This window comes from Acinonyx jubatus, chromosome D1 (genome assembly GCF_027475565.1).
Source record: "Acinonyx jubatus isolate Ajub_Pintada_27869175 chromosome D1, VMU_Ajub_asm_v1.0, whole genome shotgun sequence".
Lineage (NCBI taxonomy): Eukaryota > Metazoa > Chordata > Mammalia > Carnivora > Felidae > Acinonyx > Acinonyx jubatus.
This window is the reverse complement of record NC_069390.1, coordinates 39,757,246-40,001,038: the sequence shown is the minus strand read 5'-3', so window position 1 is coordinate 40,001,038 and position 243,793 is coordinate 39,757,246. Positions and strand designations below refer to the sequence as shown.

Here is a 243,793-nt window from a genome sequence, read left to right as displayed (position 1 = left end):
GAAACCGAAGAACAAATTGAGCAAACAGATTGAGCAACTCGCCCAAAACGCCCCAAAGCAGCCAGCTACTCTGTGCTCCAGGGGCTGAGAGCCGCTCCAGGGCCTGCTCCTACCCTCCTGCTGTTCTACCGTGGTTTGTCTACATACCAAAGTAGTTTTTAAACATGCGAGGTAATGGTGGCACTTCGGGCCTCACTGGGTTTGCTTTTATATAGCCATCCGTTGTGGCCATACTTACCCCGATCTGAAGCGGTTCAAAGGAGGCATAAAACAAATGAGCGGAGGGGAACTGGAGTCTTGCTAAAGAGTAGAGTGTTAGGATTTGTTCGTTCCAGAATCTTCCCATGTGTTAGGATATCAATCAGAAGCACTGAAGGAACGGATTTCAAGCATCCTGCAAGTTCGAAAACATCTTCTAATTCAGTTCTTGAAAGTGAAACAACCAAACGACTCCAGTCAAAGTTGCTTTGCAGTAAGAGACCTGGGTTTAAGTCCTCTCTTGACCACTAACCAGCTGTGTGACTTGGGTTTATATGCTTAGTTGGAGCTTCAGTTTTCTCTTTTGGGAGATGGGGGAACTAACACTCCTTTCGTGGATTAGACATAATATATACAAAAACACTGCCACGGGTGCCAGTACATAGTAAGTGATCAATAAACACTGCTCTTATTAGCTAAGCAAAATGACCACACCCAAAGACTTTCTCCTCCATGAAGCCTTTCCCGATGTCTCATCCTAGCCTGTCCAAATTAATTGCTCACAGCTCTGGCTCTCCCAGGAAGTTGCTTACACTTCTATTGCCCTTCATTGTATCATAGAAGTTGATGACACGCCAATCATTCTGTCCATCCACTCAGTAAAATTATACTAATCATTTTCCGCATCCCAGTGCTGTGCTGGGCACTGGGAGTTCAGGGATGGGTGCCTGGACACTCGCTTTTGCCCCTATCCAGCCCTGTTTTAGCTCTTGTTACCACATCCTTGCAGACTCCTTCAAAAAACTGAGGCTGTTAGTTTAGGCTGGGGAAAGGTGGATGGAAAGAGAGATATGTGCTAGCTATCTGCAAAATCCCAAAGGACATCCCTCTGTGGAGGAGATATTACCAGAAGACAGATGTAGTTCCAGAGAACAGAATGGGCTAGTGGGGGACATTTCAGGAGATAACAGGAGGGCATTCCAAGAGAAAAAGATTTTTGTCAATTTTGCTTATAGCTCAAAGAGTTTGGGCTTTGGGGCAACTCTGGGCTATTGAGACCCTGTACTCAATAGGCAGGGTCGTAATAATAATAATGACAACAACAAAGATTAAAGGGTTTTTTTTTATACAATTACATTGTATTATAGTATTTATTATAGGAACCCCCATCACTTTGTTGGGTTTCTAGACACTTCTTTTATCATTAAAACTATTTTTACAGAATAACGTTTTCAGTTCCTTTCCAGTTTAATTTATAAAGGTCTCAATCTGGTTCAGTTTGGCAACAGATATATTAAAGAATAATTACAAAGGCTGTGTTAAGTGCTGGGCTAGAAGACTCCAGTGTTTTCTGGGGTCTGAGGTAAGAGAACCCCAATGCCCCGGTGGAGCTACCAAAGGGTGGGAACCAAGCCTTATCCTAGCTTCATAACTGTCCTTCAAGCTGAACAGAGTTTAGATGCCAGCTTCTTCAATGCAGTCCACAAAAGGGCATGGAGAACGCGGGGTGGGGGGTGGAGGGCTCTTGCCCCATCTTCCCCCAGTCTGGGCAGTGAAACTCACATATTTTCTGTTTTGTATAAAAAAAAAAAACAAAACAACAGAGGCCCAGATGGTGGAAGTGACTTACTCAAGATCAAAAAGTGGAGAGTGGCAAATGTTTTAATAGTTAACACTTACTGATTCTTTATTATATGTCAAACATTGGCTAAGGGGCTTTGTAGTTTTCTCTCATTTAATCCTCTGACAAGCTGTCAAGTAGTTACCCTTATTTTTCCCCATTTCACAGATGAGGAAATGAGGTAAAATAAGACATTTTCACAAGGTTATCTAGCTATTAAGTAGCCAAGTCTGCATTTGCTCTCAATAGGTGGTGGGTTGACTTTGGAATAACAGCCTGATCCTGGACGTGTGTTGGGGGGGGCAGGATGAGGCGCGAGGGACAGGTGGACGCCTACCTGGGCGTGCACTGCACAATCTTGGCCTGGGGCTGGAAGCACAAGGAGGGGGCGGGTTAGGGGTGGGGCCTCCGAATCGCGGTTCTCCACTAGCTTCCCCGGCAGAGGAAAAGTCCCGCCCCCCCACTTAAGAAAGGGCAGGGATTGGCTCTTCCGAGGGAGATTGGCAGCACAAAGCACGAAGGGGGCCGCGGCGGAGGCGGGGCCGCAAGCAGGAAGTGGGAGTGAAGGTGGCTCGAGGGGGTGGCCCGCGAGCTGCTACCACCGCTTCGCCTGGTCGCGGCCGCCAGGGGCGAGATGGAGGGCCCGGGGCTGGGCTCGCAGGTGAGTGCGACCGGACGCTGGCGGTCTTGGGGCCGGGAGAGCGGCGGCGGCCATGGGGAGAGGGAAGGGCGTAGGTGTGAGGCGGCTCCTAACAGGGGCCTCCGGGGGCGGAGGGGCCTGGGCCGGGGAGGAGGAAGCCTGGAGACGCCGAGAATGATGCCGGGAATTCTCTCGGAGGCGACCGGAAAGAAAAGGCGAGGACACACGGGTGAGTGTCCTCCCGGCCCTCCAGCCCGCACGGTGGGCCAGGATGCCCCCCGGGACCGGTACCCCCGTGCCCGGCAGGGACCTCAGGGGCCTGGGAGTGGAGTGTGGCCGTTCCTGGGAGAGGTGTCGGGTGGCACACCTGAGTTGGACCAGCCTGTCTTGACCTTGGCCTGGAATCCGTGCGGTTCTCTTGATCTCTTTTTTCCGTGGAGTTGCCTGGGCACCTGCCTTCGCCCCACCCAGCCCTGTTCTAGCTTTTGTTCCCACATCCTTGCTGACTCTTTCAAAGAACTGAGGCTGTTGGCTTCTGCTGGGGGAAAGGTGGGTGGAAAGAGAGGTAGGTACCTGATAGCGATTTGCAGACCCCTCCCGTTCCCCCCCCCCCCCCCAAAAAAGAGGATGCTATTCTGTGGAGGAGAACCTACCAGAAGCCAGATGTAATTCCAGAGAACAGAACGGGCCAGTGGGGGACGTTACAGGAGATAACAGGAGGGCGTTCCGAGAGAACAAGATTTTTGTCCTTTTTGCTTATGGCCCTTTCCCAGTGCCTAAAGTGCCGACTGACATGTTGTAGCTGTTCACTTAATGTTGGATAAATGAAGAATATCCAGGTTCTGCCAACATTTAGTGAGTGCTTAGCATATACCAGAAGCTTTTATATGCATTATTTTATTCTGGAATTGAAGCATCGTGAAGAACATGATATTGTCTCCTTTTTTACTGAGGAGAAAACTGAAGCTGCCTCCAGTTGGAGTGAGCTACATAGCAGATTTTCGGCCCTTAATGGGACCCAAGCAGTTTGAGATGACTGGATTAGTCGGCCTCTGAAAAAAGAAGTGTTTACAGTCCTTTCAGTGTTTCTCATGCTTCCTCATTCCTGTCCTTCTTTAAGCAGCCTGATGTGGGTTTAAGAGAAAGAATAAAACATGTTTAAGAGAAAGGATAAAACAAGAGAATTTGTTAAGTTGTTCTTATCGTATTAGGTGTTCTTGCATTTTGACAGTGGGGAAAAAAAGGTTAGCAAGCCTGCTGGATTTTACAAAAGGGGGCAAGAGGGGGTATAGTTTCACCTGGAAGCTATGTCTTATTTTATTTCTCAGAGAATCTCAAGGAAAAGTTGAGAGAATTACCTGTCTTATCTTAATTACTGCCACTCATTGACAAAAGCCTTCAAGTGCTTAAAGTCCACTCCCTCGTGCTGAAGGGAAAGATAGCCCTGCCCCAGTTTCATGACAGGTGGAGAGAGAGAATGATTCAGAGGTTGAAATTAATGGGGCATGGTAGAGTGGTCATTGTTAATAATAATTGTTGTTGTTAATAATACCATAATAATAATAATAATAATAATAATAATAATAATTTTTCAGTAATAAAGATTTCACCTGTATATGGTGCTCTACAGTTTGCAAAATATTTCCCCATGCTTGATCACTCTGACCCTATGAGGTGGGGAGGGATTGTTATTCTAGTTTTAAAGATTAGAACTGATGCTCAAAATATCAGAGGCATTTGTGAAAAGTCAAATAGCTGCCAAGTGACAGAGTGAAGACTTCATTCTTTCTACTACGTGCCAGGCACTGGTATAGGTGCTGGAGATAAATCAGTGAACAAAACAGGCAGAAACATTCCTGTTCTTGTTGGGTTTGGTTCTGCTGATTCCAATTTCAGTGTTGTTAGGTTTTTTGTTTTTGTTTTTGCCAGAATTTGCTTATGCCATTTGGCCCCCAGTTTCCTCTCTGACCTCTTTTTCTTTTTTACTACTTTCTTGCTTGCTTAATCAACCCTAGCCACACTGGCCTCAAGACCTTTGTACTTTCTCTTCACTCTGGCTGGTGTACTCTTTCCTCCTATGCCCACATGGCTTATTCCCCCACCACTTTAAGGTTTTTGTCTTTTTTTTTTTTAATAAAGAGTGTGGCATTTTTTGAAAGTTTATTTATTTATTCTGAGAGAGAGAGCACAGCGGAGCCCGATGCATACTTTGTCTTGTTTGTTGTCTCTTTCCTTCCATTGAATGTAAGTTCTATGAGGGCAGTGATTTTTATCTGTTATGTTCGCTGCTGTGTGCCTAGCATCTAGAACAGTGCCTAGTATTGATGGGTACTCTGTAAACAAATGTCCAATGAATGAACTTAGAAGCAACTCTGTACTTCTGTTAATGTCATGAGAAGTTTTAATGGTTATCTATTAGGTTTCTCTTTGTTTTATTTGATAATCTGGCAGGAATAGTGATCCTCATCAGAGTTTGAATATGATTTTTTAGATCTTGGGTTTCTTTTCAATTAATGCCCAGTGTAACTTTAATAGTACTTATTTACTATTTAGAAAAAAAAAATATTATTCATGATATCTCCATGTGAAAAATATATGATCCCTTATATCTTATATCTTATATTGTTGTATCTTAAAATTGTTCTAGTTTTCTATTGCTATGTAACAAACCACCCTAAAACATAGTGGTGTAAAACAGCCCTTGTCATGCTCATGGACTGTGTGTCAGGAATTTGGACAGGGCATAGCAGAGATGGTTTGTTTCTGCTCTACTGCTAGAAAGCTTTTGCTAGAAAGACTCATAATCTGGAATACTTAGTAGCTGGGGTTAGTATCATCTGGTGGTGTCTTTACTCACATATCTGGCAGTTTATGTTGACTTTCAGCAGGAACACCTACATGTGGCCTGGGCTTCTGCACAGCATGGTGGCTGGGTTCTAAGAGTGAGCATCTCAAGAGACAGAGAGAGGAAGCTGACAGTTTCTAAGACCTGGGCCTGCAAACTGGTGAAGCATCAACTTTTGTGGTATTTGATTAGTGAGGCAGTCACAGAGCTGAGATTTGAGAGGAAGGGACACAGACCCTCTCCTCTTGATGGAGAGGTATCAAAGAATTTAGGGACTTTGTTGTAAAAATCACCACAGATGTATCCATATCTCTGTTACATAATTTTCATAATGTCTTGTTCTTCCCTGTGAGGGAGATTATTGAGCCAGCTACCTGTTTCTTGGTATCCTTTGTACTTTTTTAAAAAATTAAGTGTATTTATTTAATTTTAGAGAAACAGAGATAGCCCAAGTGGGAGAAGGGGGGGGGGGGAGAGAGAGAGAGAGAGAGAGAGAGAGAGAGAGAGAGAATCCCAGGTAGGCTCTTTGCTGCCAGTATATAGCCCTATGTGGGGCTTGAACGCGTGAAACCATGTTGATCATGACCTGAGCCAAAATCAAGAGTGGGATGCTTAACTGACTGAGCCACCCAGGTGCCCCATCCTTTTTACTTTTTTTGAATCTTGCCTGTTGTGTTCACTGCCATATCCGTGTGTCTAGAACAATGCCTGGCACATATAGGGCGTTCAGCAAACATCTGATGAGTAAATGAATGGATTGCAGCTGGAATTGTCTTATTCCCTAATTACCCAATACAGATCTTCCTCCAGTTACAAAGGGTTTACATCCAATAAACCCATCATAAGTTGAAAGTGCATTTATTACATCTAACCTACTGAACATCATAACTTCGCTTGACCCACCTAAATGTGTTCAGAACACTTCCATTAGCCTGCAGTCAGGCAAAATCATCTAACACAAAGCCTATTTTATAATAAAGTGTTGAATATGTCATGTAATTTATTGAATGCAGTATTGAAAGTTAAAAACAGAATGGTTATATTGGGTACACTACGGTTGAAAGCGTATCGGTTATTCACACTTGTGATCGCATGGCTGAGTGGGAGCCATGCCCAGCATCACAAGCATCCTACCATGTATCACTAGCCCTGGGAAAGATCAAAATTCAAAGTACAGTTCCTGCTGAATGCATATTATTTTCATATCATCATGAAGCTGAAAAATCCTAAGTTGAACAGTTGTAGGTTGGGGACCATCTGTATTGGGATTGGTACCTAGCAGGTGTTCTTTACATTTCTCTGAATGAATGGTTAATGAGAACTCTTATGAGTTTGCTGCCATCATGAGAATTTGCCTAGTCTCTTCTGTTACCTTAACATTGTAGGTAGCCAGATAGCAGTGGAGCTTTCACTGCTGTAAAGGGTGTTTGTTTATGTGAAAAGTCTTTGTCAGTGCACATTTCAGTAATGACTGTTGTAACAGCTCCTCTTAGATCCGTACGGCATGGATGTGGAAGAAACTTTATAGCTACGCTGATCAGTTCTTTGCCTTTTACAAATGTTAACACTGAAGCCAAAAATAACCAGCATTCACCAACATTCACCAACATGAAATCTGAGACTTTGGCCTTGTTCTCAAGGGGTTTACATTTCAACAAGGTAAAAATGAAATCAGAGAATATTTACACATTTTTTTTTTTTTTGATAACTAGAGGGTAATTTCTAAGAAGGATTTATTATCTTGCTTTAGTCTTGGTGATAGGAATGTATGGTTGCTTTCCGTAAACAGTTTTATGTGACTGCCCCCAAAGTTGACCTCCCCCAAAGCAGATCATTCCCTTTCTCAATGGAAGCTCTTGTAAAATTTTGGGGGTGTGTGATGTCCAAAGCAAAGGAGATCTTTAAGCTGCTTTGATCATGCATTCCTATCAGTAAAACAGTTTTGAGCTTGTACCCCCAGAGTAAAACCCTACCATAATGTGAAAAGCGGAATCCCACATTTTCATTTTTGTAAAACATCATGTGCTGTGAAATTAATGGAATGATAAATGAAGCCTGCACTGCACGCTGCACGGTCCACATCATCCAGGTACTAACTGCAGTTTGTTAGTCACTTGTTGGGAATTGATCACTCTAACTTACACATTGATGGCACAGTTCTGTGTTATGTGGTCGGTCAGCTGGGACTTAAAAAGTTCAGCTTCCCTCTGTTTGATGTACATGGGGGCTGGGGACAGGAACCCATTGCTGAATTCGTATCGTCACAGGGCATGCTATTATAAGATCTGACAGTATGTTTCTAAATTATATTCGTTGACTGACAGCTCTGTTATATACCTATGGTAAGGTTTTGAGCTAAAAATAATAAATATAAACCTGTTTCAAAGTAGTCCTTTTGATTAATTTTGATTTTTTTTTTTTTTTTGGTAGGGAGACTGGCTTTTTGTTAGATCAGATTAGATTGTCTTTGCTTTTACTTTAGGTTATACTGAAGGTACTATGAATAAAAGTATCAGCTCTGCTATTTTCTTGTTTGCTTGTACTTATGCTTATTATTACCCTACTTCACGGCTTCTTTGTAGGAATCAATTTAAGCCACTTGCTTATTTCCGGAGGAGTAAGTTAAAATGAGATAATGTAACTTGAAAATGAACTTAACCTGATAGATACTGCAGTATGCTGAAGGTCCCACTGTCAGCCCCTCCGGGTGGTGGAACTTCTACTCTGCCCCGCCCTGCCCCCCCCCCCCACCCCCCGTACTTTGTAAATAGGCTGTAAAAGAGTGACTGGCTTGACATTTGAATCAAAAGAGGCTGGCAGTGCTAAAATTAGTAAAGCTTAAAGAACCGGATTTGTAAATTTTTGTGGTTTTCCCTTTTTAAAAAAAAAAAAAGATAAAAATCATTATAATAGAAGCTTTAACATGTTCTCCCATTACCCAGTGGGTCACTGCATATGTGGCCTTGATTGGCCTTGCCTGACTTTGGAGATCACTGACTTTGAAAACAGGCTTTGAATTTGAATTTATATGATCATTTTTTAGGTTTACTCTGACCTCGATTTTGGCAAAAAATGATGATGTGAACAGAAGGTAGCTTCTGTGCTTTAGGCTTTACCACCCATTTTTGCCACTTAATCACAATTTGCCTTGCATTATCACTTTACTCTGTTTGTCTCTATTAGACTCTATTAGACTAAACTCCTGGAGGATAGATACCCATGTCTTCTGTGCCCCTAGCATAATGCTTTGTATGCCATAAATACACAGTAATTAATTGTTGAAAAAAATAAATGCTCTTAATTGTGGATATTCTTTACATTGAAATGTGTAATCCTCCTCAACTTTCTACATGAAAAATGAAGCTGATGTTAAGGCATTAAGAGAAGCAAAAAAATTTGTATCTGTGGAATGAGTAAATTTCTGCATTGAAAAATCTGTGTCTAAACAAAAGGTTAATCTTCCTAACATACAAATGGGGAAAGATACACAATCCACTAGAAAAACAGTAGACTATGAAAAGGGAGTCCACAAAAGAAAAAATATGAAAGCCAATAAACATAACACAGATTCATTAGCAACTAGGGGCATACAAATGAAAAACAAGATGCTGTTTTTAGCTATTGGATTGGAAAGATAGTAAAATGATTGATAATGTTCAGTTATGGGGAGGTTTGTAGGGAAAAAAGAATACTCACATACTTGCTGCAGAGTGCAAAATGGGGAGAGTAGTTGCTCAGTATCTATTTATGTTTCAGCATATATTTTCTGGCCCAGCAGTCCTACTTTGGGAAATCAATGCTGTAAAATGTATAGGGTGTTTTTTGTAGGGTTCTTTATAGAAGTGAAGGCTGAAGTTAGTCTGCATCTGTGAATAGCACCGAGTTTAGGGGCGCCAACCCCCACACAGTAAAAAAAAATCCACGTGTAACTTTTGACTCCCTAAAAACTCAAGTACTAATAGCTTGCTTTTGAAGCCTTACTGATAAGATGAATAGTTGATTAACACATATTTTGTATGTTATATGTATTATATACTGTATTCTTACAATAAAGTAAGATAGAGAAAAAATGTTAATAAGTCATAAGGAAGAGAGAATACATTTCAGTAGTATACTGTGTTTATAAAAAAAAAAAAATCTGTGTGTAATTGGGCCTGTGTAGTTCAAACCCGAATTATTCAAGGGTCAGCTATATACATAATGAGGAAGGATACACCAAACTGCTAATAATATTTTTTAGGGGGCTGCAAGATTAGAGGGAAAATAGTCCAGATTGTTTACCCTTTGTTCACTTTTATATTGCTAGATTTTTTAGATGAATATGAATCATTTTGTAATTTAAAAAATTAATGTTGATGTAAAAAGTAGACTGACTACTCTGTCAGCTTTAACTACATCTGCTATTTACTGACACACTAATAATTCTGAGCATAGTTCAACTCTTTCCTCAACAGCTTGTCTTCCAATTGGATATCATTACAATTGCTGTGATATGATGAAAAGAATCCTAAAGTGATGTTCTTATTTATGTTTTGATCTCACTACCTATATGTTTATTTTTAGCTGTGTATGAGTATGCTTGTGTGTAGAGTGTCAGGTAGTGAGGCTGAATCCACCCGCTAAAGCAGAAGTTACCTATTGAAAGAGCATTTGTGGCTGTGGTTCTGGGTAAGGTGGAATACGTGCGCTCCGCCCTGCCAATCCCACTGAACCCACCAGGCACAATGTAAGTAGCAGCCGTTTAAGGATTCGGAAAAGTAAATTGTAACAGGTAGATTGCAGGGAAGGGTCAGAATTCAAAAAAATCACTGAACCAGGAGCGAATTTACATTTTTTTTTCCCATTGGGGGTTCCCTCCCCTGTTCCCCCCTCATGCTTGAACTTGAACCATGGAGATGAGCATCAGTGCAGACAGAATGCTCTGTGAGAAGCCTTCTAGTTCAGGTTCAAGGAGCAAGAAGAAGGTCTCTTGGCAGCACAAGCACCTGAAACTCTGTGGGAGGAAAACTTCCTCTTTGAACAGAGGAGTTGTGGTCCCAAGATAGCTCTTCTTAGAAGTGACACCAAAAGCATGGTACATGAAAGAAAAAAATTGATAAATGGGACTTCATCAAAATTAAAAGTTTTTGCTATATAAAAGATTTTTAACAAGTGGGAAAATAAACTACAGACTGGGAGAAAATATTTGCAAATCTCGTATCTAGCAAAGAACTTGTGTCTAGAATGTATAATGTGAAGAACTCTCAAAACTTAACAGTAAGAAGACAAACAGCCCAGTTAATAAATGGGTAAAAGACAATTCACCAAAGTAAGTAAACAGATGACAATAACCACATGAAAAGATACTCAACTTCAGCCATTAAGGGATATGCAAATTAAGACCATGACTATGTATTGCTACAGATCTATTACACTGACCATACCTGGCGCCCGTGGGCATGTAGAGCAGTGGGCACTCTCATACATTGTTAGTGGCAATGCAAAGTGGTATAGCCACTCTGAAAAATAATTTGATGATTTCTTATAAATTTAATGTATACTTACCAGATGGCCAAGCAGTCTCACTCTTAGAAGCAAAAACATATGTTCATACAAAAGCTTTGTTGGATGAATGGTTATAGCTGCTCTATTTATAACTGCCAAAAGCTGGAAACAGCTCACATGGGTTGTCTGAAAGGATAAACTGATATATTCATATAATGGAATACTATACAGCAAGGAAAGAACTGTTAATAACATAAAACCACTTGGATGAATGTTAAAACTATTATGTTAACTGAAAGAAGCCAGTCTCAGAAGATTATGTACTATATAATTCCATATGACATTCTGGGAAATATGAAACTAGTGATGAAGAACATATCAGTAATTGCCAGGAGTTGAGATGGAGGGGAGGGTATGACAACAAAGGAATATCCCAGTGGAGTTTCTTGAGGTGTTGGAACTGTGTTGTATCTTGATTTTGGTGGTGGGTTACACAACTCTATATACATAATGTGTTAAAATTCATAGAACTACATACCAAAAAGTCAATTTTATTGTAAGTTAACTTAAAAAAAGACAAGGCTGTTTCCTCTTTTAGTAAACCCATTGAGGGGTTATAGACTTAGTAAAACTATCATTTCTTAAACCTTTTTTGGAACTGTTGGAGAATTGACTTAGGCATATTATTTTAAATATCTTCAGTTTTTCTATTCCTAATGTGTATTTATCCCTTGAGAATAGTGGGGGGTTTTTTTGTTTTGTTTTTGTTTTTGGTGGGGGGCTGTTTGTAAACAGTGAAAAGTTCAGAGAGCTAGGTCTGATGAATAAGGTGGGTGAAGGCTGGATAACCTTATGGTAAAGCACAAGAAGGAATGATGAAATAATTAGCCAGTTTCAATTTCTAGGAATGGTTTGCTAGATACTTGATGTGAACCTCCCCCTTGAATGTAATTAAAAATGCTGGATATGATAGAAAATGATCTTAAGTATTTTATATTTCTGATGCTATTTAAATTTTATAAAGATTGCTTAGATCTCCTACGTATATGATCCTGTTGTCTGCAGATAAAGATAGACTTGTTTCTTTTCTAATCTGTATGCATTTTATTTCTTTTCCTTACTCTATTATTCTGTCTAGGACTTCAGTACAATGTTGATTAAAATTGGGGTGCCTGGCTGGCTCCGTTGGTGGAGCAAGCGACTCTTGATCTTGGGGTTGTGAGTTCAAGCCCCATGTTGGGCGTAGAGCCTAGTTAAAAAAAAAAAAAAAGAAGAAGAAGTGGTGATAGCAGACATCCTTGCTCTTTCAGTCTTCAGAGTTAAAGTATGCAGTCTTTTGCCACAAAGTGTGTGTTAGCTGTTGATTTCTCATCCTGTACCTCTTTATCGGGTTAAGGAAGTTCCGTTCTTCCCCTGCTGTGCCAGGAATTTTTATTCAAGAGTTTTTATCATGCATGGGTGTTGAATTTTGTCAACTGCTTTTTTTCTACTGAAATGAATGTATTTTTTTCCTTTATTCTGTTAATATGGTGAGTCACATTGATTTGTTTTAAAATGTTTAAGCTTGGCTATAATCTATATTATTCTTTTTACATATTACTGGGTACGCTTTGCTTAATGTCTTGTTTAAAGATCTTTGTATCTGTGCTTTTAAAGGATATTGGATCTGTAGTTATTTTTTGCTTTGTTTTTTATTTTATTTTGTTTTTTACTTATAACATCTCTTGATTTTAGTATCAGGGTAATGTTGCTTCCTAAAATGAGCTGGGAAGCATTCCCTATCATTTCTGAAGGAGTTGATATCATTTCTTCCGTAAGTATTTTGATAGAGTTCATCAGTTAAAAGTTATATAGATCTGGGGTTGGTAATTTTTTTTTTTTTTAAATGGGAAGATTGATTGATTTTTTAGGGAGCGAGAGAGAGCATGTGTGTCTGTGCACACAAGTGAGGAAGAGAGGCAGAAGGAGAGAGAGAGAGAGGGAGAGAGAGAGAATCTTAAGCAGGGTCTATGCTCAGGGTCGAGTCCGATAGGGGACTCGATCCCGTGACTCCAGGTCATGACCTGAGTCGAAATCAAGAGTTGGATGCTCAACCAACTGAGCTACCCAGGCACCCCTAATGGGAAGTTTTAAAATAATGAATTCAATTTTTTTAATAGCTAGAGTGCTACTCATTTCTTTTTAAGCCCATTTTGATAACTTGTGTCTTTTGAGGTATTTGCATTCCATCTAAGTTGTTGAATTTATTGACGTAAAGATGTTCTCATTATTGCCTTACTCCCTTTTTAATTTTTTTTAATGTGTACTTATTTTTGAGAGAGAGAGAGAGAGACAGAATGTGAATGGGGGAAGGGGCAGAGAGAGGCACAGAATTTGAAGCAGGCTCCAAGCTCCACGTTGTCAGCACAGAGCTGGACACGGGGCTCGAACTCACAAACTGAGATCGTGACCTGAGCCAAAGTTGAGCGCTTAACCAACTGAGCCCTGCCTTATTACCTTTTTAACGTTCATAGAATCTTGTATTGATGTCTCCTTTTTAAGCCTGTTTGTCATTGACATCTTCTTTTTTCTTGATCCATTTGACTAGAGGTTTATTAATTTTTATTAATTTATTCCTTTCAAAGAATGAGTTTTTTTCAGTGATTTTCTGCATTGTTTTCCATATTGTATGGGTTTCTTCTGCCTTTACTGTTTTCTTCATTCTGTCTACTTTGAGTTTAGTTTTCTGTCTCTAGATTCTTAAGGTGAAAACTTAGATGATTTATTTTAGACTCTTTTTGCCTGTTTGGCCTTTAAAGCTAAAAATTCACTCTGAACGCTGCTTAGGCTGCATGCCACGTATTTTGCTATGGTTTCTTTTCCATTCAGTTCAAAATATTTTCCACTTATTCTTTGTTTTCTTCTGTGACCTATAGGTTATTTAGAAATGTGTTGTTCAGTTTCCAAATATTTGAGAATTTTCCACATACCCTTTGGTTATTGATTTCTACTTTAATTCTGTTGTAGTGAGAGAACATACTCTGTATGCGTTCAGTCCTTTTGACTTTGTTGAGACATGTTTTATATTGTCTGTCTTGGTATTCTGTGTGCACTTGAAAAAAAAATCTGTTCTACTGTTGTTGGGTTGAGCTTTATGAAAATGTATTGGATCAAGTCGGTGGATAGTGTTAAGTCTTCTCTATCCTTTTCTCTATGCAACAGGATTTTCTGTTTACTCCTTCATAGTTATCGAAAGAAGTGTTGAAATATCCAAATGTAATTGTGAAAATTTCTATTTTTTCCAGTTCCATCAGTTTTTGCTTCATGAACTTTAAAGTTTTTTATAGGTGCGCACACATTTAGGATTGTTATGTCTTCTTGATGAATTGACTTCCTTCTTTAATATTATGAAATGTCCTCCTTATCTCTGGTAATATTTCTTGTGCTAATGTCTACTTTGTCTTATATAAATGTAGCAGCTACCTTCCTTACGCTTAATGTTTCTGCATAGCATGTCTTTTTCTGTTGTTTTGCTTTTAACCTGTGTATATTTTTATACTGAAAGTGGATTTCTTGTAGACAGCTTATAGTTGTAGTATTTAGTATTTTTGTTTGTCTTAAAATCCAATCTAACAATCTCTGTCATTTATTTATTTATTTATTTATTTATTTATTTATTTATTTATGACCATTTGCACTTAACATGATTATCAATATGGTGGTTAGGTATGAAAATATCATCTTGTATGTTTTTCCTCTCTGGTTCTGTATTCATTTTTTCTACTTTTCTTGCCTTTTTATTAAAAATATTAATTTGGTGTCTTTTATATATTTTATTTTATTTCTGCTCTTGGCTTATTACTTAGACCTCTTCATTTAAAGGTTGCTCTTGGGTTAGCATTATATGCTTTAAGTTATCACTACCTACCTGCAAATACTACTATAGTATCTCTTATAACTATTATAACATCTTTTAGAAGTATACTTATAAGGATACTTCCGTTTCTCTACTATCATCAAGAAATTAAAAAATGAGAAAAAATCTGTTATGTTTACCCACATAATTATCCATATTTACCCATGTGGTCTGGCATTCTGTTCTTTTGTATTGATTCAGATTGCCATCTGGTATTATTTTCATTTAAGCCTGAAGAACTTCTTTTATCATTTCTTGGAATATAAGTTTGCTGGCAATTTTCTCATTTTTGTTTGTCTGAAAAAGTATGTATTTCACCCCCATTTTTGAAGAATATTTTTGCTGTTGCTTCAGGTTTGTAATTCTTTCATTCGGCTCTTGAAAACTGTTGTGTTTGTGTTCTGGCTTGCATTTACTGATAAGAGGTCTGAATTTATTCGTATCTTTGATTTTGTTAACACAATGTATCTTTTATCCTTAGGCTGCCCTTGAGATTATCTCTTTAACATTGGTTTTTGGTGATTTGATTATGATATACCTTTGTGTATGGTTTTTTTTTTTTTTAGTGGTTATTCATTTTTTGAGACATAGAGCATGAGTGGGGGAGGGACAGAGATAGAGGGAGACACAGAATCCCATGCAGGCTCCAGGCTCTGCACTGACAGCACAGAGCCCGATGCGGGGCCCGAACTCACGGGCCATGAGATCTTGACCTGAGCCGAAGTCGGCCACTTAACCGACTGAGCCACCCAGGATCCCTGCTTTGTGTACAGTTTTGAGGTTTATCCTTCTTGGGTTTGTTGAGCTTTTAGAGTTGTGAGTTTATAATTTCACCAAATTTGGAAGGCTTTGGGGTATTTAGTCAAATATTTAAAAATATTTTCTCCTCCTCTCCTGAGACTCCAGTTATACCTATTCAAGAACTTGTTCTATTGGGAGGTTCGGGTGTATCCTTAGGGTGTTTGCTACAACTCCCCAAAGCAGAGAGCTGGTGACCTTCCTACTATGTCAGTAGCCGTAACCCTCCAGCTACTACAGGTCAGAAGGTCCATTGGTGCCTTTGTAGATGACTTTTGTTTAATGACAAAATCTATAATGGGGAATTTTCTGATGATCATCTCACTCAGTGAATAGGATTAAGATGAAAATCTTCCCTAGGATATACCTGGAAGACTCAAAGTAATTCTAATTTGATAATATAGATACACTGTTGATAGTAGCAGCTGGTTCATTATGTAATTGAATGTGACATTAATTCTCCTCCTATGCTTTGTCACATTTCTCTTATGCTTCAGTGCAGGAATCACAGCCATGGCCCCCACCCTCCAGGATTTGGTCGACATGGAGTCTGTGCATATGAAAGCAAAGAACTTGCCAAGGCGAGAGAAGCTCTTCCTCTTATAGAGGACTCTAGTAACTGTGACATTGTAAAAGCTACTCAGTAAGTCTCCCCAGTACTTCATCTGATCATTTCTGCATTCTGTGGAATCGTATTAATGTTTGTGCAGTTTGTGGCACCTTCCTCACCTCATACTCTAGCGGCTAGTATTTGTCCTATGGGCATCAGAGCACTTAATACAGTGCACCTTAGCAGTTTACTACCGGTCTCTGCCATTAGATCATGAGCAGCTTAGGAGCGAAAGCACGTCATTTTCATCCTTGTCACCCCAGTGCTTTTGCATACTTCTTGTGTTTGCTGCCAAATAAATGTTCGTTGAGTGAATTAATGATTATAAATGACAGTAAAACTAGACTCTGAGTTTGAAACAAATTAGAGTTTTTAAAAATGTGCTACAACCTAAATAAGTCAACGGGATAGAAAAATATCAGCTCGGACACTTAATGGATATTTTAAACGATTATTTATCAAGTACTTTCTTTCTTTTTTTAAAAATGTTTATTTATGTTGAGAGAGAGAGCGAGCGCAGCAGGAGGAGCGGGGGAAAGAGAGTCCCAAGCAGTCTCCGCACTGTCAGCGCAGACCCTGATGTGGGACTTGATCTCACGAAGCTGGAGATCATGACCTGAGCCGAAACCGAGAGTTGGATGCTTAATCAACTGAACCGCCCAGGCGCCCCTCAAATACTTTCTATGTACCCATTGTACTGGGTGCCCTGGAAAAATGTCAGTAAAATAGAAATAGGTATTCTGGCCACTTGAAACATATAGTGGGTTATTTGCTTGCACTGTAAATGAAAGTGTGTTTTGAAAGTTTCCCCTTGAGATCTCCATATGTGGGTATTTGTATTAAATCATTTCTAACATTTTCCCCCTCATGGATCTCACTAGTTATTAACATCCACCCCACCTCTTACCGTTGAACATGTTTCAAAATATTTTGTCTTTTAGATTACATTAATTAGGAATCATTTTCTTAGTGATCAAATGTAAATCTGCCCATCAGAGCTTCTAATCAGCATGTAAGGAACTAATGTTACCACACTAACTTGATATAATTTCTCTCAAAAGCAAAGATGTTTGGTGACTGATTAGTCTGTTAGGCCTTAACAAAAACTAATCTATTATTTATGTTAAAAAATAATCAACTTGTGGTGCCTGGGTAGCTCAGCTGGTTAAGCGTCTGACTTCAGCTCAGGTCATGATCTTGCAGTTCGTAAGTTTGAGCCCCACGTCGGGTTCTGCGCTGACAGCTCAGAGCCTGGAACCTGCTTTGGATTCTGTGTCTTCTCCCTCTCTCTGCCCCTCCCCTGCTTGTGCTCTGTCTCTCAACAATAAATAAATGTTAAAAAAAGAAATCAATAATTATTTGAGTATTCTAATTACTAATTCATATGAACTTGAAAAGCCCTTGGAACTGCTACTTTAGGTGAGTCTTTTTTGATATTACTTGTATTATTATGTTTATGTGAAGGTAAGAGTGTTCTTAAGGTAATTATTTGCTTTAATTAGCATAGAAGCATTTAAATGTTTCTCTGCTGCCAGTAGAGCTCTGTTATGATAAATAAAAGAAATTAGGCTATGTTCACAGAGAATTCCAGTAAAAACTCACGTTTTATATCTTTCCTAAAATTTACTTTAGGTCTTAGACCTCCTTAAGTGGTTGTGGGAATATCATTAGGTGGTGTTTGGAAAAGGCAAAGAGAGCTAGGATATGTATGTTCTCTAAATCACCAAAATCCTAATTAATGTGTACTCTTACTGTATTTCTCACATAAAGGGAGTATTTCTTTTTCAGTAAAATGTTAAAGTTGACCTTTAAAACATGGAGAATATAAATATACGTATCTTTATTCACAGTTCACTCTCTTATTACTATTTTCACTTAACATTGTCAATAAGTATCTCTACCTTTTAAAAAGTACCGTAAAGACAGCCTGATCAGCACACACATTTTGGTGAGGTATACGTTATTTAATTTAACATTGTGATTTTCACCCTTAAGGGCCTATTGAAACATTTGGCTCCCTCTAAATAGAAATAAGTATCGGGGCGCCTGGGTGGCTCAGTCAGTTAAGCATCCGCCTTGATTTCGGCTCAAGTCGTGATCTCACAGTTCGTAGGTTCGAGCCCCACGTTGGGCTCTGTGCTGACAGTATGGAGCCTGCTTGGGAGTCTCTCCTTCTCCTTCTCTTTCTGCTCCTTCCCAACTCGCACGCACGCATGTGTGCTCTTTCTCTCAAATAAACTTAAAAAAAAAAAAAAACACATAAAAAATAAGTCTCAAAGTGCTAAATGGTCTGTTGGGGACTTAATAGTTTCTATTAGAAAGAAATAAAGCTAATGAATGATTTAAAAAATTTTTGTAGTATTCAAAAGATATTTTTTATTCTGATAGTCACTTAAATAACCATCTTAAATATCCCTCAAGTCCATTCCTCCTTTTCCATTCTTACTGCCTCTCTTAGTTCAGGTTCTCATTACCTCCCACCTATTTTTATGTACAAGAGTCACGCTCTTCTGATTAGCCTCCATATCACCACAAATGGGATCTTTCTTAGAACTCAGAGTGGGTATGCTTTCCTTTTTAAAATCTTCAGCAGCTTCCCTTCGAACTGTCAAGTCTTAAGCTGCATAGCATGGCATAGAGGCCCATGCAGCCTTTGCTTGCCTCTTTTAGCCTGATCTCTTGCCACTCCCTTTTTTTATGCTTTTATGTTTCTGCTGTGCTAAATTGCTTATATTTCTCTGAACATCCATGCAGTTTCACGTCTCTGGTTTTTATACATGCTCTTTTCTCTGCCTGAAATGCCCTTCCTTCAGCCTGTAAAACAGCTTATATATCATGCTTTATCTCCTTCAGGAAGGGCTAATCATTCCTTTCTTTGCTATAATTACACCACGCCCACATCGTATTGTTGAATTTATCCCATTCCAAGTTTGCTGTTAGTCTGTCTCTCTTATTCAGGGATAGGATTGTAGTTAGGGACGAGCATCATACATTCCTGGCATATAGGAAGTGATAAAATGAAATTTATTGAGGGGAGGGCAAATGTGAATGTTGAAGTTTAGTTAAGAAAATCATGTTCAACTCCACGTGTATCTGTCTGATGAGTTAGTAAATAAAGTTTACTTTTTTATTGTTTGGCTTAAGAATACATCCTCTTTATTTTTATCCTTGTTAATTATTGTATCTGTGTTGGCTGAGAGATTAGATAAAGACATGGTAAACGGAATAAATTTTGGTATTTGAAATTATTTTAATGGTATCATTCTGCCTTTTTTTTCCCCCTCTTATTTCAGGTACGGGATTTTTGAACGTTGTAAAGAGTTGGTAGAAGCAGGATATGATGTCAGGCAACCAGACAAAGAAAATGTGTCGCTTCTTCATTGGGCTGCTATTAACAACAGGCTGGATCTTGTAAAGTAAGATGGGCTGTGTGTGTGTTATTAAGTATGTATTTTTTATTCTAGACCTCTTTTCAGTTGTCTTTTTCTTTCAGTACAAGTATGAATGCTGTACCATCTATAATCTTTTATTGTGAATGAATACCTGAAATTTTGTGCTGCATGCATCGGTTATTATCGTGTTGAAAAGGGCTTTATTGACCCATCTAGTTCAGGACTCTCACTGGCCCAAAAAGGAAAATTAAAGATAAAGCCATGGGACCCATTGTAAAGATAAAGTTCAGGCAATGAAATGGAATACTGTTGTTTTTGTTTTTTTCTTTTCTAAGTAGCCTCTAGGCCCCACGTGGGGCTTGAACTCACAACCCCAAGATCAAGAGTTGCATGCTTTACTGACTGAGCCAGCCAGGTGCCCTGAACATTTTTTGAAAAGGAAAAACGTAACATAAACTGTCTCAGGATAGAACAGAAAGTTTCGTCTAGTTTAGAAAAAACATGGAAATATTTTACTTTGTTAAAATCCCAGGAGGTATGGATGGGTAGGAGAATGATTTAACCATTTTTTAGATTAAATATAGAATACATTTTTAGGTAGACATGTTTGGATTGTATGAAATATTTCCCCTTCATAGAGCACTACTTCCCCATTGTGTGGTTTTTGTTTGTTTCTTTATTTTATACCTTAGCATGTAAATTAAATGTGTGTATGTGAATGTGTATGTATTTTGTATTATATATATTTAAAATCCTTGGGATTTAAGAAAATAAAAATGTACTAAAGTTTAAAATACACTTAAAAAACCACACTTTATAGTCACAGGCAAACACCTTTTCTGTGGAAATAAACTAGTATATTATTTAGATAATATGATGTATGAAGTACAACTTGAGCATAATGAGACCACTTCCTGTAAACCACAGAAGAATATAAGTCTCTTCATCTTATAGGTTCACTTGATACAGTGTATCACCTCTGCGACCCCAAAATAGGAAGCCAAATACTCAGAATATCTAACTTTTCTGAAAGGATTTTGAATTAAGTTTTTACTACTTACTTTTAGAATTCAATTCCACATAGTAATTCTACAAGTGACATTATTCCACCTTTCTTCTTGTGGGTTAAGTAGAATATCTGTGTGATCCTAAGTGTTTTGAATATAAACCATTTTAAGAGTGCTGGGTAATTAGAATATATGGTGAGAGTAGTTATCATGCGTTTGGTATGTAAGTTATGATGGAAAGCTTATGACAGCAGGAGTAATTACTGATATGCTAAGACTATTTCACCAGGGATCTGTTTGATGCCTTTGTGTGAATCTCAGACTTCTGTAGGTCTGAGTGTTTCGGGGGAGGGTCATTATTATAATTTCTGTTGTCCTATATTTATCACTAAGAAAAATTGATGTTTTCTTTCTCAGTATGTATTTTAAGTTTTAAATCTTATTTTCATTTATGTCTGCTTTTAATAGGTTTTATATTTCAAAAGGTGCTGTAGTAGATCAGTTGGGTGGAGATTTAAATTCGACACCTCTTCACTGGGCCATCAGGTAAAGATTTCTTGGAACACTGAAATTGCTGTTCAGAGTCACGGTGACTTAAGTTCATTTTCTGAATCTTGTAGACTAGCACTTTCTGGCAGAACTTTCTGTGACGATGGAAATGTTCTATTTTGTGCCATCAAGTATTGTGGCTACTAGCCACATAGGAAATGTGAAATGTGGCTAATGCAACTAAGGAAATGAATTTTTAATTTTATTTAATTTTAACTAATTTGAATTTAAATAGCCAATGTGCCTAGTAACTATCATATCGGGAAACTGCTGTTGTGGGCCATAAGAAAGGCTTTCTTTCCCTTTTTTCCCTTTCATTAAAAAAAGAAAATTATAGTTTTGGGACAGTATATTTTTTTTGTTTAATTTAGGGTCCCACTGTGATGCTAAAACTGAAATATGTGTATTATACTTTCTTATAATCAAAATAAGTATCTTTTATAGCTGATCATATGGATAAAGTGGTAAGTCAGTGAACTGTAAACTTACTTAGTGTTTTTCTCTGGAATATATTGGCCATTTGAAGCTGAAATTAATATGTGCCGGTCTTGATACTTAACAGTTTCTTCATCTGTCATTTCTTTTTAAAGTTTTATTTATTTTGTGAGAGAGAGATTGGGGGAGGGGCAGAGGGAGAGATGGAATTGGCGCTTACAGTTCCAAGCCCCATGCCGGGCCCGAAGTCAAAAAACACAAGATCATTACCTGAACTGAAGTCGCGAGTCTAGTGCTTAACCAGCCGAGCCAACCAGATGCTCTTCTTCATCTGTCATTTTAATTCCAGTCTCTGGTTGGTGGGGTTGACGTGAACCTAGAACTAAAATGAGTACTTGTTTATTTAAGACAGGAGTGGAATCTTTTTCCCACTGCCCAGAATTTTGAAGAATCTAAGGTTAACCAACTCATCCCTTTTGAGCAAGTGGGGTGCAATGCTTTACAAGGAAAATGAGCCATATTCAAATGTAGAAGTCTGTCGTTCCTAAGAATGATATTATCATAGTATATACCTGCAATCTGAATGTTATACCTCAATTCTCATGATTATTTCTTGGTTTTAAAATAACAACAGTGAAGTGTACGTGGTTTTGAAGTTTTCATTTTCAGGGGCACCTGGGTGGTTCAGTCAGTTAAGCGTCTGACTTTGGCTCAGGTCCTGATCTCATGGTTTGTGAGTTGGAGCCCTGAGTTGGGCTCTGTGCTGACAGCTCGGAGCCTGCAGCCTGCTTCGGATTCTGTGTTTCCCTCTCTCTCTGTCCCTCCCCTGCTCGCACTCTGTCTCTCTCAAAAATAAATAAACGTTAAAAAAATTTTTTTTAAGTTTTTATTTTTAGCATTAGTCATGTATAATAATTATTATTATACATGTATTATTTATACATTATAGCAACACAAGGTTTGATAATAGATTGGAAGGTTATTAAGTGTATTACCTGCATTCAAGAAGGACTGTCCAGATAGCCCTAAGTTTGGAGTGTCAAAGTGAAATACATTTGGACAGTCTCCAGTGTTTTGAAAGTCTGTTCGGAAATACTCTTTGTATCGAACCAAAATCTCTCATGTTGTAAAGTTTTTTTTTTTTTTTTTAATATTTATTTATTTTTGAAAGAGAGAGAGCGAGAGAGAGAATATGAATAAGCAGGGGAGGGGCAGACAGACAGGGAGACACAGAATCTGAAGCAGGCTCCAGGCTCCGAGCTGTCAGCACAGAGCCCGATGTGGGGCTCGAACCCACGAACCACGAGCTCGTGACCTGAACTGAGGTCGGGCACTTAACCGACTGAGCCACCCAGGTGCCCCCCAAATCTCTCATGTCTTAGGGATACCAGTTTCTTCCTGAAATTTTTTTCTTTTACTGCATGCTGTAGAAAACGGTGTAATTTTTACTCTCTATTTGCAGACAAGGACATTTGCCTATGGTCATATTATTACTCCAGTATGGAGCCGACCCCACTCTCATCGATGGGGAGGGATTCAGCAGCATCCACCTAGCAGTATTATTTCAACACATGCCTATTATAGCATATCTCATCTCAAAAGGACAGGTATGTTTAGAAACATATCTTATACTCCAGCTGCTGTGAATCTGAAGAGATTGGGAGGATGATTAGTAGTAGGTCTGCCCTCAGTTTTAGAGTATATGTTATGGGTATCAAATATTCAAATATTAGCCCCAGTAAGTCTAGGTATTGAATGCTGCTTTTCCAGTTTCATTGGAGCAAAAAGGACAGGTCATTTAGCTCAGTAACATGTAATAGATGTTTTTGAAACTTGTAAGCCTATAATAGATTTTCTTATGATCCCAGTAATTTGCAGAGTTTTTCAAAAACATGACTTCAAAAGCCTGTATTTTTCTTCTGGTTGAATGTAGAAATGGTAGTCAGATCACTAAATGAACCCATCATTTGCTTTCATTATTTGAGTGCAAATAGGAGACCAATTTGAATGTGTGCTTCTTATTGTTCTCTAAAGTAATTCCATGAAAAATGACTTGCCTTAAGAGGCATCCATTTATGGCACAGGTTAAATTATAGGGTATTGGCAGTGGGAGTCTCCCTGTCAGCCATACTTGCCTGGGATATGCTTTCTGGTAGCAGAGTGGTTTCTGTATCAGCAGACTCGCCTATAACAGGCGTGGAAACATGTTTGCACAAATGCTGTTGGAATGATTGTGTTCCTTTTAAATAAGCACTTTCTCTCAGACTTAGCCCACTGAAGTAGAATAATTATAACTTCCTGGGTCTCATTTTGGGAAGACGTATGAGGAGGAGCCCTGTTTGCTTCTCCTTGGGCTCTTTCCCAAGTCGTATTCCTCCAAGGCCCAAGAGACACTTCGGTAACTGAAACTCTTTCCTTGACTTGGTTAGAACCATTATTGTGCACCTCAAACACGGGCCCATTTTATTAAAAGGAGCATATCCTTATGGAGATATCGTTTCCTTCCCCACCCCCACCCCCATATTATAAAAAATAGAAAAGAACTTTTCATGTTTTAGTCTTGAAACATAAGTCCAAAATTACAATGAGTTGCCTCAGAAAAGATAGAGGTTTCATTGTCACTGGAAGTGTTTACATGGAGACTGGGTGGCTTTGTGTAAGACATGATAATTTGAATTACTGTGTCAGGTAAGGTCTAAACTAGATGACTCCTAAGGTCTCTTATATCTGATGGTGATTGTCAGCATTTTCCTCTTTCCCTTCGCTTTCTTCCATTCACATCATGCAACACTTTGAAGCGTATATTCAGATTTTTCCTTTATGAGTATTTTGTAGAAATCAATGGATTTTCACCCTTTGGGTGAGGAGCAGAACACTGTTTTGTTCAAATGATATCAGAACGCTTCTTGTAAAAGCAATGGTGAAGTTGAATGTATTAAAGAGATACTTCTATTAAAGAGATAATTCTATTAAAGAGAGAATTTTGACTGTGTTTACAGTTAAGCTGATTGACTCTTCTTTTCGAACAGAGTGTGAATATGACAGATTTAAATGGGCAGACACCTCTCATGTTATCAGCTCACAAAGTACTTGGGTAAGTAAGTCTAACTGACTTGCCTTTTTCTGATTCTTGGTTCTAACAATTTCTTTTCTGTGTGTATAATTTTAAGTAGCCTAGTCTATGTTGAGATGATACTACATTCTGAAGATTTTCTACCCTGTGACTGTGGTATGAACGTTTAATGTAGTTACGGCTAGAAAAGCACCACTGAAATAAAATTTCTCTTCTGATAGCTTTGGGGAACAATTTGAAAACTGCTAATAAGAAAAAATTTTCCTTATAGAGCAGGTAGAGATTTTATAGTATATGCTGTGAACATGGCTTATATTTCTCAGTTTGCATTTTTTAAAAAAATGACTACAGGTTTAAATGTTCTCCACATTTGAAATCGAGATGATAACATCTTCTTTCCAGACAACAGTATGTTTTAAGGTTCTCTGACATTGTTGACTGCTCTGAAAATAGCAGATTTTGAATATCTATGAATATGAGTATGGTCTGTTTATATGTTTCTATCAGGTACTTACATGTTTAAGTTTTTATGTTTGTTTATAAACACATGTGATTAATGGCCACCATGTAGTCTAACTTCTGGTATTCTGTTCAAATACTTGCTACAGTTTTGCCTTTATGAATTTGTGTTGTGCTTAATTTCTGATTCTACTTTTACTTAGGATTTCTCTCCTAGGATCCAAGGTAGTTGTGATGCCATTTACTTTTGATCATGGAGTGCTGGGGCTGAGGGTTGAATTTTGTTAAAAAGCATTTTGTCTTTTTCGCTGACAACTCTGAGGTCAGATAATAGTGTTTAAAGATGTTGATAGAATAAGTAAAATAGAATACTGCTTTATTAAAAGAATCTCTTGAGTAGTCATGAAGGAAGAGAAGGTATTTATGGTAAAGTAAGTAAAAATATTTTATTGAACTCTGCCTTTTAGTCCATAGGTTTCTAAGATAAATGAATGTTTTAGGACATTATTTATGCCTGCTTTATTTAATAATTGGTTAAAGGAAGCATGGAAGTCAGCTTTTGGTTTATCTCCTCAAATATAGTGTGTGTACATTTAGTTTTTAATTAGATAAATAACATAGCATTGGCCCAAGTTAAATTCACAATAAAAAAAAAAAAGGTAAGCAATACAATAACTACATGAAAGTAAAAGTTTGAAAAACGAAAGCAGTTATTCAGCATATTGATGTTGAAATTATCGTATTTGTATTGCCGACTATCACATAATAGATGTCTTTTTTTGGAGGTGCATCTCTCCTATTAGCCCCTGGAATAGAACTCTGCACAAAGAAGTTTCTCGATCTTCAGAATACTTAACTGAGTGGTTAATTTATATGTTACCTTAAAAGATTCATTATTTGCATTTACCTTTCAAATCATTCATCTCTCTAATACTCCTTGGTATTTTATTGTTTTGAGACAGGCCAGAACCAACTGGATTTCTTTTAAAGTTTAATCCTTCTCTCAGTGTGGTTGATAAAATACACCAAAACACTCCACTCCACTGGGCAGTTGCAGCGGGAAATGTTAATGCTGTAGATAAACTTTTGGAAGCCGGTTCTAGCCTGGACATCCGAAATGTTAAGGTATGACCAGGTATTTATCTCCTTTAGTTTATTATGTATTCAGTTAGAAAATTAGTACATCAACATAAACATAAGCTATACATATATTTTTCAATTACCACAAGATAAATAACCAATGACAGTAACTGACTACTTCTAGAATGAATACACTGAGTCTATGATTCTGCTGATTTCTTGTACAATGTTTAACACCCATACTCTATCAAAAATATAATTGAACTTTCTCTCTCTCTCTCTCTCTTTTTTTTTTTTTTTAAGGGCGAAACACCTCTTGATATGGCTGTACAAAACAAAAATAGGCTCATTATTCACATGCTAAAAACAGAAGCCAAAATGAGAGCTAACAAAAAGTTCAGACTCTGGAGGTGGCTGCAGAAATGCGAGGTATTTTCATATGGGTCCTGTTCTGTGGGCCATAAGGACCGTTTTATTCATTTGTGTTTCTGTTTTTAAGGCAAATCAGGGAGGAAACCAGGATGAAACCAGGGAGTTGGCTTAGGGCTGCATTATATCCACTGGTCACATCTGCCCCATGTGTCCCATAGCCCAGAGTTGGAAGTGTGGCACTTTCATTGGCAATTTACTATTGGTCCTCAGCTAGATGGCTCTAAAGCTACATGTTATCTTGTGAATATCATAGCAGACTTCCACATTTACTTAATGAATGAATTGAAACAGATGGTTTAAATTCTTAGAGTAGCAAGAGGAAAATTTGTTTTTACTGAAAATCTTTTTCAAGGGGCAAACAGTAGCATTCAATGTTTTGTTAGAATCATGAGGAGTTGGCAGACTTCACAAAATGAAAACATCTAGAATTTCAAGAGATGACCCCCAGTTTTGTGCTTTGTTCAACTTGGCAGTTCTTCTGAGTGATGTCCTCCTGAACTTAACAGTTAAACTGATGGGGAAAGTTAAGAAGTTCAGCTTATTCTCATAAAAATCTAGCCCTAGTAGTGTCGTATTAGTCATAATTCAAATTGTTAAAATGGGGTGTTGAACTGATTCTGTTTTTAATGTTTTCAGATATGAAAGACGGCATCATCTTTTCTAATGATGATTAGTAATTATACTCTCAGAATGATTCTAAATTCACAGAGCCCAGATTTCTCTGCAGCGGTTCATTATGAATACTGCATCTATTTTACATTCAGGCGTGTAGAGGGAGAGAGGAAGAAGTAACTGCTACTCCTCAGTATCCTTTGCCAGCTCCTCTGCTTCTCCCCTACCCTTATTGGTAGGGTGACCCAAGATTTTGTTCTTGGACCTCTTTTGGTGATTTCATGCACCTCCATGGCGTTAAATGCCGTGTGTGTATTGACAGCTCCCAAAGTTATCTTCAGTCCATATCTTTCCAGACTCCTATATCGAATTACCTACTTGATTTATCCAGTTCAATGTCTTATAGATATCTCCAATATACATATCCAAAACTGAACTCCTGATCTTTTTCCCACCCCACCCCAACTACTCCATCTACAGCCTGTCCCTTCTCAGTAGGTGGCAACTCCAGTCTTCAGTCATTTTTGTCTTTTCTCTGTCATGCCACGTATCCAGTCCATTAGGAAAACACATTGGCTAATTCTGCCCTCAGTATATATCCAGAATCTGACCTCTTCTCACTGTTCCACCAATGGCATTTTGGTCCAGCCTCCAGTGTCTTTCCTGCAGCTTACTGCAGTTGTCTGTCATCCCCCTGCTCCCACTCGCCTCTAGTCCATTCCCAGCTGAGCAGCCAGGTGAATCTTTTTTTTTTTTTAACTTATTTTTGAGGCAGGGAAGGGGCAGAGAGAGAGGGAGAGAGAGGATCTGAAGTGGGCTCTGTGCTGACAGCAGAGGCCCCGATGCAGTGTAAACTGTGAGATCATGGCCTGAACTGAAGTTGGATGCTCAACTGACTGAGCCACCCAGGCGTCCACTGATGAATCTTTTAAAATGTAGGTCAGATCCTGTCATTCATCTGCTCAGAATCCTGTGATGTCTCCCCCTTTCTCCTAGAATAAAAGCCCAAGTCCTTTCAGTGACTTATGAGGCCCTGTGTGATCCAGCTGTTTATATGCTATTAAACCACCTAATACATTTGGCTGTCATCTTCTGCTAGAATTTAAGCTCCATGAGAGAAAAACCTTAAATTCATGATGTGTCCCAAGTGCTTAGAACAGTGCTGCAGCATATAGTGTACAATGGAATATTTATTGAGTGAGTAAATAGTGTGGCTCATTTATGAGTGTTATATCTGGGATTGAACTTTGAGATCCAGGGGCTCCTGGGTGGCTCAGTTGGTTGAGCGTCTGACTCTTCATTTCAGCTCAGGTCATGATCCCAGGGTCATGGGATCAAGCCCTGTGTTGGGCTCTGCAGTGGCCATGGATCCTGCTTGGGATTCTCTCTCTCCCTTTGCCCTTCTTCCCCACTTGTGTGCTCTCTCTCTTTCTCTCTTTCTCAAATTAAAAAGAAAGAAAAAATTTGAAATCCATATTTAATTCTTATTTCTGTTCTGAGATTATGTTGCTCATAGATTCTAAGTTTACTACCTTTAAAAAAAATCTAAACTTGATTACCTTGCAAATTAGATTTAGGATTTTATTTTTTTTAATTTTTATATATCTTTTTAAAGTTTATTTATTTTGAGGGAGACAGAGACAGCATGAGCCGGGGTGAGAGGGGTCATAGAGAGAGGGGTAGAGAGAATCCCAAACAGGCTCTGCACCGTCTGCCCAGAGCCCGACACGGGGCTCAAACTCACGAACTGTGAGATCATGACTTGAGCTGAAACCAAGAGTCAGACATTTAACTGATATAGGACTTTAAAAGATTTGATAGCATTTGAAAGTATTCATCCTCAGAACACTTAGAGAAATAAAAGTGGAAGAAAATAGGGCAGAATATATTTTTTCCCTTTGCCGTTGCAAAAGCCTTACTGGCTTCCAAGGTCATGTATATCGCAGTTAAGGGACTGCATTGCAGAAATGTGGTGCCTGGCTTCAGTACAGACAGTCACACTGTTGGTTCATAGACATTTCATTCTTTTCACTTTGCCGGCATAAACCTAAATGATTAGCATCCCAAGGACATGTTTCAGTCTTTGGCCTCCGTGTGACATTTGACAACTGAGAATTACTCCTTTCTTGAAACTTGAATCTTCCTTGGCTTTGCTGGGACCTTTCTCCTGTGTTCACGTCCTGCCTTTCTGGTCACACCAGTCACTCTTCGTTACCTTTGACAACTTAGCTTTTTTCCCCTTCAGCGTTTGTGTTGGCGAAGATTCTGCCCCTTTCTACCTTGCACACAGTCCTTGGGATGTTATTGGTTCATGGCTTTCCAGATTATATACTGATGAGTACAAAGTTTTCTCCTGGGTGGTCGACCGCTTTCCTGACTGCCTCCTGGCTATCTCCCCATAGGCATCTGAAATTCCACTTGCCTCCAACTGTCGTCTTTTCTGCAGACTTGTTCCCTCTGACCTTTATTAAGGGATGGCACCATCTAGTGTCCAGGCTGGAACTGCTGCACTCTCCACCTTGAGCCTTGGGTGTCCTGATTTTTGTGTGGTCCCTTTGTTTTGCTTTGTGCTTTCTGACCTACAATACTGTTTGAAAGAAATTGTTTTTAAAAATGTCAGCTCTCATTAGCACTCCTCTGAAAGACCCCTGTTTCTTGGAGGGGAAGAAAGCACAAGAAAACATGTTTAGGCAATATATTATAAAATCTAAGGTTTTTAAAGGATTGTTTCCAAGATTGGTAATTTTCTCCGACTTCACATTTACTAATCAGCAATTTTGAAGAACAGCTGTGTTCTGCTGTTGTATTAATAGTTATATATTTCAGAAGAAGTTCTTCTGTGGTACTAATCATTATTAGATACTTAGGAGGTGAAATCCATAAGGTTCTAAAATTCTGAATCTCTTAATAGCTCTTCCTGCTGCTGATGCTTTCTGTGATTACCATGTGGGCTGTTGGATACATACTGGACTTCAATTCAGATTCTTGGCTTTTAAAAGGATGTCTTCTAATAACATTGTTTTTTCTGACATCTTTGCTTCCAAGGTGTGTATATTAGTCTTTGCAAGGCTGGTTATTGCATTTCCGTGTGATTGTTTATTTCTGTTAATTAGCTGAAATCGCAGTTTTTACTGAGCTCTGAATGTTATTTACCACATAGAAACGTCTTCAGGGGTGGTGGGAGGGAAGGGCTTTGGTAGCATATGATTTGGCTAAAAGCAGATTGGTCAACCCAGTAGTTTGATTGAATTGGCAACTGGTAGGAAATAAAGACCCTAGCTCACGTTTTGAATGGTTGATTTTGGTAAATGAGATTTTTGTAAGTGTTTTGCATCTTGAAGCACTTTTGCCCACTTTTCAGAAATTGTGTTTTTTCCTTGATCTGAATTCATTTTAAGCTCGTTATTTTTGCTTTTAAGGTTTTTGAGTTGAAACGACCTAACTGAAATGTAGGAAATTATAAGATGGTAACTGTGGGATGGCTCTATTTTTAGGAAAATATACATGATTGTATTTAGTCATGGTTAAGGGTCAAGTTGCCTGGATTCAAGTCAGGCTTTACCACACAGCAGTCTGACCTTTAGCAAGTTGCTTTACCTCTCTGTGCCTCACTTTTTTCATCTATAAAAATGAGGATAACAGTTGTGACAATGCCTGCTTTATCGTTAAGACATGTACAATGGCTGGAACCATGGCTGACACACAGTACCCAGCAGTCATACCACACCCCAGTCTCTTCCTGCTTTCAGTAAAATGGCATCCAGTTCCCCGTGTGAATAACGACTGTCATCCTTGGATTACTGTTGTGTTCATTCTTCCCTTCCCACATCCAGCTCATCACCACGTCCTTCCTGTTCTTTCTCCAGTTGGTCAGCTCTTATCCCTGATTTATAGTTCATCCCCACTTAGCAATCAGGGTGGTCTTTTTAAAAGGCAAACAGTTTCCTTTTTTTCTCTCTGCTTAATGGCTTCCACTGACTTTTCTGCGTCTTCAAAATAAAATCCAAACTCCTTGCCTGTGAGGTGTCATGTGATTCGATCTCTCCCTTTGGACTTCATCTCTTTCCTCTCTTCCCTTCTCTGCTCTTCTGCCCTCTTTCTGTTTCTAAAGCACATTGAGCTCATGCCGCTCCTGGGCCTTGACTCTTGCTTAGGTCTTTGTCTGAAGTGTTCTGATACCGTATCGTTTTAGAGCAGGAGACACAGCCATTCAGGCCTCAGGACCAGTGTCACCTCCTTAGGCCATCCCTGAATAACTCTGCATCACCCTGTTTGATTTTCTTCATGGCACTTACTCACTGTTACCTGGAGTGTTAAGGCCCATGCAAGCAGGAAATGTTTCTCTTTTCAATTTTCAGTAAATGTAAACTTTCATTTACTGAATGAAAGAAAAATGTAAAGTATGATGATGATCCGTAGAAAAGGATCTAAAAGGATCTCTCTTCAGGGTGTGATGTTGAGTATTCCTATGCCTTTTTTTGCTTGCCAGCATTTTCTGGAATAAGCATGAGCTGCTTGAGTAATAAGGAAAAACAAAATATTAGAGGAATCTTACCTCTTGGTCACTCAAGAGCAAGACGGTTGGAAATGAATTAGAATATAAGTGTAAAGTAAAAACTTATATTTCTGAAAAATAACAAAATGCCTAAAATTGTCTGCTGTACAGAAAACTTATAACTTAGAGATATTTATACATTTTCCACTAAGTAGATGGTGAGTTGGTTGCCAAAGAAATTTTAAGCCAAGTCACCAGAAATCGCAATGATCACTTTGGGGTTTTTGTGTTTTCTCTTTCAGAGAGAAAGCAAGAGCTGACAGTATCTACTCACCTAGGATAGGAGCATTTGAGATTTTGTTTCACTAGAAACCAACATTGTACAAAAGTTTATAGGAAACTTTTATTTTTGCTGACAGTGAGTGGAGGGCTTTGTATGCTAGACTTGGCATATGGACACGATTCAAATGGGACACAAATGCATATGGCAGCTTTATCCATACTGCTTTTATTTCATACCCTTCTGTAGAGACCGCGTCTCATGGAGGTAGGCAGCTGCAAACTTCTACTCTTCTTTAAGCTCCAGGCGCAGTTGCCTATTGATCCAGGCTGCTACGTGATGCCTGTTCGAAGCACACAGGTCATGGTAGCAGACGCTTACAAATTAGGTAGTTCACTGCACTGCTTAATTCATTCAGACACATCTGCGCTGCCTAATCTCAGGCAGGTCATGCTGTGGACGTTATGTGGGCTCTATTTGGCCTGTTCTGGTCACGTATTATGTGCCCGAGGCTTGGAACCTTCAGTTTTTCTCAAATATTTTATCATAATTACACTTCTGATCTTGATAGCTTTTAAAGAATCCCTTTCTTACCCATCATCAACCATTATTTTTTCCTGGTATAAATTTTAAAATAGATCCAGGTAAACCATATTCCTGCATGGATTTACTCTATTGAGTATTTAACATGAAAGACAGATTTTTTTTTCTTTTGAAGCTACAGTACTAACATTTGAGTAAGTTCTGTGCGGACTTTCACGTTGCTCGTTACCCAAGCGAGAGGGTTAGTGTTTGATGACTAAGGCCACTTTCAGCCTTTATTTCTTCTTTTTATGTTCAGTGTCCGCTTCTCAAGCTGGTTGTGGGATAAAGCTGCTTAAGGTCGTGTGCATCTGTTATGGTTTAAAAATATACTGCTAGCCTCCAGAAGAAAGCTTGTTAAATGTGAAGGTGAATCTCTGAAGTATTTAAAATTTTTGCATTTTGGAATATTTGAAAATATGATATGCCAAAAAGAGAACTACAAATGTGATATTTTTCAATAGAAATAAAGATTCATTGCAAATAGAAAGTTATTGGGAATGAAATAATGTAGAAGTTAGTTTTAAGGACTGGAACATGCATTTCTTGAGTGCTTTACTTTTCTCATGGGTACAATGGGGTTGAGATGGTGGCGAACTCTTGTTTTTTTAGTACTTTTTTTAATGTTTATTTATTTTGAGAGAGAAAGAGCTTGAGTGGGGGAGGGCAAGCGAGAGAGAGAGAGACTGAGAGAGAGAGAGAGAGAGAGAGAGAGAGAGAGAGAGAATCCCAAGCAGGCTCTGTGCTGCCAGTGCAAAGCCCAATGTGGGGCTCGATCTCACGAACCTTGACATCATGGCCTGAGCTGAAATCAAGAGTCGGTAGCAGGTCGTGGTAGCATTAACCATGCTTATCCATTTGAGCTTCACCATTTGAGCCACTCAGGCGCCCCACAAACTCTTAATTACTATGTGGAAAGTGGCACATTGGAAGCACTCGGTACTGAAAGCTGTTATTGTTGTTACTTAAGGGAATCGTTATTATTACTGTTATTATTTAAGGGGATTTAGAGCTAAAATTAATATGAACCATACCTGTTTTTACTAATACCGTATGTTTATCCTTTTTTCTTTTAGGTTCTTGGTCGGGTATAAGAGTCTCATCTACTTACCAACAGTCTTCCTGCTAAGTTCCATTTTTTGGATATTTGTAACGTGGTTCATCTTATTCTTTCCTCATATCCTTCCAGCTGAAATTTAAATACACATCCCATTTTTCCTTTAAACAATAGTAATGCCATAGTTAGAAATGTAGATATTAGAAGAGATCCAGGGACTATAACTCATATTTGTATGCATTTTAATTATTTTGGTTGAAGACGTTGCATGTTGAAAATCTGCTCAATTCTGGAAATAATCTCCAAACACACCATGGAAGCAGTAGTGTCTAGTATTTATTACTCAGAGGATAGAAACAATAGAGTGAATTATTGTTTTACTTGGACCCGTGAAAATTTGTCGTGTTGCCTTGAGATACTCTCCTCAAGGTCAGCAGGTTCTTTTAACTTGGTCGGCAGTTACAGTTGATTAATAAATCTTCTGGGTGCCAAGATGGTCTATAGGGGAGGGATGTTCGGAGAAATGTGTCCTCCTCAGCAGTGGCCAGTGCAGTGTTCCTGTCCAGAGCAATGGATTCTCGTCTACAGTAAAAATACATTTACATTGCCACCCAGACCGAATGTGAAACAGAAAACGATACTCCTAACGTGTGCTTTACTGTGAAATTCTGTAATTTTATCCTATGCTATTTCTTTTTTTAAAGATGCTGGTCACACACAGTCCACTTAATTCTTCCATGAACTGCTAATGGATGGCAGCACATGGTTTCAAATAAAAAAAACTCATCCAAGAGATAGGTTTATCACTCGAAGAGCTGGGCTCAGGCCACGGCCAGCTTAAGCGTGTGTTGTGCTCTTCGAGGAGAGTTCTTGGTTTATAGCTAAAGCTGCCATTAGGAGGGAGGCATTTTCTCTAATTTTTTATCTTCCCACCTCTTTCCAAGTTCCCTTTTCCCCTTCCAGAGACTCTAGGAAGCCATTATAACCTTGTTTTCTTTACAGGGTAGGAGAAGAAAGAATGTACTGGATAGAAATGTACCTGTAAACATATTCCTTTAACTTCTGTGTTATGTGTCCTTCTGGTAATGGCATTTTTAAAAAGAAAGATGGTGTTTGTGGGAGAAATGCATACAATCAATTCAGGAATATTCTTTTCGTAGAAATCAATGTGAAGTGAAGAAGCATATGAGTTCTCAGAGGGCATATATCTCCTTTCATTATAGCATGTTTATACTTTAATGATATTTGTTTCTGAGCATTTTCTCTAATATTTTTCAAATTCCTTTAATGTAAATGAATGGGGTAGCATACCATGGAGTTCATTTGACTTTTATCAAAAGATGTTATTACACAAAGCCTTTGTCTCATGATTAGTGATTTGGGGCAGCTTTTTAAGCACTAGTCTTACTGCCACTAGTTATTGAAGGCTTGCGTGATATTATGTGTTATAAAAATACTTTATAAGTAACCACAAGTGTATAAAACAACAGGACAATATACACCCCAAATTATTTGCGGAAATCTCAAGCCTGATAAATTCTAGGATAAGTGACATGATTCTGAGAAGGGATGGCTAATATTTTTGTTGACCAACCCATGTGGCAGGGGAGTAAACACAGTTTTAGATTTGTGTTCCCTGATGATTTTTTTGCAGAATCTATATCAACAAAAAAGTAACTCCACTGTAGTTTTGCAAGCCTCGATCACAGAACCTCATATTCAGTTGAGTTTAATTGCAAGCGGCTCACCATCTGCGAAGATGCCATTACCTCAGAAGAACTGATTTCCAAAGCTAGACAGACTCTTATGTCGGAGTTGATGAGATGGGATCTTTTACTTGCGTGTACACCAGAAAGCCCTTTGATCTAGGCAGCCATATGCACCTGCTACGGGTGAGTGCATGTCAGTCAGTAGGTGGCACACTTTGCCATCAGATCAGTGTCTTCCAAGCTGAACGGTAAATGTCGTGTGGACTGCCCTGGGTGTGACCGGAGGTGCTGCGCTCAGTTCTGAGTAGACGAATCTTGTCCCAGGTTTTGCCAAGTCTGGGCTTCCCCTCTCACAGTCCTTTATGGGATAAGTGTCTGGGGCACTGTGGAAAGAGTACTATCTTTGCCATCAGAGTGAGTTTGACTTTGGCTCTCTTTCTTAGGTACCACTGGGCACATTATTGAATTTCACCGAGTCTCAGTTTTTCTGTTAAAAACAACAACAGGAAAAAAAAACCCGAGGGATAACAGTACCAAATTTGTGGGATGGCTGCAAGGAATGCTATGATGTCTGTAAAATGCTGACCACGGTCCTCATTGCATAATGGGCATTTTGTAAATAATACCTATTCTGTTATTATTCACTCTCCTGAATAAACTCTGTGTAGAAGGCTGCATGTTGAAATTAATTTTAAGGGAGACTCTGGACTGGTTCCTCAGATGATCCCTTCCTTTTGGTGCTTTTTTATATGTTCAGCAAGTAATGTATTTGGCTTTTATGAGGCAGGATCAGGTGGAAGAGATAGGACCTTACTGATGAGTTTGGAGATGAGATGAAGACTCAGGAAAGAAATGGTGAAGCACGGAACGCTACGTCTGTGATTCTGGCATGTTCCAGATCAGGTGCAAAAGAGCAAGAGCTTTGACTGAAAGCCTGGTGTGGGGAGTGACACAGGTGTCAAGGGAGCCACTGTATTCCCCAGTAGTACAAGGATTTGAGTCCACACAAAGGACAACAGCCATCTCACTGTCCCCGGCACTGGTCAGTACAACCCCGCAGTGTGCTTGTTCTGTTTTGAATTCTGTTGTTTTAAGAGAAACATTGACAGACGGGAGCACAAGTGGAGGAGCATGACCAGGAAACTGTGCTGTACAAGGAACAATGTTGCTGCTTATCCTGGAGGTGTGAGCACTGCCTTCCAATGTCCAGTGTTTGGAAGTCCATCATTTGTAAGCCAACGTATTGTATGGAATGGACGTTGGATAAAAATTTAGCGAACAAAGGAGGAATAAGCTTCTATAGGGTAGATCTAAGGACAGCTATAGTGTAGATCTTTAGCATAGAGCTAAAGGATCTAAAGAAGGAAAACCGGTTAGTCCAAGTTCCAGGAAGGCAGATTTCACTTGAAGAGCTGGGCTCCATATTGAGAGACTTGAACTGCAAAGAGTCACAAGCTAACTGGAGAGGCTGAGCAGTCTATAAATAACTATAAGGTCTAAGTGCCACAGAACAGGCATTTTAGACTCAGGGAAGGGAAAGAATCCTTTCGCTGTAGGGAATCGGGAAAGACCTGCAAGGGGAGGGAGAATAAAGTTAGACTTGGATGTCCTAAAAGTGTGTTTCTGGAAGTATATGGGGGCAGTGGGGAGCATTTGAGGTTAATGAACCACACAAAGCAAGGGCATGGAAGCAAGGAACATTTGGCTTTCCTATGAGGGGTTCGATGCATTCGTTTTACTTAGAGAGGATCCAGTGATTCTCCTGGGATTTGTTTTGAAAGTTATTCAGAACAGGAGGCCAAAGTTCAGTCACTTCAATATGCAGAATCATGTGATTCAACTGAATGTATTTTTGAGAATGTGTTGTGTTTTGATCAAGATTTTGTGGAAAGAAAACAGGATGTGATTCTTTAAAGGCCTTGACCTATGTGCTCTTTATCAGTGTTGTTAATCCAATCTAAGTAAGCTTCATTTGTTAGAATTTCATTTCACACAACACTTCTAGATCCTAGATGTATTTCTTAAAGCCAGGCCCTTCTGCAGACAAAGTGATAACCTAACTTTTTTTTTTTTTCCTCTAAATGTTTATTTATTTATTTTGAGAGACAGAGAAAGAACAAGCAGGGGAGGGGCAGAGAGAGAGGGGAGAGAGAATTTCAATCAGGCTCCTTGTTGTCAGTGCCAAGCCTGATGTGGGGCTTGAACTCATGAACCGTGAAGTCATGGCCTGAGCCAAAATCAAGAGTTGGGCACTCAACTCCCTGAGCCACCCAGGTGCTCCCAAACTGATAAACTAATAAACCAACAAGATTTGTTCCTGCCTACCTGAACCAGATGTGGTTGTGCTAGCTTTTGTGGGTCACAGCAGTGCTTCTTAAACTCTGTTGTGCATGTGGATCCCCTGAGGATCTTGTTAAAATCCAGAGTCTGGTTCTGCAGGTCTGGGGTGAAGTCTGAAGTGACGCCTTTCTTGCAAACTCCCAGGTAAAGCCATTGCTGTGAGTCTATGGACCACACTTTGAATAGCAAGGGTTTAGAGTCTATTTTATGGCTGCCTTTTCCACTCCAAAGGTGGCACAAGACAGCCTGATAATACCTTGGAAGGCAGATGTGGTTACTGCGTTGGTCATGACTTAAACTGGGCAAGGAGAATTGGTTTACTACTGGTATACTGGCTTATTACTTACTGCACCTTCATTTGTCTTTCCCTGGAGCAAAGTTTTACTTTTTATACAAAGAATTTGTACTGCTTCAAAAACATTTCCAAGTGGGCAATATTTATCCTTGAAATACTTTTTATCTTAATGTGTCTATAGTACCTTCCTTTCCCAAAATAGTACTCGATTTGTAATTAATTTGCGAAGAGCAGTTTTTTTAATTTCTAAATCGCTACAGCCTAATACAGTGACAGGCATTAATTAACTTGCCATTAGTAAATTTTTGCAAGCATTTATCTAATGTATAAGGAAATGTTTTTAATTGGAATCTCTGAATCAAATGGTTTGTTTCTTTGAATGATTTTGTTAAAATGACTGATAAGTATTCTTTTAGATGCTTACAGGAGAGCCATGGTAACACCATTAGAGACGAACTTATTTGGATCTTGTATGTTTTTCAGTTCTCAGGATGTTCCTTATATATTGCAACCATTCCTGTCAATAATTTTTGTATGAGTTTCAGCTAATTAGAAGGGATTAATTATTAGCCAATTATGAGCAAATCCCTGTGGGATTAGAACATAGGATGGGGTCAGGTTTGGGGGCAGGAATGTGTATACATAATGGAAAGGGAGGTTAGAATGCAGAGAGATTCTTAGGCACCTGATGATGAGATTTGCTTATGTCATAATTATGTTATTCTTAGTGGAAGTTGATACATTCCTTAACGTGGTCTTCACATCTAGCAGGCACCCCTTTCTATTTTGCTTTCATTCTCAGCCTAATAGGCTTCCTCTACTTTTTCTACAAGACTTGGGCAACTGATCCAGGCTTCACTAAAGCTTCTGAAGAAGAAAGGAAAACGGTGAGCTTTCTTTGTAATGTTACTTTTTTTTTTTTTTAATAGGAAGGTTGTAGCAATGTTCATGTTTCTCATGGCTGCATCTCCGGGGCCTTGGCACGTAATAGATGCAGCATAAATCAACAAAGTTGAGATTTCTCCACTGTCATTCCTTTTCATTTATTTATGGGAAAGTTTTAAAAAGTATTTTGTATTTCCTCTTAAAGTTAGACCCAAGACTTTTCAAATGTAATTTCTGTTAGCGAACATGATCTGGATTTCTTTATAGGAACACTTAGATAATGATCATTTAGCTTAAATTCCCCCATTTGATACATGGCGAGTAACCAGGCAGGGGCCAGGGGGAGCCCTCCTTATTGCCAAGAGATGCTCCTTCTCTTCCTAAGATGTGAAGGTGTCAGAGGACATGCGTGTCTTCTTTCACTTTGAATATTTAGAATTGTCGTTGTCGGTGTTACCTATAGGCAATTCCTGGAAGACTGAGCCTGTGGTGCTTATCACCATCAGTTACAACGTATACTGATGGGTTTTGTTTGCTTTTTATGAATGTATCCGTGTATGTTTAGTTTTCCCTAGCAGATTATAACTAGATGATTGCCATTCATGGAGAGAATGGGGAGGTGTAATATGTGTGCCTTCTAATTTATTGGCTGTGGTTGAAAATGCAGCCTTGAAAAGTCACATTATTTTCAGGCACAGAATGATGTGGTGGCAGGTATTCCAGATTGCTTTCCTGGCCACCTCAGTTTGGAGAGAGAGCTGTGACAATGGTGTATAACCGTGCATTTGTCCGTTCCCCAATAAAACATAATTGTAAGGTCAAATTTCGTGCCTTTCAGAATATCATCACCCTTGCAGAGACTGGCTGTCTGGACTTCAGAACATTTTGTACCTCATGCCTTGTGAGTCTTTTTTTTTTTTTTTTTTTTTTTTTTTCAAATAATTTTATCCCATACTGAGAAAGCATATTCTTGGTAACATTTCTCACGTAAGCATTTGTTAAATCTCCCTGGTATATTTGCACACCTTCGTTTTTACCAGTTTCTGATTTTGTATTACTATCAGAATAGTTTTCTGCCTTGAGCATATGAAGGAATGATGTTTACAGTTTCTCCAAGATGTCTGTGGTTAGATCTCTCTGTGAATGATCCATAGTGTGTTTTGATTGCTTTTTCCTGCCATGAAGGATATATTAGAACTAACTTCAAGTCAGAGGCTCATGATGACCCTAGAAACCACTTAGTGAAACCTCTCATTGTAATTGAGGAATCAAAGCCTAGAGGGAAGAAGTAACTTCCCCCAAATTATTGGCAGAGCCAGAAATGTAACTCGGGTTTCCTTTTCCCTTTTTCTTAATGGTGCTGCCTTATTTCCCTTTCATCAGTGTGAATAGGTTCTGGAATTCAAAACCCCTTTAGTGTTGGCCTACTCAAAATATATATGTGCAAGTAAATATTAGTAAGGCATTCCAGAGCCTCTCTGTCAATTGATGATCTATTTAGGATTATTTGTACCCATGCCTTTATGATTTAGGAGTAAGAGTTTGCTTGTGGTTTGTTACCACTTTAAGACACTGAGTTTTGCTTAGACATGTCTTCATTGCCCACTTAGATAAGGAAGCCGTTAAGGTCACTTCATTGCCACGTGTGTAACTCCTGTGTCGCTCGATACGATCAGCATTGTCTGTGGACTGGACGGTGCATAGGTGAGAGATTGAATTTCTTAGTTAACACTATGAAGTTAAGTATATATTTGGCTATATGTGTGATTAATAGAAAAAATAGAAGGGCATCTCAGGGGTCCGTTTTGTAGTTCTTTGTCAGAGAATCCTCTCTACGGTGTTCACACGTTTGGAAAACTTGATGTTGATAATAATTAATGTCATTTGTATAGTATTTTAGAGTTTATAAAGCAGTTTTGAATATAGTTTCCTGTCTGATCATCAGGGCACACCTATGAGGTTGGCATTACTGTCTCCATTTTAGAGGTGAAAAAATATGAAAGGCAAATTATTTGCTTGAGGTTACTTTAGTAGTATTGGTCTTCTACACCAAATAACCAGGTTCTTACCACATTTTGTGGCTTCTCTCTCTCATGTACTTCTCCACTTGGCTCCTTCAAAGCTCAGGTAGGAGTTTGAACCAGAGATGGTGTGGAGTATTCCTTGTCCTGGTCGGTAGCCCTGAGTTTCCTCTGAGTGGTCACTGTAAAAGCCAGGGGATTATTATGAGGAACTTCAGAGGAACTATGGTTATTTGTCTCCAGGAGAGGATATGCTTTTATAATCTTGAACAAAAGGCTGCCTCAGTGAGTCAGGTTTCTTTAGTGCATTTTGATGTTCTCTACTGTTCCTAGAGAACAGCGAAGAGACAATTCCTAGGGTCCCAAGCTTCATGGACCCCATCCCACCGTAAAGATGGGATGATTAGCATTAAGGCAGGCAGCTGTGAATGGAAGTGGGAAAGCAACAGTAGTGAGCCCCTATATTTTTATTATGCTGCATTTAACGTAGTGGATCATCTTGTTTGGCTGCCAGGCCTATGAAGCAGACAGAAGAGAGATTATCCCCATATTAAAAGCAAGAACACCGGATCAGAGAGGTTAAATGACTTCCCTGTAGTCACACAACTAGTCACCTGTGGACCTAGGTCTCCTCATTGCACTGGGCATTGCTCCTGCTGCTGGGCTTTGCTGTCTTCGGAGAAAGTGGGGACATGGTGGTACTTTGGTGCCATTAGCATCAGAGTGCTCACAACTCCAGTGTCAAGAGAGCAGCAGAAACAAGCAGCATAGGTGAGAGAGGCTGCAGGCTGCCCCTCTTTTTCTGTGTGTGGGCGCCTGCAGCACATCTATTTAGTGCTGCTCTTCAGATTCATTTTCTCTGTTCCCCTGATCAAGTGAATCCCTGATGTTCAGAAATTGTACTTCGTAAACTTGTTACGTGCAAGGAGTATAGGGTATGATTTGCCTAAAGTCCTACCTGTTCCCCTTCCTCCAGTGCAGTATAGGCCACCCTAGAGCTGCATATGCTTAGTAAATCTTGCTCTGTTCAAAAAAGGTATCTTCTCTTAGGTAAGCAGCAGATAAATATTAGTTCATTTAACATGGACAGTTGACCATGACATATCAGAGCCGTTTGGTTTTGGTTTACTGGTATTTAAATGCAAAGTACTAGCTTATTTACTTTTTTACTTTGGTGGAAGCTTTTGACAGGAAAGTGGTTAGTAAGGTCTTGATCTGGAAAATCATTGTAAGCAAAAGTATTACATGTGTTTTTTCTTTTTGCTGTAGGTTTTGGCAACCATCATTATTACATATTCTTCTTATTTTTCCTTTCCATTGTTTGTGATTGGATTATATATGAATCTTTCATCTGTAAGTATAAATTTTTCTTACAGCAAGCTCATGCACCCATACTCACACATACTTTTCTTGGTAAATTCTTGAATGGCACATTCTGGCTGGGTGACTATGAACCACACCCCTACTAAAAACGAAACGGCTGCCTCTAAGACTCTCAGCATTGGGAAAGCTGCAAGGAAGACTTGAAGAGGTTAGTTGCCAGCACCTAGGAAGAGATTGTATTCTAAAGCGACCTTGATAAATTTGAGAAGTGGTCAGAATATAAAGTCATGTAAGGCAGGTGCAGATTTATCACCCAGTGAAGTGAGGAAAAATCAGCGGCTCAGGCACAAAGCAGGGGAAGTGATAAGTAAATAAAATAGGAGAAAGAAAAGGTTGGTGCTGGACAGGTTGAAGGAAGGCGGAGGTGGTCACCATAGTGAAGGAACACAACTCTTGATAAATGTCAAGTCACAGCTTAGAGCTAACAGGAGAGCGAATAGTCATTGAAAGTTTGGGAATAATGACCTGGAAGGGAACATTAGGCCACTTATTCTGCATGCCTGAGACAGAAAAATAACTTCTCAGTAGCTGTGTGAACAGGCGTGTGGGGGACTCGAGGAGGGAGTGACATCCAGCTGTTCCAAGCTGATGGACTAAGAAGAACGGGGTTTACATTGAAGCAGGAAGGATTTGGGTTAGCTCTTAACAGTTGCACGGCTGTGCTTCTCAAACCTGGGAGTGGTTTACCTAACTGGGAAAGCGTATAGTGCTTGTAGTTTATTTATTTTGGCTTTCCTTGTTTCGCTGTTTATTGTTTATTTTGAAGACCTTGGGAGAATGTGGCTTCACTATAAATCCATTTCCTCCCACCTTCCTGTTACGTTCATGCTCAGGTCTTAGATTCCAACAGTGGAATACTAGTTTGTTGCTTGTGCTAAAATGCAGAATGATCCAGGAAGATGTTAGCAACATTTTTTTCCATTTTAGTTTCTTTTTCCCTTGGCATCCTAAGCACTGCCTCTCCCTGCCTTCCCCCGGCCTCTGCTCCAGCTTTTTTTAGTTTAAATTTTGCTTAGTCTTTGAAAAAGAATTCCTTCTACTCTGCCCCCTAGCCTCCCAGTTACCCTCCCCAGAAACATCAAGTTTTGGGTTGTTTGGCATTTCATTTTTAGAGATTATTAATTAATGTCTGTGTGACATGTTGTGTTTTGGGGTTTTTTGCCCTGCCCTAGGCATGGAGAGGGCTTCAGTTAGTTACCTTGTCAGCCCCTTTCTCGTCTGACACCTTGGGTGTCTGTGATCAGTAGGGAAAGCTTCTGTAGTTCAGTGTAAGTGCCACCCTCTCAAATGGACCTAATAGTCGGAAGGTTGTGATCCCTGGTACCATTTCTTATCAAAGGCCATAAGTAATCCTGAGCATTGAAATTTAAAAAACCTCTTAGGTTATGTCCTGTGGTGTAAGAAGTAAAAGATTTCGGGGCACCTGGGTGGCACAGTTGGTTAAGCGTCCGACTTCAGCCAGGTCACGATCTCGCGGTCCGTGAATTCGAGCCCCGTGTCGGGCTCTGGGCTGATGGCTCAGAGCCTGGAGCCTGTTTCCGATTCTGTGTCTCCCTCTCTCTCTGCCCCTCCCCCGTTCATGCTCTGTCTCTCTCTGTCCCCAAAATAAATAAACGTTGGAAAAAAAAAAAAAAGAAGTAAAAGATTTCTTGGCAGTGCATCTTTCTACTGAAAGAACTCCCCTTTTAATGCCTAACAATAAAGCATGTTCCTGGAAGACCTTTTTAGGCTGGCCTGTGGACCAACTTGTCCCTTGGACGTGATCCTATTGGGAGAGAAGCCAGGTTTTACACCACTCTGTCTCTCCTGCTTCTCTCTTCACTAAAAATAGTCCCCTTTGTTTGGTGTCTGTGTCCAGCATAAGACTGTATTGATAAGGACAGAAGTAATTTTCCATCACTTTCCTTCTCTCCACTTTGCTTTCGTATTCTGTGCATTGGCTCTTCCCTCTTTGTTTCTATTCTCTGGCTCTGAACCAATTTTTGTATTATATTTTGTCTGTTAGAAATGGTCCCACTTTATATTCACCTGCGACCATGTAGACTAGTCAACGTATTTTGTTAGTTTTATCCCATTTATATTCTGGCACCGAATGAGGACATCATGTCATTTATCATTACTTCACAGACAGGAAAAATGAACTTGTGCCTCATTTTTCTAACAAGGCCTCCCCGCCATCCCGCCTTCTTTGTTTGGCATTAACACTCCTGATGCGACGGCCCTGATGCACACGAGCCTCGCATGAGCCAGTTACAGCTACTTCTGGCTCTGTGTAGCCTCCATCCGTTCTGTCCTTTGTGAGGTCTGTTTTCAGGATGGACACTCAGAAAGGGTCAGCATCCTGCAAGTTACAGGGAGAAAGATTTTAGATCATGGTTAGAAAGAACACTGTAGCTGGCAGAGCTATCTAAAAATGAAAATGATCAGCTTGGTACAGTATGAGTCCCCTATCATTAGCCAGTGACCACCTGATAAGAATGTATTATTAGCGCATATTAAAGTTGTATATCACAGAAGATAATGTACGTGGCCATTTGTGGCCATTATCTTTGACATTAAATCTGCAATCAGTCCTATGAAAATTCTAGTTGGGGTCATGCCGTGTGATCAAAAAATTTCCCAGAAGAGAGCAGTAGAAATCTGTAAGCTGGAAGAAAGTAGGTATTCTTTCCCACTCAGCAGCTGTTTCCTGTACCTGCCGTTGGGAATTACAGTCTTTTTTGTCATATCAGGTGCACAAGAGACATCTTTGTCTGCCGTCCTAATGAGAAGCTCTCAAGAGAGTGTAATTTGCCTTAACTTGTTGCCTTGATGGTTACTCTGTGGTGATTACTCTTAGATTGCTTCTGACGTATAGTCATGAAAGATGGTTGGGAATCAAATAAGGCTCAAAATGGGGGAAAAAAAGACTTTTTTCTTTTAAGACTAAAATGGACAGACAGGTGATAGTAAAGTCAGGGACTCATTTTCTTTCTGTCCCAGGAGCTCTTCAGTGCTGCTTTGGGAAACTGTCTGAAACTACTTATCAAATTGTCAGAGGCATTTATGAAACCTCAAGGTGAAAATTTACAGAATTCTTATTTCAAAAATAATTTGCCCTTTATAAACTGTCGTGAGGCCTACAGAAGCCATTGGCTTCGCAAGACCTTAAGGATTTGTTCCCTTGTTTCTGCTGCTTCCTACCTTCATTCTCCTTAGTGCTGCTCTTAGCTGCATAGCTTAGGGAGGTCACAAAGGCCATAATGAAGTCCTGTCTTTTAATTGGCATATAAATAGGTGTTCCTGGAGAGAAATTGAGCCGTGCCTATGTGAATCTTTTTCCCTCCTATATGAATCTTTTTCCCTTTACTCTTTTCCTAGGGGTGTCTGTCTCATGAATTCCCTTACCTGGACTTTCTCCCTCTCTACAGGATAAATTATGGTGCCGGTGAAGAAGTACACCCAATAACTGCATGCTGTTAGATTGTGTTCCCATGGTTATCTGGGTGCTTACAGGATTTCTTGCGCCTACAACAACAGCCAAGTGATCTGAACCCTTAATAAGAGTTTATTCAGTGCTATAATAGACTCCTGTGTATCATGGACAAAATAAAGAATTTTCTAAGACAGACATTTATTAAATCCAGTCATTCTCTGTCATCAAGTCCTTAAACAATTAACTTTGGGCCGGTTCATTTTATGCCGAAAATGGTGGTTTTAGTGGTGGTCTTATGGACCTTTTTTGCTTTTATTGCTTTACTGCCAGCTACCAATGCAGTGTTATCATATAGCTTTAGTGAGTAATGAGGTGCCAGTTTTTCACCTTGGCTAGTTAAGTTGGCACTTGGAAGAAAAATTCTTTTTTTTCACCATGTTTTAGATTTTTAAATTATTTTTAAATTTTTTTTAAAGTTTATTTGTTTATTTTCAGAGAGAGCATGAGCAGGGGTGGGGCAGAGAGAGAGGGAGAGAGAATCCCAAGCAGGCTCTGCAGTGTCAGCGTGGAGCTCGACGCAGGGCCCAACCCACGAACCATGAGATTATGGACTGAGCCAAAATCAAGAGTCGGACGCTTAACTGACGGAGCCATCCAAGTACCCCCGGAAGATAAATCCTTAAAGCTGGGTTCTATTCTGTGCTCTCATGTCTTACCGTCTCTTCTCCCTGAAAAGAAGTGCAGTGATTTTATCTTCTTGTACAATAATCACTGGTTTGTTACCTTTTTAAATAATGAGTTTCTTTTTTGTGAATCCACAGATTGGTCAAATCATTGTGCCACGACATTCAGAGAAGATGGACTGTGGACCTACCTCAATCAGATTGTGGCCTGTTCCCCTTGGGTTTTATATATCTTCATGCTAGCAACTTTCCACTTCTCGTGGTCAACATTTTTATTATTAAATCAGCTCTTTCAGGTATTAATTTCTCTTCTGTAAAGCCTTTGAGTAAAATTTCCAGTACACTGTAATAAGGTAGAAAGACTTGAATTTTAACTCAGAAGGCTTTTGGGTCCTAGTTCCACCTCCGTCGCTTACTTTCTGGGTCTAGGCATGTCATTTGACTCTTGGATTTCCAGTTCCTTGTCTGTAAAATGGGGTTGATAATGCTACTCTCACAGGATCGTTTAAAGGTTAGAATAATGAGTTGTTAACTTGTCCGTAGGGATGATCTAATCTGATCTTTTTACTTTACGGATAGAGTTACAGAGAGCTGACTTGCTCAAGGTCACCCAGTAAGTGGCAAAATCAGAACCGGAAACTTAGGTCCACTGACCGTCCTGTTCAAAGGCTTTTTTCATCATACAGTTAAATCATACAGTATGTGAAAACATGATATAAAATATAAAAGCATTGTGCAGGTGTGAGATGATTGTCTTCTCTCACCTTTTCCAACCCTGTTTGTTGTCCTGATTATTATATAGCACTTAAATGGGTAGAAGTGGGGAGGAAATGCAAGATCCCACACTAACCAGTGTAACCATGGTAATTACACTTCTAGGGAAGGTCATGGCCATTAGAAAGTTCACTCTCCGGGGCAGTAGTAGCCACATTGAGCTTCCGAAGAAGCTACTGTCCCTTCCCTGCTGCTTTCCTTCCCCTATGAGCATAACCTAATTCTCATTGTTGCTGTGGCCCGTGCTTGTGGAATGGACGGCCGTGGTCAGTCTGAGCCAATTACTGTGAGACCTCACATGATTAGAGCATTACTCCTCAAAAGTGCATTCCACGGGGCGCCTGGTGGCTCAGTCGGTTGAGCGTCTGACTTCAGCTCAGGTCACGATCTCGCGGTCCGTGAGTTCGAGCCCCGCGTCGGGCTCTGGGCTGATGGCTCAGAGCCTGGAGCCTGCTTCGGATTCTGTGTCTCCCTCTGTCTCTGCCCCTGCCCCGTTCGTGCTCTGTCTCTCTCTGTCTCCAAAATAAATAAATGTTAAAAAAAAATTTTTTTTAAAAAAGTGCATTCCACTTTAACAGGGAAGTAACAAGTTCTACAATAATAGTAACAAAGTGATAAAGACAGACAAAGGAAAAAAGTGCCAAGGAAAGGAATTAAGCTGGTAACACCGACTGAACAGAGGCTTCTGAACATTCATCTTAATCTTATGCCCCTCTGGCATCGATAGACTCAGGCAGTAAGAATGAGTATTAGCATCAGTGATTATTAATATTAACTACTATCTCGTATGATACCTAGTATTTATCTGTATCTTACATATTCCAGAGCACTTTCCTATCTATTCCCCAAGGTATAGATTGTGCCAAAGTAGTGTCTCCATTCTAAAGGTGAGAAAACTAAGCCTATGAGATGTCGAGTGCCCAGTTTTGTCCATAAGGGTGGTGAGAGGTGGAAGCAGATGTAGAACCTAAGGTTTGAGACATGGATTCTAATTCTCTTTCTTCTTTTCTGGAGGCTTAGGACAAGGACAGTATATGTAAGACTATAATATCAATTTTTTAAAGAAACCTTAATTTTGTTAATACTTTCTAAGGCAAGGAAAATGAACTCAAAGTTTTGGGTAGTTTTCAAATACAGCAATTTAATGTTTTCTTAAAAAAAAAATTTTTTTTAATGTTTATTTATTTTTGAAGGAGAGAGAGACAGAGTGTGAGCAGGGGAGGGACAGAGGGAGAGGGAGACATAGAATCCGAAGCAGGCTCCAGGCTCCGAGCTGCCAGTCCAGAGCCCGACATGGGACTCAAACTCACAAACCACGAGATCATGACCTGAGCTGAAGTCGGACTTAACCAACTGAGTCACCCAGGCGCCCCCTAGTAATGTTGTTTTCTTAATAAACAAACCAATTCTCTTGTTCGAAGCCTTTCATTTGATGACTGCTCTGGTGAGTCATGGGTTTGACTATAGCAAGTCAAACTGAGCATGTAGTTTGTGGTAAGGACCATGAACTTTATTCTCACACTGACTGAGGTATCTGTCTCGTTCTGCCACTCTTTAAGCTGTGTGACGTTGGACCAGTTACTTTACCTCCAGGAGCCTCTGCACTGGGTATTTTAAATATATGATGTCAAGTCCTTAAGCATCTGATGAGGGACGATGGTGTGATAATCTCTGTTTTACAGATAAGGAGCTTGATGTTTGAGTTATTTTCAGGATTAAATGGGGGTAACTCAGTAATAGTTGTTTTAATGATTTGGGAGGGTCTTTTTTTTTTTAATGTTTATTTTGAGAGAGAGTGTGTGAGTGGGGGAGGGGTAGAATCTGCTCTCAAGCAGAACCCAATGTGGGGCTCGATCCCACAAACCATGAGATCATGACCTGAGCTGAAGGCCGCTTAACCAGCTGAGCCACCCAGGCACCCGGATGATTTGGGAGGTTTTTTTTTTTTTCTTTTTTTAGTTTGTTCATTTATTTTGAGGCAGAGAGTATGAGTAGAGTAGGGGCAGAAGACAGAGAGAGGGAGAATCTCAAGCAGACTTCACGCTGTCACTGCAGAGCTCACGTGGGGCTCAAATTCACGAAACCATGAGACTGACCTGAGCTGAAATCAGGAATCAGACACAACCGACTGAGCCACCCAGGTGCTCCATATTTGGGAGTATTTAAGTTACCTGAATTCTTACCTTTCCCCAAATTGTGGATTTAAATGTTCTTCACTTCAGTACATTTAAATGTTCTTTAACTTTTTCATTTGGCCCTTTCTTTTTTTTTTTTAATTTTTTTTAACGTTTATTTATTTTTGACACAGAGAGAGACAGAGCATGAACGGGGGAGGGTCAGAGAGAGGGAGACACAGAATTGAAACAGGCTCCAGGCTCTGAGCTGTCAGCACAGAGCCCGACGCGGGACTTGAACTCACAGACCACGAGATCATGACCTGAGCCGAAGTCGGCCGCTTAACCGACTGAGCCACCCAGGCGCCCCTCATTTGGCCCTTTCTAAAGAACTACTAAGAAGCATATACAAAGTGAGAATTGCAGTAATGCTGGTCACATATTGTTTTATTCATCTAAAAGTTGCATGCTGAACGTGTTGAGAACCTAAACAAGGTGGTAAGCCCTGGCTTAAATCACTAAAGCAATTATTTCATGACTCTGCTTTTTTGAAGGTTAATAAAAATCAGTCAAAAGGATAAATGCTCAGGGGTGCCTGGCTGACTCAGTCAGCAGAGTGTGTGACTCATAATTTCGGGGTCATGAGTTTGAGCCCCGCATTGGGTGTAGAGATTACTTAAAAATAAATAAATAAACAACTGCTCAGCTCCTAGATTTACATAGGAGAGTCTCATTTAGAGCTGTTGAGCTGTTGTTATCCTCACCATGATCCTTGCTTAGAGGGTGAGGTGACACTGTATTTGGGAGAGTACTGAATGTTTACCTCTGTCCTGTGATGCACGGAGAGAAACGGAACCTTGACGTAGCAGTATTTTTCATGTACCTTCCAAACTTCTTTTGCAGATTGCTTTCCTGGGCCTGACTTCCCACGAGAAAACCAGCCTGTTGAAGCAGAGCAGGCATATGAAACAGACATTGTCCCTCAGGAGGACCCCATACAAGTAAGTCCCATCTGTTTTGACCACTGAGTCCTGTGGAGGATGCTAGCCTAACCATTGGTTTCCCAGTCTGCTGCCACCACTCAGGCCATGCTGCACTCTAACTTGCTATCTGATGGAGTTGAACCTCTTATTTCTTGGAAGCCTTAGTGACTGACAGGAGGTGAGTGGTGAGGTCATGAGCCCCAAGGTGGTAAGAATTTGGGACTTAGTCTGCTGGACTTGGCACAAATAGCTAAGTGACTTTGAAGTTTTGCTAATGTGGGGAATCTCTTTAGTCAAGCCACATGGTCACAGGATTGCATGTTGCTGGCGTGAAGTCAGTGTGAGATAACCGAGCACGTGGCTGAGAATTCCAGCCATCAGGCTGTCTGCAGAAAGCATTAGATTGTGAACTTTGCCAAGATTTTCAACCTACCTTTCTATCACCAGTGATTCTTTTAGCCCTGTGTTTAATGTGCCCATCCGCGTCAGGGAGAAACTAGTGTTTCGGGTTTGGGGTATGTTTTCCCAAGAGCATCGGTTGTATAAAACCTGTCCTCAGTAGAAAATGAGAGTGTTTGTAGGAAGCCTGTCATCTTACGATATGAACAGTCAGGCTTTGAAGCTTATCTCCCTGTCATATATATCGGGGTCTTGGAAGCTGGGAGTGCTGCAGAGGTGACCCTGAGCCCTCTGGGGATTTAACGCCCACTGCATATCTCATGAGCAGTCTATTTTAAAGCACACTTGTGGTACGAGATGAAACTGTTAGGCTGTTAGACAAGGAAATCAGAGCCTGGGATATGACTATGATCTGTGTTTAGAGAGGAGAGCAGTTGACTAAATTGAGAAGAGACGGCTTCGGTGGTGGAAGGTGGACAGTAGTGTTAGGCTTGTGACAATTGTCTCAGACTGGCAATGATCGTAAAGTCCTTTCTCAGGAGTTTAACCAGAGAGATAAATATTTACTCCACTGAAGAATGGAAGCCTTTGTGACAGAGGTGGAATTTTCAGCTGAGCCTTGAAAGATGTGTGGTGGGGCATGATGGAGAAGGACAGAAGGGCATTTCAAGCCCCAGAGAAGAGTCTGGAAGAAGGGCCTGAGATGAGAGAGCTGGGGCGTGTTTGGAACTGCTGAGTGATGGCAATGTGGGCCGGAGGACCTAACGGCAAAGCCTTAGAGCCACTGTGAATCTAGCTTCCAAAAACTTGCCCAGATTGAAGATTTGTCTTGTCTGTCTTACCCTGAGTTGCTTTCCCTCACCAACTAGCTCTGGAGCTGGTCTTCTAGGAGTGGAGATGGTCCTGTCCTGATCACTGTCATAGCAGCGGCAGATGCACAGCCATCCTCAGGCACAGATGTATTTTAGTGTATAGGGTTTGGGTTTTGGCAAGGTTTTTGGAAGACCACACCGTGTCCGATAGGTAAGATTAATTGGAAGGAGCTCCCTCCCTTTGGTTGGAACTGCCATCTTCGAGTAATTCGCCAAAATGACCAGCAACAAGGGAAGGAGGGGAGGCCCCCGCTGCATTCTCTCTAGGCCTTTTAGACAACACGGAGTTGCTGTTCTGGCCACATGCTTGTGAATCTGTCAGAAAGGTGATATTGTGGACATCAAGGGAACGGGCTGCAAAGGTTCCCATGGCACAACCGCAGGAGTCTACGGTGTCACCCGGCGTGCTGTTGGCAGTGTCATAAACCCAGAAGTTGAGGGAAGATTCTTGCGAAGAGAACTAAAGTATGTAGTGAGCATATCAAGCACTCTAAGAGCCGAGGCAGCTCGTGTGAAGCATGTGCAGGAAAATGATCAGAAGAAGGAAGCCAAGGAGAAAGGTTCTTGAATTCAGTGGAAACGCCAGCCTGCCCCACCCAGAGAAGCACACTTAGTGAGAACCAGTGGAAAGGAGCCCGAGCTCCTCAGAGTTCATGGGATGATAGGTATAAAAAAGGACAAAAGACTTCTGGACTATTAAAAAAAAAAAAAAAAGATTAATTGGAAAGAACTGAGACAGGGCCAGGGCCATATTTAACTTAGAAAGTTTAAGGAAAAAAAAAACACAAACATCTGTTGACTGTACTGTTGCTGGCCTGCCTGGCCTCTGAAATAATCAAAATCTGAATCAGGGCAGTGAGAATGGAAAGAAGGAAACTTCTTGATGGCAGCCATCATTCCAGTGAGTGGGGCGCTCAGAAGGAAATTAAGTTGCTGGGCAGGAGTCAGAGAATCTCACAATAGGGATTCAGGTCCAGAGATGGAACTGGGCATCAATTTTAATGTCCCGTAAGCCAGGGAACGGTCTGATTCACCTCTGGATTCCTGCAGGATCTTCAAAGGATGTCGTATATTGTAAATTCTCAGTGAATATTTATGGTCTGGATGAATGTTTGTCAAAGGTAAACAGGAAAAGTAGTAAGATGTGTTCTCTTCCTTCCTTGGCAGCCTTGGGTTCACGCAGAACCTTGCAGATTTCTTTCAGTGTGGCTGCTTTGGCTTGGTGAAGCCCTGTGCCGTAGATTGGACATCCCAATACAGCATGGTCTTCCACCCAGCTAAGGAGAAAGTCCTTCGCTCAGTATGAAGAAAAGCGACCCCAGACTCTCACTCTGATCTGTGTTCATGTTGATGCCCTGTGGTCTGCAAGTGAAGTGAAGATTAGGAGTTCACCGAAGCCCAAAGGAAAACACAGGTGGTCTGTAAAGCTATTTAGTAAAAACACAAGTTCTCCAGAAAGGCACTACGCTTTTAGATTTAGCAAGATGGACTGTTCCTGAACAATCTTGGCAGACATCTAAAAACGCTTTTATATGTTTCACAAGAAAATACAACTTACTTTTTTTTTTGAGATAATATTCACCAATTATGGATAAAATGTAGTATTTTCAAATACTTTATTGGTTGTTTCAAAATAGTACTATTCTTTAAGCTTGTAATTTTTGATAAATTATTTGTTTGTTTTATCTATAAATATGTAAAAAATATCTAAATAGAAGTACCTGTTTTGCTTTCACACTTAATAAATTTTTTTTTTTTTTTTTTTTGTAGTTGAGACTTCATTTCTGACACTTAACTTTCAGAATCTTAAATTGAGAAAAGGTGTATGTAGGGCATAAAGAAACTGATTCACAATTCCAGGACCGAGTTGAGCTCCCTGTTAACACCAGTAAGCAAGATTTAATTTTCCATCTTACTTAGAAAATGGAACAGATGAGGTTTTCAAGATTAATTACTGTTTTTACTTAGTACCCTCAAAATATTGGACTGATGTGATTGTAAGTGCTAATTTCCCTTGTTCTGGAGGAAAAACTAATTCCACTTTAACTCTTGGTATTGTATATAAATGCCCTGGACATGGCACCTTCCTGCTGAAAACCCTTCCTTAAGGCTCCCCTCGCTCTTGGGGTAAAGGCTAAACTTCTCATCATGACCTACAAGGCCTTGAATAATATAACCTTATTTTGTTTCCCAGTCTCACTCTGGACCACGCTTTGTACTCTAGCCACATTGACCTTTCAATTTTTCAAGGATCCTTTCTCCTTTCTTCTACAGAGCACCGAGCCTTTGCAGATAAGGAAACTAAAGCCTAAAGAAGTTTGTATCTTCTCCAAGGTCACTTAGATACCAAGTGGGGTAGCCACTCTAGAGCCTAGAGTCACCTTGAATATTCTCAGACACGTTGTGTGTGTTCAATAAATGTTTCAATTTATTGAATGAAGGGTTTTTAAGCAGGGTATGATGTGATCATAATTGTTTGATCTGACTCTCAGTTGGGGGACAGAAGGACTTTCTCAAGCTATAGCCTTTCCCTTTCTCTTCTAACCCTACCAAGTATATATTCTCAAATTGTGGCCCACACACCATTTAACCAGAATTCTAGGGATGGAGCAGGGGCTTACTTGTTTAAAATTCAAATTCCTCGCCTCACACCTTCCAAACCACTATATGCCAGTGCTTCTAAGTGATACATGGCATGGAAAGCACATTTCATTAATTTTTAAATTATTCCACAGGTATTGATTGAGCACCATGATAGGTCTTTCAGGCCATAAAACATTTAATTGGGCATACTAATCACAGAGCTTGCAATCTAGAGGGAAAGCTAAGATGAACGAAACTATAAGATAACGTAGAAGATATTAAAAGCCATAAGAAAGGTACAAATAAAATATTGTTAGAGTTTAGAGGTTGGAGAGAGCCTCAGTAGATGTGATAAGGGAAGTGTCTATGGACGATAAGGCATTGCAAAGGGCCTTTCAATGGTACTTAGTTTGGAAATCCGGAGTTGGAAGTGAAAGGCATTCTCATGTAGAGAACCCTCCGAATGCAGATAATGGGAGAGTCTGAAGTATAGTTAGAACCATGGCAGCTGGGTCTATAGGGTGTTTCAAATGGGGCACTCGGTTAGTAAATCGAAGTGGTTGATTGGGACGAGGTCGAATGTTAAGCCAAGGAGCTGTAAGGTTTAAGTGAGCAACAGGAGCTGTTTCCTTACCTCGTCAATAAAAAGTCCTTGAAAATGTTGTGGCTGGCCGGTATCTTCAATTCCTGTCTCCCCTTCCTCCTCTTAACCCACTTAAGCAGTCAGGCTTTCACCCCTGCCCTCCATGGGAACTGCTTAGCAGCATTTGACGGTGGCCAGTCCATCTTCCCAAATACACTTTCCTCACGCGGCCTCCACGAGACAGCGCCCCTGAGTTTCCTTTTAACCCCACTGGTTGCTCTCGAGATCCCCCAGTCTCCTTTGCTGTTTTCCTTCCCCTACCATTGAATGTTGGAATGTCTCAGTGGCTAGTTCTTGAACTTCTTGTCCTTCATCTAAACTTACTTCTCCTTCCTTGACAATCTCATCCAGTTGTGTGATTGTGTATACGGTCTGTGTACCAAAATGCCCCAGACTTTTAACTCTGGTTCAGACTTCTTCTCCAACTCTATCCACTTAAATAAATGTTTAATAGACATCCTAACATGTCCAAAATTGAAATTGAACTTCTAATCTCCACTCTATCCTCACCCTCACAAATAAAAAGTAAAGAATTAAATAAAACATAGTAAATTTAAAGATAAAATAGGGAAGCCCAGATGGCTCATTCGCTTAGGCGTCCAACTTTGGCTCAGGTCATGATCTCACAGTTCATGGGTTCAAGCCCCATGTCAGGCTCTGTGCTGACAGCTCAGAGCCTGGAGCCTGCTTTAGATCCTGTGTCTCCCTCTCTCTCTCTGCCCCTCCCCAGCTCATTCTCTCTCTCTCTCTCTCTCAGAAACAAACATTAAAAACATTTTTTTGAAGATAAAATAAATAAAAAGTAAACAACCCTGTTCCCTACCCCTTAGTCTTCCCTATATCAGCTGTTTGGAAACTCCATCCTTTCAATTACTCAACATCAAAACTTTAGAATCTTTTCTTGATGATTCTTTTTCTCTCATGATATGCCAGATTGAGATTTCTTTGAGAAATCCTGCGGACTCCATCTTGAAAATACATCCAGAATTGAGTGCTTCTGACAACCATTGCTGCTGTCGTTCTGAGTTACCATCACCTCTTGCCTGGGTTACTGCAGCCTTCTTATTTGGTCTCCCTGCTTCCACCCTTACCCTGCCACAAGCAGCCAGAGTGATCCCTTATAAAAGACCAACTGAATCCTATTGCTTCTCTGCCTAGAACCTTCTAGTGACTCTTGAGCTCACCAGAGGAAGAGCCAAAGCCCTGACAGTGGCCTGCAAGGCCTGACAGGATCTGACCACTTGTGCTTTCCCTCTTGCTGATGCCTATACACCTGCTAGGCATGCTTCTGCCTCAAGCCTTTCCTTGCTGTGCCCTGCCTGGAATGCTCTTTCCCCAGATATCCACGGGGTGAAATGCCTTTCCTCTGAGCTTTTTTCCAGATGTCAACTTCTCGATGAGGCCCATGCTCACCAACATCTAGAAAGTTGGAATAGCCTTTCCTTGAACTATTCGTCCTCTTTACCCTACTCTGCATTTTTGACCTAGCACTTACTGCCTTTTAACATACTATGTAATTTAATATGTCTGTTGCATTACGGTCTCCTTCCCCAACCCAATAGGATAGCAGGTCCCTGAGGGATTTTTGTTTCGTTCACTGATGTATCCCAGGTACCTAGAATATTGCCTACTACATAGTATGTATTCAGTAACTACTTGAATTAATCTGTTACATGAGCTTGTTGAATGAATTGAAGGGATTTTAAGCAGGACATGATGTGATCGGAGTTGTGTTTGAGGACTGAATCTCAACTGGGGGACAGAAGGATATTTTTAAGTTCTGTCTTCCTGTCTGTTCTCACCAACCCCTGCCAAGTAAGTATTCTTAAATTGTGGTCCACAGACCATTTGCATCAGAATAACGGGCCTGTGGTGATGGGAGTGGTGTCCAGGGAGCACTTGTTTAAAATTCAAATTCCTCTTCTCAGACCCTCCAGAGTCTGACCCCCTACCTCCAGAGTCAGACCCCTACCCTCAGTTCTCTGAGGAGTGAGTCTTAGAACCTGAATTTGTAACACGTTCCCCAAATGATTCTTACATGCACATGCTACAGTTTGAGAATCATTTGCTTAAGGCCTCTTACCCCTACCGTCTGATTGTGACTTTTTCCTCAGCTACGTATTGGTGTGAAAGTTTAAAAAAATAAAAAGTTTGAGAGTCAGTGTTTTATAGCTAGGCACCCCGGGTTTGAATCCTGGATATGCCAACTGTAAGTGACTTTTGCCTCTGAACAAATGACTTCCCTATATAATGCTTCTGTTTCCTCGTTTGTATCATGTGGATAACAATAGTATATACTCCCAAATGTTGTTAAGAGGATTAAATGTATTACTAACATATAAAGCGCTCAGAATTATACTTAGCTCAATAAATGCTAATAATTTAGAAATATTTGAGAAATTGATTAGAGGTAAGGAAATGTGCCAAATTCACCTTTCTATACTGTGTTGTGTGTTCTGGGACTAGCATTCTAAAAACTACAATTTCCTTGTCAGCTGATTTTCCATTAAGTTCTGCAGATAGGGGAGGAGGAAGGGAGAAGAGACTTAACTCCACTTTTCTTGCCAGCTGTTCCTCTCAGTGTTGTCCCTACAATGGCCTTGAACCCTGATGAAGACAGTTGGAATCCGTGTCTAGCTTTTCTCCCGCAGTTCCCAACCACCTCCATCGTCTTCCCATAGAAGCCCCAGCAGGAACCAGGCAGGGCTCTCTGCTCAGAGGTCTGACTCCTAACCCTGGGAAACCTGTCCTCGAGGGATCTAAATTAGGGCGCCCCCATCTCTTCTCTTTGTTTTCCCCAGCCCCACACTTCATGGCTGCTTCCTGCAGTTATCACCTCTGTGCTAAGTCAGGGTGCTCCTCTTTACTTTCTGAAAAAGATTAGCACGTGCTTAATCAATTCCCTCTATTATTTTCTCCCTGTTGAAGCAAAACAGAACACACTATTTTTCTGTGTTTCTGACTGGACTCTGACGGATATAGAATGTTAGAGATAAGCTTTTGATAATGGTCCAGGCAAGATGCAATGAAGGCCCAGATTACTGATTGAATGTGAGGGGAAGAGAAGGGAGAGTCAAAGATGACTTTGAACCCAGTGAATTGAGAGGGTGACAGTGTTCTTCTGAGAAGTAAGGAAAACTGTGTGGGGAGTCTAGGTGATGAGTTCGGTGGGTGGGGCCTATTGAGTTTAAGGTATTGCAGGCTATGCAGCAGAAGAGTCTAGAAGGCAGCTGTAAAGAGGCCAGGGCATGAATGAGGGTCATGAGCACGGATGGATGAGGTTGACACAGGAGAGAGGTAGAAAATTGAGATGAAAATGGAAAAGGGAGTTGCCCTCCTGAAGTGGGAAGATCGGTTCTAAAAAGAGACCAAAGATGACAACCAGTGCGAACAAACAAAATGTGAGGGAGAGAGAGACAGAGAGAGACAGAGAAACCTGTCCTCGAGGCATCCAAATTAGGGGATCCATCTCTTTGTCTCCCCAGCCCCACACATGGCTGCTTCCTGCATTTATCACCTCTGTGCTGAGGGCAGGAACACAGTCTTCCAGACCATGGATTTAGGGAGCTGGAGAAGAGGAGGAGGGCATGGGGAGGCGGCTGGATATAGGAGGATAATCACGATAGCACAGTGGCGTAGAATTCAAGAAGAATTCATTTCAGAGAGGGAGGAGTCACTTGTCGGGAGCTGAGGAGAGGTTGAGAAGAACAACTGAGGGAAGACGGGTTTGTGGTCTGGAGGTTATCGGTGGGCTCGGGGGAGTAGTGGCAGCCGGCAGTGGGGTGGGCAGCAAGGAGGGCACCTGGGAGCCAGCTGCTCAGGCCGTAAGACTAAATGGAACGGAGTCTTACAGTTTGGCTTTGAAAGGAGAAGGGAGAAGGCAGGTTTGGGCTTGTTTTATTTGTCGGGGCCATGGGGACATGACAATTATGCTGTGATGCCCTAACTTCATTTCTCTTTCCAAATATCTGTATAGTCACATCGGAGACAGTGCATTTGAATCATTTCCACAACTGCTACGCAAAATCCTGATGATGCTCCCTGTGACTTAACAGTCTGGCTGGACACTGAACAGTGAGAAGTGGAATATCTTGGCTATAGCACATCCAGTATCATAGCTGGGAGTATCATAGACGCGGGAGTTAATGGGATAATAACCACCCCCGCCCCCGCCAATATCTCACTGGCTTAACACCACATAAGGTTTATTTCCCCCTCTTATTACAGTCCATTTAGCTGTTCGAAGATACTCTTCCATGCAGGGACCCGAGCTCCCTCCCAGCTAGTGTTTCCACTGTTTCCTAGGGCCTCGGCGTCCACTGGACCTTCTGCATCCACAGGTGTGGAAAGAGACTGGAGACTCTCCTGGATGTCGTGGGGGCCAGGCCTCCATTGGCCAAACTCAGTCCCGTGTCCCAGTCAATGGTAGGTGAGCCTGGAAAATGTAGTAGAACAGTGCCCAGGAAGCAGAGGGGAAACACAAAGACTGCTAAGCCACAATAAGGCCCTTTCTTTGTTTTGCTTGGGTTTTTCATTTCTAAACTTCACTCCACATATAATAATCTCTTCTTTTATAGTCTAGCAGAATGTTGCATTTAGTCCAGCCTACACTCTCTCCCACTTCACTCACTCAACAAATGTTTAGTGCGTGCCTACTGTTTGTCGAGCACTGTGAATACAAGCGTGTCACATTCTAACAAGGAAGCAGATGGGAATTCAAAATTTCAAGGGAATGACAGCAGTGCTATGTCAAGTATTGGCTGTGGGAACACAGAGGTGGATTAGTTCTGCTCAGGAAGTTCAGGCAAGATTTTGCAGAGGAGACGGCATTTGACCTGTGACTCGATTATAGGAGTTTGCCAGGCTAAGAAGTTGGTTAGGTTGTGAAGATGGAGGGCGTTCCATCTTCTAGATGTTCTAGGCAAAATGAGCAGCATTAGCAAAACATGATGAGGTGGGGTACTTGGCATATTTGGCAAGCTTCAAGTCTTGGAGTGTAGCTGGAGCTCCTCTGGAAGAGATGGCTGAAGCTAAGTTGAAGGGTAAGTCCAAGGCCAACTTGTGAAAGCCCTTGTATTGACCTCCTGTTATGGGCCGAACCGTGGCTCTCCTCCTTGCCCCCACATTTATATGTTGAAGTCGTAACCCCCACAACCTCAATACGTTAATTGTATTTGGAGATGGGGTCTTAACAAAGGTAATTCAGTTAAAATGAGGCTTTTCGGGGTCTCTAACCCAACGTGACCGGTGTCCTTATAAGAGGAAGAAATTAGGACACAGACATGCACAGAGAGAGGGCCATGTGATGACGGAGAAGGCGGCCACTTACAAGCCAGGAGAGAGGCCTCCGAAACTAACTCTGCTGACCCCTTAATCTCAGACTACCAGCCACCGGAAGTGTGAAAATGTAATTTCCATTGTTTGAGCCACTGGTCCATGGTTCTTTGTTACGGAAGCCCTAGCCGACTAATACATATACCAAAGGGTAGGAATGGAGGGGGTTACTCTAGAGACGTAGAGAAGTCAGAATCCAGGAGGCCTGGGGAGTGAGGCAAGGGAGGGGGAGGGGGAGGGCAAAGCCAAGGAAGACAAGATTCTAGCTCCGTCTCCAGGGCGGCTGGCTGGGTGGTGGGGGTAGTAACCGTGAGTTGTGGTAGAGGAAGAGATCATCCTGTCTGGTGCTCATTTTCACATGTTGTGTGTCTTACCCCTCTGTAAGCCTGGAGGTCTCTAGCATAGGGGACTTCCTAGCCAAGGCCAAGGTGCTATATTGCTCTTAAAGCCTGTGCAGGTTAAAGGGGACTTGATGTAGTTAATTCAGTTTATCCCTGGTGTTATTAATCGTTGGACTGACGTCGATGGGATCTCACACACCTCTGGCCAGAAGCTGACAGATGAAAAATAAATCGCCCTGTGCTCCCTTCCCCCGAGAATGTAAAATGTGGAATAGTTCCACCCTCGGGTCATTTTGGTGGAACTCGGTGGCCGAATCACCCCCCGCAAGAGTCTCTGGACAAATAAAACATCTACATTTTCTCTTTGAAAGTGGGATGGGGCACAACCTCTGCCAGCCCTTGTTTTTCTCTCTGAGCCCTTCTGTTAATGCCAAGCAAATAGAGAAAATGATGAGAGGTAATTGCATCCGAAGCATCAAAAAACCAGTAAATAAATAATGAAGTCAGTGCGGCGCTTTGTCCATGACGGTGCGTAAGCAACCCTGAACACGTGCTCTTTTTAACGGAAGCCTTCTTGGGACTTGGTGTGTAGAAAAACCATGGTTTAGTCTAGCTTTTCCTTTGCTTTCATTTCCTCCAAATAATTCAGAATTGCACGGTGGTGGGAGAAACGTGGTGGTTGTTAGAAGCGGAGGCCCGAGAAAATACGCACACTCAGGCCGCTGAGAACATGCTGAGGAAGCACAGGGATATTTTTAATTGGCTGCATTTCATTGGTGAGGCTGGCGATTTGACGTAGGAGAGATTTTAAGAAAATTGCTAAGCCCTAGGGAATTGTCCCAGAATCAAAGAAAATCATCCTGCTGTTGTTTGTAACACGGAAGCAAACTCCACATTTTGTTGCCATTTCTGGGTTTTTCACAAAATGGGCAAAATTGCAAAGCCCATGATAGGACAAAAGGACCGACTCTTCAGCAGTTTTATTAGTTTTGATTTTCCTTCCAGAATTTGCTCTCATGTTGTCTTGCTTCCTCTGGAACCCCGTTTCCTTCTCTGTCAGTAACGAGAAAGAAGCTCAGTGGACAGATTCTGGAAGCCTGCTTTCCTTTGCCTCTTGTTCCTCCTCCTCACGCCTTCCCCAGTTGGGATCAAGATTCATTACATCGTTTGCAGCGCGTTTTTAGACACACCTCTCTATTTTTTGAAAATCTCCCTCCATTCGAAAGAAAAGATCCAGAGACACGCCAGGTGCCGCTAAAACATTTATTTATTGCCTCCCCCGCCCTGGGTGTCAGAAATAACAACGCATTTGTTACAGGCTAAACTTGTAATACTTTTCTTCCGAAGGTGTCTTCTAACTTTGGGTAAAGACTACGATCGCTTCTGAAGAGAAATACTGCCCGATCCCCAGCGAGAGGATGTTCGGGGGAGGGTTGCCGCCTGGCAGGATCACGTGGCAAATGCTGGAGGCCCACGGAAGTATGTCACACTCTTCACTCTTTCTTCTCCACTTGATGTGTTAGGCCTCCAAACCCAATACCCGTAGGGCCAAAATTTTTGGCATAGCAAACTGAACGAGAGGGAGGAAAGGGGAGAGAGAATGGGTTGGTTAGACCGTGTTTGCACTTCCTTGCTCCTAGACACAGTCCTTTCATCTGTGGGAGATGTCCTTGTGATCACTGTATTCATAAGTTCACTTTTAAGCATATCGAGCTGCATTTACTTTAGATCTGATCGAAATTGTTCATACTTTGGGGCACTTGGGTCTAAGTGTTCACAGACGTTTTCTCACTTGAGACAACACGATCGGGGCCATGATTGCCTGCCCAGGCTCATCCCCTCCTGCCTTTGCCTCCCTCCCGATACTGCAGGCACACGGAACCACTCGTGGACCCTGGAATGCCCCCACCAAAACCCACATTCATCCTTCAAGACCCACAGGGGGCTTGTCTTCTAAGAAGCCTTCCCTAACACCCCAAGCTGGTCACTTGCCTCTTTATGTGCTACTACCGGAGTTTTTTTTCACTTGGTGATGCAATTATGCTATTATTTGTCTACGTGTTCATCTCTCTGCTGGCCGCGGCAACATTTTAGCGTTTTGGGGCCTGTGAATGCGGAGGACCCTCTGTGTCCTCCACTGGCAGGAGGAGGCACCCCCTCTTGGATAGGGCGTTCGTTTGCATTCTGTCTCACCGAGGGGGCAAAGTTTGGGCACCCTGCAGTCTTGATTGGTAATGTCCTCCCTCTTGCCTTCTCCCGTGGCTCCCCTCCATTCCAACACAGACACCTGGAGACCTTGAGACACCATCATCACGTGAAAGGGTGGGAGGACCCCACTGAGAAACGATAGGCCTAGGGGAGGCTCCGAGGTGGAGAACACATTGCCTTGGCCCTGATTCATCCCTTCCTTTTCATAGCATCAGAGAAGAGCTAACCCCTACTGCCTTTCCACAAGACAAAGGGATCATGGAGGCATCTGGGAGCAGAACTGTGAGGACCAGAAGGAAAATTAGTTGTCAGTTCTGTCCCTGCGATCACTAGGTGATAATGCAGTGTTAGAAACAAATGTTGGGAAGGAAGGAGGGAGAGAGGCAAGACGTGAGGGAGGAAGGAGGGAAGGAGAGAGAAGGGAGGAAAGAGAGGAGGGAAGGAAGGAAGGAAATAGATATGTGTCGATAAACTAAGGAAAGGTCAAACTCTCTGAACTAATAAACTATTCATTTAATCTCATAAACTAAACAGAGTTCATCCTTCCCCAGTCGCCCCTAACCACCATTCAGGTAGACAGAGGGTATTTGGATTTTCAGAAGGGAATGCGATACTGTTTATCCAGGCCCGTGGCCTCTTCTGAGTCAGGACACTGTTTTCTCCTCGTCCTCTCTGCCCCCAGGCGCCCAGCTGCCCTGAACCACTGAGTATCTTCAAGCATCTGGTACCCCCACATGCTCCAACGGAGAGGACCAGAGCTGGGTCGGGGGGGGCGGGGAAGATTTCTTCCCCTTAGGTGGCTTTGCTCCCCATCCTGAGAGCCCAGACTCTGCTCAGGCTGAGCAGCCATGCCTCCTGGCAGACATGAGCCTCTTGGCTGGACACAGCTTACCCTCCAAGGACCCTCCTTGGGAAAACATCTCCAGAGAGTCCCCAGAACCGCTCACCTTTGCAGTAAAGTTCCCCATCTTTGTCAGTGACGTTCGTGGACTCTAGACTCTTTCCACAGATGGCGCAGCGAAAACAGGTCTTGTGCCAAGGCTGAGGGGTGCAGGAGAGTTACATTAGCGGGGTGGGCTGGGCAGCATATTCTGTGTCCGTGTTAAATCCCCTGACCAGCAGCGTATAAGGGAGTGCCACTGTCTAAACCGTTCGCGTATGTAGTAGGCCCCAGACCAGTTTTCCCGGGGATTTGGAGAAAATGAGATGCTATGGAATTGGCCAGCAAGTCTCAGAACCCCTAAAAATAAATTTACCGGAACTATTACCATATGTATTCCTTCAGAACAGACTAGAAAAGGGCTTCCCCCTTCTAAAAGATCGAGGAATAAAGTGGGGGCCGTGGGTAACATTTACATTGAATATAAAGTTAAAGAAGATGAGAAGAAATGAGGCGATTAGCCAGGTAATTCAATTTCGCTTGAACTCTGTGTCTTTCTGCCAGAAGAGAGTTGCATGGCTTGGATCATTGGAAGATGACCTTCTTCTGCACACCTGTACGTCCACCAGGCATGGTCTAGGCGTTCTCCATCTTCAAGTGGCCAGTCTTGGGGGTGGAGAATGCCCTCATATTTGAAGTCAGACCCTCCCCATGGCCCTTCTTTCCACCCACCCCGTTCCGCTTTAGTATAAACAGTTTTGGTTTTTTTTTTCCCTTCCGTTGGGCCCCAACCCTTTGGTGAATACCCTGAAACCGGAACTTGCAGAGCAAGTGTGCATAACGGTCTCGGACATTGGATGACTCCTCCGATTGCCAAGACGCTTGTGAGCAAGGATGCTCCTTGCTGCTATGAGGTGTCTGCTCTATCCGCCGGTGGTGATTGCCAGTGGCAGATGGAGTGACGCAGTGGTGATGGGCTCACAGGGCTCATAGCTTTCTGGAAGCATTGTGGACCCTGCAGGGCAAGGGGCTTGTGCACTTTGTATCTCCAGCGCTTCCAGCCGGGTGCCTGTCACCTAGTGGGCTTAGGCCTGTTGCATCGCATTTCACCAGCTTTGGATTTCCAGGGCTCTGCACAGTGACACTCACAGCCAGGAAAGCGGGTGAGGGCGGGTGGCTCCTAACGCGGCTCCTGGGAGCAAAGGAGAACGAAGGGCCCGGCTCCCACCCGCTCACAGTTCCTACTTTCCTCTCTTAGCCCTCCCGACCCGTGTGGTGCAGATGAGCAAGCCCCACTTGGCTCACATGGCCGTCCTTACCTTGCCACCTCCCATCACCTTCTCAGCAGCATAGACTGACTTGCCGCATCGAGGGCACTTCTCAGACTCTCCGAACTTCGCAGTGAACTTGGAAGGGTTGCTGGTGGTGGCTGAGCGTGCCGGCTTTGGGGACCTGGTCGACACAGACAAATGGATGAAACCCATAGAGCTTGTTGGAAAAGAGTACTTTAAGGGAGTTACTAAACTTGTCTGTGCCTCAGACTCCTCATCTGGGAAATGGGGCTCATCATGGTGCCTTCCTCAGGGTTGCCGAGACAGTTTAATGAGGGGATCTGAGTAAAGCGCTTAGAAGTCTGTGTGTCTCCTGGCATTTACTGAGGACTAACAAACCTAGTTCTTTTTTTTAATTTTTTTTTTAACGTTTATTTATTTTTGAGACAGGAGAGATAGCATGAATGGGGGAGGGTCAGAGAGAGAGGGAGACACAGAATTTGAAACAGGCTCCAGGCTCTGAGCTGTCAGCACAGAGCCCGACGCGGGGCTCGAACTCACAGACCGCGAGATCATGACCTGAGCCGAAGTCGGATGCTTAACTGACTGAGCCACCCAGGTGCTCCAAACAAACCTAGTTCTAATGGGCTTAAATCTTTCCTTTCTGTGGTAAAACACTTAGCTAGTGTTCCATGTGTGTTCGCTTGTGTTGTTGTGTTATTATTGCTGCTAGCGTTTACATTTTTCTATACCGTCTTGGAGCCCACTGGTCTGCTTCATGGAGTGAGTTGTGGAAACATTCTAGAGCAAGATGGGATCTTGACAATTGATAGCAAACAAACCATGGTCCAATAAACTGATGCAGTCCCTGTCACAGGTCAGGTTGCCATCCTGCCTCCAAAGGTCACCTGTCCCCGGGTGAGCATCGTCCAAGATGGAAGCACAGTAAACCACCCCTTGCTTCTGTATCTGTTGGCACTTCCTTGTGCGTTTATCACTGGTGTCTCGCCGTAACCTCTAGGTTAGGCAGGGCTAGTCGGAAGAGAGCGAGGGCATGAGGGGCAACTGCCCAAGGTTAGGCAACTCGTAATCAGAGCTGGGGTGAAACCCAGGTGTGCGGATTCTTGTTTCTCTCGGTGCAGTGTTACAACCAAACCCTAGCGGAGGAGAGTGAGCTTTGGGCAATGTGTGGCAGAGAATGCAGTTGGTGTCCTCTTGCCTCATTAAATGGTGTCCAGTTGGGATTAAGTGATCAGAAACATGTAAGCGACGACTCCTACATTCCTACGTTTTCCCAGGCTCCACCACGGGCTATAGAAGGGGCCAGATGACTCTTCAGATGGTCTAACTGCTGCTCTCTGGGGGAGGCCCTCCACGGGCCACTGCCTCAGTGGGGCTAGGCCTTTCTGTCTAGTCCCACTGCAGAGCTGAGTCCGGACACCAGCTGGCCAGACCCCAGCTACCTGCGGGTGGCTGTCAGTCTGCACTCAGTTCCAGGGAGGAACTCAGCGCGAGCAGCAAGACAGTAGAACAGCCTGGTAGATGGAGGTTGTGCAGGGTGATATCCCAGCTTCCTCTGATAGTGTTGAGGGGGAAACCTCAGCGCTGCATTGTCAACAGGCAACTAGGGAGACCCACAGAACAGTCATAATTGATTGTTTACTCCTGAGGCACAGAGCCCTCCCTGCAGACCCACCCGCCCTGTGATGTGGGTATTAGTCATCTTACAACCCTAAGGGAAGAACTGAGTGACAAGGACGCAGAGAATGGCCATTGCTTCCCTGCCATATTTATGTGATTTACACAGAAACGCTCCAAGGGGAAGAAAAGGGACTCCGTGCAGTTTAGCAAAGGTCAAACAATGGAACATCTGTACTTTCTGGGTTTTCTCTTGACATGCAGACCAAGAGCCATGGTGTAAAAGTAATTGCCCTTTAGAAAGGCAGATAATTTGAAGAGCGTCTTGGGAGAGATGACACATTGTTAAAACTTGGTCAGAGTATTCTTATTGTTAGCCAGTCAACAATAGAGTCCATTCTCCCACTTCCAGAAAACGTTGCTATGGGAACAAAATGAACTGTCCTGATAGCTAGGGCTCTACTGGGCTGGGAGAAGCGGTGGTGACTCACTGTTGGAACTGGAGGCCCAGATGTTCGCCCGTGTCCGTGCTGAGGCAGCCGGCGCCTTGTCCGTACCCGATCCCCTTGGGGCCATACCTGCGCCCGTAGCAGATCTTACAGTAGATCTCCGACTCGTGAGCTGCGACTGTGGTGCTGTCGAGAGCCTTCCTGCAGGCCACTGCCGAGGAAGGGACAGTCAGGGGCTTGGGGCCGAGGCTCCTCCCTCTTTCCCCGAAGCCCTAATGCCATGCTCAGGGCCAAGAGCCCCAGCAAGAGGGGCCCTCTGGCCGAAAGCACAACTTTGAGCCATGGATTCCAAAGCAGCCCTGATTTCACAGGTGAGGAAACTGGGGAACAGAGAAGGGACATAATGTGTTCAGTGGAACCCAGCTAGAAAGAAGGGGAGGCCAGGATAGGAACCAGGTGTATGGTCTTGGGCTAGTTAAGAATATTGTTCCCGAATCCGAACAACCTGAATTCCCGAGTGTCTAACCTCACGTGACATCAGGGAAGCGCGTGTGTATGCTTGTGGGGTGAGGAGGGGATAAGGCACTGAGGCAGGGGATGAATTTATTTTTTTTTCTTGGTAATACCAGAATCGGGACTGGGCAGTTTCTGTACTTACCGTGGCCTTTGAAGAGCACTCTGATATTCAAGGAGACAACTACCACTGAGGCTACTTTTGATCCAGGTCTGGAAGCAGGAGGCGGTGTAGAGGTAGACCTGTCTCACAGACCCTGAGGCTTTAACTGGGGGAAATCCCCAGTCACTGTATATTACCTAGTATAAAGTGTCCCCCGGGACATGAAGTATATAAGGCAAGCCCCCATTTTTCCCAAAAAGAAGATAGATACATTACAATAAGTGAGTGCGGGTTTTTTTTTTTTTTTTGCCAATTTCAAAAAAGAAATAAACTTTTAAGGATGTAAATGAAAGTGTTAACTACCTACTTATAATATTTAATTTAATAATAGAGATCAATAATGTATTGATTTGGAGAGGTGACTTTTTTCTCATCTCACACAAACTCAGGGACAAAAAATTTCACCGTCAGCACCTCCCTATCACCAGGGTTTTCCTCAGGCAGCGACTCCGCTCTCCAAGACTTACCACTTCTGTGTGCATCTTTGAGGTCTGGTGGTACCTGAGTAGGAGGCTGTCCCCTGGAATTTGTATCTCAACCAGGAGTTCCTATTAGCATAGCATTTGGGCGACTTTAAAAAAATATGTAGGATTTCCCCCACTTGATAACTTGCTGTGTTGCTCTGTAAAGGTTGATCCTTAAAGGTTGTTTATGGTGGTTCTCACTGCTTATAACAGTGAGGTCGTAGCCCCAAGAAAAATAAGACACGTGCATTCAATTTATTTGCCTCCTTGTTTTTGTTTTTGTTCAAGTGACCTTTATAAGCAATCGACCATCGAATGAAGTTGTTTCAGGGTAATATGCTTTCCTCAAATAGTATTTTACTTAAAAACATCATATAATTGAATATGAGAGTGGGGGAAGACAAGGTTGTAGATGAGGGGTTGGTGGTTGTGTGGGTGGCAAAAGAAGCGTATGGAAATACATTAAACAAGTCAACATTGTGTGTGTTAAAAACTCTCTGTAAAAAAAAAAAAAAAAAGTTGAGAGCCTGTCCTATAGTGTAAGATACTTTATAAGGCTTTGAACACAGGGCAAATCCTTTTTGTGAGGAATAATTTTTGGAGAAAAATACCTTCTATTTGGGCATATAACATATACACACGTCTCCACCCTTCTTGTTGCTATCAGCTTCTAGCCTCCAGAAAAACGTCTCAAATATTCATTGATGTTCTAGACTCTGAGTTCCTTGAGGGCAACACTTTAATTTTTACTATCCTCAGAACATGGTATGGGGCCTAGCCTGAAGTGAGTCCTCATTAAACATTTGTTGAATGAATGAATGGATGAGTAAGTGAATGAAGGCACGCATGCACGGGTCAATGATGGTCAGTGACTTGTCCACGATTAGACAGCAGTTAAGTTGCAGAGCCATGACTGGCCTCAGGTCCTCTCACCCCTGCTCCATTTCTTATCCCCATCCCTCCAGGGCTGTGTTACTCCCTGTCATGCCTGGGCCCTTTCTATCGCCACTCCCTGGCTTCTGACCAGCTTTCACACACAGGCAGAGTCGAGCTGTGTTGGCCACTGCTGCGGCCACTCACCACCGTGTATGTTATGTGTTCTGAGTGCAAAACGCACACCGATTTCAAACACTTAGTACACACAAAAAAGAATGTAAAGTATCCCATTAACAATTTATGTATTGATTACATGTAGAAATACGATTTTAGGCACATTAGGTTAAATGAAATGTTTTAAAATTAATTTCACTTCTTTATACCTTTCTAGAAATATGCCTACTAGAAAAGCTATATTTATATCTGTGGCTTACATTATATTTCTTTTGGACAGCCCTGATAAGGAGGATTAAGATTTGTCTAGGAGTTTGGAGAACACTGGCCAGGGGACAAGCTAAGGTAGGCTCTGTCTTTTTGAAGCCTATTTACAACAACTACAGGTAGGCCTGTAGACAAGCAAGTTCGGGGATGGAAATCTAGAAAAGCATGCTCCTCTGCGGGACCCTTCTGTCCACTCCTACGGAAACATGTACTGCTCGGACTCTTAGCCCACCCATGAGTTCAAAGGGTTAAAAGGGACACACCAGCAAATGCTCAAATCCCTTCTACCGTGGCTCCATTGAACAGGGCATCTGCCTGCTACCTAAGGACGACAAGACACCCCGACCATGGAAAGCTTCCCTGCCACGTCCTGTTCTCACTCAGACATTGAAGTCGATCAGAGGAGAATAGAGGCCTGATCAAGGACCCCGGTTTCCATCTTGTGACAGCCTGTGTGGTGGGTACTGTCATCTCCATTTTATGGATGGGGGAATTGAGGCTCGCAAAGGTGAAATCACTTGCCCAAGTTCACGCAGTTAGTCCACGGCAGAGCCCAAACTGAAACCCTAGTCATTTTTAGTCTAATTCTAGTATCTTTCCATTATTCCCAATGCCTGCTCTTTTTAAAAGCACTGGCTTTTTTTTTGAGCCAAAGCCAGAAGGCTATGGAAGGAACTCTTGAACAATGACTTCTAGATGATTGTAATAATGATGATGAATCTGATGGATGTGTATGATGACTTAAAAATAATTACCCATCACTAGAGCCCAAAGCTTATTAGTAAGTCCACCAACCCACTCACTCAGAGCCATGCTTCTCCCTGCTCTTCGATGACATTTCTGTTTGCCATGGAAGGTGAGAGATAACGGAAACTCTGGCAGCAGATAAAACATTACTATTTTCGGCAGCTTAAGGATGAAGTGCCTTCATGCTTTAACAGATGGAGCCCGATCCTTGAAGTTCCATTTGAAACAGTTTGGGGCAGTGTGACACCTTGTGGCCACTGGGCTAAATCATGGGGGTGGTGTGGGGGAACATGTGGGGAGGGAGTCTGCCAAATGTCTAGCAAAACTAGCCCTTAAGCCAGACCTACTGGAGGGAGGCAAGGAAGGTAAGCGGGTCAAAAGAGACTGTTCTCCTAGAACTGGACTGGCCATTGGAAACTCTAGAATGAAGTCCTGTTGAAGGGACCGGACTGGGGGTCTGAAGGTACAGGTTCTACTCCTGGTTCCGCTGTGGGTTCTTGTGACCCAGGCTTAGAGACGAGAAATGGTGTGTCCAAAGTCACGGGTCAGGCAAAGCCAGACTCCCAGAGGGACCCCAGGGTTTGTATTCCCCCAGCTGTGACACTGTGCATCTGTGTCCAGCAGGTGATGCTAAAGGTTCCCTTTGTGACACTACTGGTGTCCATGCCCCAAACTCTTCCTGTTTGGACTATTACAGAATGGGCAGATGTTGTCCCTCACCTGACACAGGTTCTTTCTTAGGAAAGACCAGTTGCAGCTGGCTTCAGTAATACTGGCCAGTGGGAACAACACAGAGCCAATGCATCCGGGCTCCAGATAAGCGATGGCTTCCTTTCTTTGCCAAGTCACACTTTGCAAATGTTGCCACTGGGTCAAGGTTCTTGCCACAATGGCAGCAGTAGGCCAGCTTGTTCTGACTTTGGCAAGAACTGGGCAAGTTGTTGGCGAGAGGGTCCTCAGGAGAACACCATCCCTTTAGGTGGGGCCCCAGGGTGGTATTTCTATAAGTTCCCAGGGGATGCTGTTGCTGCTGGTCCCGGGACCAGACCCTGAGGACCACCTTTATGCAGCATCTGTGGCTACATGTGAGCTTTGAAATGCCCTCCGGACGCTGAGGGGCCCCCATGGTGTTCACCCAACTCACTGCAGTGGAAGCAGGTCTTGTGGAAACTCCTTCCATTGCACTGGATTTCTTCCGCGTGGTAGACCGTCTTTTCGCAGGCACCACATTTCGCTCCTCCGCCCCAGTTCGGCATCTCGAAGACCTTCTGACCAAGGTCAAGTCTAACAGGATCTAAAACAAATACCCTAAATGTTGGCAAACTCAGGAGTGAACAAATGCCCCGTAGTACCGTGTTCTCAAGGCCAGGATCCAGCTCCGGTGTGTTTGGTGGTTCATCCATCCATTCATTCATCCATCCACACATTCATTCAGCAAATAGTCACTTGTGTGCACATCACTGAATAAGCTCAGACACTCAGATGGCCCTGAGCAAGTCACTTTACTGCTTTAAGACTCAGTTTCCTCTTCTGTTAAATTTCAGTAGCACCTGCCCCTAGGGTTCTTGGAAGGGATAGATGAGCTAATTTTACGTACATAAGATTATATACAAATATTAAGTATAATTGTTTCATCTAAGGTTTTAAATACGATTCCATCAGTCGTGGGAATAATCTATGAAAATGGTGTTATCTTCTTATTTAGCTCAGTGCTTCTCGAATCACGTCAGCTTTTGCTACTGTGCGGATGCTGGTTTGGTAGATGTGGGAGAAGCAGGCAGTTCTGTATTTCTAATAGTCTCCAGGCAGTGCCGATGCTATCAGTAAGGACCATGTCTTGGGCAGCAAAAGCCTTAGCTAATCTTTTTTTTTTTTTTTTAAGTTTTTAAAACAACTTTAATGTTTATTTATTTTTGAGAGAGAGAGAGAGCACAAGCAAGGGAGGGGCAGAGAGAGAGGGAGACACAGAGTCTGAAGCAGGCTCCAGGCTCTGAGCTGTCTGCACAGAGCCCCACGCGGGGCTTGAACCCACGAACTGTGAGATCATGACCTGAGCTGAATTCAGTGGCTTAACCGACTGAGCCACCCAGGCGCCCCAAGCCATAGCCAATCTCGCCGATAAAAATCCATGATCTATAAAATGTCCCATTCAGATTTATCCCTCCTATCTCTTAGACCCAAGCAGTAAGCTATGGTGGCCCTATACTAGCTCAGTGGTCTGGAAACCTGCCTTCTGCTTTCAGGGCTAGCACACCTGGCCATGTGCAGGGAGACGAATTGCACAGCTTCTCTTACATCTGCCTTCCCACCTACACTATGGAGAGAGTCACTCTTTCCCCTCGCTGCCTCGCAGTGTTGTTTGGAGACCCGAATGACACGATGTGCAGGAAGGTGGATGGCAGAACTCACAGTGCCAGGTGTGATCACAGGAGCCAAGCGATGATGCTGCTGCGTGTCCTCCCACACCCTTCCAGGATGTTCTGCCGCAAACAGTGGCTGAGAGTCCCAGCCCCGGGCCATCATTGTCTCCTCCCTATGGCGTTTGTGTAAGAAACACCAGACAAGTAGCGGCATCAAAAGACAACTTTCCCTTTCTTTCTGTGTCTGTGTGTAAGTATGAATCCAGTTTTCAGTTTCCCCAGAGCAGAACTAATGTCAGCCATCAGTAGTGAAATTTCTGAGATCCGGCCAGCTCCAGGGGGCCAAATTTCCGCTGAGATCCTAAGATCCTTGGTTTCTAAGAAGACTGGTATGCCATCTTGTCACTGACACCAAGCACTATCAGCCCATTCCGAGTGGCTGCTTCTGACCTTCTCTTTCCCTTCTGGGAAGCCAGTCACCTTCTTATAATAGTTGGCGATTAACACTAAGTTCTCCTGGGTCAACTGGTCTGGACTGTGCCTTCCAGCCTCATAACAAAGACAGGTTTTGCTAAGAAACAGAAGGTAAATAGCAAACAGACCACTGAACCTGATACCAGGACCAAAGGGAACATCTCTACCTAATTGTCCCTGTAAACAGCTTTCCCGCTTAAAAAATAGCGTGAGGTTAGCCAGGAACACCCAATCCTTCCTCTCATAGAAGCAGGCTGTTCTTTTTATTCAGTAAATTTAGAAAATGCACTTAAAACATTTTTTTTAAAGTAAACATAGGGGCACCTAGATGGCTCAGTCGTCTGAGGGTCTGACTCTTGATTTTGGCTCGGATCATGATCCCAGGGGCATGGGATTGAGCCCTGCATCGGGCTCGACGCTGAGCATGAAGACTGCTTAAGATTCTCTCTCTCTTCCCCTCTCTCCTGCTCGTGCTTTCTCTAAATATAAAAAAAAAAAAATTTTTTTAAGGAAACATTTAGTGCTTCTATTTCTGTATTTCAGGTTGTTTAGTATAGAGGAAGGAATAATGCATTTTGAAATGAAAGGCTTGGGATCAAGTCTGCATTCATTCACTCATGCATTTACTATCTACCTACCTGTCATGTGTCAAGCACTGTATTAGGTACTTGGTGAGGGATCAAGGGGAGGAAAACTTATAAGAACGAGTAATTTGTGTTGCCTGTAATGAGAAGTCCACATTCTAGTGAGGAAGAGAAGCAGGAACCAGATACTGGGTACCAGAGAAAAGTCTTACAAGGGTACCATGCAAACTCAAGGGAGAGTATGGCTACCCAAAGTTAGACTAGGGATGAAACCAGTGAGTCGCTGGAGGATCACAGATGTCACATCCAAATGGGTGAATAAGAGTTCTCCAGAGAGCAAAAAGGGAGAAGGACATTTCAGGCAGAGTAAAGAATACACAGGGCATGTCTTAATATCCCCTGAAAGAACCCAAAATTGTTTATTTTTGACTTTTTTAAAATGTTTAGGTCTCTAGAGTTGGAATAGATTTTTAAGAGTGACCAACCTCCTCATTTACAAACAAGGTAAGACAAAAGAAGGAAAACATTTGGGAGATTTTCTTAGCCAATTTCTTTTTCTAAGATCCATCCTTCTCTGACTAAAGATGATACATTCTCTGGGAAAGAGTAGAATCACATAATTTTGATCATGTTCATTTTGATCCTGGGTTGTAACATAATATAAAATAGAAATGTCATATATATCCAGGAATAAGACAGTGACACTTGCGAAATTAATGAGATGGAAATTTTCAATGAAAACAACCCTAGGTCACATTTCTTATTTCAGATCTTTGGTGGAGATCTAATTGGCATGTCTTGCGAGTTAATGGTAGACAGAGATGCCCCCTGGGAAGATGTGTGCCTATGCACTCGGCAGTTGCCTCCACATGATTCTTCTCAAAGTGAGGATAAGATTACAGATAATACCTTCTTCACAAGGTAATGGATCCTAGCACAGGTTATTTCTTAAGTGATCATAAATATCTGACGTACGTATATTAGGACTTGAAACCCAGAATAGAAATCCGTAGGCGTTTTATTAAACAGGTGCCGAGTTCCATTTTTAAAATTGGAAATGTAGCTACGAAGGCTAAACACAGAAGACGTCTCTGATTTCTTCTTCCAATGCTCCAAGGCCAAAAGGCAGAGCATGTTGTAAAGCATCCTGAATTGGAAGACACAGGTTCTAATCTTGACCTTGTCACCTTGAACTTGGGTGAAATATGATGGAATTTAAAGCAGTATTGAGGAGCTATTCTAAGGCAAGTCCTTGTCTTCCCCCCTCCCCCCTTTATTTCAGGTTATTCGAGTAGCACGCATCTGCTAATTAAGTCACTGTGATTTGAAAGCACATTTAAGTCCTGGCTCAAGTACATAACCTTTTCGGCCTCCGGCATTGCTTTGGAATTCCTGTGTCTCAACACTCCTCTAGCCAGGCCCAGAATGTGAGTTTATGCTGGCAAGATACCAAGGGATGGGCCATTTGTTTATCAGCGTTGCCTGGCACAGGCAAGGGTCATTGAAGGTAGGATGCCAAATATAGGTTCGCCCGTCACTCAGCCCCATTTGCCACCTGGGTCACAGTCTCCATCACATCACCTGGCATTACTCCCCGGGCCAGTCCTGGAGATGGCCGTGTTGTCACTGATGAAGTCGAGGGTCATGATTGAAATGGGGGACAGTTTGGGGTTTCTGAAGAGGATAGAGAATGTGAGCTTTGCTACATCGGTTAGGGGGAGGGTGAACTCCAGACTTTTGGATACCCAGTTCCCAGTGAGAGACTACCTGTGTCGATTTCTTCACGAATAATGCTGTGGAAACAGTTATACTGGGAACGTGCGATAGTGGGTGCTGGGAAAAGCATTGGATCAGATGCAAGAAGCCAGAGTTCTAGTTCCGCCTTGCCTCTTCAGAGCTGTGTGATCTGGGAAAACCAGTGAAGCTCTCTGAACTTCAGTATCCTCTCTCTAAAATGGGCATAATGTCTCATCTGTTCCACTATTGCTGGGAGGATTGTGGCAGTTGAGGTACATCGTATCACTTTGTAAACTGTGGAGTATTATAAAATGTGCAAACTAATTAGATCTGCAATAACTCTAGATTGTCACATACCAATCTGACCCTTCAGAAGAATAACGATGCTGTGTATTTGGGCACCTCCTTCCACTGTTTGGTGCTTATCAAGCTTATCAACTATGGAGCTGAAAGGTGACACCTTAGGGCAAAAATGGGTGGGGGAGGCAAAATGGACACTCAGTGACTCAGTTTCTTCTTTGTAGGCATCCCTTAAAGAACGTGGGAGGGAATCTTAGGCTACGACTTTGAGCGGACTGTTAGTGACGATGCCATTTTCAGCTCAGTGTTGGTTCATGTGGTCATCCTATTAGATGCCTGATTCTCCATGGTGAGTCAAACTGTCTACACTGGCTGAGGCCAAGATTTTGTATCATAGGAGCGTATGTCCAGAATGTAAGGGATAATCATTACCAACATAATAATGTTATTATTGAAGCTAAAGTGTGTGGAGTCCCTTTGGCCCGGCTCTGTGGTGTGTATCATTCCATGCCCATAACCACCCTTCAAGGTAGGCACTATTAAAAAAGGTACCTTTTGTAACTTTGGGCGAAATGGAGTCTTAGGGAAATTACATTACCCAAGGTCACATGGCTACATTGGAATTTAGGGCTCTGACTCCAAAGCTGTGTTCTTATATTAACATTAGCTACTCTTTATTGTTTACTCTGTGTCAGTTGCTTTATACGTACTATCTTTAGAACAGCCACCCCACAGAGCAAATGGTTTTATGTCCACTTTGCAGATGAGGAAACTGAGACTCAGAGAACTCGAGTGACTTGTCTGGGATCCCACAGCTAATAAGTGGCAGAGCTGTGATTGAAACCCGAGTGAAGCTGGTTCTATATCCCAGGTCTCTGCCTATAACACGCTAGAGAGGGGACAAGGGTCAGCATCTCCATTAACCAAACTTCCCAGTTGATGGGAACTGGGATCTGGTTGACCCCATTGTCTCCCCATGGGACAGAGAGTACTCATGGGTGGAAATAACAGGGAGCCTGAATTTAACTCAGTAAGTAAAAGCCTCTCTAAGAGTCATTGCCATTCAGACACAGAAAGAGCTCCTTTGGAGCTTGAGAGTTCCCTCTCACTATTGACTTTAGCTCAGCTGGGGATGGTTGTTCACATGACTGCGATGTTGTGAAGTCCCTTCAAGGACCCTTCAAGCCCTGAGACAGGTAGAGGGATCTGAACAGTGACTGGAGCCTCACCTTGCAGAAAGCTTGCCCAGTGGCATCTGCTCTCAAACACTGCCTCTTCTCTACTCTTCTAATCCAGGGAAGAGAGGTGATGTAGCATGGTGGAAGACCACGAGCTTTGGAAAGAACCAGCCAGGGTTCAAAAAACCCTCCGTGTTGGACCTTGGGCAGAATGCTCAAAATCGCGAGCCCAGTGTTCTCGCGCGTGTAAAGACAGATGAGAAGGATTGTCTTCAAAGGTTTCCAGGTTAGATAAGATCACCATGATAGCTAAGGTACTGGGTATACAAATGCGTAATACATGGCAGGTGTCTAATAAGTTTAGCTGCTCTCCTTATTGCCACTGTTATTATTTTATCTTTAGCTTCTAAGTCCCATTGTCTTAAGACAAGCAGATCTTTCCTTGCTTCTTCCCCGTGGCCCCTTTGGCTCAGACTGTGAACCAGCTCTATTTCTCAGCCTTTGGATTATGCTGCACCCAGGAGCAGATGCAGCCAGGCCAAGGAGAGAGCTCCCTGGGGGGAACAGGGGGCCTGGTGCCAGCGATGGCATGTCAGGCAGAGTCCTAAGCCTGTGCCCCAGAACAGCTGCTTCCTCACTTTGGCAGCCCTGGTGCCTAACACCAGCTGACCTCACTGGCGATGTGGACAAGGAAGCAGCAAGCCCAAGCGGAGTCCCTGGGGCCCAGGGAAACCATGCCCTTGAACTCGCCCGTGTAGGATACTCAAGGTCAGTGGCTTCCTCCCAGGCTTCGGAACAGAGGAATGAAGTCCCCTACCTGGAGGCCCTTTCACCAAGCCTGGGAAGCCTAGGTTGCTTATTCCCAGCACAGAAATAACCCCGAGCGTTGGCTCTCATCCCTTTAAAACTTACGGTAGACACGCTTGCCCGTTAAACTGCGGCCGGAACACCGGGGTTACGTTATACCTTTCCTGAAATTCTCTCTGAAGTGTGGCCGAATTTTACTTTTAGAAACTGACTCTGTTCCATTTTGGCCTTTATAACGTGTTCGTAAAGACCGTGTTGCACCCTGGTTTATATCCCGGCCCTGCCACGTTCTAGCCACATGACCCTGAGCCACATGACTTTCCTTCTTTGAACTTTCTTCCATTTCTTCCTCTGAAGAATGACTTCTCACAGGACTTTTGTGACAGTCAAATAAGTGAATATTGATCCACGCCCGCACCGGGCAGCAACCAACCAACAGACGCATGCTAGAGCCTTTCCTACGATGAGGTCTATACCCCGCGGCCCTCACAATCATTGTGTCCCCTCCCACTTTTCTTCACTGTGCTAACTGCGGCTTTTCACATCTGAAGCCATCACATTTCTCCTTGGCCGTGAAGCCCAACCCTGGCTACAGTATTCCCAGACATCTGAGCAGTGCGCTTATAATTGGAAGCCCGCCTGCCTCAGGAGTTGTGTTTCCTGTGTATTAGATTCCCTGTCTGTGTCCTTCCTCCTATAAAGCAAACTAATCATCATCTAACTCCTGGGCACCTTGTTATCCACTCTGACCTCTGGACTTTTATCATCACACTTGTACTTAGCAGGAAATCCTCCTGCAGCCTGCCGGGTTTGGCCCTGTGCCTTTTCTCAAAGGCCCCGCATATTTGGACCGTTTTATTCAGCTTTACAAAGTACTTCCTATGCTTTCTATCATTTGATTCTAACAAATCCTTTTGGGATAGGTGGCCTTAGCTTAATTTTCTTGTTCGGAAAATGGAAACTCAGAGAAGTTAAAGTGATGTCCAGAGCTGGCTTTTGAACGGTCTCAATGACAGATGCTGTTTTCTCCTATTTCCTTGTTCAGATTCCCAGGATTTCTGAGTTTGTGTTCTCCCATGGTCTGTCTCTCCCGCTTTCAAGAGAATGGTGACTATTTGCCTGCCGAGTGACCCTGCTCACTCTTTCCTTCTCTTTCTCTCTGTATCTGTCTCTGTTTCTCTATCTGTCCCCTGCCCCTGCCCCCTGGTCTCCCTCCCGTATCTCTAATGGATGGCTCGTGTGCCTGAGCTGTGGAGCACCTGTCTGCCTGGCCAGCAAGAGCACCAGACCCTGGGGCTAAATTGCACTCTGTGCCAACAGCCGGGCTCCTTTTAATGACTGACTTGTTCAGAAAGGAACCAAAGCCAAGCCAGAAGACTCCCTTACATTTTCCGGGTCATAAAACCATCTTACACACTTTGTGATGAGTTGGATGTACCCAGCATGGACATTTCGGTCCCAAAAGTAAACTGAGGAGACAGGCTCTCCCTATTTCCCCATCCTCCCCTGCATCAGTGCTGCCTCTTCCCCCAACCCCAGCCTCAACACACAAGACGGTCAATGCAAGCTCATTGAATTGCTTTGAATTGTACCGCAGAAGGACAGAGTTCCTCAGACCTGTCACCCATCTCCTCCTTCTCGGAGATGTCACTGCCCCAGCTCAGGGATGGGAACAGAAATTAAGAGTGGCAACTTTGATCTTTGGACAGCATCTCCACGCAGACCATTGCTTAAAACCACTTCCCATTCTCGGGGCACTTGGGTGGCACAGTTGGTTAAATGTCTGACTTCAGCTCAGGTCATGATCTTGTGGTTCACGAGTTCGAGCCCTGCGTCGGGCTCTGTGCTGACAGCTCGGGGCCTGGAGCCTGCTTCGGATTCTGTGTCTCCCTCTCTCCCTGCCCCTCCCCCCGCTCACGCTCTGTCTCTGTCTCTCTCTCTCTCTCAAAAATGAATAAACTTAAAAAAAAACAACAACACTTCTCATTCTCTGTCACACTCATGCCTGTCATTCAAATCCTTAACTGAAACCTGGAGGAAACACTGGGAGTCACCCCTCACCCTCCGCGGGGAACATCCTCCTATTCAACAGAGCTTTTGATGTGTTTCTCAGTGTAGCAATGTCTTTTTTGGGGTCCTGTTTTGATTAATTTTAAATTATTAGAAGCAAACCTGTTGCTGAACATCCTTGGGACATGAAATCTATTTTAAACCAGCAAACTTCATTGAGCATTTCCCACGTGTGGGGCAGGGTATGGTGAACTATAGAGATCTCAGTCATTTGCCCGCACCTTCTGAATAGCACAGTTCCTCGTGTTCTGAGCATTGGAAGGCTGGCTTCTGCTGTATTGTATCTATAACAACCACTTGGTAACTGTGAAGCACTTTACAGTTAGAAAAATATCACCACGTCCACTCTGAGGCTCACAGAGGAGACCAGGGCCCTGAGGTCAGGAAGTTTTCCACAGTCACACATCCAGTCCTTATGTCATAGTTCCAGGACTGGGTTGGTGTCTTTTGACTAAGACGATAGGAAGCATTCCACCGTGGAAATAGTTTTATGCCAAATATAGTCCCTTACTCATTTCTCTGTGAGGCTCCCTTGAACCCCCAAATACTAATCCCACTTTTTTTTAAACCACTGCTGGGTCCACACCAGAATCGCGCATAGCTTGAGCCTCCTACACAGAAGCAGAATGGACACTGGTCACTGGGACATGAAACGCACTCATACTCTATGGACCCTTCATAGTCCCAACCAGCCACCAAGCCAGGCCACCCCCAGCCCAAATGTCTGCTTTGCTCCACGTACCTGCCTGCGTGGTCTCTGTCGGCTCAACTGAGTAAGGGGGGCTCTCGTCCTCTTTAAATACGTGGAGGCCGTCCCTAGCATTGGCCTGCAGAGGGAAGGGCGGGAGGGAGGCCGAGGGGAGAGGGTGAATGAGACATGAGTAACACAACTGCTATCAGAGGCTGAAAATAGCCTGTGACCAAAGCCCCGAGTTTTGTTCCCCCCACACCAGCTGTGAGGCCCTTAGAGAACAATATTGCACAGGTTCTGTTTTAATTGCCAATTGCCTGTGGCACTAAAGGATCGATCTGCGGAGCGTAGATTTCTGATCAAGTGGTTGGAACAGGAATAGGAGCAAAGAAGGATTTTATATCTAAAATCATTTTTCCAAGCTCCTACTCCCCTGTCCTTCCTGGAAATCAATGCAAGGTACCTGCAAATGAATCATGAGCCATATCTGGGAGCCCTCTGGAACTCTGAGATACAGGTCACGACACTCGTGAAGAGAACTCACAGCTAAAAATAAGAGTGATGGGTGCATGAAATGATACTTAGATAATCTCTACAAAGAAGCTTGGGGGCGGGGGGAAAGGTCAGCTAATCACCAGGGTTCTGGCACTCCATGGCCCGCCATCCTATGAAGAAAAGTTTTCTCTCAATAGTTTTGAAATACTGTGTTCATCATCTTTTTCTACTTAAGAATTTAATATGGCAGCATGTCTTATTTACGACAAATCTTGATAAGCCTCTATGAAACCACATTTTCTTTGGAGGCCTAGTTTCTCTTTGCCTAATATGTACATATTTTTGGCTTTGATCAAGCATCAAGGACACATATGAATTATAGAATTTGATAGGTGACAAGAAGTTCAGAGATTTAATAGACTAATTCTTCACGTTGTCGCTGAGGAAATTGAGGCACCTAACTTGCTCAGGCCAGGTTCCAGGCAGGTGAGCAGGTTCCGGAGTGAAATTCAGGTCATCCGTTTCTCAGACAAAGGCACTTTCCCCTAGTGTTGACCTGGAGGTTGAGGACAACAGGAAGGAAGCATACGAAATCCAAACAGGAAGCATATGAAATCCAGCCTTTCAAATCAGCCATTTTAGCCCTTTGGTTACATGCCCACAAAGCAATTGGTTGAATGATTAAATATTTCATGGTAAAGAAGATTGGGGTAATTTCGTAAATATATAGCCACGGCACAACCTCATATAGGATGTCCTCAATCTATATTTCGATGCAAAAGTATTCGTCGGATAAATGGGGAAGGGGCAAGTACTTTAGAATGTTAAAGTTAGAAGGGACTTTAGAAGTCTTCTAAGATAGCAGCTTGGAAACATTTGTGGGGTTTTTTTGTTTTTGTTTTTGTTTTTAGAATAATAACACTTTTCAGGGCACCTGGGTGGCTCAGTCAGTTCAATGTTGGACTCGCAGTTTTGGTTCCGGTCATGATCTCATGGTTTCATGAGTTCGAGCCCTGTGTCCAGCTCTGCACTGACAGTGTGGAGACTGCTTGAGATTCTCTCTCTCCCTCTCTCTCTGCCCCTTCCCTGCTTGCATTGTCTCTGTCTCTCTCAAAATAAATAAACTTTAAAAAATACTTCTTTCTATAGATAATCTTAAATGAAACATCAATACATAAAACAGATAAAAGAAGAACTTCACAGCTTGAAACAAGTAGGTGGTCTTAGAATCTTGCTCATCACCTTTCCCTGAATTTCCCAATGTGGCTTCTAAAATACTTCTTTGGGACAGAATGTACAAGTCACAAGTGTGGTCCGCCATATTCATTTTTTAGATACAGATATTAAGGTCCAAAGAAGGGATCTGACTTGCTCAAGGGGAAATGCAGTGAATATAGTCGAATTATTTCCAGAGCCAGAAAATCTGTGGTTGAGTCAAATGCTTCTGACCCTTAAATAAAATATTTTTTAACTGTACAAATAACACAGGAATCCATTTTTATTGTGAAGACTAAACAAGATGGATGTATTTAGGGTAAAATGTAAAAGTGCCCCCCCCCCCCCACACAGCCATATTCTTTTTTCCAGAGTTAATAACTGACAATATTTTGAGTTTGACCCAATTTGAGTTATCTATTAAAAGGAGACTTTAGCCCATTGACATTTATTGTGATTTTGGATATATATGGATTTATTCCCTTTATCTTATTTTAAGTTTTATTTTTATAATGTTTTTTTCTTGCCTTTTATTGAATTTAATAGTTTTCTTTGTGCTGTGTTTTTCTCTGATGATCCAGAAATGACACCCCCCCTAATTTAAAAAACAAATACCACAATAATATATAGTATTGTAACTAGAGAGAGAGAGAGAGAGAGAGAGAGAGAGAGAGGGAAACCTAGATCTAATGGGTAGCTCGAGTCCATTTTTTCCCAGAGGTGAGAAACTTCAAAGAACCTCAGCACACTTTGACTATCACCACCTTGCCCTCTTCCTTCACACTGGCCTTGTACTCACACGTCTGCCCACCACATCCCGTGTGTAAATCATTTGGGATTTTACTTCCAGGTTGTAATTAGTTTTGTTCATTATACATCAGTAGTTGTTCAAACTTAATTATAAATATTACTGCTTTCTACATTCAACTACTCTTTCTTGCCTATTTTTTGTATTTTCCCTTTTTAATTCTGTGTGTGTGTGTGTGTGTGTGTGTGTGTGTGTGTGTGTGATAGAATGCATCCTTGATGGATTCATTGAGGAAATCTGTTGTAAATGAAGTAAATTCTCACATAATTGGAAAGCTCTTTGTAATAGATTGCTAGAACCACTTTAACAAATACCCTACCCTGGAAGGCTTAAACAACAGAAATGTGTTGTTTCACAGTCCTGGAGGCTTGAAGTCCAAGATCAAGTCAGCAGGGTTGCTTTCTTCTGAGGTCTCTCTCTTTGGAGTGTAGATGGTCATACTCTCCACATGTTCACGTGGTCTTCCCCCATGCGTGTCTGAGTGTTCATCTCCTCTTCTTATAAGGACACCAGACATACTCGATTCGAGCCCACGCATATAATCTCATTTTAGTTTTAGAGACTCTGCCTTCAAATACAGTCACATCCCAAGGTACTGGAGGTTGGGACTCCAATGTATGAATTTGGAGGAGACAGAATTCATCCTATAACAGTCTTTAGTTCGCCTTATACTTGAATGCTGGTTCAGCAATCTCTAGAGTTGTACTGAAAAATATAGTAGCCAATAGTCACATGAAATTATTCAATTGAAATTATTTAAAATTAACTAAAATTAAAAGTTGAGTTCCTCATCACAGTATCCATATATTCCAAGGGCTCAATACCCATATGTGGCTGATGCCTGTGCATTGACAGCATAGATATCACATGTTTCCATCCTTGCAGAAGTTCTATTGGATAACTGTGCTCTAGACCTTCTACATCTGAAAGATGAAGCACATGTCTTTTGGCTTCTATCAATAGATAATATTAAGCATGAGTTGGACTCGTAGCAGGTGCTCAGTCAATAGTAGCACAATGTTAACTCAGCAGTAAATGAATGGTAGTATTAGGACTAGGATCCACTGTTCCTGCCCCGTTGTTCCCCCAGAATAACTATAAATGAGTAAGCCATTGTGAAACATAGGACATGAAGAAGACCAGGCAAGAGAGGTGAGACAATGGGTTCAATCTTTAACACACGCTTTAAAACACCACCTTTATACCCCAATTCAGAATCAACATTATTCTATTTAATCCTCTCAATAACTTTGTAAAGAAGGTATTATTATACCCATTGTCTGAATAAGGAATGAAGTAAATGGCAGCTCATGAAAGCTAATTCCTCCGAGGCCACACCGTTAAGCCAACAGTGAGTCAAGGGCCCTGTCAGGACTAGAATTTACCGCATTCTGCTCTTCTTTCCTCTAGAATAACCAAAAGCTGGTGAGTCATCGGGAAACGCAGATCACTAAGGTGACAGGGAGATTTAAAGCCAGATCTAACTCCAAAACCCTTCTCCAAAGGTGGTTCCCAAATTTGTTTGATCGTGGTCCCTCAGTAAACATGTTTGAGCATTACACGCACACATGTACACATACGCAATTTGTGTGTGTGTGTATATGTGTTTGTAATGTGTACTTACATAATGATATGAACTTATGAAACATATTCAAAACTACACCCTCAAAAAGATGATAATGTAATAAAAGTTCTGATTCCTGTTCTCATACTCCAGTATCATTTCACATGTTCCCTGGCCTGTCTTCCATTTTGGGAACCACCGCTCTAAACCATGCCACACAAAAAGAGAATATGCTATAGAAGAAATTATAGGCCTGGGAGTCTCAGCTTTCACCTGCCCACCCAAACTACTTTGAAAAGACACATAATTGGGCCATAATGTATTCAGTGTCAGCCACATTCTTGGAGTAACTAAGGCTTTTCACTGTTTCTCTGCACCAGTGGTCTGACATTTGTCGTTGGCTCTTATTTCAAAGAGAGAATTAATTTTAAACTACCATTCAAAGGTTGCTCCTGGCCATATGTCCCATCTAGGAAAGGCAAAGAAATGGGCAAAGCAACACTTGAGTGCATCAGGATGGTTCTTTTTTCTCAAGAGAGGGAAAAGAACCCCAAATGTTATCATCTTCACTGAAGTGAAGTGAGACTTGGTGAAACAAATACACGAGTTACTTACATCACACAGATTTTTTTTTTATTCGTCTTCTCATGTTTGTGGCCATTCATCACTTGCTGGTTGTAGTAGCAACAGTGTTCCCTACATAATGCTTTTCAGCTTAAAAGCACTGGCTCAACTAGTACTTATCAGCCTTAACATGTGTTTAATTCTCTCGGGTGTGATCTCTCTCCTCTCCCTGTCCCTTTCTCTCTGTTTCTGTCTCTCTCTCAAGCAGCAGAAGGATTGAGGTATTCTTATCCCCCTTTCCAGATAAAGAACCTGGCTCGAGGGGTTAGGTCCCACAGATAGTATGCGGCAAAGTCAGGACCGGAACTACGTTCTCCACTCTAGAGCCAATGCTCTGAGGGGAATTTTAACTAATTTGGTTGGCTTTATGTAGTTAGAAGACAGGACACCGTAGGGTCTGAGAATCACCGCAGGTCTGAGCACCTCCACAGCCCAAGTACCAGTTCAACTTCATCCTGCACTGAGAGATGAGCAGGGCTTTACATCAGCGGTCCCTTGGGTTCTGTAGATGCCGTTCCTACATTTGTTCTTCAGCGAGTACAAAGCCCGAAGCAGTACAAGCCCCTGAAGTGGCGATCACAGGGCCAGCAAATTGACAAATGTGAATGAACTCACGGAGATTCAACAGTGGATCAATGGGATTGTCTGCTTAGGAGATATTTCCATGGATTGAGTAGAGTCTATTGACTGTTCACTTGCATCAACAACAGATATTTAAACAATGCTTTTGAATCCAGCCCTTCTTTTTATCCCTGCTCCACTTATGCCCAGATGTCCTGCCTAGACTATTTTTTCAGAAGCCTCTCAATCATGTAGGTTTCCCCACCTCTTTTCCATCTCTCACACTGCCCACATCTGATGATGCCCCCTTTCAGCCTGAAGACTGCCTTGAGCATCCTGTCACTGCACGATCATGTTAAACAATTTTGACATGGCATCCAAGTTTCTTCATCTTGCCCCAAATTAACTTTCCACTTCTTTCTCCCACCACCCCCATTTTCCTTTATCCTATCTTGCAGCCTCTCCAGTCTAATCACGGTTCTCCAAAAATAGCCTGCACTTTCATGCCTCTCTGCTTTGCTCATGTTCTGTCCTCTGCCTGGAATGTCCTCCACCTCCTTAACCTGCCCCCTGCCGGTGGGATCTTCCTCATCCTTCCATAAGCAGGTCAAATGCTGTCTCTTCAGTGCAGGCCTCCACACCCAGCCTTTTCCGGGGAGGATGTGCCACTCTCCGTGCTGGGACCCACGCACACTTCACACTTCTCATAACAAGGAACCTCGGCTGGCTGTTCACGTGTCATTTTGACTCATTAGGTGGTGGACTCCTTCGGGGAGCAGAGAGCATCTTATTCATTTTTGTGTCCTTGCTGTTGGCACCCAGTGGGCACTTGAAAATTTTGGGTTGAATTTATTCATATAACTGAGTGGTTTTGAGAGCCTCACAAAGGCTAAATTTCTATCAGATCTGGAACAAGCAGCGAAAGAGAAAGCACAAATTCAGCAAGAAGAAATTACTTATTTGAGCAATAGCCGCTCCATCTAAAATGTAAAAATAAGGATTGGAGGCATTTTTAGAATAGTTGGAAGCTTTTTTTTTTTTTAAATCAACTTTCCCAAAGTGTTCACGCTGTGCCTAAAGTGGAAATAGTGACGAGTTGGAATGGACAGATAAGGGTTTCTTTCCAGTCTCAGCTCTGCTATTAACTGCCGTGTGCCCTTTGACAAGTCAGTTCCCCTTTCTGATTTCTTTATTTACAAAATGTTCATGCTGAACAAAATGACTTTCAAAGCATCTTCTAATTCTAAAATTTGATGATTCTCATTTTCTAGCTAGGAAAACCAAGTCTTTACTTCCCTTGGAGTGTGATGATTCCTTAGTAATAAGAGGAGACATTCTATATTGTCACAAAACACCTTTGTTCTAAGGTGGCCCCCTTACATAAACTTCGGAGGTTAGAAATCATTAAAAATATTTTATGATATTTTATAATATTTTTAAATTATTAAAAAGAATTCAAAATAATAATTCAAAATAATTCAAAATATTAGAAATAATTCAAAATATTTTTTTAAAAAAATTTATTTTTCAACGTTTATTTATTTTTGGGACAGAGAGAGACAGAGCATGAACGGGCGAGGGGCAGAGAGAGAGGGAGACACAGAATCGGAAACAGGCTCCAGGCTCCGAGCCATCAGCCTAGAGCCCGACGCGGGGCTCGAACTCACGGACCGCGAGATCGTGACCCGGCTGAAGTCAGACGCTTAACCGACTGCGCCACCCAGGCGCCCCAATAATTCAAAATATTTTAATTCAAAATATTTCCTGACACAGGAGGAAAAAACCAAAACTAAAAGCAAAAACAACTAATAAAAAAAAACTCCTTCCTGCCAAAGCGTCGGGATTCTACCCCTTTAGAGTTGAAAGACTGTGCATCAGACAAAGAAAAAGACCTCGGAAAGATGAGTTGATCTAATCTTGGGTTTATAAAGATGGAGGAGAGAATAAAATGGTCCAGTCATACATGAAAATGGTTTGCAGACGAAGGAGAAGGTACTTGGATGTTGAATTTTAAACGCAAGCCTTTAGGGAAGGCAGTCTATAATATGTCACCGTTACAAAGAGAATTGGAAGTCCTAAGACGGTGAGCGCAGCTGTATAGCTCCTGCTAGATGCTGTGACAGGTTCCTTTTGTACAACAAGAAACCTGAGAGCCCAAATATTCTGAAATGCTGTTCTACCCATTTTTCAAAAAAAGGCTTTATTTTTTAAAAATCCACTTTAGGTTCTGAGCAAAACTGAGCGGATGGTACAGAGAGTTCCCATGTACCCCCTCCCCCCGCACATGCACAGCCTCCCCCAATATCAGTGTCCTGTCCCAGAGGGGTACATGTGTTACAATCAATGAACCTACACTGACACATCATTATCAACCAAATTACATAGTTTACCTTAGGGTTCACCGTTGGTGTCTTACATCCTCTGAGTTTTGACAGATGTATCATGACCCGTATCCACCGTCAAAGTATCATACAGAGTAGGTTCAAGGGCCTAAAAATTCTCTGCGCTCTGTCTGTTCATCCCCCCTTATCTCTTAACCTCTGGAAACCACTGATTTTTTTTTTTTTTATTGTCCTCACAGTTTTGCCTCTTGCGGAGTGTCATACAGTTAGAATCGTACGGTATGTAGCCTTTCATGATTGCCTTCTTTCACTTAGTAAGATGCAGTTCAGTTTCCTCCAGCTCTTTTCATAGCTTGATAGCTCATTTCTTTTTAGCATCTAACACTACTAATTGAATTATTCATTGTCTTATTGTTTTACGAGTTCTTTGTACATTTTGGACAACAGTCCTTTATCAGATGCCTTTTGCAAATATTTTCTCCCTGTCTGTGGTTCCTCTTCCCATTCTCTCAGGGTCTTTCACAGAACTGTTATTCTCATTTTGAATAGACACACTCAAACAAAATTCGACTTTTACATTGTTTTAGCAGAAATTTCTTTATAACCTAGAGAAATAGGCTTTGTTTTACTTGCATTTCCTTAGGAATTAATAGAAATAGAAGTTAGAAAAACCATCTGCGATCAAATTTGAGTTATAACTTGCAACATGTATTTCAAATATCCATCGAGGGGATGTCTTGGGGTTGGCAGACTTTAACCCGATTTCTTAACTCAGTTTTTGCCACATCTGGGGTCATAGACCAAAAGATTTCAGTGACTATTCCATAAACCCACAGGAGATAAAATTCATTTCTTACTGAGTATACGTAAATGTTATAGCAATGTCTGTCCCCTGGAAGTAGTGGGTGAGATGTCTCCTGGAGTAGTGGGTGAGGAACAATTTCCTGAGAAGATCTGCTGGAACCTAAGAAAGGTCTCCTATTTCCTGGAAGATGGGAGGACGTGGCCTCAGGAGCATTCGAAAGAATGTGGTCAGGGCAATAAGGATCTCTGGTCACAGAATGACATAGTGCTGAAGGGGGCCAAGTATACGGTATGACAACTGCAGATCTTTTTATAGATGTGGATCCTTTTATAGATGCTGAGATATGGTGTTGGTGGTTGTGTTGTAGTTATTGTTGACTGGTTTGGTGATATTTTAAGTCTACGAATTCCTTCTAGTGGGTTGTCCCCAAACACTAGAATTTGAAAGTGCTCCAAGAACTCTCAGAGGGTATAGAGGCAGTTCAGTTAGACCACAGAAACAGACGAGCATGAGAGCCTGTAATATTTTCAGTCTTCAAAGAAAGCTTGAATTATGTGTTCACTGTTGGATATGTGAAGGCAGAAATCATGGGACCCATTTCAATAAAAATGTTTTCTTTGTAGATCCTGTGCTAGCTGAAAATTAAATATAATGTTCTATTCTGGAGATTGGGAAGAAATATTGAGCGTAAAGATCATGTTTCATAAAAAAAAATCTTAAAAACATGCCATGTGAGGAACAGCTCAAGGAACCAGACACATTTTCGGGGAAGAGTTGGTGATGGTGGGACTATGAATATGGATAGCAACTCTTCAAATATCTGATGAACAGTCATATATATAAAGAAGGAATAAATTTGTCCTGAGAAAGGGAAAAACTAGGACCAATAAATGTAGACATTGCAGATAGGCTGATATTGTTTCAATGTATTAGAAAGTCTTTGAGCTATCTAATAACATAGTGTGTCCTTTTTCACTTTATGGCAATAATAGAAAATGAAAGAATTTCACAGCCCCACTATGGATAAGAGCAGTCAGATGACTACTGATGCCCAAGGGTGAGATATTTAATATCTTTGAATCTCTAACCCATTCACAGCAGAGTGGATGGGAGGCTTTGTCATAATAGCATTAGTGGTCTCTGAAAAGAGTAAATTCCTCACCGCCGGAAATCTTCAAGTAGAGTTTGGAAATAACTCAGATGGGGTGTTATGATGGCAAATTAAAAAAAAATCTCTAAAATCTATAAACTTTTTATTATACAGTTTTACGAATTCTGGAAAATGCATAGACTCACACAACCACTACCACAATGAAGACACAGAATTCTTTTGTACTTCCCCTTTGTAGTCAAGCCCACCTCCATCGCTAACCGCTGGCAATCACTCATCTGTTCTCTATCCCTATAGTTTTGCCTATTTGAGTATATCATATAAATGGAATTGCCATATGCAGCTTTTTTTTTTTTAAAGAAAGTATCCAGCTCTTGAAATTAAGTTTCCTTCACTTTGCAGAGTGTATTTGAGATTCATCCATGTTGTTGACTCATCCATGGTTTGTTCTTTTTTGTTGCCGAATAACATTCCATTGTATAGATTTAGCAGAGTGTCCATCCATTCATGCGCTGAAGAATATTGGAGGGACTTCTGGTTTCTAGTAGAGCATGTAAGGAGTTTGGAAATCATCACTTCATTCTAATGACAAGTAAAAAGCTGAACAAACTGACAATCAACATCTTTTCTTAGATCTATTAGGGAATCAAGATCACAGGACAAACTGCTGCCCCCCCAAATTGGAGAGACTGTCAAGTGGATACAGAGAATCACAATTTACTGGAATAGAAATGTCCGTGTAAACCAGTACTGGGTTTCCTTTGCCCAGTATATCACATTCAGCTTTAAACAAAAAGTTAGAAGACACATCAATAGGCAAAAAAGAGAGTTTGGGGGCACCTGGGTGGTTCAGGTTGGTTGGGCAGCCAACTCTTGATTTCAGCTCAGGTCATGATCTCACAGTTGTGAGATCAAACCCTGCATAGAGTCTTTGCTGAGCATGAAGCCTGCTTGGGATTCTCTTTCTCCTTCTCTCTCTGCCCTTCCCTGCTTGTGTTCTCTCTCTCTCTCTCTCTCTCTCTCTCAAAATAAATAAACTTTAAAAAAAAATATTTAAAAAATGAGAGATTTTAAAGAGTCATATATGGCCAGGATATTGGAATATCTGTCCAGGAATTTAAAATAATTATGGCAAATATGCTAAGAGCTTTAATGGAAAAAGTAAACAATATGCAAGAACAGATAGATAATGAAAGCAGAGAGATAGAAATTCTAAGAAAAAATGAAGAAGAAATCAAATATATTATAATAGAAATAAAGAATGCCTTTGGTGGGTTCATTAGTAGACTGGACACAACTGGGGAAAGAATCAGTGAACATAAGGATATGTCAAGAGAAATTTCCAAAACTGAGAAGTTTTTTTCACTTAGCATAGTAGACTCTAGGTCCATCTACATTTCATTCTTTTTGAGCACTGAGTAATATTCCACTGTGTGTGTATGTGTGTGTGTGTGTGTGCATGCGCGCGCACATGAACGTGTATGTGTGTGTGTATCACATCTTCTTTATCCATTCATCAGTCAGTGGACATTTGGGCTCTTTCCATAATTTGACTATTGTTGATAGTGCTGTGATAAACACTGGGGTGTGTGTGCCCGTTCAATACAGCATTTTTGTATCCTTTGGATAAATACCTAGTAGTGTAATTGCTGAATCATAGGGTAGTTCTAGTTTTAATTTTTTGAAGAGCCTACATACTGTTTTCCAGAGTAGTTGCACCAGTTTGCATTTCCACCAACAGTGCAAAAGTGTTCTCCTTTCTCCACATCTACCGCAACATCTGTTATTGCTTGAGTTAATTTTAGCCATTCTGACAAGTGTGAGGTGGTATCTCATTGTGGTTTTGAATTGTATTTCCCTGCTGAAAGGTATATGTTGAGGTTCACTTTTTTGTGGGTATGGATGTCTAACTGTATTAGCACTATTTGCTAAAATCACTGTTCTTTTTCCATTGACGTCCCTTTGCATTTTGTCAAAGAAAAACAATTGACCATATTTGCATGAGTCTATTTCTGGACTCTCTATTAATTCAGGGTCTTATTACATTCTCTGGAGAATGTTAATTTTTGTTTGTGTTATTAAGCCCAGCCAATGAATTTCTCTTTATTTCAAAAACTGTATTTTTAAGATCTGAAGTTTCCACCTTATTCTTTTTTTTAAATTTTTTTAAATGTTTATTTATTTTTGAGAGAGACAGAGACAGAATACGAGTGGGTTAGAAGCAGAGAGAGGGGGAGACACAGAATCCAAAGCAGGCTCCAGGCTCCGAGCTGTCAGCACAGAGCCCGACGCGGGGCTTGAACTCACGAGCTGTGAGATGATGACCTGAGCCGAAGTCGGACGCTCAACCGACTGAGCCACCCAGGAGCCCCTCCACCTTATTATTTTTTATAGTTTTTAGTTTTTGGTGGAGAACATCTGTATTTCCATTCCTTTGAAGAGTGTCTACCTTTACTTCACAAAGCATGTGTTGTAATAGTCACTTTAAAATCTTTACAATTCTGGGGCGCTTGGGTGGCTCTGTTGGTTAAGTGTCCAAACCTTGATTTTGGCTCAGGTCATGATCTCATGGTTCGTGATATTGAGCCCTGCGTTGGGCTCTGTGCTGACGGCGTGGAGCCCACTTGGCATTCTGCCTCTCCCTATCTCTCTCTGCCCCTCCCCCCACCTCAAAATAAATAAATAAACTTAAAAATTTTTTTAAATAAAATCTTTATAATTCCAACACCTGGGTCATCTTGGGTTTGGCATCTGTTGATTGTCTTCCTTTTGAAAATTGAGCAGATTTTCTCTTTCCTTTTGTTTTTTGTTTCTCCATAGAGAAGTAATTTTGAGTTGTACTCTGGAATTTTGAATATTATGTTGCGAGACTCTGGGCCCTCTTAAAATCCTCTGGAGAACATTAATTTGTACAGTCATTGTTTGTTCTAGCAGGCAGCGTACCTGGCTCAGCTCATCCCTCCAGTTGGGTCTTGCCTTCTGAGAGTGGTGCTTCCAATGTCAGCTCAGTTTTCAAAGCTTCTGCTGTGCTGTGAGTGCCGCCTACCATGCACCATTCAGGTGTTAATCTGTTACACGGGCGGTGATTTCTATCCTTGTTTAGTCCTCAAAGCCACCTCTATTCTTGTTGGGGTCTGTTCTGCGCATGCCTAATGCAGGGGTGAATCTGAAACTGGTAGTAGTTCACATACAAACCTCAGGGGTTTCTTTCTCGAATTTTCTCATCCTTGGAATTTCCCTGAGACTCTCTGGCTCCCAGGGGTCTTTCTTCCTAGCTCTCTGGCTGTAAAACCAGTGTCTCTCTGAGAATTTTAGCCCATGCACGGGACACATTTCTGAGCACCTGGGGTGTCCCAGGGCAACCTGAAGAGAAAAAAGAGCGAGAAGAAGGTGATAGGCATCCCATACTTTTTGGACTCTTGAGACCCCTTTCCCCAATACCTGTGTCCTGAGGGATGGTTGTCTTAGGGTTTTCAGTGCCCATGCCAATGCCACTGCCACTATGGCAGTGCACCTTAGGGCTAGTTGAGGACTCGGAGGAAAAAAAAAAAAAGAATAAAAATAGAAAAATTAAAGGAATTCTCCCCATCTTCAGGTTCAGGGGCCCCTCTTTCTGATCCTCTGTCTAGAAAAGAGGGTTCCTTTCACATGTTTTGCTGTCGTCCTGTGGCATAGTTTCAAGCATCAGCCCACCCTCTGACTAATGCCAAGAAATAAAAAAGGAAAGTAAGTTCACTGCCATACCGATCGTTCTTCAAGTTTTGCCCTCCTTTCTCAATCTAGTTGCTACTGTTTACTTTTCAGAGTCCTCGGCTAATTGCTTTTGTATTACTTCTAGAGGTTTTGTTTATAATCAATGGGAGAGATAGGTTGTAATGGACTTACTCTGTCTTAGTACCAGAAGTTCTGTAATGACAATTTAAATACTGGATGAAGATTCTTCCAGATCATCATTCTCAAACCTACCAACAAATTTGAATTAGCCAGGAAATTTAAAAAACAGACAAACAAACCCCAAACAAAAAACGATTCCAGGGCTCTACCCCAGACTCATCTCTGAGGATAGGAACCCAAGAATCTTTAGAAGATGCTTCTGGGTTTCCGATAGCCAACATGGCACTGGTTTAGGGGCCCAAAGTAGAGGTCCATGCTGGAAGTTTGGGAACCCTTGGATGGGAGGATCTCCAAGTTTCTCTCCCATCCTGAGACGCCCAAGCTCTATATTCAGAATATTCCATTCATAAAGCTACTTGTGGAGTGAGTTGCCAGTTCTGTTCACTTCCCTCAAATTTTATACTGAAGCTTTAGATGACATAGGACATCTCAAATAATGTCACAGGCACGGACAGAAAAAATTATAGAACTAATAGGCAAAGTCAACATATTAAAACCAATGCAACAAATGGACTCCCCACCGGTAAGATTAGTTTCATGGAAATTACAACTTCTTGGAATAATAGCAACAATAAATTCTAAGTCTGCTTTGTTTGGTTTTAGCCGCAAGGAATACTGGGTGTACTCATGTCTGAGGATTAGTGCTTTCATTAAGAGCCCCCTTTCCTCCCTAGGATTAATCCTTTCCCACATATTTGACAAAATTCTTTTGGTTGAGTGCAGTTTCTTCTTATGTGCTAGGAATCACTGGTGACTTTGAATTTGCTTTTCATGAAAATTTATTTCTAAGGGACCTCAGAAGTGATTTCCTTGAGCTCATGTCTATGAAAGAAGAAACCAGAGCTAAAAAGAAAAGTGTCTTGTTCTGGGGGTCAAAGCTGGGACTAGCAGCCAGACTTTGGCTCCTGGGCCATGCATTTTCTGTCTGACTGAGTCAGGTGAGATCTTGGATGCAGAGTGTGCTGGCATCATAAGTGAGCTGAGTCAGATAGCTGCAGAAGGCAGTGGCTGAGTTCCATGCAATGCATCTGTAAAGGGCACTTTGACCTAAAAATGTTTTAGCTCGTAGATTTGTGGCTGCGAACATATTGGCAACCAAAATGATGCACAGCTTGTCAAGTGCCATCTTCCTGGCATATCCTATACTGTGGGCACTGGGAAGCAGACAGCCCCTGGCCACCTCTGGAGCATCCCCCCGTCCCTTTTGCTCCCCGAAGTGTCACTTGTCTAGTCAGGGTTTAATCAGGGATGCAGAACCACGGTGAGTTATGATATAAGGGATTTCTTATAAGAATTAGACCTTGAACGATTGTATGAGGGAAGTAAAGGTTTGAAAGGGTGAGTTGGAGAATCAGAGCAGTCACCAACCACTGGATCTGAGAAGCCAAGCATTCCTCTATTGGCCAACTCAGAAGCACAACCATAATAACAAGAAGGGGTTTTGTGAAATGTTGTTCTGGCTTGTATGACTCCGTACAGTATAAGTCACTACAGGTGGAAGCCTGAAAAACAGGGACACCTCAGGAGTAATGTTCTTGAACCTCTATTCTCCCTTGCCAGTGAACAATCTAGAATCAGCCTGCCCGGGGTGCCTGGGTGGCTCAGTCGGTTAGGCATCCGACTGTGGCTCAGGTCATGATCTCACACTGTGTGTGCGTTCGAGCCCCGCGTCAGGCTCTGTGCTGACAGCTCGGAGCGTGGAGCCTGCTTCCGATTCTGTGCCTCCCTCTCTCTCTGCCCCTCCCCTGCTTGCTCTCTGTCTCTGTCTCTCTCTCTCAAATAATAAACGTTAAAAAAAAAAAAAAAAAGGATCAGCTTACCTTACCACAGTCTGGAAATGGTTGACAGCTTTCGTACGGTGGCACTCAGGAATGTGGTGTTTTGAAATCAGTGCGGAGATGTTGTTAGGCAGTTCTGCATGTCCACACTGGCTTTGCCCTGTTAGGTTGCGACTGGGACATGTTCTTCCTGCTTTCTGAAATTAGCTTCCTGACTTGTAAAATGGGGCCAGTGGTTACCACCTTACGGTGTTGTTTTCAAGAAGGTATAATAGTAGATGCTCAATAAAAATGATTCTTCTGAACTCTCAAGTCGCACTCTTTGCCCTGGTTCATCTAAGACATGTTGTTTTTCTCAGAATGTCTTCGTGCAGGGGCGCCTGGGTGGCTCACTTGGTTAAGTGTGTGACTGCAGTTTAGGTCATGATCTCGCGGTCCATGAGTTCGAGCCCTGCACTGGACTCTGTGCTGACAGCTTGAGCCTGGAACTGTGTCTCCTTCTCTCTCTACCCCTCCATTGTTTGCGCTCTGTCTCTCTCTCTCTCTCTCTCTCTCTCTCAAACATGAATAAAAATTTTAGAAATTACAGTATCTTCATGCAGAAATGCCCTTATTGTCTAAATGTTGGATTTTAGTAATGAATATAGGTATATAATTTATATTCAGCATTCCTGCCATGCCATCATAGAGTCCCAGTATCAACAAGTTGGAATTCGTGTGGACAGTGAGAAAGACCACCGATTGGCCAGGGAAACACCTGAGATGGAGGTCATGGCGTTCACCCCACAGGACAAAGATAGAGCATTTCTTAAGCAGTTAGAAATCTATTGACTTGGAATGGTTTATTAAAGTGAGTGTGGTGACCTCAATTCCCCTGGAATCTTCTAGTTTTCCTGGGTTAGAAGAGAGATTACCATGAGGGTAGAGGGAAGAGACAAGTTGAACTTAGAGACAGACAACCATAAAAACAGCATGAGAAGCATAATACGCTGGAGCCATTTATTTTAGGAGGATAGACATCTAACAACCTCTGAGTGTATTACTGTGTCATAGATGGACTACATTGTTGGTTGACTCTGAATTTAAAGAAACAGTAGTGCTCATGAGTTTCTGAAACATGAAGAAAAATTAGATTCCAAATACTCTATTTAAGAAACTGGGGAACTATATTATCATTTTAGAAAGATTTTAGTCAATAGTAACAGTTTTCAGTCAGGATAAACTTCTGGAAGATTTACACACATAGGATATTTTCTTTCTTTCTTTCTTTCTTTTTTTCTTTCTTTCTTTCTTTCTTTGTTTATTTTTGAGAGAGAGAGAGAGAGAGAGAGAGCGAGCAGGGGAGGGTCAGAGAGAGAGGGAGACACAGAATCTGTCTGAAGCAGGCTCCAGGCTCTGAGCTGTCAACACAGAGCCCAACACAGGGCTCAAACTCATGGACCCAGAGATCATGACCTGAGCCCAAGTCGGATGCCCAACCAGTCAGGTGTCCAAGCGACTGAGCCACCCAGGCAACCCCACACAAGATCTTTTCTTATCCAAAGTAAGATAATAGACATTGTTTTGCATGATACAGTGCTAAGCAAATGGTAAAAACTGAGTAAGTACTTTTTAAATAGAATTCAGTTTTTACCGGGCAAATGAGACTCTGTGCCTAACTCCTGGAATATGGAAGATTTTCCTGTAGCCTTTCAAAAATGCAGTTAATTACTTGACTGTCAGAAGACGTTGATAATATATTCCCTACCTGTGTTGTCCTGCAAAATGTTGGCCATTGTGACAAGCCCTCATTTAGTTACTTATCCAGCTGAGCAAATAATTGACCCGAATGTACTCAAATAAGACATTGAGATATAAAATCACTTCTTTAAAAGTTGATTTAAAAATTGATAGTTTTTTAAAACCTAAAATAATGACACTTTTCCTTCCAGCTTATCTCTTATTTTAGGCTCTCAAGATTTGAAAGCCAGCCAGTGATACATGCCTTAAAGAATCTGCAGTCAACCCACACGCTTCTATATAATTAATAGGATTGCTCAGACAGCTTATCTGCTTAAGTTCTGAAAATCTCTTTATCCTTTATCTGCAGGAACACTAATCACTTGAAAAGAAGAGGGCTGAGGGAAGTTGTTTCAAAGCCGAGTTTAAAAGAATTTTCTTGTATCAAATTTTATCAGTTTTCTGGGTTCCTTGCATCTCATTCCCTCTCAGGTATTTTAAATTTGCGGGAACGTGGGTGAGTTGCTTGCATTGCTGGTGAGATAAGCATTTCTTAAGGCCTTATCTATTCGCTCCTTGGTTGGATTCCACCAGGCCCAGGAAACAGAGAAGTATCTGGTCTGGGAATTGGGAAGCCTTGGCTCTGGGTTTCCCTCTGTGATTTGGTAAGAGACCTTTAGTTACCAGGTGTGGAAAGGATTGGCAACTTTAAGCAAAGGAAACTTACTGGAAGGGCACAAAAGGCCGGCAGAATCAGTGGATGGCTGAAAATCAGGCTGGAACAGGAGCAGGTGCCATGGCCTTTCCAGAAGTTGGGAGACAGGAGCCCCAGCAGCAACCTTGTAACTGGACCAGAGTGGTGAGGGGCCACTGCTAGGGACCAGTGGGTCAAATCGCAGGGAGGTTGGCCTAGATTTACAATCCATGGGGTCCACCTCATAATTCCTTAAGAGGAAACCAGGAGGCAGTTTGGGAAAAGAGACTCCATGCTGGGCAGATAACTTTGTCTACTACTGTGCTATTACTTGACATCTTTAAAGTTGCTTCCTGCTTTAAAAATGAACAGACAGTGCTTCTCCCATGAGAGCCTTTCAGGTTACCATGTCCCTGTACTGTTTGCTTCTATGAGTGTCTGTAAGACCAATGAACAAAATAATAAGACAAACAAATAAGGCAAAGACATATAGGGAAACTAGTGGATTATTAGTTGTCCTGCTTTTGGTAATTTTATCACTGTATAATAGGGGTTGTATTCATTATTTGTTGCTGCATAACAGTATTACCACAAACTTAGCATCTTTTTTTTTTTTTTAATGTTTATTTTTGAAACGGAGAGAAACAGAGCATGAGTTGGAGAGGGGCAGAGAGAGAGGGAGACACAGAATCTGAAGCAGGCTCCAGGCTCTGAGCTGTCAGCACAGAGCCCTACGCGGGGCTCAAACCCACTAACTGTGAGATCGTGACCTGAGCCGAAGTCAGACGCCCAACCGACTGAGCCACCCAGGTGCCCCCACAAACCTAGCATCTTAAAACAACACAGACTGATCACCTCATAGTTTCTATGGGTCAGGAGCCCAGGAGTGGCTTAGCTGGGTTCTCTGCTTGGGGTCTAGATCCAGGGCTGTGGTCAAGGTATCATTTAGAGTTGCAATGTCATCTGAGGCTTGACCGCAGAAAGCTCCATCTGCAAGCGTACTGAGGTTGTTGGTAGACTTCTTTCCTTGTAGCTATAGGAGGGACTGAAGATTTCACTTTCTTATTGGCTGTTAGCTGCAGGCTCCCCTCAGCTCCAAGACACTGTCCCCAGTGCCTTGCCATGTAGGGTTCCCTAGTTGGGTTACACTACAATCTTAAGTAATGTAAGTACATAGCCATGTACACATAACCACACATACACCATCACCCTTACTGTATCCTGTTAGTTAGAAGGAAGACACAGGTCCCACCCACACTCAAGGGCATGAACACCAAGCAGCAGGGATTATGGGGGAACCTTATGAATCCGAGTAGAAGAACCCAGGGGGACAATCCTCAGAGCAGTCTTGAAGTCTAACACAGCTCATTCTTTCTGTGCATCTGATTTCCCTAAACCTCAGTCCCAGGGTGGGGTGGGGGGGCAGTGCGGGTTACTTCTTATGAACTGATAAGGGGGCAGAACAAAATCCTGGCCTCCAGTCCCTCTAGTTCAGCTTTAGAGCAGAGAGCGGGGATGTAAGGAGCTTCATCGCCTCAGACCTACCATGACCGGAGTGGTTTCTCTTCACAGTTGTCTGGGTGTAGTTGAATCTGGTGGCCTCCACTGAAGTGTATCTTTTGCCTATATTTACCATTGGGCAAGTTACCTTCTCTTTGGTACTTAGTTACCAAGCTACCTTCTGCATGGAAATGCTTTCATTTGTTCATGTGCACATACTGTCTCCCTCAACTATATCATAAGCACCTTAAAGGCAGGAGACCTTTCTTATATCAGGAGCCCTTCACATATCCTCCCAAGTAGGATAAAAGCAAAGGCAGAGGTACTTTGGAAGAAATAGTTCATATTAGTTCTCTAATGGTGTGAAGGAAGGGGAGTCTGTAAGTCGTTGTGAAAATGTGCTCTCTTCGCTGTACTTGGTTATAGAAACAAAACATGTATATTCGAGAGGAATGACCTTACAAATGCTTAGAATACCCGGAGTGTGCTCGGTTCCTACTACGGCAGCTAGGCATACATGTGGAAGCGTATTCTAGCAATGGGATTCTGGACTTACTGCTTTAATCTCTATGAGCCTGTGACCTCATCGTCTTAGCTCGGGGAGACTAGGTCTTTAAAATGTATAGCGCAGTACCTGGCATATAGTAAGTATATACGAAATAGGTATCATGCTGATGCTCTAAGACCCTGACCAGTGAAGGCCCGTGTCAATTCTGAAGGTGTAATTCATCCCCATAACAAAGGGGTCAAGGAGATGCACACATAACAACACATTGTAGCTCGTTCCTTCCCTTAGAGCTCATGGGGGTTCAGTGTGGTAGTTCCTGGAGTAAATCAGACTCCCCGTTGCTGTTTTCCCATCCCTGAAGTCGGGCTGTTTGGAAAGCGTGGCAGGACTGGGGCTGCAGCGCCCCCTCCTCTGTAGACGGCAGGGGATGGGGCCAGAGGCTGGCCATTCGCGGCCAGGGTAGGAAGTGCCTCTGCTCCTGTCTTTGGTTTCTAAGTGCCCAGGCCATGGTGGAAAGCTCAGGAGACTTAGCTGCATGTCCCGGGACAAGCAACAGCCTCTCCAAAGCCATTTTCACTCCAGAAAGTAGAGCCATGTGAGGGGGGGATCAAAAGGGGGGGAGGAACACGGGAACATTTTATACCCTTGGCAGGTCTAAAGGAACCCAGAAGGTATTCTCCTTACCAAGGACTTGCCTCTGAGGTTAGTTTTCATTTTCTCCCAACAGCGTCCTAACTGGCCAAATGAAAATGTGAAATAGATTTTAGAAAGGTTTTAATTTGAACAATTTATGATTAAAAATACAGTTTATAAATAATTTTTCCATAGACTTGAGGGTTGTTGCAAACTTTACAAAAGGACACACTGCAACAAGAACAGATTAAAGAAATTACAAAAAATACAGCTACAGCCCTCCTATTTAAAAATACAACATTATACATCACAGCATTTTCATTGTGCAAAGTTGAAGACGATGCGGCGTTGGGCATGTCACATATTCACTCAAAGGGAAGTCAACTTTAATATAGTTACTTTGCATAATAGCATAGGCACAGCTGAGACAATGAACCCTTCCCCCCCACCCCCCCGGGAGTTAATATACCTGAGGTTCAACTTTTTGCTTTTATCTGATAGGACTGATGGCTGAAATTGGCTTAGTACAAATATGTGTGTGTGTGTGTGTGTGTGTAGAGAAAAAAGTGTCTGCTTTGAAATTAAGTAAACCCCCAACATATTTACAATATTTTTAGAGAATGTGTTCTCCAAATCAGTCTGATTATATCTTCTCGTTAAACAACTCTTTAGAAAATTAAATGAAGCCAGATCTGTCAATTAATGGACATCCTCTGTCGAGACTTCCAGTTTTCGCTGTGGGACAAAGAGAGTTCCCACGGAGGTTTTATGAGCACCATCGAAATCCATGCAGGATGGGCCCATTGGCTTCATTGGTCCGCCTGGGGTACGGAAGAAACTTTCGGCCACTGACTGTGACCCTTTGGGTGTCACAGGAACAGGCTGATCGGAAAGAGAGGAAGAGGAAAAGGAAGTCAAACCCACACAGATAGGAATGGCCTAATAGCCTCAGAGGGCTGGACCGGAAGGGCATGTCGCACGGTAGGAGCCTGGCATAGTTTGCAATTGGCTGGGGGTACTGTGGACTCTCTGGGTACTCTTCCTGGGTTTGGAAGGCAGCTAGGCCTTCAGTCTCCTCCTCCCATCCTTCCCCTCTCCAAAGAAGCAAAGCAAAAGCGAATCTCCTGTGATATTATTTGAGCCTTAATAACCCCAGGAAAAAAATCCACTGAATGGAAATACTCTCACCTGTTGTGCCCCTGTCGCAGCAACTGATTGTCCACTCGGTTGGTTCTGGCTGGGGACTGGAGAGTCGTACCTGGTGGCCCTTCCTTGCTGAGTACCTGCATTTTCTGGTACAACACTAACAGGGTCTATTCTTGGAGACACAGGAACAGCTCCGGGGCTGGCAGACACCTGCACACTGGGGGAGATGAGTCCCAAGTGCTGCAGTGTGAAGTTTACAATGGCTGAGCTCGGGTTCTGACCGGGAATGGGGTGGCTCGAAGTGAGAGCCGGGCTGTTCCCGACAGGTACAGCTGCCACGGAAGTTGGTGAGACCATTAGCTTCAAAGGTGTTACATGAAAAGAGGGAAAATTAACAGCAGTGAGTTCGGATGATGTCACTGGAATGACACCTGAAAGACAAGGGGGGAAAATATCTTAAAAGCACAGGCATTTGTCCAAGAAGCTTACAAGGCTTAAGTGAACTTGAGCCTGACCCACATTTGAATAGTTTTACATACACTCACCTGTGATTGGGGAGCTGTAGATCCTGTGGTTTGGGGAAAGTGTACTTGAGTTTTCTTTACTAGACAGAATAGACTCTGCCCCCAGGGATGAGCACTGGGTGAGGGGGATTAGGTATCCTGATGGGAACAAGGTCTAGAAAACAAGGAGGAAGGATTTATTTTACACACAAATATGGAAGAAAAATGGCCATGTGCCTGTTCCAGGACTCCTATCCCTTAGTGGCTGGTTGTCTCATCAGGACCAAAGTGTCCAATGGTATGGGCTATGGGTGGCCCAGCTATATGGCTCCCTGAAGACAATATCCCTCCCTTCTATTCCTGACTTTTGAAAACCATGTGTGTCTTAAATGTTATCTGTGGTCTTAGGAAGTGTCCTACAGCTAGCAGTCAGCCTGCCTAGAGATAGGATCTGCCCAACACATCCCCTCCCACTGACATCCCTAAGTCCTGCTATCAGACTTTTTGGTGTGATGTGGTGCTGTCAGAACCATGTTTAATGCCGTTGGATGCCAAAATGGCATTGCTGTATTATTCTATGGTTGTTCTTGAATTATGTAGAGTGGTAACTTCCCAGAGTGTTTCGAGGAACCCTACTTCCATGGGATGCAAGTTGTCCCGACTTGAATCGTGGTCCAACCTGCCACGGAAATGGTTAACTGAACAAAGGAAAATGGTGTCTTTACTGGAGAATTCCTGGGGGGCTTTAATGATGGCATGCATTGTAAATCCCCGAGGAGCATCCAGCAGGTAGCATTTCCCAGGCAATTTAGCAGCTAAACTTTTGGTAGTATTGCTATTCAAGGAAAACATTTTAAGAAATGTTGACTTAGAGAAGGGGGCTGCCAAATCCTGGGCCAAAATCTGGCCTCCTGTCCACTTTTGTAAAGAACATTGTATGGGAACACAGCCATGCCCATTCATTTGTGTTCTGTCCATACCTGCTTTCTTCTATTTTTACAATGGCATGGTTGAATAGGCAGCACGGAGACCATAGGGCCCACAGAGCCAAAAATATTTACTACCTGGCTCTTTACAGAAAAGGTTTGCTGACCCCTGATTTAGAATAAAGTAATTATACAACTACAGATGTATTCTTCCTAGCACTTTAGGTTCCGGTGATACCAAGCACGCTTATAACACGCCAACTGAAGGGCAGGGCACCAGAGTTCAAAAACTATAGTTGAAAAGAGAACTGATTAGTTCATACTGGAGACCCTCGTGGCACAGAGCAAAAGCTTCAGGCAATAAAGTTATATCCTAAAGAGAAATGGCCAGTGTTGGGTTGTGTGTACCCCCCACCACTCCTGCTTGGCCCCCGTACTTTAGCAAACGGAGAGCCTGCATGGGTGGCTGAACTACCTGAAAAGTCTGTTTCGGCCTTACCACGAGCAGGCCTGGCAAAAGCTAAAAGCAGCTCTTGTAACCTGGGGGCCCTCTTTTTATCTTCCTTCAGATCTTTCTTCTCACCATTGTCAAAACAACAGTCTACACTTTGATCTAGCTGTTAATAGGTCCCATCTTTTCCTTGGGAACCAGCGAATTCCAAATCTGCAAGGCTAACAGTGTTCCACGACACTGCTATTTATCAGTTTTGTTTCTGAAATGTTTGGCACTGTTCCCTATCTTTACTCGTTGGTTCCTTGAAAGCCGCAGGAACAGAAAGTTTTAATGGGTGGATTTAGGCGATTTACAAGTAGCTGTTCTTTACTACCGTTCATCACACTCTCTCATGGTACAAGTTACTCTGGTGGCTGGTTTAATTCTTTCAAATCTTTAGCAAAACCTATAGTATTCTAATAATTATTTTTCAATTTTCTACAGACTACGTTCATCACAAAATCTTTCAACCTAAGATGCCAATTCCTTTTTTTTTTTAATTAGAACTGTTAATTAGCATGTTGAATGAATTTGGTATATTTCAGCTTGCATGCTTCTCATCCAGTCTACATTAGCTCTCTTATCCCTTTCTTCCTATTCTATCAGCCTGTTTTATGTTCATTGCCTGACATATTTGTGTTTGTTTATAAACTGTCTTCTCTCCACCCACAGAAGTGCAGATTCTTAGTAATGTTTGTTGAATGAATTAACACACAAATCTCTCATTTCCTTTGTTCAGCTTAGTCTGTGCTAAAAAGAAATGGTCAAAATGAAGCCGTAGAGATGAAAAGAGAAGCAGGGGCACACGGAAAATCTATCTACTGAAAATCCTAATCCTGAATAACTAAGCGAGCAACAGGAGACCATTATTAAATCATATCCATTGGCCCAAAGAGATTATGGACCTCCCAGAAAATTGAATCAAGCCAAAGCCTTGTGATTTTCCCCTTAGCATGTGTATTACATGCAAAATGATAGTATGCCAAGATAATAGATGTTTTGAATGGTTACCATGAGGCCATCCTCAGGGAAGATTTGACAAACTCTAAAGCCTCTTTAATAACAACAGTTGCAGATAATACCCTTCAGCTTATACGGTGCCTTAAAAGGATCACAAGCCCCTTTATGTATATTATCATGTAATAAATTCACTTAACCTCACAAAAACTGTAACGTGGCCCTGGGGCAAGTATTCAAAAGCAACAGTCACCAAAGGCAGGTGCTGGGTTTGATTTGATCCAGAGCACGGTGCTTTATACCCAGTAGATGATCAGGAAAAAGTCGTGGAATAAATTCTTTATAGATGTGGAAAAACAAGATGTAGAGAAGGAAAATAACTTGAGTTAATAGCAGGGACAAAATGAGAGATTAACTTCTGCCTCCATGTTTAGTGGTGTTTATTTGGTGATAATGTCCTCCATATGTAATTGTCCTGAGGGAGAAAAATGAGATAGCCTATATAAAAATGCCTAGTACTTCTGCTGCCCTGTATATGGGTAAGCATCTAATAAATGTTAATTCCTTCCTGAACCTAACTCTACCTAGGGAAAACAATTACCTGGAACATCAAAGTCTCTAGAAACCAATGCATCAAGTGTACCTACAATCTGCCAAGATACGCTGGACTTTTCTGTTACATAAAATAGAAATTTTGGTTTAAATTTTAAGTGGACAGTTAAAACAGAGGGGACGGTTTATCTTGCAGGCAACAGATGCCAGGTACGTGACATCCAACAAACATTAGGTAATGACTCAGAAAGCAGGAGTTACAGGAACCCTATGCATCCACCCATTCATTTGGGGTTACGTCTGCTTGTAAATTATTTAAGACTTTCGTGACAGCTGTTTGCATTCCAGTATGTGACACAGCAACAGACTTAAGGACAACCACCCGTGGTGCTTTAAAAAGGGAGCAAATAATCCCTTCCTCCAAAGGTTAAAAATGTCCCTGCCGTCATCCCAGTCAGGGGATTAGCTGTCTGGGGCTTTGTTTGGATTATGGGACACTAAGGAACAGAACCTTGTCTTCTGAGAAACTGCTCTTTGCTCTGGTAAATTTCACAAGCTACCAAATTCTCCTCTAATCAACTGTGCACTTCCTAAAGCTTTACACGGTTCGGGGCTGTACTTACTGTGGAGACACTGTCAAGTCCTTTCAGGTCCTCTTTAAACTTCTTTTTGGAACCACTGTCCTCGAGCATGCTTGCCCTCTTTGAGCCTCTTTCTCCAGCAGGCTCCTTGTCTCGGTTCTTCGCACCTGGTCTCTCAGTCACTGGCTGCAAGCTTCCAGGCCTGGTGGAGGCACCGGATTTGGTGGCGTCATTGGCTGCCTTCTCGGTGGTGGCATCTGTGGAGTCTTTTGATCTTGTAGCTTTAGAAGAGGGGGCGGGGCAGACTGTCGGGCTCAGGCCTTGGGGTGGCGTCATGGTCTGGGCGTGGGCAGGCTGCAGGTAGATGGCATAGGACGGGCCTGAAGGGGCCTGAGGTAGGATCATGGGCACTGCAGGTGACAATGGGCTGGGGATGAGGGGGACCACCCCCAGGGGCTGGATGAGGGGCGGGGCCGTCAGTTCCAGCTCAGCATTTGCTGGGGTGTGCAGAGGAGACACTGGTTTGCAGTGCCCGCATCTTTCCAGCTGTCCCTTCGCTTTCTTGCTGGGTTCGCTAAAAGACAAGATGTAAAATATGACACAGTGGAAACACATCTTCTCTAAAATGTTCTAAGACTGGGCCAGATTGTAGCCGTGCGTTTATGAAACGAGCAGGTAGCTTCTGCAATGATTGCATAAAAGTTATAGAGAAGACGGTCTCACCAGTCTCCAAGGCTAGTGTGTATTCTTACGTAAAGCAAGTAATCCTAACGATGCAACGTAAAAGTAATTCATCCTGCTACTAAAGAGTATTACTAACCTACCTTGACTGCTCTTCTAACTGCATTTTGCAAATAGCTGCGAGCTGAGCCATTTTACTTGGGAAGGGTGCCGGATTCTGAGCGCTCTCAGCTGATAAAACAGAAAGGGGGGCGGTGGTGTTGGTCACAGCAAAAGAAGGAATGCTCACACAGATAAAACATCATTGAAGTCAAAGGAACAGAAAACACGCACCTCCCTTCCAAATCACATAACCATTAAAACCCACCAATTATTTTTCGTCTTTTCATTCATACGTGAGTTAGGCTTCAAGTGAGTGGATCGGGGTATATGGGTATTGAAACAAATCTCTAACAAGTACCGTAGGGATCAAGTAAGTGAAAAAAAATCAGATAAAAAGGAATTCTTCAGAGCAGAGCCTGATGTGACTGAAAACATACCTTTGCTTGTCTTGATGGGGCTACTGGGAGCAGAATTTATCTTTCTCCGGTCACTTTCTATGCTCTTAACCAGTTTGATCAGAGATGGGTGTCGAGTGAAGTTTGGTTTCCCACGCGTGGAAAAGAGGTTTTTGGCACAGTTGTCTTTTGAAGGCCGCCTCACTTCTAGATCGGAATGGGGGAAAGGAAGGACTTGGCCATGTCCTGAAAGAGAGAAGGGCAGGGGGTGGAAACCCGGCTGGCTCGGCCTCCTCATAGGAGATGAAATCAAAGTGTAGGTCGAGAATGATCTTTAGGAATGAAAGCAGCAACATTTATAGAGCACCAGCTCTGGGATAGACACCGTCTGAAGGGCTTTCTGTACAAAACCTTGTTAATCTTATTTTAATTGAGTTCTGAGGTAAGATTTCACACCTCAACATCTCTGAAACCCACAGCATCTTACAGCCAACCAGTGGTGTGCTAGAGTGTAATCATTAGTGGTTTCTCTTTCTTATCATATATATATATATAATCGTGCATCTTATAATCAGTGGAGTCCTACCCTGATGAAATATGGTGGCTCTCACTGCTATGGACTGAATAATGGGGTCCCCTCAAGTCTGCAGGTTGAAATCCTAACCCTCAATGTGATGGCATTAGGAGGTGGGGCCTTTGGGAGGTGCTTAGGTCATGAGGGTGGAGCCTTCCTGAGTAAGTGCTCCTATAAAAGAGGCCCCACAGCACTCTCTAGTCCCTTCTGCCATGTAAGTTATGACGAGAAGACAGCCATCTAGATAGCAGACTCTCGCAAGACTTCCCAGCCTCCAGAACTGCAATAAACTTCTGTTGTTTATAAGCCACCCAGTGTATGGTATTCGGTTATAGCAGCCTGAATGGATGAAGACGCTCTCAACAACTCCACCAGGTAGGTACTTCTTAGGAAATGCATCCCCATTTCAGAGACACTCATCAACTGACCTTGCTCTCTCAGCTAGTACAACGTGGGCCTGGGATATGAGCCCATCAGTCTGGCCCTGGAGCCTGAACTCTGAATCCCCTGCATCAAAGGACCTCTCTCTGAGATGGCAGTTGACTCTTGAACAGGTTTGGACTCTGCAGATCCACTTATATGCAGATTTTTTACAGTGCAGTGCTGTAAACGTATCTTCCTTTATGATTTCCTTGGTAAGATTTTCTTTTTTCTAGCATACTTTATTGTAAGAATATAGTAGATGATACATAAACATACAAAGTATGTTTTAACTGACTATTTTCTTGGTAAGTCTTCTGGTCAACAATAGGCTATTAGTAGTTAAGTTTTGGGGAGTCAAAAGTTATATGCAGATTTTTTTACTGCATTCCTAACCCCTGCATTGTTCAACAGTCAATGTATATTCAAAACTGCAATAACCTTGCAAAGATACCACTCTTCTTCCCATCTTGCAGGTGAGGAAACAGCCTTGAAGATGTAACTTGTTCAAGGCCACGTAGCCAATAAGAGGCTAAGTTTCCCTCTGCCCCCATGGCCCATGTTCCTGCTACTTTAAACATTTCTGCGTGGGATCTTTGATGGAACATAAAATGTCAGAACCCTGGAGCTGAGATGGAGACTAGAATATTAATACTGGAGTGAATTCACTTCATGTTCTCGATGTGTGTAGGCTCTGTTATGGTCACTGGGCAGCCTAACAATTAAGCAATAGTATCTTATGTTTTGTGATGCTTTCCACTTTTTCAGATCCTGTCACGCACAGATTCTGCCTCGTGAGTACAGGGTTGGAGGTGTTTTGGCCCTTGGGTTGTTGATGGAACCAGTAGCCAGACTTTCCATATTGGCACTCGTCTTTGTCTTTCCAACAACTTATATATGTTCTTTCCATGTGGGAATGTGGGCAGGAAGGGGAAGGGAGAACATCTCCCAACGCACATTAATTGAAAACAATGAAGCAAAGAATGAAGGAAAACAAATACATACCACTGGGATTTGGACTGATTTCTGGGCCTGTCCATTTAAAAGCTGGTTTTCGGCCTCTTTCTTCCGTAACATGAACTTTCTTGATAAGATTCAGGCTACTCAGGACATTAGCGATATCATACAACCTCCTAATTTTTGCTGGAAAATAAAAGATATATACCACTTAATGGAATAATGAAAGATCAAAGGACTTTGCTTCTTGAGGACTTCATGTATATTCAAAAAGCTATCCTAGTCATCAATGTCAGGCAGAGAAAAATGTGACTCTTTTAAGTTATTCTGGTGATACTGCGTTAATTCAAACAAGAAAATAGTTTTAAATATTGAAAAGACTGTTACTGCTGGTACTGAATTTAGAAATGACAGAGGTTGAAAAAGGAAAAATGACTTTGTGAGATCACCCTATCGGGAACTATGTTACAGAATTTTTAATAAAAAGTCCCCATTACTGGTAATCCTCTAATGAAGATTCAGAAGAATTTTATGAACAAATAGAAATGAAGCGTCAATGATAAATGTATTGCTTTCCAACTTGTGACAGTTTATACCAATGAGATTTATTTGGTATCATAAGCATGGAGGGTGCTATAACCCATCAAAATGTGTAAATTAAAAAAAAATTTTTTTTAATGTTTATTTATTTTGAGAGAAAGCGAGACAGAGTCCAGGAGGGGCAGAGAGAGAGAAATCCAAGCAGGTTCTGCACTGCCAGGTCAGAGCCTGACACAGGGCTCGAACTCACAAACCATGAGATCATGACCCGAGCGGAGATCAAGAGTTGGATGCTTAACCAACTGAGCCACCCAGGTGCCCCCAAATTTGTAAACTTTTATATTGTCCTTATGTTATATGCAAATCACTGATTCATTAATTCTACACATCTTACACACCTTAAAAAGTTTTATTACAAGAAACTGGTCTTTACTTCCAGCTTGATACCACAAAATTATAAATTGACCTTGTTCTTCGTAGCCATGCCAGAAGGTTTTGAATTCCCTGGGGATGCAGCAAAGTACACATCCACAGTTCCTGGAATGGTTTCCAAGGCTGTGACTAACTAGCAAAATGCAGAGCTGAAAACTGTCTGGTGAGTCAGAAAAAGCAGGCAGCCCATCCGTAGTGGGTTGAAATTGCACATCTCCCGAGCCAATTGCCAGTATTACTGCCTTTACTCTCGACTTAATTTTGTCTTTATAGAGACACTATCAACCTGGAGATGTCTGAATATACTTTCATGGGATTAGTGCAGCTTTACAGGAACGGGAAAGGAGTCGGTGTGATGGCTCCCGGGCGCTCCCCACAGCGGTCCCCTCGTCAGGCGGGTCCCCTGCTCAGGCTAGCCTCATGCCCTACGTGGAGGTGTGCTGATACCCCCAGAAGACGTGGGCATGCTGCAGACCCTTCCCATGTGCTGAGCACTTCTCTCCACACTCTCCTCTTCTGGAGGCTCCTGCAAAGCCTGTCACTGAGGCGCGGGCAGAGTTCTGCATCGGGAACCCAGCCCAGGCCCCTTTCCTACTTTGAGCAGGTCTGGCTGAACCTATTCTTTCAACTGGGCTGCAGGTCACTTCTGGGAACAATTTTAGAAGAGTTATTTATACCCTTCCCTATAAGAGCAGAGATCTGGGTTCCAGACCCACTTGACAATGTATTGCTCATTTAGACGTTTCTGAGCGACATTTTACGGTTTCAGAATAGGTCCGAAAGCCCACGGCAGTCCTGACACTTACTTTTAAACTTGCTTTTATCCAAATCTTCCACGTGGTCTTCCCCAATTAGAATCTTGGCAGCAATTTCTAGGCTTACTATCTGAGGCGTCGACACCAGAAACAGCATCACAAACTTCTGGCTCATCACTCTTAGAGACTTATCTTTGCGGCTGTTTACAGAAGCTTTGGAGGAGGAGGAGGATTAGAGAATTAAAATTCATGAAGGGACACAAGTGACTTCTAAAGTGACAGGGCTAAAAATACCACAACCTGATCAGACAGCTGACAACCGCAGCGTTTTAGCATGTTAAAAGGCAGGATTTGCTTTAGAACCGCGTTCTCTAAGAAACCATTTTCTTTAGACCCAGGAGGAGGGCCCTGTGGCCCAGGCTCTTCCAACCATGGCTCACCTGCCCGAAATTCCACTCCAGGGAGTTCGACAAAACACATGTCCGCATGTCCATTCTGGCCGGTGTTCGATTTGATGATGTGATCCTCTAGGCTGATGGTCTTACCAAAGTCAAACTCTTGTTCGTATTCTTTCTTCTTGATCATCATAATCTGCTCGGCATACTTGTTCTCTTCCCCGACGCTTTTCAAAGTCCCCAGGGTTTTGTGGAGATTATGTCGCCCGTGCCAAGTGTATCTGTTTTTGGCCAGGCGGCTCACCATGTGTAAACTCTCTAGGACATTCACGATATCGTAAATGCGTCGCCGCTCAACATCTGCGAAGAATGAGCAACGGTACATAACGAGGATCAGGTTTTGCAACGTGTAGAGAACTGAGTAACTTTTTCTTCCACGGTTTATGAGTCAGCGGGTCTGGATGACACAATTCTACTTACACTCAACAAAGAGCGTAAGGACGAGCCAGACATGTTTCTGCTCTCATAGCGTGTAAATAACGATAATAGGAATTGGAAAGGTAACATTTATTGAGGACCTACTCTGTGCCATACAGCTTTAGGAAATTTTTATCCTAAACTGGTGAGGCAGGTATTATTATTCACACTTTAATGATGAGGGAAGGGGGCTCAGGCTGCTACGTAGCCCAGGCCAAGGCACAGAGCCAGTAAGTGACAAAACTAAGTCTTTTAATATTCTAAACCCCACACATTACAAGCTGGTTTTTTTTTATATTACTCTTCAAAGCACGTGTGTGCACACACATGCACACACACAGGCAGTTGTCATAGAATAGGTACAAAGCACTGAGATTTCTTGCTGTTCCTGGAACCTGCCATTTGTGCCCTTGCCTGAAGGCCTTTTCCTGGGCTGCTCCTTCTGCCTGGAATCCCTCTTCCAGATGCCCTCATCACTCCTCACCTCCATCTTTTCAAGTTCTTGCTCAGATGTCACCCTTTCAATGAGGCCTGACCTGACCACCTAATGTAACATTGCAAAAACACACTCCCAGCCCTCCTGGTCCCCCTCTACCCTGTTCTACATTTTATTTTTCCCCACAGCATGTATCACCTCCTAACATGTTATTATACCTTGCTTGCTATGTGCTTTGCATATCTGTTATGATCTCTCCTTATCTGTCCTTTGCATACTCATCTATTCCCCCCCCCCCCCCCCGCTATAAAGTAGGTTCCACAGGAGGAAAGATTTTATTCTTTGTTTAAAAAATGTTTATTTCGCAGGGGGAGGGGCAGAGAGAGAAGGAGACAGAGAATCTAAAGCAGGCTCTGGGCTGCCAGGGCAGAGCCCCACACAGGGCTCAAACTCAGAAACTGTGAGATCATAAGCTGAGCCGAAATCAAGAGTTGGATGTTTAGCTGACTGAGCCACCCAGGCACCCCAGGGTGTTATTCTTTTTATCCACTGACATTATCCCAAGCTTTTACAGTATTGCCTGGCACACAGTAGGTGATCAACAGCTACCTGCTGAGTTAAAAGTACAGCCTGCAAAGCTACAATTGTGTGTGACTAGATGAATCTAAACGGCTATTCTTAAAATAGGAAATCAAGTCAGTATTTATAAACACGCATCCGAAGAGCAAAACTTTCTTCCTGGAGCGACAGCTATATATTAAAATATCCTTCCTATCTCTTCAGTTTCAGACTCTGAGATTTTCATGACTCCAAAAGTATCCCAAGTTTACCACAGACCCCTTTCTAGCTATAACCAGATTCAAGTCTATGAAGACAAGAATAAAGGGGGTAGGAGGATCACAGTAACTTGCCAAACACCAACACGTATTGTCCTCAGAATCGTGCCGAGTGGCAGGCGATGCTAAAGCCCTCACGGAACAGGCTCATCACAAACCAGGAAGACCCCATTCTCCAGCCTAGCTCTTCAAGGAGAGAGCGAGGGAGCCCAGAGAGTGCAGACAAAAGTTCAAAGTTGTAGCTGTTTTTGAAACAAGTCATAAAACAATGTTGCCTTTCTCAGGGCGCCTGGGTGGGTCAGTTGGTTAAGTGTTGAACTGCAGCTCACGTCAGGCTCTCACCATTGGTTCCTGGCTTGTTCCTGAGTTCCAGCCCCGTGTGGGACTCTGCCCTGGAAGCCTGCTCCCCATTCTGTCTCCCTGTCTCTGCCCCTCCCCACTCTTTCTCAAAATAAATAAACATAAAAAAACAAAGAAACAAACAAACAACCAATGTTGTCTTTCTTTACAGCTTCAGAGCTTTTGAAATGCAATCAGAAGCAATCTCTGTTGTGATTTTTTACTTCTGTTTGAAAACTCACGGAAGTTGGAAACTATATGCCTTTATTCTTAAATTAAAAGGGCTTCAGAGGGGCACCTGCGTGGCTCAGTAGGTTAAGCGACTGACTTGGGTTCAGGTCATGACCTTGCGGTCCGTGAATTCAGCCCGGCATTGGGCTCGGTGCTGACAGTTCGGAGCCTGGAACCTGCTTCAAATTCTGAGTCTCCCTCTCTCTCTGCCCCTCCCCTGCTCACGCTCTGTGTGTCTCTCTCTCAAAAATAAACATTAAAAAATTATAAATAAATAAAAGGCTTCAGAGATTTATAATTTCCATGTGGCATTATCTGTGTCGTTAAGAACACTGGCTAGATGAGCGTGGGTCTGAAGGAGTAAGTCCATGAAGTCACTTTAATTATTAACCTGAAATGGTTATATGGTTAAATGGTGAGCTCTTTGCATACTTACTAAGTTCTTCAGCTACTTCATCAAGACAGATGTCATTGTTCACAGCAGGGTTGGGGTAGTTAGGGTATCGTGCTAAGAACTTATGACACAACAATCCTAAACTTTTTTCTTTTCGACTTGGTTGGGATTTCTCATATTCATCTCCAGATAAGTGTTCCTACAAAAGAAGAGGTAAATCATGTCTGAATCGGAAATAGAGTTGGACAGATTTATTAGGGTCATCTGCCTATGACGGCTAACATGCTTAGCTTCAACAGCTGCAAAACTGGGAGTAGAAAGGTAGGAGCCAGTGTAAACTGTGTGGCAGATCGAAAAAGGAGGCTTGTGCTGAAATAAGTCAAAGGCTCAGGATTCCTAGTGCTATATTTGATGGAGTCCTGTGCTCCGAAGCGGGCTAATAAGTCTGTGGGTGTCGGTGCTTCATATTGCTGGCACTTCTGTAATAGCTACTCCTCCCTGCTCCTACACACACACACACACACACACACACACACACACACACACACACACACACACACACACACACCAGCCTCCTCCCAGCCTTTTGCAAACCTACGTGCAAACAATCTTTGGCCTCAGGTAATCCGTTTCTGCTGTCAAACAACCCCCTTTTCTGATCTCTATTTCGTATCTCGGGGCTCACGGCACTGATGAGCATTTTCAGGTTGGCTGTTGGTGTCCACGGTTCTCCCTGGGAGAGTTCCTTGGGCTTGGTGGGCGTGGTCAAAGGGCCAAAGTCAGGCTGTATCTCTGTCAACACTATATTTGCTGCAGTGGATTCTTTCAGAGGTGTTTTCATTAGTCCTCTTTTATGTGGCTCAAAAAAGAGATTTTCCTGGTTTAAAACAAGCAAATAATTAAATCCACCATAAAACAGGATTTATCATACAGCTTTCGATTCTAGAAATTGTACAATAAATAAAATATTGTCAAGGGAAAAGTGCCTAATGAGGTTAGAGGGCCGATTAAATTAGTAACTATCCCAATGATCACTTGACACTTACTGTCCTTTTTACTAGCTAAATTTCCCATTTTTAATTTTGTAGTTCATCCTATGTTCCAAGAATTGAACAAAAAACCTTTAAGGCAGAATTTTAAAACCTTTTTGACATCATTTTTGATTTAGAATAGTGTTGCAGTTAATATAAAGCGTTCCCATACACCTTTCACTCAGCTTCCTCTAATAGGACTGCTAATTTTAAATGATCCAAAGCTCCTAGGAGTGACTTTTACACACAACACTGCAATAAGTAAAGGCCTACATGGCAGAAACCATGTCCCATTCATGTGTGTGTGTCTCATCTGGCACATGGCTCCATACACTGAGTGCTCAGTAAAACACCACTGATGTGGAAGAGTCAGAAAGCCAAGGAGACCAGGGTGAGGGCTGGCATATGGTCATACTTACAAGCAAAAGCTAGAAGGGAGCAAAACCCAGAGTGCCGATGAGCAAAGAAAGTCTGCTCTTAGAATATTTACCCTTCTCACTTTATAGAAGGAAAAATGGGGCCCCATAAGATAAAATTAGTTATGGTTCCTGGCAGAGGCAGGACTGCCACTGAGACATGATGGTAAATGAATAGCAGTTCACAAGTAAGAGTAATGGAGACTATGTTTCTTCCACTTTTGGACACTGGGGACTTCACACATTCTTACTCTCTATCTATCGCTATTTTAAAGGAAATGCTTGGAATGACAATAAGTAAAAGAACACAGAGACTCACTAATTCCTCAGTGACTTTAGGAACAAAGATTAATGGGGCTGTTTAACATGTCCGTGATTCCTTAGGATTTATCAAGTGCTTTTCTATTTGTATTCTCACCATATCCTACATGTAATTCTGGTCTGCAGAAGAGGAGAGGCTGGCTGAGAGAGTTACACAGGCCTTGAACCTGAATGTCCTCAATCCAGCTATGGTGTTCTTCCAGGGAAATCAGTGTGACGAATACAATGGGGGACCCTCCTGGGCAGGTGCACCTGAAAGGTGCTGACCCAAGAATGGGATTTCTCTAAAGGCTGCTGTCCTTTATCTCAGACTATCAGGCACAATAGCAATTCTCATTTGACTAGTATCTAAACCTTTTAGGAACTTTGCATTTTTCAACCTATCAGTAGCTGGACGCTGATCAAGACACCCCTGCTGACAATTCTTATTTACAAAATGCCTATCTCACAAATAGTATTTATGGCCCCCAAGTTTAAGAAGCTGCTGATTCAGTAGAAAATCATCTCAAAAAGAAATCTGATCTCAAATCATGTCAGATGCCCTCTCTAAATTCTAATTGTTCAAGAATTCTGAGAAATATCATAATGCAGCTAACGAATTTTATTATTCTTAAAAAAATACCTTTTCTCTCTGCTTGTTTCTTTGAGACTTCCATTTGCAATCAAACTATTAAAAGCTTTGGATTACCTTAACTCTGGCCAAACTCTTCCCTTCTTTAAAAATTAAATTTCCCTTTCTTCTGGGTTTTTATAGAAGCTAACTAAAAAGGGATGTAGCTTTAATAAGATATTGGATATGGGAAAACCATAGGGTTAAATCAGGATGGCATTGCTTTTAAAACTGCGAGGATGAATACTAAAGTTAAAAAGGTACCTTTTCATTCTCCATTCTGTAAATTTCTCATACATTTAGAGTTTCTTTAAAAATGAAAAACTGGAGTTGCTCCCAACACCCTGATGGTTTAAGTAGTTCAATCAGTTCTATTAAAACGTTTAATATCCTTAAAAAGAAAAGGAAATAGAAAAAGTTAAAGAAAAATAAAACCAGGAGATCGGCTGAATATTCCCTCATGGACACCAGAGGCCACTTAAACAAAGACTAACGAAAAAATGACAAATTACATTTACATTTTATTCCCGACCAGAGATCACGCTCCTGGGCAGAGAACTCCCATCAAACGCCAGTAAATTCCTTCAGCAAACCGATCCACTTTCACGAGACTCAAAGCAAACCACAGAACTTCCAGTGACAGCTTTCTCCCACCTTCAGGGACGGCACGCCATTCTCCAGACCCCACCGAAAAGGACTGTAGGAAGCACTAACACCCACCTGTTCACAGGTCAGGGTTGGGGACGGAGCCAGCGTCCCAGCCCTGCTTCCGGCTGAGCAGACACGTCCCCAAGCATCTGGATAAAAGTGTACATCTTGATGCCTGAACTTTTCCCCTGACACACACTTGCACAGGCTCAGCAGTAAAGACTTGGGAAATAGCTTGATGGGAAACTTCCAAATTCAGTTCTTAAGTTCCGAACATACTCCGGGTATTTAAAGAGCGCCTTATGATTAAGACTTATTCTTTTTTTAGGACATCCTTAAAGATGAAAGGCGCGATGTACTCTCAATTCGGGTGGCGCGTTCACGCCACGATGTTGGATCTCACCAAGGAGGCTGCATTGGTTCAGTAAAGCCACCAGGTACAGTCCCCCGGCCGCCACTCGCTCCGCGCCCCGCGCACTTCCCCCTCCGCCCAGCCAACTACCCCTCCCCCCCCCGGGCCCAGTCCGCGCGCCACCAGCCCTGCAGTTCCCGGACAGCATCCTCGCCGTTCCCAGGGCAACGATTCCTAACCAATCAGAGAGCTGGACGCGGGCCTGCGATTGGTTGGTGGCGCCAGGGGCGGGTCCGGACCTTCCGCCTTCGATTTAAAAATTTGGCGCGGAAAGCAGGACCGTGGCCGGCACCGCCCCTTGGCTGCGCGGGGCTTGAGCGCGGGCAAACCCGCGCCCGGAACCACGGTATCCCCGCCCCTCCCCCTCGCTCGCCCCCTCCCCTCTGCGCGGGAGCTCAGCTCCTCCCTCCACGGCCCCCGGCTGAGCGAGAGGCGGGAAACGGCCGTCGCTGCCGCAGCCCTCCCGATCCCTCTCCCGGTGCCGGGCCGGCTGGGTGCCGCATCCCTCTGCGTCCCGCTGACCTGTCAGTTCACTTCACGGTTGGAGCCTGCAGGGGCTGAGCGGGGGACACTTCGGCACCGCTTTCCCCGCTCAGGTCCGGGAGCCCGCGTGTCGGGCCGTCAGTCGGTCCTCACGCTGCGCCGAGGTGGGTGCCACGGAGGGAAACGCCGGGACCGAGCTTGGCGGGCCGGCGGGCGGGCAGAGGGAGCGTGACCGTCCAGGAGCAGTCAAGCCCCCGATTTGAAATTAACCCGCTCCCGGCGCGAGCCGATCCCGCTGGCTGGGAGGGCCGCTCCCCTCCCCCACGCCCGCTCTTCCCGGCCCCGGACCCCGCGCGCCAATCGCAGCCTCCAGACAAGAGCCGGCGGCGAATCAGGGTGCAGGCACCGCCCTCTGGTCCGCCTCCGAGACAGAGTTGGGGGAAAAGTTCAGCAACTTTTTTTTTCTTTTTCTTTTTTTTTTTTTTTCTCCCCTGAATACCCCCTCCCCTTGCTAAAGTTGGGGAATGAAGTTTGGCCCGCCCGGGGCACGAGGACTGAGAAGCGAGCGCTCTGCGATTCCCGGTCTGGCCGTCCCACTCCCTGCCCAGCCCCAGATCCACTCACCTGCCCTCCGGACCCCAGCCGGGACCGTCCCCCCTTCCATCTCTGGCATGCATTATTGTGCTGCCCACCACCTGCCCCACGGCCTCTAGAAAATTGGTGTGCAGAGGGGGAAGCCTGACCAACTGGTGCCCAAACTCGTTGGGCGTGGGGTCTTGGCCGAGATGTGAGAACTCAGGTGTGGGAGGAGGAGTAGCAAGGTTGAAAACCCGCCAAGCCAGTTCCGGGCGTCTGCCTTCTTCCCTCCCGTGGTCTCCCACCCGCTCGTCCTTTTCCCCTCCCTAGTCGTCTTCCCTCACTTTCCCCTCTTTTTCCGGTTTCCGATCCTCGGACAGTTTCAGCATGGAATATTGCAGAGTTCTAGATTAACAGTAGGATTGGGAGACGCTCTAGTCCAAAGCCCTCGTTTTGCAGACAGGGAAACCGAGGCCCGGGGCGGCAGAGCTGCCTTGCCTGTGCCCGGATTGGGTTGCCCTGCGTTGGCTTGCCCGGCGGTTCTCTGCCTTAAAGCGTTTCCCCTTTTCTGGGGACCTGCGCTGGAGTCGCGGTACCGCATGTATTGCCCAACCGCGCCTAGATCAGGGCGCCCATCTACCGACGGTTTGGTTTGAGCTCTTCCCTCTTTTTTGTGGTCTCGCGTCTCTAAGCTCCAGCAAGGCCCACGACCCCGATCCCCCAGTCCCACTCATACTTACGTGTCAGTGAATCACCAGTGCTGATTTGCAGCGCGGGACAGTCTCCTATCCCCGAACGAACGCAATGTAAGGGCGGGGATGCTGTGCTACGGTGGCTGGGGTCGCAGCGCTGCAGCGACAGACCGTAGGACCGGGGGTCCGGGTGGCGAGCAGTGGCTTTTTCACCCCGCAGATCTCAAGCCTAGGGGTGCACAGGGTGGCTGCCCCAACGGTTAGCGCCCTGGTGTCCCTGTCCTCTCCTCCAGCCGCCAGCCCGGGGGCACGGGCCATATCGACTTCAGGCAAATGTTGCTCAGGAAGTCGCTTCTACTTGGAAGTCGGCCTTTCGCGGGTGCTGTGCAGATGGTCTCAGATTTACAATAAAGAGAGAGTCACTGGGCAGTCTCACCACCAGCAGCGCTAAGCAGCTGGTTTTTATTGAACTAGGGTACACCTTTTCTAGAGCAAGGTGTGGTGACACATGCATGAACAAAAGGGGGGCAGTGGGTATTTCTGCTTTAGCCGCAGTTTCAGATTTTTGCCTCCCTGTCCCCCATCCCCAGCCCTTAGGGGAGTGCTCCCGTTCCCCTGTGTTCAGGGGCAGTGAGGAATGGGTTCATATCTGATCTACGTGGGCATTTATGCCCCAGGTCCGAGTGCTAAGGACCTGTGAGGCACACAGCGCAAGGAACAGCCACCTCTGCTGACACCGCACAGATGGCATCTCATTTGATACTCAGCATGGGTGTTAGTTAACCATGGGCCATGAAAGGGAAGCAGAGCATTTTAAAGTAACCGTCCCTAAATGACAGGGCTGGGATCTAAAGCCAAGTCTTGTTTACCGCTAAGGGCTTTCCACTGAAAGCTCTCTTCTTCACTGTGCTGGTGCCGGGCCTCACTTCCTTCACAGGATAGTTGTGTCCCTCTTTATAGAGAAGGAAACTGAGGCACAGAAAGGGTTAAGTGATGGCCACATTAGCTGTTGAGTCAGAATTGGAATCCAGGTCTCCCTGCTCCCGGTTCATATATCATCCGATTTCATGGTCTCTGAAAGTTCCTATGAAAACAAGGTTGGCGACACCTGAGAAGGATCTTTAAGCATCTGCCCCTCCCCGCACCCCAGCATAACAAAATAGAGAAAAAGCAGGACGTGTAATCCTTGTTTTAGTGACAATTGTCATATCTTATTGAAGCATGTGAAAGTACAATCCAAGTCACTGACTGATGAAAAGTAGCTCTATGAAGAGTGAAATGGTGTGGTTTTGAAGTCTTAACTCTTTTTTATGTAAGAGGTAATGAAAAAGCAAGCTGAAGCCTTTCTCCTCGACACTATCGTGTGTTGGTTTGAAATTCAGCATGAATATAAAAGGAAGCTATGAGAATACTGAAAACGTTTCTCTTTACTGCGCAGCTGAGAAGGGAGGATGAGGGGGCAGGTTGGAAATCTTGTAAATTTCGCATCAAACATGCGTTCTGTTGATTAGTTATAAAATCCAAGGGAATATTCGTTCATTTATTTCTGGTCTTTTGTTCACCGTGTTGTGTAATCTGTGTCTCACTGAAGTTAGACCAGTTTTTCAACTCTATGCTGCTACCCTTTATGGTTTGCACAACTTGGAGGGTGAGATGTTGTGTAATACGTTAAGCACTAATCAAGGAGAAAAGATACCAGACGTGAGGGGGAATGATGAGTGCTGTCTGAGGTGTCTAGATTCAAAGGTAACATTCAGGATTTGGGAATCATGTGTTTGTCATCACCACCGGAGCCGCACTCAGTGAAAAGAGCAGTGCCCCCCGCCCCCCGCCCCAGGGCTAGAGAGGGAGGTGCCCTAGCTGGTGGGGCTCCTAGACCTTTTTGTCTTGCCGCCCACCTCCCAAGTTTGACCAGGGGGCAATGTGGGGGTTGCGCTTTTTCAACAGCATGAGTTGGCACAGCCACCACAAAACAGCTGTCTAGTGCTTTAAATGGCACAAATCCCCAGGTGCGGGGTTAGATCGCAGCTGCTTGTGACCAGATCTCAGTCCTCCCCGGTTCTTTCAACTAGTTACTCTGTCCCCAGATGAATTGTGCTGGGTCCAGTCTGGGCAGGGTTTAAAGAGGGTGGATACAAGCAAGGGACGCAGGCGGTGGGACAAGCCTGGATCTGGCTTGTGCTGACTGTGGAGCTAGATTTGGTCCGAGCCTGTTGGCAGGGGCAGGTGGCTTTGGGAGAAGTCCCCTGCAGCTCTCCTTGGCTTCCTGTGGGAAACCTCACTCAACTGATGAGCCCTGGATGGATATCTGCAGCCCTGGACTCAGCTGCAGCCGCAACAGTTGCTTCCATATATCGAGCAATTACCACATCTAAATTTTTTAAATGCTTTAGGGATAACTGAACACAAAATACTGAAGACCCTTTTATAGAATGGGAGTCTGAGTTCTGTGCTCGCTGTATTACTATGTCATCCCATCTTAAAATTATCACAGAGCTGAGGATCATGTAGTCTTAGTGCTTATTTGTAGATTGGAACCCATTTTTTCCAGGTTCTAGAGCATTAAAAATGCATATATATACAGATTCCTGGGAGTGGGGGCAGGAATTTATTACATGAAAAAGTCCCAGTCAGTGCAGGAATCCCAAAAGCTGCATGGTTAGCAATGATTACCTTTTGCTTGAAGTCTGGTCGTGAAAGGTAACTGGGCTGACCCCCTTTAGGCAGATTCCTTATGTCCTGTCTTGATCACAATCCTGTACACCCATCTCTGGCACAGACACCCCATCTACACCACTGTGAGCTCCTGGAGGGCGGGGAGAGGGACTTCCTTATCTCTTTCTCCCCAGAGTGCCCAGCTGGGTACCTGTCCCAGAACGGGAGCTTGGTGAGCTTGGTTAAGTGTCGGTTCATTGAATAAGGCCCTAGTCTTGAGTGCCATCTCACCAAGCCCAGAAGATACCTTGTCTTTTAACCTCTTTATCTTCAGGGCCAAGTTCAATGCCTGACACCTACTTGGTTCTCAATAATGTTAGAGAAAATGAGCTCATAATTACCATCCTTAAAAAAAAATTTTTTTTTTACTTTAACTACTATTTCCACCTCCCCCCCCATACGCATAACTGTTTTATCTATTCATTTACTAAAGCATAGTAAATGCATAGCATGTCCTGAATGCCTTCCAAGCCCTGAATTAGGTGCGCTGTGTATACAGGTGAGTGAAAGAGGAAAAGTCCTTGCCCTTTTGGAATTTACAGTCAAGCAGGAGAACAGTGTCTGGCACAAAGCGTTAACTGCTGTTACTATTATTACTATTATCATTTTATTTTTTTCTCCTAAATGTGAGACCTCTCTGCCGCTCCTCAATCTAGCAGACGTGACTTTTCTCTACGTTCTTCCTCTGTTGGACTTATTTAGCGAGTTAGTGAGTTTTCCGTAGGTATTTTTCTCCCCTAGGAACCCATACATATTCTGATCTTTTCCTCCTTTCAGCCACACGTAGGAGTCACTTGCTCTGAGCCCAGGGACTGTGCCGGGCACTTGTCCTCTGATGACAGAGACAAGGCCCGCCTTTCACTTACCACTCTTCTTTCTCTCTTTTTCTTTTTGCAGGGACATGACCTTCATGGAATGATCACTGAAGTCAGCTTAAGTTAGTTACTTCAACCTCGGCCCCGCTGTCACGTGTGTCCTGGAGTGGGGAGCCGGGAAGACAGAACAGGGTCCCGATCAGCCACGTCGGGCTCCGTGGCATCTCCCCACAGGCTTCCAGGCCGTCACCGAGCCCTCCAGTCTCCCACTTCTTCCTCTAACAGTGCCTCCGTGGCACTTGTGAATTCCCCTTGAAGTCATGGATTTCAGGATCTGATCTGACCTAAGATATCCCACGATACCCAGACATAATTTGGTATAGAGTTTAGCTGCTCACTGTACTGCTTTATCATACAATACAGAGATTGACTAGGACATACGTAATTCCTTTTGTTGACAAAATACTTAGGATCTTCCAAAAAGAAGTAGGTAACTCTCCTCTCAGCTTTCACTGCAAATGCTCAATAAAATCTCACAGTATGTTTCAGTATGGAAATTGGCTACAGTAGGTTGCATTTGAATCTGCCCACAAAATGGATAGTTTTACATGTGCGTTTTAAATAGCGCTAAGCTTTGTTCCAAATTCAATCTCGGAAATAAGAGTCTATAATTGTTTTCAAGTTAGTTCGAATGATATGAAATGACATTTTTTTTTATTACAAAAGGAAAGATACTGGTTAACCAAAATTTTCAGATGCTTGTTATAGCTTGGTGTCATTGTGATAATGTCGCATCTATGTCATATCATAGATGGTTGCCTCTTAAGGAAACTCGGGGTTTGGAGAAGGGAGAGGCATCTTCCCGTCGGTTATCTTCTTTGAACGAGGATGGGATGTGGATACAAGTTAGGGCTTTGGAGGGAAATAGACTGTGGTTCCAAGTCACCTCATCGTTACATCTGTGTGACCTTAGCTAAATTACTTAACATCTCTGAGCCTCACATTCTCCTCCTCACTGAAATAGGGATCAAAACACCCACCTTGAAGGGTTGCTGTGGGGCTAGATGAGATAAGGGATGTAAAGGACTTAGCACAACATTCACACATTAGGGTAAGTACTAAGTAATAATTGTTATATTCTTTTTTAAAAAAATTTTAATGCTTGTTTATTTATTTTTTTAATGAAATTTATTGTCAAATTGGTTTCCATACAACACCCAGTACTCATCCCAAAAGGTGCCCTCCTCAACACCCATCACCCACCCTCCCCTCCCTCCCTCCCACCCACCCACCCACCCCCCATCAACCCTCAGTTTGTTCTCAGTTTTTTTTTTTAAATGTTTATTTTTGAGACACAGAGAGACAGAGCATGAACGGGGGAGGGTGAGAGAGAGAGGGAGACACAGAATCCGAAGCAGACTCCAGGCTCTGAGCTGTCAGCACAGAGCCCGACACGGGGCTCGAACTCACGGACCACGAGATCATGACCTGAGCCGAAGTCGGATGCTCAACCGACTGAGCCATCCAGGTGCCCCTGGTCTCAGTTTTTAAGAGTCTCTTATGCTTTGGCTCTCTCCCACTCTAACCTCTTTTTTTTTTTTTTCCTTCCCCTCCCCTGTGGGTTTCTGTTAAGTTTCTCAGGATCTACATAAGAGTGAAAACATATGGTATCCGTCTTTCTCTGTATGGCTTATTTCACTTAGCATCACACTCTCCAGTTCCATCCACGTTGCTACAAAGGGCCATATTTCGTTCTTTCTCATTGCCATGTAGTATTCCATTGTGTATATAAACCACAATTTCTTTAGCCATTCATCAGTTGATGGACATTTAGGCTCTTTCAATAATTTGGCTATTGTTGAGAGTGCTGCTGTAAACATTGGGGTACAAGTGCCCCTATGCATCAGCACTCCTGTATCCCTTGGGTAAATTCCTAGCAGTGCTATTGCTGGGTCATAGGGTAGGTCTATTTTTAATTTTCTGAGGAACCTCCACACTGTTTTCCAGAGTGGCTGCACCAGTTTGTAATGCTTGTTTATTTTTGAGAGAGAGAGACAGAGACAGTGTGAGCGGGGGAGGGGCAGAGAGAGGGAGACAGAATCCAAAGCAGGCTCCAGGCTCTGTGCTGACCGCTCAGAAACCACGAACACGGAGCTTGAGCCCCTGGACTGTGAGATCATGACCTGAACCAAACTCACGTACTTAACCCACCGAGTCACCCAGGTGCCCCTGTTCTACATTCTTATGATCCAGACAAATCAAGATTCCTTTTTGTTTTTTATTTTTTCTGGTTGTGATCACTCTGGGGAAAGAGATTCCCAGGAGCCAGACTATTTGGCCAGGAAATCGTTCCTCCTGACCAGCTGGGTCTGCGTCTTCTGTCCCCTTCCGCTACCTCCCGCCATCCCCTGCTACAGGGAAGCTGTGCTCAGTGCTCAGCTGTGGGGGCAGGTCTTTGAAACCTACAACTAACAACAGTCTGCTTCAGCTTTTTTTGCGGGGGGGGGGGGGGGGGGGGAGGGCGGACTTCATTTACAGATATGCTGGAGAAAGATACACTGAACAAGAAAAAGTACTCTAAGATAACATATTCTTATCTCTTAGTAGAATTGGTAAGTGCATCCTAATTTAAGGTCTCTCATCTAGTTTGTTGGCTCTATTAGTACATATTGCCTTCTCCTGCTCTCTGCTGTTGTATCTCTTCTCCCAGCATATAAACATCTTAATTGCTCTAAGCACAGCCCCCGGCATTGAGTTGATTTGGTTAATACTGGCCAACTGGCTTACAACCCAAAGACTGGCTCTAGCCCTGGCTGTGCTGGCTCTGTGACCTAAGGTAAGCCATGAACCTCTTTGCACCTCAGGCTCCTTTTCTGTGAGGGGCTGGAAATGTCTGTGACATAAAGACTTCACGGATGGTGTGGGACCAACCGAGGCAACAAACTTAAAAAAAAAAAAAAAGAAAACATTCATTTGTGTTTGATTGTAAGGAAATAGTCTGATTAATATGATCTAGTATCTTGCTAGGAACTGTCACATGCTGTGTGATCTTAGACAAGCCACCCAACTCCTCTGAGCTGCACTTCTGTGGTATGGAAGGGGGAGAGCAGACTTGATTACTTGAGTGTCCCAACATTGTATGATTCTGTGCCGAGGCTGAGGTCCCCTTGGAAACAGGAAAAGGCACAGGCTTTGAAGTCTGACAGACTGGGGTCGATCCCCTGATTCATCGTTTGCTGTCTTTCTTTGTTTTTCTGGACCTTTACAGGAGTGTCTCAGAGGGTTGTGGGTATTCGTGAAAACTTAACAGCAGTTTGGGTGAAGGGCAGTTTTGCCTGCAGTTAAGACAGCAGCTGTGAGCAGAGCTCTGCAGTGACAGAAAATGGATCAGACCAAGATTTAGGTCTGTAATTTCCAAACACCAGGGGCCCATTTGATAGAACCAGTTTGCTCTGGCGTGTTGAGTTTTTGTTGCGTGCATGACAGTGCCCCCTCCAAGAACCGGGCTGGTTTATTGGCCCCTTTGCCATTTTGCTGCTCTCAAGGTATAGCTCAAGCGTTTCAGACAGGGCCCTGCCCCCCGGCCCTGGCCCAGGGGCCTGCAGCTGTGTCAATAGGTCTTTGAAGTTCACACACAGCAGCTGACTGGTCAGCAGCCCCTGCGATCATCTTGGCCACGTTTGTCCCCAGAAATCAGGAAAGGGATGTGGAAGCTGGTGTTGCCTGAGAGGCATGGGCAGGAAAATGATGGAGCCCTTGATGAGAAGACGGGAGGAATTTACCCAAATTCATGGGCCAATTTCATTAGCAGAGATTGTTCCTCACTGCTGTTTCTCCTTCTGGCTCAAAAGCTTAATCATCAAAATGTGAATATTTGTTCCAGAGAATTTGAGTGTGGAGTATTATTATTTTGTATCCCCTACTTGGGGGCTCTGGCATTCTTTTGTTCGGCGTTTACTTCGTACTCTCTTCGGACAGGTACTTTGCAGGTGCATCACATTATCATAGCATTTTATCTTATTTAATCTTCACATTCCTGAGGAGTATGTTGTTTTTATCCCTATTTTGCAACGGAGGAAAGCTCTGGGAGGTGAAAACTGGCTCAGGGTGACACAGTTAGCAAATAGCATAGCAGGTGTCCCTAACTGACTCGTAAGCCCGTGTTCAGAACTCCTACTCTATGCTCCTTCCTATGGGGAGAGCTTTGTTTGGATAATGTGCTGGGTAACTGGGAATCAGAATCTTTGCTGACTAGCAAGCCCCCTTTTCTGTCCGTGATATTCACATTCAAAGCCATAGTCATCTCCTCCTCCTCTTTCTCCTTGTTCCGCACATCCTCTTGGTCACTGAGTCCTGTCAGTTTGTCCTTCCCAATGTCCCTTGCATTTCTTTTCATTCATACCCTTGTTACTGCATGGTTGGACCATTGCAGTAGCCTCCTAGCTCACATTGTCACCAGTCTTTTCCTTTTCTATCCTTTCTGCTCGTCCTGCCAGATTCATCTTCCTTTAACACTGCTTTGTCCTAAAACATCATTTAAAATGTTCCAAGGACTTTCTGTGGCTCACAGGGTAAAGTTAATAATAGATAGAGTTAATAATAGTTAATAATAAAGTTAATAATAAAGTTACTCAGGGCTTGAAATTGAGATCCACCCCCCCCCCCACCCCCGCCGCCATGTCCCCCTGCCACAATTGACCTCAAAGCTGCTTTCCAGCCCCACACATCACTTCAGCATCTTTGCCCATGCGGTAGCTTCTACCTAGAATGTTACACATCTTTCTACTCAGTCTCCCCTCTATTAAAATCTCATCCTGGCCTGTCGTCAATGAAGCCTTCTCCAGTTGTCTTGCAGGCATGATGCCCCATCCCGGAGCATTTTGTAACACTTAAGCAGTACATCTCACATGTAACTTCACTGCAGTTATCTGTGTGCCAATGTTTCCTACCTAATCCCAACGTGAGGAGGGAACCCGCGTGCGTGTGCGCGTGCACGTGTGTGTGTTTCCCGCTATGGTCGTTGTTACTTGCATGGTGCCTTGTGCATAGTGGGCCATTACTTGGTTGAATGAATGAACTAATGAAGGGAGGAAACTAAACGGGAAGAAATAAGTCACTTTTTGGGTGTTAATATGTGCCAGATAGTGTTCTTGGTACTTTTATAGGTAACGATTCCTTTATTCCTTGCATCTACCCCGAAAGATAGGTGATACTATTGTCCCCATGACAGAGATGAGGAAACCAGGGCACAATGAGCTGAAGTAACTTGCCAGAGAATTAATGATGGATCCAGGATTCAAATCCACACCGTCTGTCTCCAGAACCGAGGTTCTCCCTGGGGCTACCTGTCCAGGACTCTTTTTCACCTCTCCATGGACAGTCTTGAGCCTGAGAAGTTCACTCACATAAGAAATGCTTCACAGACTTGAAGCAGGTGGGTTCAGGAGACTCTGAGGATGGTCCGGATCCGGCCTTTCTTTTTTGCGTCAGCCCGCAAAGCCTTGCCCACCTCAGCGATGCGCACTGGGCAAGTTGGCGAGCCAGGGTAACCAGTCTCAGCTGCTGGGCCAGCGCCGTGTAAAAATGGAGCCTGTGTTCCACGTCCTAGGAAACATGGCAACTTCATTACACAGTCATCAGATTGTGGGCCAGGGGCTCCTAGAACCCTCCACTTCAGGCCTGAGACGATTACTCAGTTAATAATCCTAATCAGCCTAGTGCACATGCCCTATGTTTATCACTCCTGTCTCATAATCAACTTTCATATTTTTCTTAACTTTACAACTCAATCTGTGCACCAGAGTGACTGCAAACCCATATTTATCTTATTTAGCAAACATTTACATGTGCTGCAATTAGCCTCACATGTTGTGTGATCAACGTCCTTTGCTAATTGCATAATTCCTTTTGCGTTTAATTATCAGATGGCATCCTTTTTGCATACGTGTGTGTGTGTGTGTGTGTGTGTGTCCGTCTCCACGGTTTGCTGCTGGTCGTGAGCTGCATGCGTCACAGGCTGAGGCACCTGCAATGACAGAACCAAAGACTTTCGAGAGCTGGGAGGAGCGGCCTTTTTTGTTCACAGGTGAAGAAACAAGGCCCAAGAAAGCGAAGGGACCCCCTATCCAAATAGCTCATTACTGAGAAGTCCCGAAGGCATGGAAGGATGAATGTAATCTGCAAAGAATATCCCCCAAACCATTCCAGGGTAGAAATTCTGTGAATAATTCAATCCAGCCTCAGTGGTTAGCGTGGAACTTAAGTCTGGACAAGATTAGGCCAGGCCTAAAAGAAATCAAGTTACTGGCAAGGAAGAATCTTAGGATATCCTGAAGTTACAACCCTTAGCAATTGTTTTGCAGTGTCAGGCTGCTTATCCCCAGCACATGTTTCCTTATAAGGGAGGCTGGCTAACCTCTTTCCTCTTCCTTCAGCATCTTCTTGAAAAATATTTTATTCCTCTCCAAGCCCAGGTGAAAAGAGAGTGGACGATCCACTCAGGAATTAGGGATCAGCACAGAGAGAATCAGAATGGTATTATTGCTGAGTGGAGACCCAAAGATCTAATCTACAGAACTTGCTCTATAGGCCGGCATCTAAAGTCACAGCACTGGTTGGTAGCCGATCTGGGACTTGAGTCTGTGTCTCTTTCCTCGGGGCTCGGGTTTTTCTCCACACAGCGCTCTGCTAAGGAAGAGACCAAGAGGACAAGGTGTGCCTTGACACCTTGCACTTGTCCTTCCTAGCTCCACACCTTTACATCGTGCCTGGGAGCGCTAAGCCAGGGCTGTAGGGGTGCAGAGGTTAAGGTAGTCATCTTGTCTGGGATGAGAGGGCTAGGGAAAGGAACACCCCCGATGGGGAAGGCACCTGCTCCCCATTGCGGAGATTTTGAATTCAGGATTTAAGAGAATGCAATGGAGCCCAACACAAGCGTCTGGTCCACAGCAGGGTCTCTTCCAGTATTTGCAGAATGAGCATGTGCACCGGCCAGGGGATGAGGTGGGGGGGGGAGGCTAGAAAAGTAAGAGGAGGCTAGCTATTGCTACCTGGAGCTTCTCTGCTTAGAAGGCAGAGGACATCACAAGAGGCTTGTCACAGTGGACTTCATCCCTTCGCCTGCCCCAGAAGAAAGACGCGGTCATTAATGTGGAAGCACCAAGGATCATTGGGGCTGGAAAATATAGGCCAGTGGTGTGCTGAGAAAGAAGAGGAGAATGGCTACCGGCCTCTGCCAAATCTGCCGAACTGGGAAACCTTCCTACTGCTGCTGACACCAATAGGGAGGCCCTGCTCTCTGAGCCCCTAGCAGCCACGGCGCTGCGACTGCTACTAGGGCACTGGCCACCCCCGTCAGCTGTACACCCTCTGCATCTCTTGGCTCCTATCACAGTGTCTAGGAAATAGTAGGTGCTCAGTAAACGTATATGGAACAAATGAAAGCGTGCACCGGACGCTGTTGAAATGTGTGGCTGTCCTCAAGTTGGCAAGGAGAAAGAACATATGGAAAGCCACAGTAGTATTAACAACGTTTTAAAAAAATTTTTTTAATGTTTTCATTTATTTATTTATTTTAGCGTTTATTTATTTTTGAGACAGAGACAGCATGAACAGGGGAGGGGCAGAGAGAGAAGGAGACACAGAATCTGAAACAGGCTCCAGGCTCTGAGCTGTCAGCACAGAGCCCGACATGGGGCTCGAACTCATGGACCGCGAGATCATCACCTGAGCCGAAGTCGGACGCTTAACCGACCGAGCCACCCAGGCGCCCCTGTTTTCATTTATTTTTGAGACAGAGAGAGACAGAGCATGAGCAAGGGAGGGGCAGAGAGAGAGAGGGAGACACAGAATCTGAAGCAGGCTCCAGGCTCTGAGCTGTCGGCACAGAGCCCGATGCGGGGCTCGAACTCATGGACTGTGAGATCATGACCTGAGCCGAAGTCGGGCGCTTGACCGACCGAGCCACCCAGGCCCCCCAACAACGTTTTAATAACGTGTATAGATGGGCCAGAGCAGTAAGATTAAATTTACCTAGTGCAAATGTGACACAAAATCTACTTTGGGTTTCAAAAAGTTGCTTGCCCAAACAGAGAGTGGGGTATGAGGCCCGGTCCATATTTTCCAAAGCCAGCAGGGGGTGGGTCGTGGCAGGCCTAAGCTCAATGGGGAATAAGATTGTGATGCAGCTGCGAAAATGGGATTGGATTCCATAAGTAGAGGCCGGGTCCAGACCAATGCAGGCGACACTGCCTGTAGTTTTGAGCCCACTCAGGTCACATCTAGTGTCTAACGCTCATTTGGGGTTTCATGAACAGCCACACTTTAACCAAGCCAATGCTTTCGTTTATGAAGTGTTTTCCCAGGCGTTATCTCATCACGCTGTCCCAGAGAGATGGTTTCTATACCGTCAAGGGCAAGCTGACTTGCTCAAGGTCACCTAGCCAGCGAGTGGCAGAGCCCAGCCTTCTGACCCCTTGTCCGTACTCTTTCCACTGCATCACACCGCCTTTATGCAGGCCAGAGCCCCACTGTGCGGCATCTAAAAGCAAGACCAGAGTGACGCTTGTCAAGTGCTGTCAACAGCGGACACGCTCAGATGGGCACCTCACTATCAGACAGCCTGACAGTGATGTCTCAGAAACCACCTTTCCAAACCCAGGAGGGCTCCGACGGGCCAGCTCACAGCCGCAGGTGCAGTGGCCCTGGCCTGTGTCAGAACTGGTACCAGACCAACATCGAACATCACCTCACCTCTGAATGAGCCCAGGAAAGGACAAATCTTCATGCTTAGCTCGTCGGGTCCCATGGAAAGGATTTGTGAGCTGGACTGTGAAGGAGGAAGAGGGAAAGGAAAAGAGCTAACATCTGTCAGATGCCTATTAAGTGTCTGGCTCAAGACATTCACATATATTTGTTTCCTGTTTCTAACGCAGTGCCCGTTTCTGCAGCCTGACTGCTCACCCTGGTCACCATTTGACTCCTCCACCGCCTGTGTTGGGTTGTCATAATAATCCCGCACATTCATCTGGTCTCCCCCCAGTGGTTACCCGCTTTCCAAAAAAAAGCCCACGCAGAAAAAAAAAACCCTGCATGCTCTCACGTATATGTAGAATCTTAAAAAGTTGAATCTATAGAAGCAGCGTGTAGAACCATGGTTAACGGAGGCTGGGAGGTGGGGGAAATGTTGGACAAAGAGCACAAAGTTGCAGTAATATGGGATGACCATGTCCAGAGACCTCATGCACAGCATGATGGCTGTTCTTTTTTTTTTTTTTATTTTTTTAACGTTTATTTATTTTTGAGACAGAGACAGACAGAGCATGAACGGGGGAGGGTCAGAGAGGGGGAGACACAGAATCCGAAACAGGCTCCAGGCTCTGAGCCGTCAGCACAGAGCCTGACGTGGGGCTCGAACTCACGGACCACGAGATCATGACCTGAGCCCTGAGCCAAAGTCGGCCACTTAACCAACTGAGCCACCCAGGGGCCCCGATGGCTGTTCTTAAAAAGACTATTACATACTGGAAATATACTAAGTAGAATGCAGGTGCTCTCATCACAAAAAGGTAACAATGCAAAGAGATGTGTTAGTTTTATTAGTAATCACTTCACTATATATTTGTATATAAAATCCTAATTTTTATTAAAAACAAAGAGATGGGTAGGGCAAGAAGGCCTTTCTGTCCTTTGTCCATCTGTCCACTCATCCATCCTTTCATTCGTTCTTTACCAGATATTTATTAACTTACTCCTCTGTGCTAGGGACTGTGTAATGCACCAGGGAAGCAAGGATTTCTGGGAAGCTCTTGGGAGAGATACAAACTTCTACAAGAAAAGGAGGTATATTTGGGGCTTGTAAGTAGGGAGGCCACGCTTTTACAGGATAGGGTGGTGGGATGTCATTGCAGACCATGACCAGCAGGTGGCACTCTGGATCCCAGGAGGCTCCAGAGCCCTTTCAGCCTCCGACGCCTCACTTTCATTTTATATTCATTACTGTACTTAAAATCAAATTCTGAGTCCTATCATTGAAAGACTGTGTTCAATTTGGTTTTAATTCCATTTATTTGATATTAATTGTTTCATGCTCTTCTAAAAATGGTTAAATTAAATCTAGTTGTGTCAGGGCTTTCTGGGTAAGTAAAAGACATGTCCAGAAATTTAGAGTCCCAAATAAATTAACATCTCTAGTGATTGGTGCTAGCTCCTGAATTCTTCTTGTAGGAAATGCGCCTTTTGTAGGAAAAGTTAATACTGTTGGGAAAATATGTGGAAGGATACACTTTAAGAGTCAGTTGTGCAGTCTCCTAGTGGCGAGACTATCGACTTTTTTCTTTTAGATTTGTCTTCACTTTGTTCATTTTTCACAGCATGTATTAATTTTTTAGTTTTTCACTGAAGTATAACCTACAAATGGAAAAGTGTGCAAATGTCAATCAGCTTGGATTTATGTATTTATACACATGCGTCATGTTCACCCAGATTAAGATGTACATTACCAAAGCCCCCAAAAGCTCCCTCATGTCCCTTTCTAGTCACCCTCCCTACCCCCAGGAATCATTTTTCTTTTCTTTTTCTTTTTTATTTTTCAACTTACATCCAAATTACTTAGCATATAGCGCAACAATGATTTCAGGAGTAGATTCCTTAGTGCCCCTTACCCGTTTAGCCCATCCCCCCTCCCACAACCCCCTCCAGTAACCCTCAGTTTGTTCTCCATATTTATGAGTCTCTTCTGTTTGTCCCTTTTCCTGTTTTTATATTATTTTTGTTTCCCTTCCCTTATGTTCATCTGTTCTGTGTCTTAAAGTCCTCATATGAGGGAAGTCATACGGTATTTGCCTTTCTTTGACTGACTAATTTTGCCTAGCATAATACTCTAGGTCCACGTAGTTGCAAATGGCAAGATTTCATTCTTTTTAATTGCTGAGAAATACTCCATTGTGTGTGTGTGTGTGTATATATACATATATATATTTAAGATTCTACATATGAGATAGATAGATATATATATATATATATATATATATATATATATATATATATATATATATATATATATACACACACACACACCACTTTAACCATTCATCCATCGATGGACATTTGGGCTCTTTCCATACTTTGGCTATTGTTAATAGTGCTGCTATAAACATGGGGGTGCATGTGTCCTTTCAAAACAGCACACCTGTATCCCTTGGATAAATACCTAGTAGTGCGGTTGCTGGGTCATAGGGTAGTTCTACTTTTAATTTTTTGAGGAACCTCCATACTATTTCTAGAGTGGCTGCACCAGCTTGCATTCCCACCAGCAGTACAAGAGAGATCTTCTTTCTCTGCATCCTTGCCAACATCTGTTGTTGCCTGACTTGTTAATTTCAGCCATTCTGACAGGTGTGAGGTGCTATCTCATTGTGGTTTTGATTTGTATTTCCCTGACGATGAGTGATGTTGAGCATCTTTTCATGTGTCGGTTGGCCATCTGGATGTCGTCTTTGGAGAAGTGTCTATCCATGTCTTTTGCCCATTTCTTCACTGGATTATTTGTTTTTTGGCTGTTGAGTTTGATAAGTTCTTTATAGATTTTGGATACTAAGCCTTTATCTGATATGTTGTTTGCAAATATCTTCTCCCATTCCTCCAGTTGCCTTTTAGTTTTGGTGATTGTTTCCTTCACTGTGCAGAAGCTTTTTATTTTGATGAGGTCCCAATCGTTCATTTTTGCTTTCGTTTCCCTTGCCTCCGGAGGCATGTCGAGTAAGAAGTTGCTGTGGCCAAGATCAAAGCAGTTTTTGCCTGCTTTCTCCTCGAGGATTCTGATGGCTTCCTGTCTTACATTTAGGTCTTTCATCCGTTTTGAGTTTATTTTTGTGTCTGGTGTAAGAAAGTGGTCCAGGTTCATGCTTCTGCATGTCGCTGTCCAGTTTCCCCAGGACCACTTGCTGAAGAGACTGTCTTTATTCCATTAGATATTCTTTCCTGCTTGGTCAAAGATTACTTGGCCATACGTTTGTGGGTCCATTTCTGGGTTCTCTGTTCTGTTCCATTGATCTGAGTGTCTGTTTTTGTGCCACAGGAATCATTTTCCTATTACCATAGCTTAGTTTTGCCAATTCTGGAACTTCATATAGATAGAATTATACAGGATCTCCTCTTTTGTATCTGAACCCTTCTTGTTCAACATCATGTTTTTAAGTTGATGTGTTTAAACACAGAAAAACTCACGAATCTGGTTGTCGCATGTGGTGGAAACCTGTTCTTTTTCACTGATGTGTAGTATTCCATTGTGTGAATATATTGCAGGTTTTTTTTTTTTAAGTTTGTTTTGAGAGAGAGAGAGAGAGAGAGAGAGAGCGAGCACATGAGCAGGGGAGGGGCAGAGAGAGAGAGGGACACAGAATTCCAAGCAGGGTCTGTGCTGTCAGCACAATGAGTTTAGACAGCAGGAATTGGCTTGGGCACAGATGCACAGGGTCTTTGAGAGAGAATGAAGGGTTAGCCCATTTTGGATAGGCTGGCAGTGGCTGTCCCACTGGTTGTGTGCCCTCGGGGCAAGCCTTTTCAGTCACCTTGTTCTCACTGAGCCCCAGTCTCCTTGTCTGTAAATGTGTAGCATTACCAGATTGAGAAGAAAGAAAAAAACCAGAGCATCTAGTTAAATTTGAATTTCAGGTAATGATGAATAATTTCTTGGTATGAGTATGTCCTGAGTATCACGTGGGATATACTTATCCTAAAGAATTGCTCGTTGTTCATTGTAATTCGGATATAACTCTATTTTAACTGGCAACACCAAAAAGAGGTATAATCACAAACACAATCGTTTGTGAGAAAGCATTCGTCATAGGTAGAAAAGTATGTGTGGATGAAAGAAACCAGAGAGGGCCAGAGAAGCAGAGAGGAGGACCCCTAGGTTTGGAACTGGGCTCCGTAAGCCCCAGCAGGACAGGGAGCTGGTCTCTCTTGGCCACCCCCACCCCAGTGCCCAGCTCATGCCTGACTCTGAGAAGGAGGCACATCAACATTATCTGGGGAATTACTGAACGGATCTGATTTCCAGTTCCTGCATTTACTTGATTTTCACCTTAGGTAAGCTATATTTTCCCACTCTGTGGTTCTGTTTTCTTATTGCATTCATTCAACAAATCCTGCAGGGAGCCAAACTCTGCCAGGTACTAGGGAGAAACCCGATGCACTGACAGGTTTCTGCCCTTCTGGAGTTTGTCTTATAAAGAAGGAAGAGAGAAAGTCTGTCACTCTCTCTCAAAATAAATAAATAAACTTTAAAAAATAAAGAGATAAAAATCCCCTTCTCCTAGCTTTTGTCAGGGAGAGATAACAATAAATGAACAAGTGAAACAAACTGTGATACCTGTTATGGAGACAGAACAGGGACGAGAGGGGAGAATGGGTGGGGGCAGGCAGAGAAAGCCTCCCTGAGCTGCAAGGAAAGAGGTAAGGGAGAAAGCCACCTGAATATCTGGAGACAGAATGTCTCAGGCTGGACAGACAGTGAGTGCAAAGGCCCTGAGGTGGGGACATACCCTGCCTGGTATGTTCAAGGGAACGGCAGAGAGGCCAGGGTGACAGAAACAAGTTAGAGAAGGGGAGCGAGATAAGGGGAGGGGAGGGAGATAAGCCAGAGCAGAAGGGGCTTTGACCTCTGAGCCATCGCCAGAACTATGGGCTCAGCGCACACTTGAGAAGGGCTTGCTCCTTGGTTGGAATTTGTTCCACGGGGATAGAGCTTTGAGTCTGTGAGGAGCAGGGGAGCCTGTGCCTGGCTTTGTGATGCTCCCTGTCCCCAAACCCAACTGGCGGGCCTTTCACTCTCTTTGCTGCAGCCTGGAATACACAGTGGCTCTTCCCACTCAAGCCCATGCTGTGGGGCTCAGATGGATCTTTTTCACCTGAAATAGGACCAGTTCAAAAAGCACTTGTGAAATCAAGTCTAGATTTGCGTTACCTGTCTCCGTCTCAGGGTGAGTTTTTTTAGGTTCTTAACAGACAGAGTTGATCCTTGTGGTCGGCAGATTCTGTATTTGCAAACTCACCTGCTTGCTAAAACTTGATTGTGACTTCCGAATCGGGGCTCCCTGGGCTTCACGGTCATTCGCCGACGTGCGCGGGTGGAAGAGTGAGCTGGCCCTTCGCGCTCATTCCCAGTGAGGCGGAGCAAGGTGAGGCCCCGCCTCCTTGTTTCAGTTACACTGTGAACAGGGATTCCCTCACAGTCTACCTTGGGCCCAGGTTTTTGCGTTTTTGTGCCTTTTTGTGATTTTACTGCTTAAAACGTGTCTTCAATAAATGGTGCTGGGAAGGGGGCACCTGGGTGGCTCAGTCGGTTGAGCGTCCGATCGGCTCAGGTCCTGATCTCACGGGTTGTGGGTTCCAGCCCTGCGTTGGGCTCTGGGCTGACAGCTCAGAGCCTGGAGGAGCCTGCTTCAGATTCTGTGTGTGTGTCTCTCTCTCTCTCTGCCCCTCCCCTGCTCCTGCTCTGTCTCTCTCTTTTAAAAAATTAAAAAGAATAATAAAAAAATTTTAAAAAATGGTGCTGGGACAACCGGACAGCCACATGCAAAACAATGAAACGGGACCCACTTTCTTACACCACACACAAAAATGAACTCAAAATGGATTAAAGACTTGAATGTAGAACCTGAAACCATAAACCTCCTAGAAGAAAACACAGGACATAAACTTCCTGACATTGGTCTTGAAGATTTTTTGAATCGGACACCGACAGCAAAAGCAACAAACACATAAATAAATGAGTGGGGCTACATTATACTAAAAAGCTTCTATACAGCAAAGGAAACCATCAACAAAATGAAAAAGCAACCTCCTGCATGGTAAAAGATATTTGCAAATCATATATCTGATAAAAGGCTAATATTCAAAATATATAAAGAACTCCAACTCAATAGCAAAACAAAACCAAACAAAAATGAAACCAAGCAATCTCATTAAAAAACGGACAGAGGATCTGAACAGACATTTTTCCAAAGAAGACATCCAGATGGCCAACAGGTACATGAAAAGATGCTCAGCATCACTCATCATCAGGCAAATGCAAATCAAAACCACAATGAGATAGCACCTCACACCTGCCAGAATGGTCAGAATCAAAAAGAGAAGAAGTAACAAGTATTGGTGAGGACGTGGGGAAAAGGCAACTGTTGTGCACCGTTGGGAATGTTAACTGGTGCAACCACTGTGGAAAACAGAATGGAAGGTCCTCAAAAAATTAAAAACAGAACTACCCTATGATGTAGAAATTCCGCTTCTGGGTATTTATTCAAAGAAAACGAAAACAGCAACTTAAAGAGATATGTGTGTCCCCATGTTTATTGCAGCATTATTTACAATAGCCAAGACGTGGAAACAAGCTAAGTGTCTGTTGATGGATGAGTGGATAAAGAGATTGTGCACATATATAAATGGAATATTATTCAGCCATAAAAAGAATGAAATCCTTGCCATTTGCAGCAACGTGAATGGACCTCCAGGGCACTATGCTAAGTGAGTGAGTCAGAGAGAGAGAGACAAATGCCACATACGTGGTCCCTTATATGTGGAATCTGAAAAACAAACAAAAACCCCAAACCTCTCTCATAGACACAGAGAATAGATTGGTGGTTGCCAGAGTGGGTGGGTGGGAGAAACGGATGAAGGGGTCAAAAGGTTGAAAAGAAAAAAAATTGTATCTCTTTTACATGGTATAATTAGAATATCTTATATTGATATATCTTATATATATTCTTATAATTAGAATATCTTATAAGAGAATATCTTATATTGAAATAGCCATTCTGCAAAAAGATGCAAATATTGAAAAACTGATTTCTCAGCCATCAATCTTCTCTCACTAATCCTTACTCCGTGATTTCTGAATTACATTTTTAAGGGATAAATATGGTCACATTATTGACTCAGTTTAAACTCCATTTTTTTTTTCCAGGAGTTTTAAAGATGAGGGGTTTTGTTGAGCCAGAGAATCTGATCTAATCTCAGCAGCTTCATTCCCCTTACTCCCCTCCTCTTGTGCTTTCCACAAACCAAGGACTATTGTCGGGGCGGGGGGGGACACCCGAAAAGAACCCACAGACTTATCCCCATTATACTGAAAGCTCTTTGAGGAAGGGCATTACAAAAGCAGAGCATTAGGAGGGAAGAAAAGTGGTGATACGACTGATAACAAGAAGTTGAAGCATTTCTATCCCGTTTTCCTAAGGTGTGTTTTAAAAATTAGAGTTAACAAGAGAAAGAGCTTGCAAACAGAAAGTGTAATCGTTTCTGGTTAAAACAACCTCGATGGTGACTCTAGTTAGTAACACCGCATTGTATATTTGAAACTTGCTAAGAGAGTAGATCTTAAGAGTTCTCCTCACAAGAGAAACATTGTACCTATGGGTGGTGACGGTCGTTAAGGAGACTAACCACACAAATTTGGAAACGTGTGCACCTGAAACTAACACAATGTTACATGTCAATTGTATTGCAATGCAAATTTTTAAAAAGGTTTAGAGAAAAATGAGAAGCCCCTCCAAATCTTCCACTGATCTCAATCGAGGTGAGTAGTACCGAAAATGGGCTTTCTGGTGAGCACAGGAGGAGCAAGCTATACAGCAACAATAATAACAACACAGCGTGGCCCTCCAAGCTAGTGCTTAAGTGTTGGCTAGTGTTGCTAAGCACAGGCTAATGTTTCTAAGCTGGGATGTGCCTTGTGGAGAACATACCTGTGTTGGATAAGCTTTGTTCAGGCCTGGGGTATATAGGGCTATTGGCTATGAGTTCAGTGTTAACGGATCAACAATATACGGTATATTAAATAGGGTGTCTTTGAATAGAAACACACGTAAAACAATGTGGGTGTTGATTGGTAGACAAAACCATCGTGACCAGAGGCTCAACAGTAATCTAACCTTGTATTTCCCCTAGGACTGGTTGTTCAGCATTCACTAAGTCAGTGTTCACGGTGACTTCATAATACATAACTGATGGAAATAACAAGAATCGACTAAATATGGCCAAACTATTTTCCAGAGAAGTACAGTCAATGTGCATCGTTACTAGCAAGGTGTAAGAATGCATGTTTTACTCCACATCTGGGAGCATTAGATATCATCATTAAAAAAAAACCTTTTCGGGGGCGTTTGGGTGGCTCAGTCGGTTAAGGGTCTGACTTGGGCTCAGGTCACGATCTCATGGTTCATCAGTTCGAGCCCCACATGGGGCTCTACGCTGACAGCTCAGAGCCTGGAGCCTGCTTTGGATTCTGTGTCTCCCTCTCTCTCTGCCCCTCCCCTGTTCCTGCTCTCTTTCTCTCTCAAAAATAAGAAAAAATTACTTAAGAAAATTAATAAGAAAAAATACTTAATTTTCTTTTGCTAATAACTCCTTGCCCCACCTTCACACCCTCATTCCTATTAAACTCCTCTCTTCTACCTGCTAGATGAGATGATGTTACCCGATCCATGAATCAATAAGGCCAATTAGACCTCCAGATTTACTCAGGTGAATTTTTGTTCTTTAACACGGGAATTTTAGTTTTGCTTCCCATTTGTTGATTTCTGGGGCGTAAATCTCATCACCCCTCAGAACCTCAGTGTCCTCACCGGTTAAAAATACAGGCAAATGCCTACCCTTTCCAGGCATCCTCACGTCTGCTATTTGAGCTTCACCACTCTCATGTGACATGTTTTGTTGGTTCCCGTTTTGCTGACCTGGAAATTGCAGCTTGGAGAGGCAGAGGTGACTAGGAGCTGGTGAGAGGGAGAACTTTGGCCTGGCAGCCCGGGCCTCCTCCTCCCCCATCACTGATGTCCCTGGTGTAAGATGGGGAATTGATTTCGAGGGCCATCCATCCCCCCCCACCCCTCCCGCTAGGAGTCAGCACCCCTCAAAAGGAAGAGTTGTGTGCAGGGGACCTCGTTGACTCAGTAGGCGCGTCTTCACGGTCGGTTAAATACACTCATCCCGACGCTGCCGTTATGAGATGCTTCAGCTCTTCTGACCATCCCCTCTCCCTCGGTTTCCACCGAATATGTGATTCTCGACTGCTGTCTCCTTACCCCACCGCCTTGCTTTCTGGCTGGAGGCTCTCCTGCTTGCCTTTGTGACCAGCATCAAGGGCTTTCCTCTTCCTTGCTCTGCTCCTCCTCTCTGGCATTTTCCTGATGCCGCAGGAAAGGGGTCTTCCTCGGGCGTTGTTCTGCACTGCGAACAGTTAGGCCAGTCCCACTGCCCACCGCTGATGCGCTCCCTGCCTCCACTAGCCTCTCCTCTTGGAGAATGAAGTCCCTTCCTTCGCCTCCCCTCTGATCCTGTGCAAGTGCACAGCGGCTAACACCCTCTGGTGACCTGGTGACATCATCTGCACCTTTTGGCAAGGCCCGACGTTACTTTGCTGTCGGACACGATGTCCGATGTCCTTTCTGGCTCGGTGATGAGTGGTGAGTGTGGTATTAGGGTTTAGACTCTTTGCTTTCCGTCCATGTCGTGGCTGCTTGGTTGTCACAAGGCTCCCAGTCCTAAGTCTGTAGAATCTGAAATGAACTTTATTGGCTCAGTTGCAACCATTCCAAGTGGCAGCTCTATGAGGATGGCCTCCTTAGCTCTGTCTCTGTCACCTTAGCCCATTGCAGGGGCTTTGGCTTGTCAGAGGAGGAAGGGTTAATTGAGGTACCAATGATTGGGTTTTTTTGCTCCATTTTTCTCACTGGCAACGCTGTTGCCCCACGGCTGGTGCCAACCTTCTCTGCCTGCCTATTTCTTGGCAAATTAAAAAAAAGTGTTAATGTTTATTTATTTTTGAGAGAGACAGAGAGGCAGAGCATGAGTGGGGGAGGGGCAGAGAGAGAGAAGGAGACAGAGAATTGGAAGCAGGCTCCAGACTCCGGGCTGTCAGCACAGAGGCTGACGCGGGGGTCGAACTCACAAACCACGAGATCATGACCTGAGCCGAAGTTGGATGCTCAACCGACTGAGCCACCCAGGCGCCCCTTAACTTAGTTCGTCTTAAGGGCCACTTTGAGCATGCTTTGCTCTTTGACTTGAATGCCTCCTTCCTGTTATTCGTTTAACAAATATGTGCCATTCTTTGTCTAAGTGCTGGGGATGTAGCAGTGAACAAGACACAACTCCCCACCTTCATGGTGCTGATGTTCTAGTGGCCTCTGTGCGTGTGTGTGTGTGTGTGTGTGTGTGTGTGTGCATACATCTGTGTGGAAATAAGCACAGCCATGAAAATAAATACAAATCAGAATGCAGTAAAGGTCGTGGAGCTAATGAACTCTTCTACTCATCTTTCACGGTTCAGACCAGGGGCCACCTTATCCTGGAAGACTTACCTGGCCCACACTGCTGCTTTGAGTTTTCGTCCTTGTCCTATTCTGTGCGTAGGCCTTGATCATAGCTCTTGACATGCTACACTGTAATCTATTTCCCTACGAGCTTGTTTTTCACGTGACTACGGGCTTCCTGAGATCAGAGACGAAGTCTTCTCTGTGTGTTCCCAGCATTATGGAGAGGGCCTGGCACAGGAGGGATTTAATACATGTTTGTGGAACGAATGAATGAGGAAATGAATGAAGTAGTGGGCGGATGCTCCATCTGTATGGGCCAGCGTATTCTCATAGTGGGCACAGCGAAGTCCGAATGCTGTCTATCAAGTGGATTCTGACTTGCAGAAGTACTGGAAAGGCACAGTGTGATGAATGCCATTTGCTCAGCCAGACCCCATTACCAAAGGCCCGGGAACCCAAATGTAACAGACCCTAAACCCAAATGAGAGCAAACAACCCTGCTGCTTGGAACCTCAACTCATCCCAAGTATCGGCCATCTATCGGAATTTCCAACGGAACTGAAGTTGTTCCGTCCTGCCCAAGCCAAATTTTCCTTGGTAAACCAGTTACAGTGGGAGTCAGGCCTTTATCTCCTTCTAGAACAAAATAAGGAGTTTGAAAATATTTTCAACCCTGCTTAAGTCAAGACTTCATTTCGTTAGCCTCCTGCCCTCCCGAGAGTCTGGTCATCTTGTAGGCTAAATGATGCCTCGTTAGACACATTACTATAGCCTCAGAGGTGGGGAGGACTGGGCCCTCATTTTCAGAGGGTAAATCCAAAGCCAACCTCCCTTGTCCCCGGCACTGGCTTCTGTGTCACCAGGTGATGGTGTTTAACACCTTGTGTCAAATGCCCACAACCACAGGGAGTTTCATTGCTTTCAGGACACATTCAGAGCCACCTCTTGCTCTGTCCCAACAATGGCCCTTGGAATTTGGCGGGTCCCAGATATTTCCCCCATTTTACAGATGAAAAAGTAGAGGCCAAAAGATGAATGACTCACCCAAGCTCACCCTTGCCAGAGTGGTAGAGACAGGGTTCAAACTTTATTTGGAGGGGGGTGCCCCACGTCCTTTTCTCTTCTCTCTGTGACTCAGCTGTGCCCTCTGGAAGGGAGCCAGCTGGATACCCTGAGCAGCCAGCCTGCCCATCACTGGCACTTGCAGAATTTGGTTCCCCGAACAATGACGTCTTGCCCCAGTGAATTTGAACTCCAAGTTGAGGAAAACTGTTCAGTGTGAGGGGGAGCATTTTGTCCTGTGTCCTCAGTTCCCGCTTCTCCTCCCTTCCTTTCACTGTCAGTGCAAGAGCCCCCTTGGTTTTATAAAGAGCCCGGCGCAGGGCAGGGGGAGGAGGGAGGGAGAAATGCCAGTCTGGGACGAGCTGGAGCGGCAGAGATGTGATTCGCGCATGTTCCCCGGGCCGTGAGGCCTGCACCCACCTCTGATCACCTGCCTTATACATGCAGTTGCTGCTGGTGTTCCCTGAAGGGCCCTGTGGACCCAGGGCGATGGAGAATTGTCTGTGACTCTATTACTCTGGCGGGAGGTTGGATACAGTTCTGGTGGGTTGTCTTTGGAGAAAGCAAAGTGCAAAGGGAGCACCGCCAGCCCCTGAGTGGGCGCTTTATCCACAAGGGAGGAGGTAGGTGAGTCATCGAAGCCCCAGGCTGGTGGCAGCCAAATCCCCCCCGGACACACTCACAGTGTGCAGGGCAGAGTGGCAATCCCGTGGGCGGGGAGAGGCGTGAGACCGTCTGCCCCCAGGCTCCTCCTCAGGAAGCCTGCAGATGTCTGGGAGTGACAGAAAGTCACGATGTAATGGGGCTGGAAAAGCCATTAGCGTGTCCCCTCCAGGTGTCCCTGAGTGTCCCCTGGCGGTCTGAGAGACGATCTGAGGAGTCACATGGAGAAATACTGAGTTTGAAATTTCACAGGCATGCGTTGTAATGTGTCTCTTCTATGCATGGCCAGTCATACAGTTTTTCGCTTGACGGACGTGATATATGAGTTTTTTAAAAAAACAAATTGACATTAAAAAGTGAATTCGTTGAAAAAAATATTTAGGGCAGTAGCATATGATAATAAAGAGAATGCGCTCCGAAGCCAAGTTGCCCGAGTGGCATTCGCAGCTCCGCACTTAGTAGCTGTTGTTTAGCGGGCGAACTTCATGACGGTGTTGACGGTTAAATGAGTCAATACATGCAAAGCTCTTACAACATTTCCCGGCTCGTACTAAGTAACTGTTCAATAAAATGGGGCGAACTGAAGGTGGAGGGGGCGTATGGGACAAAATCACGAGGAGAGTTCCAGGACAGCGGAAGGGTGGAGAAAGCTTGACTGCTGCAGACCTTCCTACAACAGACCCGGGATCCTGAGGCCCCGAGAGCAGAAGGGAGGTGTCCAAAGTTAGAAACTGACCTGGCGTCATGGAGCCAGGTCGGAATCCCTGTCACTGCCAGGCTCCAGGGGTGGCCGCTTCCATGGAGAAAGGTGATTCGTCCCACGGACCACTCCACAAAATGGGGAACACCATCTTCAAGAGAGGGGACACAGACATTTCCTCAGAGGAACCCTGCTGCACCTTGGACCTTGGAGTCCCCCACAGCTCTCTGGGTGCTGGTAAACTGACCATAGCTCTGACTGGGCTCCCCTCGGGCCAGGGCCAGGCCCGCCTAGTTCGCTGATGGGGCCCCAGGACCTAGCATGCAGCCTGGCCCAGAGAAGCCTCTAAATAAATGTTTGATGACTGCCTTCCTGACAGTCAGACTGAATAAATGAGTAAACAATGATCCCCCATCATCCCTGACAGGAGTGTTATCAAGGGCCCTCTTGACGTGTGTGTGTGTGTGTGTGTGTGTGTGTGTGTGTGTGTGTGTGTGTGTGTGTGTGAAGCTGTCAAGGTAGGTGTCTGGAGGAGATCTTAGCCCAGCCCTGGAGGTGTCAGACATGAACCCGTGCCCTACATGTGTCATACATGTTTTCTGTGCCCTTCGGGACCTCAAGCGTCCATATTTCCAAGAGTGCCAAGAAACAGTAAAACTAAGAGTTTGAAGGAGGGAAGGGAAATGAGACAACTCAGGGGCCCAGGGCCCAGGGAAGTCAGAAAGGATGGTGTTTGAAGGCACTTAGCAGTAAGGGCCAGATCTTCTAGGCAAGTTTAGGGTTTGATGATTAGAGCCAATTTGCAGGAGCAGCTGACAGAGTCTATCACTGTGCAGTTTACCTGAAGCACTGTCGCAATGGATCCTCAGCACCACATGAGGTTAACAGAGTTAACACCACATGAGGTTAAACTGCCATTTAAAGACAAAGACAGGTCAGAGAGGTTAAGTAACTTGTGCAAGGTCACACAGCTATTGAATGGCAAAGCTGGACTAGAACCAATATCTCTGATCCCACGTCTGGGACTGTCTATCAAACCAAGCTGTTTTCTGGGGCGTCTGGGGGGCTCAGTCCGTTGAGCATCCGACTTTGGCTCAGGTCATGATCTCGTGGTTCATGAGCTGGAGCTCTGCATCAGGCTTGCTGCTGTCAGCGTGGAGCCCGCTTCAGATCCTCTGAGCCCCCTCTCTCTGCCCCTGACCCGATGGCTCTCTCTCTCTCTCTCAAACATGAATAAACATTAAAAAAAAAAAGAAAACAGGCTGTTTTTCTGAGCAAGCAGCCCTGAGCATAGCATGGTCCTCAGCACGTGGTGGCTGTCGCCCACCTTCAGGATTGTTTGCTGATGGGTCAGTGACCAAAATGAGCAGTGGGAATGAGAGATGACCAAAGATCTATGGTAGGGGCTGGTGGTAAGAAGGGTGTCAGGTGGGGCTGGAGGGGCAAGAGGAATAAACAGCTAGAAGGAATTCTCTGAAGACAGGTACCCTTTTTCATGACTATGCAGTTGGCCAGGCCAGGCTTCAGCTCGAGCCTCCCCTTCCTTTCGATTTATCAGAAAATGTCATATCGGTCTCTTAAAGACTTAGAATAAATCCAGAGCCCTCACAATGGTCTTCGAAGTGCCACATGAACCGACTGCCCATTGAGGTCTTATTACGTTGGCCTTTGCCATTTCTAAAACATTCCGGTGTGCTTGGGCCTCAGGGCATTGGCACTGGGCATTCCCTCCGCCGGAAAAGCCTTTCCCCTAGATGTTATAAAGTCCACTTCAAATGTCGCCTCCTCAGAGAGGCCCTTTCTGCCACCTTATCCCATTGTCCTGCTTTATTTTTCTTCCTAACATTGATCACATCTCTGGATGTATGTACTTGTATCCGTTCACTGAAAATTAAGCATCACGGCGGCAAGGACTTGTGCCTTTTCACTGCCATCTGCTCAGCACCTTGCACAATGACTGGTGTGTATTAGGCACAAATGAAATGTATTTCGTGAGCCAATTAGTGCATTCTGAAGCGTTCCCCTCTCTGTGGCTTCTAGGTGCACCATGTTCACAGGAAACACCGATCCTGGTCTAGCTGGCCAGTGCCTCCAAGGCATCAGGACTTGTACTTTAGCAAGTTCACCGGTCCCTTGTAGAGAGGAGGCATGTTTGGCAGGAGGCAGCCCCAGGCCCAGAAACCGCTGGGGCTTCGTGTCCCAGTCTGGGAAGCAGGGTTACCAGCAGTGGGGGAAGGACCCTGAGGCTGGATGTGGACCCATAGGCCAGAGCAGTCAGGGGTGGGCAGGGCTGGGAAAGATCAGGCCTGAGAAAGGCTGCGGTCAGGATCAGGATGGCAGGGGTCAGAGAGCAGGTCTTGTGTGCAAGTCGGGAGGGGAAGCAGGCCGTGGGGAGCCACCCGGCAGGGCGGCGGCACAGTAGCCCGTGTGTCTGGAATGCGAGCAGGGTGCCAGTTCATGTCCTGCTCCTTGCAGGCAGCTGGCCCTGGCTGGGCCCAGAAGGTCCATCTCCTGGCAGGAACAAGGGCAGCAACAACAACACTGAAGTGTATAAATGCCCTTCACATCCACGATCTCATAACAACTATGCGTAATGCATCCATTCATTTAGTCAACAAACACTCTTGATCCCTTCCTAAGCACCACGCATTTCTTCAACTAAATCCATCAATTATTTACTGAAATATATCAGGTGCTTTATCATCAGCTCTAAGAATAGTGCCTGTCACACAGTAGATCCTCAATATTTTTGAATTGCTAGATTAATATATAGGTTAATCAGTTTCACCGTTCAATAAACAAGGAAATAGCCCAGGAAAGTCAGATATGGGAGTTTGGTCCCAGGGTGGTCTCACTCTTGAGGACAAAGGGCTCTGGTCTAAAGCAGAGGTTCTAAGCCTTTGGGGCTTCACAGACTGGTACATTTCTTAATGAAAAATGCCAAAAAAACATTGGAGGGAAGAGGTCAAACATTGCCAGCTTTACATTTCTACAAGTAAGGAGATAGAGACGGATGTTACTGATGATCCTTATTTTACAAAAGGACATTTTTTATTTTTATTTTTATTTATTTATTTTGAGAGAGAGAGAGAGCGAGTGCACGAGCAGGGGAGGGGTAGAGAGAGAGGGAGGGAGCGAGAATCCCAGGCAGGCTCCACAATGTCAGCACAGAGCCCGAGGCGCGGCTTGAACTCATGAAACTGTGGGATCATGACCTGAGCCGAAATCAAGAGTGGGACACTTCACTGACTGAGCCACCCAGGCGCCCCAAGACACTTTCGAATACTCTAGTTGGGTGAGGGATGATCCCATAATTTTTTAAAAATGGGGGACATCTTGGCTGCGTGGAAAAGCCACTAGATTGTTTTTATTGTTCTCCTCTCACTGAGGGTTGTTTCTGGTCAGCATTGAAGGGACAGGTCAGGGCTCAGATGGGCATTTGGGAGCCTCTGGCCTGGAGGCACCAGTCACTCAAGGTCCTGCCTCTCCCTCTCTCTCTCTCTAGGTTTTCTCTCTTGTCCTTTCTCACCTCTTACATACAGACACACTGAGGCACATTTCAAAGCTCCAAAGAGAAGCGTGTCATGTATCTGATACGGATCTCAGATGAATAAGAAAGACAATCTCTCTATTCCGGTACCGAAACTCTGCAAAGGGGTAGGGGTGAGGGTGGGGGATGGAGAATCTTTCCCACTTCCCCACCCACCTTCTTTATTATGCTCTCAGTATTTGCTTATGATTCCTATTAATCACATGTAATAACCCTCCCAATTATTAAATTATAGAGACATGTATTCCCTCAACCAAACAGAATAATTATTTACTAAAATGAATTAACATATAGAAAACCCTCAGTTCTATGGAGGCTGAAACTTAGCATAATGAATTTATCAGGCTTAAAAGAAGCCCAGACAGGCTTTTTTTTTTTTTTTTTTTTTTTTTGTGAAATAAATACACTGATTACAGCGAAGCTCATTCGTGCTGGCATCGTGCCATTTGCTATTTCTTTAATAAACACAGCTTGAGTTGTTTATCTGTTTTCAATACAATTTATCGAGGCTCCCCTTCTCAATTAACAGCCATAGTAGGGGTGGGGGTGGGGGCGGGGAGAACATGTTCTCACCAGCCTTCTCCGGCGGGTCCCCAAAGTTGCTCATTTGGGGCCTCCTTTGTGATTTGATAGGACTGCCAATCAACAGGCCTAGTGCATGGATCTGCTCTGCGTTGACAATATACTTGTCACTTGGAAAGGCATCTCTGGGACATCAGCCTTAGCAGGGAGAGGAGCAGTCAGGGGGAAACAATTATGCAAATTTAAATTCTCCAGAGCCCCTGTCATGACCTGGCAAGAGGATAAAGGTCTGCCTTCCATCCTTTCCCCTAGAGGCAATAGGCCTTCTTGCCACGTCTTCTGGAAGGATTTCTAAGTTATTTACACATCTTCAAAATGGCCTCATGGACACATGGTTTGGAAACCATGGGTTTTATGGGTAATTAGGCCTGAAAACCTCTATTTTTTTCATGGTACCACTAGGTGTCCTCAGTTTATGTTTAGTAGTGATTTAGGGACTGTGCCCAATGTTTACCAAGGGACATTTAGCTCATTCATCTACTCATTCATTCATTCCTTCAACAAGTATGTATTCTATAGTGCAGCACTGGGAGCTCATGGAACTTATGGCTTACCTTGTTCATTTAAAAATATACAATGAACATCTATGTACTCGGCATCGAGGACACCCCCAGCCCCAATGGCCAGGCCATCCGGGATGATGCAGGTGCCAGAAGTGAGAGCTCCAGGTGAGGATTCTGGGTGCTCTCCATGTCTATTCCACAGTCATCCTGTCTTGGGTCAAATACCTGTAGTGATGGGAATTACACATCTTCCCAATTACTCTGTCCCATCTTTGGGTGTGAAAAATCTGCACGCCTGTGGCTTTATCTCCCTGATCCTGTTCCTTTTGTGGCCACACCCCTGCTCTGGTGGTTTGAGCCCCTCTTCCCCAGATAGTCATCCAGCCCTTCCTTGTTTTCTCTCTCTTCCCTGAGCAGCGCCCCCCACCCCCTGCTTTCCTTCCAGACTCTTGGCCTCATCCGTTTTGATACTTTTGACCTATATGATTTGGCTGCTTTTTGAACTCCCCTTCTGCCCCTTCTGCCTTAGGCCTCCCAGCATAGTCCCTGCTTGCTCTTGTGGTCTTGGTGTCCTGCAGCTTTAGGTAGGGATTCTGAAACCCTGGGGTTGGTTCACTGCCCCTAGATGTGTCACGCCGGGACCCCTCACTCACATGGCAGGTCCTTCCATTGAGCTGAAAAAGGCTCATCTGGCTAAACAGGCCTCCTTGGCACTCCACTCCCTCCCCAGTGACTTCCTTTCCCCTCCCTCCTCCACCAGCCTCAATTATCGCTTCTGCAGATGACTCCCTAGAGGTTGGCTCCTGTCTAGCCAGCTGCCTGAGGGACGTTTTCTTGTGACATCCTTCCAGGCTCCAGAGCTCAGCATGCCCTCCTTCCTGCACACTGAGCACTCACACTGGGCCAGCGCCCCTTCCTGTAAGCATCCCCTCTCCTCTGCTTCCCCACTGGTGTGCCTCCTGCTCTCCCACATTCTAAACTGGGGGAAGTCCGAGAGTCTTCTCTTCCTTCACATGCTAAGTCTATCATGCCGTCTGCCAGCGATTTCTTCCCAGGGGCTCCTTCATCTGCCCCTTCATCACGCCCCAATCAGCTCACCCCTGGACTATAATAATCCCTGTCCCCCGAAGGCTTTATTACATGGGACAGTGCTGGGCGTCACGAGTACCTGGTAGGCAAGGCAGACCTGGTGTCTGTCCTCATGGAGCTTACAGGCGACCACGTTCACCCATCCCTTCATTCGAATACCTGCCATGTTGACTTTGTCTAGTTGACTGAGATTTCTGATAGTTGGAGGTAATAATAACTCCTTTGCTTTCTCAGTTGTACTGAGCAGGGGTGGGGGCAGTTTCCAATAAACAGCTTGACAATTGCTTTAATAATTGCTAGCAGTGAATGAGAAGGACTGTCTGAAAAGCCTGGCACACGTTCATTCTCTACCCAAGAAGCAAGGTTCCGAGAGTTTCTGGGCTGGAGCCTTATCTGTAGGTCTGAGTGACTGCCAAAAGCCCCGTAATGACATCCCAGGAGAGGCCAGGCCCGGAGAAGCCACCCCCAGGGACTGCCTCTATGTTCTTTGGATCCTGTGAGTTCCCTGGTCTCAGCCCACCTTCTTCCCATCACCTACAGCTGACCCGCTTCTGGCACCTGCGTCATCCTGGATGGCCTGGCCATTGGGGCTGGGGGTGTCCTCGATGCTGAGTAGGGAGTCAAGACGAGCAGGCAGCATTGGAGTGTCTGTGTCCAGACAGCTACCTGTGGGATGTCAGGGAAGGACTCTGGGCCAGAAGGAGGGAGGGAGCCAGTGGGGAATGATCTAGTACACTGCAGGCTATGGGGTGTGTGTGTGTGTGTGTGCATGCTACAAAGGCCAGCGAAGGCAATGAGGTATCAGGGGTAGAGATCTTAGATCTTAGGGGTCCCAGAGCCTTTGCCACTAGCTTGTTGGTGTCCTTGGGCTAGTGATTTAATGTCTCCGAGTGGCATGTGTGTCCCCATCTTAAATGAGACCAGTCATACCAACCTCAGAAGATTGTTGGAGGTTTACAAGGTCAATGAATGACGGCTACTCTTTATTATTAAGGTGAGGCTAGTGTTGACGCTGGGGTCAGACAGAAAGAACCAGAAGACGGGAAGGAGCCAGAGTCCTCCCAGAGCATTTAAGTTCAAGCTGGAGAAACCACAATCCCTTTCAGAGACAAAGAACAGGCAGAGGGATAAAGTGGGACACAACTCAGGTCGGAAGCGAGTGGGACGTCAGAGATGTGGGGAGGCCGTCAGCAGTCGTCAGGAATTTTTCTGAGCTCTCAGCAGCTGCCTTTATCAGCTGTCTGCTGGGGAGGTTGGACAGAGGGGGCAGAAAGTGGGGCACCTAAATTGCTGCCCTCTGGCTTAGGCCAGAACTGTTTTCAGAGTAACGCAGAAGGTCCAGATGACTGCGCAGGTAGCCCCTGGGTCAGGGACTGCAGGGCCCCAGGGGCAGGGGGTCAGGGAGGCCCATCCGCACCCGAACCAGGCCCACAGAGGAAGCGCTCTGGGCCCACCTGGAAGCCTCACACCTTGTCTCCTTCTGTCCAGACTGGTCAAGCCCGTGCTCGTCTCCCCTCCTTCAGGGATGCCTGGCTGACGGACCGTAGCCTGTGGATGACCGCTGCGCCTGGACTGCTCACAGCAGGCTCTGTTTCTGCAGTGCTGGGCCAGCCGCCTGATACTCAACGTGGCACGTACTCCTCCAAGCCTTCGTGTGAGGCAGATGTTATTCCCATTTTACGGACAGGCAAGACGAGGCTCAGACAGATTAAGTGACTTTGCCAGCATCCCTCAACTGGGAAATGGCAGGGCTAGGATCTAAAAATAGGTCTGCCTGGCTCTGAAAACCCAAGCTCTGTTCAAGGAACCAAGATGTTCCAGTCACTATGACTGAGTAACAGATGTCTCCAAACTTCAGTGGCATGAGACGACCATGTATTGGACTCACGTATAAATGCAGGGAGGGCATGGTGGGGAGGGCTTGCTTCCACGCCACGGTGCTAAGAGCCTCAGCCGGGAGATTCAAAGGCTGCAGGCTGTACTCACTGAAAGGCTGGCTTGAAGGGGGGAGGGGTGGTGGCTCTGTTCCTCTCCACGTGGATCTGTTTCTGAAATGTCTCCCCACCTTATGGGGGCGCCCACATTTGAGGGTCCAGAAAGGAGAGAGAGAGAGCCAGGCAGACGTCATACTGGCTTTTATGACCCGGTCTCGGAAGGGGGGCAGTTCTGCCCCCTGGTCAAGGCCGTCACAGGGGGCTGTGTGTACCCCTGGGGAGGGGAAACTAGACTCCACATGTTGGCGGAGGGGTAGCAAGGCAATGTCTGAACAGAAATATTGCCATGGCTGGTTCCTTTTGGAAAACACAATCAGCCACGTAAAGGAACGCATCCAGTGGGCTCGCTAGGGCGGCTTTGTCCCCATCTTTGTAGCACTCGTAGACCCAACACATGGAGACACGCGTGGTGTTTGGTGGGTTAAATGAGTAAATACAAAAAATCCAAGTCAACCTCAACCTGGTTTATTCTTCTTCAAGCTCTTTTGGGGGCTTTATTCTTCTTCCAATTTTCCACTTAACTGTTTCCGCTTTTAACTTCTAGTTCATCGTTTTGCCTCAAGATTTGTTCCTTCCACCAGGGATTCCAGGAGATGCCATTTCATTGTGGACACCTGCTTCATGCCTCGCGGGAATCTCTGGGTGAAAAGCTCTTAAAAGCCTTGAAGGCCTGTCATCGAACGTCCGTCAGAGCCTTGAACTCTGAGGACAGCATCGCCTTTCCCCTTTGCCCAGCCATGCTCAAAGCCTGGGGAGTTTTCTTCCCCTTGAGCTTTCCATGGACTGTACCTGGAGGTGACAGGGGACCTGAAACTGTGGCCTTGAGGCTTGTCTTGGACATTTGAGGGCTGGAGGTATGTAGCCCCGTGACTCTCCCATTGCTGCCCGTGAGACCACAATAGTGGCTCTATGTGATGGACAGCACAGCTGTCTTTTTCTCCCAGGCAGGAATGGGTGTGGGTTTTTTTTTTGCCGGGAGGGCAGGAAAAGGCACGTCGCTTCTTCAGAGGAACATAGGGCACGGGTTGAGGAAAACCAGAGGGGAGAAGGGGTGCATAGCCCTCTGGCAGCCCTGGGTTTGTGTGGGCAGGTGGCCGCTGAGGGCTGGGGAGAAGGACAGCAGGTAGACTGGCAGCCCAGTCCTACCTTAGAGCTGACAGCTCTCTTGGGGAGTAGAGGGAAGGCAGAAGGCAGGCAGGCAGGGTCCCCTGCTCCTCCTGCCCGAAGAGGATGAAGCCAGCAGGTAGGGCTCAGCAAATAAACCCCGTGCTCCATTGGTGACCCCAGTTAACATCAATGTGGAATTATTTCTTTCATAGGGGCTATTGCCTATTAACCGGGGAGGCACAGCGCTGGCAGCTTTTGTAGAAATCATCGGGGAGCCAGGCTGACAAGTGGGGCCCAGATAACTGTGCATCTGCTGTGTTTACAGAGCCTCCAGGTGGTCTTTAAATCATTCAAGGGTCACATCCAGAGAGCTGTGAGGTTGAGAGAATTAGGGAATCTATGGTTCTCTATAGAAAGTAAATGTTCAAAAATTTTAAATCACAGGGAGTATGTTCAAAATGAAGAAATTTACAAATACAGAAGGTCAAAAGAAGAGAGCAAATACTCAAAAAAGAAAAAGGCCTTGGTCATATTTCCAGAAAATTTTTTTCTGTACATATATACACACAGGTAGAAAATGTTTTGAAGCAAATACACATGGCTTATACTTTACAGTATATACTTTATACTGGTAACTGGCTTCCTTCACTTTCCTACCCCTAACCCCCATGTTTCCATCAATAAGCATTTCCCTTTTGACACCCACTTTGAAGAGTGATTATTCATTTTATGGGTGTGCCATGATTTACTTTACCAATTCTCATTTTAGGACATTTAGTAAGCTTGCTTGCTTGCTTGCTTGCTTTCTTTCTTTCTTTCTTTTTCCTTTTTTTACTAGAATGAACAGCACAATGGGCTTTCCTGCAACTAAATGTCTTCATACATCTCTTATTCTTTCTTTAGGTTGTATTCCTGTAAATATAATGCAGTTAGTCGAGGCTGTTTAAAGACAGCTTTTGAAAAAGCCGAGAAGAATGTCTCCCAAAAGTTTGTAATTTATGTAATAGCATCAGTACTTGGGGTTGCTAATAACTCATCACCGATGCTTAGTGTTTTCCATGTGACAAACATGGTGAAGGCTTTACAGACATCATTTCAGATTCTCCACCGACTTTATGAAACAGTGTTGTCATCCCCACTTTACAGATGGGAGAAGCAAGGCCCAACGGGACAAAGTAACTTGCTCAAGATTATTCAGCAGGAAATGGCAGAGCGGGGATTCAAGCCCAACTCAGACTGGCTCCAACCCTCTGCTCTTATTCTCGTGCTACCTTCTTCCACTTGCATGATCATGAAAACTGCCATCTGAAGAAGTTTTCTTTTTCCTTTTTTTCTTACTACCAAGCTAAGCGTTCCTGCTGTTGGCCGCTGTTGTCATGGGCTGAAGAGGCTCTGAGTGACTCAGAACCATTTTTGATTAATTAGATTTTTGTTGCCAAGGAATTAATTTGCTCCCCCCGCCTCTCCCTTCTCGCTCAAAAAGCACAGGAGAAAATGATTTTAGCAGCGGGGATAATTATAGAAAATGTGGTGTTAACTCGGATGGAATGCAAATAGTTTAGATTTTTTTATTGTTCTCCGGGACCGCCAGCGTGGAAGGAAGAGAGTGAAATACACATCAGCAGACACAAGGGGAGGGAGCAGGCACCAGGCGGAGAGGCTCACACTCACCTCTGTGCCCGCCCCTCTAAAAGTCTCCCAGAGAAGCAACCTCCGGGTTTGAGCCTGGATGATGGCAGGAGGGCCGAGGCCCCCTGGATGCTGGGTATGCTCACAGGTCAAAATGTCCTCGCAAAGGCACAGGTGAAGCCGAGGCCTTTCTTTTTCTGGCACTTTCCTTGCCTGGTTGTCATAGATTCTCTCCGACAAGTGCACAAATACCTCAGCCCCATTGGAGGTTCACACCTGTGGGTTTAGACTCTGAAGGCTACAGGCGATTGTTTGTCAAGAGATAGAAAAGCGAGTGGCTCTGGATGGGGGCTGTCACTAACACAGGCCATCCAGGTGGACACGGATAGGACTCCATCCTTAGTTCCCCTTGCCTGGACTTGTCTTACACTTTCTTCATTTACTCCTTCATTATGCTTGAACACCTCTTAGTAGCTTCGGAGGAAAGGATCCAAGAGGATAGATTGTCTTCATTTTTGCCAGCCTCGACATTCCATTGTTCAGCTCTCTGACGATTGATAGTTTGGGTATGTAATTTGGGGCTGAGAACCAGAATCTTGAAGGCATTTCTTCTTCCACATTGCTATTCAAAGTGTGGTCCGCGGGCTAGCATCAGTCTGCAAACTATCTGCCATCCATCCGTGAGAAGTACAGAAACTGAGAGTAAGCTTTCCAAAACTTATACTAATTTGCATCATTGTTTGTCTATTGAAGCTGATGATAACATTTTACTTTGGCTTTTATTTTGTTTTGTCTAGGAATTGTTTTCTACTCTATTTTAAAAAAAGTAGCAGCCAGTGACAAATTGGAAATAAGCGAATTCTTTGATTCATATTTTGAGAAGCACTGGTCTAGTATAAGGTGCTGTTCTTTAAAACAAAAAAAATTTAATGCTTTATTTTATTTTTGAGAGAGAGAGAGAGAGCAAGCAGGAGAGGGGCAAAGAGAGAGGGAGTCACAGAATCTGAAGCAGGCTCCAGGCTCTGAGCTGTTAGCACAGAGCCCAATGTTGGGCTCAAACTCCTGAACCATGAGATCATGGCCTGAGCCGAAGTCAGACACTTAACCCAATGAGCCACCCAGGTGCCCCTATAAGGTGCTATTCTTGAGAAGTCCTTTGTCAGTCTGGTTTTGGTATTTTGTAAATAGTGAGTTTTTCCTCTCTGAAGCTTTTAGGGTTTCCTCCTTATCCCTAGGGTTCAGAATTTTGTTATGAGAAGCATTAGCGAGGACCTTTTGTGATTCATTGTGCAGGGCTGCAACGGGTCCTTTAATCTGGAAATTCATTCATTCATATTAATTTCTTCCCTCTCTTTTCACTCTGTTCTCTTTTTCTGGATTTCTTATTAGTTGGATATTGGGCCTCCTGGCTCATATGTTGAATCTTCTATTTATCCCCATATTTTCAGTCTGTTTTTCTGTTTTACATCTTATAAGAGCCTTCAACGTTATCTTCCTATTTTTTCATCTATTAATTTAAGCCATCATTTATTATTTATATATACTCTCATTTAAAAGGAATTTCACTAAAAAATTTTTTTTTAATGTTTATTCATCTTTGAGAGACAGAGAGAGAGCATGAGCGGGGAAGGGACAGAGAGAGGGAGACATAGAATCCGAAGCAGGCTCCAGGCTCTGAGCTGTCAGCACAGAGCCCGATGCGGGGCTCGAACTCACAAACTGTGAGATCATGACCTGAGCTGAAGTCGGATGTTCAACTGACTGAGCCATTGAGGCACTCCAAGAATTTCATTCTTAAGTAATCTGTACCCCCAATGTGGGCCTTGAACTCACAACCTCAAGATCTAGAGTTGCATGCTCTACCGACTGAGCCAGCCAGGTGACCCTATATGACAATAGTTTTAATTTCAATAACTCATTCTTATTTTTTTGATTGCCTCTTTTTTGGTAATATTTTCTTCTTGGTTTTTTTTAATGTTTTTATTTTTGAGAAAGACAGAGTGTGAGTGGGAGAGGGGCAGAGAGAGAGAGAGAGAAGAGACATGGGATCTGAAGCAGGCTCCAGTCTCTGGGGTGTCAGCACAGAGCCCGATGCTGGGCTTGAACTCATGAACCGTGAGATCATGACCTGAGCTGAAGTCGAATGCTTAACTGACTGAGCCACCCAGGTGCCCCCTTCTTGTTTTTGTTTTGTTGTTGTTGTTTTTTTTTAATGCAGCAATCAGTTATTTTGAGGAATCTGACCAGATGTCTGTCTGTCTTTCATCTTTGTTTCCTACATTATATCTGTTTCCTTTTTTCTATTGATTGAGTTTAGTTAGCCTCTCTTCACATTGTCCAAGGTCTTGGTTGTCCATTCCTACCTGATCATAAGGCATGAAAAAGCTGATGCATAGATCTGTGCGTGAGTATGGATATAGGGGTTTGGTAGTTGGTAGACTGCACCATTGGGCAATTGGGTGGGAGGCTAGCACTGGGGGAAACCCAAACAATGGCCTGTGAAAATTTTTTCTTTGGGACTGTTCAGATTTTCCAGATAAAGAATTTCCTGATCCCTTCCCTGGGGAAGGGTGGTGATGGGTGAGGGTGGTATGTGTGTCTGACTGCTGGTGCTCTGCATACCTGGTGGGAGGAAAGGACTAGGGGTTCCAACGTTCAGATGCAAAATGTGTGTAGCTCTGTGCTGTCCCCGCCCTTCTCCATGGTAGTTTAAAAAAAAATTTTTTTTTTAATGTTTCTTTCTTTTTGAGAGAGAGACTGACAGAATGCAAGCAGGGGAGGGGCAGAGAGAGAGAGGGAGACACAGAATCTGAAACAGGCTCCAGGTTCTGAGCTGTCAGCACAGAGCCCAACGCAGGTGGGGCTCAAACTCACCCTGAGATCATGACCAAGCCGAAGTCAGACGCTTAACAGACTGAGCCACCCAGGAGCCCCATTCATGGCAATTTTAATCAAGTCTTGAGCTTCTCCGGGGTTCTGTGGGGGCAAACTGGGGAATCTTTCTCCTTAGCCTCCTCTGCAAACATTTTAATTTGTGCCTTTCTCTGGCCTACTGTATCATTTCATCACTGTTCAAATAACTTTTCCCCTTGCAAAAAATTATTGAAATCTCTCATCCACTGATGTCCCGTTTCCCATTCTCTTTGTCTGGGAAGGAGAGCAGATACATGTGTGTGATCAACAGATCATTTAAAAAACATTTTTTTAATTATTTATTTATTTATTTTTTTTCAACGTTTATTTTTATTTTTGGGACAGAGAGAGACAGAGCATGAACGGGGGAGGGGCAGAGAGAGAGGGAGCCACAGAATCGGAAACAGGCTCCAGGCTCTGAGCCATCAGCCCAGAGCCTGACGCGGGGCTCGAACTCACGGACCGCGAGATCGTGACCTGGCTAAAGTCGGACGCTTAACCAACTGCGCCACCCAGGCGCCCCATTAAAAAACATTTTTTTAAATGTTTATTAATTTTTGAGACAGAAAGGCAGAGCATGAGTGGGGAGGGGCACAGAACGAGGGAGACACAAAATCCAGAGTAGGCTCCAGGCTCTAAGCTGTAGAGCCCGACGCGGGGCTCGAACTCACGGACCGTGAGATCATGACCTGAGCTGAAGTCGGACGCTCAACCGACTGAGCCACCCGGGTGCCCCTCAATGGGTCATTTTATTATTTTATTTTTATTTTTATTTTTTCAATTTCATTTTTTATTTTTTAAAATTTACATCCAAATTAGCATATAGTGCAACAATGATTTCAGAAGTAGATTCCTTAGGGCCCCTTACCCATTTAGCCCATCCCCCCTCCCACAACCCCTCCGGCAACCCTCAGTCTGTTCTACTCATAAATATGGAGATCAATGGGTCATTCTAAACCAGAAGTCTACATCCTGCTCCTTTCCAGTTAATTTGTGTAAGATAGAATATTTCTCATTGGGTTTAAGCCATTTTGGATCCCATTTTGGGTTTAACCCTTCCTTGTCTTCATCCAATTTAGTGATAAGAATGTTGAGCAAGAGAGGCTCCAAGAGAAAGCCCAGGGGCATATTCCTGAAACCTCCACTGATGTAGACAGACGCTGTGGCTGTCCTGTTCGTGCTATAGCCCCTGCGTGCGAACTTAGTTGTTGCATAATGAACATTTGTTGAATGTAACAATCGTATCAAAGAAAGAAATGAGGGTGATCCTGTGAGATTTGTTTCCAGAAACCCATGCTGCGTGTAGTGCTCCCCATTTCCCTTTTGCTCATGAAATGTTATTAGTTAATTATCCCTCATAGGATTTTTGTAGGGATGGATAGTCAATTCATTGGTTGTGGCTTTTGGAATATGTCTCTTTACTCCTTCTGAAAAGAAGAATACTGCCTTTCCTGGCTCCTCTCCTGATCTCACAGATCCCAGTACATTATAACACTGGTACTGGAGATGCCTCCCTGCCCTGGGTTCGTTGGTGTGGGCTTGGCCCATCCATCTCATTTAAAATAGCTTAAGACTGTCTTACCAGTTCCGTTTAGCTGGTGCTTCATTGTCTTCCTAAACATGTATATTCGATGTTTTCAGGTGTGAAGGTTATGGTCCTTGATAGAGCTAAAGGAGTTTAGTAGATTTTGCTTTGCTTTTCTTATTTTTCATCTGTGAGCATCTCAGACCACCCCTCCTTGTTCTTCCTGGTCTGGACGTTGATTTTAAGAAAGGGGGAAGCTAAGAAGCCACTGGATCAGGTGCCTAAAATCTTACTACTGCCTGAAGTTATTTTACTTCAGTCCGTCTTCTATCGTGCCAGTGAAAATTGGTATGTTTTCTTTGGCAGAGGAGCCTATTTGTAGCATTTTTAGAACAGGTCCCGCTGGATGCAGTGGACCCAAGCAAGGTCCCGAGCCTGGGAGCGATCAGGTGAGGTTACAGGGAGAGCCAGGACTTCTGGACAATGGCAAGGTGAGGTCAAGGCCAAGCCCTGTGGCTCAGATGGCTAAGTCTGCTGTGACCTTTGACCTCCTCTTAGCCTCATCCCAAACCACACTCTCCTTGCTTACTATGTTCTGGCCAGACAGGCCTTTCTGTTCCTCAGACCCACCAGGCCTGTTCCTGCCTCCTGGCTCTTGGCATTCATGTCCTCACTGCCTGACAGCCTGTTCTGTGTCCAGGTCTTTGTGTGTGAGCCCCTTCTCTTCACTCTGACATGAGCTAGGAAGCGCCCTCCTCAGGAGCCCTTCCCTGACCACTCTAGCCAGACTGGCCCCCCCCCCCCCACCATTACTTTCAGTTATCATCTTTGTATCACTCATCGATACCAGAAATATTCCCATTTGCCTGTTTCCTGGGTTAGTGTGTCCTCCTCTGTCCAGCGTAAGCTCTGGGGACTTTGCTTTTCCGCTTCTGACTTGCAGGGTTTCACTGAGAACATGGCTCCCTGAAGGAAGCCGGTACGTGTTCCTTGAATAACTGAATGGGAACAACTTTGCCAGCTTCATACTTGTCCTGAGGGCAATCCTTGACTACTCCAGGCACTCCTTGAGGATTTTCAGTCTACACTCAGGAGTAAGGGTCTGCAAACTATGGCCCCTGCGGCACAACCAGCCCGCCGTCTGTTTTCGTGTAAGTCAATTTTAGTAGAACGTGGCCATGCTCATTCCTTTCCAAATTATCTGTGGCCATTTGCCCCCCACAATAGCAGTGTTGAGTTGGTGAGACAAAGACCATATGGCCTGCAAAGCTGAACATTTCTACTAGCTGGGCTTTGACAGAAAAGTTTGCCAACTGCTGCTCTGAAGGAAAGATTCTCCGGATTACTTCAGACCTTTCTTTCATGTGAGTTGATGCCGCGGTGGCAAGAGGCTTTGTTGCTTCCCAGCTCAGAGGCATCTTTCATGCCAGCCTCTTTAGATACGGGACCAAACCTTCCTGTTCATAAAATTGTCGGCCTTGACAATCTGCTTAATTCAGGTGGAAAACTACTTTGACCCGAATCATCCGGAGAACAGAGATCAGTGTGTTTTCTCTAATTGTTAATTATCAGAATGACACGTGATATGAGCCGCTCTGCCTGTCTGTCTTTTTATCTAGAGGAAGGGTTTAGCACCGCGCCTTGGTGGCGTGAAAGATAGACTTCATCTGTAAGAGTTTATTATTTTTATTATTTCCCTTTGCTTAGATCTCTATAAGAATCATGATGTTTCCAAGGCAACACATGGCTTGGGGAAATTGGAGAGAATACTCTCGATGCAAAGGGATAACATCACAGCTACCACAACAATGCTATCCTGCGTGTAAATGTCGGATGTTCAGAGGGACCAAGGCATCTTGATTAGAATCTAGGAGGCTGGAGTTTCAGAGTGGAATAATCGTGCTTCTGTTCCATAAATCCGCAAGTCTTCCTTGTAGTGCAGTGGAGAAGGGAGCACGCTTGCCACAACGTATGGGACTCGGCTCAGGTATGGGATGGTTGTCAGGGAGCGTTTTATTACCTTGCCAGGATGAATTAGATGCATTTGAATCTCTTTTCTATTGTACGCGTCTACTGGGAACGCTAGTTTCCTTTTCTTATCCGCCCAAAGTATCAGGAAGCTGTTCACCTTGCCAGATTGTTTTCCCTGAAATGACACTCATTTCTTAAAAAATAAAGAAAGAAAGGAAATGTTTATTACAAAAAAGAACATGTGTATTGTAGAAACACCAGAACAGACAGTTATTTAAAGATAGGAAAGCAAAAAGATCAAACTGCTACTCTGAAATAATCATTGTTAATATTTTGCTATAAACGTTTCCAGACTTTCCCTTATGGGCTAAAATAAAACAATATATATTCACATATATATGAAGCAGTCATGGCAAAGTATTAGGTCCACTAGACTGTAATCTGTTTTCTTTTTAACTGAAGCCTGTCGCGAGAATCTGTACGCTCTGCTGTGGTCAGGATAGTGTGGTGTCGGTATCATGTACTCTGAAGCCTGACTGCCTGGCTTCAAATCCAAACTCTACCAATTACTAGCTAGATCACCTTGGGCAAGTTCTGTAACCTTTCTAGTGCCTCAATTTCCTCATCTGTAAAATGGACATGATAACGATGGGATCTCCTACATCTAGTTGTTGTGACGATCAAATACGTTAATACAAAAAAGCTCTCGATACGATGCCCAAAACGTGCCTCTCATTAAATATTAGCAGTTATTATCTTTCCACGTCAATACACGCACGGTGACGTCATCATTTTACTCTCTGCGTGTCGTACTATTGGACAGGGGTGAGAACGCTCTTTCCTGCTGCTCCTGGTTTTGTGGTTGTGTGTGCACTTCGAGGCTACACCTGCTTTAATACTTTGTTTTTGTGTACCGGGGAGCTGGAGTTGTGGAGTGCGTCTGAGCAAAGAGAACTGAGGAGTCCTTTAACCCTTTTGCTGTAGAAGCTCCTGACAATGTCAGGGTAGAGGGCAGAAGACTTTGCATTTGTGCTGCCCCGTAGCTAAGAGGTGATGCAGGGACCACTCATGAGCTTTGTGGAACCTGGCCTTGGACCCGCTACTTTCTGGTCATCACGAGAAAGCTACTTTGTGTCTCTGCACCTTAATTTTCACATCTGTACAATTAGAATTCTTTCGGCATCGGCCTCCTTAGGTTCTTGTGAGTGCTAAATTAGATCACTGATGTGAAGAGTTTAGCCTTTGCCTTGTGACCGGCAACCTCTTAGTAAATAGTAGATACTATTGTTAGAAATGGGAAGCTGCCATCAAATATGATATTCACAACCAGAGATAATTCCTATACCCGTACACTCACACACTGTTTGTCTGCTTACACATTCACACTGCTTATCTATGGAACAGTCATTTGGTAAACTATGAATTTATATGTCTTCTTCCTCCTGTTTCTATTGTAATGCTATTGTGTCTCAATACTGCTTTTTATACTTGGCGTTGTGATGCTGGAGCTGGGGGCTGGGACCCTGTAAGCCCCTGTCTCCTTGGCCAGCGGGTCCGTATCAGGCTCTGGCAGCAGGGGGCGCTAGGTGGGGACTGGAAGGCTGGAGGAGGAAAGGAGATGTACTTCTCCCTGTTTGCTTCCAGTTCCTTCCAGCAACACCCCCCTCACCTTGGCAGGTGGCAATTGATTTCAATACAGCAGCTGACCCTGGTTTCGTTTTCTTCTCACACTCTCAATACCGGTACCTGTCCCTCCTCGGAGACCCCAGCCCCAGCCAGTTGGTGGGCCTTCCTCAGAGGTCTGGGTTGCATCTCTGGAGGCGTCCTCCATGCTTCTGGGTCCTAGAGCCCCAGCCTCTTCCCTTTGTTCCTGCAGCCACGGCGGCCAGAGTGGCTTCCTGCAGTCAGTGTGGTGAGACTTCAGTGTTCCCCCTGCTGCTTCAGTCTCCTGATCCCTGGTGGACCGAAAAATTCTCCCTCCCTGCCCCCCACCCCTGCCTGGTTGTACGGAGAGATTATTGCCATGGACCATGATATGAGTCTGAAGTGTATGATGTAATGATTTCATACATGAATTTATTGTGAAACAATTACCACAGTAAGTTGTGAACAATTTTTTATACCAGATGACCTCTCTTAAAATGACGATTTTTTTCTTTTCTTCTTACTTTCTTTCTTTTTTTCTTTTTTTGGACGAGACCCTGTCCGATATTATACACAAACTGTGCTTTTCCTGAATGAGTCACTGGAGAGGGACACCTACGTTTTATGAGCAAAGATCTCAGTGTTGCACTGCACAAAGGGTGCTGGGAGTTTGCTCTTTATCCCGGTGCTCTGTGTAGACTCTCTTCAGAACAGCTGAGGAGACACCACCTGGCCCCTGACTGTGCTTTGTGGGCCAGGGTTGCCTCGGGGAAGCAGGGCTCAGACTTCCGTGGAAAGTCAGTCTGGTCGAGAGGGGAGAGCTGTGGTGACCAGGGGAGTCAAGAAGGACAGTTTCTGGGGAGGAGGAGTTGCCGAAGGCCAGGTGGAAAACCTGTCACCAAAGGCTGGCAGAGGCTGGGGCTGGGGAAAGACAGGGCATCCAGGAGGATTATTAGGACAGTGTCAGCCTTTCGTTTATTTACACATAATAAAAAAGGCCTGCACGCTAGGTTGGTCAACACCGCTTTCTTGCTTCAGTGGTTTCCAAAAGGACTCGCCGCTTCCCTGCTGAGAGATTGTTTCCAGGAGCCTGTTTTCAGGTCATTCGCCATAACCTCCTCGCTCCGTGCTCCGTTCCTCCCTGTCTCTGTCTGTCTGAGTGTCTGTCTGTGTGTCTCTCTCTCACACACACATACACAGGGAGTGCCGGGAATCCCCCGGCCTCAGCTGGGATGCTCCTCCCCACCTGTACCCCAGTAGCGGTCCCCTCCAGCACAGGTCTGGCCAGTGGGGGGTTTCAAGGGAGCAATGGCAGAGGCACCACTGCCCTCTGACCCTTGGCTGCCTGGATCCATGCATGACCAGGATGGCTTTGTTGAGTTCAGCCTGCCGCTGGGGCTGCGGATGGCAGGGGGAGGGGGTTAGAAGGCAGAGGGGCTCCGGTGGGGGACGAGTTGGAGGACCTGGCTGCCCTGTTGTGTAAGGTTTTATGAGTCACAGCAGAGAAGCTCCTGCCTTTGGCTTGGAAATTAATTCGTGGCTGAAAAATAAAATGCAGATCTACTCTTCTTGGGAGCAGATCCAACAAGAAGAACACAAGTGCCTAGTGCCTCCACTGAGATTTTTTTTAAGACGCTTCTTATTTTGGAATAACTTCAGTTTTGAAATTTGCAAGGATAGTACTCAGATGCTCCTCTCCTAGTTTCCTGTTGTTCACATCTCGCAATATTCATTGGAACTAAGGCACCGCGGTTGGCACATCCCTAGTGTTAACTTAAGTCTTTATGCAGATTCCATTAGTTTGCCCATTAGTATCTAGTGTCCTTTTCCTGTTCCAGAATCTCATCCAGGATAGCATATTCCATTTAGTCTTTGGGTCTCTTTACTGTCCTCTGGTCTGTGACAATTTGTCTGTCATTGTTTCTGATGACCTTGACGGTTTTGGGGGGTGTTGGTATTGAATAGAATGTCCCTTAGCTTGGGTTCGTCTGATGCTGAGACTGGTTTTGGGGGAGGAAGACCACTGAAGTGAAGTGTCCCTGTCATCACGGCTATTAACCCTTCCTCCTCCAAGTTCCCTCCTGCTTCTTTGTCTCCAACCCTTTCTCCCATTCCCAGCCCCTGGCAACTATTGTCTGTTTTTTGCCTCTATTTTGCCTTTTCCAGAATGAAATATAAATTAAGTCATACAGTATGCAACCTTTACGTTCTCAGGGTTGTTTTTTTTTTTTTAAGTTTATTTTTCAGAGAGAGAGAGTGAGCAGGGAAGGGGTGGAGAGAGGAAGAGAGAGAATCTCAAGCAGGCTCTGTGCTGTCAGCGCAGAACCCAATGTAGGGCTCAATCCCACAGACCGTGAGATCATGACCTGAGCCAAAATCTAGAGTCGGGTGGGCAACTGACTGAGCCACCCAGATGCCCCTATTTTCTCAGTTTTAAAAGCAGTATTATTGAGGTTGAATTGACATAAAATGTACTGTACATATTTAAAGTATACAATTTGATAAGTTTTGACATGCGTATACACTTGTGATCTCATCACCATATCAAGATAGGGCACGTAGCCCTAAAAGTTCTCACACTCCCTGGCGATCCTTTCCTTCTGTTGTTTGGCCTCACGCCTTATCCCGACCTCCTCCCCCTGCCCTGGGCATCCTTGCAGATCCCCTCACCCTCCCTGGTACCTGGTGCTTGTTCGCACTCTTAAGTTCTCCTCCCGCAAAGCTACCCACCCCGTCCTTTCGGTTTGCCCAAATCCCGCCCATCTTCCAAGTCTTTCCTGTCACCCCCCAGACGGCTAATGGGGCTTTAAAGAAGAATCCGGCTTACACTTGCCACTTCCTTCTCTGGTACTCATGTACTTATGCAGAGCCTCTTGATGGCCTTTATTTACTCATGCAACAATGTTTGTATCTTATTGTCCTAAGGTGAGGCGGCCCAGTGGTTAGCAGCATATGCTCCGGGCTTGGATACTCGGGTTCCTATATTAGCCTCAGGCTTCTTCTTAACCTCTCTGTGTCTCATGGTCCTAATCTGTAAGATTGGGAAGATAATATAATACCTACCACAAAGGGTTGTCATGAGGATTGATTTATCCACATAGAGCACTTAGAAAAGAATTTTGTCGGGGTGCCTGGGTGGCTCAGTCGATTAAGCATCCGACTTCAGCCCAGGTCATGGTTCATGGCTCGTGGTTCATGGGTTAGAGCCCTGTGTTGGGCTCTGTGCTGATGGCTCAGAGCCTGGAGCCTGCTTCGGATTCTGTGTCTCCCTCTGTCTCTGCCCCTCCCCAACTTGCACTCTGTCCCTCTCTCTCAAAAAGAAATATTAACAACAACAAAAAAAAAAAAAAAAAAAAAGAGAGAGAAAAGAATCTTGTTATACAGTGGGCACTTAATAAACGTTAGCTCTTAGCAGCAGGATCATTATTATTAAAAGCCCTTTAAGGGCAAAACTACAGCTCTTGGTTTACTTATATGACCATGATGCCCTGCACAGTGGTAGGCATGTGGGAGAAACTTGGATATCTGCTGGATTTAGGATCCAGGGACCGTTCCCGTGAGACACGAGTTCCTGTAACTGGTTAACATACTACGGTGCATGCGTTCTTGTGTTCTGCTGTTTGACAAAACAAAAACAAAACAAACCAGCTTCCCGAACCAAAAAGCTGTGACGCTTTTGTCTGGGTAAATATAGCCATGACATGTCTATTTCCATGGTCTAGAATATCACCGGTGGAAATCTACAGCGGAAAATTGAGTACAACACTTTTGTCACATGACTCGTTTTACTCATGTTTGGGGATGCCAGCAGCCTAGGAACCGGGTGGCGGAAGCTTTCGCAGTGAGGAGTCTGCTAGAATGCGTTTTGCACAGAAGGCAGGAAAAGAGTTAGACATTTACTGAGCATCTACCTCAGGGATGTGCTAGAGATAGCTCGACTGTCAAACTTTCAGGGGCTTCGCAAGCTGGTTATTAAATGCAGCTGTTATGAAAAAAAAATAAATGCAGCTGTTGTGAAAACTTATAGACTTTGTTTCTAATACAAATAATGATACCCAACTAATTATTTTCCTGGTTCCTATGCCTTTTGAGGTTATTGACATTTATTGCATCTGTGTGGTGAAAACACTCTATAATGGTGTGCTATGTCCTATCTCTTCCCGTCTGTTTTCAGTGATGGCATGTTGGTAGCTTGAAATTGACCACGGTGGGAGTATTTACACCAGAGATATTGGCAATCGCTTAAAATCAGGGCTGTTCGTCCCCGGAGCACTGGCTGTCAAACATTTACCAGCACATCACTAATGCACACGAGGTGTGGCAGTTGAGCGGTTTCGGTTGCCAGAAGCAGACGCGTGTTAGTTCAAGTCAAGTGAGGAAGGGTTTATGCTAAGGGCATTTATTGTGAGAAAAAGGAGCTAGACTATCCTGGAGATTCAAGAACAGGCCCTTATCCAAGGGCCTGATGGAGCTGGGGGCTGGAGGGTCTGGGTCTAAGGCTACCATAGTGGCCCCAGCACACGGCCTTGGGGGTCGTGCTCTGGTTCACTGCTATTCTCATGGTCCTTACTTCTTTTTGTCCTTTTCTCAGTTGGCTCCCACTCCCCCCCCCATCCTATATCATCTCTGTTATTGCTTCTGCCTCCTTATGATTTCTCATATCTTTGGCTTGTATTGATTAACCATAGCCATTCCAGCTTTTCGCTATTTGCTCCTGTTGAAGACTCTGTTACACTCTGCTGTTTATTTGCTGCTGTAATTTCTGAGAGGGGGGGATCAGATGGGTCCAGCTTGTTTTTTCATGGAAGGTAGTATCAGTTGGTAGCTGGCCTATGATTCACCGGGCTTTCTGCCCAATGCTTGTCTCTGGCCACTACTGGCCGGGAAGGAAGGAAGGGTCGCATAGTGCAAATTTTGGCCTAGTAGGTGAGGGATATAAAGAGGAGTTAGCTAAAGTGAAATAGACCAGACAGAGAAACTCAAAAAGTATGTATGCTATCACCCATATGTGGAACAACAACAACAAGGAAAAGGAAGTCAAACTCATAGAAATAGAGACTAGAAAAGTGGTTGCTAGGGACTAGGAGTAGGATGGGGAACATAGAGGTTGGTAAAGGGGTACGGACTTTCAGCTATCAGATGAATAAGCTCTGAGGATCTAAAAGGTATAACGTGACTATCATTGATAACACTGTATTTTATCATTGAAATTTGCTAACAGAGTAGAACTTAAATGTTCTCACCAAAAAAAAAAAAAAAAAAAAGATAAATATGTGAGGTGATGAGATGTATTAATTAACCAGATGGGGGAAGCCTTTCACAATGTATACATATATCAAATCTCCATGAGGTACACTTTCAATCTCTTACCATTTTGTATGTCAATTGTACCTCAGTAAAGTTAGAAAAAAGAAGATGAACTAGCTATTCCCGGAATGAATAAAATCAAAAAGACCAACAAAGCTTGGTGAGGATTTGGGGCACTGCTCCAGATTTCATACATTGCTGGAGGAAATGAAAATTTGTACAGCTAGTTAGAAAACCATTCAGCAGTATCTACTAAAGCCATATACTTGCCCTGTGATCCAGAAGTTCTGCTCGTGCTCACACCCAACAGAAACGAAGGCTGGTTTCCATGACAGGACGTGCACGAGAATTTTCATCAGAGCGCGGCCTGTTACAGTTCCACACTGGAAACTCCCTAGAGTCCATTCGCAAGAAAGCAATCTTGCGAATTTCATGCAACAGGAAAGAATGTCGTTGCCACAAAGCAATCTTGCGAATTTCATGCAACAGGAAAGAATGTCGTTGCCACACGTAACAGCATGGATACGTGGATACATCTCAGAAACATTACGCTGAGTGAGCCAGGCGGTATTCAGAAGAATAGATACTGTATGATTTTGTTTATATAATCAAGAATAGATCAATAATCTATGATAAAAGAAGTCAGAGGGGCATGTGGGTAGCTTGTTGGGCTGGGTGTCAAGCTCTTGATTTTGGCTCAGGTCATAGACTCAGGGTTTGGCTCACGGTCATGTCTTGGGATTCTTTCTCTCCCTCTGTCTCTGCCCCTCCCCCACCCTCAAAATAAATACACAAACTTAAAACAAATTCAGGATAGCATCAGCTCTTCTGGGAGGTTCTGACGGGGAGGGGCATGGAAGCACTGGGGGGCGATTCATTTCTTGATCTGGGTGGCGGCTCCCCAGATATAAACATGTCTAAATGTTCTTAGAGGTATACACTTAAGATATAGGCTCTTTACTGTACGTACAGTAAGCCTCAGTAGAAAGTAAATAAAAGAAGATAAAGAAGAACGAGATATAGTCATTGCTTCTAAGAAGTTCATAGCCCACCAGTAGAGGGAAGGAAGTGACTGACATTAAAAACACAGAAGTGGGGCGCCTGGATGGCTCTCGGTTGGGCTGCTGACTTCAGCTCAGGTCATGATGGTGCGGTTTGTGAGTTCGAGCCCCGCGTCCGGCTCTGTGCTGACAGCTGGGAGCCTGGAGCCTGCTTCGGATTCTGTGTCTCCCTCTCTCTCTGACCGTCCCCTGCTTGCACTCTGTCTGTCTGTCTCTCTCAAAAATAAATAAACATTAAAAAATTTAAAAAACCCGAAAAGTTTAGTTGTGAAGGTAAGTGCTAATTAAAATACGTGTGAAATGCCCATCGGTAGATGAACGGGTAAAGAAGATGTGATATATATATATATATATATATATATATATATATATATACATACATACACACACACACACACACACATACACACACATACATACACAACAGACTGTTAGTCATAAAAAAGAATGAAATCTCGCCACTCATGACAACATGGGTGCATCTAGAAGGTATTATGCTAAGTGAAATAAGTCAGACAAAGATAAATACCATCTGATTTCACTTATATGTAGAATCTAAAGAACAAAACAAATAAAACATCCAAACAGACTTATAAATACAGAAAACAGACTGGTGGTTGCCAGAGGGGAGGTGGGTGAGGGGTGGGCAGAACAGATAAAAGGGATTAAAAGGTACAAATTTCCAGTCATAAAATAAATAAGTCGCAGAGATGAAAAGCACAGCATAGGGAGTATAGTCAATAATATTGTAATAATGTTGTATGGTGACGAGTGGTAACTACATTTACCGTGCTGAGCATTTTGTAATGTATGTAATTGTCAAGTCACTCTGTTGTAAGTCCATATGGAACTAATATAGCATATGTCAACCATACTTCAATGAAAACCAATTTATGAAGTGCTATGGGACCTCGGAGGAAGGGGCAAGTGGATTCCCCTGGGAGAACAGAAAGGAAGGAATAGTTCGTGTGCACAGAGTGTCTAGTGTGTATAAGATGCTTTAAATAAGCTACTCATTTAGTCCCTCATACTCTTCCCATGCTACAATTTATAACACAGGAAAGCTCTGAATGGGCTTTTGAGTGATACGTGGGTATTCAACACAAAGTAATGAAAACAATTCTTGCAGGATTGTGGGACCATTTACAATCAAACCTTTTTGGTGCATTAGTTTCCAGAGACGGCTGTAACACATTAACACAAACGTGGTGGTTTAATGCAACACAAATTTATTCTCCAACGGATTTTGCAGGCCAGATGTCTGAAATCTGGCAGGTCTCTGAGAAAAATCCAGCTTCGGGTAGCTGCCCTGACATCCCTGGGCTTGTGGCCGCAGAGTTCCAGTTTTTGCCCCTGTTGTCACATTGCCTTCTCTGTGTTTCTCTTTTATAAAGATACCTGTGATGGCAGTTAGGGCCCACCCTGATAATCCAGGACTTGATCTTCATCTCAGGATTCTTAATTTAGTCACATCTGCAAAGACCCTTTTTTTTTTTTCCAAAAAAGGCAACATTCACAGGTTCCAGGGATTTGATGTAGACATTAGCCTACCACAAATGGTATTGAATCAATAATATATACCAGCTTATTAAAAAATGGATATGTAGGTGTTTGCTAGGCAGAGGGGAAGGGAAGTCTGTGTATATAGGAGAATCCTGGACTGTGCTTCATGAGGATTATAATATATTTCATTGTATACTTGCCCCTGGCCCCAAACTCCTTGGTTGGAGGAGCACATACATTCATGCACATGTACACGTGTGAGTGCACTTTGCACGCACACACAACTTTAGCCTCGTCTGGGATCGTCTAGAGATCTGGAGTCACCTATAGCCCTTAATTCACCAACCTCCATGTGCCCCTCCAGAGGGAAAACATTTTGAACTCTTGTATGTATCCTAAACCGCTTTTAGCTGTAATCCTTTTCTTCAAACAAAAGCATGTTGTGTGTTAACTGATAAAGAGCTAAAGCCTGGAGCCCCACTTCTCCTTGATGCCCTTGGTCCATTCTCCAAAGAGCCCATTTAAAAATTACTGTTGTCTCAGATCAGGAGTTGGCAAATTTTTCTAGTAATGAGCCGGAGAGTAAATATTTAGAGCTTTCCAGTTCTTATGGTCTCTGTAGCAACTATTCAGCTGTTATAAACCATACAAACACAAACGGCATGGCTGAGTTCCAAAGTTAGCTTATGGACACGGAACTTTGTGTTTAAAAAGTTTTATTTTGTTGTTTGAGTATAGCAACATAGTGATTCAACTCCTCTATACGTTATGCTATGCTTGCCATGAGGGTAGCTACCGTCTGAATGGACACTGAGATTTGAGTTTCATATAATTTTCACATCATGATATAAAATTATTCTTTTGATTTTTTCCCCCAGCCATTTAAAGATGTAAAAAAATTATTCCTTTTTTTTTTTTTAGCGTTTATTTATTTTTGAGACAGAGAGAGACAGAGCATGAACAGGGGAGGGTCAGAGAGAGAGAGGGAGACACAGAATCTGAAACAGGCTCCAGGATCTGAGCTGTCAGCACAGAGCCCGACGCGGGGCTCGAACTCACGAACCGTGAGATCATGACCTGAGCCGAAGTCGGCCGCTTAACCGACTGGGCCACCCAGGAGCCCCAGTAAAAAAATTATTCTTAGCTCATGGGTAATTCTTAGCTGTCTGTGCAAAGAGGCAACTGGCTCAATTTAGTCCACAGGCCGTAGTTTGTCAGGCCGTCTTAGATAATAACATCTGACCGGTGGAGGCTCTTTTGAGATTCAACATCCCAGAGCCCCAGGATCGGAGAGGACTGCAGGGGCTACTAGTCCTTAATTCCCACCATGATATCCACCTGCCATCCAGTGGCAGCCTCCCTGAGTTGTCATCCAGGGCCTCCCTGAACTCCTGCGGCTGCAGGAAACACCACCTCCTGGGTCAGCTCATTCCGCTCCCCCTAGACCGCGCTGATTGCTGGAGTTCTTCCCCACGCAGAGCGGCACCTGTCTCCAGCGAGAGCATCTCCAGGATAGAGTTGGAACTGTGAAGCACAATATTAACACATCAGGTTAATTTCATGCTCTGCTTGTCTTGGGCTGATATTACCGAAAATTAAATTTTGTGCTAATCAGCCCTAGCGTTCGGCATGCACGACACAAATTTGTGGTTTCTGGCAAGGGTGGTTAAATCATATTTATGCTATTTGTGTGGTGCCTGAATAACAGGGAAATACTATTACCAACAATTAAACTCCCAGGTTGACAGATGTCACCCTGAGCAGACATAGCCGAGTGCAAGTGCAGATTCTTCTTAGCAAGTTGCAGGTGGAAAGGACACAAACCAGGAGCCGCAGCTACTTTTCAATTTCCTCCTTTCCTTTGGATAGCTAATTCTGAACATTTGACTCATGCAAATGATTTTACTCTGTGCCCTGATTTCGCCTCCTTCCCCCTCCCTTCCCTCTTTCCCCTTTTTTGGCTTTGAAAAGTACATTTTTAGGGACAAGAAAGGATTGTTTTCCTCTTTCCTGGATGCCATAGGAAGAGGTCTTTTGGGCACCTGAAAAGCTTTCTTGTTAGTTGCATCTGGCTTATTGGAGCGAGCAGTTGGGAACTTAAAAGGGAGGTCTCGTATTGGTCAGCAGAGCTGACGAGAGGAGGAGTAGGTGAGTGAAACCAGTCTGCGTCTGAAGTGTCTTCCCTCTTTAGGGGAGAGATGCTTGCCCAAGCCCATGGCCAGGTCATCTGGCGTTTTATCTGCGCTTTCTCTGTGATGAGTCAGTCACTAGCCGAGGTGCTGTGTGGATGCTGTCTTGTAGGTCTTATTTCCTGGAGAAGGTAAGAGCCACTGAGCTCGCTGGCTCCAGATGGATTTCTCTCCAAAGTCCCCTGTACTTCATTCACAAGGAAGCGTCAGGGGAATCAAAAGTCCTTAGGCTCTTGGATAAACATTTCAGTAAGAGTCACTGAGTGCGTCCAGAGATAGGCTCTTGAAGGGTACCTGGCACATCTTTTTTTTCTAAAGGAGACTGTGCGCTCCTGGTTACTAAGCTGCAGGATCAGCCTTGTGCCCGTGGGGGCGGGTAAGGCTTTTATACCTCCTGTCGGTAGGGCGATCAGTCAACCCAGTTGGCCTGGGACTGAGGAGTTTCCTGGGATGTGAGAATTTCAGTGTTCAAACGAGAACAGTCCTAGGCCAACTGGGGTGGTTGGTCACTCCACCAACCCCCACTCCCACCAGTGAGGCCAGACGGGCAGTTCTAGGCCACCACCCGGTAAATTGCTCATGGTCCCCCGAAAGGCTCTGGCAATTGTGTCTAGAGTTTGGCGAACCCACCTCTGGCAACAACTGGGGCCCTTCAGAGCCCCATTTTGCTCCTTCCCTTTTCTTTTTCCGTGTGTCCAGGTCTCTCCCGCAGGGGCCGAAGAATCCCCATTTGGAGAGATGGGCTGGGGCAGAGGTGACCTGCACACCACACGCTTACTGCCTCTTTTGCTCCCTGACCCTGGGCAGTCAGTGCTAAATGATCTTGCCCCACCCCCCCCAGGTTGGCCTCCTCCCAAACACTAATCCCAGGCAAGTTCTACCAATCACTAGAAGTTGGCACAAAAAATTAAGACCCGTCTGTCATCTCTGCACTGGGCCATTCCTCCAGAAGCTGCTTTGACCCAAGGGACAGTTGCAAATGGAAACCAAAGTGCTGAAGGTATGACTCAGCCAGTGAAGCACCGTGGGCACCAGGCCAAGGGGAGGGTTTGAGGACTGTGGAATGCAGGAGCCACCATGGTGGTCAACCGATCCAGGGCAGGCCCCATTTCCAGTGTATTCAGATTGGGTGCTGATCTTGCAGTAAGGGGGCTGGTAAGCTGGCCTCAGGGTTCTTGGTCAGGCTGACCTCTGGTGCCACCTGGACTCAAGCCTGTGCCCTCTCTTTACCTGGTAGCCTGGTTGAGCACCCAACCTTGGGGCAGCATAACAGGCCTCTGTCCCCCTCCTCTGTGTGGTGGGTCCGGCCTCGGGACAATGGTGCTCATGTGCACAGGACAGGGGCACATTTGTAAGGCCGTGCTGGCTGCCAAAGAGTGAAAGGGTCTAACGTTGGTTCGTTGAAGAGCCAGTGCCCCGAGGACCCGGAGGGCCGCGTTTCTTCTTTCCCTTCCTACCGCTGTGGCACCACTGCCCTTCACGCCAGGACCTGCAGGTCGTCTTCTGCATCTGGCAGCTGAAAGCCAGGCCTGGCGCAGAGTCAGCCTCTAGGCCTGATCTGTTGGGTCCGACGTGGAATAGCAGCACTTTCCAGTGTTATGTGATGTGTCGTTCCTAAAACCCTGGCTGCAGCCTCACTTTTCTCTCCCACCCAGGAAGCGCATCAGAATTGCCTGTGGTAAATAGTACATATTTGGTATTTGTACCCAGAGCCTTTCCAACATCACCCCCTTTACTACTAGTAGGAAACAATCATAGGAGCGAATACGTCTGTAGGACTCTAGACATTTTAAAATGCGTTAGTTCATTTCATTGTTGCAGCAACTCTGTGAGGTACAAACTATTGTTATTCCCATTCTACAGATGAGGAAACTGAGGCACGGAGAGTTTATGTGCAGGAGTGTTAAGGGCAAGTGGTCAGAGGCCACCTCTTGGGGTCCTCACGCGCTCACACAAGGCATAGAACGCAGTCGAATGTGGTCCTGTACAGCAGGACATGGAGGTGCAGCCGGCCTTGGGCCAAAGCCACCCGAGCAGCCATATGTGTGATTTACACCCAGAGACCAAATGGGCCCAGGAACATCCCCGTGGATGACAGTGGGCCAGGTGATGACTGAGAAGACACCTCTTTCCCACATGCTTTGGTACCCCCAAAATAGAATTTGCAACATAAAGGAGAAGAGCTAGGAAAAAAAAAAACCCGGAGTGAGTAAAATTCCACTGAGATTAGGTTTCTGCCGCTCTAGTACAGAAAAACACAGAAGGTCCTATTTCTTGCAACCATTTCTTCTTAATTTTCCCTTTGGTGCTTAGCTCTGGCCAAGGATCTGGCTCTATGGTTCTGTTTCTGGTTCCCTGTTCTGCTTAATCCCCCCAAACGGGAGATGATAGGTGCCTTGTGGCCCCATTTAGCTGCTCCGAGGGGGATAACTGGAAATGCTGGGGGCAAGGAGATCTATTCGTCCACATGCCCCCTCACTTGCTTTTCCTAGGCTCAGTAATGCTTTTGAGTGTCAGTTTACTGATACTTTGTCTTTAGCAAATTTCCTAAATAAAACAGTGAATGCATTTCAAGAACAGAAGCCCAGGGCTGCCCCAGTACTACTATGAAGTACCCAGACCATTTGGAGAAAGGGGACACAGGAGCAGACACAGAGCAGGACATTTGTTCCATATCTTCTCGCTGGCTGCAGGGGCCAGGTTTGAGCTCCAAACCCCAAGATGTAAAACAGGTGTAATTTCGTGCAATGACTAGGGCCACTGGGGTACAGCTGTGTTAAGAAGGATCCTGAGGCTGGGTCTGGGCTCAGCAGGGAAAAAAGAAAGCGATTGATTGATAATGCCTGACGTAGGCCGGAGCATGGAGGAAAGGGCAACAGTTCCTGCCAGGTTCTTGCAGAACTTATTCAAAGTCATCCTCTCTGGAAGATGTAGGGAGGGACCCCAAGAGGTAAAGCAAAGCCTGGTTTCTCCTTGATGTCAAAGTCGTAGGTCACAGTGGCCCCTGAGCCGTTAGCACCCCAAAGCAACCAAGCATGACAAGGCAGGACTGGATCTGAGACTCTTGTCTACAACCCCCAAGAGTGTTTTGGTTTGTTAATTTTGTTTTGCTTTTTAACTGCTTGGAGTTACCTTTCTATCATCATCACCCCCATGAAAGGTATAACCCCATGGGCAAAGTGGGCAACTGGCTCTTCAAGCTCTGAACCAACAGGGGGCACCAGAGAGCAGAGAAGAGCCAGTCTGCCTGCCCCCACCCCCCCACCCCCTCAATACCCAGGAAAATGCTTCCAATCTTCTTCTACTCCCTTGGAAAGAGAATTCTTGTGGGCTCACAATGTTGAGCCTGTTGTCCACACAGCGGTGTGGTTCAAAGGCACAGCAAGAAAAGCCAGAGGGCGGGAGACTTTCTTTGTGGTTCAGGTGGACAAAAGCCTTTGTTGGATGCCACACTGCTGTGAGAATAGGGAGGAGGAGGAAGAATAAGAAAGAATGAGTGACAGTTACCATTTACTCAGCACCTATAAGGCCCCTCTGTGACTGTTCTTTCTATTCACTTTTTCAAAACCTCTAGTTTATAGATGAGAAAACAGGGACCCAGAGACTTGCCCCAAATCACGTGACTAAGGAGGGACTGAACTAAAATTTGGACTCTCATCTGCCCAAGCCTCTGAGTTATCATGCTCTTCCAGAAAGGAGGCAGGAAGGTGCATGTGGCATTAGGGTGTCCTGGGGGAGTTCTGCGGGCCCAAGAGACGGCAAATAGCCCTCCTGGTACAGTTTTCTCTCTCCTGACGGCCATGGATGCCCCCACCATATTTAGCCAACTCACTGGCTCTTGGATCCATTCACCATCCCAGGCAGGGCCGGGTTGAGACGCTGGACCACGGTGAGAGTGCCTATGAGTGATGGTGATGGAGTGAAATCTATCAGTGAGATGGTGTTCTCATGAAGGCGTGTCTATCCAAGGAAGCCCTCCAGCTGGGTGAGTGAGAACATAGAGTGTCAGCCTGTAGTAAGACCTGAGGAAGCACTTGACCCTGGGCCAGCCATCTCCTAGGTCCTTCTTCTTACCTCTGTCCCCCGACTCCCATTTGAAGCCCTTATTTCTTCCCTTCTGCCCTCATCCTGTGCATCCATTTATTCTGTACTCAGTGGCCCAAATGATTCATCTGCTCTGTGTGGACTGGAGCCATGGCAAAGGACAGTCCCAGAAAGGGATGGAAGAAAGATTGTAGGAAGTTGTATGGAACTTTCAAGTGCTCATCATGGAGACCATTGACTTAATCACCCATCTGGGAGGTAGTTAGGTCACCTCGGAAGGATAGGGACTAAGCAGGGAATAGAGCCTCCCTCATCCCCTGTGGGCTCAGCTCCACCTGGGCTCAGAAATCAAGACTGGCCTCACTTAGGGGAGGATATTCATGCACATTCGAAATTTTGGAGGTGGGCTTGGGGGCATTGGCACCAAGGGCATCTTACTGTCAGCATTGCCCCCAATTCTGAGAACTCTACTAATGTCACGTTCCTGAATCCAGGCCTGGTTCTAGGAACTGGGCTGCTGCCTCAGTCACTGCCCTGTCCCCTGGGTCCCCACAGTGTCCGTTTCTCCCACCCAGCAGTCTACCAATAAAACCATGTGGCTGAATCCCAGCTGAGGTCCAACTTGTGAGCTAACTTCAATTCCTGACTCAATCACTTCTTTGGTGTTGCCTTTTTTTAAAGTATTTTTTTCTGGTCATTAATATTTTTTAGAAAATATATTAAGGCATGATGGAAAAAAATCGCTTTTACCATTCCCTGCTTCTTGATTCACTTCTTGAATGTACTTACTACTGTCTGATGCCCCGTATCTTTTCCTTATTTATGTGATTACTGTCTGTCTTCTCTTCCAGAAAAGGAGCTTGACAGGAGGAGGGTCTTTCGTGTCTTGTTCACTGCTCATTCCTCAGTGCCCAGAACGACACCTGACACATTTGTAGAATGAGTGAATTTAATTCACAATGCCATGAACTCAGATCTAATTTTATTCACCATTTTACAGGGAGCATTTGTCAGTGCCAATAAGTGTTCCCCAAAAGCATCATTTTTTAAATGTTTATTTAGAGAGAGAGAGAACGAGGGAGCACGAGTAGGAGAGGGGCAGAGAGAGGGGGAGACACAGAATTGAAGCAGGCCTCAGGCTCTGAGCTGTCAGCATGGAGCCCAACGGGGGGCTCAAACTCATAGAGCATGAGATCATGACCTGAGCCGAAGTCAGACACTTAACTGATTGAGCCGCCCAGGCGCCCCTAAAAGCATCATGTTAAATGCTGGATAATCATTTCTGGTATGGACATCTAAGCTGTGTTGACTATTCCTATGGTTTTGGACACTGGAGGATTATATAGATTCAAGGGATTCTCCACTTATCAAGCTATACCGGGGCTATACCTCTGCCTTGTACGTCATTTCTTGGTTCCTTGTTCCTGGTTGAATGAATAGATGTGAATGTCTAGTGGCCCATGGAAAATTCCCGTCTTTGCCCTCTTTAGCCTGGGCCTAGCACTGTGGAACCTCTCTCCAGATGTCTTGGCGAGCAGCTGTCTGGGCTCTGTGTCCTAAAGGAAAGGGACCCAGGGTGAACAGAATCAAGAGTTGGCCCCTGTTCTTATAGAAGCTGCCTGCATGCTCTTGGGCAGGGGATCTTACCTTTGCTCGTGTCCTCTTCTGCAAAATGCTGGTTACGGTTCTCTTACCCCTTTCCCAAGGATTTCCCAGGAGCACATGAAAAAACTGTATGTGAAAACATTTCTAAAAGAACTCAGAAATCTACCACCCCGTCCTCTCTTACCTCCAATTTCTATTCCAGAACAGTCCTTTATAAGAACAAAGAATTAAGCACAGAAGTTGGGAACATTTTAGATCAGCCTCAAAGAATGCAGGAACTGTGGGATCCTGCTTGATGAAAAAGGCATTTTAGAGTTTATTTGGTGAGATGAGACCTAAAAAGAGCAAAGGGCCTAGATTGCCAGCAGGCTCTCCCAACTTCGGGTCCTCACTTCAGCTGTTTCCCCAGTCTGCAGTGCCCTTCCCCTCATCTGCCTGTGGAAAGACCCCGCTTCCAAGAGGCCTTTCTGGAACCTTCTAAGTGGGGAGTGAGCTTTCTCTCGGGCACTGCACATACATAGCCTGTGCTATTCACCACTGACTGCTTTATTCAATGTTTGGATTGCTGAGGACAGTGGTTCTCAGCCCTGGCTGCACATTAGACTCCTGGGGAGCGTTAGACTCACTTGGCCCCATGGATCGGCATCGGTATCGTTTACAAGCTCCCCAGGCCAGGCTAATGTGCAGCCAGGGGTGAGAACCGTGGGCTGAGACCTCCTCCCACCTCACATGGAATTTTTCTCCGGGTCTGTTCTCAGAGCCCACAGGCCCCTTTCCCTCTCGACCCCAAAAGAGAGACGAGTTTCCACGAAGAGAAGATCTTAGTTCTGACTTGATGTCTTCAGCAAGAAGTGGAAAACCTAATTCACCGTGTCAGCTGGGTCCTGAATTTCTGTTCCAACCCCTATGGCCAACTGGCAGCCTGGACTGGGGTGAGCGACAGATGTCTCCTGAGCAGGACAGCCAGGTAAGCATATGCATCCACAAGCTGCCCAGAGAACCAAGAAGCATCTTGCGCCTAAAGGGCAGGGTGCCCATGTTTGCTGGTGAGATGGAGTTATTTACCTGCCGTTGTGGGGTCAGCAAGATGCAATTCTGGGGAATTCGGGCCCGTTGGGTCACTTCAGATCAACGGCGTAGAATTCTCCAGCTTCCATGGCAAATGGGCATCTGGATGTCTGCTGTGGATTGTAAATGAAGCTTGCTTGGTCCTGGGTCCTTCGTGAAGAAGACGCTGAGCTTGGGTCGCGGATACTTTGAGCGCATTGTTCCTTGCTTGTTGCCTTCCATGGCTTGCTACTGCTTGAGCCTAAACCCTCCTTTGCCGGGTACTCGAGGCCTCCTACCATCAGAACCTCGACTTACCTTGTCCAGATCTCAGGTAGTCATTAGAGATGTCCTAACCCCACGGTTGTTATTGGGGCTCCTGGGGTAGGGTGGATGGTGCCAGAAACTTCCCCTACTGTTTTATGCCCAATCTATCTATCTATATATTTTTTTTCCTGAGGAACAAATCCATAACCTTCAGGTTACCAGAAGGATCCATATACCCCTGGTGGTTAAAGAACTGTTAGTATCTTCTAATTCTGTTGTTTTATAAAGGAAGATACTGAAGCCTAGAGGGGGCAGCTCTCCCAGGGCCACATAGAGCTGGTCTACAGGTGCCCCCACCAGACCCTCATGGATCAGCCCTGGAAGTTCCCAGCTTCCTCTGTGATTTCCCCAAGTGAATGGATGCACTGTACTTTTCTTAGCTGATCTTCTTGGCAATTCTGATCAGGGCTCTGGCCGTTAGGTTGGCTGGAGCTGTTTTTCCTGGCATTTGCTCTCCCTTCATCCTTCTTGGGTCCTGAGCATCTGTTCGTGCAAGGGGCCACCCAGCTGGCCTCCTGTGAGGACCTTCTCCAGCCGTGAAATGGGTCTCATGCAGGTATTTTCTTTCTTTTTAAAAAAATTTTTTTTAAGTTTATTTATTTTTGAGAGAGTGAGAAAGAAAGAGAGGGAGAGAGTCAGGGAAAGGGAGAATCCCAAGCAGGCTCTACACCGTCAGCACAGAGCCTGACACGGGGCTTGATCCCAGGACTGTGAGATCATGACCTGAGCCGAAACCAAGAGTTGAACGCTTAACCAACTGAGCCGCCCGGGGACCCTCAGGCATTTTCTCACTAACGTACTGCTTACCTTCTCTGTCCTTTGGCATCTGATTCACATGAAGTTCGGTTAAATAGGGCTTTCAGGTGTTTTTAATTTTTAAATTATTTTGATTTTCATTCTTTAGTGTTTCGGCCTCTATCAGATTACCACCTCTTGATTGATTAGTAGGGCACTTAGCAACTTGATGCTTCATTAATTTGCAACTCAGATATCAGTTGAACACATCTTACAGTCACGTGACGGACAGGAACACTGAGGCTTGAAGTCCTCGTGACTGTCTGCTGTATCGTTTTTACGATGAAATAATATGGGTGCTAAAGTGTGGTGGATGGGCGCTAACCGGATGGCAACCATTTTCATTGTCGTTGCTGTTTTTGTGGGTTTTATTCTGGAGAAGACTTTGCACATTCCTCGAGGGCAGGGATTATGTCTTACACTCTCATTATCCTGACTGCAAGCTGCACAGCACTGGACATTTCGGCAATGCTCTGTAAATCACCATGTGCCGATTTCAAATAAGCTTTCTGCCAGGTACAGGCTGGGGGAGGAGATGCCTGGGAGGAAATGGTCAGACTGGGTGCTGTGTCTGCTCTAGGAAGGGTGTGAAAGAGTGACTTCCTGGTGAGTGGTCTTCCTCCCCTCGTCGGGAGCATACCTCAGTCCCAGGGGCACAAGCTGATCGGGCTTTCTACCGCTCTGTGACTGTGTGATCCCAGGAGAGGAGGATCCACAGACCCAGCCGGGGCCCCCACCAACGGTGCCTCCACTGTGGTCACGGGGGTGGAGCCTCTGGACAGACCCTCGGTCATGTGGCAGATGGTCTGTACAGATGGAAGTTTGAACATCTGCCGACTTGAGCCCAAGACCTGGGAGTTTCCTCCTACACAAAGCACGATGGTGGGACCTGGGGCTCGTGGCACTGACCCTCACCTGCACCCAGGAGCAGGTCCTCGCTGCGCATTCAAGATGCCAAAACAGGGCTGACTTAAGTCCGTCTCCCTTGCCCACCTCTGGCAGGAAGATGGCCCTGGGAAGACCCCACATGTACACCATTGCCCTGTGAAGTCGGTGCCTCTCCCCAGCCCCTCTCCCTGTGTCCCATCATTTCCTGTCCCTTACCTGGGATGTCCTTTTCACTTCTCTCTGAGCCAGATCTGAACTGCCTCCCCGCCAGCTGCCTCAGACCTGGCATCTCAGAACCAGGTCTACAGGGCAATGTCTTTAGGGTGCAGGTGAATTCAGGGCTAAACTTCCTGGTCAAGATCATTGACTTTGGCAGCAGACATATCTGGAATCAAAATCCAGTTCTACTCACCGGCCAGGTGAACTTGGGCAGGAGCTTCCTCTTTCCTAGCCCTAGTTCTATCTGTAAAATGGGTGCATGTGTGTGTGGTGGTGGGGGGGGGGGTAATACCTGTCAGCATATTGCGGACAGAATTAAGAGATGCCAAATGTGAGTAATGTCTCCGGCCCCTAGCCAGCCTTCAGTAAATGGAAGTCATTTTTTAATGCCAAGTCTTCAGCTCACTGGTTTTCTAAGTGATTATGTGCCCGGGCCTACCTCTGCTTAGGACCCCCAGGATATGGGGATGTCATTGGCACCCTGACTTTCTCGGCACGTTCCTTTGGAAAGCCTGTGGGGACTGTGAAGTGATGTTCCTCCAGAGGCTGCCCTCTGCACCCCCATTTCAGGGAGGCTGGGATGGGGGGCCGTGTCAGTTTAGATGTCAGGCAGACATGGCTTCCCAGCCAGTGCCGGTGTCTAACCTCAGTAAACATCATTTGGATGTGGTGCGAGCCTCAGTCCCCTGACCTAGACATCAGGGTGTAGTACCTATCAGGGCTGGTGCAGGTGCTGAATGAATGAGTTGATACAACTTAGTGATCAGGAGCCCAGCCAGATTCTACAACCAGACTGCCTGGGTTCAAATCCAAGTTCTGACACTTGCTCGCTCTTGTAATGCTCCCGATTTCGAATCCGAGAGACCACCAAGGAGCCGATACCGATGCCAACGCACGAGGGTTTATTTGCAAGCTCAAGCTTGGGCCCAAGTATACCCGACACAGCGGAGCAGAGACTTGGACCCCTAGGTTAAGAGGCGTAGCAGTTTTATAGGGGCCATTGGCCAATGAGATTGTAACACACACAGAAAGTTGCATAGTCATGTCAGTCCACACGCAGGTGGCCAATTGAATTACAATTTACCCTATAGTAACTGTTTGAACTAGCCTATCACTCTGGTCAGAATTGGCGCGCAAGTTTGGCGGGCAAAGGGCGGGGTTTACATTCTCTGGCAGTTAGGGGTTCCGCATTCCTAAATGAGCCGGTTTCCGGTAAGGGTGCGCTCAGTGGCTTGACTAGGGTGGGGGAGCGTCTTAAGCAATAAGCGAGTCATGTGGGGGTTATACATGAGATGGTGGGTGTAGCACAAAATGGAGTCAGTCTTGCTCTGCTTGTCCAGGGGTAGGGGATTTTTGATCATTCCCTTGGGTCCCACGTTCTGCAGTTTTGAGCAAGTTAATTGCCTCCTGGTTTGAGTTACTCTTTTGGAAAGCAATATAAATATCTATCTCATAACACTTTCGTATGTAAACTCCTCAAAATATTGTTTGGCAATAGGTACACGCTCAGTAAACATTGGGTCCTGTTTTATGATGAAGAGAGCTCCCGATACAGTGTTTGGCACACGTTAAGCTGCTCAATGGCACCTTTCCTTTCAATCGCCTTTCTGACCCAGGGTGGATGGTGGTGCCTGAGATTCCACCGTTAGGAATTTTTGATCTCCTAGAGTCTGACAATCATATGGAAATACCCTGATTCGAGGACAAGAATCCCCTGTGTATTATCCAGTTCCGTTCTACAATATCTGGCTGTTCTGTCCCAGGTGCCACTCTCATCAGCAATGTTAACATGAACAGCATGCGACCCCTGCTTTGGGCTCACAGTTTCTTGCAGATTTCTTTATTCATGCATTCATTCCCGTGTGCATTTGTTTGCATCTACCAGAGGCCTGAGATAATTGTGCACAAATATACAGAGTGCAACAGGTGCCATGACGGAAGCTATGGAGCCACAGGGGAAGGGGCAGACAAGTTTTCCTTTCAGGTGATATTTGAGCTGAGCCTTGAAGTCTGAACCAGAGACTGGGCATGAGAGTAACAGTGGGGGTGGGAAGGACATGCCAAACAACAGTAAAATTGGAACAAAGGCCTGTGGGCTTGGAAGTGTATGTCCTTCATTCACTTACCAAGCCTGTAATGGTGCTATGCTAGGTGATAGACACGAGAGGGATGGTCTCTGCTCTCCTCTGGCCCCTCACTACTCGGGGACACACCCGCTGTCTGGGCAAGAAGGCTGTGTCTCTCCCTGTGATCTCCTGCTCCCTCCCAAGCCTGCCAGTTGCCAAATGAGTCAGATGGCTCGTTCAGTGTTGACTGGCTCACAGTCATCAAGGAAAGCAATAGATGTGGAAAGGGGGAAGCCAGGGTGTCATTGTGCAGGAAGAAGTTGAGATCAAACCGAAGAAGTTGGGAGTTTGTGCCAGCCTCGCACGGAGAAACTGACCGAGAAACTGACCACAGCTTTCATCTCCAGGATATACAAGGTGTGAACACTATTATTTGTGATGGGGGTTTGCTGGGGGTCGCTGATGCCATTCATGGGCCTGAAGGGGCTCACCTGTCCACTGGCCTGCCTTCGTCCTGTGGACCCAAAGAGAGGTTCTAAGTCAGCACAGCTGGCCTTGGAGAGGAACTCAAATAGCGATCTCTATAGTAGCTGACAAAATCCACATCAGCTACCAGTCCTGACAAGCATAGGGATGCATTTAGAATTACAAAAAACAAAAAGCAAACAAAAAACAAACAAACAAAACCCACAGAGCACATCAGAACTACTAGGAGAATCAGCAACTCCAAAGAGGGGGATCAGGCTAAAAAATTCAGAGCAAATATTTCTTTTTGTAATTAAAAATTTTTTTTTAATTTTTAAATTTTAGAGAGTGCACAAGTGAGGGAGAGGGGCAGAGAGAGAGAGAGAGAGAGAGAGAGAGAGAGAGACTCTCAAGCAGGCTGTATGCTCAGTGTGGAGCCCAACACAGGGCTTGATCTGACCCTGGGATCATGACCTGAGCCGAAATCAAGAGTCAGACACTCAACCTACTGAGCCACGCAGGTGCCCCCAAATACTTCTGACTTATATAGAATTCATGTAGAAAACAGAAGAAAAAAACTTAAGTGTCCAATGAATATCATCAGAGGTGTTTTTAAAGATACTGAATCAATCAAGAGAAGGCTGTCAAAAAAAGCAGAAATCAGAAAACAGAAGTGTTTTCAAAGGAAAACAAAAAATAAAATGAAAACAAGAAAATAAAATGAAAAAGAAAAAAAATCAATAGTGACTAGTAGAAGGGGCCACAGCTGAAAGTAGGATTAGTTCAATTTAAAGACAACTTGGAGAAATTTTCCTGAATGCAGAACATGAGGACAAAGCGATGGGAATTACGATGACAAATTGTAAGAAACATCTAAAATAAAGCTAGCAGGTTCAAGATCCACAAAATGAGAATACTGAAGTAGGAAACAGAGTGAATCAAGGAAACAGAAAAAAATAAAACATTCTCCTAATGGAAGGAATACGTGAATCTAGATTGAACAGTCTCAGTTTTATCAAGGCACAATCTGGTCTGCATCTGAAGTTTTAGAAATCTAACCAAGAGAAAAACCCTATAATCTTTTAAATAGGAAAAGTAAATCGGCTACAAAGGAGGAAAGGTCACGTTAGTATTGGATTACTCCTCTGTAACACTACATGTGAGAATATGAGTTAGAGGGGGGGAATATAGGGACCCTGTATATAACCACTCAAATTATTCTTATGTGAAGGCATAAGAAAAAAAGTTTATAAGAGACTCAGAAAGTATGCTACCCACATAACCTTTAAAAGATAATTCCTTAAGGAAGCTCTTCAGCCAACTAAAACAAGAATTAGCACAAGACACTCAAGCAGGAGGAAGACAAGTGCACAGGGAACAGTGATGAGTGATGGAGCTCACAGAGCATGGCTGTGCTCTAATGCAGCAGCTGAGAGTGTGCGCTCTGGTGGGAGATGGGCCGGCGTGCAAATCTTGACCCTTGTCCTGTTGCAGCTGGAGATGTCTGGTTCTCGTGATGGTTGGAGCGTCAGACAATAGCTAGACCTTGACTGCTTCTTATGCAATTGAGGATACGCGTGCCACAGAAGCAGGAATGAGAATCAAAGCATAAACTTATCAATATTTGTGAGAGTGTTCAGTACAGATGGGCGGACAGGGCCTTGTGGGAAAAGTTGAATTGAATGGATGGGTGGATGGATGAATGGATCAGTAGATAGATGATGGATGGATGGATGGATAGATAGATAGATAGATAGATAGATAGATAGATAGAGTGAGCAAGCAACCTACAGAACAGCCTCCATCCAAATCATTTGCAAGTACAGAGATAACAGAGAAAAAGAAAGCCATGGTCAGATTTTCCTGAGGATAGGAAGCGGAGGTGAGAAACAGAGGAGAGAACTGTAAACAGTTATTGGCCTTTAAAGAAAAGTAAGTCCATCAAAAGACTTCCCACTGAAGATTCTGGGCTCTGCCCCATCAAGTCACCAATGGCCAGTCCCTTCGGTAGTTAGCAGCAAAGCTGACAAGAGAATGGGCAGAGCTTGGGTTCATGAGCCCCGGGGGGGTGGGGGGCAATGCCCCCTTGCTCTGCATTACTCTCCTTTCGTTCTGTCTTAATCCACTGGACTTAGGGGCCAGACCTGGGTCAGCCAGGACTCTCTCCATCAGGAGGGTCTTCCTCCCTCTTTGCAAGGCTGCTGGCATCTGTTGCTCTGTCATGTCCTCCTGGGACCAGGCAGGCAGTACAGCCTGTGAAATGGGTCAAAGCTGAGCGTTATTTAACTCGGGTCACTCTTAGGAACATTTCAAGTGAGCGTACATTATCTAGAAGTTTGCTCTTATGTTGTTCATCTCAAATTATGCCCAGCTATGTCATGTACCCTCGTGCAGAAAAATATTCAATGAACCAAATTCGTACGAGACATTCCAAATTTGAACATAGCTCTCTTCCATTTTAAGATTCCATTGAGAAATTAAGTTTCAAAATTAAATTCCTTTTGCGTGTAAAATCCCAAAGGAAAAGTGTCCACAATTTCCTTCTCTGCAAATTTTTTTTTTCTGCCCGTTCTCAGCTGGAGAGGTACCACTGAGATACATGGGTGCCATCTGGGTTTCCTCTTCTGTCGCTTTAGCCTCTATTATCTTTTATTGAAATGATGAATACCTCTTCACCTTCAAAATTCAATTCACCAAACCTCAAATTTCTCACATATTCCAGTTTTCTCTCCAGTCCCAGAGGGTCAACAGGTCAGGGTAACACCTTTAAAGTGGGAGAGTAGACTGGCTTGGCAAAGAGCTTAACCACCAGTCTCAGATATGCCTATAAATTTTGTTACTTTCTGCCATGTATCTTTCTAACAAACCACCGAATTTTTAAGGACCCATCATTTTCTATACGATGTTTTTCTAACATTCAAGAAAACTGGCCCCAAATGGCTACATACAATTATGAATGTAGATGAAAATCATTCTGTAGAGAATGTTAGCAAATTAGATCCAGGAAAGTATTAAAAGCACAACAACCATGACGGAAAAAGGTTTTGTTCCAGGAAAGACAGTGTGGCTCAACATTAGGAAATCTGTTAATGAATTCATTTTACTAATAGATTAAAAGAGAAAAAACATGTGACTTTCTCCATGAGTGCTGAAATACACTTCAGAAAATTCATCATCTTTTCCTAATTAAGACTTAAGAAGTTCTGAAGAGGAGAAAGTCTTAAAATAGAAGGAATATAAGAAATGAGCCGCAAACATCACACATTTAGTAATACAACAATAGAGGTCTCTCTTGTAAAGACAGGACAATGTAAGGGACCTACTGTCTCTGTCTGGGGTTAGTCAGAGTGGACCTGGAATCTTAGCCAAAGCAATGAGATAAGGGAAAGGAATGAGAGGTTCAAATATTGGAGGAAGAGAGACAAACATTTAATTAATTAATTAATTAATTAATTAATTAATTAATTTGAGGGAGAGAGATGCCGCAAATGAGTGAGGGGCAGAGAGAGAGAGAGAGAGAGAGAGAGAGAGAGAGAGAGTGTCCCACAAGGGGCAGAGGGGAAGAGAGAGAAGTGGGGCTCACCTGGAGCTTGAGTTTTACCTGAAGCAGGGCACGAGCTCACCGGTTGTGGGACTCGAACTCACGAATGGTGAGATCATAACCTGAGCCGAAGTCAGATGCTTAATGACTGAGCCACCCAGGTGCCCCCCAAATTATAAGTATTTAAACATGGTAAGATTGTATGGCTGAACTATCTAAGGTCGACTATTAAGAATTTTTAGTGGTTAAAAAAAAAAGGAAAAAAAAAGAATTTTTAGTGGTAATAACTTTGTATGGTGACAGATGGTAACTAATCTTATCGTGGGGATCATTTCATAATGTATAAAAATATCAGGGGCGCCTGGGTGGCTCAGTTGGTTAAGCATCTGACTTCAGCTCAGGTCATGATCTCACAGCTTGTGAGTTTGAATCCCGCATCGGGCTCTGTGCTGACAGCTCGGAGCCTGGAGCCTGCTTCGGATTCTGTGTCTCCCTCTCTCTGCCCCTCCCCTGCTTGAGCTCTGTCTCTCTATCTCTCAAAAATAAATAAACATTAAAAACATTTTTAAAAAATATATCAAACCACTAGGATGTACACCTGAAACTAATAGGATATTTATTAGACGTCAATGATACTTCAAAACACTTTTATGAATTTTTTTATCTGAAAAAATTTTTAGTTGAGGTGCTGGGTACAAGAGAAATATACAAAACAACAGCAACCTTTGTATATATTGGTTATATCTAGTTAGGCAACACAATAGGGAAGAGGTTCTCACAACAGTACTATCTATAAAGGACATAGGAATAATTGTGGCTCGAAAGTTTCAAGACCCGTGTGAAGTAAATCATAAAACTTTATATGTGCAAGAGGAGGCTTGACTAGATGGCAAAACACACCATGTTTCTGCATGGGAAGGCTCAACATTGTAAAGATGATAATTCTCCTCAAGTTAGCGCACAAGTTTAACCTAAATAAAGAATCCGATGGGGTATTTTTGGTGAAGCCAGATAATCTTATTCTAGAATTAATGTGGAAGGATAAATATGAAAGAGCAGCTGAGAAACTCTGAGAAAAAAGCATAATGTGGGCACACTTACATTACTAAATACTAACACAAACTATGAATTTCCAGTGACTCAAAGCGTATAATGCTGGTGCGGGTGGAGAGAAACCAGTGGCACAGAATAGAGAATACATAGGAATTCAGCCAATAACAATAGTAGCATTTTAAGTCAGTGGTGATGAGAATAGGTAATTTAAATACTGTTACGACAATGAACTATCCACTTAGAAAAAAGATCTAAACAGAACCCAAAGGAAATATTGGAGAGTTATTTTTTATAATCTTAGTATATAGGAAGCTTCTCTTTCTCCTTTAAAAAAATGTAATGTTTATTTATTTTTGCGAGACATAGAGAGAGAGAGAGAGACAGAGCACGAGCTGAGGAGGGTCGGAGAGAGAGGGAGACACAGAATCTGAAACAGGCTCCAAGCGGTCAGCCTGATGCGGGGCTTGAACCCGTGAACCGTGAGATCATGACCTGAGCCTAAGTCAGATGCTTAACCGACTGAGCCACCCAGGTGCTTTTCTTGAAATATATCGAAGTCCCTAATGCGATACACAAGACTGACAGATTTGGCTAGATACAAATTTTGAATATCTGTACAACAAAAGACACCATAAACGAAGGTAAAAGATGAGTGACAGGCCATGAGAAAAATATTTGCAAGTTGTATCACGGAGAAAGGATTTCTATACAGGACATAAGAGATTCCTGGCAATCCGTTAAAAAAGTGCTAACAATCTGATAGAAAATGACCCCAAAGTATTGGATTATTTAAGGAATGCTTGCTGACGTAACACATATCCCCCAAATCTCATGCAAAGTCTGAAATGAGTGTAATTATGTGGCAGCTGTCCCACAGTAGTGACTCAGGGACCCAGAAAGCGACACATGTAGCTTTCAGGCTCAACATGCTCCACTGGTCATAAGTCAAGGTCTTGGCTCAAAATGGTGCTTTTATTTCAGTCGGGGGAGACAGACTGGAGAAAAAAGCAAAAATTTAAAAACCAGGTAATTTCCAAGGGTGGCAAGTGCTAAAGGTGGGGAACCTGAGGTAATCGGTGAGTGCCTCTCAGGAGGTGACATTTGAGTTGTGACATTCATGAAGATGAGGGGTCACCCATGTGGGCATCTGAGGGAATAGCACTCTGGACAGAGGAAAAGCAAGAAAAAGTCTCTGAGATGGGAATGAGCTTGGCTTACTGGAATTGCACAAAGAAGCCTGGTTTGGAGAAATGAGTGAAGAGAAAGTTCTGGTATCACGGACGGGGGTCAGCCAGGTTAGGCAGGACCTTACAGAAAAAGTAGAGGAGTGGGATTTTATCCCACCAGCGATGTGAAACCAAGATGTCATGGTTTCACGGGTATGGGCATGACGATACCACCTGTCTCATTCCATAGAGAAACAAAGGCTAGGTTTCTAGGGGCGATGCAGACAGATTTTGAAAGTACTCCCTGAAGGGCTCTTTGAACCAACCTGCGTTAGTTCTCCACCTCCTCTTTAGGCTGAGCTTTGCTGACTAAAGTCATTTAACAAGGTTTCGGCAGCGTTGAGAGTGTGAATGGTATGCAGAATGAATTACAGGTCTGTAGACGCTCGTTTCAATAGAAATAGATTCTATTAACAAAGCTCACATTATGGAGCAGCCCCAAATGATTTATCCTGGGCTAGCTTCTCAGGAAATGTTTCAAGCCCCGTGAACTGTGAGTGGCTGATGGAATTGTTAAGAGGTGTCCATTCGACTAGGAGCTCTAGCTGTGAGTTTGGAACGTGGCTTTGATTTCTCATTGACATATAAACCAGACCCTCAATAGAACACCCAACGCAGTGCCTGGCCCCCAGCCCGTGCTCAGTGCTGATGAAGGAGTGTAAATGTCAGTTACCAAAGAGTCCTCTCTCCCCGACCATGGATGCGCTCCGGGGGGATGGGGCTGGTGTCCCCAACACCTGCAATGGTGCTTGACACGTGGCAGGTGCTCAATGTGTCCGAATGGCTGAAATGTGATCAATGACATTTCGGGACTTCAACCACATTTTCACGCACAATGGACCGTACATCCACCTGGGGTCCCTGGTTTGACAACATTTCTTTTGAAAATCAGACCATGGATTAGGACCATTGACATGGTACGCAGGTGCCTGCCTGATCTGGCACTGCCCCGTCCCCTGCGCCCTCCCCCCCCACCATGCTGGGGCCCTGATGGCTTCTGCTAGAGCTCCTCCTCAGGGCCTTTGCAAATGCTGTTCCTCTGTGGAAAGGCCTCACCTGTATCCCATCCTCACTTCACTGATTGGTCTTACTGACTCCAACTTTCCCTTCAGGTCCCGGCTCAGATGATGCTTCTCCCAGAAAGTTTTTGTGATGGTCCCCTCCCCCACCACGATGCCCCTTTGCTCTCTCGAGCAACTTCCCCTCTCATGTACTTCTTTTCGTAGTGATTGTCAAAGTTTATGATATGATTCTGTACTTATTTTGAGATCACGTTGTGTTGTGATTACAAGCAGGGATGAATCCCCACTGGGCTCTGATATCAGCTTTTTCGTCTACAAGCTGTATCAACCTCGGCCAGATATTTCACCTTTCAATATTCACTTCCCCGTCTATGGAAGACGATGATAATAGTACCCACTTTTAGGGTAGTTGTGAGAATTTAACATATAAATGTAAATGCCACCTAAAGTTAGCTATAACTGTTTGCTGAATGTGTGTCTCCTCCATTAGACCTTAAGCTCCATGGGGAAGAGACACAGAGTCTCTATTTTACTCGCCATTGTGTCCCTGATGCTCAGTGGCGCCTGGAATGAAGAAGTGTGGAGCTTTTCTCCAGCAAGCAGGTGTGGTACTGAGGGAGGGAGCCTGCTGCAGAGAACATGCAAAGGCCCGCTGGACAAAGTGCCCGCACCCTTGATCTGCCAGTGTGCCTGTCATTGCTAATACCACCATGTCATAGGTCTGGAGACTGCTGGGAAAGGAAACCCTTTCAAAGCCGACAGCAAGCACACCCACTGTGGGACAGACCCCGAACGCCGACCTGTCCTGGCCCGGCAAGTCCTCACAGCCTAGTAATTTTCTCGAGCACACGCCAACGGTCCTAATAGAATGTGTCAAAATAGGGCAGTGGTTTTCCAACTTCAGGATGCATCAGACTGAGCTGCAGATTTGTTAAAACACAGATTGTTAAGACACCCTCAGAGTTTCTGATTCAGTAGCCTTTCTAGAATTGGCATTTAAAAAAGATTTTATTTTTTCAAGGAATCTCTATACCCAACTTGGGGCTTGAACTCACAACCCCGGGAGTTGTGCACTCTTCGGACTGAGCCAGCCAGGTGTCCCAGGATTGGCATTTCTAACAAGTCCTAAATACAGTGGACCCTACTGGTCTTGGGACTACGGCTTGAGGACACTGGAATAGAAGCATGTTCCATAGCAGGGGGAGGCAGGGGGATTGGATTAGACTCTGGGAGAGTAGTCACACTGGTGGTGACATTTGAACTGGGTCTTCAGGGATGAACAGGGTTGGGCAGGATGGGGAAGGGGGTCCTGTGCGGAGAAAATGCTACAAAAAAGGGTGTGGAGAGTTAAGAGTATGTGTTTGGCAAACCATGTACGTGGAAAGGACTGGAGGCTGTGGGGGCTGCCACACTTCGGGGCTCCTGCTAATTGATCCCGTGTTCTTAGCGTGGGGAGAGGCAGCCTGAGGAGGAGCCAGAAGAAGACCGGATAGGCAGGAAGATTTGGAGTGAAGACAGACCCGGACTTGCGTCTTGACTTCACTACTCACCACCTACTGGTCTTTCAACAACAAGTGACCTTTCTCAGCCTCAGTTTCCTCGTCTGTGAAATGGGACCAGTAATAATACCTGCTTCATAGGGTTCTGTGGATGAAATGAACTGATGGATATTTGGCCCTGGTGCATATGCAGTAATAGCACTATCGGCAGGTTGGTCTAATGCAGAAGAGCAAGGTCTGGAGACCGCGCTGCAGTTGTCTATACCTCTGCCTCCCTCACCAGGCTGGGTTGCTCTGGGCATGGGCTGTGACACCTCATCTGGGTCAGCCCACCCCTAGCAGAGCCAGAGCGTGGATGGAGCCCAGATGGAGCCCAGATGGCTCAGTGTGACTTGGGCTGGGATCTCTGCTTCCATGCAGGGCTCTGGCGGTCTGGGGCCAGCAGACGCTTGGGGAGGAGGGGAGGGGCAGGCAGGTAAGGTGAGGCAGCCTCTGCCTGTGCTCCAGCAGAGGGCTCAGCCCCAGGTGGCTGGGACCCCAAGTTCGGGCCACAGGGATTCCTCTTCCACTGGACGCTGCAGGGAAGAGGGTTTGCCGTGCCGCCTCTCATCAGAGCCTCTCCAGATGGACAGTGCCATGACCTAGGCACTCATGACCGAGGGTCCTAAGAGAGCAGATGCCGCATGATAAGCGCTGGCCTTGGAGTCAGAAGGTTTGGGTCCTAGTAGTCTCTTTCACCTCTCTTCCCTGTGGCCTTGGGCAAATGGCTTACCTGCTCTGGGCTTCTGGTCTCCTCTGTTATATGAAGATGATAATGTCTTCTGTCTCTGAATGCAGGAGGCTGGGTCACATGTTCTCTTGAAGGGAGAGGACCAGCCCTGCAGAAGGGGGCTTAGAAGCAAGGGGGATCCATCTTTCTATCTTTCCTTCCTCCCTCCTACCTTCCCTTCTGCTGCCACGATTTACTGGGCCAGATACTGCGTTTGGTGCAGGGAACATAGCGGTAAGCAGGACCGACAGTGTCCTGCATTCATGGAGCTCAGACTAGGTGGATTAGAGGTCGGGAGAGCTGAGCCAGGTAAGAAATCAGGTCAGTATTCAAGGAGATCACAGGAAGCTCTGGTCCTTCGGTAGCAACTCTAAAAAAAAAGTCCTCATAACTACAGGACTAAAAGCAGCCGTGGCCCAGACACTTTGCAGCCCTAGAATACAATGTTTCTTCAAAGATGCCAGAAAAGGCTCCCTCACTTATTCATTCATTCCACGGCTATTTTCTGAATGTCTGCTGTTTACCAAGCACGGTTCTAGGTCCTGGGGTCTCAGGGTGCAGCTGTAAACAAAGCAAAGTATTACCCTCCTGAAGTTTGCATTTAGTGTGGGAAGCCAGCAGAGAACCAAATATGATCGAAACCATCGGGTGGTGAAAAGAGCTATGAAGGAAATAAGGAGGGCACGGGGGACGGGGGGGGGTCACATCTCCCCCCTCCTCTTCCCCCTCCCCTGTGGTGCAGGTGCCCGTCCTCCGGGAACACTCCTCCCGGAAGGAGGGGCTGTCCACTCTTGGTGATCTGGGATAAAGAATGGATTCTGCTCTCCTCCTTTCCGTCCTGCTGGGTGTGAACCTACCGTCTGCAAGCACCAGCCTGCTGCACTCCTCCAGCCTCACCTCTTCGGTGTCTCGGCTGCCTAGTCCAGCAGCGCCTGGCTGGCTGAGTCCGTCTGCCTGGTCGGCTGGTTGGCACCCAGAAGCCCACTGGCCCACAGGTGTAAGCCTCATTTGCTAATATCAGTTCTATTGGAAATGAAGGCAACATTTTGTTCTCCCATCTGCCTTGCCTTCCCCCCACCCTTATTTTGCTATTGAATCAGAATTAATGTGGGGTGAAGCGTGCTTAGTGGCCCCTCAAACTCTCCAGCCAAGAGAGTTACAGAGTGATGAGAGGATTGAGGAAGACCTTTCTGATGAGGCGACATTTTAGTAGAAAGATCTGAATGAAGTGAGGAAGAATGCCATGTGGGGGACAAGCATTCTAGGGAGAGGACACACCTCGTGCAAAGGCCCTGAGGCAGGCATTTCCTGGGGGTGTGTGTGTGTGTGTGTGTGGAACATCAAGGAGGCCAGCATGGCTGGGACATAGTGAAAGTAGAGAAGATGTTTCTTAAGAATTCTTGGCTTTCTGATTCAGATAGGTACTTACTTGGATTGGATAAAACCAGCAGCTAAAAAGTCTAGCGTGCCTCAAATATCAAATACACGCTTCCATCCGGAAGCCCACAGGCTTTTGTTCTGAGCACCCTGCAAGTCTCTTCCATCCCTGCTTAGTGCCAGGACTCCCCTCTGAGTGCCGAGAGCTGGAGAGATGTGCCAGGGACCAGCTTGGAAGTTGCATGAAGTCTCTCGGGAGAGAATGGCTGGAAGGCAAGATTCACAAGACAAAAAACAGAGGTGACCCTCAAGTTGAAAGGCTTGAACCTAGCTGGGTGATTGATTACCAGGAGACCGCCCTGATTTTGTTCTCTAATTACGGTGTTTATTTGATGCATCATATTGGGCCTGAAACCCTTAATACCAGCCGGTGCTGTTCATTGTTACAATGTCCTAATTAAGCTTTGATTTATATGCTAATTTTATTCCAAGTGTGTTCAAAAGAGGGAAAGTTATTAGACTTTATTTTGAGATTACATTTTAATCCTGGGGTCTGCCGGGTGAGCACCATGTTTATTCTGTCGCCTTTTGTTTCCAGGATGTTGGTGGCAATTGTGATTATTTCCTTGGAGGGGAAAGATGAGGAAGGGGTAGGAGCTGTTCAGAATCAGTGGGGCTTCTGCTAATTGGAGTTATGTAACCTCTTGCCTTTGCCTTGACAGTTTCGCAGTGAGGCTTGCTTTGACTGCCCAGCTGGTTTGGAGGGGACAACTGGGCTGTGCCTTTGGGGATGTTGCAGGATAGTAAGCGTTTGGAAGGAAGTCCATTCCACGAAGGCGTGATTGGATTTTAGAACGTGAATGGAATCTGGGCTTTACCCCACGAGTCTCTGAATTTTGTAAGGGTCGCACAAAAAGTCTGGTAAGGGGGGCAGCTGGTCCCGGCTGCAGAGAGAATGCCTTTCGTGTGTTGTGTGTGTTTGCATTATCATCTATCCTAAGAAGATGACGTTTGGGTTTTTCTGTTCACGGATTAAAGTCTTGCCACGAACTATACGTGTCTGTTTCTCTCTAGTCCTTAGACTTCATAGATGTGAAACGGTATCTGAAATAGTACATGTATCTGCATGGGTATATTTTTCTGGGGAAGGGTCCAAAGTTGTCATCAGATTTTCGGGAGTACTGGTCGTCCACGATGTCGAGCATCTCAGGCTCGGACTGATTTAGCCATACGGAACAAACTCATCAGGTCACCCTTTTCTGGGGCTGAAGCTGCTGTCTCTAAAAGTGCCACGCCATTGGGGTTTGTGTCAGTTAGTGTCGGAGAAATCTTGAAGAGCTTATGTACAAAACTGTTTTTAAATTTTATATTATTTTGAGACTTTTCGTCTTTAGGGTTGGGGCACACTGGCCGCCCCGTCTGGCTGAGAACTCTCTACAGTCTGTGGGCTGACAGCGTGCTGATCTTTTAAAAGTTTCTTTCCCTACCCAATTCCCCTTCTCGGTGAGGTTTCTGTGAGGTCTGTTGGGTGTGCATCCTGAAGCTTCTTGGCTTACAGTATACTCTCCTCCGGGGCGCTGTCTTTGTGGGCCGATGGAGAGAAAGAAACCAAGAGTGTAACTGTTTTGATAGTGAAATTGACAAGTGTCTTTTTATTTTTTAATTTTTTTAACGTTTATTTATTTTTGAGAGAGAGAGACACACACAGAGCATGAGTGGGCGAGGGATAGAGAGAGAAAGGGAAACAGAATCCATGAAGCAGGCTCTAGGCTCTGAGCTGTCGGCACAGAGCCTGACGCAGGGCTCAAACCCATGGAATGAGATCATGACCTGAGCCGAAGTTGGACACTCAACCGAATGAGCCACCCAGGTGCCTTGACAAATGTCTTTTTGAAATAAAGAACCAGTGCACCACCCCCCCCCCCAAAAAAAAAAAAGGAATCTCAGGCTTGGGAAGCATTAGGCTTGGATCTGGAATGTAATGTCCTAAGATTGTGTGGCCTGAATAAGCCAATTAGCTAGTGGCCCCTTCTCCCTCCCCACCCCAAGGCTGTCTGCCCAGGTGCAGTTGACTCAGGAGCGATGTTTACCTTGAGCTTGTCTTATGCTGAGCAAGAGGGCAGGGACCCAGACTCTTTACTCTGACTCACCTAAATGTCCGTTTTGTCTCCCCTCCTGAGGGAAGAGCTGCTTATAAGACATGAGGACCTGTCAGTCCATTCAGAGACACCTGGTAGTAACCTGCAACTTGTGTGGTCCCTAGGTCACTGCAGGAAATGGCCCTCCATTGGGCCTTCAGATTTTCTGATTGGGTTTTATGGTTTGTCATCCTCCTTCTCCACCCCCTACTCTCCACTCAACAGTGAACACAAAAGAAGACAGGTTTAACAGGAGTTTCATAGTCTTTCATCGTAACTGGTACAGGGTCTGTGGCTCGGTAATCTATTGCCTTTGACTCCTTCATTTATTCTAAAACATTTACTTTAAGGATTCTGATTCTAAAATAATTATAGAAGATAATGTTAATTGAGCCCTTATATGCTAAGCATTTTACCAGCCTTATCTCATTTTCTACTCCCCAAACTCCTCCAGGGTAGGTCCTATTATTATCTCCATCACATGGATGGAGAGGGTGAGGCTATGAGAGGTTAAAGGTCATCTTGGGGTCACATATACAGTGTGGAGTTAGCTGGGATCAAAGCTGGTCTGCCAGGCTCCAGGTCCATGGTCAGGACCACTATGCTGAATTGTTTCCTATTGGGCTGTTACTTCTTAGGTGTCTCCTTTTCAAAATTTCATGCAGAGACCATTCATCCATATCTTTGGGTATAAGGACATGGAGGACGGGTCAGCTCCTCTAGCCCAGGAGTGTATCCTTCAAGGGCGTGCAAAGGCTGGTTTGTTAGGTACCAGGACGACGCCTCTAGCCTCAGCAGGGACGTGGCCCCAAGTTGGACACACTGCCTTCATCTTCTTGGGGTGCCTTGGCTGTGCACCCCTCATCTGTCTTGTGTAGTCAAAGCCTTCCATCTGACCTAGTTTCATTATGATGTGACTTCAGGAAGGTTCTAACACTTGCTTCTGATGCTTGTATATTAGCACCTTTGCTATTCCTTGCTACTTGCCTGTATTTTTAACTTTACACTTCAGGTTTTCTCACCTTTTCCAAAAAGCTGAAATGTCCCTGTTCACTTGGTGCTGCTCCAGAGGAAGAACATTTACCACTTTCCAAAGACGTTGACCCTGGGATGGAGACATCTGTTTCATTACGGTTCCAGGTGACTCTTAAAAAGTTCTCTTTGAAAACGTACCCTTTTCAAATGGATAGCATGAGGGCGCCTGGGTGGCTCTGTCGGTTAAGCATCCGACTTCGGCTCAGATCATGATCTCACGTTTCATGAGTCCAAGCCCCGCATCGGGCTCTGTGCTGACAGCTCAGAGCCTGGAGCCTGCTTCGGATTCTGTGTCTCCCCCTCTCTCTGCCCTGCTTGTGCTCTCTCTCTGTCTCTCAAAAAATGAATAAATGTTAAAAAAATTTTTTAAATGGATAGCATGGATTTTTAAAAAATCACATATCATCTTCCCACCTCATTATAAGGAATTCATTTGTCCTGTTTCCTTCCTTGTCTTTCTTTGTCCACACGTACATAAGTTGTACTTAGTCATGGTGATGGCATACATCCATTTTATGTTTACACTTAATGTAGTGAATAGGAATTTCACAAGTTACATTTTAAGTGTGCAAAGATGGTCATTTTATTTTTTCTATAACTGAAATCTCTATTTTGAATTCCCTTTACCCCTGGTGGCAAAAACGAAGGCACACACACACACACACACACACACACACACGAATCTTACCTAATTTAGTCAACTCTATAGAAACTTCATCATCCAAAGGTTTCCTAAACCTCTTTTGGATAAATTCAGTTGATTTAGAATGTTCTACCTCCATCCTCCCCTCTGAGAGTGTGATCAATCCCCAGGGGTCTCACATGGTATTAAGACTTCACTTGAGGGGCACCTGGGTGGCGCAGTCGGTTAAGCGTCCGACTTCAGCCAGGTCACGATCTCGCGGTCCGTGAGTTCGAGCCCCGTGTCGGGCTCTGGGCTGATGGCTCAGAGCCTGGAGCCTGTTTCCGATTCTGTGTCTCCCTCTCTCTCTGCCCCTCCCCCGTTCATGCTCTGTCTCTCTCTGTCCTCAAAAAAATAAGTAAACGTTGAAAAAAAAAAATTAAAAAAAAAAAAAAGACTTCACTTGAAGGTGAGGGAAGCTTCTGATCCTCATTCGTCAAAGTCCAGTGAGGAAAAAGAGGCCAAATATAACACAGAAAGTTGGACATATCAATTATGGAAGTGCTGAGAAGCCAAACAAGGAAAGAGATTAGCTCCAGAGAATCTGCTATCACCATCAGGTTGGAGGGACACAGCAAAATGGTGGTGCCCCCAAACCAGGACGTTTTGTCTAGAACCATTGCAGAGGCCTCCTCACTGGAGCAGCATGACTACATAGGATGGGCCACTTGGCAGGACTTAGAATCAAAGGAGACAGCGTGAGGCAGGCGAGACAGAGATAGGGAGAAATACCCTGACTTCTCTCCTGCCCCAACACTTCAGCCTCTCCCCACTGCCTCTCGTTGGCCAAACCAGTTGGCAGAGGAGCCTGGGAGATGTAGTTGCCTGGAATAGAGAACAGAAATGGGGTACTCTGAGGGCAGGAAATGGATGTGAGAAGAAACAAACGACCAAGCCTGACATTATTTGACCTATGCTAGCAGCTGTTGAGGAAGAACAAGGCCCTCTCTGATGTGTGATGGCTGGCATCCATTCATGTTGGCCTCCACTGAGATGTCCATGGGCCTCTTGTGGCCTCTAGTCATTGTTTTATAGACTCTTTATTTCCTTGTTCTCTAATACCCCTTCAAATCCATCGGACCCCCTTTCAATCCATGTACACCCCTGTTGGAGATTATGGCAAAGTCTGGATAATTCACCGTGCTCTGGAGAGGGGGCTATCACAGGAGACTTAAAGGACCACCTCAGGCTTGCTCTGTCTAGTTTTGTCTTGCCAGCATGCCTATCCCATTGTGTGAAACCATGCTAAGGCAGGGATGGTAGGGACAATCTCTCTGAGCTTCCCTAAGGAAGTAAGGTATGGGTGTCCTCACCTCTCAAATTCCCCCAATCCCACTGTTAAAAATTATTTGTATTCCTTCCAGGTCTGGCCTTGGGGGTAGAAGGAGACGAAGGATGGTGTGGGTGAGGGCATGGGACTTCCTTCTCAGAGTACCTGCCAATACCTAACACTCTCACTTCACGTCCGTGTCCCTAAAGAACACTAAGGAAAAAGTGAACCTTGAGCTAACACCTCCACGTTTTATTTGGCTGCATTTGTATGGATACGTATTAAAGGAAACTTAACTTACTTAACCATTCCCTTTTTGGACATCCGGATGGTTTTCAGTGTTTTATTACCAATCAGATGGTGGATGTGTGTTTAAAAAAAGGTGGCGGAAGATGGCCACCTGCCCCTGTGCCTTTATCCCCTGCTGACCCCCTGTGCACCTTAAAGCCAGCACAAGGAGGAGCAGGGGGCTCTTGGGCTTATTCATGGCAAAAAGACGAGCTTTTTTTTTTTTTTTTTTTTTTTCAGCTTCCATTTTGTGCTTACTCTCCCTGCCTCCCAGTCTTGGTCTCTGCTTCACGCTAGATCCTGGCTAGAGATGTGGCATCTCCTTTTTAGGCTGGTCCTTGTCTCACACTGTCTTTTCGGGTTTTGCCCAAAAAGTGTCTTACACTGTCCTTTTGGTTATACCACTCTGGGCCATCCTGGGTTACTTCCTCAGAGGGAGGACGGACATAAGAGGTGGACTTTAATTCCCAAGGTCTGTGTCCTAACCCCAAGCTACAGATGATACCTCCAAAGTTTATCTTCAAAATTATGTTTAATTTTAAAGTAATTTATTTTTTTAAGTTTATTATCTTTTTTAAATTTAAGTAATCCCTACACCCAACTCAGGACTTGAACTCATGACCCCTGAGATCAAGGGTCACACGCTCCTCTGACTGAGCCAGCCAGGAGCCCCACTTTTAAAGTAATGTAAAAAGTAATATCTGATCAGCTTGGGAGATGTGGAAAACACAGAAAAAGAAATGGAAAAAATTAAAGTTACTTCAAATTCTACCATTCAAAGGCAATCCCCACAAATTCCGTAAGAGAAAGGATGTTGCTAATTTTGTTCTCTTCTGTAACTCCAGGGCCAAGGCCCGTAATAAGTGCTCAGTACATATTGCTAAATTAATAACCTTTCACTTAATTTTTTTCAGCCATTTAATACAAATAGAATCATACTCTACCTACTGTTTTTGTAACCTACTTTTTGTGAAGTAATATATCATTAACATTTTCCTAAATTGATACATATTCTTCAATATTATTTTAATAGTAGTAGGGTATTCAGTTGTAAAAGTACACTGTAATTAATTTAACTAGTTTCTTAATGTGATACGTTTAGGATTTTTTTCTTAAACTTTTTACTCCTCCAAACAACTTTACAGTCTTGCACAATTGTTCACCCAAAGGGAACGTAACACGCATTTTAAAAGTTTATTTATTTATTTTGAGAGGGCGGAGCAGAGGAGCAGAGAGAGAGGGAGAGAGAATCCCAAGCAGGCTCCACGCTGTCAGCACAGAGCCCAACTTGGGGATTGATCCCAGCAACCATGAGATCATGACCTGAGCCGAAATCAAGAGTTGGAAGCTTAATTGACTGAGCCACCCAGGCGCCCCCACAGACACACATTTTTAAGGCTTTGGTGCCTTCTGCCTTCTAGGAGGTGTGTGTATTTCTAGAACAATGGATTATACTGGAATGTACATTTTATGAAGCAGGGATTTTGTCCAGTCGTATACTATACCACAGTGACCCTGGCCTAGGACAATGCCCAACACAGAGCAATGCCTAACACAGTCAGTTCTTAATAACTATGTGTTGAATTTGCTTCCCTGTATCCAATAATGCTTACTATTGTTTTAAAAAGTTTTTTTTTCCAGTTTGATGGCAAATATAACACTTCCTACATTTAAAAATCATAAACCTGTCCTACCTTCTATCCCCAAGTGCCTAATAAGCCTGCGGTAGTTGGACGTAAATATTTAAAAACTATTCTCAAAATCGAAAGCTAGTCAGGCATAAGCTCTTAGAGAACTGGGATCTCTGGTTTCAGAGATTCCCAGAAGCTCAAGGTGCTATGACTCGAACCTGCTCCCAACCACATAAAGCCAAGCCTCCCATCCCAGTGGGAGATTTCCGCAGGTAAAAGAAGACAATGAGATTCGGGGCAACAGCACTCATCCTGAGATACTTTACCATGAACGATACATCTTTGTTTTTTTTCCACAAAGCCAACCTATTGACCCGGAAAGAAGAAGTTTGTTTGTTTTTTTTCCCCTCCTTTTTCTTTGGGGATTTGGAAAATGGAGGCTTCCATCAGGCAGCTCCAGGGGACAAGACAACAGCATAGAGTGGTGACATCACCAGACTGCAAAGATGCCTTGAAGCAGGACTTACGTGAGGGTGGGGGCCCTGGGAGCCCTGTTGGTACAGGGCTGTATGTGTGCAGGCACATGTGCATATGTGTGCGTGTGCGAGTGTGTGTGCATGCGCATGTAAGCACCAGTCAGGAGATACCAGGAAGCCACCCAACAGAATCGAAGTTGGGTTTTTCTTCTGTGTGCCCTTGCTTAGTCTGCTGGGCTTTGAGGGGTTAGACCACTGACACAGGGTGAGAGGAAAGGAATTTGCCTTGATTTCCAGGTCACTTTCACCTGATGCACCAGGACCAAAAAATGAAAATAAACATAAACATGAACATAGAAATAAAAAAAAGGTAAGAGAAGATAACATAACATAACATAACATAACATAACATAACATAACATAACATAACATAACACGGGGCCCCTTTCCAATGGAGAAACAAGATTCTGGAAATGCGAATACTCCCAGTGTGCTATGCAAAGTAGCCAAGCCAGAGGCCCCACACCTGCCTTCCCAGGAAAGTTGCCATCCATCCACACACAGGAAGCAAGGGTGGGCCTTGTCATCAAAGCAGAGAGCCTTCCCTTTGAAGAATTTAGACAAACAAAGTATCAATGGAGAGCCACACACCCAAGAAACGAACACTATTCAGATATGAAGTAACTATGAAACTTATTCAAAGTATGGGAGGACCCACCCGGTCTCTTTTAGACAATAGGCTTGTTCTAGATTTGGAAGTGGTTCCCTCCTGGGCCCCCACAGTCTCTGGGTGATACGCCCAAGCATTTCTCCCATCCCTTGAGTCCCGATCCTCTCTCTCTTTCTCTCTCTTGCACTGCTGTTACCACCTCCTGTCCCCACATCTGCGGTCTTTCCTGTTCTAGTCCATTCTCCACATTGGTCACCAGAGATATCTTTCCTAACGGTGCATCTGACCGCATCATTCTTGTATCTTCTGCTAAACATCCTTCACCGGCTCCCTATGGTCTTTAGGAGGAAGCTGGCCCTTGAGGCGGCGTATTTCCTCACCAGTGGCTGACCTCTCACCTTCAGTCTCCGGGCCTTTGGACACGGAGTGTCCTGTGCTGGACCCCCATCCCTCTTCTTCCTCTGATTTGTTCTTGCTCTTTGCTTTCCCCAAATCTCTTTATTGATCAGTGTGCCTTTCCCAGAGCATCATAATGATTGTCTTACAAACAGGTAGGATAGAGGTTATTAACTGTTTTTCTCTTATTTTTAAAGTTTACTTATTTTGAGAGAAAGCCAGAGAGGGCGAGAGGGAGAATGGGAGGGGCAGAGAGAGAGGAGAGAGAGAGAATCCCAAGCAGCCTCCTCACTGTCGATGGAGAGTCTGATGAGGGGCTCAAACCTCGAACTCACAAACCGTGAGATCATGACCTCAGCCGAAACCAAGAGTCAGACGCTTAACCGACTGGGCCATCCAGGCGCCTCAACTGTTTTTTTTTTTTTTTTTGGATGAGAAACTTGAGGCTCTAGGAAGTTACCGTTCTTTACCCAGATCATAGAACTAGTAAATGGAAGGTCTGGAGCTCAAACTGGGCAGTGCACTCCGTCTCCTCTTGGCTTCGCTAGATAAGACATTATTGGGAACAGGAGCAGCAGCTGCGGCAACATCTATTCCTGTATTTTTCAACGTCCACATTCAAGATCCCTTCTCAGCAATCTCTGATCTAAAGCTTAGAAAGGATTTCAGATTTCAGTACAGGCCTAAGATCAAGGCCTCTGTAGCCAGACTACTTGAGTTTGAACCCCAACTCCACCCCTTACTAGCTGTGTGATCTTGGAAAGGTCACTTGGCCTCTCTGTGCCTGTTTCCTTTTCTGCAAAAGGAGGATAATAATAGTTTTTCTTTTAAAGTATAGCTGTGAAGATTAAGTGGGTTCTCTAAGACTTGGAAAAGTGCCTGGAATGGTGAGTGATACGGAGGAGCCAGCTAAGATGACTGCCAGACCTGCTAATTGTGGCCTGCAGTCCACAGCACCTTCCATGACAGACAGACCCGCCATAGGCCCGGCTGTGACAATCAGGGGGCCTGCCTCCCCAACCTGTCCCAGAGGTGAGCACCTGATCCGGAGAGAAGAGATAACTCATAGGATGGCCTGGCACGGGGAGACAAGCTGGGTTGATCAGATCCTCCTTCTGGCACCTGAACTGGGCCTACCCGGCTGTCAGTGGGAAGGGAGGCCAGAGGGGGCTCTGGGTCTGGGTGAGGCAGCGGGCGGGCTGAGGTCCCAGGGAACTCAGTGTGTAAATGGTGGAATAGATGTTCAAAGAGAGACTTACATCACGAGAGATTCAGTGATCGTGTGGGTGGTTCTTCCCTAAGGCTGCCGGGGCTCCTGCTGACTTTCCCGCACACCCCCTGGATGCTTCTCTTTCCAAAATTTATTCTAAATCGGTTCTCTCATGTCCATCTCCACCCTAAGCCACTGTTGTGTCTTGTCTGGTGACTTTGGCGGCCTTCTAACTGGTGTCCCTGCTTCTCTTATCCCCTACAATCCAGTCCCAATGGCACAGACACAGTGACCTTCTCAAAACGTGTTCCCTTAAAACCTTCCCACTGCATGGAGGACAGACTTCTGGGGCCTAATTCCATAGCATTCTTCTCGTCATTCTCCACGTTCTAGCCACACTGGTTTCTTGAATGCGTCAAACTCATTGCGGTCTCAGGGCCTTTGCACTTGCTATTTGCTCTGTCTGTGAAGTTCTTCCCCGGGGCTTTCTTTCAGCTGGTTCCTTCTGGTCTCATTTGAATTGTTGTCTCCTCAAAGAGGCCCTCTCTGGTCACCCTATAAAATACTGTTCTCCCTGACCCCCGTCATTGTTTGTCAATGATTTAAAACATTATCCATGTGATTTACGTGTGTCTCTGTGTAATGACTGGCTCCAGTGCTAGGATGTAAATTTCTTAAGGAGAGGAAACTGACCTGCCGTGTTCACTACGGTAGGTATTTCCAGCAGTGACCATGGCGCGCTCACAGAACATTGTAGGCACTCAAATCATTCAAATCTTTTGTTTTAAATTGTAGTTTCCACTCCATTCCCAGTCCATGTATGTCCCCTCTTTTCTTACAGGTATCTTGAAAATCAAATGAGCCTACTAAAAGTAACTAATAGCTTGGATCTTCTTACCCATTTCCACCTTGCTAGAATGTTCCACTCTGAGCCCCTTTCTCTACATTTGACTCCTCCACAGCCCAAATGAGGCGCTCATGTCGCCTGTGGGAGGTTGCCAGCCGGCTTGTTTTTATAGCATCCTCCTATGCTTTAACAAGTGCCAGGGCTGGGGAGCCTGAGTCTGTCCACCCTGTTCCCACCCCCTGCTGGCTGACAATAAACTCCCTCCCAGCCACCGTCTATTTTAGATAGTGTGGCATTGTCTCCAGCCATGATCAGTTGGGTAAAGTCTCCTTACATTGACTCTGGCTACTCGGTGTGGTAGTACCAAGTGGGGAATGAGGAGAGGAGCTCGCCAGGGCAGGAGGGAGAGAGGACCAGAATGTCAGCCCGTCCACATCTCCCCTCTCTGCCACCGCCACCGTAACCATTCTGCAGATGCTGCTGCTGAAGTGACTTCCATCAAGTCACTTTTCAGTGAAGCTGCAGGGAATGGCAACATAATGTGAGGGAACGGTACAGGTGGGGGATGGCTTTTCTTTGTAGGCAAACCTCTGACTGCTGTTATCTGGAACTTATGCTTCTCAAGAAGGAAACTTCAGCTGCTCCCTAAAGACTCAGAATAAGAGTAATATTTAATATGATCACAGAAAATGGATCCCCCCCTCCCCCAAAAAAAACCTGTGGAACAGATTTATCCATTCTTGATGCAGCACTATTCAGAGGACAGGATCTGTCTCTGGCTTACTCGCCAATGTATCTCCAGATTCTAGCACAATTCCTGGGACAAACTTATTGGGTGGATGAACCCTGAGCCCCTTCTTTGAGAACTTACTATATGCCCAGATCTAGGCTAAGTGTGAAGAGGATTAAAAGAGGTACAGACAGTCCATTCTCTCCACCTTTTGGTTTGGTTGTAAAAGATCTGCTACCAACCAGCTTCGTGACCAAAGGCAAGTTAGCCCTTCTGAGCCTGTTTCCTTCCCTTTCTTCCTTCAGAAAACAAGGATAGTAACAGTATCCACGTTATAGACTTCTTGTGGGGCTTGAATGAAGTCAAGTATTTGAAGCAACAGGCATGTCTTAGACTTGCTCAGTAAGTTATCATTAATAATTCCATCAGCATAAAATATCGGCGGTCCAGATTTTGAATCATTTTTGTCAGCTGAACCCTCCTACTAGCCCTGAGTTGGTCCACTAAGTTCCATTTAGCCAATTTGTATGAAAAGCTTTCTAGGGTCGTCAAATCTTCTCTGCCTTATAAGACCTTTGTTGAATCGAGTCAGTGTTATGATGGGTCGGTGCAGTTTAATGAATGGATGAGATGTGTAGGATTGATTGCCCATCCCCTAAATGGTCCCAGATTGCCTGTACCTTTTGTTTTGTTTTTCATAGGTTTATTGGCCTCCTCTCTTCCTGACAAATTGTCCTCTCTGACTTCTTATAGTTGTCAGTTTGCCAACTGCTTGGGATAAATGCCTTCCTCTGATTTGCTTTGGCTTGGAAACTAAATAATCAGTCCCATGAAAAGTGTGAGTAAACCAAGGGCATACAGGTTTTGAACGAGCACCTGAAAAGCTGTATCTTTTATTGCAAACTTTGGGTCCTCTTTTTTTGACTTCTCAGCGATTTTCTCATTCTCCCTGTGTTCTCACTAATGAAATCATACTGCATGGACATAAAAGTTCTTGGCATATGTAGGCACTCAATAAAATCTATCAACAAAATGAAGGAGCAAGAAAACACAGGCATAATTTACTGTAGACCTAAGGGGTCTGTGCGGAAGGAAAGGATGAAGTGGGGGAGTATAGAGGGAAGTTAATTTGAGGACTTTGAGGTTAAAGTGAGGCATGCTGGAAGAGACAAATTGAGCTGTCTTAAAAGAAAGGCAAGATGGTGGGTGATGATAAAGCTGATATCATGCAAGGGTATAGAAGGGAGGACTGGACACTCCCCTTTCCCTGCTGGTTTTCCCCAGGCTGATGTGAACAAGGTATTTGTAGAGGATTCACTCACCCATCCATCCATCCATCCATCCATCCATCCATCCATCCATCCATCCATCTATCCATCCATCCACCCACCCAGCCAGCCAGCCATCCACTAAGCATCTAATGTGTTTGATTTATACCAGGTGCAGGAGACAGAAAAAAAAAAGAGGTGCTCCTTTGAGAAGCTCTCTTTGTAACTCAAGTAAAAAAAAAAAAAAAAAAACTAGCAAAGAGTTGATGTTGTAGTCTTGAGCCCAAAGACAAGTATGGAGGCAGGATTTCTTCTTCCTCGGTGACCTCGGTCTTTCCTCATCAGACTTTGACTAACTCGATTAGTCACTATAGAGGGTACTTTGCTTTACTTAGTCTCCTGATTTAAATGTCGATCACCTCTGAAAACCTCTAAAAATGACCTCCACAGCAACATCTAGACTGGTATTTGACCAAAAGCTGGGTACCGCAGCCTAGCTGAGTTGACACACAAAACTAACCATCACAGGGCAAACTGGATCTTTTGGTCGAAGCCCTCCTCTGCAAGGTGCATTATTGCTTACAAAGCATTCATGGTCACATCTGATCCTCAGAACATCTCTGTCAGAAGGAATATTAGCTTCTCTGTTTCATACATGTGGAAATTTAGGTGCAGGGAGAAGAACGTGTAGCTGACAAATGACAGAGACGGGATCCCAGCCTAAGCCGTTTGATTTAGTTCTGTGTTCTCGTAACTATATCACACTCCCTACAACCGGGCACATGATGTCACTCACTACCATTCCCCTGCTGGTCTTCCTTGCATGGCCTCACAGAGACTTGCAGGAATTGGCTCAGAAAACGGTTTTCAGGTTTCATTTTTCAATTCTCCCATCCAAGCGCTAACCAGGCCTGACCCCGCTTGGCTTCTGAGATGAGATAAGATTGGGCGTGTTGAGGCTGGGACGGCCGCAGACCATTTTCCAGTTCTAAGTGTGGTGTTCTGGGGCACGACCCAGGTGTGTAATGCGTGTGTACACGTTTGAGTGAGTGTGAGCACAGGTGGCCTCCCACCCCTGCTGCGATTTCCTCACGGCGGCCATCTCACAGCTGGGCCCTCTGCTCCCAGGATAGGGAGGCTCCAGAACCTTTCCTGCCACCAGACCTGGGGAGTGGTAGTTGGAGCTGAGCGGTGTGTGTGCCTCATCAGTCCCTCCTGTTCTGATGGCAGATGGCACGCCTACTTTCTGAGCTGGGATCACCTCCCACAGCTCACCCAGGGGACCAGCAGTAGAACTGGCCTTCCGTTTTGACCTCTGTCCCAAGCTCCTGTTTTGGTGAGCTGGTGGACAGACCCTGTGTGGCTTAGTAGCATCTGTGGGCTCTGGAAAGGGCGGGCCACCCTCTTATCGGGACCAACAAGGCTCCTTGCCTTCTCACCTTGGACCCCGCACCTGATGGAGCAAGCTTTGACTGGAGGATGAAATAGGAGGGACCCTAGCACCTCTCCTTGTACTCTATGTTTTGGAGCCTGGCCTCGTTTTAGGAGATGAGAGATTTTTTTTTTTTTTTTCCAGTTCGAATCTTATTTGCAAATAGTGCTGGGATCCTGAGATTCCTCCTCTCCAGGGACTTACATACTCGACCACCTCATGAAAGAGAAGTGGACAGACACAGCTGAGCACAAACCTCTCTGATTTCACAGTGGCCCTGAGGGAAGACGGAAGATGAGTGAAGACGTTTCTGAAGAAGGCTCACTGGGGGGTAGGACGCACTGCCTTCTAGTTTCTGAAGTCCTGACTGTTTGCTGGGCAGGAAGCCTCGTTCTGCGTGTCCAAGAGAACAGAAATGGACCTTGGCATGGAGGCAGGCTTCAGGTCTGTGCTGGCAAGAACTTGTCCCCCCAGTCAGAGCTCTACAAGAAGAACGAAGCATTGCATGGGAGATTGTGAGCCCTCTCACCACCCAGCCACTCCCCCTGCCCCCCAGAGGTGTTCATAGGCTGGACAGCTCCCCGTTGGGAAGCTGCCCCCAGGATTTCTGGATTTAGTGGAAGACTGCCCTAGGTGACCTCATACGTCGACTCAGGTTCTCCAGCGATGCAGGTCTTCCTTAAAGTGTCAGGTCCAGGAGAAGAAGGACACCAGTAGGCAGGACCGGATGATTCTCTCTACCCAGCCCTCCTCAACTCCCTCCGGGCCCACCTTCTGAGTAGCAGCAGCTCCAGGGAGGCCCCTGCCTCTCTCTTCGGTCCCCTAGCCTGGGAAAGGGCTCGGGACCCTGCAAGGGGACCGGGATGGCGAGGTCGCCCATTGGCTGCGCGGCGCCATGTGAACGTTGTTGGTTGGTTGGCGGGAGGTAGGAGGAGGCGGTTTCCCGGGTAACGGAGGGGAAGGAGCGGCGGCAGCGGCGGCGGCCCCGGCTGAGGAGCGCTGGCCGGAGCGCGGTGCGAGACCGGCTGGAGGCTGCGGCTCCGCGAAGCCGCGTGGGCACAGGTAGGAGCTCGCCGCACCGTGTCCCAGGGCAGGGCTGGGCCGAGCTGCCCCGCGCCACGAGCGGCCGGGGGAAAGTTTGCAGTGCGACGGGACGAGCAGGGAGGAGAGGACTTGGGGATGCTCTGTGCTGGGCTCCGGGGCCGGGCAGGGCGGGGACTGCCGGTGGGGAGTGGGCTGGCCCCGCACCGACCCGCGCAGGGGCCACACCTGCGCTCGGGGACCCTGGCGGAGGGTCGGGGCCTCCTCAGCCGGCGCGGCCGCAGCACAGAGACCCCGCGGGCGGGCGCTCAGCCACCCGCGCACGCCGACGGCCGGCGGGCCCTTGTTCAGAAACGTGCTGGGAAAGTGTTCCCCGGCAGATGCGGGCTGGGGCGCGCGGCGCCGGGCTGCGAGGCGGTGCTGGAGCTCCGCCGCGCACTTTCCCCGCCTCGGCGGCGTGGCACACGCCCCCAGCCGGAGTGGGTGTGCGTCCCTCCGGGTGTGCGTGCCCGAGGCTGGGTGGATCTCCGTGTGCGTGTTCCCGTGTTTCCGGGTGTCTGGTGTCTGCGTGCCTCTGTGCGTTCCCCTCTGCTTGACTGTATCTCTGGGTGTATCCTCACGTCTGGGTCCCTCTGTTTGCTGTTGGCGTGGGTGTCTGTGAACGCCCTCTCCGAGTGCTTGTGTCTGATTATCTCTGCCGCTCCTTCTGTCGGCATGTCTGTGTATTTTCGGTTTTTGTGTGCGTGTGTTTCCTCTCTGTATGCTTGTGTACCTATGAGTGTGTGGGTGTGTGCGCGCGCGTGTTTTCTGTCTGTGCCTCCGTTTTCTAGCCACCTCGCTCTGGTACCTGTTTGCGTGTGACCCTCTCTGGGTGGGTGTGCATCCTGGTGTGTGATCTCAGCTTCTGTAGGTATCTGGGTGTGTGTGTGTGTGTGTGTGTGTGTGTGTGTGTGTGCCTCTAAGTCTACGTGTGTGTATGTCTGGATCTCTGTGACTGTCTACTACGCCTGTGTCCGTGTGTGGCTGAGTCTGTTCCCTGTGTCCATATCCGTGTGTGTGTGTGTGTGTGTGTGTGTGTGTGTGTGTGTGTAGGTGGATCCGAGCCGGGGGCAGCGAGGCCGGGCCTCTCCTTTCCCCGGCGTTCTCTCTCCCACGCTGGGGGTAGCCGCAGGCCGAGGGGCGAGGGCGCGGGCGGGGAGGGGGCGCCTGAGCGCCGGGAGCCGCGGCGCCTCCCGGGTGTGCGCTCCGCTGAGCCGGCTCCTTTCTTGCGGGCAAAGGGACCCCGGTGGCGGCAGAGGCAGCCCGCGCGGCCCAGCTGGGGCCCTAGTGACTTATTTTTGTGTGTGATCCTTTCTTTTCTTCAGGGAAGAGGCGGGAGCACGCTCCGCTCGCTTGCCGGGCGCAAATAAAGGCGGGGGTTGGTGGCTGGGTCAGCCCTCCTCTCCGGCTTAGCAGTAGCGGCCGGCTCGGCCGACTCCCTTCGGGAGAGAAAAACAAAAAAGAAAAAAACAAACAAAAAAAACCCACCCAAATTAAACACCCAGCCTGGAAACCACCCTGGTTCCTCGTCTCTCTTTCTTACATCTTATGTAACTTATTTATTGATTGATTAATGAAAGGCTAGGTTTCCAAGAAGCTCCTCGTTTCCCCTATTGGCACTGAAGACTAATTAAAAATGCTGTGTTGGTGATGAGTGTTAATTAGACCATTGGAAAGACGGATGCACCCTTGTTTCAGAAACTGAACTACAGTTATAAGATGAAACAGGTCAGGCTTCCCTTTCTCGCCACCACCGAAAACCCCCCTCCCCCACCATTTAATCCAGGTTTAAAACCAGTTTTCCCAGTCTCCAGCCACCTGGGAGAGGGAGGTTTGGTGGGGCTAGAGAGGGAGAGAGAGGCGAGAAAGCCAAGGGGGCTTTGCCCAGTTTTAAAAACTCTGGAGAATTTAAGAAGGATGTTTTACGAAACCATAATAAAATGGGCTCACAATTCTAACGCAGAGGCGGAAGGAAGGAAGGAGTGCCTTCTACCTGGGCGGGCCTGGCCTGTGGCTTGTCTAGCACCTGGAATCCCAAATTGGCATTTATCAAGGGATAGAGTTTTATTGCAGGAAGGAACCTCAGTGGGCCTCTTGGAAGGATGCCTCTATATCTGAGATAGATCCTTTCCCGGACCCCCATATTTGGGACTGTACCTCCAAACAGAGTCTTACATTTTTTTCCCCTCGGGGATTGCCCAGAAAGCAGGAAGGATTTGAGCCGCTGTGGAATGGGAAGTTGAAGCTTTTTTGGAGACTGTGTTTGGTCCAGGCCAGAGAAAGCCCTGACAATGTGTTCAGGATGTCTTCAATATGACTAGATTTATCTTCTGGACTTTAAGGGGGAGGCGGGGACTTGCCCTAAATATCCCATCCCCCATCTTATGGTGCAATTGGGTCCAGACTCCTCCTCCTCCTCCTCGTTCCTCCTTCCCTTACAGCTGCTCCTGGCTGACTTATGGCACAGAGAGAAGCTAGTGACATGTTGCTGCATTGAGGGATCATTCCAGCAAATGTGTTGCTTTTTCAACAATCCATTAAATGTTCTCTTAGTCCTACCTTTCGGGTTTTTGTTTTAAGTGTGTTTAAACTTTCTGAGATTTCTCTGGGCAGTGAGAAACCAGAGATTTTACATCAGGACTTGCTCCAGGGAAGCCCTCCCTCCTGAATCGGGAAAACAGATTGGATACAACAGCTAGCTGACAGCAGCATCTCTGCTGTCCCCTTTCTTGGGTACTCCGTACCCTCCACCCCTCCACCACCATCCCCAGCACCAGCAATGACCCCAGAACTGGTGGAGACTGGCTCCCAGAAAACAACAAAAGGCTCCCAGGAGGAGTTGAACACCCTCTCACTCCCCGCTGATGGGGAGGGATTTCTGTGGTGAGAACGTCTGTCCCCATGTGCACTTGGGGCGTGTGCGCCGGCTGGCCTGATGGGATGTGACAGGGTCTCACCCGGGAGAGAGAGAGCTAGGGCCGGCTGCAGAGTGAAGGAGCCCAGAGCTGTGAATGAAACAGTTCCTCTGGAGAAGCCCCTTCCAAGTAGGAGACCCTTTGGCACCTGTCTTTTTAAAAAAATTATTGTTATTCGTCACGAGGAGAGCCAGGAGCTGTAAAAAGTGTGGACTCTGGATTCAGGCTGCTTGTGAAAAGCCAAATAACAGTGATCCTGCCAAAGAGGCCCGGATATGAGCAAGGACTGTGAGGTCAGATCTGGGTTCAAATTTCAGCCCTGCAACTTACTGTGTGGCTTTAGTTAACTTACTTGACCTTCCTTATCCGTTGTCTTATTTCTAACACAGAGCTAAGAACCCCTCACTGAGGCAAGAGAGCTGGCAACAAGCCCTTGATAGAGATAAACTGAATGAATGAATGTGTATATCAGTAGACGGTGCCTGCCCTGTGGCAAGCATTCAATACATGCTAGCGGTGAACGTTTCACCTGCCCTTTGTCGGCAGGTGATCCGTCTTCCCACTCTTGAGTGCGATCATCAGCCCCGCTTTACAGATGAGAACACTGAGGCTCAGAGAGGTTAAGTTACTTGCTTAAGTAACTTGCTTAAGAGTTCACTTGCAGAGATTCAGACCTACGTCTGTCTGAGCCTCCTAGTTTGAGGTCTCGGTGTAGATTCAGAAAAGGGTACTTTTGCCGGAATGTATTCGCCTTGCGACCTGGAATGAAAAAGCACAGATCTGAGGTTTCACCTTTGCCGGGGATCCCTCGAGGGCGCTTTGGAGGTAGTGGTGGTGGGCAACCAGAGGGTGCCTCCTTCTCTGTGGAAGCTGAGCTGTCTCCTGGGCTAGCAGAGGGCCTCACCCGTGCTGCCTTTAATGTCAGCCGCCCTTGGCTAAAGGAGGTGCCCCTCCTCTGGACATTTCGTTCTCATCGATTCCTGCCAAATTCAGAGCATTTGTGACTTGGGAATTCACTTGCCAAAATCTGTTCTGGTGGAGTGTCTTTTGTGGTTTAGGACAAGCCTTCAACCTTTCTGCCACTTCTCTCCCCTCCCCGAGAGAGGAGCATTTCCCCTCTTCCTCCTCACGAGCCCTTTGTGGCTGAGTCTCTTGTCCCCCTTTTAACCTGCTTTGGCATTGAGCCCTGCGGAAGCCCTTTGTGATAGGGGATGGCGTCGGCCTCATTCCAAAGTAGCCACCGGTCAGGACAGCTGCAAGGGATGGTCTGAGGGCTTCTGTCTCGTGCCCACTGCGGCCGGATCTGCCCACAGCTCTCCCGGAGGCTGGCGCGGCCTGAATTGTAGAATGGCCAGCGAGTTGATTAGAAACGCTGGCAAGAAACTCATGCCTTGCAGGGAAGGGCTTTCCCCCCTTTTTTCTTTCTTCCCTGGTACTGCTGGTGCGATGTATGGGAAGAGGCATTCATAATTATGCGTTGGTGCCTCTTCATGGGAATTCTCAAATACGTTCCCACCTCTCGGATGCGCCCGAGGAAGGGCACACCCCGTGCGAAACGTGTTCCTGGGTGGGGAGGTCCCTCCCCTCTCCTCCCTCCCTGTCCCTTCAAGCTTCTGTGACGTCAGCCGGGAGGTGACTGGGTGCCTGCTCTGCCTGCAGGTTCCAAGGCAGGGAACGCAGCAGCTCGGTAGCACAGTCGCCTTTCAGCCCTCAGCTGATCGAGGCTGCTCTTTTTCGCCTCCCCGGCGACCCTGGCGTCCCGCCGGCCACACGCCGCCGCCTCCGCAGCTGTAACCGAGGGGGAAATGGTGGTGGCTTTTTGCTTCACAGACCCCTGCTTCCCTGGCTCATCCTACCTGGGTGCCTTATTCCTGTGGTGGTGATGGTGACGCACCCCCCGCCCCGGGTTTGAAAGATAAGCCATTTCAGGCTCTGGTGCGCCGATTTCAAGAACAGGGTCCTCTGTGTGCCTCTCACCAGGAGGAGTGGGGGACCCTATGAGGCCCTCCGGTTGCTCGTCCATGGATGTGCTGGGGGTGCTGAGGGGCTCGGAGCAAGACCGCTGGCTATTGCTTGGTTGGGGCTCCAGATGGTGGGCAAGACAGCTCACACCTGAGTTCTTCCACGGAAGACAAATCTGTTGAACGTTGTCTCCTCAGGTATGGGTCTGACTCCATGAAGAAAGACGACAGCCCGGGAGGGGAGCAGCCTCTGTGATGAACGCTCGCAGGAACTGTGAGGGGCGGCTTTGCGAGCAGCGTCGGCGGTGATTTATGGGAGTCGGGGGCTGCCGGAGAGGGATGTGGATGCTATCAGCGCGGTGGATTAAATGCCCATTTACATCGTTACTGACATATAAATTATCGGTGCCAAGGAGACAGTGAGGGAGAGGATTTCAGGGGCAGTAATGTGGCACGTGCCCCAGGACATGGACTCGTCTTTGCCCAGATCTGTCCCCTGGGCTCTCAGAAAGCCGGTCTTGGAACTGAAGTAAAGCCCCAATTCCCAGCTCGCACCATGCCAGCAGCAGCCGCCCTCATTGCTGAGGCAGTGATGGCGAGTGAGGTCCCCGAGTGGGTTTTAAGAAGTCGGGAAGACCTTTGAAGAGGTCGCGTGCGTTTCCTCGGCTGGAGAGGGCCGTGTCTGGCCGCGTGCATGCGCCCCTTTTGCCTGGGATATTTTCCTCCTCCGTGGATTTGGAAGCCTCGCTGAAGGAGAGAGGGATTTTGTTCCTGGGAAATGGAACCGGTTTCTGAGGCCAGCCAACAGCAGAAGAGAAAGCTGGTCACCCACGGACTGGAAGATCAAAAGAGGGTGAGTGGGTAGAACTCCCGTCTCTTGGCTTGCGGTGCTGGAATTGCTAAGCTCGATGCAGAGAACCCAGGTGGTGGTCAGAACCTTGTGTCCTCGTTATGCTTGCTTGTCTTTCTCGGGTGAAGCAGGCGGGGTGGGGGCTTCTGATTTGCTAGGTCCTGGTGCTGGGCTTGAAGTGCGCGAGGGGACAGAGGAAGAAGGGGGAGAAAACCGCATTTCGCCCGCAAGCCAGAAAGTCAAAGATTTATAAGCTGTTGCTCTAGGAGTTAACAAAAAGTGGTGTGCTCTCGAAGTCGAATATGAGCTTATTTGCACGGAAGCCCCCTTTGGGATTCACACACTCTTAGCACCTTTTGGAAATGGTGCTCCTGACAGCAGTGGTTTCGTTTGAGTTATGCTCTGCGTGGTCTGCTGGCTCTTGTGTTTACGGATCAAAAACATATCCTACTCCAGGCTTTGGCCCCATCTGTGAGAATGTCACAGCCATTTAAAAAGGCCTGTTGAGTGTGGGTCATTTGCTGTCATCGGTCTGAAAGCTGCAGTCACCCAGGACCCGTGTCTACCGGTTAAAGTTCAAGTTGCCTTTAAAAGCCAGACACATTCAGGAGTAGCACTGAGTGGCTGGTTGTCTCGAAAGAAAGCCAAAGCTGTGTCTCCTCACTCCCAGGGGAACTGCGAGGACCAGGCGATGGCAAGGGTTAAATGCAGCTCAAGCAGAGCCAGAGTCCGTGTTAATCTGAAAATAATTTCCGATATTTCCTTTGAAATGTTGTGGATGTCAGAAAAACTTCTGGTGATCTCTTGGTGTGGAGTGGAGTATTCCTCTCCTGTTTCCCAAAGACCATTTCTTCCTGGAGAAAAGCAAGTGGAGGTGAAAATTAGCCTTACAACTTTTGCCTGTAATTTAGATGGCTGTGTGTGTGTGTGTGTGTGTGTGCGCGCGCGCGTGTGAAAAGGATTTTGGATGGGGTTTCGCTCTGACTTTCAAAGGATAAAAGTCAACGGAAACAAATTACATTTTATAAGCATAGATACTGACTCCATTCCTAAAGAAAAATACTCCATTCCTGAAACTACACTTACCATTAATGCAGGAAGAATGCCCACTATCTTAGGCGTCTAGATAAGTAAATTTGTTTTGTGGTGTTTGACTTACTCAGTGTATAACCTGCTGGGTCTGTCTGCTCCTATTTCTGCAGGAGCTTTCTGAGAGACTGGAGGACAATCGGTAATTGTTGTGAACAGAACCTGAGATTGACTGCATTTTACGAAGGGTTAGCCAAGTTTGGTATCCAGACACTTAGTGGAGGACCATTTGGGACCTCTGACACTGTAGAAAATTTTAATTGGGCTGGAACACCGAGATAATATGCAATTATGACGGCCTCTCCTTGGCTAGGTGCGGATGTCTGCGTTTCCCATCTGTGTTCTTGGCTCTGGCTGTGTTGGGTCCACATGTACTATGGAGCCTCTGCAAGTAGAATATAACCCCAAGTGAGGCTCTGCAGCAGCTGGGGCAACATCAATTGGTCATGCTCAGCTGACATTCATTTTAACTTGAACTCTAGCCGTCATGGCGATTATTAAATTTATAATGATATATGTAAGATCCATTTTAATGACTCTGTACGCTTGAGTGAGCTCTCACTTGCGCTGGCAAAATAAGGCTTACTAGAGAATTACATTTCATCTCCTACTGAATTTTCCAGGCTGTGGTTGAAACTTTGCTGAGGAGGAGTGAGATTGTTTTTCCCGATAGGCATTGGGATCCCGTTCTGTCTTGCTCAAGTACAGTTTTGCTCGAGTACAGTTTCTGGGCTTCTAGAAATACTGCCACCGCGGCAGCTTCTGTTGGTGGCGGCGGCAGCTTCTGTTGGTGTGTGCATGTGTGTGTTTGTGGGTAAACACACACCCCATTTGCGTCAAGTGTGAAGCTAAACAAGCCTCCCGGCGTGCAGCCTGGAATGTCTTGTCCACGGAGCTGAAAGGCGACTCTGCAGCGTTTTGGCTCAGATATCTCGGGTGAGCTGAAAACTCTCTTCAGGGGGGATTGGCTCAGAATCCAACAAAGGCACAATCAAGGCATCTGCCTGGGAGCTGGGAAGTCTCCACCAGCATGCTTAAGTTACCAGGCGTTCATTGGCACCTGATCCTTGTGGCATTGCTGTCAGTTTGTGTGTGTGCGTGCATGTGTGCACGTGTGTGTGCTCATGCATGCATGTGGGTGCACGTATGTGTGTGCATGCATGTAAGTGTGCATGTGTGCACATATGTGTGCGTGTTGTGCATGTGTATGTGTGTAGGACCGTGGTGGGGAGCTAGGGGGACAAGGCAGAGGGAGGGCGATTAGCTTCAATTTTGATATATTTCCTATTGTCCTGAGCAGCAAAAGTCACTTTCTCTAGCGTTTGGTTGGTTTCATGCAACTCAGTGTAGCTTGGCCCTTGTTTGGGGTTTCATATAGATGGAGTGGCTAGTTTTGGGCTCCTCTTGGTGGTATTTGCCTGTGCTTTCTGTATAAAGAGCGCCATGAGCTGCTGACCCCAGAAAGCTGGGTTCAGATGCCAAATGTGCTGCTGCATGCTAGCTGTGCAACCCTGGGAAAGCTATTTAACCTCTCTGATGTTTAGATTCTACATTTTTAACAGAGGATGGTAGTATTTAATTGCAGGGTTGTTAAGATTAAATGAAATAAAGCTGGTAAGGAATTTGGCACTTGGTAATTATTTAAGTACTGTTCTGTATATTCTTGGGACAGTTTGCAATGCGGAGTCTTTTTTTGTTCTTAGAGGGTTGCATGGGATTTTGTCTTAAATCTTAAAAAAGAAACCCTCAAGTAATACATCCTCATTACGCATTCAAACATTACAGAAAAATACAGAGTGAAAATTCCTCTTCTCTCTAATTCTATCCAGCACTGACTGCTATTAACAGTTTGATATATACCACTCCTGACTGTTAGTTTTTGTTGCTTAATAAAAATGGAATCGCATTGTACATATTTTTAAGAAACTTGCTTTTTTACTTAATATAGTGTACATCTCTGTCTGAGTCACTACATACACACCTTCCCATGCCTTTTAATTACTAAATAGAGTTCCATTGTAGGATGTGCTGATGTTTATTTGAATAATCCCTTAGAGATGTACATTTAGAATGTTTCCAGGTTTTTGTTTTTGCTCTCTGATTTTTTTTTTTTTGGTATTACAAAATTCCTTCATTCATTTTTTTTCAACAAGTATTTATAATAAGTGCCTTTCATGTGCCAAGCACCATCTAGGAGCTAGGGATAAACTAGATAGACAAGGTCTCTGTCCTGAAGCTTACATTTTAGACCAGCGCTGTCCCGTATAACTTTCTGCAGCGATGGAAATGTTCTATTTCTGCACCATACAATGTAGTAGCCCCTAGCCATAGCTGGCCACGGAGCAATGGAGATGTGGCTAGTGTGACCGAGGACCTTAATTTTAAATCTCATTTAGTTTATTTAAACTGAAATAAACACATGTGACTAGCGGCTACTGTGTTGGGGTCGTGCCTCTCTGAACAGTAAGCGGCTGGCAAGTGACTACATCATTTATTTGTGGACAGTGGTTTATGCTCTAAAGAAAACAAATAGGGCATAGTGGTGTAATGGGTGAGGGAGGGGTGGATTTCATATTTATAATCAGTTTTCACTTCCTTTTTAATAGAGGGGTGACTTACATCGGTAAAGTGCATGCTTCTTATGTTTACAGCTCGGTGGATTTTTATACCTCTTATACATCTGTGTAGCTACCATACAGATCAAGACACAGACAATTCTTTGCTCCCAAGAGGGTGTGACTTAGTGGAGTGGAGGGGATGCCTCCCTGAGGAAGTGCTTGTGACTGGAGACCTCACTGATAAGAAGGAGCTGGCCATGGGACAATCAGATGGCTGATTTTAGATGTGCACGTGCCCACTCTCATCGTGCCACTTAGATGGGTTCCATTCAGAACTTCCCCTCGGGTGACTCCTCTTGGCATCACTCTGGGCAGTAGGTCCCGTGCATTCCCCAGCACTTGTCAAATTTAAATTTTGTGCTGAAGTCAGGAAAAATCCAGAGAGGCACAGGGCTGCAAATTGCTATGGACAGAAATTCAGTGAGGTAAGTATTGTTCAGTGCGGTAAGAACCCACTTAACTCGCATAGATGGGAGAAGTAAAATTTCCCTGACAGACACCTATTGATCAGTCAGGGGAATGACTCTTTGATTGATTTTTCTCTACTCCTCCTTAGAAGTTTGTCCTTCACAGATGGAGCTTTCCCACACAGGATGAACACTGTAAAATAAGAATTGTTCAGGGGTTCTTAAGATACTTGATGACGGAGTGGTGACAAAGATGGCTTAGTGTGAATTCTCCTGGCTGTCAGCTTCTCAGCATGAAAGCATCCTGGAGACAGTGTTTTAAAAAATGACTTTGGAGAGGGTGAACTCGGGCTTAGTGTAATTAAAATCTCCAAGGTTGGCTGAACTGCTCTGGGTTGCCAAATCCTGCCCTGCAGAGGGGAACATATTATCCTACTGCCCATCAGGTTCTCCTCTTCGTTTTTATTAACGGCGTCCCCAACTTCTCTGTCACCTGTGGTTGCACTCAGAATCATCTTTTGCCTTTTGCCCTGCCCCTCCCCGCACCGCCCCCCCCCCCCCGCCCCCAGCCAAGTTCACTACTTTTCCACACAGTCATCAGGCACACTTGCTCTTAAGCCACCATGTATCTGGGGGCTCTTTTTCCTCTTTCTGATCTCGCTACCGAGTTTCAGATTGGGGAATTCTTGCCTGGTTGGTAGCATAGTCTCCTGGCTTCTCCTGGAGAAGTCTCCATTTCTTCTTTGGTCCATCCTCCGCTCCTGGCCAGATTAGTCTTCCTGGAATCCAGCTATTATATCCTAGTTAATGATTTCCCCACCGTATCCTCCGAAGAAGACACTCTCCTCTGCTCCTGGCACTTTATGCTGTGGCCAACTTCTGGCGTGTAATGGGTAAAAGTTGGAATCTCATTGGAGTCTTGTTGACCTCAGCTTCAAGCCTGGAGAAGTTCTGTAACCTCCCTGAGCTTTGCTCCTAGTGGTATTTACTCATAGGTTGTAAGGTGCTTAGCACCGTGCCTGGCACGTCGTAAGTAATCAGTAAGAGGGGACTGCTGTGACCGTCATAGTCACCCAGTGTCTCTTACCCAGTCCTCTTGCCAGGCTCTGACTGCTCTTCTGTGAACAACCTGCCCATTTCCTCCTACTCCTGAGACTTTGCTTATGCGTTGTGTCCCCTTGGACGGCACCCCCTCGAGGCCCCTCATCCATCCTCTGTGAAGAATGGATACTCCTCAGAGAGGCTGGGTGGCTCAGTCACTTAAGCGTCCGCCTCTTGATTTTGGCTCAGGTCATGATCTCACGGTTCGGTTTGTGAGTTTGAGCCCTGCGTCGGGCTCTCCACTGACAGCATGGAGGCTGCTTGGGATTCTCTCTCTCTCCCTCTCTCTCTCTCTCTCTCTCTGCCCATCCCTGCTCACACACTTGCTCTCTCTCAAAATAAATAGACTTAAAAAATATTAAAAAAAAAAAAAAAAAGAGTGGATCCTCCCCATGTTCCTATACCTCGCTCAAGTGCTGCCAGAGTTAACAGTTCACCCCATTTTCTTCGTGGTCCAGATGCTTTTACACATGTCACACCCCTGCACCAGATTGTCGACTCACTGGAGAAGGGAACAGCCTCATCCATCTCTCCATCCCCTGGCACACAGTAGGCCCCAACAAACATTGGTTGAACATGGTCGCTTTGAGATTCCTCTTTTCCTGTGGTCCTAAAGCTGGATCTGCTCTTTCAAAGTGGCTGGCTTAGTATGTCCACTCGTATAGAAAGAAGAGGGAGAAATCGGATTCAAGGAGATGGTTAGGAGTTCTGTGCGGTGATTGATATGTTTGATTAAAGGAGGACAGATTGGTTGGGTCTGGTGAGTGGAATAGAAGAAAGGGGTAGAGGGAAGCAACGTTTTGAAGGAAGAAGCAGGAGAGTTGGGGTTCATGGCTAGACTGGTCACCAGACCGACAGAGGCAGGGCGGGGGGTGAATCTAAGATGTCGCTAAGCTTTGGCACTTCGGTGGCTGGAGGGAGCTTGGAGGGGGTTTGACGTCATGACATCTTCTGATTGTTTGTCTCCGCAGAAGGGCTCTTGACTCGGTTTGCACCAGCGGGCTCAAGCAGGTGTCGTGTATTTTCAGACAAAGAAGGAAATCAAGACACATGTAGTTAAAGGTCATTTCCCAAGCACACGTGATTAAACTCGGTGAATTTTTCAAAAAGGATTGAGAAATTAGATGAATAGGCTCAGGAGAGGGAAAGGATCCTATTGAACAATTGCTGGGTACTGCAGAGTGTAGTAGGCTCCCCTTTTGTTTTCTCTCGCTTAGATCTTGATGTAGATATTATTAACCCATTTTACAGATACAAAAGCTGCGATGAAGGAGCTCTCCAAGCCCCTTGACTGTAGCACCTCACTGTCATTTTACCTTGCCATTGGGGTTCTATCTCTACACTTTTTTAAACCAGATTTTGCTTTGAAAATCGTTTCTTCCAACTTCGTTGCAGTCATACATATGTATATACATGGGCGCATACACACACGCACACACACACACACACACGCACACGCACACACACACACATATATATATATATACTCCATAGCAAGATTGGCTTTGTGGCACCTTACAGGTGTTTGCTCGTTTGGGAACTATGTCCATATTATTCATCACATCAGCACTACAAGCCACCCCACCCTCCCCAAGGTTGGTCAAAGGCTGTAATGAGGCTGAGCAGCATTAGAAGAATTCTCCTCTGCCCTAGTGATCCGAACTCTGAGGTGCTGCCAGTGTGGGCAGGGCTGTGGACACATGGATGCTCACGCATCTGGTGAGGATACAGGGCCTGGAGCTCTTTCCAGATGAGCTGAAATGCTTAGTCTTCAGCCTGGGCTGCTGTGCCTTTGGAGCCCGAGGTAGCAACAGTTACAAGTTGATCTGCCTCTTGACAGCTCCCTCCCGGAAGGCCTGCCTGTCTTCCTGGCATCAGTGGAGGGGGTGGCAACCAAGTGCTCCACGGATGGACACCCAAGTCCTACCACAGCACATTTCACGTGTCATTGAAGAAGGATGGAAAAAGACGGTAGCCAGACATAACTCGGTTCAGTAAGTTTTGGGGCCCTATTCAGGTATAGGAGGAGAGGGGACAGCAAAGGGGTCAGGCCAACGCCCTGCCTTCATTTCAAAGGAGAGAATGTGACACAATACGAGATCAGTCTCATTCATTCATTCATTCATTCATTCATTCATTCATTCATCCATCCATCCATCCCACGTGTGTTATTTACTATTTATTGAGTACCTACTATATGCCAAGTCAGCCACAGCATGGAGCCCTGGAGTCATAATGATGAGCTTAGATACTGTCCCCAATCTCTTAGCACTTTCAGTATCTTGGAGGAGTCAGTTCAACCAGCAGTGACATTTGGGACGTCTGGTTTGAAGAGGTCAAGGGAAGCTTCCCTAGTGAGAAGCAGACTGGAGGAAGGACTACATAAGCAGGTCCCATGGTGGACTGAGTTGTGTCACCCCCAAGTTCATAGGTGAAGTCCTAACCCCGCCATGTGGCTGTATTTGGAGACATGGCCTTTAAAGAGGTAATTAAGGCTAAATGAGGTCATAAGGGTGGAGCCCTAATCCACTGTGACTGGTGTCTTTATAAGAGGAAGAGACGGCAGGGGTGCCTGTGCACGGAGGAAGGGCCATGTGAGGGTGTAGCTAGAAGGCAACTGTCTGCAGACCAAGGGGAGAGGCCACAGGAGAAACCAACCTGCTGATACCTTGATCTTGACTTCCAGCCTCCAGGACTGTGAGATAGTAAACTTCTGTTTCAGCCACCCAGTTAGTGCTATCTTATTATGGTTGCCCTAGCAAAGTAGTACGCTGGTGTACAGAGAGAGAGAGAGAAAGAGAGAGAGAGAGAGAGAGAGTTGGCTAAAGGTATTTTGCCTACAACAACCCTGACTGTAAGCTCCCTGAGGGCAGATACTAAATCTGTTCCCTAGCATCTGACACACTGCCTGATGCCTGGTGCGTATTTTGTAAATATTTGTTTAATGAGCAATTGCATGAGTGAAAAGGTTGAGGAAGGAGAATGGCGAGATGGGACAGCCCATGGAAACAGTGGGGATTTTATCCTGTAGGCACTGAGAAATCACTCCAGGCTTCAGAACTGGGGATTGGGTGAAAGGGGTACTTGGGAAGGTTTTAGGATAAACTGGGGCAGATCAGAAGGAGTGTGGGTAGCAGCGTAGCTGAGAGAGCCTGGGATCAAAGAGACCGGTTAGGAGGCCACAGGAGTAACGTAGGCACTCGGTGATATGCTTCTACTCTGGGGCTGGGACACAGGGAAGGGGAAATTGAGCACAGATACAGGGGGTCAGAATTGGAGGAATAGAATTTGGCCAGCAACTGGATATGGTTCCCTCCTGTCCTAGGTGATATGGATCCCGAGGCTTTAGAGCCTCCCTTCTGTGTCTGGTAGGACGGTGTCTAATAGCCCAGTGGCTCTTTGGATCATGACTCTCTAATGCATCCTGGATGCCCTGTGATCTCCTGCACTGTCGTAAGCGAGGCATGAACAAGTGACCTGACCTGTCCAAGGTCACACACCAGGTAAAGGCGAAGATCTCTTGTCCTTTTCTCCTCCAGTTTAGGGTCACTTTCCAGGGAATAACACTGCCTTCTTCAATCAGCAGAAATGACTGCTGACGTTTAATTTTTCATTGGGAAAGAAGACTTGGCATTTTGGGGGCTCAATTTTAAAGATGCTGGTAAAGTTAAGTTATTTTTTGGACCTTTCGGTTCTAGATGTTGAATGATAACCCAGGCACCTCATAGGTGGCCACTCCCATTTATCTTCAAGATTCATGTAGCCAACTCTCCAGCTGGTACCCTTATGTAGGTACCTGGGGTTGGCATATCTGTGAAAGCCCTTTTATGGATCTGATCTCTTTAAACTTCACTTTTTACTGTTGGTCTGTACTGTGTCACATTCATGCCTTTCTTAAACTTTCGAAAGTGTGGTTTTAAACGGGAGGGGACGAGTGGCAATGTCACCTAGGTTGTTTGGTATTTGTTAACAACACAACCTTGGGACCTTATTACCTTGGCTAATGTATTTATCCTTTCAGCCTGTGCCACTTCACCTTGAAAATTAGGGTGATAATAATAAAACCTTTGGTGAGGATTATGAGATATAATACACTTGAAGTATTTAACGCAGCACTTAGCACACATTTAAGTATTAAATGATAGCTCTTAGAATTCTCCTCATATGTTTCTCTTTGCTCATTTGGCAAGACCCTTTAAGTGGCACATTTGGAGAATAAGATGGGGGGGGTGGGGGAGATTGGGCGACTGCTGCTAGTTCATTTGAGTTTACTTTTCTGGCTAACTGAAGGTCACATAGCATTCCTTCTAGTTCAAACTTTTGTTACTGCACATCTTCCTAAAGGAAAGTCTGCTGTTTTGCTTTAGAGTACAAGCAGTGAAAACATCAAAATCTTCCTTTGTGTAGCAATCCTGTAGGAACTACCTTGGCCTCATCATTCCACACATTAAATTACAGTTTACAGGAATCTAGCGTATTTGAGTTAGGCTAAACCTTTTGTGTGATTCCAAGACACCCCCCCCCCCCACGCCCGTAAATTGCATCTTTTCCTTGAATATATTTTATGAATTTCATTCTTTCCACTTTGTGGCATCCTTTAAAACCTCAGTGCCAGGAAAGATAAAAATCTGGTTACGTAGAGGTGAGTTCCAATTAATCAAGGTTTTCCCAATCCTATCCTCTGTTACTTTGCTCCTAAAGCTTAGATCAGATTTTTCCATGCCTGCAGTGTGAATCAAAATAATGACATCTCTGACTCCCATCCTCAGGGCATTAATTTTTAATCTTCCTCCTCTTTGGGATAATTAGAGAGGGCCGTGGGGGTTGGGAAGAGAATGGGACGAGATGCGGATGGCAGAGCAAGAGTGGGTGTTTGTATAATGCAGCCTGTTCCAAGGAGAGGCGGGAGCGACGGAAGCTTTGTGTGCACTTTCCCAGGTGGCGTGGGGGGGGGGGGGGAAGCAGAGGCAAGGATTAGGATGGGGGCAGGTGGCTGGTGGGGCCAGAGCAAGGTGGTGCCACAGGGTCCTTTGGGGGATGAGCCCGGGCTGCGTAACTGGATGCATTGGAGGGGGAGGTCGAGAAGTATGTTGGGGTGTATGTGGGGATTTCTCCCTTGGCTAAGCTGAGTAATGCAGACAAGGTTACTCAAAGCCTTGTCCATTTCCTACATCCATGCTCCCTTGCACCTTTGGGATCACAGTGGCACTTCAGGGATGAGGGTCACCATCTCAGTTACAACTGGCAGGGTCCTACGTCTTTCATCTTTTGTGAGGGTTTCACAGAAGTACCAATCTGGACGTCTGGGAACATAGTGCCTTTATGTTCAGAAACTAGGCGTTTGATAGTTTCTTAGGTAGGGGAGTGAGGTTCCTCTGGCACCCCATGCCCACTGACGGGTGGGTTTTTTAGAGGCTACCTTGGAGCATATGAATCTAAGTTTAAGTTAAAATATTTCTATTTTTCCACTGATATAATTAAAAACGCAAGAAGCAAAAATGCTTAAGGACATGGGAGAATCTTCATGAGGGTAAAAGGTACAACAAAGAATTACAGTTCGTACATCGCATGCGTCTCACTTGTATAAACCTGAATTTAATCAATTGCATGAAGTCTTTCTTCTTCCCCAGCCACTCAGTTTCATCTCCATATTCCTAACACATGCTACATTGTTTGGCACGAGGTAGGCGGTCAGTAAATAGTTGTTGAATGAATGAATGAACAAATGAATGAGAGCCAACCTTCTGAATGGGTTGGAGGGCCGGTAAAGAGAGAAAGTTAGGGCCGTCCTCTGATTCTCTATTGGACTCGGTGACATAGAGCATGTTAGAAAGGAGAAGGTTTTCCTTATCTTTGGTTTTGTGATTGGAGAGTGTCTGGAAGGAGTGCTTAGAGGTAAATGTCCTGCAATTGTATGTTTTTATGTGTATGGGGTGTCTTAACTGGGAAGACCTAGTTTTATTATTGTGAATCTATTATCCACCCCCCCGAAGCTGCCCCTGGCAGAGATGTGTCTTTTTTCCTTTGATTTTCCATGGGTCCATGGTGATGGGTGACCTGGAAGGTCACTTCATTGGTGTCTGCATGAGTTGATCATTTAGAGGTGAGATGAGAGGCAAGGATGCCCTCAAAAGGGGATGTCTTGAATACGTCAGTGCAAAATATGCCCTTACATATTGTGGCACGACGGGACAAATTCTGAGAGCAAGTAACGAGGGGTTAAGGAGGGAGACAGTGTCCTGTCGAAGCCCATGGAATGTTCTCAAATGGAGACTGATGAAACAGTCGTTGATTAGAAATACTTGAGCCTACCTGGGCCCTTTTTGTCCAGAAGAGAGGGCATAGAGCCGTAGGTTTATGGTGTTATTCCTCAGGTGATTCTTACAGAGCAATGGGAGGATGTTAAAGAGGCACAGCTCTGTGCGAGAGGCACTGATTACGGTTGGTCCTTTGAATGTCAGCCAGGGCCGTTTGATCCTAGTATGACCCAATGACCTCTCTGATCAAAGTGCCATCACTAGACTGCATATTCCTTGTTGTGAATTAGATGATTATTCTACAAATAGTCATTTCCCCCTACCTACACCCTTGTGAGAGGAAGGTACTTTCCTGCCCCACTGATGTTCGACGTAGCCGGTGACCTGCTTGACTAGTGGAGCGCGGATGGCAGCTCAGTGGGCCAGATCCAAGTATAGGCCTTGAGAGACATAGCGTGTTTCCACCTGCCCTTCTGGGAGCTTCTGACTTCCATTGTGAAAAGAACATGTCCCAGCTAGCTGCTGCCATTGCATTCTGGGGCTCCGAAACACATGAACAGACCTGAGGCAGAGTTGCCCTAGGAAACATGCTTATTTGTGGACACCCCTGAGACTTTCTTTTCGGTTGTTTGTTATGCAGCAAAAGCTGACTAATACACCCTGGAATCACATAGACCTTTACTGGGCACAAAGTGTGTCATTATGTGTGATGGTTAATAGTTACCCCACTTGCCAGAAAACAATAATACAATTGACAGGGGCACCTGGGTGGCTTGGTCGGTTAAGCGTCCGACTTCGGCTCAGGTCATGATCTCACAGTTCATGAGTTGGAGCCCCGCATCGGGCTCTCTGCTGACAGCTTGGAGCCTGGAGCCTGCTTCGGATTCTGTGTCCCCCTCTTTCTCTGCCCCTTCCCCGCTCTGTCTCTGTCTCTCAAAAATAAATAAACAACAGAAATTCTTCTTCCTTAAAAAGAAATAATACAGTTGACAAAAAGTCATTAGATGCAAGGTTTGTTAAAATTTGGTTCCCGAACATTTGCATCAGAATGACCTGAAACAGCAGCTCAGATCCATACCCACCAAATTAGAATATCTGGGGTTAGGGCTAAGGAAGCTGCATTTTTAAAAATGCATTCCAGTGATTCTAATGTACACTGAAGTTTGAGAAGTTTGCTTTCACAAATGGATTAAAACCTGTGACCACCCCCATCAACACCAACATCAGAGTCTGCAGGAATGGGTTGGAGGAAGAGGATTTTTATGTAATTGCATAGGTTTCACTCAAGTTCCCTTAGGCAAAAAAATAAATTTATTGTTTGTTGGTAGAAAGGACACATGTGCTTCGGAACCCAGAGAAATGTCAAGAACCAGTCTTCAAGGAAGGGCAGGGAATAAGGCAGCTCCAGGTCCTGGCCATTCATTCCTCCTTCCTGTCATGTCACTTTTCTGCCTCTCTTGGCACATCCGTTCTTTTCTCTTCTTCCTGACACCTTTCCTGCATTGCTCTCCATAGTTTCTCTCTCTTCCCTCTTAACTTCAAGGATGACCCTGATCACCTCTACCCATCATCACCACCTATCTCTCTCAATATCATTTTCCACTGAGAACTTCCCTCTGTGTTTTTTAGTTCAGAGTCATGAGATAATCTGATGAACCCATCTCAACTTGTCCAGCTTAGAAGCAAACCCAGAGAAGTAGATTAGCCTCTAGAATGGCTACTCACGAGTTCTGTGTCTGTTCCTGGGCCAATCAACTATGGCTTTGGTGAGGCAGGGTCACATGGTACACAGCCTTCGAGGGTAGAGTTCTCCAGGAGGAGGCAAGTACGGACAGGCAGCGGGTCACATCTCTGAGCTATTGGATACAATTTGACAGAAAGAGGAGGCTGAAGAGGAGAAGGCACTCTCTGGGGTGGGTGGTCAGGGGAGTGATGTAATCATCTGTTGAATGTTTGTCTTTCTCACTGGATTGTCTCTGCCTTCACAAAGCACACAGCCCAACAGAGCAGCCAGGCGTTAAACGAATAGTGAAACAAATATCTACGTAGGTCCTAAAATTGACAAATGGGATATACCAGGGAAGATAGAGCTTTCCACAGTGGAAAACGGGAAGCTGGATGGTACAGTGGGAAAAACTTGTGGCAATTAGGAAAATGGCGATTAGAACAACCTGGGTTTTAATCCCTGCCTCAGAAAGTACTGACTTGTCGATCCTGGGCCAGTTTCTCAACATCTCTGAGCCTCACTACCTTGTCTATAAAAAGTGGATACTAATAGTTTCTACCTTGTAGGGTTATATTAAATGAGATAATGTGTATAAAATACTTAGCATAGCACCTGCTACATTGCATTGGTGCTGACCAAAAGTGAATTCTCCTTCATCTGTCTCTGAGCTCCTGCTAAGCCATGAGAAATTGCACTTTGTTGTTGAGGTCAGTGGGTCTGCTCTGGGACCACCATTCCTGGTCTACAGAAGTCTGAGGAAAAGCCACACTTTGAGAGGTCTTGGGTTCCAATCCCAGCCTGTCACTTGGAGTAATGGCTATGACTGCATGAGTCCTGCCTTTCCCTGGCCCTCCGTTCCTGCTGGACTGGTGTGAGATTCTTTGACTCCATAGTCCAATGTTTTGCTGATATTTGGTATGTGGGTCACTTTGGGGGATCCTTCTGTCTGTAAGGCAAGGCAAAGATCCCAGCTGTAATGTGACTCCCTCCCTGGCCGCCTTCCACAATACTGAGGCTATTACACCAAGCCCAGGGAACCAACTCATTCTGCTGATTGAGCTCAAGGGTGCTTAAAAATGGGAGTGCTGGATGCATGCTCTCTCTTTTCTCATGGCCATCAATCACTGGCAGGACCAGGGTAGGACTGTAAAGAGGGAAACAGCAAATAAGCAGTTTGCATTACTAGAACAACATGAAGCGCTTTGGCTACAGTAATTGAGAAAAATCTAATTTCTGCCCATGTCCCTGGAGTATCTTCCCATTTGGATTCCTATGGAGTCTCCAAATCTTATTATCAACACAACTGAGGAGGCAGAAGGGATTCACCCCCTGGGGTCGAGTTGTGAGGAGAATCCCGGGGCCCGCAGAATGGTGCCCGACGATAGATCACGGATCTCAGCTAGATTAAGGAGGATGAGGTAGAGATGACGGAGACATGACTGAGGGCAATGCAGATGGGAGGGTGAGGGAGGGCTGGAGAGGCCATTGCCGAGGCATTGGGGTGCAAGGTGCTTTCAGGACACTATTACCTTGAATCCTCACTTCGTCAACATGTGAGAGGTGATGCCATTGTGCCCATTTTAAAGATAGGGAAATAAAGGCTCAGAGAAGTTAGGGAACTTTCCCATGGTTCAACAGCGGCAAGTGGCAGACCTGGGTGTTGAAGCCAGCTCTGTCTGCATGACTTCAAAGCCTCTGCCCCTTTCCAACAAATACCAGTCATAATCGGACATTAATAGACCACTGACCCGATTTCTGTCATATTATTACCCCATATCTGCCTTTAAATTGACGCACTTAAAAAACATTTTAGCCTCGTCACAAGGATAATATTGGTGAAATCCTGGATTTGATGGGCTGCTTATTTTTCCTTTCTAATATACATTAAAATAAAATCATGGCCATGACATTTTTTAAAAGTTCACTAATGCTCTTAAAATACTGTTGTATACCACCAGGGATATGCAGACCTCAGTTCGGGAAACACTACCCTGTACATAAATAGCAATGTAACAACAATGACACCTGCTAATTGTTGAACACTCAGCATGTACCAAACACTGTGTAAAGCCTCCGAGTGGGATAGAACACAGCCTTTGTAGTCAGACCTGGGGTTGAAACTCAAACTTGCCACTTCCTTGAAGTGGCCTAGTTAACTTTAGCAACCTGGTTAACTTCTCTGTGCCTCAGTTTCTTCATCTGTAAAATGGGGACAATAACAACCTTCTAAGGCTCTTTTGAAAACTAAACAAGTTAATAACACTCAGAAAAGTGCATTGCACTTATTAAATGGTATTTAATAGTATTAGCATTGGAAGTATTAGCCATTATTCATTCACTCATTCATTCATTCATCCAATCATCCGGACATTCGACAATTAATGTTTGAGCATGTTCTGTATACCAGAGACCATTCTCTGGTATAATCTTCTCAACAGTCTGAATGATGTGGGTTTTATTATTGCTGTCAGCCACGTTTACAGATGAGAACACTTAGATGGGGCAATTTCCCCCAGCCAATATGATGAAGCAGAAATTCAAACCCAGGTGCATCTGTGATCTGTTTCTACCCACAGAACACTTCTTTTTTATTAAAAAAAATTTTTTTTAATGTTTACTTATTTTTGAGAGAGAGACAGAGAGCGAGTGGGAGAGGAGCAGAGAGAGGGCGAGACACGGAATCTGAAGGAGGCTCCAGGTTCTGAGCTGTCAGCACAGAGCCTGATGTGGGGCTTGAACTCACAGACTGTGAGATCATGACCTGAGCCAAAGTCAGATGCTCAACTGACTGAGCCACCCAGGCGCCCCATACCCACAGAACACTTCTGACACCAAATGTGGTGTTTGTTTTTTGACATCAGGTTTCACCCACCCCCCCCCCCCCCACACCAACCAATTCTCTGTCACCAGCTGGGTGTCCTACAATTCAATTGAATTCTGACACCATCTACCTGGAGTTAGCGTCAGACCTCGCAAGTTTAGGGCTCCATCCCGTAAGACTGCCCCGCTTCAGATGCCGTTTGGAAGTGCAGACCACTCGTACTTCTGAGCACCCAGCTATAAACTGTAGGTTCCCATGACCCTCCCCATGGGTTCAATAATTTGCTGGAATAGCTTGAAAAATTCAGGAAGACAGTTTACTATTATTGGTTTATTATAAAGGATACAACAGCCAGACGGAAGGGATGCATAAGGCAAGGTATGTGAAAGGGGGGTGGACCCTCCCATCACCTCAATGTGTTCGCCAGATCTGAAGCTCCCCAACCCCTGTTGTTTAGGGGTTTTTATGGAGGTTCCATAAATAGGCATAGTTGGCTAAATCACTGACTGTTGGGGATGAACACAATCTCCAGCCCCCTCTCCCCTTCCTGGAGGTTGGAGGGGCAGGGAGCTCAAAGTTCCAACCCTCTAATCACAGCGTTGGTTTCTCTGGCAACCAGTCCCATCCTAAAGCTACCTAGGCCTCCCCACCCCAGGAGTCATCTCATTAGCATCTCATTAGCTGATACCCACATTTACCAAACGACAAGACACTTCTCTCACCCCTGTCAGGAAATTCCAAGGGTTTTTGAAGCTCTGCACCAGGAGCCCCAAATACGCATTTCTTAGTATATCACAGTTTCATAGAAATGATAGCTTTTTTAAAAAAAATTTACTCTGCCATCACTACCCTACTTCCTGAAAGAGGGTTGCCTGCCTACCAACTTATTTCTCAGACGCATGGCCAGACTTTATCTTCTTGGGCCAACTGAACCTCCTTGCCTAGTTTCCTGAGAGCAGCCAGTGGTACCCTGTGTGTCTCTAACAGCTTTGATTCTAGTGGTGTGTGAGTGGGTCTTCAGCTCCTGTTAGCCTGTGGTGACCACGCATCTTTGTGTCCCCCACAGTGTGCACCCAGAGCCCTAGAGCTCCTGCACGTAGTGGGCGGTCAACATGTGTCGACACGGGACTACGGGCCCAGGGACCTGGAACAGACAGATGCTTCCATGGCACAACACAGCGTTCGTACACAAACATCTTGCTTTCCGAGGTACAGATGTTAAGGATCTGTTTTCCATTGTAGAAAACAGTGGTTTGCTTTACAGATGCCATCGTAGAGTTCTCTGAGAACTTCAGGAAATTGTGATCTCTTACTGCTTTTCGTGAATTTGTTTAATATGCAAAGCGAGGTTTACCCACACAACAATATTTCGACTTTTTGCCACCTGTCATAGGAAGATCTCTGGGCAAAATTTTATCATGAAGCACACCCGAGCTTCCTTCCTTTTGAGGGCAAGAAATTCACCTTTCTCCCACTTTTGGAAAGAATGAACTAGAAATGATCCTATCTGAGGCACCTTTTCAGGTGTGTTTCGAGTGCAGGTTCCATGGATATGGGAGACATAGGATGTAGAGACATAGCTTGTGTCCGAGCCTTCTGGGACAGGACTGGCTTTGCTCGTGGAAATAGAGGTGCTGTCTGTCCACTTTTACCTTTTCCTGCCCTTTTTCTCCAACCAGCCACCCACGGCCACTCTCCCAACATTCACCTTATGTTTCTGGCCACTTGAAACTCTCCCTACATCTCTTCTCTCTTACTCTTTCCTCTCTGACTCTATTCAACTCTCTCTCCTTTTCCTACCTGATACATTATTCATTGAATCACATGTGGGTTAAGAGCATGAGCTGTGGAGTCAAACAATGAAAACCCAGGCTCTGTGGCCTTCGCAAAGTGACTTCACGTCTCTGCCTTAGCTTCCTTCTTTGTTCAGGGGGAAAAACAATAGCTGCTGTATCCTGGCCTTGTTGTGAGGATCAAATGAGATAACACAGATATTTAGCAGGTGCCCAGCAGACGGAAACTATTCGGGAAATGCCGACCAGGAGCAGGGATAGTGGGAATAACGGTAGTTGTGTTCCCAATTAGAGCGTAAGATGCTGGAGAGCAGAGGTTGAGTCTCGTATTTGTTTTTACCCTCCGGAGTTGCTCATAGGCTAACCTTAGAGCAGCACTCCATGAATACCCGATGGATTTAAAGAAGTTGTAAATTTCATGCTTTCCCTTAATGTCTGCCCAATTAGAATTGTATTTAAATGAGTTTAGTGTTGGGCTGGTACTTAGACCTGTCTTACAGTGATTAAATCAAGGGTTTAGTCATAAGTGTTCATCTTCTTAGAGTAAAACGCACCTGACCAAACCTGCTTCCGCTCTTGGCCGGCTCATGCAGCGTGTAAGCCCAAAGGGAGAGCCACCCTTGTTCTCTTAGTGTGAAGTGAAGCGGGTCTTAGTCTCGAGGCAGCCAGAGAAGACTTAGGAGCAGCTCTGAGAATGGGGACGTCCTGTGGGAGATGTCAGGAACCAAAATTATCTCTCCTTTCAGCAGCCACTGAAAGGATCCCCACCTGGCCCCTTCCCCCGGGAGCTGACCTCTCCCCTGTGCCGGCATGGTGGGCCCAGAAGGGGCGAGAAGGGAGCAGTCATCAGCGGTCGGGTTACCAGTGGGCATGACGTCAGGAGACTCTGGCTCCTCAGAGCCCAGTGCTGGCCTCGCGGAGAGGCAGCAGCTGCACTGAGGACTGAGCACGCTCCGTGGTGCCCTTCTAGGTCCGAAGCTCTGGGTGGTCAGGGGAAGGGAGGGCTGCAAACGGCCTCCCCTCACCTGTGGCGGAGCCGAGGCTGCTCCTTCTGCTCAGTTCTCTTAGCAAGGCTGCCTTTCTGCCACTTTCCCTGTGGGGCCGGTTTGCAGAGGCGAGCCAGGAGTCCCTGCGCAGGCGAGAATGTGGTACTGAGTCGAGGAAGGGCTTCAGGTCCCTGGGATGGACGTGCTGGAGCTGCCGATGGCAGATGGGAGGCAGAAGGATGTTCTGGGGAGAGGTGGAGACCCCCGTCTGAATCCAGCCCTTAGGATGGGACCATATGCAACCCGCTTCTCGTCTCTGAGCCTGTGCCCTCATCTGTAAAATGGGGAGAATAACACTTTTCAGAGAACACTGAGACTGTCCAGTGCATAGTAAGAGCTCTGTACACGGCAGATTGTATTAAACTTACATCAGCTATGCACTTTTTGTTTGGGGCACTATCTGCAGCAGGTTTCTTACATCTGGTTGCATCCTGCCTTTGATAGTTGGCTCTTTAAATCTAGAGCTGTCATTGTGCACACAAGAACACTGAGGCCCAGGATTGTCACGCCCAGCGTGGCCCAGGACCATCAATCCTTGTCACACAGCACCGTTTGTAATTTCCTGACCCGTTGGGATCTTCTCACAGCCTCTGAGCATTTGCACATGCTTTTCCCTCTGTCGAGCACAACCACCTGCTGACTGTGCTAGACTGTCCTCCTTGAAAATTCAGATCAGGAGTCACCTCTGGGAAGCCTTCCCTGACCACCTTCTCCCTGGCTGGCTTGGGGACCCCTCCTCTGTGCTTCCAGGACCCCTGGAGATGACCTCTGTGGTGGGCTTCTCACACTTCATTGTGGACGGCTGTTTCCCTGTCTGTCTCCCCTGCCTAGCAATGAGCTTTTCAAGGATTTAGGCCAAGTCTTACTTGTTCTTGTATTTTGGCTTCATGTCTGGCACATTGTAGATTCTCTAAGAACTATTCAGACAGTGAATGAATTAGTGAATGAACAAATAGCAAGGTTATAGGGTATTGATTATGATGGCAGCTTTTTTAGAAAGGCTTCCCCAGGTGCTGTTAAGCAAGATGGCAGACCTTCAGCCCACCTGCCCTTGGACACTTCTCTGCCTCCCTCTGGGCTGGCCTCCCACCGAGTAACCCATACTGCCTGAGCTCTGTGCCTACCCCTGCTGGCTCTAAGGACTGGAAGCCCTGATATTTAGGGAAGCCTGATACTTAGGGTCTGTGTTTAAGACAGCCCCTGCAGCTTTCTCGTGGCTTTGTCCTTGGCTAACATCCTTACAGGGGCTGATTTCCCAGAAGATGCAGTAATGGAGACATCACTATATTCCACTCCAGAGCTTAGCATAAATAACCCTGACGAGCATTCATTCATTCACTCATGCATTCATTCAATGCATTTCTTCTTCCATTAGGACACATAATCACAAAGTGACGGTACATAACTTTATCACTCACATGGCTCTGGTGTCACTCAGGGTAGGCAATTAGATTTTTCCCAAAGGCCAGATTTAGGGGTCAGGAGGGCAGGCTGATGGAGCTTTGACAAGTACCCTGATGTCAGCTTTAAAATATGCAGTAGAATCCTGAAGACTATGCCCCTCCCAGAATACACACGTCCCCCACACCCAGTAGCAGGTTTGGAGATACAACTGCTCTCTTCCCTTCCCCGGGGCAGGGAATAACAGGCCAGACCCAGAGTCCCTGCAGGATTTGAAACCCTAAGAATGGCAGCCATGAAAATTTACTCTCAGAGACACAAACAAGCAAGCTTCCTCCTTCCAAGGCAAGCCTCCTTGTTCATCTCTGAAAACTGGCGGGACACCGAATGGGGCCAGGCTCCCCCCGTGTACTTCAGCAGGACTGTAAGGACCTGGACCAGGGGCGTGTGTGATCTTGGAAGAGTCGTTTTACTGCTGTGAGCCTCAGTTTTCTTACCTATAGGATGAGGCTGGTCATTCCAGTTATTTCCCCCTCATAAGATGGTGCAGAGGATTAAATAAGGTCATGTTGGTGAAAGTGAAAAGGATACTAGCAGCGAATGTTCCTTGGGTGCTTATTACATCCGAGGCACTGTTACAGTTTCCATTTTATAAATGAAGGACCTGAGACTTGGGGAGGTGAAGCGCTGTGTTCCAAGTCCCACAGCAAATGAATATTAGTGCGTGGATTCGTTGTCTGTCTTACCCTGGACCCTGATCTTTTCATTGCTCTGCCGTGTACTGTTACTGTTTCATATTTGAGCTGTGTGACATTGGCGCCGTCACTTCCCTCTCTGGTCTTCAGGGGGTACCCTCTGAAAATGAGAGACTTGGCCCGGATTAGAACTAAGGGCCCTTGTAGCTTGAGAGTCCTGCTTTCCTTTTAACAAAGGATGCGGACACACACCGCCCTACAACCCTTGCTTCTTCCGGGTCTGGTCTTCTGAACATGGAAGAACTTGACCACGTGTAGCCTCTGGCCAAGAAAGTGTGGTAGAGGCTCAAGCAGATTGCAACGCACATCTAAATAGCAGAGCTGAGTCTGCCTAAGTGGGAAATGGATGTTGTAATACAAAGGCAGTTAGCTGGGTCCTTGGAGGTTTCAGCAGGATGTAATTATGGTTCTTTAAAAAAAGGCTCGCATATGTTTTTGAGCAAACTTAACAGATGCCCGGATGTCATGTCTGTATTCTTCAGGGAGTCTAGGATGACTAATTTAATACAGCAAGTTTGCATAGCACATTGGAACGGCCCATTGCAAATCAATTCCTAGGGTGCAACTTAATGAAAGCTTTCATTGATGATTCAGATTAATAATCTAAAAACCTTTATAAAATGACCACGACTTCATTTCTGCCTGGTCTACTCTGTGTTTGATAAACTCGATGGGTAATCCTCTCCGTAGTTCTAGTTTAATGTGATGCCTTTTTCCATAGCCACGCCTATTTACAGGGATTGAGGGTTTTAATGCCATGTGGCTCATTTCTGGTGCCACATCCTTTGCAAACTTTTGGGACTTCCTCAGAGATTTTCTTTGAGCCGTGCCCGAGGGAGATCTTCTGGATGGTTCACTACCATTTTATTGTAGAATTAAATGCACATCGATTCTAAAGAATCAATGCCCAGTTAAGGCAGTTTGGAGGCCATTTCCATACCCCAGCATACTTTATCTGGAAAAGTCTTTTGGAAACCTGTGTCCCCCCCGAGGCTGTTGAGAATATTGAGCAGCTGCATGAGGAAATCGAAAGATAACAAGCCTCGTTTCCTTCGGTGGGCACCTTGACATCTTTTTCCTTGTTGGAGCTCTCACCAGTCTGATACGTTTCCAATTGAATTTTTTGCATCGAGTGATTCTTGTTCCCAAGACCAGGTTGTAGCCTTCTGGGCTCACTGCTCCGTACTGGTGGCCTTGGAGCCAAGAAGTTTTCCCCGTAGTAATAATAAACAGTTGAAAACAGTTGAAGGTAGAAGCCTTGCACGTGTCCAGTTGGGACAGAATGTCAGCCTTTCAGTTGCCTCCCACTACTCATAACCCTCCATAATTTCATTGCCATCGATTTCCCCTCCTCCCTGACACGCTCTCTCATTGGCCTGTTGCCCATATCCTGTAATTGTGCCAGTAACCCTCCTGACCTTTCCTTTGCTGAGCCTGATTAATAATGTACTCGACACATTTCCCTGTTGCATCAAATACCAATTTGGCCTGAATGGGCAAAAGAATGGCTAATGAGGAAATGGTTAAGTCTTCTTATTGGACACGTCTTTTCATTGAGCTGGTCTTGGGAGATGGGGGGAAGAGAGGAAGCTGCATGATAACATTTTGTTCAGCAAGTTTTTCTCCAACTCTGCAGCAGAGTCTGATTCTAATTACCCAGATGCCGCTTTTGTACAGGAGAGAGTATGTCATGTGATATCAGGGGACTCTGAGCCGTAAAGGCCTCGTGTGACACCGCTTTGTGGCAGGTGCTTGTCTGCCTTTCAAATGTTTCTGCTAAATATTTTGGGCCCAAAGGAGAGTAATTGCAACATGGAGTAGAATATATATTTAGGAAGGGAGGGGGAGAACTGTCCTCTCTTTCCTCTGAAACTTTCTTTGTGTCCTGAAACGACCCAGGAGTGTGCTAAGTCAGAGGATGGAGTTGGGTAACCAGAGGGGAGAACGTGGCACCCGCACTTGCTGACTCTCCGTCCTGAACGGATACATCATTTGCAGTTGCTTCAAAGGCCGGGTTTGCTGACGGTTAGTGTGAAGGGGACATGTGCCAGGAGATGTGGCTTCCAAGCTGTGTAACGGCAGCTCGCTGGGCTCTCCAACTCTGAGTTTTGGGTGGATTCCACAGGTCCCTGGCAAGAGGCATTGCCTTGAGATACCTGTAGCCCCAGAGAGTGTCAAAGGTGGAGGTTCTTTGAGTCCATATAGTCCGGGTCCCCATTGTACAGATGGGAAAACCAGGGCGGGGGGGGGGGGGTCCTTGGCACGTTTTCCTGAATTGCAGAAAAGTGGAAATTACTGCATTAGTCAAGTTTTATTGAGCACATATTATGTACTCTCCTCTATTATTCTGTACTAAGAATTCTAGATGCATTATTTCATTTAGTCTTCAGAAAAATCCCAGCAGGCAGGTACTGTTCATCATCTCCATTTTACTGATGGGACAACGCGGTTTTGAGACAGTAACTTTCAGAGGAGCCGGCACTCAGATCCTCACCACCTGACGCCAGTCTTCATTCTGAATCACCATGTTCTTACCTCCTTTTGACTGAGTCTAGTTTAACTGCCCCTCATTTTACAGGTAAGAACACCTGTAACTCCAACAAGAAAAACACTTGCCCAAGGCCACTCACAGAGGAAAATACTGTTATTGCTATTGAAAGTAGTGGACATTTATTGAGCACTTACTGTGCACCAGAGATTGTGCTGTGTGCTTTACATTTTTTTCTTTCATTTTTCCCACAATCCTAGAAGTAGACAGGTGCCGTTAGGTGAGGTAATTAAGGTCTGGAGGGGTTAAGAGTAACTTGTCCGGTGATTGATAGGATTCCACTGGAAACTCCAAAATTTGGCTATCCTAATTCTAGTTTGTGAGGCCTGGCATCTCAGAATCTTACACACACCCATTTCCGTATCTCATTTAATCCTCATGGTGACCGCAGGCAAGGACTCAGGAAACCTAGGTATAATCTTAGCTTTGCTACTAAATGTATCATGTGCTCTCATGTAAGCCACTTCCCCCACTGTGGGTCTCAGTTTCCTTATTCGTGGAAGAGGGGTAGCTCCCTTATTTATGTCCCAGGGGCTTGTGAGACAGCGCATGTGCATGTGCTTCCCCAGCTAAGAAGTGCTCAATGGGGATTATTTTGGTTCTTTCCATTAGGTCCCTTTATCCTTTGAGGTCTGGCAGCTTTCTCTGTAGCTCCATCCATTCAGATCACCACTGGAGGGCCCACATTTGTTGTGAGTTAGATGACAGCTGGGTTTGTTATTTTCTTCGGATGGAGCGTGGCCTGGATCTTAAATGGCAGTCAGCGAGACCTCTTTTCTAGCTGCTCAGAGGGACGACAGAGCTGGGCTGGCAGTGCTCCCTCCGGATGTGTGGGGTTGACCGCAGAAGAGAGCAGTGGGACCTCCAGCACCAAGTCCCTGTGTCTTTGTGCCTGAAGGATAGTGCACAAAAAATAATGGCCCCACACCGAGACAGGATGAACCCTGCTTCAGGATCCTGCTCCACTTCCATGAGCTGGGGGAAGAAGGACCGGGCCTGCAGGGTTTTTGGTAATAAGTAATGCTGAGAAATGGCGGTAGAAACCAGGTTTCAGGGCCTCCCGGCGGCATCAGTGATGTATTGTAAACATTTCACAACGTTTGGCCATTTGGGCCCTTGGGGTTTCTAGAAAAAATTCATTTTAACCTTAACCAGGCTTATTGTGTTCTTTTTTTTTTCTTTTTTTTTTTTAATCGGGATGAGGAATATTGTTTCTTTCTCTAGTCTACACTGATTTCTTCCTTCTCTGAAGTCCTGCACTACCTAATTCTCTCTGAAACCTAGGGGAGGCAGGTAACATCGTTGAGAGCCCTCTCTTTGCTGGGCAGCATGCTAAAACTTTTACATACATTATCCTGCATTGTTCCCACAAAACCAGATCACTCTCTTCTTGTAACGTTCACATTCTCTTGCTTTTTCTCCCATACGAACGGTTTCACCTTTTCAGTCTCTTTCGTTGGTTCCTTCTCTGAACCTCAGGTGCCCCTAGCTCAATCCTTAGTCCTTTTTCTTCTCTAGGACTTCGTCGGTGAGCTCGTCCAGCCCTTTGGCTTTATCATGCATCTTTGTGCTGAGAATGTCTAAGTTGAGGTCTCCAGACTCTAGCGTGCTCCTGTGCCCCAGACTCCCATGCCCCACTTAGAAGTCTGCAAGAAAGCTTGGCTTCTGCCTATCTCTTCAGCCTCTTCCCCTCCCCGTGAGGCACAGTGGCCTTTGTGCTGTTCCTTGAACCTGTCCGTGTGTTTCTCCCTCAAGGTCTTTGCATCTGCTGTTCCCTGTGCCTGGAAATGTTTCCTCCGGTGTCTGCCTGGCCGCCTCACCCTTCCCCCAGGGCACCTCCTCTGAAAGATGTGCTCTGATCGCATCATCTAAACAAGCCTCTTCTGAGTCCCACCTCCTGCTCTGTGCCCTTCTCCTGCCCTTGTTTTTGGTCACAGCCTTTTATCCTACCTGCACTGGTGTTGCATGCTTATTTGTTTGCTATTGGTCCCTCCCCCTCCGAGATGTAAAATCCACAAAGGCAAACACATCGTCATATTCACCTCCTGAGCACCAGCACCTGGAATGTCGCGACGTGTGGCTGGGGACTGATGAATGTTTGCTAGATGTTGAATGAAAGAATAATGTGAGAGATAGGTACCATTTTCCCAGTTTTATAGGTGAGGAAGTGGAGGCTAAAAGATAGAAGATTCCCTGTACCAGACTTTTTCCCCCTCAGAAAAGGTGTAATAGTTTTAATTGAGATGACCTACATGAAAACACTGCATTGAGTTATTTTGATAATAATTTTTTTTTCAATTTTTAGATGTTTATTTATTTTTGAGAGGAAGAGACAGAGCGTGAAGGGGAGAGGGACAGAGAGTGGGAGACACAGAATTGGAAGCAGGCTCCAGGCTCTGAGCTGTCTGTACAGAGCCTGATGTGGGGCTCAAGCTCACGAACCATGAGATCACGACTGGGGCTGACGTCAGATGCCCAACTGAATGAGCCACCAGGCTCTCATCGCAGAGATCTTTCTTTGCTGTCCAGACAGCAAAACTCAGTATGTGCATTGCATAACAATTACAGTAATGGATTAGGACCATAATTTACCTCATGTATGACCAGTCTGTTTTTTCCTCTGAAACACATGCTTTTCTGACTTCACAAATAATCTTGTTGTCTTGTTGTTTATTATGTGGACAGTAATTGGCATCCGTAATTCTTCGTCACTTCCAGCAGATGACCATTTATCTAGGAATCTAAATACCCGACGCATTCAAAGAGAATTTTTCTTAAAAGGTTTAAAAAATAAGTATCCATTTAAAAAACTCCTCATCATGGGGCGCCTGGGTGGCTCAGCCGGTCGGACGTCCGACTTCTGCTCGGGTCATGATCTCGAGGTCCGTGAGTTTGAGCCCTGCGTCGGGCTCTGTGCTGACAGCTCAGAGCCTGGAGCCTGTTTCGGATTCTGTGTCTCCCTCTCTCGCTGCTTCTCCCCTGCTCACATTCTATCTCTCTCTCTCTCTCTCTCAAAAATAAATAAACATTAAAAATAAATAAATAAAACACTCATCACTGTCCTCACTGAAAAATGATTTGCCATAGTGCCTGGTGCAGGATAATGGGGTGACCTAGGGTCAACTGAATGGTCGCAGGGCCCCATGGTCTAGTCTCTGGTTGCACATAGTTGGGGGGGGGTGCTCGGTCTCTCCTGTGCTTCAGCAGAAGCCAGTTGTTTTGAACTTTTGTGTTGCAATTATGCAAGTGTATTTTATGTATCCATTCTCAATCTGCACAATGGGAGGAAACAGCAAGAGAATCCCACCTGAAGCTGCTGAGCCAGGTCAACAACTTTTTTTCTTTTTTCTTTCCTTTCTTTTCTTTTCTTTTCTTTTCTTTTCTTTTCTTTTCTTTTCTTTTCTTTTTCCTTCCTTCCTTCCTTCCTTCCTTCCTTCCTTCCTTCCTTCCTTCCTTCCTTCCTTCCTTCCTTCCTTCCTTCCTCTTTCCTTTTAATTTTGAGAAGGCTACACTCTGGAAATATCCTAAATCCAGGACGTTCAGAATCTGGATATTCAGGGTATATAGTCTTTCCCCCACTTGGTTCCCTAACTGTGCATCCCACCTGGCCGTTGGGCGTTCTTGATCTCACTCAATTGCCCTGCAAGGCTTTTTCTTCTCTTTGGATTTGATGCCTGTCCCAGTCTCTCTATCTAGACCTTGCTCCACTTCTGACTGGCAGTTCTCTGGAGGCACACAAAGACGGACTTTGATTGTATCTGTTCCTCCTGGCTGGATGCTGCCTGAGTCACCCAAGCCTTCGGATCAGGACGAGGACCCCGATGGGAGCCTCTCTGGCCACATTGAAAGCTCCTCCTCGACAATGACGCTTCCACGTTTTAGCCCAAGCCTGGCTTCCTGGAGCCACTTGGTAAAGATCCATTCGTCCAACTTCTTGGCTGGTGGCAGCTAGTTGTTGCTGTCCACGATCCCCTCTACACATCTGGGTAGATTCTTCACGACATTATGGCAGACGATGCCTGCAGGAGCACTATTCCTCGCTGCAGCTGCTCAAAATCAGACATGTCAGAATCCATCCTAGAGGAGGGTGGGCACAGACCAGAGGCCATGCATCGAGAAAGCTGGCGGTGCATTGCTGTTTGCTTTCCTTCCATTGCAGCAAAATTCTTCGGGGTTGTTCTTTTCCTAGTGCTCGCATTTCAATAGCTACTCCCTCTGCTCCCCTCCAATCTCAGCTCTTGCTGTGCATCAGTCTGAATTTACTGTTCTCCCAGCCTTGCCTTCCTATAAAATGAGATATTAGAAGTTTCCATCAACCGGTGCTGTTCTGGGGGTACAGTTGGCAGTCTCTGTGCACGACCCGTCGGATGCTGTGGCGTGACTGGATCTGCATTAATCTACGGAATTACACGAAAGCCCCGTGCCTTCATCTGTGCGGGCGTTCAGGTCCTGTCATCCCTACCTAGTAAAACACTAAGATCCCCTGGAAGGTCTCAACAAAAGAATCCGGTGTTATTATCTCTGGGCATTCCCGTAGCTCCTTATTTTTTAATCTGCAAGTGCTGATGGTAGGTGTGTGTGTGCTTACGAATATTTTATCAGCCTTTCCCCAGAAGATTCATTTTTATTAAAAACACAAATATCACTGTAACTATCCTGACAGGGGAGTTGAAGGGGATTCCAGGAGAGACTAGGCCAAAGGACTGCAGGTCTCTAGGCTTGACCTGTTGCTTAAGCAGATGGCTACGGTACAGCCACAGACTTTTCTTACAGGAAGCCTTAGTTCTCATTCAGATAGGGTGCGATGCTAAAAGCTTGGTGTTTTGAAGCCAGGCATATCATGGAG

The 243,793-nt window shown here is 45.0% G+C and overlaps 3 protein-coding genes and 1 long non-coding RNA gene across 13 annotated transcripts; 2 read left to right on the top strand and 2 right to left on the bottom strand.

Annotated features, from left to right (window-relative positions):
* The first annotated feature begins 2,349 nt into the window (after positions 1 to 2,349).
* ZDHHC13 (zinc finger DHHC-type palmitoyltransferase 13) lies at positions 2,350 to 61,747 on the top strand. Of its 6 annotated transcripts, XM_053203387.1 has the most exons (19): positions 2,366 to 2,480; positions 6,788 to 6,963; positions 15,979 to 16,124; positions 19,385 to 19,507; positions 20,959 to 21,036; positions 22,937 to 23,081; positions 24,504 to 24,568; positions 25,969 to 26,131; positions 26,390 to 26,515; positions 30,042 to 30,175; positions 33,564 to 33,666; positions 38,653 to 38,775; positions 39,612 to 39,674; positions 40,384 to 40,477; positions 42,064 to 42,147; positions 46,414 to 46,571; positions 50,067 to 50,164; positions 58,949 to 59,068; positions 61,324 to 61,747. In XM_053203387.1, coding segments are annotated over exons 2-19 (1,875 nt in total). In that variant the 5' UTR covers positions 2,366 to 2,480; positions 6,788 to 6,912; the 3' UTR covers positions 61,325 to 61,747. The 6 variants fall into 6 exon arrangements, with proteins under 6 accessions (XP_053059364.1, XP_053059363.1, XP_053059362.1 ...); XM_053203386.1 differs by lacking the exon at positions 61,324 to 61,747 and having other exon boundaries at positions 58,949 to 60,126; XM_053203385.1 differs by lacking the exons at positions 58,949 to 59,068; positions 61,324 to 61,747 and adding an exon at positions 52,585 to 53,175 and having other exon boundaries at positions 2,371 to 2,480.
* Positions 61,568 to 80,323, bottom strand: CSRP3 (cysteine and glycine rich protein 3). Its single transcript, XM_015076126.2, has 6 exons — positions 80,221 to 80,323; positions 71,113 to 71,262; positions 66,807 to 66,975; positions 64,726 to 64,858; positions 63,474 to 63,567; positions 61,568 to 61,888 (listed from the first exon to the last, which is right to left on the bottom strand). The coding sequence occupies exons 2-6, from the start codon at positions 71,222 to 71,224 to the stop codon at positions 61,812 to 61,814; spliced, it is 585 nt and encodes a 194-aa protein (XP_014931612.1). The 5' UTR covers positions 71,225 to 71,262; positions 80,221 to 80,323; the 3' UTR covers positions 61,568 to 61,811.
* Positions 68,075 to 123,500, top strand: LOC113603442 (uncharacterized). Of its 4 annotated transcripts, none has more exons than XR_008290435.1 (5): positions 68,075 to 69,299; positions 69,528 to 69,678; positions 72,322 to 75,772; positions 116,897 to 117,005; positions 122,344 to 123,500. It is a non-coding gene; the product is annotated as an uncharacterized LOC113603442 (long non-coding RNA). The 4 variants fall into 4 exon arrangements; XR_008290436.1 differs by having other exon boundaries at positions 68,075 to 69,678; positions 72,322 to 74,307; positions 74,669 to 75,772; XR_008290434.1 differs by having other exon boundaries at positions 68,075 to 69,678; positions 72,322 to 74,813; positions 75,648 to 75,772; positions 122,344 to 123,499.
* On the bottom strand, positions 100,460 to 118,128 carry E2F8 (E2F transcription factor 8). Of its 2 annotated transcripts, XM_053203384.1 has the most exons (14): positions 117,503 to 118,128; positions 116,641 to 116,717; positions 116,185 to 116,311; positions 114,141 to 114,419; positions 113,585 to 113,741; positions 110,875 to 111,189; positions 110,486 to 110,647; positions 108,756 to 108,893; positions 106,799 to 107,002; positions 106,403 to 106,490; positions 105,621 to 106,152; positions 102,112 to 102,244; positions 101,609 to 101,997; positions 100,460 to 101,302 (listed from the first exon to the last, which is right to left on the bottom strand). In XM_053203384.1, exons 3-14 carry the CDS (start codon positions 116,197 to 116,199, stop codon positions 101,120 to 101,122), a joined length of 2,595 nt encoding a protein of 864 aa, XP_053059359.1. In that variant the 5' UTR covers positions 116,200 to 116,311; positions 116,641 to 116,717; positions 117,503 to 118,128; the 3' UTR covers positions 100,460 to 101,119. The 2 variants fall into 2 exon arrangements, with proteins under 2 accessions (XP_053059359.1, XP_026928798.2); XM_027072997.2 differs by lacking the exon at positions 116,641 to 116,717.
* Positions 123,501 to 243,793: the final 120,293 nt, after the last annotated feature.

Coding starts and splice junctions, on each gene's coding strand:
- ZDHHC13 (XM_053203385.1), top strand. CDS start 6,913: ATGAAATCTGAGACTTTGGCCTTGTTCTCAAGGGGTTTACATTTCAAC. Junction 6,964..15,978: donor GGGGTTTACATTTCAACAAG/GTAAAAATGAAA, acceptor CTTATGCTTCAG/TGCAGGAATCACAGCCATGG. Junction 50,165..52,584: donor CTCAGGAGGACCCCATACAA/GTAAGTCCCATC, acceptor CTTCCTTGGCAG/CCTTGGGTTCACGCAGAACC.
- CSRP3 (XM_015076126.2), bottom strand. CDS start 71,224: ATGCCGAACTGGGGCGGAGGAGCGAAATGTGGTGCCTGCGAAAAGACG. Junction 66,976..71,112: donor CAAGACCTGCTTCCACTGCA/GTGAGTTGGGTG, acceptor CTTCCTCGGCAG/TGGCCTGCAGGAAGGCTCTC. Junction 61,889..63,473: donor TGGGGAACTTTACTGCAAAG/GTGAGCGGTTCT, acceptor CCTCTCGTTCAG/TTTGCTATGCCAAAAATTTT.
- E2F8 (XM_053203384.1), bottom strand. Junction 110,648..110,874: donor TGGAGTGGAATTTCGGGCAG/GTGAGCCATGGT, acceptor CCTCCTCCAAAG/CTTCTGTAAACAGCCGCAAA. Junction 102,245..105,620: donor GACTTGACAGTGTCTCCACA/GTAAGTACAGCC, acceptor CTTGTTTTCTAG/ACCTTGTTCCCATCAGGATA.